Source organism: Channa argus, chromosome 13 (genome assembly GCF_033026475.1).
Source record: "Channa argus isolate prfri chromosome 13, Channa argus male v1.0, whole genome shotgun sequence".
In the NCBI taxonomy this organism is placed as follows: Eukaryota; Metazoa; Chordata; class Actinopteri; order Anabantiformes; family Channidae; genus Channa; species Channa argus.
Window position 1 is genome coordinate 12,220,897 of NC_090209.1, and position 249,526 is coordinate 12,470,422.

A 249,526-nucleotide genomic window follows, 5' to 3' on the forward strand; every position below is an offset into this window, starting at 1 on the left:
TGGTACAATAGCTTCTAGCCATAACCCAAAAGACAAACTAGTTCAGAGGAGCCATTTTTCCATATAATTCTTGATGATAGATTCATGCATGTGAGCCAGAGGCATGTCCCAGGAGGTTTTCTGGATGGATGTAGCAGTAAGGTAGTGAGCTAAAGTCAGGATTAGCAAGCGATGTGTTTATACAGTAAAGTTAACCTTGAAACTAATAGAGAGTGTGGAGTCATCTTGGGGATGGAGCTATTAATATGGTAAACAAGAGCTGAAATATTAGAGTACATACCCAAATTAATGTGTTCACGTATACTTATTTATATATTTATAGACACTAAAGTCCTACAAACACTTCTTGTGAAAATGTGGAGGAGAATTAGTCATGGGTCACATCAGAGGAAAAAACATCAAAGACCCAGTCCTCCTTTCCATCTTCACACGCCTACGACCCCTCTTGGTTCTCCTCTAACCCTCCATTTCCTCTGCACTGAATGCTGTAATAATACCTGATTTTGGAGAACAGAGTGTACCTAAGCTGGTGGTAACCGGGCTTTACCTGCTATTACAGCGTAGAACAAAAAAACATTCTAACATCTCTAATGGTGCACTTCCTTTTTTATTCAACAGTGATGGCTTTCAGTTTCCCCTGCACCCCTCCTCAACAAAATGTGCTGATTTCCATTTCACACAAGTGATTTTATCTCATGCCATTTTTGAAATATACTTTTATTAAAAGACAATACAGAACATGCAGAGCTGTTTGTCTCTCCAGTTTAATACAATATTTCATTTATACCATGCGAAGAACCTCTTTCTTTTACAATACACCTTCTAGAGAAATTATGTGGTATCTTTTACACAGAACATTCTTCTAAAATATTTGAATTTTTGCTGTGCATAGATTAAATATGGAATGAGTGTAGGTTTGTTCTGTTGTTGCACTCAGCGCTCATTCTATGGTTTTGTCGATCCTTAAGTGTTTGCATAAACATGACAATATAATGAGATGTCTTTGATGTTACTGAAACATGATGTCTTCCAAGTCATAACAGGAACCTTTCAAACATCTCAAAAATACCAACTGCTCTGTTTCTCTAGCAGCTCATTAGCGCCAGTGTCAATTCCATGGATGAGGCAACATTGGTATGAATGAAGAAGAAATGTTGATATTTCATTGAGCTTCACTTTCAGCATATGCAGTATGGATTAACTTTTTTTGCCGTGTCCAACGAATATATAGGATTTCTTTTAGATTACTTTCAGCAGGGTTGTGCCATTACTTCCTTTATTCACTAAATTCTACATACATTTAGGCGATGTTTAAGCTTCAGAAGCTTAAAAAGCTTCTGATGCTTCTGTCTCAACTATGGTTATAATAAACTTATATTAACCAGATTTTATTCTTTACGCAATTGATCAGTCAGAGCATTATGTCCAGGCTGCTTCATACTTAAACTAAAAGGTGAGAGGCAGCAGACTGTATCGTTTGTGAGCACTGATGTTGTTATCCATATGGACAACAATGGGCTCAGTCCCATTAGTGCCTGAGAATTTCAAAGCACACCATAAATAACTCTTTGTTATCAGGCTCAGAACTCACCTGAGTTGCTCCAGGAATACCTGCATTAATTCAATTAATAATGAGGCACCAAAGACTTTACTCCATCAGCACTGGCAGAGAAATAGACGACTGTGTTTGATGAGACTGCCTGTGTAACAGGGTATGCACCAGCAAGGTTCAAAATATCCACTGCATGCAAGATTCATGGGTTTGAAAAACAAGGACAAAGAGCACCAATATTGTCATGATGAACAACAGAGGGTGGTGGCAGCCTCAATGTTAGAGAGGTGAGCTTCTACCTGCTGTGTCATCTATAAATCAGGACAGGGAAAATGAATGATCAGTGGGCTTTTGTCCCTTACTGGAAACTATGTCCCTGAATTAAACATTGGAGATTTAATGTTGGCAAAGGCAACGACTTTGCTTTTACAAGTGAGTTCTGTGAGGAGGAAGGTTACACCAGATGGAAGTCAAATGAAGGCTTTTAGGAGAAATCATCTTGCTTGTCAATACACCCTACACCCAGCTGAATAGATAATTAAAAGCTTCTGTTCGGAAAGACTGCGTTGCGTGGACTTAGAAAGAGATTTCTCCAGTGCTGGTGAAAGATAATTTTCCAGTCAGAGTGATGTCTCTTCTTCAAAAAAAATCCACAGATGTTTAGATGCCATTTTAACACATTTAGTAAAAGTGAGAAAGATGTTTCCCCTATGTGATACTATTAAATCAAATTTAAGAAACTACTCATTCCAAATATTGTGTAGCAACGTAACCCAGAATAAACCACAGGTTTAAAAAAACGCCATGTACGTCACAAATTTACGGGAAATGGGAAATTGCTGTTGGCTGGTTACGTATGTTAACAAACTCAATAATAATTTAATACCTAAAAAAAAAAGGAAACACCATATACTAATATACTTTATTATATGAGATGAAAAGTAGTTCCTGAGTGATAAAAGTTCAGTCATTCCTCTTTGGATAAATAGTGCTGGAGACTATCATAATCTCATGTTCCCTTTTTCTCAAGGTTTTCACCTGAGAGCATTTGCATAACTGTCCTAAGGCATAAGCAGAATACAGTAAGCATCTGCTTAGAGACCAAAAGTCTTCCAGATTAAATGATAAATGTGAAGTACTCTATTCAGGTTGTAAATATTTTAGTCATCTACATTAATGATAATATGTTTATAATGCTTTGTGTTTGCATTTTAGTGAACTTTACTGAAGAGCTGTACTTGGGTCAAATTAGAACACGTTTCCATAAAAGTATTAAGAGACAAGAAGCTGAAAACAAGCTGTAGGCTGTTGCCCATAATGCAAAAAATTATCAATAGGAACTGTACCTATGTAGCATCTGACATCTTCTGACAAGCAGTCAATATTGAAAGCAAAAAACAGCTTGTTCAGCAATATAAGAACGGGAATTTGAAAATATTCTGTAAAAGCAGGAGGAAGAGATGAGGGTGAAATGAATGCTTCAGGCTTTCAGAAAGGACACCAAAGATTAATTTGTCATTGGAAAAAAATCCACAGAATGGAATGGATATTAGTGATCATAATTGTGTTTAAAAGCAATTATTCACCAGCTATTTCCTTTGTCGTGTGATAAGAATCAGAACATCGAGCCATTATTGTAGCAGAATGGGCTGATGGAAGACTCAAAGTCCCGTAATAGCCAAGGGAACTGTGGTGCTGCTGACCCACAATTTAGTATTTGATAAAGAACATTATGTATCATGATGCTGAGAAATACTTTTATGCTATTTTGTAAAGAGTCAGGTCAGGAAACTACAAGCTTTCTAAGTGATTAAAAACTCATTTGTTTGTGTCTTCAGGCAGTGAATGACAGAAAGAACATTTGGCTAACAATCATGTTGACATCGACCTTCAGGTAATCAAATGCACTGCAGTTCTCCACCACCAAATTGTCAATAGAATAATCTGAATTACTCAAGTAATTAGGTCATATAGCAAAACAATGGAGGGACTGGGTGAATAACAAGAGATGGCCAGGGATGAAATTTAAGAGAAACCATAAGAGAAATGGTGGAAAGGGGGGGAGAAGGACATAGGGACAGGAAAGATTGTCAGTTGGAGAAAATGTACGAGGAGGACACAGAAAAAGACTGGATGAGACAAGAGAAAACATTCTGCTTTTTAAAAGGCTAAAGCATAAATGAGAGAACGAAGGTGGTGGTAAAGAAAGACAGACCAGTAAATTGAAAACAACTGGAGCATAGTATGAAAGAAGCAGCAAGAGAGGGAACATTTGTCAAGCTATAAACTCTGGTGTTTAAAAATGTGTCCAGATAGAAATCAATGAGTATTGTCCTGATGATAGCGAAGCACGGCTCCCCACACTTTCAGCTGGTGAGCAAATGTATCCACCAGGTTTAACTCCTTGGTTTTCTCATGGAACAAATTATAAAGCATCCAGCCTTTTGAGGGAATTTTAAATGGTTTTCATCATCACGAATTAGAATTAGAAATAAATAAACTATATTTAAGAATTTGATGCACAATCAGTAACTTTTATGACAACTGACAAGAGAAAAGATATTCCAAACACTCAAGTGAGTTGAATACAATGTGTTTATATGCAGGAACCCATCCATGATCATCTATCCAAACAGGCCTTTTTCTGCCCTGTCATGTCTGCATGTCTGGTCTCATATGCAGACATGGAGGCTGTGTGGTCCAAAACATCTCATATCTTACATCTCACATAGTGTCTTCATACTGGGATTGTGCACGATAAGAAAAATTCTTCTCTTAACAACAGTGATACTGAAAGCATCATGAAAACTTGCAAAATTAAAGGCACTGTACCTAAAAATAGGAGACTATAAATAGGAGAAAAGGGGTGACAGGGACTGAGGGATGTCCACAGCATTACAAAACCTATATATACACTGTGTGGCTTGTCTGGCTTTTGTATTAGGGGGTAAACTTGTCAATTTTCTTTTCCATCTTCAAACAAAGTGTGTGAAATGAGTCCAGCAGCTGTCTGATTGCCTGAAAGAAAAAGACTTGATGGGAGAGGTGGCTTCATTATGTGGAGAAATAACAGGCAGCCAGAGAAGACGTTGTGATATTTGCATTATTTTGTGCAGCAGATTAAAAATGGCTCTAAAGTGCTCTACATTCCCAACATGTTCACAATTGATTTGCCCAAAGCGTCCCATTCCATTTTACATTCCCCAGCCACTTCAATTAAAGAAAAAAACACCTAGCTGTTACAAGTCCTCTCCTTGGTCCTATTATTCTCTGTCTCTCTTTATTTTCTTCCTCCCTCCCATCATCAGCTCATTTCAGATATGCAGCCTCCGTTTAATCTTTTTCTTGTGTCTCACTAGCCGTGCCTCAGTGCACCTTATTAAAATGAATATTTTCAAAGAATTCTTCAAAGGCGAAATGTTTGCAGAGAGAATCAGAGCCATGCCCCATGTTACAGGAAATTACAACGACACCGAGCAGAACCAGATAGCCCACCTCTATCTTGCAGCTTCCTCTGTTTTGCAACACTGTGCTACTTGGCTAAAAATCAACTGACTAAACACTGTATGTTTTCAGTCATTACATTACAGTTTATAGATTATGAAAATGCAGCCCAAGCAACCTTTCAAACAGAAAGAAATGTATCCCTACATCACTTAATCTATACCCCAAAATGAAACACACAACCAAGCACATGTTTGAGCTAAATGGCTGAGCTTCTTTGAAAGCAACATATAGTGGAACATCTCCCATCCACCCTTGGACTGTTTATTTGTTTAAGCCCCATAATGCAGACTGTCTTGTTGATAACTAACTTATTTGCAATGATAATATGCCCAAGAGGCTAAAATAAGGCCATTCACTGCGACTGTACTGATAAAGGATGAGGAGCTCAGAGGCTGTGATTGGCTTGAATATGGTGTTGGAATTAATAGTCAACTCACTGAGTCCTAACACATATCCAAGTGCCCCATTGGGCCAAATTAATGATTCACAGTGCAGAATAATCCCAGGCACTGAGATTATTCAGGCACTGAGGGACCGACTAGCATTATCTCCAACTATTTACAATTATAAATGCACTAAACAAGGAAACTGGACAGAAAAAAGGATAAAGAAGACAGAAAATGGAGAGTGTCCTCTTATCTTCTACCAGTCTCATTTTAAACAGAATGCTGCCATCCAGGGGCCCAGCCCGCTGTGTAAAAAGTGTTGGAACATGCACTCGTAATAGGCTCAACTTTACCCACCTGCCATCTGTAGTGTCCTCCTCATCTCTTGTGGACCCAGAATCCAAAAGGCTTTAGACAGTGGGACCTCACCACACTCTGGCTGCAACAAAGCGGTTGTGCAGAGTACCCTGTGGGCCTGTGCTTTCTGGCTGGCAGCTTTACATATAAAACAGGCTCTATCTGTCTCTACACAGGCTGTGGCCACAAACTCTGAATCCCCTGCTTTGAGCACTCTGAGGATCCACACTCTAGAGTTCTGTACGGGAAGAGATTAACAACAAACAGAAAACACAAGTCTTCTCTTCATGTCTCACAGAAAGAGTGAAATTATTTATCACTGAGGGAAGTTTGGTCAAATTAAAGTCTCCTGCTTACTCTCAACTTAATCATCACCCATGTCATTCAAAGCTGATGTAGATTCTTGTTTATTCCCCCTTTAACGTTATTGTACATTGTTTGTTCAATTTAATATCATTTTGTTTTATGGCCTCCTGGCAAGCTGCTGCTGTTTAATTTTATATCCATTTTTAGTCACACTGACAGCTCTTGGTGCTAACAGTCCAGCAAAATAGAACGTTTGAATTTTGTCTTTAATTTGGCTTTTCTAAACGGATATCAAAGGTACAATTCATTTCCTGGCACTCACAGCAGGAACAAAAAGCTTTGACACAATGCAATACTGACATCTAGAGCATGTTATGTGAAGTTACAGACATTAAGGAAATTTCACAGTTTTTCTTGTATTCTGGTATAAAATATTTTTTATATAAAGAAAAATACTACTCGGGGTGTGCTACACTGTGTAAACCTTGCAGCTGGAAATGGTAATACAATAAACATACTTAAACTGCTCTATGATATGCCACAACGCCAAAAATCACACCACATTTGTTTCAAAGAGATGCAGCACTTGTTTTGAATACAGGAAGAGATTCTGCAACTGAATTTAAAAGGAGAGATGTTTAAAAGTTTGTTTAAAAGCAAACTCTGTCTGTAAGAAAATATTTAATGAATTAAGTAATGATGAGGGGTTCTAAACTCTGAGAAACTTAAAAAGTAGTCTCTGGTTTCATCCATTCTTACAAATGCTCTAGTGAGGATTTAATCAGATGTCGCCTTTTTGTTGTTCAATGACTCTAAAATCATTGAACAGTTCAACAGCACTGCTCTACAGTTATTTAGTCCACATCAAACACAGGTGCTTTTATAACTACTTTTATAGCCAAAATAATTTAGTGAGGTGATTAGAAAACTAGAATCCTTTTGGAGCTGATTAACGATCATGCACTGCAGAGGGGATCAGGTTTAGGGCCCCCACTGGGTTGTGGTTAATAAGCAGTCTATTTGAGATACAGGTATTCATTCCAGGGAGAGATTGTGAAAAATCTCTTTAACGATAAAAGTTCATTTATATTAAAGTTTAAATGCTATTTCTTCCTATGGTTTGTGCAAAACTGTACATAGAATAATGGCCGCCTGCATAGTTTCAGGCTGCAATACAAACCAAGCAAAAGTGGGCAATTGTGCCAAATCTTAGTCCCTAAAGAACCCTATGGTGGTTCTGCCACATATGTCAGTCTACATAAATAGATGAGTGAAGCTCGCTCTTCTCCAATGAATTACAATCTACTGTATGGCCATGATATGTATAGTAAAGAGGGTCTGTCTCAACATAGCCTACACTGTCATTTTAAGATCCGTGCTTTTATTAAATAGTGGTCACTTGTTGCAAAGAGCTTTAATAAATGTCAAGTGTGATTTTTATAATGCACAGAAACTGTCTGTTTTATTATTAATACATAACAATCCTGTTCAGCGTATACTAGGAAAAAGATCATCAAAATATTATTAGGTGCTTGAAATTACCAAATATTCATATTTCAAAAGCTACGTAGAAGCTACAACTTAAAAGGCAGCACTATTCATTCATCAACCAACTCATTATTTTGGCTGTGATGTCCATTTCTGGTTAAAGTTAATTTCTTCTGGTTAATGTTAGTGTTGGGAAATAAAACTGCCATCTTTTTGGCAAAAATCCCATTTTGGCAAATTACTCCCCCCCCCAGTCAGACCTGTCCAGTGAACGCAGAGAGAGGAAACTGGAACCTGCACTCAGAAAAAAGTGAGGTGAAGGTGAAGTAAACTTGCATGTGACATACAATGTCACTCCGGATTACATCTCACAAAACCTTAAAAAATAAGAGTTGTATGAACACACATACCATACTGAATGGTAAATTACAAAACAAAATGATAGATACAACTGCATATGAAGCTTCTTTAGTTTAGCAACAGTAACAACATATTGACCACAATAGGTCTCTTCCAAGGAAAGTCACATGTTGTCAGATAGCTTTATATGCACTCAGATACCACACCTGTTATCACAATCACTGACATCAGCAATTTAGGCACAGGTGCATATTTATATGTGACAATACAGCGTCTTTATTATGTATTTCTGTATATGTGGAAGATCGTTTGCTCTTATCTTTTGTCCGTGTACCAAGTATTGTGATGAACCGAGATGAACCTGTACCTGTTCAGGTGGCTGATAATGTCACTGATTCTTTATCAGATGTGGGTACATATAGGCTGTCTGATATTAGTATTTGGGGTCCCCTTGAAAAAGGCCAGTTCTGGTTGAAATGTTGGTCATGTATCAATAAATGTTGGAAGCTTAGTGTGCAGTTATCAGTATGATTTTCCTGTCGAAACACAAGCATTGTCTTTCAAAAGAGGTAAAGTTGTGGAATAAAGTCAAATTAAAGAAGACTTTTGTAGTAAAAGCAACTTCATACAGCCTCAATGATGAACCTTTATCTGTAAGATAAATGCTTTATTTCAATAAGGTGAGTAGTTTTAGCCTAAACTGCCTTAAAAATTGAATTTGAATATTAAAATATGTGTATAAAACATGACTTTGAAGGGGCTGCTTTGGTATCATATGGCTATGACTGCCCATGAAGTACGCATGAAGGTATTTTTTCCAGCAGGTAGACTGTCCCAGTCAGGGGTCCTGACATTTTAGGTCAGAGATAGGTGAGAGGACATAGCAGATGGCACTCAGGAGGGGAGATGGAGCTGGCAGAAGACTTAGGCTGTGGCTTGGAAATCAGGGTAAGTAATAATCGACGTGATCAAAATTGTGGGAACACTTTATGTATTTCTATGTTTGATATTGGCCAGCCCAAAGATATGCAGGTTCCCCATGGGTGCGAATGTAAGTGTGAATGGTTGTCTGTGTACAATATGTCTCTCTGTGTTGGTCATGGGATAGAAAGGCGACCTGTCTAGGGTGTACCCTGCCTCTAGACTAATGGTAATTGGGATAGGCTCCAGCCTCCCTGCAGCCTTAAACAGGATAAACACTTCGGATAATGGATGGATGAATGAATGGATGTTTGATATCTGTTACTATCAGTAATTAGTAATAATTGCCAAACACATCACATCTTTTCCTCTGAATATCATTTATTGTTCAACCTACATCAGTTGGTCCTTGGACAAACCGTCTCCACCTATTTCATAGTTTGTAGGATACATTTATGACCAAAGAACACATTTCACACTGCTACAGATTGACAGAACTGCCATATCAAATGGTAAGATATCTATTTACTGTCATGCTGAGTGTTTTTTATCAGTAGTAATGACTTACTGATGCTGTTACGGCTGCTAGTGTGGCTTCTGGCATAATAATGGCATCTATAAATCCCAGTGGGTGGACGGCATTCCATAGTATCGTCCTTCTATGGTAGGAATTTTCACTGTAATTTACATTTAAATGACACTGGACATTACATTTTCTGGCCCAGCATTAAACAAATAGACGGACAGCGTAATATGTTAATACTTTGTAGAAAACAAAATCATATGCATTGATACTTTAACCAATCCTCATAGAACAATGTCTTACTTGTACCTATGTTTATTAGTTGTGCAATATTTGAAGTTAGTAGACAGCTATGATCGATCGTATGGAGATCTTAATGTATCTACAACTTTGTCTAGCCTTTTGGTTATGAGGATTAGCATAGTCATCCTGTACCTAATAGTATTTCATGATTATGTTGTATATAAAAAAAAAGACCTCCGCAGAGTGACACGTCTGTACATGTATGTGTTTTTGTTTTGTACATAGCTGTAATGGTTAGCTTTTATTTTCACATTGTCTCACTCTGTCTCTCACCATATTTCATGGCAACTCCTTTGTAGCTTTACTTTGGCAGTCAAATCCAGTGGTGTAGATGGAGGACCCTTGGCCTCACTTGTCCAAACGCTTGACTCTCAGAGAGTCAGGTCATCCCAGGACCTGCATTTCTGCCTTGCCCGCAGATGGGCCGTCTTGTGCAGCATAGTTTCTCGTATAGTCTTTTGATAGTTTGTTGTTAGTGCTTTCGCGACTAACCAGTGTTGTGCTAGTTTGTAGAACCCCTTTGTCTGGCTGGTCTGTAAAAGGCCATTTCACAGTTATGTTCCAAGCAGCAGTCCTTCTCAGCAGTGGGGTAAGAGATGCCAGAGGCTCTGAAGGGTCCGTCCGGCTGGTCCATTCACTCCAGCCAGATGCTAGATCAGTGGTTCCCGATATTTCCCTTTGTATACGCTTGTAAGCTTTTCAAGCTCCTTCCACTTTGATCCATATTTAATTATTTTAAGCTGCAACTCATGCAAGATTCTCTGTAATCTTTATTATTAGGAAACACTGGGCTAGCCCTGATAGACCAGCCTTTAATGGCATGCAGCTAATACGGCTATTTCAGCTATAAAACTGGCCGTTTAAAGTATATATTTCTTGCAGCAGTATTAGACAAAGTACGCTGTAATGAAAGCTGGAAAGACAATGTGGGTGTGATGGAAGCTTGTAAGTTGACACTTGTGAGCCATGTAATACATACATTTAATCAGGAGCATCTGATGTTAGCTGTATTAGCTACAGTTGCTAGCCTGTTGTGGTTTTAATGGCTGGCTGGGGTAAAGGCCTGTATATGTAGTCGCCCTTCAGGGCCCCTGGGACCGTCCTTGACCTTTGACATTAGAATCATGAACCATCTCCCAGGGAGAGGCTTGACCATCCAAAGGCCTAATTCAAAATATGCTCGCCAAGATGCAGGCCAGTGAGGAAAGAAGAAGAAGTATCCAACCGTGGTCTGCATTTACCTAAAAGTAGTTACAAGGTTTTCATATGAACAGGCGAAGTTGTCATTTTGTTGGACAATAACTCAGTGGAGGATACGTTTTCACTCTTGTATTCACTTGCACTTCACTTAGCCTTGCTTCTCAGCTTTCTCCCTCCCTCTCTGCCCCTGTTGTCCTTCAGCTCTGCTTTTTCCTTCACAGGCTGTTCTTGTCTGGCAACTCTGCCTCGGGACTTCGAGGAAAGTATACAGTGGCTTTGTGCTCCTCGTAGCGGTCGATGTGTTTGAGGTGTACCACCATGTGCAGGGCATAGGCTAAGACAAGGAGCAGGATCAAAGATGTCACTAAGCCCATCAGAATGGCTGGCGTCAAGAAAGTGGCGCAGTCACTTGCCGAGGCAAACTTATCCGACTGCACATTGAAGGCCTGGATCTAGAAGAGCAGAGAAAAGGCAGAAAGATGAGATTAGGCTGAGGTAAAGAGAGACTACCGGCCCTGACTGGGCTTACCAGATCCTGGGACACTATGCAGATGGACAAGTGGGAACAGCTTAGCAGATGGTTGAACAGACAAATTGACAGTTTGCCAAACAGACGGTAAACTGACAGTCTGACTGAGTAAAAAACAAACAGGCAGGATGAAAAAGGCAGTGGCTGGCCAACATACAGTACAGACACATGACCACATGTAGGAAATAGAGGGGAGAGACTATGCTGTAACAGTGAATGTGCAGAAATTACTAGAGGAGTTACAAAAAGCTGTGCTCCTTTTGTCGTGGTGTACCTGGAAATCAGTGAAAGTGATGTGCCAGTTAGCAGATGTGTCAGTGTGGGAGCTGGGCACTAGCAGGGTATCATATTTGTGCAGGCTGCTGACGTGCTGACAATGGTAGGATGAAGTGGCAGGAGCGTAGACCTCACTGGCGTTGAATGTAGCCTCCTGGGTCCAGTTGTAGTGGATGTGAACACTATCTAGCGTGAACCAATTTTGACCAGCTGCCTCATAAAAAGTGTTGGACATCTGAAGCCTGACAGAAAAGACAAAAATCTGTTAGTTTCACATGCTTTCCACACATTTAAGCTATGTGCTCACAGATCAGCCAGGAGATAAAATATACCAGAGCCATAAATGTGCCTCATACTACCAAAAAAGTTTGGGCTTACAAACCAGTTAGAGTGCCCATGCCTGATCCATTTGGCACAATGTTAAAAACACCTGGTGGATTTCATGTTGTTGCTGATGGTTGCACATACTAGACTAGTTATTTCAGTACAAAAACACTACTCTTTGGTTGAGATTAGAGAATAGATATTTACTTAGCAATAATATTTCAAGCCAAAGTGTGCAATTTACCTGATTACTAGACCTCGCAAGTCCTCCACATCCCCAAACCTTAATGAAAGCCTGTGGTAGATCAAGACCACAAATATTTAATTTCTCAACTGAGCACATTTGATTATTTATTACATGCCTAATAGTAAATACTATGAAATTATGCTCATTATTTGGTTACATATATAGATAAGCTTTTATCTCGCACATCAATTTTGTCTTTTATGTGGTTTAACTTACGTTGCTTTTTCTTTGGTGCAAAGGGAGCCTTTGGTATCCACAGGTGAGTTGGAGTTGAACACCCTCTCGGTCAGATCAATAAAGGTATGATTCCTGTAGCGGATTGCCAGGCGCTTTGCCTTGAACAGAATGCAGGTCTTCCCATTGTAAGACACACTCAGAGGACCGTAAGGCCCCATCAGAGACTGGAGCAGCTTTCTCTTACTGTGAGACATCCCTGGCTGGTGCCAGTTAAAAGGCTGAAATGCGAAGAAAGAAGGTGAGCAAAGGATACATAAAGAAACAGCATTAAACTGGTATACAGTGGGTGGCAGAACTTTTTAAGTGTTTGACTGCCCTCTAGAGGACATACAAGTCCCCCAAAAGGTGCATGATTTAAAGATTTTGCTGATTCTGCTACTTCTATTTAAATAGAAAGAGACTGCATCTATAGATTAAAAAAAAAAACAAATGGTGCATTTGGGTACTTCAATTGTTGAATCAATAATTTCTGGATTTATCGTTAAGATATTGACCTCAAATGGCCAAAATGCAAAACGACCATTCCCAAAGTCATACATGTCAAAAGTGATAAAATGGTAAGGTGGTAGGAGTTTAGACTAGAAATGCTGACTTTATAGGTTTCAACCGCTGAACCAGGACACGAAAATAGAAGCCATACATTCAGGTAATCTTGTTACTGCTTCTCAGTGTATAGGATGCCCCGATTCAGCCAGGTCGACATGTGTCAGTGTGATCTGTGTATATCACCACCACCACAGAAGGCTTCTGATATTGTGCGGTAGCTTTTGGTCTGCATTTCTGCACTGTGCACATAGAAATTCCCCCCTTTAGCTTTTTAATCTCCTAGCTCAGAGGCCCCTTCTCATTGGAGAGCATTTGGGCTAATCCAGCACTATTTTACAAGACATGTAAACTGGAAGTCACATTGGCCATGAAATGATTTATTAGCATGTTTGTTTAAAAAAACATGTTTGAAAAAAAGCAGAGTTGTGGTAACGCAGTTTTGGACAATTTCTAAAATATTTAAAATCTACAAAATTGAATATAGAGGTTGCAGCAAGGAATCGCTTAAACCAAATAAAACATGCAGCCATGCCCGGATACATCACCTGATACCGCGTGTGGTTTCACAGAATTTTTAGAGTGGTCCTATGTTTAATGGGCGACAAGGATACTTTACCTCTGGTGAATGTGAGACCAAAAATATTCCCACATCCAAGGTCAAGCTGCATGACTGACTGAGTATTCTTTGTTGTGTTGCTCTGCTAATGTGTGTAACAGAGAGAGTGTGTACCTGCAGTATTCTCCTGAGAGGGTTTTCATCTTCAGGCGTCAAAATAACCTCTTCACTTTCTAAGCCGTACTCACTGTCTTGACCTGGAAATGAATTATATCAGTATACATACTGAGCTGATTGAAATGCTGCATTGCAGATTGCAACACAGTCATCAAAGTTCAGCTGATTTCACACAGGCTAGAGACACACAGGCACAAAGAGATCCTGCGTACACCTCAGTGCTCAGGCTGCTATCTATTTCCAGTTGCTTTGCGTCATTGCACTGATTCATCAGCAGCTTACTTAACAGTTACGGTAGTAGCTACTGTTTACAAATACAGTTCATCTGGTTCAAGAAACATATGATTAGCATTCATATAATTTAAGTGCCTCCAAGATTTTTTTTCTGCATTTTTCAAACTGTCTAAATATAGCCACACATCTGAATTGCCACTAAGGTGTATAGACCACACACAAGCCACACTTCAAAGTCTGTTTTTGTTGCTGTGAAGCAAGAATGTCTCCAGCATTAAGTATGAAATGCTTTTGTCAGGACTATCTATCCAACACATCAGCATCAAAATTACCATGGCAGGTTTGATTGAATCAGGCCTTGTGTCACACTGGATTTGTTACTTACTTGATGTAACTCTTGTTGCTTGTTTAGGGTTCTCTTTGCTGTGGAAAGGAGCGAAGACAAAATAAGGTGTTGTGATCTCAAGGTGCTGACAAACAATGAAGCTTTTCATTATAATGAAGATTACAGGAAGAAATGTTTTAGTATTTCTTTTGTCCCGCAAAGTTTATTGTGCACTGGTGTAGCTGCAGCAAAAACACAGTCAAAATCAATGTTGCAAACCAAAGTATAGCATATAAAAATCTGATAATATCTAATATATAAAAATATCTAATAATGTGTATTTTAAATTCAATTGTATAAACATTTAAAAGACAGACACAGTCTAGTCAGAAACACTGATACCCACTCTCCGCACAACACATTTTATTGTACTTTTCTCTGAACTTTTGTTAGTACTAGACTGCTGTATACTAAACACTGTATGTTTAGTAGTACATACAGTACACAAAATAATGTGCTTTTCAGTGCCTAAATACCATGTTTTGTGTATGATATGTCACTAAAGCAATTGGAGTCCAATACAACAGTAAAAAAAAGTTAACATTAGAACTTTCAGGAAGGTGTAGGTCTTCATTACAAGTCAATTTCGTTGGACAGCATTTCCAGAAATGCACCACAAAACTGAATTAGATTTATATACATGCACAGTAGTTTGAATTTTTACACCATGTATGAAACTTTTTGAAGTGTTGCTTTTGCTGAATAACCGATCATGGATGTGGGACTGACCTACATAGTACACAAGAGACTGAGGATGAACCATTTCCTTTTCTTCCACGTGTTTGCTTTAGTTGTCCTGCTCGCGGTCTTACTAGACCCTGCACAGTCTTAGACCTCTTTAAGCTAATCGTGATCCTTTTAACTCTCTAATCAAAGACATAAGACGCTAGCAATGGGCTTAGTGAGCGGCATTGACATGGTCAGTTTTGTCTGTTGTCATGGCCCACCCAGTGCTTTGACTGTGTGGTCTGTCCTGGCCTGTTTTTAGTGATCTTCTGAGATGGCTCACTGATCTCGATGCAATAGCCAGTTATAATGGGCTTGAGAAAGGTAAACCCTAAGATCTGTGGGAGTGGGCATGACAACTGACCATCTGTCTTTGTTTTCACAATACTAGAGTCTATTTATTTCTATTTATTTCAAGAGTTGACAAGTTCTGTTGACAAGGACTGATTATCTCATATAGAGACACAGAAAGTGGTGGGAGTGTCCTATATATTTCGAGGTTTTAGCCAAACAAATGATGGATCTGAACAAATGATGGATATTTAACAGCAGCCTGACATTTTTATTATTTATCACAAGGTTAGATTGTTGTCTCATTCGTCCATATGCCATTCACAATATGTTTTTTGCAGTGCAATGCTGGGCAACAGGGGCAAGGAATGAACAGGTTTCATGTCAAATAGCACTTGAAGTCAGAGATTTAACTGTCAGAAATGTCAGTGGCAGCTGCCTGAAGCAGTTATGTACCCGTCTGGTGCAATTTTCACCTAGGCAGTATTGTGTTATTTGGTTCCAGATGGATTAGGATTAGCGGTAAGCACAGGGCAGTTCTACTGGCACCCAAATATGGAGAGACGTAGTCCCTGAACAAGATGAAGAGATTAAGACGTGATGTCAGAGCCCATTGCATGACAGTCCAAGACTAATTACTGGATTTAAACTGACCTCCAAAATTGTGAGTTATTGTATACCCATCCAATTAAATTCAACTTAATGACCATAGCCATTATACAGTCATTGAGCAAGTTCCACCATCCAAATATAATAGTTTAAGGTCATATCCTGTAGGTAAAATTATGCAAGTGATATCTAACCCATAAAAACAATGTGTTCTTTCTTTGTCATTTCTTGCATCTATATTTATTGGGATACACGATATTGTTATTCCTTAGACGTGCTTAATGTTCTTATTTTATTGAGGTAAATAAAAAGATGGTTTATGAGAGAAGCTAATAATATGGATCATGTGGGTTTAGTCTGCGCTTCGATTTTGATTTTGTTTCGGGTGCCCTGTCACACAATTTTAGCAAGTAATTGAGTGAATTTTCCCATAGAACAAAATTGGGCTGAATTAATCTTCGCTTGATTATATAGATATATATATATGATTATATAGCAGTATTTCTAGAATGTGAGTGAGTAAGTAATAAGCAGTGAAGTACAGCCGTGTGAAACTCCATTTCGGTTTGCATGACCCAACTTCAATGCCATTATAAGGATAGTGTAAACTAGATACTCCCATTGGATGTGTGAGTGTGTGTGTGTGTGTTTGTAGGAGACATGGATTTAAAACTATATCATAATATTGTTCAATATTTTTGCAGCAACAACATAAATTACTATGAAAATAAAACCATTTTTTTTGCCAACAATAACTGTACACAGTCCTTAGAGCATTGCAAACATAAGCAAACTACTTTAAACAAGTTAAAAAGGCTATAAAAACAATATGAAGTAAACATTTCCTTCACAGTATGTTTTATCTAGGATTTAGTTTTTTTAATATTGTTATCACGTCTTCTGGTTTGCTTTTCCACCGTGCATGTGAGGGTTACAGCACATAAGCAAACAAATCATTGGACAACTATATCATTATTATGACAAATTCCTAATCAATGGGGTCGATTTATGCTATGTTGTTAAGAAATAGTTTTACTCATGTATATGAACTTGAATGTAATGTCTGGTTGTACTATTCAAACAATATTGGAGTTTATATATGCTAAATCCAAATATTTACATATACCCAAGTGAATGCTGAGTAAGCGTGTTTGTATTTTGTATATGAAACAGTTGCCAAATGCACTACTCCTTTGGCTGTTGTGACTGAAACCTCAGTAGGATGCTAGAAACTTGGACGCTTTTCACTTAGCACCTGCAATGATATGTGAAACCGTGCAAATTCTGCATAATCACAAGTCCAAAAATTATATATTATTTACATGTTTAAAATTTAATGTAAATTCTGCACGGCTGTGGTTGGTGCACCCCCTCCTTTAGCCCACCCAAACACAAGTAAATAAACACATTACCTCTGCATCTACCCAGTCCTCAGCTGGCTGAAGGGGGCCAGAGGAGTTTGAGTGAGTGTGTGAGTGCTAACTAAAGCCCAGCCGTTTGTTCCTGTGCCAGTTTCGCGAGGTCAGCAGCCCAGGACTGCTGCGGCCCCATCATTGGCTCAGACTGTCACACGGGGCCTGGGTGCTGAACAGGCCCTTTATATAATCAAAGCCTTCCTACAGCCACCCCTCGGCTCACCTCACTCCGTCTGCATGTACCCTGAATTATATGGGCCTGCAATTGTACAAACATACACTTTCACAGAACTTACAGTAGATGCAGGTGTCCAAATCACCAGTGCAAGATTACCATGAATCTGCAGCAGAATAGATTAAAATGTCTTGTTTTTAAGCATTAACTGCAATAAGAATCATCTATATCTTGATGGCATCTTGATCAATAACGTGTTACTGATTTCTTTCACTGGACATTCTTATTTAAGCCCACAGATGGCTAGTTGCATAGCCCTCACCCGTGCATCAGCTGTGTGCTGCTGAGCAGAGGAAAGGTGTGGTGACTGCTCCCCAAACTTGTAAACAAGTGCCGTTTGCCTCTGCTTCCGTAGAGTGCTGAGCCACTTCACTCCCAGTCTGTAAACCAGGATCAGCCCATCAAAATAATGCTCATCACTCATTACTACTACAGGAAGAAAGGTGGAGAAGTAATACCTAGTAGTTAGTTTGGTTCTTTTACATGGTTCTTTTAGCTTACTGAAAACTACTTTGCAGCTTTCATTAAACAATTCCAAGAACATAAAGGTAACAGTTGTGAATTGAATGTGGACCTCTAACTATTACATGTTGGTTTCTCAGCTCAGAACCACTGTCATTATGTATATCAATAGTGTATCAGACCATAGTGATGTGCTTGTGTTCTCATATTTCCTTGTATTATAGCTATGTGAAATTTCAAACGGAGCTTTGATAGTATTACACACTGTACAGGATGAGCCTCAACCTTATAAAATATGATTTAAGCGTATCGTTATTCAATTCAAGTTATGGAGTTGGAAAACATCTTAATCCAATACTATTCAGGTGCTGACCTATTAATAGATTTATCGGTGAAGATTAAGGTTTAGGAGTTGACTAAGTTGCCAATCAGAGCTCGGTAGCATTTCAGTAGCTATGATTGCTGCATTAAATTTGATCAAAGGTCAAGTGCTAAATGCCTCCGAAATCAAATGCATTAGTTTTGCTGTGTTTGGCCCGTCAGCATGACTGCATTCATACCGGAAACCTGTCGTCACTTCTTACCTAATCTTTTCTTACTTTGTTTGGTTTCTGAATATTTGGAGCTGTAAAATAAACAGTTTGCTCATTTTTATCAAGTTAAATAGATTATTTCCAGTAATTGGTCTGTAATCCTTTTAATCTTTTTAATCTCTTTTGAATCACTGCTCAATCTTCAACTGGAAATCCAATACTTCGACCTCTTTTCTTTGTGTATGTTTGGGCTTGTTTGTCATTGTTTAACAGAAACATTTGTGCCCGTATTGAATGTACTGTATACTGTGACAGATAACGCTTAAAACAACTAACAAAATACTCCTTTTAAACTGCTGATAAACAAACTGGAACTAAACTGAATGCAGGCGTGTGAGGCTTGCAGTGCATATTTTACTTTCAACAAAAAGTTGTTTTTATTTTCAGAATGTTATATTATTTTGTAGTTTGAAAGATGCATGATTGTTGAGCAATTGAGCAAATGTGTCAGTGGCTATTTTCCTGTGAAGGTTTAATGTAATTTGAGTGCTGTAGCGAGCTTGAGCAACTGGGTCATATGTAATTGGCTTGTGTTGTTTTAAAATTTACTGGGCCAGGCTAACTTAATGCTGCTTTTACTGGTAATTGAATGTTTTCGTTGTGTTTAAGTTTATGTTGTAAGTTGCAGTGTAATAGGTGATTTGTCTATATAAAATCTCATTAGTTAAATGTTTGGTCTCGTTAAATGTTGCACCTCACTCATTTACTGTTAGCAAGAAATGTGTTTTGATCAATGTCATTTGATCCTTCCCCCCAAATGTTTTAGAATAATCCATCAATGTCCCATTATTTTATTTAATTATGGCTCGTAAAATGCACATTGATGCTTTTTTTTCTCTGCTCATGCTCCTCATAACGACACTTGTGGCCAACTTTGTAAAAAACGTATTTATTTGGTCTGCTTTCTTGCAATAAAAAAGCTTACAACAGCAGCAACTACAGCTGCAAAATCTCACCCTGCAGTGCTTTTTCCCCCCATGTCTCATATTTTCCATTGCTGTTGACAAACTCTGTCCAGATAAGTGAAGGTGTCATTTCCATAATTACAACTTTTGATCTCTAATCTGTGCCCATGTTTAGATCATAATGTTTTCATTATTTTTGCTACCATGGGTATCAATACAGTTACATGAAAATATGTCAACATACGGAATTTGTTAAATTATTTGATGTTTTGAACTGCAGTTATTTGTTTTCAAACGGGGAAATCTACCAGAAAGACACAATGATCAATTTTTAACAACATTTCTTTAAAGAAACTGGCTTATTAAACATAACCAAGTCATGCTGGTCTAGTATTTTTAACATGTCATTCTATGAAGTTTGAATCCACCACAGAAACCACAAAAAATTGGCCAGACTGAACATTTTCTCTTCCTTACTGCCGTGCAACCACACGTGTATCAGAGGCAGAAGATTCTAACCGACTCTACCTTTCAATTCCAACCAATGTTATGCACCCCACAAGGCCTTTGAAATAAAAGCGATGAAAGACTGCACTTATATAAGAGCAACTTGTAGTGTGTCAGAGATGAGTAGGCTGCTGTGACTGGGGACCGTAACTGTTACGTTGCAGAGTGAGTACGAAGTTTGATCCAGGGAATAGTCGCAAAACCCTAAAGGAGAAATTAATGTAGTTATTCCCTATAAAAAGTTCAACTAGGGGTCTTTCACGCTTTCACAAACACGAGACTGGGCTGTACAGAGAGCAGTCTCAGTCCCGTGTCTCATGTATACTAAAATATAAATACAAGGTATTTACACAAGCATATTTGAATACATGTGTATAGATAAGATTGTTTGTACAACAATTCAACGATCTAGGATTGTGGTACTAGCAAATCCTTCTTTCTCCAAAGTTTCAGTTACTGTGTTAAAAGTACAATAAGAAGTAACAGTTTGCACAGTGACTAAAGAGTGTCGTGCCTGAAACTGCAGCATATTGTGGCTTTGAAGCATTTCCGCTATAAAAGATTGTGTGAGGCATCATGCGTGGCATAGTTTGAAGAGCCTTACATAGCTTTGGCCCTGTATTACAGGTTTTTGCCTTGATGTCTGTGTAAACAGGCAGGAACCAGCGCTAGCGAAGACCCTGGCAGTCCTATCCCTGAGACACTGTTGTGAGTGTCCCCAGGTTGGAGCCTTGAATATTTTATCCAGATTTGACCTGCAGGACTGCATGTGCATTATGCAGACATGGCTAGAATTCCCTGCTCCACTCTTTCCCCCCCACCTCCCCCACCCCCCCACCCTCCCTCTCTTTCAATGACTGCATCAGTAAACAGACCCCAACAGACCATTTCTGATGCATTCTTTCCTCTCCTCCCTGTCCTATCATTATTTACCTTCCCTATGCTGTGCCTCCCTTCTTCCCTCCTCTCTCCTTTCTCCTCGCTCCGTACCTCAGCTGCAGGCCCACTGCCCCAGCCTTATTTAAGTCCCTCCTGCCAGACCAATACTAGAGACAACAGCCCCATCCGTGATCGATGAGCAGCGTCTGATGCAGTCCCCAAGACTGAGAAACAAAGCTTTGCAGCTGAGCTCTCTTCAGTACACCAGTACTGCCTGCAATCACAGTTTGTGCTACACCCAAGGTGAATTGGGAAAAAGAGAAGGGAGAACTAAGAAAGATAGACCCTAATGAACACATCAGGATCCCATCATCCCTGCATGCATCTCCCTATACCCCTCCCCCCCATCCCCTACACCCCTCCCCTATACACAGCCATAGAGAAGATTTACCTTCTGTCCAGGATTTCAGGCACTTCGTCATAGATGAGTCCCGGCTGCAACTCTTCATCAGTGAAGGAGAGCCCAGACCTGAGAGCAGAGAGCAAGGTAAGGGAGCAGAGGAGGAATGCGTGTGCAGCCATTGAGACAATGAGAGGAGACTGCCGCTGCTTGAGCTCCGCTTCATAATCTGCTCTCCTAGCAGTGCCTGACTCCCAGCTCCTTTGACTGGCAGTCACCATGGCCAATCCGCAGCGAGCAGAGCCGATCAGCGTGCGTCACAGTCCCCTCACTGCACCTTCTCCTCCTCCTCCTCCTCCTCTCCTCTCCCTCCCAACCTACTCCTTTCTCTGTCATCCTCCCTCTGCCTTTTTCACTCTGCTCACCCTCCCACATCCACTCCAGTGCTCTATATCGTCTCTTTCTCTCTTTCATAGCCACAGGCAAGCCCTAAGTATAGACAGCGGCTCATTTGTTTTCATAGCACATCTGATCATACCTATGGTACCTACAAAATAACAGACTCATCCACCACATGTAGACACACATGCTCACACGTATTCATACACATTGGCACATGCTCCTGCATGGACAAACACTCACACACACCTCTGTGGAAAATCACCTGGGAATGTCAAGGTCAAATTGTCTAGGAGCATAGGAGGATGTTGACATGCCTTTAGGTGACCACATAAAGAAACAGAGCCATGACTACATGACCTAGATCTCCAGCATGCTGCCATAATAGCAGAATTAATTCACTTGATCTATGTGTTGTTGTGAGCAATGAGAAGGCCCGCAGCTGAGGAAATTGTCCACTGAGGCTGCAAATATGGATGACAGGAGCAGCTGAGCAGCCATGGGATGAGATGGGAATGAGGGTCCAAGCCTGACGACCCTGACGGCTGATTCCATTTCCTCTTTATTATTAAGCTCCCCATGCGTGAGATGCCACAAGATCTTGATACACCCTCTCATGACTTTTATTTCCATATCCAATGATGTGATGATTTTTAAAGCAGAACATTAAGAGTGGTTATATAACCAAATGTTGTGACCTACTATCGTGGTTGATTTTCACATTGATGCGTTGCAATGATTCACACTTAAAGAATGACTGCTTAGCAAAATTTTAGACTCCCACTTTATCTTCTGTTATAAAACAAACAAAAAATGTCTTCCTCTTAAGCTGTTTCTGCTCTAAAATAGGCCAGCGTCATTATGGTATTTATATACAAATATGGTATCAGAACTACACAGACATGTCAGTATTAAATAAATGACCCTTAAACTGAAATATCTGTGTATATCCAAGGCAAAATTGGCTGGCATGCCACAAGGTACTGCAGAAACTTTTCTGTGTGGTTAAAATGCTGCAGTGCAATGATTTTCAAACATGAAAATAGTAGAAAATAGTAGACAATATAAAGACAATATATCAGCTGTTGAAATTACTGTATGAAATGTGATACATTTTGAGTTTGATATTTGTACTGTAGATGTTAAAATCCACAAATTATTTGCAATTCACTTTGAGAAAAAATATTTTTTTTTTAAGTTGTTGAGCTGTTTGCACATGCAGAGTATCAAAAAGTGATGAATCCCACCCCATCATTACATCTGAAAGACTTGGCCCGCCTGAGATGCTCCTAATCACGATACAGACCTGTTGCCAATTGACCTTAACTGTAAGATGTTCCACCAGGAATTTCTTTTTGCAATTTAGTGATTCATTCATTAGTTTGTTTCTTTGCATTACACTCTTGCCCTGACCCACCTCTTTTTGGGTCAGGGACATGCTGCTGGCATCAAGTTAAAGATGTGCATGTATTTTTCATCAAACGATAAAATTTGTTTATTACTGGAAATTATTGCATTCTGTTTTCATTTACATTTTTGGGCAAGGGTTGCAGGAAATTAATATATTATGTAATGCCAGCTGAATCAAAGAAACTACTGCAACTCGATGAATGTGCATCCCCCTCCAGTACGTAGTTTTTGAGATGATCATTCTGTGTGCGTGCTAACAGTGCTAAGGTGTTGCTGAGAGTATGAGTGGTCGGATGTGTGACCCAGGCCATACAGTAACATGAGGTGACTTAAGGCTGTCTCAGCCCTCTGTCTGCCTGCCATGGTCACTTCAGCAGGCCAGTGTGTCAGTCCACTGCAGAGAAAGTGCAAACTAGACAGTCACTGCTGCCCTCACAGAGTGACAACATCACAGAGCATCACTCAGAAAGATATCCAGGTGTGACGGTTTTAAAAGAACATTAACATTAGCTCCAACATTATTGTACCTTCTAGACAAACATCTTAGTTATTCTATTTAATTTACTGTTATAAAAAAATTAGCTGTGAATGTGAAGTGAATGTTGTTGGTACATTGAATCATGCAGTTGTTGGCAGAATAACAAGACTATTATCAAATATAATAGCCCTGCAGTATCAGCAGTATACTATGTTTGTGATTTCCTGATATCCATGTTTTATGTTTGAGGCTGTGTTAACACTGCATTGGGACTGGTTGTAAGGTGCACTTTTTTGCCCACGCATTTTGTGAGTTTGAGTTACCCTCTCTTGGTGAGTCATACAACATTTTAGATTATGAAACACATTGATCACACAGAGCTGGGGGTTACTGTCTATTTATAGGTATGATCTCATATCCAACTTTTTAATCCTGCTCTTTATGCCCACGTAGAACAGCAAGGCCTGCAAAACACAGGGTGATGTAATGGGTTGAGCAGTTTTAGGTTGCTCTACAGCATGTTGATGAGGATATATGGCTTCTAATCTAGCAGCAAACATGAGCATCTGATCCCTGCAATGACGCTGCTCTAGGAGCATTAATTAAAATACTAAATGCATGTATTCATTACAGAGCCTAGTGTTGCTAGGTTAAGTCTTTCACTTAAATATTTAAGTGTGTTTATGGTGCTGTGTAGTGTGTGTTTGAATATCATCTATGTTATCATATGACAAGTAAATGTTAGAAAACCTGAAAAAGGAGACAAGTTTCTTGATTATGTGTTTTTATTGGTATATGTATTTGCTGTCTGTCATAATGCTGTCCATTGTAGTTGACAGCTTCTGTTGCCTTTTGTGCTCGTCTTGCTCTCTTCACAGCCACGCACTTAAAGACAGACACCCACACACACACACAATCTTTCATCATCAAGACAAGATTAGTAAATAAGGCAACCTAAGCTGACAGTACGATAGTTACATATGAGTAATGTATAATGTATTCATTTCATCTCAATTGCCATGTATACATAAACATCCCATTTTTCTAATCAGGTGGTTCTCATCAATTACATTCAGACTTAACTCATGATTAAACAAAGTCTTTCAATTTTTTAAAAAATGTTACCATTGAAATCCCAGTCTTGTTCTACTTGTACTTGATGCTGAGTTGGCATTCAACAACACAGTAAATGTCTCCCAGAGTTTTTAAACTAGCCTATCAACTAAATATAGAACAATCTCTAGTTAAGTGGACAGTTTGGTTGATTAGTCAATCATTAAAAGTTTTCAGTGTGTCACTGCTTCATTTTTTATAAGCATTGTCCCAGGCAATGTGACGATGCATCTATTTCCTTAAGTATTCCACCTTATATTTATGTGGTACTAAGCTAATAAATTAGGTATTACTGTCTGTGTATTCAGTCAAGTTAATCTGCACTCTGGTAATATTTCCCCATAAATAAACATAATTTCTATCTATAAAACTATAGCCATTCATGAAACCTTCTCTGTGTAGTTTATGAGTCATTTTCAGACAGCTGTTCTACACCTTTAAGATGGCTGGATGAATCTTATACTACGCAAATGATAAACCCTCTACGCAGAGAAATGAAAAGATTTGATTGGCTGAAACATGTGAATGGGCAACATTAATGATTAACATTCATGTCACAACACTGCAGTTTCATTCAGTCCCTGATCTTCTTTAGCTGGCGCAATGGTGCGCTGTGCCACTCGAGGGCGCTCACATACAATACAGTTGTACATCTTCAATCTTTCAGTAACATGGGCTTATTTCAAGAGGCACAATGTTAACTTAAGAAGTACGAAGACATGCTATAAAGGGATAATAGCCTACTCTACAAACTAAATCTGCATTGTTATTTCTCCTCAAACGTCTGTGCAATTAGCTCAATGACACAATAAATAAGCCTATTACATAAATTACATACATTCAAAGTAGTGATACATTATATGATAAAACAATTCCACGCCAAAAAATTTGTGTTACATGTTTTTCAAGTAGCAGCAAGAAATCCCATGACCAGTGATCAGATTCATGTCACCCTCTACAAACTCTAGGACCTCACATTTTAAACTCAGTGTTTGCAACCGGTAAACTATGATGATTACTCAAAATAAAACATTCCAAATGGCTGACATGGAAAAAACAAAATATCAGATTGATGAAGTGATGCTTTGATCATAACTGATGATAACTGATCATAAAATAATTATATTTTCTGTCTAAAGCCCGTATGTTATTCTTCCTTGTCTCCTTTCCTTCAAAAACTGCATTCTTGTGGATAAAGAAAGACAAGGAGAGTCAGACACTAACTTTATAGCTTTTAAGTTTAACTAGGTCTTTCACAATATACTCGGAGACACTTTAGTAATGCCAAGTCTTCTAGTAAAAAGCTGACCTAAATCTATACACAGTGCTTTATCGTAACTATGCCCACTAGGTTATCAAAACACAATATGAAAGTGGCGAATGTAGTCATGTGTCTACAATATTCCCATACCTGACTTACCTAAAAGAAAAATTAAGAAAACACAGATTATATCATAAGCACAGGTCTATCCATATATAAAGACTATAGTCAAACTAGACGACAACTATCATGCCAAGTCTATGTTTATGTGACAGGCGTAAAGATAGTCATGATAATATTTCTGTTATGTTGTTGGATAATTATATTTTCATATGATTTGATTGTCTATAAACTAAATGTAAGAGAGAGGCACCAGACTGTAAGGAAGGAAAGAAACAGTAAACAAATAAATACGTTTCTCTATATAAATATAAACTCTAGAATTGTCTGGTAATTATGGAGTTGGTCAGCGCTTGATCAATGCACATGAATATAAAACGGCAGTCCTGGAAAGCATCATTTGTTTTGAGCTAGGATCAGTTTTTTCCTCCGTTTGCCTCCGTCTCCGTTTAAGCAACTATGCCAGTCTATAAAATGCGCATAAAAGAGAGAAGGCACAGAAACACAAACCCACTGTGGAGTGGGGGTGAACTGACAGCAGCAGTAGTTTGTGAGCAGACTGGGTGAAGCTGCAGGTCTGCTGGCAGCAGATGAGTTGCTAACAACTTGCCATGTCTGGCAAAGAGCAGAGACATAAATTTTTGCTGTGTCTCAGTTAAATTTGTGGATACGACTGGGTTGTTCACTATTTCTCTCCTGGTTATGAGTGCAACCACAGACTTGTGTCATGTTTCTGAATGCACCCTTGTAGACGAAAAAGACGTCTTCATTCGTCATACAACGATCTCTGGAGTGAACTAATTGTTGGAACATCAGATACGAGTAAGATCATCTCTACAATCATAACTATCCCTAACATACTGAGCACAAAAAGCTGCCACACTTAAAATCCCTTGATAGAACAGACTTACACTGCTTTCATCCATTCTATCTTTTAGATTAAGGGGGAAGCCACTTTATGGTACAGATGTATGCAGTACTTTTATTGTACAACTCATCCTATTTCATCACACCTGTCTTCTCCTGTGTCGTTTGATTTGCTGCCTTTGACTGAAGAGGTGCTGGTTTGGACACAGTCATATTTGTGGCCACAGACTCCTTGTTCTGTTGTCTCTTCTCCTGTTTAGCAGAGCCTCTGATGTCGCTGGTGCTATGTTGGTGGACAGTCGTCGTTGTTTTCATAGGGATGGGGGCTTTCCCCTGGGGCAGATGGGGGTCTTCTCCGATGTCGACAGTGAGGTTGGTGTAGAGAGGCTCCAGCTGTTTGGAAAGGAGCTCGTAGGTCAGAGAGTTTAGGCCATCAGAGCGCCAGTTGAGCCTTGTCCTTTTCAGAAGGTCAAATCTACAAAAACAAACAAAACACACAGAAATTAGAAATTGCTAAATTGGTTAATCGATTATTTTGATAGAAATATTTTTTTTCCTGCTAAACTTAAATGGCTCCTGTCTCTCATATTTAAAAGGAAAAGATAAGCAGAGAAAAAAAATAAATAATAATAATAAAATACATACACACATACGTATATATCTTTCTAAAGCATTATGTGCCAAATTATATTTTTACATTTAAAAATAAATAAGCAGTACACATTGCTACCTCTATAAAGCATGCAGAAGAAAATGACGCGCCCAACCAAAGCAGAAAAATATTTTTAAAAGTTAGTTATTTCAGTTTGAAAACATCAGAAAGAAAAGGGTTACATACACCAACAACAGTAAAAACAGATTGATCAAACTGAAAAGGGTGCAGATCAAAGCCTTTTTATTAAGGCCATTATTAATATACTATATATCAATAATGATATATGTACATCAATACATCAGTCTATCAATTTACCTATTTTCCGACAACCAAAGCAACAAGAATCAATCAAGAATCTTCTATTCATATCTTTGTATTTACATTACATGTATTTTCTCTTTTATACAATTTTTTAAACTTAATTATATTACTAAATTATGACTACATTCTTTCATATTTAAATACAGGAATTCTACACATTCACAGCTTGTACTGAACAACTATGTATTTTAACATTGGTTCCTATTTTTTTCAATTCTTTCTTTTATTAATTTATACTTATTCAAACAGCTTTTGGATGTTTTGTGGCAATTGACCAGTTTTTACTTTAAACATACATACGTTACAAGAGCTCCAATTTTTAAAACATTCAAATTAATAAATAAGGAATTTCTAAAAAGTTATTATAAAAAGTAAATCTAGAAGGAGTTAAAGATAGAACAAGCTGAGACATAAGGGGAAAAAAACATAATTCTGTCTCCAGCAAAAGTAATGAAGCCAGGACAAGTATTAATGGAACAATGTTGCCAAGCTGAAATTCAATTTGTTACTTTATAGTTCAAAGACATCAAACTAAAGTTGGGCAGACAACTAAAACAAACAAACACTAAAATAAACAATAAATGTACCCCTACATATTTTTTGTATATACTTGTCCTGTACCTGCGTGGATTTTGTTCATTGCCTCTGTCCCCTTTGTGCTTGATCATCTTGTAATGACCAATGGCCACTGGAGGGCGCACAATCTTCATGCCAGAGAGACGCACTCTGGAAAGGCAGCACGCAACAGGAGTCAACAACAATAGCAGATCCTCAAAAACAATAACTGGAATCTACTGTCAGAGTCAGGATAATATTAGATCAGCAAACCTGTTGCAACCATGGATGCTGTTTTTAATTACTCAAAGTGATTACTCTGATCAAACAAGGGAGGGGATCTAAGCGAGTTTAGAAAACAGCACAGTAAAGAAAACAATAATGGGACTGTGGGTGGCATATGAGAAAAAACATACGTTTATGGCCTATGTGCCGTGTGGATCCCTTTTTTCAATTCTGGTGTTTTTGTACCATGCTCATATAGGTCAAAAAAATATGTCACTAATGTTACTGTACATATCCTGTAAAGTACATGTGTTTTCTTATATTTCTACTGTATATGTATATTTCGTGCAGTTTAAACGCATGCATAAATGGAAAAATATTCTCAGGATATAAATAATGTTGGCTTCATGTTACAATTTGTGCAAGCTTTTGGATTGTACTTTACTTTCTGTTGTTTTCTGTTCTGTTGTTGTGTGCAGTGCCTCTGTTAATAGACTGGCAGATGCTACAGTAGCAAACTGCCAAAGAGTGGAGAGAGAGGACCACAGCATGGAAATGAGAAGATTTTATAAAACACACAGCCCAGCCCATATCTGTGATCTAGTGTATGTAAACATACTCACAGGGCCCACTTCAAGAGACACACAGCAAAGCCACAGCAGTGGGGGGACACATGAAAATGAAAGATGATGTTAGGACACATAAAAAAATATGAAAGAAAAGGAAAATATGTTGCAGTGAACAAGTGAAACAAGGTGAATGAGTAAAGCAAACGACTGGGAAAAAGCAAAAGAAGTGGAGCGGCTTAAGTAGTCGTGCATGCAGTCCTTTTTATGGTGAACATCTGTGCACATCTCAACATGCACAGTTCACTCTGTCAGCCACCTCACCTGGCAGCAATGTCATCGTCCTCTCCACCCCAGCCCCAGTACTGATTTGGGAAGCCATTCATCTTCATGTACTGGTCTGGGGTCACTGCAGACACCCCGCCAAAATACTGTGGATACGGCAGCCTAAGAGGGTCACATCACCAATGCACAATCTTGACATGAATGTCTCAGGATGCTGTATATTTACAAAGGTCGATTGAACCATCATTCATACTGTGCCTCTACCTGTATCTAAACTTGTCCATGGCCACAGACAGATGTGTGGGGAACTGTTTGTGGCAGGTGTAGGTGTTGTGGTCATTCTCGGGCAACAAGTCAACGTCATGCAGGAAGATGCAGCTCCAGTCTTCATCTCTGAGGGCTTCCCGCACCCCAACGTTCAGCAGCTTGGCACGGTTAAATGTTCCATTCCCCCACTGAAGCCAGAAAATGACAGTTGGCAACATAGTCATATGCACAATGAATGAATAGCTTGGGATTTTACAAGTCTTTCTTAATAGAAACTTCAGTGCTATTTATGCATCTGACTGAGAGTCTGGGGTGCTGACAGTTTTCTGCTTTCTACAGTGTTTATGAATGTTTCCATCTGGAAGAAATGTAAGAAATGTTCAGCTCTCACCAGAGTCTGTTGCAGTCTTTTTTTAAGATAAAACCTTTTATTTCTCTCTGATAGTCTCTTCAAACGATGGCATAGAAATAATAAGTCGTGCATTGGTTTGTTGGTGTGGTCCAGTGACCTGCTTCCTTGACCACTTGTCAATGAATTTAACATGGAAGCAAATTTGTACTTTGCACCTATGTTATTTCTGCAGTTTGGGACATGATTAATTAGATGAAACTTACTTATTTGATTTGTGCATGTGCAATGCTCCCTATAATTTCATTTTCGAGTAATCAGGGGAACATATTTTACATGCACATGAAATCTGTGTATACATTTAGCAGAGGGATTACTTAAGTGTTTCTTAAATTTTCTGTTGGATTTTAAGGGGACTTGGTTTCATTTATTCTTTCACTCAGCCACGTGTTCCTGTCTGCAGTCTTTTGTTGCACACATGTGCAGTTGGAGAAATCTAATTAAAAACCTGAGTACACACATACATGGCAAAGAAAACAGCATAAATCTAGGGGAAACCATTTTCCCCCTGATCCCATACCCCCACTTTGGTCATTTGGTTACTTAAGTCTGTGTAAATGCACTCACTGTGGATTTACATAATAAATCTACATTGTTCTGGAAAAAAAAGGGATGGGTTAAAGACTTCTACAGATTTCCCCTTGAGCTCCTGAATGGAGCAAGTTATGGCAAAAGTGATCAAAATTGACATAACAGATAGTTTACCCATGCTGTGGGTAAAAGAATAGCAACAGCTGAGGGGCAGCTGTTCAGGGCTAAATAAGGGGTAACTGGTCACTGTTGTTTTTCCTTCAGCTTTGTGTATGTCAGAGTCATATTAAAATAACCAAGAAAGAGTAGATAGTGGTAATTCATTTGTTTTTTGATTAGTTTCCCTTATTGTGCCTTTTTGTCTCTGTACACTGGTTCACTCATCTGTGATTGGTCGTATGACGTGAAATTCTCCTAAGATTCTGACATAGTAACTATTGGCTTGTGGGGAGTAAAGTTCTAGTGTTGTTCTGCCGCAGCTCAGGGGAACAGAAGCGTAAAGTTTGTCTGAACAAATGAATGAATTCCAAACAAAATGAGGGCTGTAAGCATTTGGCCATCATGTCTTACAGTGTATGTGAAGAAAAAAATTCAGAGACACTGTGAAAAGCTGGGAAGTCAAGGAAGACGTCAGTTACACGCATAATTTTACTTACGTTTCTATTATGAACGAATGGCTTAAGAAACCATAAGCTATTCATTTAATATATTCACTGGAAAAAAAGTACCCAGTTTTGAATATCAAATTTGCATCATCTAATTTTGTTATTGCATACATTTACATTTGAAAATGAGGGTGAACACACAACATGATAATAAATGATAATAATATAGCAGTATTAAAGCTGTACTTTGTAGTAATACATGGCATTAATAGAGACTGTGTTACATCAGTTAGTTACATCATGCTGTGTTAAGTGTTCGGGGGTGATGCCGCCATGTTGTGACGTACTCTCTCAACCTGCTACGGTGGTTATAAGAGGTTTTCTGCATTTTGTTTGTCTAAAAAGTCTAAATCATTCTAATTTAAAAGAGAAGAGGCAACAATTAGGACAGCACTCTTTTGCTGACCTACCAGAGTGACACTTTCCAGAATCATGACAGAAAATTGAAACACAGATTCAACTCACGACCAAAACGTCCGGTCGGATCCTCACAACATGCTGCACAAAAACAACTTCACATTCCTCTGTAACCATTTTTTTTACCAGCCTGCACACGCAAACACTCATGCATAACCCCACCTGCTGCACTATATAGATGCTGTAGTGGATCTGCTGTCTCTGCAGGAAAGGGTGGAGGTGATAGAGGAGGGCACGGAGGTGTGTCTGCCTGTTCCGGTACGGAACCACTATCGCTGTGTGGTGTCTGGGCTCACAATCTGGAGGCCTGTAACGTCCACCAGGCAACACTAATGGGTTCCTATGTCTGATCTCCTCCAGAGACAAGGGAGCAGAAAGATGGACTGACACAGGTCCAACTGGAGGAAAAGAAAGTAAAAGGTGATCCAGAAGGTGCCTAGCTCTTGGCACTTTATCTCTTTGTTTTGTTTATGCCTATGTTACAGCTTTCATCACATATTTAACCCTCTGTCTCACTCACCCAGCAATGGGGATGGAACCTGGCAGTCTCTCAGCGTTGGTCCTGTAGCAGGGGGTCCAGTGCCAGAGTTGCGAGGCGGAGGAGGCGGTACTCCCAGGTGACTGAGGTTGGTGTAGACGTCGTGAGGTCGAGAGTAATCGAACTCCGGCTCTGTGGTGTGCACCAGAACAGACACCAGTCCTCTGAAACCCCCAAGGGAGAAATACAACACAAAGGCAAACTGAAAGCCCACCAGTAAGGCTAATGTGCAGGGAGAGTCCAGAGTGCGGCCACAGCACGCCATAATAACGTGAGGTTGTAGAAATACAGTGAAATTCCACTTCCAAACTGGATGGAGGGATGGGGGAAGAGACTAGGCACAAGCAAGTGGCAGCTGGATACGGAAGGTGAAGGCGGAGGTAGGAAATGAGCAAGGAGAGACAGAAGGAGAGGAGGGGAACGAGGCAGTTCGGAGAGAAGGTTCAGGCGCGTTGATGGTGAGTATCCATCGGGGGGAACGGGTGGTAATAGTGGTGAAGCTCAGTCAGCACTGCCATCACCTCCTGACCATAGACGTCACTGAAAATAAGGAAGAAATTTGTGGTTAGTTAATTACAATTAATAATAAATATTATTAAAAGTGCACTGCAGGAATCTAAATGGATATAACCTGATTTTGCTTTGATCGGATTAAAACCAATCCTGGTCAAGGAAGGGCTCACCCCACCTCTGTCCTCCTCTTCCTGTCATCATCATTATGCTTTCTCAAAGAAAACAAAGATCTGAGTGAGTAACAATGCAGTAGCAGATTTACCTCAGAACTGTGTCTAAAATAAGCTGGAGAATGACAAGCAGCTTCAAACAAATGTCAGATTTGATCCTTTATTATATCCTTTTATTTATTTGGTTTATTTTCAGCAGTGACATTTCAGCAGGGCGTGTATGGGAGAGGAGCTGATGCCCGCCGATCAAATTAATCCAACACCACAGTTCCCCGTTTGACCAAACAATTACATGCCTGTGAGACCACATTAATCCCCAGTCGGTGCTGATGCATTTCCCGAGGCAGCAAACAGGAATTCACAGCTATTAAAAAAAAAACAACAGAGCAGCACAGATAGCTTTCCATCCAGGCTGTTAGCCTATCAACATCTATTGTTAGGCCTATACGGGCAAAGAAGGAGTGTATTTGCATGACTAAAGCAAATGTCTTTCCCTTTTCCCGGATACACGACCACAAACGCCGTTTTTATTCCAGCCTCGAGCTCATGCTGCACCAGCCCACTTACCAGCACATCCCTGCGCCGTTTCCAATCCAGCCCCCGGCTTCATCGGAGAATCAAGAGGCCGCTGCCACCGAACGGGAGCAATGGGCCGACAAATACGGGTTTTTTTGTTCCCCTGACGCTCGTCGCTCCTCTTCTTCCTCCTCCTCCTCCTAACTTCTCATCTGAGACGAAATCGCTCAGTAGCTGCTTGGAGAGCGCTGCAGACGCCTTCACACGAAAGGGCATCGCCGCATGTCCTGTGTCAACACAGGCAAGTGCGCTGTGCCTCCTGCAAACACGGCTGCACCGCGAACAGGGGCTGAGACGCACGAGCTGACGCTCCCGGCGGCGACTTCAAAAACAAGAACGAACCTATGGTTTCGTCATTTAATACTTGATGCGTAAATATGTGAGAATCACAAAGTAACACTGGATGTTATTTTCCTGGGTGCAAATTATAATTGTAGTTTAAGCTAAATTGGTTGAGTCACTAAAAAAAACACAACTCTATAAAGATCCACACCAGTTCATAACGTTGATCAGCTGAATCATACCTTATATCATAATTATGGTCATAAATGCAATCTAACTTATTAAAGTTTACACATTAGAAGTTTACACAGTTTTGTCAATGTAAAAATGTAAAGGATATCATGTCAAATGTCAGACTCTGTCCTTTTAGGTCAGCATATTAATGATTGACTTAATGATTTATTAGGATTCATTTATTACAGTTAACACCGTTAATCCAAATAAAACATAATGAAAGACCAGTTGCCTTTTTGCAAAACAGAGATGATCCTGACTATCCACAGAGTATTTTGTTTTTTAATGATATCCCAAATAAAAGAAATTTCTTTTTGGGATTCAGATTGATGACAAATGAATGATGTCAGTAAGTATTATTGTTATTTAGTATTAGAAGTTATGTTGAATACTGACAGTTTCCTTTCTTGCATTTCAGGATTAAGTCTGATGTTTTCACTCAGTTGTTGCCACATAATGCATGTGACTGTATTTTACATGTTTCTGTTCAAGTGTCAACTTCTGAATTTAGGCCTTTTATTTATTTGTTTTACAAATTGTAGTATCATTCATCAAATGGCTTCCATTTTTGATATTTCTTTATTTCTCACACAGCATCCAGACAATAGTCATCAGTTGTTCTCTGGCTTAATGCAGTAGGCTGAAAATGTCTTTATTCACATGCAGCAGTAGCTTGTCAGATTACAGAACAGAGACAGGAATAAGTACTTAGGACAAAAGTAGTTCCACATACTGTATGTCTAACTTTGTAGACATGCTAACCCCCCAATTACCCTGAAGCAGAAAACGCAAAACAGAAAATACTGTGCAAACAATGCAACAACACTAATAATATTTGCAGCACTATGTGAACACAATGCCTTCATTGTATCAAAGCAAAGCGAATGTGTGTTTTCTCTACTCCCACTACCTCAGTGTCACCTCAAGGAATACTGTATCAAGGTATAATAGAGACAGCTGTCTACTAAAGGCACAGAATAGAGTTGGTACACAGGCACACTGGTGGTTCACTTAACTCAGATGAATAAGACAAGGTGACAAGGCTCTGATGACGGGGATTTTTAAGTGCACCCTTTGACCTTTAAATCAGTCATCTGTCATGATATATACAAAGCCATGTTTGATAAACTTGAGTTGAAGTATTGCGAAATTATGTTTGTGTCTGTATATGATGGACAATTGCCCTAAATCTGTGACTATAGTTGTTTAAAGTACAGTACAGTATAGTTTAATCACAATGTTGAGGGCATTACTGGCTTCAGACCAGTAAAACAGGAATAATGTGATGGATCTCCCCAGTCAGCACACACATACCGTAAAGTCATACAGAGCACCATTTTATATAGTATATAAGAAATCTATTGTTAAATCTATTTCCACTTATCTGAACCAAAATGTTAAGAGAACAAACATGTCCTCTATCATAATAAACACTATTGTGTAAAAAAAATGGAATGAAATACTTGCACACTTTCAGTAATCATTTTTCATGGATTTAAACCGGGCAACACATTCTTCTCAGTTTTTTTTCTGTTCAATTCTTTTCAAATGGCAAAACTTTTAATCATTAAATTTAAAAAAATCTATATTTTAACTTCACTTTCTGTTTCATCAGTTTATTGCCAATATTCTTCATCCCTTTCCCTCTCAACAGAAATCAGTTATTATAATAATAAAAAAATTATATTCTTTTGAAATATTAACTCCCTTTCCCTATATCGCTCAAGTTTCTTCATTTTTTTAAATTATCTGCTCCACTTCCTCCATAATCATCTTTCGCTCGCTCCCTCTTTTAGCATCCCCCTGACTTTACTTTTTGTAATTGCCAAACTGAATGGCCAGCCGATCGCTGACACAGCGGAATGTTGCAGGCTGAACTTCCCAGTAGTTGACAGGGTTAGCAAACAGGCTGATGCCATTATAGAATGTCCTCTTCATCCCAAATCCGCGAGGGCAGAAGTCATTCACACCCACCTGACTGATGTTGTTTGAATGCAGGTACACCACCTGGGAAACAGCAGTTGCAAAGCAGAGGTTGAGTAGATCATTATGCATCATGTGAAATATCTTGTCTTAGGTGATTGTGCATGTTGGACTCACCTGTAGGTATTTCATATCTGGGAGGCCTGTGGGGACACGAGTGAGGCGGTTGTTGTCCAGATGCAGCTCTCTCAGCATGGGCAAGTAGGACAAACTCCCATTCTCTATGTTGCGAATGTGGTTATAGCCAAGGCCCAATCTGTGAGACAGGTGAGAGGGAAACAGTGAAACAGAAAACACTGCACCTTGTGGTACATTTAGCTTTGCTTTATTGATTATTGCCAGGTGGGAATTAGAGCCACATCAGCCACAACAATACTCCTGTGACCTTAAATAAGCACATTAGAGATTAGAAGTGTGCCAAAATAAGTTGAACAAAAGTGATAGAAACAAAGCCAAGGTTAAAGAATATGACAAATCCTGCTACTTTTAAGTGGCATAATACTGTAACCAGTCTGGGGTGAACCCTAACTATTATATGGGTAACAAATGCATGATGTGTTCAAGGGTGGAAGATACCTGATCAGGTTTTTGTAGCGGCTGAGGTCCTCCAGTTCAATAGCCTGGATTTGGTTTTGGTCCAGATGAAGTTCATTGAGACTCTCAGGGAGATCTAACAGAGAGTTCAGAGTGAGATTTGACTTTGTCTACTGTCTCTCTATGACTTTTAATGTCCTTTAATGCTTAACCCTATTTTTTTGTGTTTGAGCAGATTAGAATATTTATGATATATAGAAACTTTTATTTTAATACTAAACCAATTTACAATCACCTATACTCCACTCAGAACACTATTGTGTGTTTTAAATAATTTACTAATCATGACATTATGTTTGGATTTACATTTGACACATTGTTGGAAACAACATTTAATGTTTACACAGCATGTTAGCCACACAGAGGAGTTACCTTTTGGCACACCAGTCAGTCTGGACTCTGATATACGCAGATAATTCAGTTTTAGTCCCTTGAAGGCTCCAGGCTCAAAACCACTGTTCTGAATGGGGTTTGCTCCCATCTCTGCAAAATAAAGCAGAAGTAGAAAAGACAATGGTAAACACCCAAAAATAGAACTTATATTTAAACTTTATAATACAAATTCTAAGAATGTCTGACCTATGCAGTTCATGTTATGCAGTCCTGCAAAGGTTCCAGCTGCCACCTTCCTAATGCGGTTCTCGTGGATCCTCATCTCGACCAGAGAGGCAGGCAAGTTCTTGGGAATACTTACCAGCAGGTTCTTGGAGAAGTAGAGCTTTTGCATGTTCTTCAGAGGAACAAATGTTTTAGGGTGGACTCTGGAAATAAGGTTATTCCTCAGAGACAGACCCTGAAACAGTAAGCAAGGAAATTTCCACATCAACACCCAGACGTTCAGAAAAAGCTAAAATTATACACAGAATGCACAAGGGCTTTTTTGCATCTTGTGTGTATGGAATTTGAGCACCTTTACCACAGTAGCTGAGGTAAACAGACTTTCATAGAGATGTTATTGTATAGTGTCATGATTTTCCTAAGCTTCCAGACTTAATATTAGTCTTGGTCAGTGCTTTTGAATGAAGTTCAGGAGTGAGCTAAGTCTTTCTTCTAAGACATCCTAAACATGCCCATTTAACTTCAGGATCAAACCTAAGTGAAATTAAAGCTTAAAGTGAAGTGCAGTGGAGGAGAAAGAGGAAGAAACTGAACCTCTAAATCCTTGAGGAAATGGAGCATCATAATGATATACACCAGTGAAGCCAATACAAGCTGAACTGAGTCGGCTGCACATCATAAAGAGGTGCTGAGCAGATGCTGAAATGGGACATTATGAATGTGACGAGCTGCATGTGTGTCTTACATATAAGTTAGTGAGGCCTTTGAAGTCATTCTCCTTAAGCTCCGTGATTTGATTGTTCTGCAGGTCCAGGAACTTGGTGTCTGGAGGAAGATTCTTTGGCACCTCAGTCAGACCTGAAGACAAGACCAATAAAAACATAGAAGCAAATCATAGTCCATTTAAAGCTTTCTTGGATGACTATGAACCAACTCCCTGAAAACCAGTTTGTTTTCAATGGGCAAACCTTTAGGACATCTTAGTCAGACATAGACTTTAGGAAAATAAATAGTCACTGTGTGTTTTAAAACTTCCATCAGGTCCAAAAATTAAACCGATCACACTCCCACACAAACGCAAATGAGCACCCTGGTTCTCTGGTTCTCCTCGTCTATTATTTTAATGAGGGGCGGACATATACACAACCATGGAGGTCACACCAAGATGAATTCAAAGCAGCACGTAATTACCATTACTGGTTTGTCACAGACAAAGCCATGGGCAGTAACATACATTCCCCTCACACCAGATGGGGACACCAGATGTTTTCCATGTGGTTTCCATTTGACAGAAGTCACAAAGGATGTTACTTGAATACCATCAGCTGAATCACACATTAAATCAAAGGGAGATTAACACAAACAGACATAGGAGCTGTGTGTGTGTGTGTGTGTGTGTGTGTGTGTGTGTGTGTGTGTGGGTGTGTGTGTGTGTGTGTGTGTGTGTGTGTGTGTGTGTGTGTGTGTGTTGATGTGGGAGTGGTAAAGCTACCCATTGCTTTGGGAAACATACATGTCTTCATTGTGGCATGAGAAACACCTGCTCAGAAGCTGTGAAATTTGCAGTGCTGAGCAAAAACAAAAACATTATTCTAGTTATTTTTGCTTATCAATATTATTCACCAAGCAGTAAATCCACACATGATAAGAATTGATTGCAGCAAGTGGACAGCATCAAGAAATACACCTGCATTATTCAGTTCACGGATTCCTGGAAAAATAACTTGGCACCATACAAACACAGCAACCAGTGATCATTAACAAAGCCACATCACAGAGCCACGTGGCACAGACAGCCCAGGGTAAGTGAAACCTCCACCAGGGCCAGCCTCATCTGGACCATGACCATGATGCCACCAGGCCTTCTGGTGAGAAGCATCAGCTGAGATCCCGTCTACCACTAACCACATCTGTCCCACAGGACTCTACCCGGAGCTGTCCATCTAGAGTTAAGTTTAGATATATGGCTTTGACTGTACTGTGCCACACCCTGCATGTCACCACACAGGATCAAACCCACTGTTTAAATCAAATCTACACAAATCTACACAGACTTGAAGCTTTAAAATGCACTTTATCTAAGAAGGAGAGTCATAAAGTTTCAGTGTTGTGAGCAAATAAACATTTTTTTAAGATTAGAAGCAACTTAGCGAATTATCAAGCTTCAATTGTAAGTATAGTGTTTAAGCCAGAATATCTCAGTACTGTTGACTTTTCTCAGAGAAAAAGTTATTACAACTGCAGTAAGAGCAATTTACAGTAACTCCAAAGGTACAGGATGTGACCAGGTGGAATAGTGTGGCAGGAAATATTTCCCATTCAGCTGCCACAACACCTACAGCTTTCAACAAGCATCATGCCATCTTTTAATATGACTGCATAAAGGCAAACAGTTATATTAAAAAGAATTCATTAAAACCAACATGCTTATTAAGTGAAACCCTTAATCCTCTAGAACCTAAACCACAACCTCCTGACCTATATCTGCCACAAATCTCAAAGCCTGTACCACAAACTGACAAAAGCCGCAGCAGCCCCTTAGACCCAAGAACCCTTCCACACAAAAACCTGACATAATAGAATAATAGAGATGCACGCTGACAGGAGACAGACGCCACTGCCAAATACATACAGTAGAGGCTAAATAAGCACTTTGCTTGGAAATTATATGCTTCCACATTTACCCATTGCCGAAAGACCAGAGACAGTAAATATATAGAGCTATCAAAAGATGACTTGACAGAACCATTATGTGTAAACACAGAAAGCTTAATAGAGTTGTGCTGCCAACATGGTGTGAGGAAGTGAAGTTTCATTAGCCTGTATGAATAGAGCAACATGCACTTGTTATATCTAGAGGCAGTATGATCATATGGAAACGTGACTAAATGTAACACACAGACAGACTGTAAAACCATCATGAAAGCCATATTTTGAGCAAGTTTTAATTTGTCAGGAAATAATACATTTGTATAGTGAGAGTGAATATGATTCATTTCATTATATTCACATGATCTTGATAAAAAAAATATTTGTATATGTTTTTTGTCTTATATACTATTGGGTCTTATATTTATGGCTTTCATGCCAAACTTTAGCACACCACTCCTTCTAATTTTCTTCTGAGCTCTCCTTAGACTAAATCAGTTTTCCCCCCCCACACACACACTGTTTTGGGTTTCCATTAAGACATCCTGTCACTAAAACAACATGAAACAGGCCCTTAAGGACAGTGAGAAAATTATACACTTTCCATCTCCTCCCATCAAAGCGTCCTTTTTTTTCTACCATTAATACTGTGTCTTTCTCTCCAACTCCCTCTCTCTACCTCCCTTGATCCCTCTCCATCTGTTATTTTTCCTTCCTCCTTCATTTCCTCCATGCCATATTTTGCTCTTCCTCTCAAACCATTGGTTTCTCCCTCTTTCACCCAGTATCTACACACGTATCTTCCAAGTCGGGAACACAAAATCCCTCAAAGACATGCTTTGCCTTGTGAAAATACACCAGCATTATCCCAATGAAGAAATTCCTCCATTAGATAATACATGAAAGAAGGAGAGCCAGGGGTTATTTTCTTGAGTTTTAAAAGTCATGCAAGATTTGGGCTATGCCCACTAACTCTGTCTTTTTTCTTTCTGTACCTCCTGCCACACTCTCTCACTGACAAAGCATCATAAACATGCATCTCTCTGTTGTTTCTTTCTCACACACTCTCACTGACCAAGGTCAGAGCACTGGACAACCCTGAGCCGACAGTGGCAGCCGAAGGGGCACATGGGTATGTCAGTGCTGGGGATCTCGTCTGGACCTGAACCTTCCACCTCATCCCTCATCATCGCCATCAGCCCGCCGCTGTCCATACTGTCCATGGCAAAATCCCAGAAGCCTTTTTGCTCGAAGGGCAGAGCAGAGGAGGGAGAGGGCAGTTGAGCCACGCTTAGAAACAGCAGGAGGTAGCAATGTGACAGCATCTTGTACTTGCACACCTGAGAAAACACAAGAAGGACAGGGAGCAGGGTCAGTTTTACTGAATATAAATGTGTTCACTAAGTTTCTATCTTACTTATCTTACTAAACCGAACTAAAAATAATTCAGCCCAAAGTACTATCCTTGCCAAATGTCCTACATTGTAACATAAGTTACAATGCTTTGTTTTTATTGAACTGGTTTTAGAGGAGTGCTGTCTGGTCAGTGTGGAGACTGGAATGTGTTCTGTTTTTGTTATTGTGAAATCTTGTTGTTGTCTTCTCCATTGCTGTCAGTGAATGTTGGCCAGTATGTGGCCATGGAATGTTGTAAAATGAGAAACAAAAGAGAGAAGAAGGACAGATATATACATGAACATGACTGGATTAACAAAATGCCAAGTCCTTAGAGCCCCAGACCCTCAGGACCCTCTCAGAAGCACCGAGTTTACTATGTCAAGTGATTTTCAGTTTTTATATTAACAGAAAATGCGTTAGGAGATTTGCTCTACTGAAGTTACCTAAGGTGTTTCCTGCAATATTACTTAATGTCGATACTCGGTCTTGTAAAGGGGATCTGTAAGATGTAGAGCACATAGATAATTTCAGCACATATTATGCTTGCACACTGCATATGTAATATACAAGCAATGATGTTGCAGTGTGTCATCTGCTTTGTACATTGGATTTAACATAAACATGGGGACAGAAGTGTTGACACAGTGTGGACAGTGTCAACAGGGGCAACAGCAAACCCCTTTTAATCCAGCCCTTAAATGCAGCTTTGACTACATGTAGACCTTGGACTATTATGAAAAAGTCTGCCTATCCTTAATTACAAGGCCCTACTGTTCATACCACACCAGGCAGACCAGGACCTGGAGGCTGGTGAGGAGAAATGCAATCATTTCCCCTGGTAAACTCACCAGAAACTGACTGTGACAATGAAAGTCACTTCAAGCACACTGACAAAATGTCATCTTCTGCCTGCACGCGGAGTTAGTGCACATGAGAGTACGTCTCTTCTCATTGGCTCAAAAAATAGTTTACAGCAGTGGAAAACTTTATTCCTGCAACCAAACAAAGTCACCATTCATAGAGAGGGGAAACTAGGTGTGCATGCATGTGTGTATGAGTGTGTGTGTTTGTTTCACAAAACACAGACTGTATGATGTCAAAGCTGGGTGCATGCACACAGTGTTAAATGAGGTCGCCAGACATGTGTGAGTGTGTGTGTGTTGCTGTCTGACCTAACCCTCCTAGGCAATCTAAAACCTATCCTAGCAAATCCTAGAAAAAGAAATTAACAGGCCAATTAATCCCCGTGAACCTTAACCTGGGGCTAATCCTATGGAATAATGCCCACTCATACACTGGACTCCAGGGTGACCTAAAACCCTATAATCTCTAACCTTGAAGTGTTAATTCCTTCTCTGATCCCCCATTCTGCAATCCTGCAAGTGGGCGGGAAGTCATGATGCCAGTGTTAAGCATAATTTCCAGAGAAGCTTAAGAGCCCTGTTGCAACATGATCAGGTTTTCACTGAAAGCATATTTTGGCTATTAGCACTATCAGAGCAATGGGACTGATACGAGAAAAAACAAATGAGATGAGAACTGAGGGCTGAACAAAAATAAGTGATTTCAGAAAGCGATGGAAACACATAGTCAAACAAGACATGCAACAACATGAATGCAGTTTCAAAATGAAATTCCTATCTTTTTGTGTGTTCTTAATCCTTTTACTAAACGTGACATCATTCAAACGCTTGATCTTTACTCTCAGTATTTCACCTAAAGTCCTAACATATTTCTGGTAGCACGGAGTATTTGAATGGCCTAAAAAGGAAACTGCAACAAAACAGTTTATGAGAGGATTTCAAACACTTTAAAATGTTGGGAAAATCCAGCTGGTTCCTTGCTCATTAACACTGCTCTGTAAATGGATACTGATGTGCAACAGTAAAGCCTTAACAAAAACCATTACAAGAATGTGGTCAGAATAATGCATTGCACTGTGTAACAAATTTATCACATTTATCAACTTAACTTAAATGTAAAGTTTTTTTTGCCTTCGTAACTTCACACAAAACCAATTTAGCTTTGATCACTGAAACTGAGAAAATGCATGAGTGCATAAAAAGTGCATTTGAACAGGATCCATTTTCAGTCTCTAGTTGCACTTTGACATTATGCCATTGTCTGTAAATGCATAACACTTTTGGTATATTCAAATAAATAAATAATAATAATAAAGTATTTGTTAGGAAAATTAAATTTAGCAAAACAAAGATCCTGTGCATGATGTGGACTTGACCTGGAAGACTGAATAAATGGCCCCTGCAGTCTACTCCCTACAATAAAAATAGCTGCCAAATTATACCATTTTGCAGAAAAGAAAAAAACAAAACACTACTTGCGTTGGCTTGGCCAGAAGAATGCAGCCAAAAGGACACAGCTAGGGCATATAAGGTCCACTTCACACAACGACACGCAACACACAAAGACACACAAAAGAGCCGGAATATCTACAGAAGACACCACTGGACTTATTTAAACACCTACAATTTCTGCATCTTTTGCTGTGTAACATAATAGGAGGTATAACATTGTAAATCTCAAAATGAGACACACATGGTTTATTGTGTGAAGCCATTTTACTCTGGTCAAACCAATGATTTGGCCGCAATTTATGAGCTGTGGTAGTGGATGGAGCTTTGCAGACAGTGGCACTGGGGATGATGGATGAGGAAAAAAGCCAAGACAGGAACAAGAATAGTCCATCATCATCCAGGAATGATGTGCAAGGCTACTATAAACACAACATGACGATAAGACTAAACTACATCCCACGATCAAGCAGTCTCTCTGGCTGTAATAACCACTTTTATCTAACCCCGGTGAGCATGAATTCCGCTCCTTGGCTTTCTATTAAATCGTGGGCCGTCAAACTAGTCTGAGACGTAAACAAACTGAGGGGTTCAATCCTAATTGTTGCTGCTTCCCCTGTCCTCTCATCTAGACCTAGAGCAGTGTAATGGGTGGATGGATGGGGATGGCTAGTGTGTGTGTGCAGGGGGGAGCGAAGAGGCAGACAGCAGACATAAAGAAAGCATACGAGGTGCGTTTGTGGTCGCAAGAAGTGAGTAAACATACAGGATGTCCTGTCCTGTTTAACATACAGGACCTGTTTTCATAGTCATATATGTTAAACATACAGGACCATGTCTATTCAACTACTAAGTCATAGGTACTTAGCCGCACTATGTGGCCAAAGGTATGTGAATACCCCTGTAAACTTATTTTTATATTGGTTGAAACAAGGCCTCTTAGTAATAATAAAAATATATAGAACATCTCTGATTCAGGATCATTTGCTCAGAATCAGTGTCCAACCTTACCACTCATCACGAATAACTCAATAACCCTGTGAAAAAATATCCCAGTAAAGCAGATGTTCTTAAGGCAGCACATTAATGTCATGGCTATCGCATGTCCACATACTTTTGGCCATGTGGTATTGCCAGAAAAGTCAGAAAAATATAAACTTGTTGAGTATTCTACTCAACAAGTTAACTGTGAACTTACTGGATACGAACAATGAAAATATGAAATTCAGGGGTTGGTGTGGATTGATGTGGACAGACAATGAAACACAGCAGTGTCAGTGAAAACACCATCCGGTCTCCAATCCAGTCTACAAGTGAATCTCTTGTTTGAGGTTCCCACACCAGTTGTCTGACATTAGCTTTACATTTCCTATATGGACTGTCTATCAAGTGCTGGGAACTTGTCAGCCCTCACGACCACTGCAATTACTTTGATGCAACTACGTTTCCCACAAGACAACCTTTGCCCTTGTCAAGTTAAACAAACCTATATTTATGCAATATGCTCCATGTGTTGCCAAGAAAAATCATCTCCACATGACCCAATTCAGAGTGTTTATTCTCCCACGACCACAACTGAGAAAAAGAAGTTCACAGTTAACTCCCACCTAAACACACACACTACTTCCACTAAATCGTTAGCGTCGTTTCTCTCAGGGTCAGCGGAGAAAGTTTTGTTATGACTGGTAAATCATCAAATTTTATTTGCACAAGACCCTTTTTTTAATTGCTGCACATATTTTTCACATCCACTGTCTTTGGTAAATGTTGAACCCTGTGTCACTGCCATAAATGCTCACAGCTGGAGGTGATAAAATCTATTAAGCCTTAAAACATCAATTATGATGTCAAATAGCATGTATTTATATTTAGGAGCGCATTAGCTTCTTAGATTGTGTTGGCTGAGCAGAGCTAAAGTGGGGCAGAGAGCTTGCCAAAAGTGCCACACACACCAACGCTGAATTGGCAGATGCCACGTCAACACTCAGTGGCAATTAACATCACATTGCATCTCAAAATGATGGCAGTGCTGACTGAGCACAAAATATCTGGCATGGTTAACTGTTGTCACTGCACAGGATATGTTGGTTTTCAGTAAGAGCATTGTATTCTTAACCAAGTCCTCATGTTCTTCTGACAGAGATCCAAGCTACAATAAACTCTTGACACCTAAAAAAAACCCCACACAGACAAACACTGTTTGCCAGTAGGTAAGCAAACAGGCCCAATCACATACACACATGTATAAACACACACCTTTCTAAATCAGCTGTGTCGAACTCTAGCTCCAAAAGGATCCGGTCATTTTGCTGACCTCTCTCATTTCCTTCTGCCCTGTCTCCTTCCCTCCACACACTTGAACACACAGACAGACAGACAGACAGAAGCACACACACATACACACACACACACACACACACACATGCACACACACAGAACCCAAATTCATGTACACACAGGCTGTTAGTGCTAGGCGGGTCCGGTAGGAGCATTCGGGTGGGGTTAACTGCCCCAATGGCTGTAATTTGGTGACTGCTATCCCTAAAAAAAGAAACAGTTTGGTTGTTTCTCTCTTGCCGCCAAGCTTGGATGTGGTGGCGAGCGGCTCAACGCTGCAGAGATGAGGTCTAACCGAGGAGAGCACACTGTAGAGCAACACAGACCAAAAAAGGCCAAATCATTTAACAGCAGGCAGTGGGGGCAGCTGACCTGAGAAAGTATTTCAAAGTTAGTGCCATTTATATGTGGGCTTATGAACAATTGTCAAAATTTATTGTGAAAATGTGAAAAAAAAAATTACTCTTAATTGAATTCAAAATTGTAAGAATCAAGGAAACTTCAAACACTGATTTGGCTTCAAACAGAACTTGTGCACAGCCTTGTTCACAGGGAACTGTGAGTTTAGATAAGCAGAAAATGAAACATTGAGATAGGTGTTGAGACACACAGGTGGACGGCCAAACAGGTGGTGAGAATGAGAGAACAGAAAGATCCTCCTGAGCAGGTGTAGGCTGATCAACCCACAAGTTGGCCAGTCGGCGGTGAGAGCAGAAGATCAGGAGACAGACACCTATAAACCATAATTTTGACTTTGTACAGTACAGTAAAGGAAATGGTGAATACACTGTGGTGCAACAGAAGTCCTGCCAAATAGAGTTTCTCCAGCTGCAGCTCTCTCAACACATTTCAGTCTGAACTCTGTGTGCTGAATTTGAGGCCCGTGTACCAGAAAGGGTTGGCTTGATTGGCAGCCTATGTTTCACTGTAATTATTCTGCCTAAATGATGATGCAGGGATGGGCATAAAAGACCCACTATAAATGCTCCACGTTACACTTAGACCCTAAAGTAAGAATAAGGGCAAGTTGATCTCAGGATAAAGTCAATGCCAAAAAAAACAAAAAACTTCCCAATTATAATCTAATGCCATAAAGATTTTACATTAAAGGGTTGAGACATGTTGCGCCACCTAGTGTTAGTTAAACATAACCGAAAAATAACACCACAGGCTGCGTCAGGCATCAAAGGATGCGGCAGGTTACATCACATAGCTAGTTATTAAAATTTTATAATAACAACTGGGAGAAGTTCCCTGGAAACAATAACAGAAATAATAAGTTATTTGGTGCAATGTGTAAAAAATGTGAACAGCAAGTTGTAGCACATGTGGATTTGCACAAAAAATGCATTTCAAACAAATGAAGTAAGTAGAGCCTGCTCTAGTGTTTGTATATAAAAACATGTTTCTGTAAAGTAAAATAAGCCTGGATGAGTAATTAAGTTCTCCCCTAGTCACGGCAGACAAAATAAAATAAGCCAACTCGCCTACCTTTAAGGTATAAGATAAAATCCGAATTCCAACGGTAGTTAGAAGGGTGTTTTTTTCCTTCTGAGAGTCAGATTATCCTGGAGATTTTAAATTTGGTCCTATATTTTCATCACATGTAGGGATTAATGCCGCATTCCCCTTTGATCCCCTGACATCCAGCCGCGGCTCCTCCGCTACCGTGTGCCACTGCGAACCGTGTCAGGGCACTGTATGCGTACGAACCAGTCCAGACTGAGGAAATGACTGAGGGGGGGGGGGGAGTCCATAATGTTAACCAGCCTTCCTCCTTTCTTCACTTGTTGGATGGAGAGGAGGGAGAGAAGAAGGAGGAGGAGGGAAAGGGAAGGGTGGGGGCTGTCATTTATTCTTTCATGACTATTTATGACAATGCAAAAACAGAAAACGTTGGAACTTTGTGGTGTTGACAAGAAAACACTGCATGAAGATACTGAAAGCCTTAGGTTGCAACAACAAATAATACAGGAAAAAGCCTTAAAATATTAACAAAATGCTGTTTTATTTTTGTGTAAACAATAACATATAAACTAAGTAAAGAAACTAAGTAAAATTAGATCTTAGCTATAGGAATATCCCTGTTTCATCTCTAAAGGAGCTTTGTGTCTGAAGTCTGTAATTGCCATGTTTAATTTTTCTTGAAGACAATTTACATAAAAAGCATCATAATTATATCACTGCCAATTACTCCCCTGCCAAACCAGGCCATGCAGGGGGCTGTCACATGACATTTGATGACAGAAAGCTTAATGCTGGTTCATTTTTCTGTAAATCCTATTTGTTGACTGTATAAAGAAATCCCAGGTCATACTGTCAGGAGTTTTTGTACTGTAGCTAATGGAGGTGTCAGAATTATTTAAAAAAAAATGCTCTTACATATTATTTTTGATGTTTTGGATAATTGCTGAGTCATAATAAACTTCTTTTAAACCAATGACTATTTAATTGCATAACACAGTAACACATTTGTCTCTAATTAGTACCTAGAGGGGAACTTGGTGATACAACCAAGCTCCACTAAACTCATGGAGCAGAAGTATTTTGAGAACTGTGATTATAGAACATATGATTTTGTGTCTTCTCACAGATTTCTATTAAGTTTTGTTTTGGCAGGATAAAGTGTTCTTTTTCACTGACTCTCTGATTTCCTCTCCATATTGCCAGCACACAGTGCGAGGCAGTGAGTTTGGCAAACCAGGCCATGTGGGAACTTTTCCGACCCTGTACAAAGTCAGCCACACAAACCTTTGTAGTCATCTACTGTATGCATTATCCATGAACTGTTCTGCTCCAGGACATTTATGAGCAAATCATTTCCCTCATCATTCATATGATGGCTATGAGGCTGAGTGTCCTGTCTGTATTTCTATTCAGTAAAATGCCTTTCTGGTCCTCAAAGAATGCAGTATCCACAGCAGTGGGAAAGGCATGCAGACCAGATCTCTGCCCTGCAGGAGTGTTAGCACTGCACAGAATTTTGATAAAAGCCTTTAAAGATAACATTCTTCCTTTCTCCCCTTCCTGTACTTTTTCTCACTGTGGAGCCTCAGTCCTTCTCTCTTGGTTCTAGCTCCTCGTTTCGCTGTCTGCCTGTTTCTCTATTTCTCTCTTGCTGTGGTACATTTGATTATGGCGTTGGGCTTTTAGCTAAAGGGCTTGGCAGCCAAATTACATTTTTTTCTCCTACGAGTGTTCAGCTAAATTGTCTCCAAAGATTATCACACCCACTTGTTAGCCCTTGAGTAGGTGCTGCCATATAGTGTGTGTGTACATGAATATAAATGTGGGAAAAATAAGAGGAAAAATAAAAATAGTATAGACTATTGTTTGTTTTGTTTTTTTCATTAGGCTTGAAATTCAGCCCAATAAAAGTTGATTTTATAATTGTGTTGGATGTCAAGCAGTAAGCACAGCTTACCCTTAGCAGTCGAACCCACTCTCACGTTCTAGCAAAGGAACTGTCGTCAGTCTCGTACCCTCCAGCCAGTCTCTTTCTCTTTGTCTCATTGTTTTTGTGTGTGGACTAATGCTTATATTTTATCAGCCAGTACTCCCTCCACCCTCCAATAACAAACACAGGAAGTGGCTGTCATTGGGTGGAACAGACAGTACAAAGAAGAAGCAAAGCACTACAGAGATCATCCTCGTGCAAACAGGCTCTGGCCTCAAATCGACAGGATGCAAAACATCTGTTGAGTGTGATGGGATGTCAGTTTAGCAGTTTAACAGCCTTGCCACATGTACTATGATAGATGGTAAAGAAGCCTGTCAAATTTGAAACTAACCTAGTGACAAGCTGCAGAGAGGAGGTTTAGGGATTTATGATCGAGCTGAAGCATCTATCTGTGCAAAACTACAAATGGTAAAGTGCAAAAAGCAAACTGATGGACTTAGGTCATTCTTATGCAAAGATTCAACCCATCGTCAATGTGTAGAAGCTGCAGTATAAATGCCAACATGTAGTTTCTTAGACAGTAATGTGCCGTTTGAAAAATGACTGTACAATTATGGAGGATGGAGACCGAATGCACAAGACTGAGAACAGAAATCTAACGTGTGATTACAAGCCCAGGCTGAGATAGTGAAAAGTCTAAAAATGTGTGAGTTTATATTGCCGCATACTCAGACCACGCACTGTAGTTTGCTCCTTTTAACTTGTTAACTCTGTCATCTGTTTTGCCTTTCAATAACCTGGATTCATTCTGTCTCTTTTATTAACTTTATGCCTCTGTCTCTCACTGCCTCGGCCTTCTTCCCTCCCACACACTTTGTGAATGTGTTTGTAACCCTAGCATCTGTGGGGGGACCTTCTGTTCTTCATTTAGAGATGTAAAAACACTGCTGTCTGCTGAAACCTTATACATGGAGCCAGCAAGTGCACAGCCTGTGAATTACCTCCTACACTGCACACAACTCCACATTTTGTCATTTTAGTTATATAATTTAGTCTAAGTGATGTACAGTGAAGTGTGCTGTGTCTTTCCATGTGTGGATTAACAAATTAAAGACTTCGTTCCAGCACAGCATTGTCAAATTGCTTGCATTTGCATCAACTCACATCAAATCTTTAGCTACAGTGAGACTGCAAAGTAAAACTTTGTTGCAGTTGGTAATAATATGAAACAATAAGTGGGGTTACATTGTCATGTCTTTGTGTCCTCATTTTAAGTTTGCTAAGGTTAACTAACACACAACTGTTACAGCCAAGGCTCATCATACTCACATCTCATAGCTCAGCATATCTCTAAAGGCACAGACACTGTGTTTATGTTTTGCTGTGCAGGTGGAGGGGACAGAAAAAGGCATGAGAAGAGGGACAGCACTGGTCACTGAGACACATGGAAAGGTGCAGACACAGAGAGAACATTGGGTTTGGGGGAGGTTGCTTTTCCAAACAGGAAAAGAGCTCTGAATGTGCTCCAGCACTATGCATTTTTCTCTTTATCTTGTCTGTTTTAAATCTCCTTTCCACTCTGTCTTAGTCACATCTTTTTGGACTCAACTAGACCCGAACGTCTACATGCCCTAACTCCCAATCAGAAAAACTGCTGCTGCATTGTCTCTTAAAATGTGCTTGTTGTCGTAACCATACCATGTTTACGTCACCCAATTATTGGCCTGCCACGCTCCTCACTTGAACATATTTGGACCGCAATTGCTGTGCACAATCCTATAGTGACTGACATAATTTCTACATGTTTGGAGGCCCTGACTGGGGCCCCAGTTACAGTCCAATTGACCCTGAGTATTTATACGGAACGGCTGGTGGCAGTTGTTTATGTTGGAGCTCAGAACCAAGAACATGAACACCGTGTTTATATTTTCCTCCGTTATGGGCCTCTTTGGTTCACACAGCGTCGCCAGACGTTTTCAGCATCTCTCAAGGACCTCCATGCTGTGATCCCAAGTTTTGACAGCTTCCTGGAGGCATGTCACATCCAGTTATCCCTTTATTTCTATTTTACAAGAGCAAAAATAGTCCTATGTGTCCTGTAACTACCCCAGACTAAGACTAGACACATGGGTTAATCCTTTTCAGTCAACATATTCTCAAAGTATCACCGGCTTGAATGAAAAGAGAGTAAACTGGGGTTTTAAGCATATTTGGATCTCACTGTAATGTATTATCCTTTTACATTTCCAAGACCATTTTACATAATAATCAGATCCATGGCTGTGTAGCTTAAATTAAACATTTGCTTTAATACACACACAAAATTACAGTTATTTGCTAATGATAGTTGAGGTGTGAAAGAAAAGGATGGCTTTGGGGAAGGTAAAATAAAAGCTGTGACTGACTGAGCAAACAAAATGAAAAAGCTATTTCCTCAAAGCCGGCTTGATTTTAGGATAATTACAATGGTGCACAAATGAGCGGAGCAGTGAGGGCAAAAGAATCACACAGGGGGAAAAATGAAAGAATTATGTAGTTGCAAGTCACCATGAGCATTTTCGTGTTTGCATCTGTTCACGCCCAAAGTATATCTGTGTGGTCTACTGCTGGTTTGACTTCCTCTGCTGTGGATGAAGGACCAGTCCCTGGGGGTCAATAAGGCAGGAAAAAGCATTTGCAGGAATCTTCTCTATTTCCAGCTGGTTATTTTCCAAGTGTACCGTAGCCAAAGTAGAGCCAGAATTCTGAGGGTGGCACACTCCCCACTGCCTCACCAGTCTGAAACCGCAAACACAAAACAAAATCAAGTGATAGGTTCTAAAATTAGTGTCCTAATATTAAACTTAATAAAATGTATGTATTTTTGACATTATTAGTTTTGGCTGCTGACCAGGATAGCCAACATGAATTACTAGGTTAAATCAAAGGGTGAAAGTTTGTCTGATACAGCTGACAGACAGAAATAAGCAGTTATTGTGATAAAAAGTCTTTGACTCAATTTTCTTTCTTTGCCAAATTCTTTTGAGCAATTTCAAGAAAGCAGCTGCACAAGCAGAGCTAATGATATTATTACAGGATTGGATAACAAGCAAGCATTTTGCAAAATGCGTTTGACTCCTAACATGGAACTGCAGTTCTACCTGATCTGGTTGTGGTCGAGTCTCAGCACCTGCAGGCTCTTAAACTGTCGAACGCATCGAGGAACCTCCCCCAGGTGATTGTTGTCTAAAAGGAGCTCAGCCATAGAGCGATATGTTCCAACAAAAGAAACTTGGTCTATACCCTCATTGCTCAAGGAATTGTGGGATAGATTGAGGGACCGGAGGCCAGGCCGCAGGTGACGGAAAGTGAAGGTTGGAATGGAACTGATTTGGTTGTGTTGGAGGGTCAGTTTACGTAGCGGGCGAGGCAGATTCACTGGGACAGAGGTGAACTGGTTGTAGGACAGATCCAAGTCTTGCAGGGACCTGAGAAGAAGAAGAATTGTGAAACTCAGTCAGGTAGTGTCACAACAAGAAAATCATCTGATGAACATATTTCCTTAGACATGATAGTAACGTCTACGCTGGTTCCAAAGGTTTTCACTGCACACTCCATGGTTTATAGCTAATTGACTCCTGCATAGCATTGCTGGCGTGGCAGGCAGTCAGGAGTGCAGTGCGGGAGGTCAGGCTGCTGGGGCATGACAAGGAGCAGCAGGGGAGAAAATAATGGGGCCTGAGGTTTTGCATTGTGCCGTAATGGGAGTTTGAAGGGGACTTTGTGGATGAGAGACTGATAAGGGGTATGAAATGGTTTGGTTGGCGGGAAAGAGAATGAACGGCTGTAGTAGAAGAACCAGATATCAGATGTCAGAGGCGAAGATACGCCATGGGGGTGGGGGGGGTATTTTTATTGGAAGATCCCACACAGCTGTTGTAAATTTACATGACAAGTCAGAGAAGATGACAGATCATATTTCCTGTTGTGCAAATTCTAGACCACACTGAACAAGCAATCGACTGAGAAGACCCTCAGATGGTCAAATGGAGAATAAGGAGAAACTGACTTGAGGGTTATGAATGTGGAAGACTTTGGTTTTAGCTTCCATCCCTTGAAATGTTAAACTTTGAGGTTACATTAATTATTGGTGACATAGATGACATGACAGTGACGAAGGGTAAAAGAAAGACAAAGGCAAATTATCAGAATAACGAAGCCAAAACTCACTGAATGCACAGCTCTCTTATCCATATTGTTCAATTTATCCTCTGTTCCATTTCAAAACAATTGTGTGCTGCTGATTTGTATTCTAAATATTTGCCAAGAAGCTCAGCAGCAGTCAGGCACTGCTCAGAGCTCCACATGGTATTAATGAGCAGAGGGACACACAGTTCTGTCCTCTAAGAGTCCTCCACCCTCCACACTCCCACACAATGGCAAATGCACACACGCACACCCATGTACATGCAACATGATGCGAAGAAGAAGTGAGACGAAGAAACATGCTGATGGACAGCAAATGTACATTATATAAGAAAACATGGTCTTAAAAACCCTAAATTACAAATAGCTCATGTGCAAATACAGTATGTACACGTGCTTCTCCAACCATAAGATTAATTTGTTGTGTGATTTCTAAAAACATTTATAAAGAGGCATCCAACAATTACACAGCACCAAATGGTTTTATGGCGTGAATGTGTGTGCCCATGTTTTTGTGCAAAGCATGGCCAGGAGTAATCAAGCCAATGATCCACTTATCCCCAGGGAGATGTGTTCTAATGGGAAACAGCATACTGAGGAGTTTGTCCCACTCCCCCTAAACACATGTAGATCTACAAGCAGCTCCCATCTTTACTGCCAACACTTCTACTAGTAATGTAGTTTATGCACTTTGGCAATTTAACCAGGTTAATCTACCATAGCCAGGCAAGGTTTCTCTGCCAAGCAGCCTAGACAGATAGAGACGGAAAAGAAAAAGCGTTGTGAGGAATGGCCAATACCAGAGCATGACATCAGCTACTGTATATCACTTCACTGTAGTGTTGGCTTCTGTGTGCATGGAATTTATTAACCAAGGCTCATATCTGGAAGTATTTGAGTCCATTTGTCACATCTGTTGAGTGAAGAGTGAAGCACATTTGGTTCAAATTAAAGAAACTGAATATGGTAATAATCATTTACAGCAGTAAGACTTTGTTTATAATGCTTATCTGTTGTGAGTCCTCAGTATCTAGGCTGTTTAATTTGTATTGCACAGACTGTAATGTCAAATTTCACTTGACATTAGGGTGAAGCCTTAGGAGAGTAATTGTGTTTACGTGTGGTGGTGGTGGTGTGTGCCTGTGAATCAGTTTACAGTCAGGCTCTGACATGTCATACCACAACACACCTTTCATGTGATCATCACTGAACCTGCACCTCCATGCAGTCTGCCTGAGCCAGCAGCCATGATAAATCTAAACAGAGATCACAATTTAAATGACAGCCTCTGTATCTAAACGATACGACTAATGATAACCAAATGGACATAAATATGTATATCATTAAATCCACCAAAACCACTTTCAAAACAAGATAATAAAATACTATAAAATATGATACTGTTCCTGTGTCACCTATTATTTAATAGCACCAGTGCAATTTACCTGGTTATTACTCAAGTTGATGACACATTTACAAGGCTGTGATGCAAAGCTGCAGACTACAACAATCTACATTACAAATGTTTTAAGGGCATTATTTAAACTAGAATGGAAAACATATTACCTATTGTTTGTCTATTCGTGACAAGTGATGTTTATATAGCTTCAATCAGTGGAAGTAATTTAAAACAAGTTCTGGTTCTGTCATTGAAACTGTGGTTTGAAGCTAGATCTGTAGGCTCATGGGAGTGGTGTGATTGCAGCTAGATTTTGATTGACTGGGGGAAAAGCATATAAGGGGTCATTAAAGATGGTTATTTGAACAAAAAGATTCATAAAGAGCCAGGAGAAAATGTGTGTGTGAGTGCGTGTGTATGAGTGCGTGCATGCGTGTGTGTGTGTGTGTGTGTGTGTGTGTGTGTGTGTGTATGTGTGCATGCTGGCATTATGTCTACAAAAATGCAGTAATTGTAAATTCACCCATAAGAACACAGAGTACAAAAGAGTATGGAATGTCGGAAATAAGAAATCTAAATATGAACATATTGTATGATATGACTGAACAGAGCTGACATAGACAGTATTAACAAGGAACATAGTGAGCCGAGACACGCTGGCAGTCTAAGCTCACTATGTCCTGAGACAGAGCCCATCTCTTCCCCCCAGCTCACCGTAACCTTTAATATCCTCCACTCACTCAAATCCTTGAAGTCCAGCATAAGGCAGCAATAACATTGATGCTGTAATATGGGAGAGAGGCAGTCCGCTAACCAGAAGCAGCTCCCTGCAGTTTGTTTACTAATTAAGTGATTTACTTTTCATTCTGTTTCTCTTCCTTTACGGTGTATTTCGCAATACACCTCTCCTGCAAGATGACAAGATAATAATTTTAATTACAAGTGGTACAACATTAAGATTAGTTATTATATGTAGAATACATTAAACTGTAAGTACAAGGAAAAGTCGTATTTTATGTCAATTTGGTGACACTAGTGAAATTTTATATATTTAATCTCCTGCTGTGTTAGTTGTGTTGAGGACACGTTGATTTTGAGGAAGCTACTCCTCTCCTGAGTAGTGACATCAAGTGTCAGTTGTCAACAATCTTTGAGTCAAAAATGAAGCGAAATCTTTAACCACTCTCTCTCTCTTTGAATAAGGTTTTGATTTTCTACGAGTGATTACAAAATTGCATGATGTCTTCAGTCAAATTTCCTTTGAACACATTTTATCAATTTTGTATTTCCTCTGTTGTAGACATTCAGTCATATCACAACAATCCGAAGTCTCTCCAGTTGAACCTTTCCTGTCTTTCTTTTCTCTTTTGCATTTTCTTTTGTTAAGTCTGTTGCTCCCATTGTGGTTCACAAGGATCCCAAGGAGCAACGAAAAACCCTCTGGAATTCACTATATTTAAAAAAAGACACACACAGCATATAGACACATCAAGAAATACCCAAACACACACAGCCACACTATTGTCCTCAAGTTCTTCTTCACATGCCTGCTCATCTATGTACACAAAGACATTTGCCTTAACTTCTCTGATATATGTGCACAAATGCATGTGTGTTTATTTAAGTGGGTATGCAGGATTGAGAGAAAATGAGAGAAAAAGGAAAAAAGAAAAGAAGAATGTCTGCATTTGCAGGTATTAGTCACACTGCCCACCAAAGAGTCTGACACAAATGCCAGACATTCTAAAATCCTGCTCTGGATTGTGAGTGAGTTTATATGCATGTTTGTTTGTAAACTTAGCATCAGCAATGTTATTGGTGATAGAAGCATTATTTGTCAGTTCATTCGATGAAAACCTGGATGGCAAAAGTTTTCAACTTCTCAAATAACTCCACTCTACCCTCTTATGGCTGCGAAAGGAACTGCAGAACATTTAATTGTAGAAAAAAAAATAAAACCACTGTCTCAGGATGAATGCAATTACTTGAGATGAGTCCAGGCATAGGTGGTGATGCTGTGCTCGTGCAGCAGGTTGTGACTCAGATCCAGAACTCTCATGTGGACAAAGCCCCTCAGTGCCTCTTCTGGCACCCCTTCAATAACATTTTTACTCATTTTAAGCTCCTGTAGGAAATAAAAAAATAAACATCACTGTGGGGCATCACGGTCTTCATGTCCAGAAGACTGATCCTAACATTTAAGGAGGAGCATTTTCAGTAAAAGTGTTGCTAATGCACCTGTAGGGTGGGAGGAAGACCCAGAGGGAGGGAACGGAAGTTGTTGTTGTCCAGCTGGAGGTGTTGAAGCATCTCTAGTGGTCTGAAGGCCAGTGGTGACACAGTGCCATCATGAAGAGCATTGTCCTGCAGCTCCAGCTTCAATAGGTTAATCAAACCTAGAAGAAAATGTTGCATATTTTTTCATTCTAAAAGACTTTGTTTTTGTGTAAAGACACAACTCTACCTTGAAAGCAATGACCGGTGAGAGCACTAAGCTTGTTATTGCTAATCTTGAGTTCCTCCAGAGATGCTGGAAGCCAAGGGATCCTGGTAAGCTGGTTGCCATCTAGGCTCAGTTTCTTCAGAAATGTCAAGTTCTATATGACACACAGAAAAAAACAGAGGCAAGCAGGCTAGAAAGATAAATAACAAATTGTCTCAAAATCCATAATTCTACATCCCAATTTGCCAAGCAAGACACAATCATAGAGTTCACAGAAATACACCATGGGAGAATGACAAATCTGGACATCTCTCCCACGTCTATCTATCATGTATTTTTAGTCAATCGAGTTTATGTGGCTCTTATGTTGAAGTTCCTGTGGTGGATGAGTTGATTTGTGTCCAGTAAAAGCAGTGGACTGCATCTTTTGCGGTATTCCTCTATACTAGCCATTAGTTCTCTGTCATTACTGGCATGTGAGCAAATAAAAAAAATAAGCAAAATCCTCTAAAAATAATGCCTTTTTACTCTCCACGTCATTGGCTGCAGCTGATTTCGAACAGGTTTGTCCAGCCAGTACTGTGATAGTATGTCAATGGTGGTGTGTAATGATTGGTCAGATTGTGGTAGGCTGCCTCTGTATGGTGTGGTTAGGATCTGTGTTTGGCCTGTGGTCAGTTAGAGGTTAGACCCACAGGTTATTCTTAGTAAGGATTAGTTAATGCAGTTCTCTGTGCTCTTATATTACTGTAATGATACAGGGTGCAGCCTGCCTTTTATTTTAATTAGATGCAAAGTTGCTTATAAATCTGACTTGTAACTCACAGGCGCAATCATTCATACTCAGCAGGCTGCAGAGTCTCCACAAGAGGGAGCTTTGTGGGTCAGACCACTTCTACACACCCTAACATATAAAGACATCAGTGTATCTTCTGATAGCAAAGAGAAATTATAAAATTCTAAATTTTGGCACTTTATACTTATTTGACACTCCACCTTCCATTGGATATTCAATATTCCACCAAATTCACAAAATGGACACACATACCTAAAGTCTGACAAAAAATAGTTGTGACACTCATTGCTTGCAGTGACATCAAGTTGAACTGGAACAACAGGTTTGAAACTGCTAATGATATGGATTTCAGTGCATCACATCAATGGCACTGTATGTATACCATGCAACTTTACACTGTTTTAAAGAAAGAACAGATACACCTCTAATATGGTGAACACATGGCTGAACATACAGTAACAACTTCATAGCTGAGATGTATTTGCAGATAAGCACTGAACTGACAGTGAGGATACAGCCGTGTCAGACAGTGAGGGGATAAAGCAGACGTATGCACACACTGCAGTGTTACTCACAGACAGAGGGTTTTGGCTGAATGACTCATCGTCCAATTTGTTTTTGCTCAGGTCCAGTGTCAAGAGGTTCAGCAAGCCAGAGAAATCTTGTGGAGCAATGCTTCTTAAGTTATTCTCTAAATGAAAAAGAAATCACATGGTATGATATTTGTATGTATGTAAAGCTGAATGTTGAATGGATAATATAGCTTGTGAAGCGTTTTGATTGTGTTGTAAGAAACCTTCCCTTAAACATCACTTGATCCTGAGGTCATGTCGTGTTGACATTTTTTATCAATAATCTGACATTCATGTAAGGAATACTGTCGGTAGGTGAACTTTGGTTGAAGCAAACAACAATTCAGATAATGATATACTATCTTAACTTAGTGTGTTTCGTGCCAAATGCTACAAATCACAACCTCTGTAAGGCTATCTGTATAAATATATCTATGACAGGGGCTAGGGGCATCGCTGAGTGCCATCCCAATAAGAATAAACATGCCTATTTTTGTATGGTGAACCTAAAACCACAGCCCAGACACACACCTGCCAAATCCAGCTTTGTGGCCTCCAGGTCGTGGATGACTGGCAGGTGAGTCATGCCGACACCCCTGCAGCTGATTTCTCCAACAGCAAGCTGACACTCACCAAGTGGAGAATCTGTAAAGTTACTATTTGTATCTGTTTGATTGCTGGGAGGCTCAGTTGCCTCTTCCTCTTCTTCTTCCTCCTCCTCTTTTTCTTTTTCTTCTTTCTGAGGGACAATAAAAAAAATTACAGTTAAATAACATTTTATGAATTAAACTGCATGGTTCCAATTAAAGAAAACAATGGCCTAATAAAAAAGGGTGGACCTCCTCCTCGTCCTCCTCCTCCTTCTCCTCCTCCTCCTCCTCCTCCTCGTCATCTTCATCGTCGTCATCATCGTCATCGTCCTCGTCCTCATCATCATCATCATCATCCTCCTGTGGTTTTCTTAGACCCATCAGCCTCTTCTTTTCAGTATGAAGTTCCCTCAGTACAGCCATGAGGCCACTGCTCTCTTCTCCTCTTCCACGCTTACCCCAGCCCATCAGGGGTCGCCCCAATCCTGCCTACAATAATAAATGTACACAAACACTCCAGAGCATGACATGGGTTAAAAAAGAAATGATGGTGTTCAGTTTTCAAACAGTAATTTGCAGTGGTTCTCTGGTCATACTATTCTATAGGCAGTGGCCTCCACCAGGGCTGCATGTTTCCTTCTCCCCCAGGCTCCCCTTCTTCTTCTCACTGGCTCCAGCTTTCTGAAGTCAGCTCTTTGCTGATCTTTCTCCTCCTCTGCCTCCATTTGGACATGCTCATCCTCGCTCTCTGTCACTTTGTTAAAGACACCAAACAAAGCAAGAAAAAGAAAAAGTAATTACAGGCATTTAAATAAATCCAAAAAGTTAATCCTTCATTCTAGCTAAACGACATAAAAAACTATTTTATAAATCTTTTATTAGTCAAGAGCATGCAGACAGAAGCAATCAGCCTTTAATAGTTAACAATAGTTTACCAGGAGGGAGGGTTGCACTTAAAACATGTGGATCTAACAAGGTTGCTCCTGTTTCAATTCCTGTTGGACGAATAGTTGCTGGTCTAAATTCAGGTGTCTCAGAAGAAGTTTCAAAGTATACATCCTTGTCATGCCAAGAGTTTACACTTTGTCCTGAAAAAACTGAGCCACTCAGATAAATGAACATGATCCACATCTTTGGAATTTGCATTATTGAATGTTCATTCAATTCAAGCTATTTCAGCAGAGAAAGACGCCCAAAAATGAGTGTAGATCTTCGGGGCTGAATGCTGGTTGAAAAAAGAAAACATACAAAAGTGTAGATCATAAAAATGTTTGTTGATAAATGTCCAGAAATCCTCCAAATGTGAAATTAGCAGCACTGAGAAAAAACTGTATTCACTGTTGTGACTGGTGAATGCTGGAATGAAGAAAGAGCAAGAAGATGGGAAGGAATATCTAGGAGGTGGAGAGGTTAAAAAAAGAAACTTTCACATTGTTATTAAAGGCCCTTACCATACCATAGAATACACAGACCCGCCCCGCTCCTCTCCCTCTCATAACTAGCTGCTAACACTAGGTGGAAACGCAGAGGTTTGTAGAGGAGGTGAGAGATGGACTGAGAGAAAAAAGATAAGAACTGGAAGACTCCAACTTTCATACACCTATGATAGATTCAGTTATGTTTTGTGAGCCACTTTCAGTTTCCATGTAGTGGATTGGGATCTTGAATCATTTCCAACAGGACACAGAGTTGATAGAGTTCACATCAGGGTCAGTCTTGTTTGGCCATGCTCCACTTGCATCTATGTATGAAAAGACACACAACCTGTAAGAAATGAACAATAAGCCTGTATTTATATTCTGCACATCCATACATGCACTCTGGAGTGTGTGCATACTTACACTCAACCCCAAGCCAGGCAGGTGTCATCAGCCGATTGTCGAGCCAAACTGGGATTTTCACTGTGGGTTAAAACCTTTGGACAGTGCCTCTTATTTGCTCAGTAACCACATGCACACAATCTGTCAAAATATGTCATGTACTAGACAACCACTTATGTGAGTGACATTATTTTCTGCTATTAGGTCTTTTACAATCAAAGTATGCACCACGTCTTGGCCGCTTGAGATTTGGTTTTTCTGCAACTGCATTTTTGCTGATGAGAGACATGAGAGCAGAACACACACATATTCCAAATGGCACAGTGGACAAGTTGACACTCAACACTGAAACACTCAGTTCTAAATCTGCTCCTCCAAGGTAAACAGTGATGAATCCAAAGACTACTCCTATAAATCTCAACAGAAACATGCAGTAATCCACTGACCACACTCAACCCCTTTCTTCATTTGAGTCTGACAACACCCTGAAATTAACAAATCTCCACTGCATAGACTGGCACTGATGCCCAGGACACTCATTACTTCCCTGGGTACAGTTACTAGTTCATGAAAGAATGCACTAAATCATTCTGCCTGTAAATTAACACACTGTCACAACCTTGTTCTTAGAGTATGGGGCCAAGACTGACCACTGTCAGCTCTAGAATCTATTACAGCCATTTAAACAAAGTAAATCACACTGTAGTTATCAGTTTAGACACTTTGGGGATTGGGTTAACCGCAAACATAAGTATCATAATGTGCTGATAAAATACATTAAAAATTATTGTAGTCATTAGTACAGATAAGGAAATCTTGTTAAGCAAATTGTTGTCTAGGATTATGCCTATTAAAAGTCAATCCTGTAGTGCGATATTGCATTTCATGGCTTATGTTAGAACTTTGATCTCCTGTTGGCACTAAAGAGACTTGATCAGACTTAGGAATTAAGGGGACTCCTTTTAGTCACATCTAGCATTGAACTAAAACAACACAATGACACAGATAGTTCTGGGAAATTTTATTCTGTTTATCACAGCAACATAACAGGTGACCTGGAAAAGCCACTGACAGTGCCCTTGTGATCAGGAATCATGAGAAATGCTCAAACTTAAACTAGTTAAGACAGCACACTCTGGGTCTTTGAAAAACTGTTTTACTGCAGCATTGATGCATATGAGTGACAAAAGTAATGTTATACAACTTTAAAAAAAAAACAAAAAAAACAAAATTGCCAACAGTGCTTTTAAGACAAACTATGGTCATCAGGAATGTGGAAAAGAAATGTTTGAATGTGACAAGTGGTGTGACAGTTCAGAATGGATCACAATTAGGAGAAGCAGATTGCATGACAGGTTTCAAAGCCGTTAACATTTACAGTATTTAGTGACGCTTCTGTCTGACACACTTTAAAGACAGGAATGTTACTGCAACAACAGCAGAACACATATCGAAAAAAGTTACTAGAATGCAACACCACACTGGCTTTGTAAATGCTGCAGACAAGACCATGTGAGGAGTAAATGTGACTTCACATTATCATACCAGGAAATGGCAAACTGGGCAGGAAGCTGGAGGCGATTGAAGAAAGCATTAACGTGGGAGATCAGGAGCAGTCTTTAGTTTGCAAAGGTCTGACGCACAGCACTGGCAATATGCTTGGCGCTGATGCCGAAGAGGTCGAGCAGCTCTCGGGGCTTTCCGCTGCGAGGAACACCAGACACTGCCAGACGGGTGACAACAATGCCAGGCTCGCTGCCCACTGCTGACAGCACTGCTTCTCCGAGACCCCCTGAACAGACAAAAGTTAGAGATGCCAGAATTTTTATATTTACAAAGATAAAAAATAAAAATGATTAAACAATTGAGAGAATGTGGCGATTGCCTCTCGTTAAGTAACAATTTACTACTAAAATAGTGGGCAAGTCAACTATTATCACCCAAAATTTACCAGGAGGAAAAAACCCACCTTCCTTGTAATGGTCCTCTACTGTTATAATCTGTCCACCTGTGGCTCTGGCACTAGCCAGAATGGTAGCAGCATCCAGGGGTTTGATGGTGAATGGGTCAATCACACGGATGTTTTTCCCTGTGGATATTAATTATGAAATTATTACCTCAGAAATGACTCCAACTCCTGTGTTATTTGGTGTGTGGTTGTGACACATGGGCTCAAGACCAAATCCTACATCTATCCACTAGATGGCAGTGTGGCTTTACCTTCACTAGCCAGCATATCTGCAGCATCAAGAGCCTCATGAAGAGTTACACCAGCTCCAATCACAGTCACCTGATCACTGTCAGACTGGCGCACCACCTATTCAAATATAGGCGATTCCAAATAAATGTCAGCTCCCATGTTTTGAAGTCCCTTGAGGCATTTTCTGCAGGAGGACTGGTGTGTTACTATGATACTAAAAATTACCTTTGCTACACCAACTTCAAACTTCTCTTCTGGAGAGTAGATTACTGCCGTCTCTGGTCGACTGGTACGGATGAAGCAAATACCCTGAAATATCACATTAGAGCACAAGAATGTTACACTCATTGTGAGGACAACTTAAATGACATGCACTAAAATAGGGCGGCCTTCTGACCTTTGTGTTAGCTGCTAGCTCTACAGCCCTCTCTGTTGACACTCCATCACTGGGGTAGAACACTGTACATGTTGGGATGGCACGGAACATGGCCAAGTCTTCAAGGGCCATTTGGGAAGGACCATCCTCACCTGAAGGAGGAGGAGGAAGATTTGTCAAGAACAGGATGCACTCAGCATTTTCCACACCAAGTAGTAATGTCTAGAGAAAGCATACCGATGGAGACTCCACAGTGGGACCCTACAAGGTTGACATTTGACTGTGAGATTGCTCCCATACGGATCTGATCATAGGCTCTTGAGAGGAAGGCAGCAAAAGTGCTTGCAAATGTGACTGTGCGGTCACGGGTGGCACAGCCAATGGCCACACCTACCTGCAACAAAGAATTTTGTATTGGGGTTTAGGGACAGATGTTGCAATCATTTCAAGCCTTCTCAAATCAGCCAACCAATTGAAAACTCTTGAAAAAACACACACCCCTTGGAGGTTCAAAATTATTAAAAAGCTTTTAGTTAAAAAGGTTAGCTGCATCCAGAAAGAAAAAAGGAGAAGCCCAGAAAAGAGTGTGAATCTCAAGGACTAGTGCATACCATGTTCTGTTCAGCGATGAAACACTCAATGTAACGTTCAGGGAAAGCCTTCTTGAACATATCTGAGAAGGTGGAGTTTTTGGTGTCTCCATCAAGGGCCACCACTCTTTGACTTGCCTGACCCAACTTAGCCAGGGCCACACCATATGCTCGTCTTGTTGCAATCTGATGGAGCAAATAAAGAAATAAGGTAAAGTTCTCATGTGGTTTTTTTAAAAAAAAAAAAGTCTGCTCAAAGTGGTTTTTGCATCAGGGAACGCCAGGGAGAAGAAAGAAGCGAAAACAAAAAGCACCTTGTCTCCCTTTTTGTATGCTGGGGGTGAAGGCAGGGAGATTGGGCTAAGGTCAGCAGCTGGTGTGTCATCATTGGGCAGTTGAGGGCACAGGGTCTTGTTGGGGACCTGGATCAGAGCCTGTAGGTCATTCAGGAGGTCATCCACCCTGTCTTTAGGGATGGGTTTTCCATGCCAGTTATCAAGATCCTCGATATCTACAGCCAACAGATTAACAAGTCAAATTCAGGTAGCATGCAAAGACCAAAAAAAAAAAAAAAAAAAAAACACACACACACACACACACACAAGCAACCAAACTCACTCTTAAGCCCTTTGCCCTTGAATGTTTTAGCAACAATGCAAGTTGGTTTGCCCTTGATATGCTGAGCCTGCCAGAAAGCTTTGCACAGCTCTTCCACATCATGTCCATCCACAACGTATGTGTTCCACCTACACAAAAACATGGCATAGGATACGGTAAAATAAAAATTAATGGATGTATTATTTGAAATGCCCAAATTAAATTTAAGCCAGGATGGTGTGAAATGACAAATATAAAAGCCATTATTTCTTTAAAGTGTGTAAAGTCTGAGTAAACACTGACCCAAAGGCTTCACAGCGTTTACGGTAGGTCTCCATATCATGTTGCAGGGGTGCAGCCTCACTCTGACCAAGCCGATTGACATCTAGTATGGCCACCAGGTTGTCCAGCTGGTAGTAGGAGGCAAATGCCATTGCCTCCCACACTGAGCCCTCCGAGCACTCTCCATCACCCAGCAAGCAGTATACACGGTAACTACACAAACAGATATTAGAATTGGTCCTTAAACAAGACAGCACAACAACATTCATTTATATTGGGGTCAAAACTGACAATTAGCAACAGATAGCATTTCATAGCAGCTCAGACAGGCTAGTAAGTTACTGTTGCACTAGTAGCCTTTATACACACTCCTGCTAGGGAGCGGTTTAACACAATTACAACTACAGATTTCACCAGTGAACAGATTATGTTTTTTTTTTTTTTTAAAAGAAACCGGTCTTTCACCTACTACAACCTTATTTAAACAATGCTCTTGTTTAAACAATGAAGAGTCAACAGCATGTTAAAAAAAAAAAAAAAAAAAAAAAAAAAAACACACACAAAACAAAAACAACCATTAAAGACAGGCTTAAAACATGTCTGCACATGCAAACGGATCATTGGCTGTTCATGGTGACCAGAGATTCACTTAGTGGGATCAAATGTGTTCCAAAGTTCAGCTGAATCCAATATGAGACTTTAGCATTTGAGTCAGACAATTCAAGTGGATTTCTTCTAAAGTTCAGACTCAAATTTCTCCTCCCATCACTTTAAACAGAAGAGGGGTGGACACTGGTCCCAAAGAACAGGAAGCAGTAGAGCCACCAAATATTTCTACACAAGAACATCAGAATTGCTTTCATTTTGGCATCAAACAATGTGAACCCATCCTTTGAGCAATCTACTCAAACTCAATGCACTAAAATTACACTTCTGATTAAAGATGAACAAAGTCGAAGAGCAATTTAAAAAAGCACATGTATGATTAACTGAATATTCAAATTAGATGGAAAAGGTCAAGGTAGTCAAAGACTGGAAAACAGCTAACTTAAGTTAGCTTGAATATTCAAAACGCATAGGAGATTAAATGAGCATTGATTTTTTTACTTCATGAATGCAGTTTTGCATACACACCTAGATTTGTCAAAGTTTTTGCCTGTATAGGCCATTCCACAAGCAGCCCCAAGACCCTGTCCCAGAGATCCTGTTGCCACATCAACAAACTCCAGTTTCTGGTAAACAGGAGAGAGGATAAGAATTATAGTTGATAAAGTCAAAGTTACATCATATGATATTAATAAAGAACATCAATAAAGAAAAATTCAGGATTCGTAACTTACTGGTGTGGGGTGCCCCTCCAGGTCACAGTCAAGCTTGCGCAGGTTGAGCAGATCAGATTCCTTCACAAAACCTGCCTCTGCCCATGCAGCATACAGGATAGGGGCAGCATGACCCTATAGATGAAGGAAAAATTAAAGTCTTAAATTTGATAATCCTTCAAGTTGCACTGATGAAATAAAGGATGTCAAATCTGTCCCCTAAAAACACAAACACAAACCTTTGACAGCACAAAGCGATCATTACACTGGTTGTGAGGATCCTCTGCTTTATAGCGCATGACATGGAAGAAGAGCACAGACATAAGCTCTGCTGCGCTGCAGCATGATGTAGGGTGACTGAGGAAAGAAAGACAGACCGTTAGTGGAAGTTTAGAAAAAGTACACATGAGGGGACGTAACAAAAAATAAATAAATTGCACTCCATGCACGTTTTGATATTCAGCCCATAAATAAATCACCTTTACAAAAATATTAAACACTTAAGAGTTGAATAGGACACTTAAAGATAGCAATTGCACAATGTTTGACAAACACTTCAACACTACATATCACAAGCCATGATGAATTTGAAGACAGCCTTCTTAAAATTAGTAATGTCACTCGTGTCAATAGCTTATTAATATGTAACAAGATTCCAAACTCCCAAGCTCTAACACACAAAAAAAAAAGCACACTTGTGAAACCGTTAGTTGCTGCACAGTGGTCCAAATATTGTAACAGACATCTTTAGAAATTCCACTTTACCCAACAGCATGTCAGCTTCCCTATGTGGGTTAAGCTAAAAATGGCATAATGTCATCCATGCTGAAAACACACTAAGTAATCATATTCAACACATAAGTGACTGTCAGTTACATTGAATAATTAAAATAATAAAAAGCCAGTGGTCCATTTACCCATTGCCCCTTTCTTGACAGAGAACCTGCAGGGGAGTAAAACTCAAGTAAATTCATAAAAGCCATTATATAAGCAAACAGGCCCTCGAGTGTAATGTTCAGTCAGTGTGTTGAGCTTAGGGTGTCAAAACTCAGACATCCTTTGTTAACAAAGACAGCAGTATCAAACATTTGGACGCCCCATACTCAGGACAATAGGGAGAGAATATGCCACAAGAACAGGTTTATCTACAAACATTTCCTTTCAACTGTTGCAGTTATGTCCAAAGGCAAAAAAAACACAAAGATACAACATCAGATTTCTTAAAGGCTTGACCTAAATAGCAGAAAGAAAAAGTTTAAACAAATTTAAACAGTCAACTATGGTGATACATTTGACTGTCAGACACTTATTAAATCAAATTTAAGAAATGTCTAAGGCCACACATACACCTTAAAAAGATACAAAGAGCCCCATAATGATCTCTGGAGCCCAGACGTCTTTAAAAAGGTATTATACCCCGGTCAACGAGGGAAACCCGGAAACAAACGCTAAAGTGACGTTTCCCGCAGGGAAATGAAAGGCGGCTTCTGAAACTCGGACTTTAAGGATGAGGCCATTCCACAGGTGCCCTTCAGACCGGCCATTTTTGTGGCGACACATCTCCTGAAAGTTAACGATGTGCCTTTATCTCTGACTGATAGGAGCTTCGACTTCTTTAAATAAATAAACACACACACACATTTTTTTTATATATATATATATATATATATATATATATATATATATATATATATATATATATATATTTTTTTTTTTTTTTTAAACAAAAACAACTTTACTTTCCCATAATGCCTAGTAATTTAGGACGCACAGCGTCACACTCACCATGACATCGATCATCTAACCGTTATCATGTGATTTCTTGTTTCATGCTAATTAAAGTAGCTCCGTGCTAATTCATGTTACTTCCAAGTCCTTCACTGAAATTCTCCGCGTGATCACACGGACTTTACACAACATAGTCTACAAACAGACTGCCGTAAGCTTTTATTTCGGTCTTTCATTCCATAGCATCATCTACAAACTGGTAGCTTATGCTAGTCTCAGCCGAGACCTTACACTTTGAGAATTACTGCGAACTGCCGACCAACTTGGGTCGTTTATGAAAGTGTCTACATAATTAACGCATGTCTGCGGAGGCTGCGCCGTCCCGCGTGAAGATTATCTACAGCACGTGCAACCAGGCCCCGCACCTAAAGTGTGAGTTAGACACAATAATGTGACGAAAATACACATTTCTTCACATGTACCACTATGATTTATAGTAAAGGCACCTAGTGTGAATACCTCTGATTTTCTTACCCAGAGTTTGAGGCGCATGTAGCATTGATGGAGTGGATCCTGAGCTTGTTAGCAATATCTTTGAGTCCCTGCAGAGTTTTCTCATCGGGCTTGTGGTAGCTGGTCATGTTTGCTGGATTATTTCTTGCGTCGTGCAGCTTGAAACGTGATCGTATTTCGGTCTCGTCGGTTCAGTGCTGAGCCACGGCGGTTTTAACTGCTCGTCGCATGTACAACCGAGGAGGAAAAGCAAACAGAACTGGGGACTTAAGTGTCGTCAAACAGCCACGCCCACCTGATCCACTCATTGGACGAAGAGCGGTGGCGCAAGTTCGTTTCAGTTACAACAGTTGAACAGAGATTTGCTTTGTTTTATCTTTTCCTTTTTTTTCATGAGCAAATCATTTAAAAATCAATCAATAAGTGTGGATTTCTTATATGACCGTGAAACGCGAGGAATACTAAATACTATGGTGTAAAGGTAGTTTGGCTTTGGTGTGAATTTATGAAGGGATACAATGTCAGAAATGTCTCCCACCACGTTGAAATCATAACGTGCATACTCGTCTGGCTGACAGAATACTTGTCTCCATACATTGGTGACTGTCCCTTTAAAGCCGCAGTTGGATGGCTGCCAACAGGGAAGTGATGGCAGATTTTGCTCTCTCATCCTTACTCAGGGAAACACGGGAAAACCTGTTCAAATACTCACGCATTTTTTTTAGTCCTTAGCCACTACACACTGCTTTGTAACTGCAGCGGTTTCTTTGCATTCGTATCTCAACAAGGTCATCAAATATATATATTTTTTAAAACATTTGATGTGGAAAAAATAGACCACCATAGTGTGAGAATACGATACAAGCAGCCTTGAGTTTTACAGATGATGCATTACAAGACACAGTATTTAATGCACTATACATTTTATAACACAATCACCCACCCACATCTCTTTCCAAGAAAGTTGAGGAAGTCAGACATTTCCTGATTTTGGTCTTCATTACCAATCTTATGGCTCAGGTGTTTCGTCTTGTTTAAGTTCCTAAAATGATACAAATGCCATTAGAACAACCTGAAACTGCATTTTTGTTTGATCATGCCACAAGATAAATACTATGTTCCTCAGCTTCACCCTGATTCTCTCCCAGGCGTCAGTCCTCTCCTCAGGGGTGACAGGATCTTTGTCAATTCTCTCCAGCTGAGGCGCGACAATCAGTACACTTAGCCGGTAATCTGTTGTTTCCACCAGGGGGTTCTCAGAAAGGACCAGAACTCGCAGAGTTTTTGAGACGAGTTCAAGCCACTGTAGGGCATTCTCATCCATGATTGCATTCCCTCTAATGGAGACATAGAAAGATAAAACGTGGAATATGATGTGCGATATTTCATTTTATTAGATGTTTCACTGAACTGATGACAGGAGCACTATGTTGCTCTGATATGTCTTATTGTTATACAACTGTGTACCTGACATTAAGGTACTGAAGGCACTTCATGTTGGGGTTGAGGCCATCTAAACTATTTAGCTGGTTATCTCGAAGATGCAGAGTGGTGAGGCGTTCCAACTTTTGCAAACCCTCCAAACGTTTAATGTTGTTTTGGGCCTGTGGTGGACAGCAAGACTATTTACACTGTTCTGAAGTAGAAATGAATCAACCTCATTAAACTGCGGTATCCATAATAATATAATAGTGTATCATTACCAGATATAATAACCGCAGTTTTGGAAGGTTGATGCCTTCAGTGCTTTCCAAGTGGTTTCCTCTCAGCTCTAAAATGACCAGATTGGCAAAACAGCTGTCCTGAAGACCAATTACCTTCTTTATACTGTTGCCTATCAAAGAGATTCCCAGATGCCATGTCAAGACAAATGTTATGTCAAGAATATATGGTTTTGATTAAATATTTACTTAATGAGATAAGAATGAGCTTAGACCTGAGACTGGATGATAACATCTAGGAAGGTAAAGCCCCCGCTTCTGATCATAGATATCACTTTAGTAATTTAGTTACACTAATAAATGATCACACCTCTCTCTAGAATCAGTCACATAGCAGAAAACATCACTTCTCCTGACACTAAATCCAAAAGGCCAACCTGTAAGATTGAGGTTCTCTAGAGCAGGCCCAGCCAGGCCATCCAGGTCAGTCAGCCGGTTCACTGCCATGCTCAGCCACTGAAGGTAGATCAACTTGGCAAAAGGTTGTTCTTTAAAGCAATCCACAGTATTATGGTCAACCTACAGAATAAGAGTTGTATTCAAGATGTACCCTCACTTACTGGGTATAACACTGAAAATATGCCTTCATTTCTAAATCAAAAATGGAAAAGAGCTTCTTGCCTTGAGCCAAAGCAGCTGGGTCAGAGATGCCAGAGGAGAAAGATCACTAAGTTGGTTATTGGAGATGTCCAGAAAACGCAGGTGAACATAATTGCTGATTGCAGCTATGTTACTCAGTCGTCTGAAGAGCACAGTGGTGACAAATATAAAAATGTGGATAAAATCGTAACTGAAATACAGTATAAAATTACATGAGGATTACCTGAACATAATGTTATGTTGCAAAGTCAGACGATTTTGTATTTCATTATCCTTGCTTACTTACTTGCCTTTTAGGTCCAGTCTGATAAATGCATGTCCTAGTCCATTTCCTGTTCGGCACAGTAATGAAAGCCCCTGACTTATGGTTTCTTGGGTCAAATGGCAAACCTACACTTAGAGAGCACAGACAAATTGAAGACACTAAACAATTCTACTTATTCAAACTCTTTGTGGAACGATGTTTATCCAGCATTGAGAGCATATTATCCTAAATATTATTATTATCATTATTGTTATTATTTCCGTGTTCCCAACGTTTTTTGGCACTTAACTACTTCTGCCTACTTTGAGAAACACTATTCAAACTTCAAATCATTCCATTTATTAAGGACATCTTTACTCAGCTCAGTATTCTGCTTTTTAATATATTTTATACTTTTTAAAATGTTCAGCTTTTTCAGCAATTTTTAATCATTCAAACAAATGGAGAGACTCTTCAGCTACTCTTCCTTCTCAGCGTTAACTAGTCAGGCATACTTCAGCCTAGAGATCATTCAAACTTTGAGCACATCACAAGACTTTCAGCTATTAGCCTTGTATTCACCTTATTTAAAATATCTTTTACATTTTTTGAAAAATCGCAGCTTTATTTTTATGCAGTTTTTTGAAAGCATAAAAGCAGAGTGGTGATGACTTCACACACTCAGACTTCTGCTGTTTTGTTCTTCTTTTTTCTCTTCTGCTCTCTGTTTTAAGCTTTCACAGACGATTTTTGATTTTGAACGATTTGGCCAAAAGCATACACAGTGCCACCCAACTCGCCTATTAAAAGCCACTGTCAGAGGGTTCCAGAGTTTTCTGAGGAGACCCAGATAAAAGCTGAATGTAACTCGCGACTGTCACTTCATTTTTGGGAAATTTCTTCACATAAAGTATATCATTGTGTTAGTTAATGCCTTATGCTGCCCACGGTGAAGAAATCTTTCAGATATGAGGTTTTCTGAGGCAAATGTTTATAGACTTTTCTGTCATTTGTCTGTATATAAACACGTGTCTCTCGCCCATCTCCCCCCTCTCGCTCTTTTTCATCACTATGGAAACATTAAACGAGCACAACCTCAAAATGGCACGCTGATCTGAATGATCTGCTTAATGCTGTGCTTATGGCATGATTCTTTGCAAGAACTTTTCATTTTAGTAAAATTTTATAAATCCAGTGTCTCACTAGCTCTCTACATTTCATTTATATTCGATGCACCCTCTGGACCCCTTTTTTATAATACGTTTTAACTATTTCAGCAAAATCAATTCAGCTTGTTTCACCATTGCATGGAATAATCCAATCACAGTACATTTTCTTTTTGGAAATGCTTTTTCTAGTTTCATTTGCACCCAAACGATGATTTAATGCATGCCCATTATACCTAACTTTGAGCCCTGTGGGCTCTTGAGAGAAAGGTGGCAACCAGCAATGAGTATGTAAGTTGAGGCCTGTTATTTGTACAGGAATAGCAAACTGCGCTTCCTCCACCCGTCAAAACCGGCATCATTGGGCGCAGTGATAAACTGTACAAAACGGAGGCAAATATAGCTAACGGTAATTATTGCCTTTTAAGTGTTTTTATCCAACGGTAACGTGGTAAATCTACCTCGTTACCACCGACTGACGTCTCCTCCTGTCCCAGGTCATCATCCGAGAAAACCACATCTTCATCCAAGTCAGACATCCTGGTCAGTTTGACAAATGTCTTCAGAAAAGTAACGACTCACTGCTACACACCAGGTACACCTGATACGCAGTTAGTCCGAACCCACTGCGTTCACGTTAGCTAACTTTACGCCAATAAATAACAAAACAAACTGGGTTAGCTAATTAGTTAGCCTTGACGTTAAGGTAGAGTTGGTAGTTAACCTACCTACTTTATATGGACGCTGTAGAATTGCTATAAACTGAGTTTGTTTTTACTTTAAATTAGAAAGACTAACAAACACGGAAATGATACAACGAATAAACAATCTAAGTAACTACAAGTTCGTGTTAATCCTTTCCAGAATACTGGCTAGTTGCAGTGTGTATAGGCCTTTTAGAATAGCGTCTGTTGTTGTTGCCATGGAAACACACCATGAGCAGCAGAGGGGAGTTTTCAGCTCATGTAAAGCATTCAGGGCCAACAAAACGTGGTTTGCAACATCTATACAATTGCTGCACGTTAAGACATTGCATTAGAGCACTGACAACCGGGGTTACAAAATATTCCTCTTTTTAAACCACAGATTTGCAACTACTGCATTTGAAAACAGAGTTAAAATGTCGACATATTAGTTACTGTGTTCTGGTTCGCCTGTACAACACATCAATAAAGACACGTTTAAATTATGTTATTCTTAATTTACACGGCCTTAATGAAAGAAAGTCAACATTGAACAACTACAGAAATAAAATTTTCTACCGAGGTAACTAAATGACAGAAGAGGATTAGGGACACTATATAAAATTGAGTTCTTTCGTTTCCTGAGAAAAGGAGAATTCCAAATTTCTATAGTGGGCCCAATTCTATACTGTGACATATTACATTAGGAGTTCACACTTAATAACGCTTCTCATTGACATACTGTATGAAGCTATACAGTTCATGAGGACACAGTCTCTTCGCTCAAATTGTGGTATAAAAGTTCTCATTCTAAAATGTATATACAGTACATGCCCACACAAGTCATTCACTGAATGACGAGGAATATAGCATTAAATTAAAAAAAAAAACTATGGTGCATAGACAGTCATAGAAAACCCCATTTGCAGCCATAAAGACCATTGTGGATCTTCTTCCCCCCCATAGCAAATATTTCCCTTCCACATAAAACTTGTTTATCACACACAAGCTCTGAAGCATGTGAGAACTCAAAACTGCATCATTTAGGAAGAAAGCAAAAAAGGTGCATTCTGTGCAATATCCCAACATCCATTGCTACAGGATCACTTCATATGAGTGTATTACCACAGAAGTTGAGGTAACTAATGTCAAACCAAAATTAACAGGTTTATCTTTATGTCAATCGTGAAGTATTGCATTGTTGAGCTTCGTTCCTATCCTGTCTGGGTCAAGGTTTCAGGGTGAGGGCTCACTCTACTTGCAAGTTGCGTAACAGAAGCCCCTTTTTCACACCTCCTTGTAGCATCCTGGCACCAAGACTAGTGCCTGTGATCCCATCACTAAAAGAGAAAAAACAAACAATATTCAACACAAACCTTTAAGTGTTTCAAATACAAAATTTCTAGGAAAGGTTCTTGTTGGCATAGTGTTTCAAGTCAGCAAATGGCTTAGAATTTTTTTTTATCCTTCGGCTTATTCTGCGAGTTCAGGGTCACCACAGTGGATCTGTGTGTAAATGTTGATTAAGCACTTTTTTTTTTTTTTTAAACGCCAGATGCCCTTCCTGACACAACCCCCCGCCACCCCCCCCGAAACAATTACACTTTAAGACAGCAAAATGTAGTATCTGTTACTTCACTGCTGCTTACACAGGGTTAAACTTCCTCCTCTTTGGATCAGGAGCTTCATGTGCATCTGCAAATCTCTGCAACCAAACAAAAGAAGACAATGAAATCTATTCTAACTACATTTTCTACTAATACTACATATATGTAATACTACATAATTACTCTATGCATCTCCCATTGCTGGAACCTGAAGCCTGACTAACCTCTTTTCCTGCTGCTTCCAGCTGGTTTCTTCTCTGCTCCAAATTTTGCTGCATGCAGACAGACAAACACGTGACAGGTTAGATGAGATTACCAGAAGAGTGTCCATGGGTGTAACTTGTCATTTTGGGACACCCTTCAGGTGACAGATGCTAAAGAATGTTTCACACATGATTTAACAACACAAACAAAGAAAAACACACTGGCATTTCCATCCTTCTCATTTATGCAGTGTTTCAAATGGTGTGACAACCCAATGACACTGTTTGTATAACCACCTTATGTAGCTCAGAGAGCTGCTGGTGTCGGATGAGAGCCTCTTTGCTGGGAAACTGTCTCCTGCACAGCAGACAGGCCAGTTTAGCCCAGTCTGTCATTCTCCCCTCTTTCTCATCTTTCTCTCCTCCTTCTTCATCACTATCAGTTTCTCCACTGTACGCTGGGACCAGACCCTGCTGCTGGGGAGGGGAATGCTACAGATGAAAAAACACAAGGTCAGGGACTGATAAAGAAACAGAGGTAATGATTACATGTTTGGGGCAATGGATAAACTGACTAAACATATAAATAACATGTACATCACTGTGGCCATGTCCTTACTTCTGTACTTTGCCGGATCTGGTCCAAAAATATCTGAGGTCGTTCAGACAGTGCCCCCTGCAGATCAGAAAGGCCAGTGGGATTAACTATGGAATTATTTCCCAATCTTAAACATTTTTTTTTCCTAATTTGAGAGTATTCTTCAATGATTTTTATGGTTAGATTTTTTTGCCCTCCCACTCAAAATACCCCTGGTCAGGCTGCTTGAAAATGATTTATGTTTGTACTCCTTCATAGCAGGTTGTACAACCCCGGGAATGTAAAACAGCAGCCTTAAGCTTCTCCTCTATGTTCACCCATTGTAGATACACAGGATAATGCTAATGCTATTATTGTATTACTTTGACTGGAGCATGATGAATGGTTCTAGGAGCCTGAGTCCTCTAGTTGATGGACATTCTCTGTACTCACTATGATAATGCTATATTCCTGAAGGTACATAGGTATTTACATTTTACCATATGCGTCTGTGTAAGCATCATGCACCTTCTTTTCCAGAACAGCATAGCCTGCGTCAGCACTAGCAGATTCTCTGCGATCGTCCAGGTGACTGTGACCAGGTGCTCTTGCATAACCAGGAAGCACTGCGGTGGAGCCGACAGCAGGGGCAGAGGAGACAGAACGCATGTTTTCCTTCTGTCTATTGAGACTCTTCGCCCAGCGCTCCATATCCTTGGCAATCTGTTATCATAATGCCCAAGAAATACATGTTAGCTTTTTTTTTTAATTCAGGGGGTGATGTGATATCAACATCACCAATACAACATAAAACAGTCAGTCATTCAACTCCATAATGGTCTTAAATTTGCACTATGTTGAGAATTTGTCAGAAGTATTAAGTAACAATAATATTGGCTATTGTTGTTCACTTTAATATAAATTGAAAAACAGAGCCATGCATTTAGAAATTTTAATGCTATTTGTTACTGCCTGCCCTTGTACAGTTGTAGAAATGTCCATCTAAAAACAGCAAACTAAACAAAAAAGCAAAATGAAAATTTTGTTTTGTAATTCATAGGTCAATTTAATTTCTGCGCACATCTTTTAGAACTTGGATAAGTACGCAGCATAAGGGTTACCTGTTGAGCAGTTTTATTTTTGGGTTTGTCTTTTTTCTCCTTGCTGCCAGGGGTAACACACAGTGAGTCTGAAGGGCCTGCACTATCACTGGTAGAAGCACCTTCAGCGTTTGAGTGGCCAGCAGCAGCAGGAATGTATTTATGTTTTTCTCCATCCCAGTACATGTAATGCTGAGTGTAAGGGTTATAGTAGTACTGTAAAGAGGAAAGGCAACACTGAGCTACAGGACACATACATAAAAAGGTAACAATTAATTTGCAGTATATTTTCCACTCTTTACTTGGGAGTTGGGGTCATAGTAGAGTCCAGTGAGTGGGTCGTAATAGTATCCAGAGCTTTCATCATACTGGTATGTGGACACATCTGGCACAGCTAAAATTACAAACACAGGACATTAGCCTCAAGGTCAGGAACCAAATTTGAAAAGCTTACATTAATAAAAGGTACATTTGACTATCATTTTACTCAGCAACTCAGTTTCTCATACTCCCTCGGACAAACACCGAAGTACAGTACCACCAGGGCTTTCTGCAGCACGTATGTGTTTCTTTGTTCATTATTGCTTCATATTTTAAGTGTTGGTGCGATGGCATGGCCTGAATTAAATGCCTGTACATTTATTTGCAGTTTTTAGTCAACGATATAATTCAGTGTTTCTTGCAGGAAAATTTTGATTCTTGGGGCTGTATGTATACCTCTTTTGGGTTTGTCTGATACAAAAAAATGTTTTTAAATAAAAACATTAAAAAAAAGCGTGAGAAAACCAGCCTTACGATATTGTTGGAGCTCATGTTCAGTGCCTGGGGTAGCAGGTTGACTGGGAGCAGCCGGTTGTGGTTTTCCCACTATCTCAACCTGTGGAGGGACAAACCTCTTAAAAATAAAAAATTTAATGTCATGAAACAATACAAGGATGTGAGAGGCAAAAGTAATAAGCAAAGACTAAAACTTTACCTGGGTGACTGGTGTGGTAGTAACTGTCGTGATGAGGGCAGTCTGTGTATGAGTGAGAGGCTGCTGCAAAACCGCTGTTCCAGAAGTCACCACCTCTGATGACAGAGCAGCTGCATACACAAGCAGGTGCCTTAAGAAACACTAACAACCACAATTATACAGCTATATAAAGTAATATGCTTTTTATGTGACACCAACCTGGGGGAGTTCCTGCTGAATAAGCACTCATTAGGGCTACTCCTGCACTGGGCACAGCAGCAACCCTGGAATCCACCTGGGGCTTGAAAGTTGTGCCACCTGGCCCAGAGTATTCATTTCCGTCCTGGTTGTATGTCACTGCTGCCCCCTGCTGATACACTGCTGTATCGAGACTCTGGCCTCCACCTGATCCATTCTGAGTGGTCTGACAGTAAAAATGTTTTTAAAAATGAGGCAAAAAACCCTGGAGTCATAAAAATGTTATTTACTTTGCCTCACTGATAAGGCCTCTAAAAAGTTACCTGTGTGACAGCCCACTGTGCAGCAGCTATTGCAGTGCTGGCCACTGTAGCTGCACTCACCCTGCTACCATCTGTCAGGAACACATCTCTAACACAGAAAAGAGGCACATACAGGGGTTTAGCGATTTCAGATCTTTTGTTATTGACCTACATTTCAACTGCTTTTCTTGTGCAGCAAAACAGCATAGTACCAGATAACTTCACCTCAGCTATTTATAATCCACTGGATTCATATAACCAATTGTGTTTTAATGTAACCTGCACTCAACAATACCACTATTTGTGGAATAGCAATAATATGCGTTTTTCTTTGCAGCCAGGATTGGGTGCGTAAATGCTTACCGTTTGGAGCCTTTGGCAAACTCCACCACAATAGATTTCCCATCAATACACAGCGGTGGCTGTAGAGCTTGCAGGATCTGGAGCAACTGAGATGCCTCCTATGATAAAACAGTATGTTCAATTTTGTTTAATATCTATTTGTGAACAAATGTTTATAATAAAAGCATAGTCACCATAGGTTCTTATAAAATTACAAAATTTTTTATTCCTGGATTAATTTTTTTATGTGACTGACGATGAAATACATGCTTCTTACCACTATGGTAGAGAGCTGTAGGAAAGCAAAGCCCCTGTTGAGATGTGTGTGCTTGTCCTTGATTAGGCGAACATTGGAAGGAGAGAGAGTGGCAAACGGAGACAAAGCAGATAAGATGGCTTCCACCGAAGTATGTGGCCCAAGGTTTCTAAGTATCAGAGCTGTGGAAGAAGAGGGTGATAGCACATTACATTCTATTTGATTTGATCATTATATACAAATTTGTGATACAGGTAAGGCCCTTTCTGCTTCAAAGCATGGTAAAAGTGCAGTAGAAGAAATCTCAAGAGGTGGATTTACTGTCATTTGCAAGATCTGCCTGCTGCGTGGCTTGTCCTGGGGTGACAGTAGGACCAGAAGAGTGATAGGATGCTGGCAAGGGTAGCAGGCCTTGGGCTTCGTCCTTCTGACCAGGCACATCTCTCTGCAACTGGGGCAACTTCAGCTCAGCCTCTAGGAAATCACAACAAGCCATTTGTTTATTACTATATGATGAGAGATGGTTTACATGATTTAAAAAGATTATAAATTTGATATTTACATTATTACATATTGATATACAAGTCCACCATTACCTGATTTAGGCACACTGCATTTAAAGCACTTCTCTCTCCTTTTAAAGTTTTGCACACCACACTGTGGAAAAGTTACATAAGCTATTGTGAATAGAAAGAACTACTACAATGATGGTGCAGAAAAGTAATCTAAGCATTCAAATTTAGAGATTATGTCACACAGTGCAAACACACACCTTGTTGCAGAGCCAGTCCTCATTAGCACGAGGTTTTGGGTCACTGTAATGCATAGACACTCTCTGTCCCAGAATTGACAGCACCCCCTGAAAAAAAAAAGGAAAAAGAGAGGGAGGAAGCAAAAAATGATTATCAGTGATAACCAGGCCACACATGCCAGAGAAAGGGCTCATCTCACAAGAGATGAGAATGAATGACAGGGACAACAGGAAGAGAGGGAGAGAAAGACAGTATAACTGAGGCTGAAAGAGAGAGAACACCAGAGAATTGCAACCTTCAGCCTTAGGAAACTGGGACGGACTGAGATGGTGTATGTGTAGTGTGTCAGTGTCCATTATTAAGGACACAATGTTTTGTTCAATTGTGTAATCCCTCCCCCCTTAAGGGGAAACCATTTCAGTATTCCACACATCCCACTGTCACCTGTCCCACTGTCATCTTCAACCCCAAATAAACAAAATAGCTTCATCTTAAAGATGTAATAATTGTAGATGACCCAGATATAAAAGTTCCAGAAAGATAAACATAAAAAACTATATTGGGTGATTCCACATACAATAGACCATATGAGAATTTATATTCACAGTGATGCTATCCAAGAGGTGGTACTGTAAACTTAAGCAAGAGAGTAAAACATGTCACAGAAAAAAAAGGGAGTCCCCTATTAAAAGAGGAGCTTTTAGTGAACAAATGATGAGGAAATATCACTGTTCGGGCCCAGTTATGAAAATTATGTAGTCAGACATCAGCACAGTGTAATGAGTTTTTCTTGACTTTGGAAATCTGTGTACGTATCAAAAAGGTCTTTTTTTTTTCTCAGAGTATAAAACTACCTAGCTCAGGGACAAAAATTATTTCTTCGCCATACTGTAAGACAGCATGTGTGCATGACAGGGAAAATATAACTGACTGTATATTTGTCCAGAGATGAATTATGTATGTGTATGTGTGTCTGTGTATGGGAGAGTGACCTGGTTGGTCTCCATCCAGCGGGTGGCCTCCTGTATGAGATTAAACTCGACGAAGGCGAATCCTCGGCTCTGACCTGGACACCGCCCAGCGCCATGGTAACCGAACAACAACAACAACAACATAACAACAACGCAGTGAGGGGTTAGTGCTTCATGTACAGAGAAGAGAGAGACCCTGTATCAGCACTGATAATATAAATCATTGCTTCCTCTCTCCCTTAAAAAATTACATACTTGACAGCAAGCTGGAGAGCCACTGTCAAATTCTCTAAAAGGGTGGGAGGATGCAATGTCAAGTCTCAATCTCAGCAGGGTCAAGGAAAGAGGAAAAGAGAGAAAGAGAGGGAGAGAGAGAGAGAGAGGGAGAGAGAGAGAGAGAGAGAGAGAAATTCCTACCCACTCATCAGTTTGAGTCTGAGCTGTTTGACTTTAAATGATGAAGCACCCAGGCACCAACAGATTAGACACACATACACACACAGACACACATATCTTTGTTACTCTGAGCATCAGAGGACAGTATGAACTACATAGACCTGTGATGGAATGTCTCATTTCAAAGCTCCATATTCTGTCCAAACATTACTTTACCTGAATGACAACTTATTTAACATATTTCGAGAAAATTTCAAGACAAAAATTTTATTAAATCACATCAGACCTTCAACATTGAAACAGTTAAAATTGAGTGTCACTTGTTCTAAAATAGCAATACTGTGAGAGAGAGAGAACAGTGTTAGGGATTATAAATTTGCAGTGAGGCACACCTTACAAACAACCAGTAAGTTAGCAAAGAGGGAGGTCAGTGAGACAATGATCTTAAATGAACACCTTTAGAAAAGGACAAGCTTTCCTGAGTGGTATAGGTTATGTTTAATTAGCTAAAGGGTAACTGCAGCTCTTATACCCAAATATTCATACACTCAAAAATGGCTACAATGAAACACAAACATTCTGCTTCCATTGCTCATTTCTCACTTGACACTGTTAGTCCGTGAGCAATGTTTATCTGCTCAGACACACCTTACTTTATGAAGGATGAGGTAGAATAATGAAAGGGGAAAGACAGCTAAAAAGCCAAAGCAAGGACAATTAAAGCCATGGAGTGAAGACCCATAACCTGTAGCTGTATCCATGCATTCTTTTCTTAAAGTCAAATAGAGCTCTCTTTTAAAGCACAATGGAGGCTTTGTTGCTTTGTAGGCACTAGCGAGATTACAGACACCAGCAGACCAAAGAATCAAAGCAGGAATCTAAGCACAAGCTTGTATGGGAGTTGATACAGCACCTATAAGAAGTATTTGCTTGTACTCGGAAGTTTTCAACTTTTATTTGTTTTACAATATTGAATCATAGCTGATGTAATTTGGCTTTGTTGACACTAATCAACTGATAATAACTATTTTATGTCTAAGTAAAAACAGAAGTTAATAACAAATGTTAAAACAAAAAAAATTAAACATATAAAAGAAAATGTGGGGTATTTGATATATTGTTTTACCTACCCCCCGACTTGTGCTCTTTAATAACCTTTTCGTGGAGTTGCTTGTAATGGTTTTACTGTTTTCATGTTACAGTATTTGGCCAGGATACTGATTCACCAGTAATGGGAATTTTCAGATACACTTCAGGCACTTTCACTTATATGTTCACCGCACACAGGCGATCTCTATTAAATAATTGATATCTAAAACGAGATGAATGCATGATTTAGGTGAATCACTTTTAAAAAAAGTGACCACTAGTGCAATTACTTGCTTTAAAATTTCAATTAATTCAAAGTAGTTTGTAGGGATCCGTCTTTTTGAAATCTTTGTCAAAAAGCAAAAATAAATCAACCATGATTTAATGATATGAAAAAGGAAAGGTGCAAACTTCGTAGGCAGGTGAATACTTTTTATGGGCACTGCAAATGTCTTATTTGCACCAGCTATCTACCTTGCTGTCACAGTATGAAAAATGACAGTTACAGTAAGAGAGAAGGAAAAAGATAGGGAGGATGTTTGTTAAAAGGAGTGAAAAGAATGAGTTGAATAGGGAATGTCACCTGAGAGAGCAATGAAAACAAAAGAGATTGACACCAAGGGAGAAAAGTAAAAATCAGAAAATGATCTGGGGCAATGGACAAGTTCTCACCTGAAGATTTGTTTCTCATGAGGCGAACCTCTCTTGGCTGGATCCCCTGCTCCTGAAGTTGTGCCCGGATCTATAGACAAAGAGCCATTAAAGCTTACTAACAAAAGCCAGGCATGGCACTACAACTGTTAAGACATTCACTTACCTCGTTGGCTGTGGCATTAGGTGGCAGCATGCGAAGCATTATGATGTTGCTGGGCCTCTGATTGTGGTCTAGATCTGCACGATAGTCCTGGTCCCTCAGATCCATCTCCTCAGGGGATGGGTCTGTAACCGCACTTCCACAGCCATGCTCCTCTGAACCTCCCGGAAAAGCCTGTATAGAACAGTCACAAGTTACCAACCAATTTTAACAACTACATTAAACTTTATCAACAACAGATTAACAGAGCTCACCCTCCTCTTTCTCCTGTCTTCCTCTCTCTGTCGTGAGGTAATAAATTCACTTGGTTCAGAATGGGCACCACCATGACCCCAGTTGGCCTCCCTACTCCCTGCATGAGGGGCACTCTTCTCGGGGAAACCTCTTCCACCTTTTCCTCGACCCCTTTCATGTGGGCCGGGATGTAACTGCTCAAACCCCTGCCTGGATTCCTCATCCTCTCTCTGGAGAATGGCGAGGATTAGATCAGGCTTTGACTGAGAGCAAGGGGCCCATGGGTGTGCTGTCCCTTCAAGCCCAATGTTGGCTCGCCCATCTCTGTGGTACAAACCTGGGCGACCTTCTACACGACCTGGGGAGAAGTCATGGACACTGAGTGATTGCTCATCATGGCCATATGGCCTGTCCCCCTCTGCTCTGACTTCATATCCTGGTCCTGCCTCCTCATCATCTTGGCCATAGCCTCGGTAGTCCATGTCACGAAAATTGTGATCGTTGTGGGTGTTGCCATAGCGACCAATGCGGTCCCCTCGTCCACCTCTGCTGACCAAAAAAAGACAATGTGAAGGACCTGTCTGGCATAAGTACTCTTTAGGAGTAAATGGTAAAAACAAACAGTTAACTCACCTGCGCTCATAGTCCATTCCAAACTAAGGATTTTCCTCCAAGTCTCTGTGCTTCTTTTGTTTGTTCACAGCATTAGATGTCCTGGAAGTACGTCAATGATTTAATCATTTCAGTGAAAAGAAGCAGGATCACAGTAAACTGTGTACACCGAATATACACATTTGTTGTCTTTTAAAAAACAGAGTCAAGACCTATAGCCAAGCAACTACCTGCTAAAAAAGCCAAGCATAAACCTCCTGGGATGCAAGGTGTAAGTTCAGCAGAGAGGTACCGTTACCTCTTCTGTCATCTGCTCAGCTCTTTTTCTGTGGTCGTCCGCGTACTTCTTTAACTTTAACATGGCACCGTCAATCGCACCTTTACGCACTACTTACCAAAACTAAAATTTAACAAGCACCGCATAACTGACAGACAAATCCCTAGGCGTGTGTTTGTTTGACACAATGTGCAACCATACTATCCGAAAAATAAGTAACCTACAATGACGTGTGGCGCTCATCTGATAGCGGACAAGCTAACAGGGTTAGCCTTATATTGGCTAGCCAGCCCAGGCAAAGACACTATGTCAGCCGCTGCAAGCACAAAGCAGCTGTATGGTGAAAATGCTTAAACTTACCAGCGCCAAATGCAACCATAAAGTTCTTGAGATATCACGTTGAACCACGGGTGAGAAGGGTGTCTTGTTTTTCCAGGGATCCAAGTGTAAAATGGCCACAGAAAGACAGTTCAGGTAGGAGGTTCCAATACTTGATACTGACGTGTGATTGGTGCTTGAAGAGCGAACACACTTATGTGGACGATGATTGGACAACACAGGCAGGCCAACCAAGTACCAACGTAAATATCGTCATGTCGTGACATTGAAATCATAGAATACAATTTGTTTTGTTCGGTTATGAGGGTTTTTATTTGGGGAATGGTAAATTAATGCCAGGAATATAGATAAATTGTTGCAATGACTCAAAAATACATACCTTACAACAGAAAACCCTAATACCGACTTTATTTGGAAACAAATATCCAGAAATCCCAATGTCACAGTACAAAAGAAGAAAAAGAAAAAAGAAAAACAATCTAGCAACCCACCCCCAAAATCCAGCTTCAAACCCCAAGCTTTACCTTCAAATAATTAAACAAAACAATACTACAATTACAATGTATCATTTAACTGACATAAACCAATCATAACCCCAGGATTAATTAATGATTAAAATATACTAAGAAAATTAGAGACATCAACAATAAAAAGTTATAATACAATGACAATATCATTAAAGGAGTGTGGGGAGAGCTGAGTAAAAGGCAAACTTGAAATACACATCATTAACATGTCCTTACAAGGCCTTGAAAGCCATACAGTACATAATGGACATTACAGTAATAAGATAAGCCTATCATCTATATGAAAGAAACTTTTCAACTACAACACTCGTGATTTGACCCACTGAATAACACAATCAAATGAATCTGGTATCCACAAAAAGGTCCTAAAAACTTATGTTTAACCTGATTGTGCCTCTAGCTATTGTACAATGTCCTCAAATAAGGTGAAGGTTCCTATGTCACTCTGAGTAGCTGCTAATTTCATTACCCATCTGAGCCATAAAATGTGGACATCAGGGGTAACTTTGGCATGGAAACAAAGGGTTAGGTCAGTGATGCAGAAGGCTTTCCCATGCATACAATACAAAGACACAGACATTTTAGCCACAACATTCAAACAAGCTGGTGGTTTTGATGTTGAGGTGGACAGGAAATGACATGGAATTCCGAACGGTCTGCGGTAATGGAGCCCAGCAAGCTGAGATAAACTGTCCATTTTGACATCTGTCGATTTCGGCATTCAATTCAATTTTTCTCATGCGGACCCCCCTGTCCCCCATAATATTAAAACCAGCAGGTGCATTAAATGCTGTGACTTACTTATACAATGTGGACATTAATCCCTACCCACACAAGGATACACACATTCACTGCATGGAGAAAAAAAGCCCACCATAGGGTTGCACGCACACATGCACACATTCTAAAGTTCATTCGAGTAATTCAGTATGGGAAAATATCTCATACAATCTTGTTTAGGCAAACCTCTGCTTAGTGCCTGAGTCAGAGTATGGGCCTGAAGGAGTCAAGTCAATGACGGGGTGGAAAGCATTCACAAATGTGAAGTCTGGATACTATAAATGACAAAATAACAATCAAAATAATACAACTAAGCCATTAATCCCTACCCTCAACTTTCTCTTCTTGATCCCTGCTCTCAAGGCACTACATGTAGGGGATACTGTATGAAATCCACTTAATTCAAACCTATTATATATTGAAGTCCTTCTCTGTTTTTCTCTTTCATGTCCCCATTGTCTTTGGCCTGGTAAGGGCCTTTTGTCTCTTCATTCCTATCATGGCACATTTCGTCCTGTTTACACCTACTGAACTTCCAATCACCCCCAACATCTGCCATACAGATTTTAGGATCTGAAAGTTTTGATAGCCAAGAGCAAAATGGCACATAATCTATAATGTAAAGACAAGAGTAGAAGCCTATCAAATAATTCAGACCAGCTTTAATTTTCTGAGGACAACTGGGTGATCAGAAATTGAGCATCTGTAAAATATTTCTGGGCCTTCCCATTTATTCTCCCCAATGTCAAATGTTAATGGAAGCCACCCTCTGCATCCATGCTTGAGGGCAGCTCCCTCTTATTCTCCCAGAGCCTATAAAAGAAGGCAGGTAGACTTCTTGCCACGTTTCTTGGCCTGTAGTGCTGCCCTTGTTGCCATCTCGAAGACTTCCCGTACACCATCTTTGGTTTTGGCAGAACACTCTTGGTAACCGTAGGCACTGATGCGGTTTGCCATCTCTTTGCCATCTTCATATTTAACTGGTTCCTGGAGACACATGCCAAACAGAAGATTTAAATCTTGATTTTTTTTTTCAGAGAAACTAGCATTTACCAGCATGTTTTTAAAAATAAATAGTAACCTGTTTCATTTTAGCAAGCTCTCGCCTAGTGTGCTCATCATTGCGCAGATCTTTTTTATTGCCCACCAGGATGATTGGAACATTTGGACAGAAGTGTTTCACTTCAGGTGTCCATTTTTCTGGAATATTCTCTACAATGAGTTTAAGGAAAGAATGTGGTTATTACCAAAATGAATAAATTTTAAAATCATGCGGTGTTCAATACTGAATGCCAAAAGTTGTCAAAGACAGTACCTAAACTGTCAGGGCTGTCTACAGAGAAGCACATGAGGATTACATCAGTGTCAGGGTAGGAAAGAGGCCTCAGTCTGTCATAGTCTTCCTGCCCTGCAGTATCCCAAAGTGCTAGTTCTACCTGTGAAAACAAACATAGCGTTATATGAATGAACATGGAGGGTTTCACAATATAAACATACATCATAATCTGTTTAAAGATTGAAATTATGACTATGTTTGTAAAAAAGAAAAAAAAAAGGCATATATTTTGGGGCAAAACATCTGGACAGATTAGAAAAACAGTAGCTAAAGAACATAATTCAGCAGCTGCTTGGGTAACTGATTAATATCCTAATTTGCTTTGGGAATTTGCTGCTTGTTAGTGTCAAGTGTAAAGTCAAATGTTTTTTTTTTTGTTTTAGATTGTTAGACATAAAGAGAACAAGATATCCTCATCAAATGTCATCTTGATGTTCGAGAATTCAGAGTGGGAATTTTTAACAGTATCTTTTTGTTTGAAGTATCAAACCAATAATTAGGAAATTAATATCCAGATTAATGAATAAAGAAAATAACTTAGTTGCAGTGTAAATTCAAGGGTCACCTTGGACATTTTATTAACTAAAGTATTAATAAAGCAATTAGTTCAAATCCAAACTACTTTGCATTTTAAAATCAGACAACCAAAGTAAAAGAGCATTGACTAACTAAATGGCAAAATTAATACCACAACAACATTGACAGCATGATAAATGATTAGAATCATGTAAATATGTTTAATACTCATTTTCAATCCCCTTCTCTTCAAGGGCCCTTAGGACTCCCACCACCTAGGTTGTAGACTGTGTTCTACAGCATGTCTCACCTGTTTCCCATCCACTTCAATATCTGCCACATAGTTCTCAAACACAGTGGGGACATAGACCTCTGGGAACTGGTCCTTACTGAAGACGATGAGCAGACAGGTCTTCCCACATGCACCATCCCCAACTATCACCAACTTCTTCCTGATAGCAGCCATCTATGAAAAATACCGCCCAAAAAAGGATCCACGTAAGATATCACAAATCAATATTCACCACAATTCACCCCTCGAAATAAATTCCCAATAACGTTTTAATGCACATACATAGTGAATCCTTCAGACTTTCTATGGTGTATTACGTGCAAATACTATAACGTTACTTGCTGTTATCCATCAACAGTCGCTGGCTGGCATGTTTAACAGGTCAGACAAAAGGTAGAGATGGGTCTCCTTAGTAATCTGGTTAAAACTAAACAAATACTAATGCACGACAAACCTACAAAACAAAATGTTTGGGCTGGTAAGCAGAATGCTGTCTCGAGGGATAGACATGTAAATATATAGCATTCCCGTGCTGTGCTCTCATTCCTGCCGAAAGGCTGTGCAATAGTCCGGGCCTGTCAAACCAGCTAACTGTAGCTAGGAGGAAAGCTAACGGCGTTTCCCTTGATTTGAATTACTGTCATTCAAGGTAATCCCACGGAAATTGCAACAATAGCACTCAACACACCACTGTGATACTTCTGTGACTGAAATAAGAAAGTTCAAGGTAAAAGTATAGAAGCCATGGCTGAATAAAATTACCGTTTATGTGTCCGCCTTTCTCCTCTTCCTGACCGACTGGAAAACTCCACCCACCGTTCGTACGCATGTGCGCAATTACGTCATTTATCGGTAACCTTTATTTACATGTAAATGAAGTTAAATATAGCACTTATGCAGTGGTTTTGGATATTACAAATTGATTATTATATAAAAAAGTATATCAACCACAGGTGAAACACTAGACGTATATGAAGCATTCCACTGAAATAAGTATTTGAGGTATTTGACCACAAAAATCTGAAACTATATGGACTATATGAAACTATATCCCCCTTTACATGTTTCACAAGCAGGCTACATGAGCTAATAATGCATATATTAACCAATCCTTTACTTACCTAGTTCAATGATTAAAACTACTGACATGTAGAAAACACTGACAACCGCAAACTCTGTGGCACTTACCTGCAATTGAAGTGCTTGCTTTTAGTGACTAAAATGTTATTGATTCAGTATATTCAGTAGATGCAAGTGTAAAAAAAAGGGAATAAACAAAATGGATGGATCAGGGGCAATACATTTATTTTAAAAAGCAAAGGGTTTACATACTTTTCTTACCCCTATATATAAAATTCATCTATCCTTCTAGTAGCTATACCTACTTTTTCTTAAGGGTTGTGTGGGGCTTGAACCTATTTACCCACATAACCAGCAAGAGCAGAGTGCATGGAGATAACAGGAAACTATAACACAGTTAAGGAGAAATTTTAATAACTCTAACTTTCAGGGTAAGTTCTCCATGTTCAAAGAGATTAAAATAAGCACATGATATGGATCTTTACTAAATTAAACAACATTTCTACAAAACTTTCACTTAAAATGTTGAGAAAGTTCTTTATCAGCAACAGGAAATTTGAATTTCCATTTCACCAAAGATTTTTTACTGCTCATTTGGTTTTATGTGAGCCAGCATGAGTCATAAATTTCTTACATTAACAGCTCTGCATTATGTGCAAATACACCACTCACTCCTGTCTGAGAAGAACCAGGCCACAGACACTCTGCCTCTGACATCTCAGCTCTCTCATCGAGTTTCGATGATTTAGGAGGGGAGATGACCTCTTCAGCGCCCCCAAATTGAGCATGGCATCTTGCTCCTCTTCTTCCTCAGAGTTTATTTGAGGATTTGATCTGAGGATTTGCTCACTGAGAATTTGTTCATAAATGTGAGTTCACAGATACCCGAGTTACAGCATTGCTGCTTCGAATTGTTTCTATGGACACTGGAGGTAAAGCTGCTCTGATTGGCTGCCTGGCACCACCCATCTAAGGTCTATTTCCTGATGGTGGTGCTGCTGTTGCTGCGCTGGTAGAATAGCACATAGGCCTGATTGGTGTGAAGTTGGTTTTCTGAGACTGGAGTCACACTGTAAGTGAAAAGATGGAGAGGAGTAATAGGAAAGAGCTGCAGATTTATATTGAAATCTTAATATAGATGCCCCTATAAGAAACATAAGTCTTTTTAAATAGATAATAAATCAATTATAACATGCAGTTGGGAAGACAATGTATTTTAAACATGGATCTTAGTGCAGGTTGGATCTTACCTTGGGTCATTGTAGGACCACCATCCATTTTCATCTAAACAGCAGGCTGTGTAGTGGCCCATGTTCACTGTTCCAGCATGGTTACATATTGCATATAAATCATACAGAACTGGGCCTTTGGGGACATAGATGGATATAATGACTTGCTCATTTTGTTTTCAGTACAGTACAAAGTCAAGGTTAGAAAACATTCCACTCGTTATAAGAATGTGTCTTCATCTGTTCCAGTCAAATAATTACTCCAAATATCCACTACAAAATAATAGCACACAAAATATTTATCCCAGCTGTCACTGAGGGAGAGGCGGGGTACAACCTGAACAGGTTGCTAGTCTATTTCAGGGACCCACACAGAGAAACATACACACACAGACAACCATTCATGCTGACATTCACACCGATGCACAATTTCGAGTCCAATTAATCAATTTGGTTAGCAGGTTGGATTTTTACCAGGGACCTCCTAGCTGTGAAGTGGCAGCACTAACTACTCCACCATGCAAATAAAATTATTGATTAGATGAAGGAATCAATAAGACATATACAAGGATAAACATGTTACTCACTAAAATGTGTAGAATTTAATATTTCCTATTGTGAAGCCAAACATGAATTTAAGGTATCTGAGTCTGTTGGCAATAATTGATGTTTTTGAAAGTGGGTGGGCAGAATGACAAATAAATATTTTGTCGATGTCTGTATGTGTGTATATGCATGTGGTAGAGATGGAGGGTAAGTGAAATTAATTTCCATCTATGTAATGCATGATTGTCTATACATTGTTTATTGTGTATTGTATGTAAATGCTGGGACAACACAAATAAAAGATTATTTACTAAATTTGTTAAAAATGCATTCACTTTCTTTTCACTTTTTGAGATCAAGGTAAATAAAAAGGTAAAATTAACAATATTAAAAGTCTGTTAGTTTTACCACTGTCAACAGGTCCGTAGGGTCCAAGGTCCAGGTTATTGAGTGGGAAGGACACATACACTGTGCTTTTACTGATAGACCACCGGGAAATTGTGAAACGGTTCAGATCTGAATGAGACAGTTAAGCATCATCATAACTTCCTGCACACAAACCTCACTTGGTAATATAATATGTAAGAGTTGTTGCCAAGGATACGAATCACAATAATCTTAGGAAACCTCTGGATGGACAGGCGTTTGGTGCATTCTGTATGCTTGTTACACCTTTCACACATCTGAGACACACGAAAACAAATGTGCACACACAATTGAAGATTTTTAAGTTATTTGCAAATACACGCTGTATTTAACAGTAAATGGAAACATCTGAAGTACTAATTCCAATAATAAACATTTGTTAATTAATTAACTACTACAAATTGGAAACTGTTTCCAATTAAAATGTAAACTTAATGAGCAAATGAATAAATAATAACTTTTAGTTTGGATGGTGGTCATGAAATTTGGTGATTATTTGGTCATGAAACTTTAATAGAAATGAAGGAAAGCTTTCCTTTTTATGTTTTGTTTTAGGTATGACATTGGTCTGTATAATCCCTTTGAACATCCTCTCCTGCACACATCTACTTTACTCTTTTGTTGTCTTTTACCGTGATGTGTTATTTAGCCTTAAAATTAAAGACAGATGCAAAGAAAAATTTAGAAAACAATATCCTTAACAAACCTTCACCTTACCTGCAACTTATATTTATTCCATTTCAAATGCTGCATTGCTAGTGTCCATGTCAACTTACTGGGGAATTGTCCTTATCCAGCTTCTCCTCCTGAGAGAAGAGATCCAGGCACTCTCTTAATGTGACCTCTCCTGCTGAGCTTCTCTTAGGGATAGGAAGTGACAGATCACAGAATACATCGAATGTGTTGGAGTAGTGGGAACACACTGAGCAATGAAGCGAGCTCCGCAGCTGGCCTGAGAACAGGTCTGTCACGAAGGTCACAGGGTGGACATGTAAGGACTTTCTCTGATCTCGTACACTGAAGTAATATTGCCAATGCGGTTGATGGATGACTATGACTGTATTGATTTCCTCACCTGCTATTCTGCTGTCATCTCTGTCCAAGTGCGTTTTCCACATGACAGCTGCTTCTTCTGAAAGTCTAAGGGAGATAAAAAAAAAGAGAGAGAGATGTAGGAAAGATAGAGAATTAAGTGCTAACATGAAAGAGACAGAACCTTTTCCACATAACCATACACACCTAAATCTGGCATATTTTTGTTCTGGCTCTTTTACTGTTCGTCGGATGTTGGGTTTGCGGTTTACTTCTGTGTGAAGCTTGTCCAGCAGGAACCTGAGAAACTCCTGAGCATCCTGTTGACTGTTGAGTTAAACACAGAGAGTTAGACTTTGAGTGATTTAGCTCTTACATGGGAACTATATTTCTATACAACTTTTAACTACAAAGGCAAAGAGGGGCATCTTTAGTTGTGCCAAAAATTATTTGAAACAGTTTCCAGTTCTTTTGTTCTTGAAACACTTGTCTTAATAGGACTATTGACAGATTGATTGCATATTGCACTCCATGTTTACACTCACTGACCACTTTATTTAGTACACTGGTACAATACAATACAGTAGCTTTGCCATTAAATGAATGGTGGGGCCAAAGCATTAGAATCACCTGTTAATATAATGCACTTTACTAAAACGGTTTTAACTTCAAATTCTCAGAAATTCAAACCTTTTAAAGGTAGAAACGATGGCAAAGACGCTTTAGTTAATGTTGCATTAGAATGTACAGGTGTACCTAATGGAGTGAGTGTAAATTGCATATTGTTTACATTATTTATGGGTCTTCCTTTATAAACATGAAATGTAGTTACTGTTTGCATGAGACAAAGACAAACATTACTGATATTCTTACCTGTAACCACTGAAGCAAGGCACTGCTTGTTTAAAGATATTGTAGAACTGTCGTGGATTTACGACTGTGTCTACTTCATTTACATCCCAAAGGCCTGCGAGCACCTGAGAGAAAGCTGGTACAGAAAGAGAAGGCAGAAAGTTTAAATAGCAAAAAACATTTACTTCCTAGAAGCGATATGACACGGAGAAAGCTACAAGGGAAAGTGGCATTCTGTACCTTCCGTTAGCTTAGCCTCCTCTTTGGAGTACCTCTCATGCCTGTAGGACCGGAGGATGCAGTAGTCTCGTAGGGCATGTGTGTGAGACAAACACTGGACTATTGCATTCAGGAAACACTGAGTTGGCAAAAAAGTAAAGTGGAATGTCAGAATGTTCGTGCACCCAATTATTCTGGTAATTCTGGAAGTAATTCTTTCACAGGCTTACTGTGTTTCCTATGTTTTTAAGTCCAACCCTTCCACTTCCTAGGGTAAGCTGCCCTTTCTGTAAATTCAAAAGGACACTGTAAGCTATTGAACAGAACTACAGAGCTGTTACTTCCGCAAATACGGTACAGACCTGTATGTTAATCTGATTTCAAACAAACACATTGCAATTGTGTCCTAATATTTGACCCCTGGCTGTGTCTGTACAGCGTGCTTCTGTCTGTTACCATGGCAGTGTGTGTGCATTACATTGGTGGGACAGATTTAGCCTTTTTTATCTCATTAGAATAAAAGAGGGGCTAAAAGGAGGTCAGCCTCAAGCATTCATCCTATTAGAGGCCAAGGAGTGCTGACAGGTGCTTAACCACGTGTGTGTTGATATGCGTCCCGTTTAATTCCTTTACACAATTTCTTTTTCTGTGTTTGTCTCCACATTAAGACCAGTCTTACAACAGTAACATACTAGAAAGTTCCAGCATATGTTTAAGATGTCTTAACACACCTCGTTGTCAGTGACCAGAAGCAGACCCATCAGTGAGGTGTAGAGGACAGACTGGGAAATGTCAGCCGTCTCTCTCTGGAGGCCATTCTGTGATACCAAGGTTCGACACAGGGCCTCACAAGACCCCTCTACATTAACGCTACTGGCTCTAGGCATCCTATGTTTGAGGTAAACCACACGTGTTTACCAAGAGGAGTCAGATAGAAGGCTTTCCAAAGAAATGGCGTGGTGGTGGTAGTACAGAAGCTGACGGAGAGAAACAGAAAGAGTCACTTTTTAAATTAGTAGGGTGGTTCTTCTTCTCCAGGTAATGGACAAGTGATATTATTTACAGGAAAAGAACCGGAATTATTTGGGAACGAGGATCCCATTCAGATAAGATAAATCCTTACCTTGAATAGATCAGAGTGATCCACTCTGGCTCACAATTCTCTCTCGTAGTTTCAGCGTGCAGAGCGATTTGGAAAGTCAAGCTCTGACTCCAGGCAGGAAATCAACTTCAGAGGAGATTGAAACAGTGTCCATTGAACTGAATACCCCGCTTGAACTTATGTATCTAAAATGATGTATCTTATAAAATGTTACCTGCCATTCTCACAACCACTCCATGTCTAGGGCCGTTTAGAGCGGGTAAAGAGGAAAATCTTGTCTGACAAATTTTATAGCACTAGCAAATGAACAGAGAGTTCGGACTCACCTGATCACTTGGCTACTCTTCGGACAGCCTGTCCCCAACAAACTGTTCCCATCGCCTGCTGAGCTGTTAAAAATGCATAAGGGGATGTCTACTATTTCACCGTGTCTGTAGGCTAGAACTGAAAGTCTACCTCTCTCCCCTGCCCTGTCACTGGTGTCAGACAGAGAGAGGAAAAAAAAGAGGGGGAGGGTGGATAATCATCTGTAATCTTTTTCTTGTGAATCTTGTTGGCTATCCTTAGACCTGTCTTTGTGTACTTTTCCATGAATAGGTCAATACACTTTGTGTCAGTTTATTTAAAAAAAAAAAACAGCATAACAACAACAGCAATGGCTGTGATCATTTCACATAGTAAAGTCTTGTCCAGTAATTATGTTCACTTACTGTACAATATATATCACCAGAATCACACAATCCTTTTGAAAGCACAAGAGAAGGAATTTTTTTCAACTAGTAAACACAATCATTTCCCATACAGTCCCATTTATTTTCTTTCAAGTCAATTTACACACATCTAGAGAGATTCCTCATGCCTCCAGATGATCAACCCTACCAGTCAGCGACTGGTGTGGTCTGCCATTTCTGTGTCCGAGCTGAGGCTGAGCTCAGCTATGTGATATAATGCAGGGTCGGGGTGAGGGGAGAGCTGCGACTGGCTGGTCTGAGCAGTCCTGTCTCGCGACTGGACGATGGCTTGGCGCAGACAGGTGATCCACTGCTGCTTGCTGAAGGAGTCATTGGCCTGCAGGCTGTAAGGGTGAGCTTTGGAGCGCCCTCTACTGCTCACGCGAAAACAGTTCTTCACTGGCAGACAGAGAGATGGAAAAACGAACAAAGGGCATTTAGTGATATTGATGGATTTACTTCAACTAACAGGATCAAAAGGCATAGCTACGTCTCATATTGTGGGTGTACTTGTTTGCCCTTCATGCTTCACTTCATCGACAAACATGAAACTAAAAGTATAAATAGACCTAAAATAAAGCATGCAGACCATGTGTACCATAAAGTTTTAATGTGGCACAGGGATACTCAATTCAGGTCATCAAGAGCTGTTGTCCTGCTTGCTTCCAACTATTTATGCCCTATGCACACCGCTGATTACCTGGATAAGGTGTGTTCAGTTTATCTGAAGGTGGAAGATGCCTTACCCAGGCAATCAGCAGTGTGCAGGGCAGGGGTAGTTGGAAAACAATGGCTCCTCTCTTTTATAACCACTCTCTTAATTTCATTTCACCACTGATAAAGCATATATATACCTTTATCATTTCCTCCGGTGAAAGCTCCTCTAAAAGTGCCCCCTCCACCAGCCTCCCCATCTGGGATCTCCTCCAGATATATGGAGGCATTGGGCAGAGGCTGTCTGTATACTTGGAACACTTGACCTCCGTCTCTGTCTTCATTTGGTCGGGTCAACACCAAAGCCAGCTCAAAGAGGAACACATGCAGCCGCTGGCAGGGCACACAGATATATACAAAGCGAGAGATGTGGCTTTACAAGAATTGTCACTGATGTATTCAAATTAATATTAAGAAAATCAAGGAAAATCAACTATTATTAAGATACTAGAGTAACAACTTCACCAATATTACAATATGATGTAAAATTTGAATGGCACAATATCAGTAAACTGATTCAGAGTGCACTTTAGAATAACAAAGTATTGCAGTCCTCCTATTAGAGCCAAAGATCAAAACATAGACTGGTGCAGAGAAGAGCAAAATAATAAAGTAAGCACATGGCAGCACTGCAGGTGTCTCAAGAACTGGACCATTCTTAGTTGAGACAAAAGCTAACAAGCTCACGAAAAACACTCAAAGGTCCACAAATGCAACATAAGAAGAGTAAATATAACATAGGAAAAACCTGTACCTGGCCCTTGTTGTTCTTGAGTTCTCCGTGGCAATAGAGGAAGCGGGACTGCTGGATCTCAGGTAGTCTCTGGCTGTCTTCGAGGTAAGTGAGACCCCGCCTGTAAAACTGACACTCAGCCTCTCCTGTTTTCTTGTTCACCTCTGCCACGATGCTCTGGATCAGCTCGAGCTAAGCAAAACATAGTTTTTACGTATTTTGTGTATTCTATTAGGTTACATTGGTAATCAAGAAAGCATCCAATACTCCAGGTGAGATCCTTTAAAGTTAAAATAAAATCTGGGCTGGAACCTAAACAGAATAAAACTCCCACTGTACATTAACGCCAAATGTAATTGAACTGTCCATAGACTGTTGTGGTAACCTCATGTTTTAAATGCAATTGACACAGAAAAACTGCAGTCATCTCTGTAACACTTTCCCCTGAATAGCTACAGAATAACTGGGTCATTTTATTTAAAGTAATTAAGGATCAGCCAAAGTGGTGAACATGACTATGGTACTTTCAAGTTACTGATGACACACCACTGGAAATCTGCCGAGTGAAGTTCATATTTCATAACAACAATTTGGTGCCATTCGGAGGTTCCATTGTGCATAGCATTGTAGATTGTGCTTGCTACTTGTAGAAAGATAGATTTCATATTTTGGACAACTGGTATACTGCTCCTTAGTTTTAGTCACTAACTACATAGAATTATTTTATTTGATGTTGATTGACAATTGTTATTGCACACAGTAGGACGGTTTGAGATTTGTGTATAATAATAGACTTTGTCTGACAGAAAAATTGTAAACTCTGGAAATAAATAACCTACCGATGTAATGTATGTCATAGTCATGGAAAGGATCAATTCTATACTCCTTATCTTGTGCATTTTTGCATTTTGCCTCTGGCATCCCCCTACCCTGGGAACATGTGTGTGTAAGAAAGTAAGAAACCAACTCACAGCATCAGGCAATGAGTCCTCATCGGGGTGGTCTGGAGGTGTGCACTTCTGTATCTCTTTTAACAACAGGGGGTATTTGACCAAACGGCTGCGAGGTAGATCCAGGAAGTTCCAGAGGTCTAATTTCCTGCTGAATGAAGACTCCTGACACAGGCGCAGGAAATGCTCCACTCTTTTTTCATGCTTCTTCTGGTCCAGAAGGGCTTTGGCCCCCACCTGATTACAACAGTATGTAACATAGGCCTCCAGGCAGGGGAACTGCACAGAGAATAAGGGGTGGAGCAAAGAAGAAAGGAGATTTAAAGTCAAATAAAAGCAAAGAGCTTTGAACTTTGTGAATCAGGTTTAAGGAGTAACACAATGGAGTAAACATTGGAATGGGAGAGGGTGTAGATAGGTTGAAACCTTTTGTTGTTTTCTCTCAGTAGGTTTAATGGAGAAACTCACCCAGTTTATAAGAGTGGGTCCCACCTCTCCGACTGTCTTCTCTGATCCCCTCAGTCTCTCAAGACGACTCAGAAGATCTGATATGAAATAAACAGAATTTGTTAACTTTTGTTAACTCTTGTAATTGAAATTGAAATCTGCAAGAACACAAAAAAAGTCACCTGGAGTCAACTGACAGACCTGGCTGAGTTTTGTCTCATTGTGTTACGTTTGGGTTAGTGTAGTTATTTTTTTTTCATGACCATTAACGCATGGTGATATGCAATACTGAAATACACTAAATTGCCAAAAGTATTCGCTCACCCATCCAAATAAATGAATTCAGGTGCACATAGCAAGGTCCATAAAGACATGGATGAGTAAGTTTAGTGTGGAAGAACTTGACTGGCCTTCACAGAGTCCTGACCTCAACCCGATAGAACACCTTTGGGATGAATTAGAGCGAAGACTGCGAGCACTGTGTATTATGTATTTCATAAACACACTCCTAAACCTCGTGGAAAGCCTTCCCAGAAGAGTTGAAGCTGTTATAGCTGCAAAGGGTGGGCCAACGTCATATTAAACCCTTTGGATTAAGAATGGGATGTCACTAAAGTTCATATGGGTATAAAGGCAGGTGAGCGAATACTTTTGGCAATATAGTGTAGGAGAAGTTTCTAAAAGTTGAAAGTGCAATGTTACATTGCCATGTTAATGTCTGTCACAATCTAGACACCCTTACAAGAAATTTAATTTTATAACTAATTATAATCCTGCAAAATTTACTAATCAAGCAGAAATATTGGAAATTGGTTTGAAGGATGAGCCTATAATAACGACTCTGCATAGCTGCCAGTGCTGTTCTGTGAGTCTGACTGCAAGGGAGGCTTTGACAGCACCTCTACACAGTAAGATACATTTCAGATCATAGGTCTACTAAAATATGTCGTAACTATAACTATGACATTATTTTTCAATATGAATACTATAGGACAATAGAACAGGAGTATGTAAACTTACAAAACAAATACTTGAATTGACTCTTGGTGCTTCACTACTAACCCAATTTTAACTTTGACACTGACTATTAAGCATTTATAAGGTCTATATTGCCATTTGATAAATGTTTGTAGCACATTATAATATTTATTAACATATTGGTTGGCAAGTTTAAAGCTGTGTTCACTTGAAAGAAATGATTTCAAAAACATTTGTGAGAAGATAAGGATTAAATCCATAACGACTCCAATAGAAAGAAGTCCAATAAAGATATACCCTGATGGAGAGGAATGAGAGAGTCCAGAGTCCCAAAGATCTGTCCAAGCTCACTCTCTGTCATGATGTCCAATTTCAGCATGGGCTCATAGTATACCTTGCAGTACACACAGTGCAGGAGGGTAAAGTAGATAGAAAGTAATTGTTACAAATACATATTGGACACATTCAAATCCATTGAAAAAGTCTATTCTATCCTACAGGGAGATGCTTGGTGGGCAAATACCTTCTTAACCAAACTGAGGTCGTCAATTAGTTGTCTCTCTCCCTGAGTTAGCTCATAGATGACCTAGAGGAAAAGGCAAAGTATTTCAACCAGAGAACTGGAAACATAAACACCAACATGTGGATACACACTTGCATAAGATTTGAACTACATTGAGGGACAGCAGGAGCTCAAACAGCTGATTGTTTAATAAAGGAAGTTGAGCTTGTAGTGCCAGCTCACATCCTCTTTCATAATCCCTATGTAGAGCTGCTGCACAGAAATTAAGAGCACTATTAACCCCACCCACACTGCTACCACAGAACCCACAGCTTTACCTAAATGCCCTCCCAAAAATAAAATAATTAAATAAAATATTGAAGACTGCATTATATAAAAGATAACAGCAGAACGTTTAGTTTTTGCAGATGAACTGCCCCTCGCACCTCTTGACGTTTGATTTCTTTTGCAGTGAGGTCATGACTTTCCACAGTGTCGCTCCAACATTGACTGTTGCGCCGACGAGGAAACGACGAGGCCTTTGTGCGTGACCGTAAGGGAGCTGGGGGCAAAGGTCGAGCTTCTGTGCGAAAACTAATAGACCGCTGTGAAAGGAGCAGAGAAGTTAAATATCTGCATGCATGTGTACATTTTGTGCTACAACAGGAATGTGAGTGAGTTTGGGCTTTTTTTCTCACCGATATGGATTGGCCGATGCGCTTCAGAGCAGGAGTCTTCACTGGGGTTATGACACCTGTTAGGCTATTTGACTTTGCCACAGGTTTGACCCGTTTATTACTGGGCTCCTAAAATGACATGAGTGTTAAAACTCCAGAATAGAGTTTTGAAGCATGTACAAATGCTCCACAATCTCAATCTCAAACTACTGATGGCTGCACATCACAAGTCTTTAAAACAACTGAACACACGTCTTGCACCTGCATAAGCAGCTCACCTCTGAATCCTTCATATGGTCGGACATCATTTCACCTTCCTCTTCTTCCTCTTCATCCTTATAAAACACCAAGAAACATAGCAGTAGAAATTAGAAATTAACTCTAGAAAGTCATGAGGGAGTTCAGAAGAGTGGAAAGCCAGCGGCGTGGAGAGGGTTGAGATGTTGCATGGTGCTCATCTTTTATTTCCTGTGTGACACTTTCAAAGAGGAAGAAGGTTGAAACTGTGCCTCTGTAGTAAAATGCAAGATGTCTGCCTGTTACTGCCACACTAACCACATCAGCTGTATCAGTGTACTCACAGAGTGAGATGTATTTAAAAAATTAAAAAAAAAATCTGAAATTTTTCTTTTGCATTATATGTATAAAATATAAAAAACAAAATAGGAAATCGACAAAATAGGAAAAAGGAAAAGTTCCTGAAATGATAAGTAAAATTTAAAGGTTTGTGCTTTCAGACTTTCTTTGGCTGCAAAAGATAATGTTCACATCTAGTCAGCTCAACATTCAACATTGTGGTTACAAAGGTAAGGTTGACTAACTTCCGCTAGTTACTGAAAAAGACACCGCGAGAAACATGAAGAAAAAAGATGCTGGAACAGTCTAAAATCAGATGTCGCTCACCTCTATGATTCTGATCACAGGTTCAGGGGCCGGGTCTTGTTTTCTCTTCTTCTAAAAGCATATTTGTATTTTAAAATGAGTTTCTTGGTTTTTAGGAAAATGTGTAGTTTTAGATAGGACAAATGACACGAGAGACCGAAGAAACTGTAGCTGTGACTTACCCCAGCATGGTCAAAGTGTGTCTCTCCTGGTGCCACAGACCTAAGACAGAAAAAAAGTCTTACTGTGCACAAACATATAGAAGACAAAAATTTAAGTACTTAAGATACATCTAAAAACACCATAGGTAACTGAATGAGATCCCAACTGTGTGTCTATATGCTAGGTTTTTGCAGCTCAGTTTTCTACAAGTACAATTTTCATTGAAAGTTTTATTTTACATTTTATTGCATTTCTGACAGCATCGAAAAATATCAGAAGTCTGTATTGTGTCACCATAACACCACATATGAGCCAATTTCAAATACAACTTATGCCTCCACCTAGGGAAACATAAAACTTATGCCTCTACCTAGGGAAATATACTTTATATATGTAGATGCCAGTCAGTTCTTAGTACTAACAAAATATGTGGTCCCCAAGGCAGTTAAATGTAACGATAAATGCAAAAGGTACTATACCAGGAAGTTCTTGTTTCACCAGTCTCCTCCACTTCCATCATTTCTTTGTCTTCAACGCATCATTACAGAATCGTGACACCTTCTCAAAATGAGAAACATTAAAATAATCCTATTTTACACTAGGCTTTTAAGTTTCAGTTATATACACAACGCTGTTTGCACGAAGCTCGTCAGAGTTCAGTACACTTCTTCCTCCTCACTTTCTTCCTCATCTCACACCCGACCACATCCTTTAGGGTTGCACATATTCACGTATCCGTTCTGCTTAGGGAGGAGGGTTCAAAATGCTACTTTAAGCTTTATCACTCAAACCTACAAACAGGATGATCAAACTTCAGTACTGAAGAGCAAACCAGAAGACCTGGCTTAGCGCATTAAAGTAATGTAGGATACACGAGGGAGAGAAAACCAGTATAAAGAAAGCAAACTATTCAGTCTGTCAAATAAATGCATAGACTCTGAGAACATTTCAAAATAAAAACAAGGAGAGAACTGTTTAAATTTTCATGTTCTAGCATTCTTTGCATTCATGTTTTATTTAAAAAATAATTAAATAAATGGTTGAGCACATAGGTAGGCGTTTAGCTGATTCAGACTGTGCTTCCCGGATATGCTCTATAATGAAACTTCTGATGAAGCCCTGAAACAGGTCAGACAGGAAAACAAGTGAGCATTTGACACTTTTAACTTCTTGTTTGATTTAAGCACTAAACTAAAAGGCATTTCATCAGATATATGCACCAATATTTACCCAAAACATCCATACATTTTAATAAAAAAAAAAAAAAAAAAAAAAAAAACACACACAAATACAGGTTTGTTTTTGCATGTTTATTTACTATCACACTAAGTGCTCCCATTTCAAGATACATCTCAATGCCAGGCTCTTATACTGTAATGTCATTTGGAGTTTAAGTAGAAAGAAGACAGTTCATGATCTACAAGGTGTGCACCAAAACTTTGTCCACCCCTCCCCCAAATAATAAAATAACAAAAACACATGAAACAATGAGAAGAGAGAAAACATGTCAGATGAAAGTGCCCATTCAATGCTAGAGTGTTGGATGAGGTGGGTATACGAGAGCTTTCTCAAACTGACAAGAGTATTGCTGTGCCAATTTGAGATACTCAGATTGGTTTCCAGGCAGGAGAGGCTTTTGACTTCCAGGTGCTTCTACAGTTTTAAATTTGGGGTCAATTTGGGTAGTGATATGAACTTGGGGGAAAATCAACTATATTTAAGGGTTTTTCTGAACTGTGTGTGTATTACTTAAAAACATGTGATTGGGTCCACAGGAGGGGCTGGAGGAGGTAAGAGAGCAAGTAGAGGGGAGGGGTGTGTGTTGAATGGATTAAAGGTTCTCTCATTTAGTGCTGACAGCTAGTAAGGGTCTGAAGTGTTTTACAGGGACACTAGTTGGGCTATTTACCAAGAGAACACCAAGGCATAGAAGTAAACAGAGTGGAGAGGTTCTGCTACTGAGAGATACCCAGGTGGTCCAGTATAAATGCTCACTTACTCCAGTGACACCCCTGTTCCCACAGCCAAGAACAAACTGGAAACCCAACACATGTTTAAAGGTTTTCCTTAAAATCAGCTTCCTGGAACTACGGACATTCCGGTACAGGGTTAAACAAGCCACAGGCCTTAAAATAAAAAAATACCAAATTGACCAAATAAAGCCAACCTGTATCAAGCAACCCACCTCAACTCCGTGAATACAATAACCACCTCCTGTAACACCCCCCCCCCCCCCCCCTTCCTCACAGCCCTCCCCCCTCTGTGACTAGTAAGGAGCTCAGCGAATGGTGTATCTGACATAGGGCACTTCCACGTCTTCGTCTGACAGGTCGTTACAGCACAGCTCAAACACCAAGGCCTTCACATGCTTTCCCAACTTCTTTTTGGACACTTTAGTCACAATCTCTGTCATCCTACAGGACACAGAAAAAGTTTATTAAACCACTGGATGAAACACTTTAAAGGTTGTGTGCCTCAAGAAATAAAAAGTTTATGCGTGTGAAAAAAAGTTACTCACGGCAGGTCCAGCCTCTCTTTGAGTTTGGCAGCAGGCATGAAAAATGAATAGAGCATGGACACTCCCTGAGAAAGCATGGTTATCTCCAACTTATGCTCATTCTAAAAAAGGATGGAGGGAAAAAAAGAGTTGTTAATTGTGGGGGAAAAAAACAAACAAAAAAAAACAGTGGCAAAATGAGGAGAACCTACTTTAAAGTAGTCCAAGAACTGCCGGAGTGTCATCTCCTCCCCATTTGGCTGTACACCGGTGACCTCAAAGCGATCCCACAATGTCCAATCACTCTCATAGTACTAAAAAAAAAAAAAAAAAAAATCAAGGATGAGGATGTCATTAAAAAAAAAAATTTTTTTTCTTCAACAAACAGAAACAGATAAAAAGGTCCTTGTCGCTAGAAAAGAACACTATTCTAACATTGTTCTCCTCAGCACACACTGTTCCAGTGTGAGAAGGTGAGTTACACTCACATACACCCAAGGATGCAAACTGCACCTGCCTGGTGTATCAGTATTAGCATGGCTGAATCATCATTGGAGCGCAAAACATTTCATCAATATATGAATAATCTTTTCACACTAAACATATTGAGAATTGGTAGAGAATTTTTATCCTGCAGTGGGAACATGTTTTGCATTCCATTGTAATATGGATATCTAAACAGCTCAAAACAAGCAGATGCCTACCTTGTGTTTGGGAGCAGCAATGGGCTCAGAGAAGCCAAAAAAAGGAAGGGCCAAGTTCATGAACCCGTTTTTGTATGACTCCAACTTCTTGTGTCCTTGGATAATCTTAAAAAGCTCCAAGCACACCAGGCCCACTACTGCAGCTGTGGTAGTGGCGATGGCAGGAATGATCTTGCCAGCTATCAATTTGCTCTGGAATGAAGTAGAAATTTATTATGATTTAGGAAAATTATACCTGTCGCTAAACAGCAGATCAAAAAATTGATCGTTTGAAAATTTCACATTATTTAGCTTTTAATTTTTTTCTAGACAATTCTTTTCCAGGAATTAGGGCTCATGAGTTTGCCAAATAATTATTTCACCTAAAGTCAATGCTATATTTAATATGTTATATTAAACCAGCATGTCCTACCTTGTGTCTGTCTGCTGGGGGAATGTCATAGTTCTCTGCTCTCAAGTTAGATGATGCCACAATAAAGTCCATATGGAAGTTGGTGTCATCATCCTGTTAACCCAAAATTGAGTTATATTTAAAAAACAAACAAACAAAAAAAGAAATTTTGCCTCAAGTATATTCATAGGAGGGAAAAAAAACAACAACATGTACCTTCTCAAAGTCAATGGGATTGAGTTTGAACTGGAAAGACTCTGGGGAAGGCAGCTGTACCTTTAGCTCCTCTAGTCTGGAGTCATCTGAATACCAACAAATGAAATGAGTGGTTAGATTATTCTCATATCAATCATAAAGACTCCACAATATGATGTATGTAAGCTTTTACCAAAACTTAACAGTCTTAAGCTTTTTAGACATCTGAGACTGATATTTCACAGCCAGACACTTTAGATATGGAAAATAGACTCAGTTTATTTCCCCCCAAAAACAATACACCGCCTTTGATGGTGACTTGAAAATTAAAGTTTATGATTTATTTATTTATTTTTTAAAATAGGCTTTCCCTTTCATTTCTGCACCACAGATGTTACCGGTCAGAAAAAGATTGACTGTCTGGTCTGACCTGCTTTTCCTTTAGTTTTCAATTATTTTATTTCCAATATCAAAAATAATAGGTATAACAGTAGCTTTTTTTGGTTCAAGTATAGGATAATAACCCTGTGCCTATCCCTTCATGCTGTTCAGCCTTGTGCTATGTTGACTTGAAAATGTTACTGTGTCTGAAATTAAAAGGGTGTCCACTGAGACTGGAAGATGACACATTCAGTTGCTGTAAGACTATTGGAAAGGAATGTGTCTGAAAGGGGTTATACAACAAGTCTTAAACTAAACACCACAACATACTCAAGAAATCAATGACTTGTTCTTGTACGTCTTATTCTGCATGCAGTTAATACGATGTCTTACCAACAGAAGAATTGCTATTCTGCAGCTCCTGATCAGAGACATGGATTTTAACTCCTGAACGAGGGGTGAACTGTGGCACCTTGACCTCCTGCAAGATCTTAACCATGCCTACACGATCACTGCTGCCTTGAAGACTGTATGTCTGAGCAAAAAGGTTGGCTGCCGCCATTATGTAGTCCATGTGCAGTTCCTACAAGAGAATGCAGTTCTGTCATTATCTTCAGACTGGTTAAAACTAAATTTAAAAGAGGTAATGTTCTAAGTAGCAGTAACATACAAGGACTGCATACTTACATTGCTAGTGCTGAATTCTAGGGGGTGGGGACACCTCTTAGGGCCAGACCAGAATGGAGCACCAGAGCTGGTCAGCTGAAAGGAGGAGGGGGAAAATAAATAAATAAAAAAATAAACCCAAACAAACACATGATCAGTCTAAATGAGGAAGCCTAATAAAAGCCAAGTTGGACATGTGAATTCAGATGTGAACCAGAGCACTGGGGTTCATAGTGAATAATTTAACCTCCAGATCACCAGGATGCCACTACTTACACAACATAAAAAATTACCCTTTGTCTAATGAACAAAGGCACTTTTTGTACCATAAACCCATCACCTATAACATACAAGCTATCATGTTATGTTTGCAGGAGTTGTCAAACAGTTTCACTGAACCCAAGTCAAACATCCATCCTCCTCTGTCCAACATCTACCTATAGTCTGTATATCTAAGCACTCCTCAAATAAACGTGACAATGTCTCAAAGTCACTACCACACAGCTTTGAAATGATTGATAATTTACCACAAGCTTATGTGTGAATAAAAATGTAAGCAGACAGTCAGAGGGGGGTTGTTTACTTCAATATGAGGTTAGGATGAGCAAGCTTCCAAGCTGACTGATATTAATGCCGTAATTGGAAGTATGTACCTGTTCTGGGGGGAAGTTGTGCAGTAGCTGGCGGATGTTGTTGCTGTATTGGCACTGCCAGTGGTTGCGTGCCCATGCTACACAGTCAGCCCAGCTGTGGGGGCAGTCTGTGACAAGACTTTTGTGAACAGCCTCCAGCACCTCAACAGGCTGAGCTCCAGGAAGTTTAAGAGTACGCTCCATGAATTTCGGATCACTGAAAGTGAAAAGAGCAAATAATGCAAACACAATAAATCTTCGATTCCCCATTCATCCCCCACCCCACCTTTTAAACAAGAAATTTAGTTATTTCTAGGTCTAGATGTAAATTCAACCACCAGAAAAACACAGCAGACTGTTAATATCAACCTTTTTTTAAAAAAAAAAAAATAATACTAGGACCATGCTCATCCCTCATGATGCAAGCTTTTACATTCACAGAAATCAGAAGAGCCCACTGTAACACATCACAGGTCCCAACTACTAATGTCAGAAGATCAAAGTGCGTCAGATTAGGTCAATGTGAACAAATCACTAGAAAACAGCGTATCAAGCATATTGATAACTACAGTAATACCATATGGTCACTTTGGGAAGAAAAGAAAAGCAACTTACGTTAAGTACTGCATGGCATTCTCTGGTGCTTGTTTGAATAATCCCTCAAACTCATCACGGGCCCACTGAAAATAGGAAAATGGACAGATCCATAATACATTATGTTTACTAAATAAGAAGTATAGTGTGTAAAACCTAAACCTTTTTGCATTCCAAGTGAAGTAGTACCATTACTACAGTCTAGGCTAGGGAAGTTCAGATACCACTTTTTCCCCAGACTAAGCACAGGTACATATTCTTAAGAACTTGACAATACAAGTACTAAACAGCTGTGCTTCTAGTATGACTTGCTTGGACAGTAACATCCACTTTACAGATAAGCCGATGAGAGACACTGGGTAGACACCACTGCTCCAAATAGTACTGGGTATACACCTAAACACAAACTAAGACTTTCAAAGACTTCACAACTTAAACACTGTTTCCAATAACTGTCAGATTTCTAGTCTAGTCTGGAAAACGTGTATCAGATCCATTTTATCGTTGAAATCTGCATTTACCTTTGCAGATGCTGATGAATTGTAGAACACTGGCATTAAATTGTTTCTTCATTATTAGCAAACAGGCTTGCAAATGCAATACTGCCATCTTGTGGACACATATGTCCACCGTACAAGTAGAAAAGAAACACTTGCGAATGTATTGTAGGTCAGTGTCAACGTTTACATGTATTCACAGAGAGACAGAATTCTGCCTTTAGTGTAATTATTGTCCCCACCTCTCTAAACAGAAACAAGATGACATTGAATAAATATATTAAACTTCCACGATACTAATATAGGGACATTTTATGATTCATACTGCTGAGTAACGTTACAACAGTAGCTAATAGCGGAGCGTTTTGAATAGTTATGCATGTTTTATGTATGTTTTGCATTGGAACAGGAGCTGGACTAATTTTGCAGTAACTGGCAAATATTGGGCCCGTTTTGCTGCTCAAATTAGTTTTTAATATTAAATAAAACCTGTACCAGAAAAAACAAAATTAAGTTGTGATTCATAGGTGTAAATAAACTGTAGTATTATATTATATAAAAAGTATTATAAATATATCGTATTGTAAACCCATACTGTCTATCTAAACATAATTTTAGAGAAAAGAATCTTGTCCAATCACTACTTTGTGTACTAGTAAAACAAAGTATTTGACTAACAGTGTGGTTTTGAATTTAAGATAACCCAGTGTCCCCCCTAACAAAATTTAGATAATAGAGGTTTTAACATATTTGGTTATTTTGCCCCTACAGCCATTTTGGTTGGTACATTTTCTGTAAAAGGTCAAGTAAAACAAAATGAGAATAAATAAGATGTATTTGTTGCGTGCGTGCATGCATAAATATGTGTGTAATAAAAACAAGCAACACATTTCTATTTAAAACTTTGTTTTACATTTGTGAGGCCAACTAATTGGAACTCACCATGAGTTGTCTAATTATGAGTTTCAAACTCAAACATCCCATCAATAAAATTTATTTTTGCTTATGTATAGACTTGATTTAACAGCACATCATTATATTTTCAAACCTAATGCATTGTAAAAAGTTACAAGCATCCAGTTTCATGTGAGGTCATTTGACTAAAATTATGCAATGTGGATGGGGGATCTACTAACCTGCAGTGTGTGTTCAATGGCATTTGGGAAGTTCTTGAGGGTACAGATAGGGATAGACTTCTCAGGTGGGTCCTGGCTGGAGCTGTATGACTCTGTAAGGAAGGGGATCACAACCTGGACGTTGCCTTTGGTACCGAGAGTACCAGACTCCAGCAGTGGTTTACGGTAGTATACACACCGCCGATCCATATACATACCTGTATAATTAACAAAAATACAACGCAGTGGATATGAATCACATAGAGGTGGTAAGGAATGATCTTTGTACAAACATTAAAAACTACTAAAATTTCTTACGAGCGTCGACATTGTCCAGTGCATTGGCAACTCCATCCAGGCTTTCAAAGAAGTCATCATCATAGATTCTCTCTGTGTCAGGACCCACTCTGTTTTGGTGACCTGTAATTTTGATGGAGGGGTTCATCTGCTTCACTGCTGCTGCTGCCGTGTCACTTTTCATTTTCTGTTATCACACATGAACACAAATTATATTAATAGTGGCCTTTTTTCTTTCTGGACAAATACTAAAACCAGCCCTGCAACTGGCCAAATACTTGATTATGTAAATGTATCTGCATGTGAGGAAGAGGGTTCTATCAGTAAGGACCCTTGAACAAGTAGTATCAACAGAAAGCCTGTCAGTTGTAGGTTCCTCCACCTTCAATTTCTTTTGTAACATAATTTAACCACTGAATAAACTAAGGTAAACAACCTTTGGCCTTCATTTTGGAATTTCTACACCACATTACAAAAATAGTGTTTAAATAGCAAACTACACTTTGAAAGGTCACTGCATTTTATTTATCAAAAAATTAAATTAAAACACAGAATGAACCATTACGACCCAAGTCATCAAATTTCCTAACTCTATATATATATATATATATATATATATATATATATATATATATATATATATATATATATATATATATATATATATATATATATATATATATATATATATATATATATATATATATATATATATATATATAATGATATTAACATTCAGCTGCTTAAATGTATCGTGAGCAGTTACGAAGAACAGGAAATCCATATGCAGCACCGATTGGAAACATTTAATTAATGAAATGGCAAACTCGTCCAAACTGACCGTAACATCAGAGGGTCTGAAGAGGAACTGTCTGTTGAGGTTCGACTTTTCTATGGTGTCCATATCCGTCACAATGACTTCTCCCTCTCCACTTGCTAGTCCAATCATGGCAAAGTTTTTCAGCAGCTCACAGCCAATGGCACCGGCTCCAACCTGGAATAATTAAAGATCTTTAAAAAAAACAAATAAACAACAACAACAAAAAAAAAACTATCCAAGCTACTGTAGGGAAAGTAAGTAAGTAACTCAGTATCAACTGTTAAAAGCCTCGTAATAAACTGTATTTTGTTATTGTCATTTGATCCCATAAAATTAAATTCAAACACTATTTAGGTACCGTTTTCACAAAATTATATAAATTAAATAATTCTGAGAATTGTAAACCAGACTTTTACATTGTCACTGACAAATCTGTGACAAAGTAAAAGACAAAGAAGGTAAGTGAATTAATTTGTTGGGGACAATTTTAGCTCTGGATGTGGGATGTTGACTTCCATTTTGGACACTAGGTAACAACAGAGCCAAATTACTGAAAACACAACAGGAAGCCAGAGCAATATCATGAATCTCTGTTTCAGTAGTCTTTCAAATTACATTGACAAACTGAAAAACCAAAATATATAGTACTAACAGACTTAAAATTCTCTCATCAACAACATTTCAGATGAGATGCGGGAAGGTTTCCAATGGCTCACCAGGAAGTAGCGCTGTTTGGCGAGCAAATCCTGCAGCTTTGAGCCAAACACTGCAATCTGTCCATCGTATCGACAGTTCCTCTATGGGAGACAAAGATAGAAAAAAATGTTTTAGTACTAGTTCTTCTCATGCTTTACATTGTGTGGAATTTAATCTCAACACCTACAGGGGCACATTCTTCCTCTGTGAGCATGAATTCGTCTTCTTCAGTCAGGCACTCCAGGGCATCAAAGTACAGCCACTGCATTATTGGCATAAATTTTCCTGTACATGCCTAAAGAACAAAGATTGTCAAAATTTAAAACACATTTGGGAAACAAACACATGTAGTACATGTCCAAACATATAATTTATGAAAACCTTTTCCTTTTTATAATATTTTACATTAGCTAGCTGCACAGCTATTATCAGCTACCAGTAACTTTTAAGGTGGAATGTTTTCTTACTTTCTACTCTATGCATTAGTTCCCATTGTGAATCAATCAATGCACATAAATCTGGGTGGTATTTTAATTTATTAAAAAAAATAAATTAAAAAAAAATCCTGATACTGAAAATGAACTGAACTACATCGGGACATTAACCTCTGGTTGTATTGCACATCCCTAACATCTAATCACAGATCACAATTAAACCACAAAACGAATGATAACCCATTTCAAACACTGCTGTCTACCAAAAGATCATAAACAGCATAAAAAAGAAACCAAACATCAGAAACTATGGATGATGGCTAGCAGTTTCAATTTGCACATAGAAGGCCACTGACCTTCATCACTTCCTGTGCAGCCAGGCCACCAATGAAAGCATTAATAGGGGCCAGATCCCCAGCAGCAACAAATGACATCTTCTTGATAAGAGCTTCATCCAACTGCTCCACTTTGGCAGAGCCTGTTTGGGCAGAGTTTATGTCCTTGGCCAAAGTCAGCATCTCATCACCATCAGCCTAGAATAAGCACAGTTCAGGATGTTGGACTCATGGTCTTGTACTAAATAAAATACTAAATTTGGCCATATTGCACAGCACATTTATTCTTGGGTAATACTAGAGTGGTTTAATTTTGTCTGCAACATTAGAATAAAAAAAAAAAGAGCCTCAATGACACATGACAAACTTACTATTGTTAAACATGAAGCAAGTGGACTGTATTTGTAAAGTTACTTCAAAATCATCATCTTCAATATTCTACTGCTAATATCATGACCAATTTTTACCTGGTTCCAAGGTACAGGAAGGCGGTTATGTTTTTTTTGGAAGGCATGGATAGCCTGGAAGCCCACATGCTGCTGACCGGGACGCTCAAACTTGGCATAGTCTGTCATTATAAATTCTGGTTCAACCATGGAGGAAGAGATGGAGTTCTGTACAATAAAAACAGTCAGGAAGGCGTCAACATAAAATTTTCCACTGGTGGCAGTAACAGCACATAAGGGGTCAGCACCTTTATTGTCATGCTGCACGTTGGTGCCAATGGGGAGATATAAAATCCAAAAAAAGTAATACTCCAAAAATAAATAAGGAAATTTTAAATGTTAGTGCTATTACTATTACCACTATTGTTATGAGAGAACATAGCTTATAAGTTGGAAGATCCTTACAAAACTGATTTTCTTGGGCATCTTGACCTGGGAGACTATTCCTCCTCTTACATAATCTGTAAACCCGCTTGTGTCACAGATGCTGAATGTGTACGGACCTGTAAAGAGAAAGCAAAGGATGACATTTTTTGGTATTCATAGGCAGAATAACCAAAGCACATTTTTAATTAAATCAAAGTGGGATCTTACCCAGAACTTTGATTTCCACTGGCTGGCAGCCATTGAGCTCTGTCATACCCTGAACCTCCGTGAAGGTGACATAATCTCCATTCTCAAAGCCATGACGAGCCTCATCTAGACATGTCACAACCCCTGGATTGTCCTAGAGAAAGCAAGAATGAAGACCATTTCAGTCAATAAAAGCCAAAGAAGACTGAAAAAAAGACTTCAAAAGAAAAAATAATAATTCTGAAGTAAGAACTAACCTTAGTAATCATAGAAATCATGGCACTCAGTGGCTGCTCTCCATTGCTGTCATAGACGATCATCTCCTCACCAAAGTCACAGAAAAGCTGGCTAGAAGACAACACGTAATGCACAAATATTAGAAAAAGACATGTACGTATAGATTTCATGTAAACAGTTAAATGAGTAAGAATGGTCACAATCTTACCCAAACACACCACGAGTGTCTGCGACAATCAACTTGATTCCTTTGCTGTGGCAGAAGTCCCCCAAATGTTGCTGCTCATCTAAAGTTGAAATAGTCAGGACTACCACCTAGGTCACATAATAAGACTGGTTTAAACAACTTCTCTTCCCTTTTTAAAAAGGCCAAACTAAAAAAAAAGAAAACTGGCTTTGTACAAAGTTATACCTGGAACTTAGTCAGATAGTCTTCAGTCAGTGCTCCAGTATAGGCAGTAACAGGAACATAGTTGTTGAGTTCAGCCAAACGGGACTGGCTGACTTCTGCTCTGTTCTTTCCTAGGTCTTCTTCCCGAAGGTAAAACTGACCACAAAAATAAATTATATATAACTGTCAATGCCAAGAAGATTAGGAAAAAATATGGTAGAAGGACAACCATAGCAATTTAAAAACTACTACATACATATACAATGGTCTACACATTAAGACAAAAAAAATCTGTATCCAACTACTTGTACTAACATTTAAAATTAGCAATTAGACCTGTAAGTGTCAGTTACTTTATCATAATATATAGGGCACTTCCTATAAAACAGATGGAGAAAAATGAATAAAAGAATCACTCAGATATACAGTCACTTCAGAAGTTCTGCTCAGTTCACTTGACTTTTTGAACAATGTCACACATTTCATTTTAGGTTAAAAAAAATTTGCTCTTTGATCTACACTTAAAAGATATAACTCAAACTTTCTGCAAATGTATTAAAAATAAAATAATTGGCCAATTGTTTACAAAAGCATTGAGACTCTTTACATAATTATAAAAGACAGCAAAAAAACAAAACAAAATGCCTCCTTAGTCTTCTTAGGAAAAACTCCACAAGCTTTTCCACACCTGGATTTCATCAATTTTATTTCATTCTTCCTGGCAGAACATCTCAACCTCCTGTGAACTGCCAACACCAGGTCATTTCACAGATGTTCTTTATGATGCAAGTCTAGGTTTCAGCTGAGCCACTTAAAATCCATCACAGAGTGTCCCGAAAACACTTTAGTTTGGGTCATTGGTGTGCTGAAAGCTGAAGAAAAGACCCAGTCTCAGGTCACCTGACCATGGTTCTTGTTGCTTATTCATTTTGGCCAAACAACTGGTTCTAAGAGGGATTCTGCTGATTAAAAATGCATCCCAACTAGTACAACACAAATTTCAAGCACAATGAAACAAAACAGTATGCATGCTTAGACTGCCACAAGAAAGGGTCTGAACTTTTGTACATGAGATTTATATTTTTGTTTTAAATAAAATCAGCCACGTCAAAATATTCTCTCATTTCATCATTATACCTTTAATTTATCAATTTAAAATTACAACCCCCAATTCCAAAAAAAGTTGGGAAAATGTGTAAAACTTAAAAAATGAATGCTTTAATTTGCACATCTCATCAACCCATATTTTATTCACAACCGAACATAAAAATATCAGACGTTGAAACTAAGATATTTTACTATTTCATGTAAAATATTCGCTCATTTTGAATATGATGGCAGGAACACATTTTAATAAAGTTGGCCAGGGGCAACAAGAGGCTTGAAAAGTAATTGCTTAGGTTAATTGGCAACAGGTCAGTAACATGAAGCATTTCAGAGAGGCAGAGCCTCTCGAATATAAAGATGGGCAGAGGTTCATTAATCAGAATTGTGAAACATTTTCAGAAAAATGTTCCTCAATGTAGAATTGCGAAGACTTTAAAGATCCCACCATCTACAGTATATTACGTCATCAAAAGATTCTAAAAATCATGAGGAATCTAATCTGTGCATAAGGGGCAGATGGCACTGCATTAAAATAAGTGCACGATTCTCTACTAGACATTCGTGCATGTGATTAGGAAGACTTCCAGAAATCACTGTGAACATGGTTCACCATTCAATCCACAAATGGAAGCTGTATAATGCAAAGTAGAAGCCATGTGAACACAATCCAGAAATGCTGCAGTGTTCTCTGGGCCAAAGCTTATTTAAAATGGTCTGAAGCAAAATGGAAAACTGTTCTGTGGTCAGACGAATCAAAATTTAAAATTATTTTTGGAAACCATGTATGCCATGTCCTATGGACTAAAGTGCAAACAGATCATCCGGCTTGTTATCAGCCTACATCTAATGGTATGGGGTGCATTAGTGGCTATGGCGTGGCCAGCTTAGACAAGGCACCATTAATACCATACATATTTCAGCAAGGCGATGCTAAACCACATACTGCATCCATCACAACAGCATGACTTTGCAGGAGAAGAGTCTGGGTGCTGAACTGACCTGCCTGCAGTTCAAACATTTGGATCATAATGAAACAAATATCCAGCCAGAGGCCCAGAACTGTTGAGCAGCTAGAATCCTGCATCAGAGAGGAATGGGACAACATTCCTCTCATATACTCATATATAGCAACTGGTCTCTTCATATCCTAGACATGGGATAGATATGAGTTTTTTTTTAAGATGTATTGCTGCCATCAAATTAAAAATGAGCCAATATTTTCAATAAAATGTTAACATTTCTCAGTTTCAACATCTGATATGTTGTTTAGGTTCTATTGTGAATGAATATGGTTTGATGAAATCTGCCAATTATTGCATTCTGTTCTTATTTACATTGTACACATCTCCCAAACTTTTTTGGAATTGGGGTTGTACAAGTATGTGCAAAAAGTGAAGAGTACAGAAAACTTTGTGAAACAACTGTACATATGTTATTTAGTGTAGCTTAAATGAAAAGGAAGTAGGTCAAATTCCAGAGGACAAGAAGCACAATGACGAGCTCAGACTAAATCACAGATACAGCAGATGTGCAACTCTAGTAACAATGACATAATTCTGTATGGTCACAAAAATAAATAAAAATCTTTCCTAAGCCTCACAAAAGAGCATGTAAACAGTCTAGGCACACCCTTCCGACAGAGCGTCATCACTCAAGGTCTCAAGATAAACCAAAAACAATCTCATTCATCATAATGATGCCCTAAAACAAGATCTAGCTCTACTATGATTTTGACATCAGGAGAAGCCATTAGCAGATAAATCTGGGTCATTCCCAGAGTTAACAAACGTGGGGGTAGCCGCAGCACTCCATTTGGATGACAACACAATGCAATTAGTAACTCATAACACCCTGCCCTTTAGAACCAAGTTCAAAGACACCAGGTTAATTTTCATCATACTACAATGACACAAATCAACTATATGTCTGCAGGAATGACTTTAATATACAGAAAATGGGATTCACAAAACGTGAATTTCTGAGTAATCTTCCACACACCTGAGAAGAGAGGTCTCCCCATTCTGCCACTCCCTGGTCATGCACAGTGACACTTTTAACTCCTCCTAGGATGACATTCTTGGCAATCTCCACACCAAGACCTCTCATACCAGATATGAGGACATTGGAGTTTTGCATGCGCTTCATAGCATCATGGCCCAACACATAACTATAGAAAGAGAAAACAATGTCAATTTAAAATATAAATAATTCGAAAGCCAGCTCAGCTAAAACTTATTTTTCTTGGTTAAGGCAATTTTTATTAAAACTGGAGACTTACAGTTGTCTGGAGTACAGGCCTTCATCAATCTCAGCATCATTGCCATTCTTAGCCATGCCCTAGAGTGAGACAGCAGGAGGGGCAATCAGTCTAAAACAGCCTCAACCCAAAGTTTACATTATGAGTATTTGCACTTACGTTGGCAGGTGTGTGGGACAGATCAGTTCTGACAGAGTTAGAGGAGGAGCAGTGGGATCCCGTCTTCGTCTCTGTTCCTGACAAGCGACGCTTCTTGGACAGCGGCGAGCTGGACATCTGTAAATCAACCACAAAAAAACAACTGATCTTTACTGCTAATACATTTTCCCTATTACCAGTTTATTTTTTATGAATTTACAGTTAACATGAAAATATTAAGTTTCCACAGCATCAACAATATATCAAGCAAGACCGTTTTTAAAAAGACAACTGTCAAACTCAGATATGAATAAAGCAAAGAATATATTGCTTTACACCCAATCCCCTTCATGTAGAAGAGAGGATTCCTAGGCTAGGGAGCAGCTGGGCTGGCTGCAGGCCAAACACAAATCTGCTCAAAAACGAACTGAGCCTGGATGAGACATGAATAGCAGCATTATCAGTCCTTTTCAAGCTTAGAGACAGTGCTAGCTTGTTTATGGACTTCTATTGTATATTTTAGCGGTGTTAAGGACACCAAACATCTTTTTAACAAAAAAAGAGCTGAATCATTAAAACTTCACTGCGGTAAAGTGAGCAACACCTCATACTGGTGGACACAACCACTATATTCTGTAGGTAGAAGTAGTCATAGTATCCGGATATAGAAAGACTGGTTTGCAACATATTGAAATTTTAAAAATGGACGTTTGAGAATATTGTGATTAACGCAATGCTACTTAAGCCAAGGGAGTCACTTCGGGAAGTGAAACAGGCCGCATTCTCTCGAACATATTCCCACCGTGTGGCGTACACCATCAGCCGCAATTTCCGCATCCAATGCAGCTAACTTACCTGCGTTCGCACAGTTAAACTTACAAACCTCTCCGCAACTTTAAATAATAAGAGACTGGGCCAAATCTTAAATACCACCGAAAGCAGCTAAACTACTATTTTAGTGTAAACGGAAAGATCGCTGTTTTGGCAAAAATGAAAATGAAGGAATCCGGCATGATACAGCAAAGCCCCCTGGTTAGTAACGTTTGTGTTATGGAGATAGTTCCTAAGTAGGTTGCGTGCCACTAATTTAAGTGATCTGGCAAGTTGACCGAGTGGTTACAACATTAATAACTTAGAAGCAAGGAAACGTCAGTCTAACGTTCCAAGTTAATTCGTTAGCAGCTCGCCCTAGGCCCTTAACGTTGGACGGAACACAACTTTACAAGCTAGCAACTGTAACGTTAGCTATGGTGCAACCTGCTCGCAAAACACACCAACGATTTTGACAGCTAGTTGCCACAGTTCCTATACTAAAACAAGATAATATTTTAGTACCAAACAAAAAACACCATCTAACTTTATTAATCAATACAAGCATTTTCGCAAATGAAAGATTAACCATTACACGCGTGCTTCATTGATTTCTCTTACCAATAATCCTTCTCGTTCCCTTTCCAATGCGAACCCGCTCCTCTACCACGGTGTCTCGATAACAGTAATAACTATGATTGTATTTTCGACGATTTGTACAAATAAAAAAATCTATGTGGGTTTAAGATAGCTTGCACTATATTGTCGAGTCACTGTGTCGTGCTGATAGTCTCTCTATGTAATTGCGTTGCTGGCTTTGCGACTGAAGACGGGAACAAAACCAAAATGGCAGATGGGGAGAACGGGGCGGACGAGCAGTGACGCATGGGCTGAAATATTCAACAGGAAAGGGTGGCCGCGAGCACGCTGCTCAGCCAGGCGCTCAGCTCATTGGCTAGGAAGCCGAAGCTAACACACACTCCCGCCCCTGCTACCACAAGATGCATACCGTGTATATTGCTGTACAATGAACTGCAAGACCTCCGGCCACCTATGTAAGAAACACATTGGAATTAATGTAAAAATCACGCACAGAGGATGTCTGACATAACTGCAAATGGAGATCGCTCGAAATACTGACTATTCAATGATTTCCCCCCCCCCCAAACTCCGTGCCCTTCTACCAGAGCTGAATGAAACCCACCAACAACAGCATCTTTGTTTCAGTGACAGGTTAACTGTTTACTGTGGATGGAGACTACGTATATCGTTACAAAACGTAAATCACTTGAGCTAAAATACACCATCAAAGAAAATCAGAAGCATCTTAGAGCACAACCGAGCTGGGTAATATTCTACTTCAACTTGGTATATTGTGGTGTGATTCTGTTATTTTCCTCAGTTTAGCAAATCAAATAACAGATCTGCTGCCCCTGGAGTGATAGGTAAGACATGCACAACACTGTTTTGGGATACTTTGTAGTTACAAAGATGCTCAGTGTTCGGGACACACTGAGGTTAGGGGTTAGCATTCCTTGAAGAGGAGGAGTATTGGGGGAGGGGGTGCCTGCCAAACGACAAAGGCCCAGAAAAAGAGTGGGCCGCAAACTATCGGGTACACATGTCGAGGGGATCCCCAGTCTCACTTTTATTCAATGAAATGATAAAAACAAGTCCCCGTCATTGTATCTGAACTGAAAGCTGTGAAGACAATTGATGTCACGTTAACAGGCTTCCTAATGTTGCGTTAACTAGGCAAGCTTTGGAACGACATTAACCAATATAACGTTACCTTGGCAACACTGATTGTCACCCCGTCGTTACGTTAATCTAACAAAATAGTTTGCCAGAGAGTGAAAATACTGACAGTAGGTACTTGAATGTTTAAAAAGTTAGCTTGTCTGTATGCAAATACCGCGTCCTTTTAATGTTTGTAGCCAACTAGCTTTACAGCTACCATTATCCTTATTTACCACAGAATATTTATACAGCACTGCCGTGCACATAAAATGTGCAAATGCTAATTTAACGTGTGTCGGAGGCTTGATAGCTACCGTTTGCTGCGACGAAGAGCTCAGATAGTTCAGATAACCGACAACAAGTACCGTTAACGACTACCAATAACCCAGATCAAACGACTGCGTAGTTGTTAGCTTATGTTCGGCTAGCTTTCAAGCTATCTAGCCACCCAACGACTTTTTCCTCATTGTGCCGCTAACTAGCTAACGTTAGCCAACTTAGTGCTAGCTGGGGCTAACATTTCCAAGGCGAGAGCTACACAAGTGTGCAGAACTTACCACATCCGATATTACTCGGCCTGATCTGTAGTATTAAAAATCAGCTTGTATTTAAGCAAGAAATGTAACAAACAACGTGACTATTGAACAGTGCCGTTGATTGCAAACACAAAAGTGTGTCAGGGTGGCGGGCTCTGTGTGAGTTTTTCCGCTGGACGGCTGCCTGCCCGGCTGTTCCCGAACCGTTTCCCCTCACTCTGTTTCAGTTCAAAGCAAAGCAAAGCAGCAACATGTGCACGTTACAGGCACAACCATCATCCCGCACCAGAGGGCTCACTAAAAATTGTATATGATTGAGGTTTTTTTATAGCAAACTATACTAATGTCATTTCACAATAACAAAAAAACAGTAAGTAAAATGAATCGAATATTTCGCTACTACGCAGATTAACCACGTTAACGGTTTACAACCACGAATGTATTTTCACCCCCACGCTTTCACTAATATAGACTAATCCGAAGTTCACGCAAAGCTAGATGGAACTTGTAGGCATGGCATCATTATACCGTTGGACAGCGGTTCTTTCAGCATTTGGCACCAAAGAGCATAGTTATTGGTCCATTTAAATGCAAGAGGAAACAGTTTTCAGAGTGTTATCACCTTTAGACTTCAAAGAAACAACATTATATATTTTCTTTTTTTTAGTTTTATTTAAAGACAGATCACAGTTGACAATAGTTGATTTCTAGACTTCAGGAGAAAAGCACAGAACCTGGTAATACATAGATCGAAAAATCTATGAACAAAATTCAGGATGACTTTTTACATGATGAAAATGGGTAAATATAAATATTGCCGTCCAATTAACATACCAAATGGAATGCAGGCCTATATTTGTATTTATATTTGTGTGTGCTATTGCAAAGCCTTTTTACAACATCTTGCATCTACAGATTTTCCCAAGCTATCCAGCAGATGTGGGACAACTCACAAAACTGGGAGTGACAGTTCAAGTTTAAATACACTACACAATAAAACAAATCTCAACCTCGAACAACTAATAAGGTGGCTCGTCAGGTCAGTTTCACATACTTATGTACAACTGAGTGACTGCAACCTTAGGATTTTGCACCCTCACAACAGTATGATAAGGTACAGCTACACAAAGACAAAGAAAAAAAAGCGCTAATGAAATGGGATGATGAATGTAAGTTTGGATATGAAGAAATTCACAACATGGGATTATCAGAAACCATATCTTTACTATGTATTTACAGATTGCAGGCAGCAGTGCAAATCATAACAGCTATTAACTCTCCCTGTTAGTTGAGAAATAGTCCACATTGTTCTTACTTATGTAAACTCATAGTTTGTAAACTGCTTGGAATCAAGTGTGAAGTGGTTGTGTGGTGAGCATTCATGCACACAGTCTGGAATTTAAGATGCAAAAAAATATCCATGGACTGTCATACAGTGAGATGCAGTACTCTACTCCTCCAAAACTTGAGTCATGAGAATTTTTGAAAGCCATAGGAAGAATTATCTTAACCAGTCATGTCAACATGAACACACAGCTAAACACTATATTGTTACCTTTCTTCTGGGGAGTACGTATACTTCTGAGTGCAATACAGTTATTACTGTAAATCCTCAAGTTTAAACCATAAAACCAGTGGCCTGAGTATTGTATATTTCATGTGCTTCATAGGCCCCTGTCCATCCCAGCTCTGGGTGACTGGCTGGGACGACCAGTACTCCACTGTCTATCCCCTTCTTCCTGCTCTCCCGCTGCCTGTGGTGAGACTTGTGTGGGCGGGGAGGGTGGCGGATAGGAAGGAGGAGGGATAGTAAGGCGAGGGAGCGATGGCAACGTAGGCCTGGGAGAAGTGGGAAGAGGTGGAGGACTGGCCGAGGCTGTAGTTGAGGAGTGTTGTGAGGAGCGTGCGCGGGTGGTGGCAGGTGAGGCATGGGTGCTTCGGGAACGTGGTGTTTCAGACGGGCAGTCACTGATTTGTTCTAGAAGCGAGGGCATATCTCCCTCAATCTTTTCCAGCACAGCAGCCATTTGTTTTTCTATCTGCTCAATCACACTGTCCATTTGCCAGTCACTTGTAGTGGTGCTCCCATGTGCTGCATGCTGTAGCCCAGTCCCATACATCCCTACAGCTCCTGCACTAGTATATAGGGAGCTGTATGGACTCCCATAGCCACCTGCAATCCCCATTGCTACCGTCCCAACGTCTGGGTTGTATGGTGTGGCATGACGCCCCAAACTAGCAGAGCTTCCGACTGCATAACAACCCTGTCCTGTTGCAGGACCTTCCCTGGCTAAGCTAAACTCAGCACTGTATCTGTCTGTTTTCTTGGAATCCCTGTCCCTTCTGCCCACTGGGCTCACATTGCCCCTTAATCTGACTGCAAGTCCTACATCCACCCCAGATCCAGGCCCCGTGGCTGAAGTGACTGATGCTCCCACTGACCTCTCTGCTACTGCCTCAGGCACTTGTGTCTGACACCAACTTCCACCAGCCTCATCCTTCTGCTCCCTCTGTGTGGTTGGCCTCTTCCCTTGTGAGGCTGTTGTAGCAGCAGAGGTTGGGGTTGGAGGGCCATGGAGCGTTGCAGCCATTTTGCATTTGTTGCTGGCATCAAGGGATGTAGATGCATGTTTAATGTTAAGATTAGTGCCTGAAGAACCATGTGACAGCTTGGAGGAGCCAGGTGTGACCACAGGGGTTGCTTTGGATTCTGGTACAACTTTATTTTGAAAATTGGCAGTCATTTTCCTTGTTCCATCACCTGCAGCTTTCTTTGTAACAACCTTACCAGGCTCCTCTTGTGTATGTTTGGTAGCTGCATTGGATGGGCAGAGAGGCTCCTGAATATCTGATGGGGAAAGTCCTACTGATGGGCCGATCTTTACCTCCTTATGCTTTTCTCCTTCCGTGCTCCTTCCCTCATTGTGGTTCCCACCCATTGGTGTATTTTCAACAGTAACCTCTAAAGACACACTACTTGACGTCACTCCTCCATCACTTGTCACCTTGTCTCCCTCATCACTTGTTCCTTGAGACAAGCCACCTTCAACATCTCCTGGCTCTTCACCACTTTGAATGTCAGCTGAACTGTCAATTAATGCCTCTGAATTCTTTAGTCGTTGCATGAAGGTGGTGACACGAATTGCTTTCTGCAGAACAGATAAAGCCAAAGAAAAAGGAGAGAAAGATAGCAGGAGAAAAGAGAATAATTTTTCCACATGTACGTTTATGTACTTTGCTTTTGCAGAATGACTTGTTTCCCTAAAAAGCATTGGTACTATAGTTGGTTATGGAGGACATAAATAACAAGCTTTAAAGATGAACATTTGACAAAAAGCCTGTCAAGGCACCATGATTTTGCACCATCCAGCACTGAGATGTGATTCATGTGAAGTGAACAGTGCAGCAGGATTAGTGCCATTCTTTACTTCCATGTGGCTATGACATATTATACCCTGGTTTAAGTGACTCTTAAAGACTCAATTTCCCCAAGCAACTCCTTACTGACTGAAAAAGGTAATTGTACAGGTAAGTAAAAATTCCCATTTTCATTCTTACCCTCAACTGACTCCTTTTGATGTACAAACACTGAAGCAGTTTGGGAAAATGTGTGAGCTTAAAAGCTGGTTTATAAACCAGGGGAGTGATTCTCTGGAAGCGAAAAGCCATTTGGACACATAAATGTACAAAATGGCTTGACTGTGGAGCTTCTGCATAGCCTCAAATATGACTTGAATTTAACACTGAGGTACAGAATGGGGCAATGAGCCAGGATTTATTGAAGAGGAATGACAGAGGGCCTTAAAGTTCAAATTACTGCAGTTCAACAGTCCACAGTGGCCTATATCCCCTATATCCTTTCCATTTATCCCACTCCTTATCTACACTAATGTAAGAAACTACAAAAGTAATATGCAAACCCCTGCTGATCACCATCTAGTTTGTACCAATCTGGTTACATAGACTAGTGCAGATGAGGAGTAAGAAAGGAGCAGAGAGGGCCACTTTGAACATCTGAGTCTTATCCATGACGAAAAGTTGGGCAGACTGGATGGATCTCTTCTGGGACAGGCTGAGTGACAGTGAGCAGGAACAGAGCTTATGAGAAGAGCTTCACCAGCCTACATATGATCATTGCATCTCTGGGCTAATTGAGGTTTAGCTTTAAATGTTTTTGTTTGGTAGGGTATAACTGACTATTGTATTGCTAACTACATAATCCTCCTTTTATTTTAAGAGGATGCTCAGCCAGTTGAAAGATGTTTTGTAATTGAATCATGCCAGAATAAATGTGAGTTTCTGCCCACGCTCTGTCCTTCCACTCTCCCTCACAATGAACTACAATACCTTCAACTCCTGGGTACCACATGGGGAAAGAGAGAAGAGGGTTATAGCTGTTACTAAAGCATTATGATCTTTATTTCCTTCTTTGTTGTCCATTTACGTGCTCATGACATTCTTATGGCCATTACCATATGTCATGCAGAGCTGTATACTGAAATAAAGTACATTATGTGCAATCAAAATGAGAATTAAACTAATTTAAATTCATCTCATTCATGTCATTTTAAATGTCTCCTTTAATTCTTGACTTTTTCTTAATTCAAATTGTTCTCTTTTGCCTCTTTTGTGCTCTCATTGTTATTAATCCGAACTTCATATACAAAGTGAATTCCTACCCGCCACTTGGCCTTTGCAAAGTTCTTCTCAAACTGGGCACAGACACCATCCTTTAGGTTTTTCTCTGATGCACCATTCCCCGCAATCCTGACACAGAAGAAAGCATGCATTTAAGTACATGTTCTGTATCAAAATTGAGTATTGTGGATACACTGGCTGTACACATTTACCATTCATGCCAAAGTGCATCTTGTGCTGTGATTCTAAGCATTTGGTCCACCTCCATGAGTCGGCAGACAAGATCCTTAGCTGAAAGAGAATGATGGTAAATGGAGTCTGGTAAGTATTTATAACACATAGTAATGTAGTATTTTTTAAGTACATTTTGACAGTGTGAAATCCTTTAAGTTCAATAAACATTTGAAGATAAAGACATTTCCATCTATACAACAAAATTGTCATTATATATTTGTTCTTTTTAACAGCTACTGAGGGGTAAAGGATGCAGTAGCACTTTAGTAGAAAATCTAACTTTGTGTTTGTTGCCATCATGTGGTGGAGCCGTGTACCTGGGGGTGAAATGTCATCCCAGTAAGGAGAATCAAACTCAAAATCCCCAGCAACAATGCGACAGAAGATAATTCGATTATGCAGATCTGTGTTTTCCTCCTCTGTCTCATCATAAAAGGGTGGGTTACCTGATAATCTGCACATAGGAAAAACATACAAGGAGACAGAAAGAGGGACAATATTTTGAAACCATACAAGTATGTCCTTTTTAGATTGACCAAAGTAATTATTAAGCTTGAGACACTTGCATGCAGATCGGTTCATATTGTACTTTGAGATTAATTATAGATTTGGTGATTGCTGATGGTGACTCACAGTATGTACATAATAACACCCACGGCCCAGCAGTCCACAGGACGACCATATCTGTGACGAGCCACCACTTCTGGAGCTGAGAGACAGTAAAGAGCCGAGGAGACGTTGAGAAAGTGTGAAAGACTTTTCCTTTTTAATGTATCACACCACATTCATAATTCTACTCTGCATAGACAAGAGCTCGCTTTTTCACTCTTGTTTTTCTCTTTCCTTTCCTGCATGGCTCTCTGTTCCCTTTCCTTATTTATTTGTCTAATTATTCAGCTCAGCATTGTGAATAACTGTCCTGACTTTAATCAGAGAGAATATGGACAAAGCACAGTTCTGCACTCCAAGCTGCCCTCACATACACCTCAGAGAGAGGAAGGAGAAAGTACACAAGAGGTAAATGAAGAGGACATGAAAAGAGAGCTTGAACTTGAGGACAAGGGCAAGAGTTGGATACTTTCAATTCTGCATGTATTTTAGTGAGTTTCATCTTGTACAATGCAAGAGTTTATCATTTTTCAAATTATCTTTTTTAAGAGAGGAAGAAAGCAAAATCCTCAAAAGGGTAAAATATCCAAGTCGGTATTTTCCACAGAAGGTTAATGTAATAGAGAGCTTTATAAGAAGATAGAGAGACGTTATACATAAAAAAACAGAATCACAAAAAGTGTGTCCTACCCAAGTACTCTGGTGTTCCACAAGGCTCTGTGATAGACCCATTCTCAAACCTCGACAGGTAGAAATCTCGCAGAACTACTTTTTTGTGGTTATTTTCTGTGTAGTACATCAGGTTTTCCAGCTACACAATATGACAAAGAATAGCAATTTTAACAATGTCACCTTGTGTGTGGCTATGACTTCTGTCAATCATGGTTTACGTGGGGATGCAAATAAACATGTAATTTCTGTATAATGAATAGCATCGAAGGTTAAGGCAAGACATTTTTTTTCATTCATTCTGATGGATGACTTTACAGTATGATTTAAGATCACAAGAAATACTGTTAGAAAATCCCTAATTCTGCCAGTAGGGGGAACCTGAAGCTTAAAAGATGCTTTAATCCCATCCTAATCGGTTGATAATGAGAGCTAAAGATATTAATCTGTCTGCGTGTGTGTATTAGTAGAGATTGCATTAAGCCATGAAGTCAGTGTTTACTCCTTACTAAAAATGTTATAAAAAATTTACAAATGTTAAGGTATTAACTGAGAGCTCATGTGTCTCCATAGAGATTCCTTTGACTAAATGCTGAAAATTGTTCTCTGGGGTGTAATGATGAAGAAGACCAGTGCCTATAAAGCTTTTTGTTATATTTCTTTCGGCACTACTATAGATAAAGTCATCAGTCGTGTAATGACAGCGTAATGTTTTTGTAATGCTCCTCAAACTGCTTTAAAGGTGCAGGAACAAAGATGTCACCAAATGTAGAAATATCTGCAATAGTTTCAAGCTAAAGATTGTCCATGGGGCCAGACATGCACAGCCATACATGTCATGTATTAGAGGAAAAAAAGAAGTAAAGTAAATGTCTACCTTGAGATTCCTGTGAACAATGTTGAGGGAGTGTAAGTATGCTACAGCCTCGAGGACTTGTCTAATGACATTGGAGGCGTCTCTCTCTGTGTAGTTCCCTTGGTCAAGGATCCAGTCAAAAACATCTCCTCCTGTGGCGCTGTTTACAACCACACACACACACAAACACACACACAAAAACATCAGACAACACGTCACAAGTTTGTGCGTCGTTAACCACATGTTGCAGCAAAATAATTCACTTTGAGCTCTCTGTAACACAGTTATAAAAAGCATAATGCGCTTGATAATGTCCCCGTACAAGCCTAAAGCTTGCACTGCTGAGCAATTAAAGATTTGTCATAACTCCAAAATGCATGGTTAACTTTGGAGTGTATAAAAAATGGGTGTGATTATTGCTTATTGCCGTCAGCAGGAGGACTATTTCCTGGGCGAACGTGTGAGCTGTGAATGGACACCAACACATAAACAGACCGATGCACATGCAGATGACTGCAATCAATTTGAGTGCTGCACATCTCTCTGATTTTCAGAAACAGAAGGGAAATACTTTGTCCACTCAGCTTCAATCAGTGTTATTGCTTTCAAATAAAGTTGCAAATGTTGAAAAATGCAATAGTTACAAGTAATGCTCTGGCCTATCGATCCTAAGCTCTCTGTGGAGACTCTCTTATAGCACAGTAGTGCTTCAGGAGCACTGAGTAATGTTGAGTGTTACTAAGAGCAAATATCTCATCAAATCTAACACCTTCCTCAATTGCTGAGGGGAGCAACAGAGCACACAGTAATAAGAGGATAGACTCAACACCTACCCTCATGCTGATGGATACATGTGTGCTAAAGTACTATGAGACACATATACAATTAAGACACAACGTCCATGTCAGGGATGCTTACACAAGAAAGTTAAATAGTTAAACAGTAAAAGAAATACTCACAGTTCTTGAATGATGAAATATTCTTTGCGAGTCTCGAATGTGTCTATCAACTGAAGGATATTTGGGTGGTTGACCCTGGAAGAGCAAAATAGGAGTCAGACATTGGAACCTTACTACACTGAAGTGCCTAACATGCAATTGAAGTGTCCGAACAACACTTTGGCTTTTGAATGGTCTTACATACACAAGAATGTCTGGGTGGACAGCTTTTTAGCTTGGTAAATACTTACATACACCTGAGCTTACATTATTAACCAAGGATTATGTGGGAACAGACATTTACAATAAAAAAACATTCTCTCATCTGCCCTGTCTCTGTATCACTGCATTTCTTCATCACTCATTCATACATCCATCTGTCCAAACACTGACTGCGTACAATTTCAGGATCATGATTTCATTCTTGGCAGCCTTGCGGACTTTTCTGCCATCTTTCTTGAGGAATTTCTTGCAGACAAACACCTTGTCTGTCTGTCTGTCCTTAGCCAGGCACAGCTCGCAGAACTCCTTCCTAGGCAACCAAAAAAAGACAAAGACTGAAAAGTGCAACAAAGGTAACCATAATTTTAGATGTAAAGTAAAGATTTGAATTTGTGTTGAGAATTAGAAAAACATAAAAATGACGTTATCTGTTTTTGATCTAATTTGAGAATATGGAGAGAGAAACAACATAATATTGAAATAAGGGAGAAAGCATACAGTATTCAGCGAATTACAGTGGAAATACTTAATTGGACAGAGAGTTGTGTGGCAAAATAACAAATTGGAAATGGGTTTATTGCTATTAGCTGCACACTGTGTAGTTTTGAGCCTTAGGGGCATATACAAAACTTTACACAAATGAAATTTGAGAAGCTGTGTGCTGCAAATCTGAAACAACATTTCACAATCAAATTGTTCAGAAATCTAATTCTAATATAGTCACAAATCTAATTTGTATTTTAACCTTAAATTACTCTAAGAAATAAGTATTAATGGCAATAAATTGGTTTGATCCATATTATGGTACACTTAAAAGAGAAAGATAACAAAAGTACCAAACACTGACTTCATCAGGAGTACCAATTTCCCTGTAATGAGCTTGTGTATTCACCATATGTGTTCACTAAATTCAGGGTTTGTGTGCATGTTATATAAAAGATGAGCAGAAATCTCCGAGGCCAGATGCTGATGTTACATTATGGCCTCTTGCACTGATTGGTGTGTGTGTGTTTGTGTGTGTGTGTGTGTGTGTGTGTGTGTGTGTGTGTGTGTTTGTGTGGGCTTAGGTGAGTGTGTCAGGAAAAGAAAACGGTCAGTATTCAGCCAATCAAGCGGTACAGGGATTTCCAAAGCTCTTTGAAAATGTATCCAAAAAGTTTTTTTGGCAGGACACAAAATATTTAAAATGAATAAATTCTAAATTTTTCCACAGTCTGCTTAATGAATGATCAACAAAATGCAGAACACTGGTTGGCTAGCAACAAAAAAATGTGTCTGTTAAGTCTTTTATGAATTAGCCCCATGCTATTGCCTTCTGTCATTGCTTCAGTGAAACCATGCAATATGCCAAAACAAATCTAAAATTGTTCCAATTCAATTTGAAATAATTCACGAAGAGAATAAATCCAGTTTGGGAATACTGCAGTGTCCCCATAAATTCTTCATGGGTAAAAGAAGACAAAAGGCAACAGAAATCAAGAAGGCTTTATTGTACTTACGCTCTGAGAACTTGTCCAATCTCATATTTATCTGTGACGTCAGATATGCTATTGTAATTCCGCCCATCTCGCAGGGCAAGGCACCCAAATGGCATGACGGCATTCACCTAACACGTAAAGAGAAATACATTTCAATCACTGCACTACAAAGGGGGGAAAGTAAAGCATCAATGATTTTGATGACACCTTTAAGTAACTGACAGATAAAGCAATTGCAGAGAAGCATTGGCAGGCATGTTAAAGAGGAAAAGTGGTACTGATGAAACATTATGAAAGTCTCCAGGGCTGAACTCAAACACACCAAGGGGTGGGGCCATTAGTGTTAGCCTTAAAACTATACAGTTCTCATTAGCGAACCACAGATATAGCTCAGTCAATTTCTGATGAATCTGGATACTACCGCTTCTGGCAGCCTGATGGTGTGCCAGCCTTGTCAACAGATACTAAGCTACCCACTAAGCTTATCTCTACTCCGATAAAGTCTGCAGATTCTGTGTAACGTCTGTCAAGTTCAAGTTAAACTTTATTTATAAAGGGCAGTGTCTCTGTGTCCCTAAAGCAGCTGGCTTCTTCAAAAAAAAAAAAAAAAAAAAACAGTGGAGACCAGAACAACACTGAAAGCAGTGTTTTAATGACATGAACATATAGTACATTTTTTGGGTGTCTGTGCATGTTTGTGTGTGCTGGTTTATATGTGTCTTCTGATCAAGACTAGTAGCTCATGACCTTTAAAATGTGCTGTAAATATCACTCAGAATGACTTTTAATTTCTCACCACATAGTAAATCTTACTGCTAGCCCTGCATCTTAAAGTGCATTTCACAGTGAAACAAAAATACATACACTATATGTGCTGTATATTTCTGTGTACATATTTAAGCGTCACATTCTTTTTATCATGTATATCCTAAAAAAGCTTGTAACCCCATAGGAGGTCCCAAACACCCAGGTAGAAAATCAAGTATCTAGATAGTGAATCAGCAATCAATATAGCATCTCACCACAGTCCTCAGGCAATCCCCACCCACACCCTCTAAACACTCCATCTACTGTAGGAGACAGATTCCCTGGAAGCTTCGGCCATAATTCCTCAAGATCCGTCTTCTCTCCTGTTTCTCTCGAGGTTCCCTAGGTGGAGATTTCTACCAACATTTTTATCTTATCGTGTTGTCTAAGTCAGGTAATAAGTGAGGAGGGAGTGGCACATTTCATATGGACTAATTGATGCGGCAGGTAGTAACGCCATGAGTATCACTTCAGGCTTGTGTGTCTGAATATGCAAAGGCTAAGGACAGAAAGACAATAGAAATCCTCAGAGTTAATGACAATTTTCCGGTGCTAATTTAGGATCAAAGAATGAACATCAGTGCTGGAAAATGCTTTCTCCTTCACTCTTTCTGTCACCACTGAAGATAATACAACCAGAGGTGCTTCTCATCTACAGTGGAGGCAGGGATGGAGAGTACTGTGTAATCTCAGTACTGGCTCTAATCTCTAATCTGTACCACTAATCCAAAGAACCAGAATACACTGTGTGTGTATGGGTGTGCATAAGCGAGTGTGTGTATCTGACCCAGGTGCAAAGGTTGATCCAGATGCATCCTATGTGCAGAAAGGTGTGCGTGTGGCTGCTTGTGTGTGTGTTTATGTCTCCTTATGTGCATACTTGTGTGAGACTAATGCCCCAGTGTGGCCAAGGGGAATTTGGTGGTGGATTGAAAAGTCCTAGTTCTGCCAGAAGATTATGTAAGCACAGTATCATTCCCATGACATGGTCTAGACAGTGAAGGTGATGCTGGCTTGGTGTGAGTAAAGCACATCCATCCCTGTGGGAACAAACTGCCCCTGCTGAAATACTATTACAACTGCCCTGCACCAAATGTCATTTGTCAACCAGGGTCAACGGACTCGCTCACCACTAATTTTTTGAGATACTAACTTTCGAGGACAGTGTCTCTTCACGGTTTCTGGTCTTTGTCTGCCCTAAAACTGTCCCCCTTCTGGCCTCCATGTGCTCTCTGATTTAGATACACACTCTGATTAGTTACATCAAATTTCTACTTTTAATGTTCCAGAGATTCCGAAGAACACTCCCCCAACAGATTTATGGAACATCTGTGACCTGAGTATAATATTGAGAATTTCCAAGAGCTAATATTCACTATTGCAAATGCAAATAATGTGACAATGACATCGTTTAAACTGGCACTTTACATTGATTTTTCCTAGTAGCATAACTTTTGTTTTTTGTGCTTTAGGTGTGAAGACAGGTACTTTCTTCGTGCAAAACAGTTCATGGTCTGTACTTTCTTTTAAAAATATGTTTTTTTTCCCTTTTTTTCTTTGTGCCACTGGTGATTGTTCTCAAGCTAAAAACTCAAATGCTGAAAAACACCATACCTGCAGAATACTGAGTCAGTATGAACCTTGAAGTTGACTGAGAGTAGGAGGAGACATGGGAGCATACGAGAAGAAAGGAGATGGGAAGGGAGGAGTGGTAAAGATGGGAGATGAGGAAAGAGGCGAGAAACAATGGGAACAGAAAGGCAAGGAGAAAGGTACACTGTGACTAAGTGAAAAGGTGGATAGAGAAAATAGTGTACATGAGAAAAGAACAAAGTGTAAAACATAGAACTGCAGAGTACCTCTCAACCTCACAGCTCCACAACATTGTGTGTGTGTGTGTCTGTGTGTGTGTGTGCATGTGTGTGTGTGTGGTGGTGATGGCACAGGTGAATGTCTCTGTGTGTGCATGTGTGTGTGGGTGTGCACGTGTTAACAGACTCTGTGTGATAATGTGTTTGGCCACTCGTGTTTATGAGGTTATTAAGGACTGTTCCCAAAGTCAAAAAGCACTGGAAAACACACAGGACAGGACAGCCTCTCTGCAAACCAAACCCTGATAATTTACTAAATGTGTGCAAATGGCATTAGGGTTTGAATGAAAGCAGTGAAAAACAACGCACCATGTTCTGGGTGCCTTGACATTTCAGTGGCAGTAAAAATTCTGTGTATGCATTTTTGTACTGCTTTGTATGTGTACATTTTACCACTACAATTCAAAACTTTTCATGTCCACTCAACACAAAGATGACTGAGCATCACGCATTATATTTGTTTATCATTTGTAGTGGAGTGTGCAAAACTGACCCGATATTTTCACGCAATGTAAATGTGCAATGTTTTGTGTTTTCCCAAATGTATAATTTGCTAATGAACCTCATCAGATGTATTGTCTAATTTTTAAACGAGTCTATTGAAACTTTTAGTATATTTTTTAATAATAATAATACATTTTATTCGTAGGCACCTTTCTCAACACTCAAGGTCAATTTACAGACAAAAGATAAGCAACAAACAGTTTAGTGATAGTAGCATATAATAAAACCAACATAACATAAACAATTTGAAAAAAGAAGAATGTTTTGATTATTGACTTTAGGTGGAATTAGGAAAGACGGAAAAGGTAGGTTTTAAGATGGGATCTATAGATCGGAGGCCTAATGGAAGGGAAATCAAGAGAGAGGGGGGAGAGCGACTGAATGCTCTAGCCCCCGTAGAAGACAGACGAGTGGACAGTAGGTGCGCTGAGGTTGAACATAGGGAGCGTGAGGGTGTATAGCACTGAAGGAAGTCTGACAGGTATGGGGGTGAGACACTACGGCACTATAGCCTGGACCGAGGATTGAACCACTGAACCTGAGTCCTGTGGACAACTGCCTTATCAACAGCTACAGCTGAGTGTATAATGTTGGTGATAAAAGTGGACAAAGAATGGAGACAAGCTTTAACCAGGGTTGTTGGTAGGGGATCAAGTGATCATGAGGAGGATTTTAATTTATGGATGATGATGGAGATACCATTACAGGTTGGAAGTTGAAAGCTAGAGATAAAAAATCAGGGAGGAATAGGTAACAGTGAACAGAGGTTACAGTTAGGAGTATTACATTGAGATAATAGCTGTTGATGAATCTTTTCAATTTTGGAAGTGAAAAGGGACATAAAAGTATTACAAAGAACAGAGGAATATATGTCTAATAGGAAAGAGTCCAGGGGTTTGAGTCTGCTATTTATAGTGGAAAAAAGGGCTCAAGAGTTTCTTTCTTCAGAGTTTATAAGGGATGAATAGTAGATAGTTTTATGGCTTCTTGATAATGTGTGAGAAACATGTCCTAGTGAATATTGAGACCAGATTTTTGTTTAAATGTTCAAGGCAGCGCGCTTTGGTTTTGAGCTGATGAAGAGCGGCGGTGTACCATGGAGCAGAGCGGGAGAAAGAAACGGTTCAAGTATTTTCGAGGAGCGAGTCCAGCACATTATGAAGTCCATTATTGTAGTGAGTGTAGAGGAGATATTGGCCAAGTTCGGGTTGGTAATTCCATCAGTGAGAGCAGATAAGTCAATATTTTTAATGTTCTGGAATAATATTTGACGAGAGACATTGGTCTTGATTAGTGGTAAGTTGACTGTAGAAGAGATCAAAAGTAAACTTTAGGTAAGAATATTTAAGATAACAATCAGTAATATCAGTGGAGGGAGCAGCGGCAGCTAACTGCACCAGTGTCAACCCACCCTTTTGCTGTTTTTTGCACAGGGGTGGATGGCAACGAAATATAAAAAAAAATAAAAATATTGACACATTAAGTTAGGTCTAGATGCTCAAAACTCTCATTCAGCTAATGATGCTATGGGTTTTGTAACATCCCAGATAAACTGGACTTTTTGTCATAATTAAACATTTACTTATTTATCTTTACAGTTACAAATAACTATACATTCCTTTGAATATGGATGTACGGCAGTTATTATGTAATATAAAATGAACTATTGACCACTGTATGGTTTGTGCTATGCTTTGCTAATGCCTCTAAATGCACACCCATTAATCCATACTGCTTGACTGAACTATCTGAGACATCAGACTTCAGCATGTTAAATGTGTCTCTGTCTGCTTATGTGTGCTTTTTCACAAGTGCTGTGTTTAAACTGCAAAGAATGAATCGAATAGAATAAAATATCTTTTTATCAGCTCAGAGGCAAATGTTTTAGAGGTTCTCAATGTCAAGGTTATTCTTCAAAATCTGCTATTTAATGGTACTCCTCTCTTTAGCCATTCTATCCCAATAAGACTCTGCTCAGTCCAACTTAGGTAAAAAGAAAACCTCCCTTCTTTATCTGCTAAAGCTATTGGTGCATTTCTGCAGCTTATCACGGAATGCATTCACTTTTATTTACTGCAGAAAAACAGTCTATTAGTGTAGTTCTGCATGACAAGCTGTAGTGACTAGTTTAACTTTTGTTGTGATCCAAATATAGATCAAAATAATTGTAGATGTATGTTATGTACATATTTTACCAGCTGCTGCTTTGCCCAATGATACTTGCAAATCATCAACACATGTCATTTTCAGCTACACCAACATTCAAATCCTGATATCTGCACAATGTGATTAAGCGATGGCGCATCGTCCTTGTTGAGAGGTGACACTAGATCTGCACAGTATGATAAGATAAACAGCTGCAAGTGAGAGGTGTGAAAGTGTGTTTATAAAATATATAACAAAGCGCGTCAATATTTGCCTCAGGAGAAGAGTAAGAGCAGCACACACCTGAGGTTACTTTTGCCTGTGTGAACAAGAAATGACAAGCATGAATCCATGCACTCCAAGCACATATTATGCATGTGTATACACAGAATGGGTCACATGATACATTATCTATAAGATTAACATGTTTAACCCTTCACTTAAAAGCCTCTTTTCTCATTCCCTGCCTCTGCAGGACATTTATCACCATTTTGTCCTTACTCATCCCTGATTTAGTATAATTCTAGTCTAGAAAGAACATAACTCTAGGCAGATAGTGCAGTAATACATAAAGGGTTCAATTCTCACTGTTGATTATGTTCCATTGTTCCAATAATTGCTGAAGAGAGATGATGAGTGTGGACAGATTTGCCGTTCTTGCATTTAACAGCCAGCCTATCAATCTATCATGATGCCTGCACAAGTAAATTAAATATATACATTTTGGAGACTCTAACACAAGTATTAAAGTATACAGTGTATAAAAGGAAATGTTTCTGTGTCCTAGAAGCCCACAAAGAAATATTTAAACCCACCTTTACCATCATATATTTGCTGCTATCCTTAATGATTTGTGCAGTTATGTGCATGTTTGTCTTGTAATTTATCAAAAAAATGGAGGTTCCAACTTGTTCCTAAGGAGGCCCATGATTTACTTGACTTGGCTAAAATTGACTTTTTATCCAGCCCTTGCAGTGCTTGCGGTTTAAAATTCTTCAAAGGGAATTTCATTAGAACCACAACCTTATATGAGAATTGCATTGGGTGTAATTAGGAAATTATACCCCAATGAACATTCTAGACATAGCTGAAAGCACTTTCACATTGTCATTAATATCATTTTAGTTTTATAAAACAGATTTGCAATAAGGATATAATGCCACTAAATAGAATTTAGTCCAATTATTCTTGCTGTGCTCATTGCTTGAGTGGATGAGTGTGTGTTTGATATTGAGCAGAGCATGCAGCAGCCTGAGGTTGGTCCCAAGCCTTATCAGGATGCTGCTTTGCGAAAGTGGGACGAGAGTTGTGAGGACATGACAGGGTACACAAGAGAGAGGGACTGAGGGAAATGAAGAGATGAAGGGCCAATTATCATCATTACTGCACTGTTAAAATCAAATACTACACGATACACGAAGAGTGAGTAAGATGGTTAATGGATTATCATCATAAATACACGCAAACACAGTATGAAGAATTACATGTGTTGATACCGTACAATGGCCAATACATGTGTGTAAGTGTGCCATGGATACCCATTACATTTGCTTCTCGACTTCCCAGTATTAAGGTTGTCTTTGAGATTTTTATAAACACTAATTCCCTTTTTGCCAAAAAACGTGGCTTTCATCTACAGCCCATGCTTGTAAGTGTTACGTTTGTGTGCATAAGGGATTGAGACAGTAAGTGTGTTGTGTGTGTGACTGCAAGGCATACACAAGGCCAGAAACAGGCTTAATAAGGAAACGCTCTAATGAAAATTAATCACATCTGCCCAGAGAAACCCATTTTCAAATGCAGACACATATAAAGTTCCACTAAAGTCATGCACACAAACACTCAAACAAACACACATTTGTTTCTATAGTTGTGAGAACACATGTTGTAACTGTATACTGTAATGCTTTCCTTATAGCCCCTTAACCACCCCAAGTGAACTCGTAACCCCAACCTGTGCCCTAAACCCATCTCTAATCAAAGCCCTAAAACCAAGTCTAACAATCCAATGGTACTGAACTAAAATGTCCACACAACGACAGAAAGACATGTAAAGACAAGCACACTTTCACACATGCAACTTAGAACATGACTATACAGTGCTGCCTTATTCTGAATGATACAATTCCACTGTTTCTACACCTCAAGCCACTCAGAAATACCCACTGCCACATTTTTCATTCCCTCCCCCTCAGCTCACCCCTCTACATCTGTTCTTTGTTTCCCTCATTTGGAGAGCGAATCTGTGCAGGTCTTGCACAGTAAGTGAGTCCCCAGGGAGATGGCCATAGAGTACCATTTCTGACAGAAATGTGTGTGCGTGTGTGCATACAGTCTGTGTCTGTAGCTTACTTAGAATGATGCAATATCTGGCTGAAAGGCTGCTCACACAGACAGAGACAGGACCAAGCACTTCCTTTCTTAGACAGAAAATCTAAACAGAAAATCAGAGCATGATAGCAAGCCGGCGACAGGTAAAGTGAAGGGAGGTGAGTGGAGGATTGAAAACGATTCAAATATACTGTATAAATCAATTGCATTTACATGTTTAGAGAATTTCTATCTCATTCTAGACTAACTGTAAAACAAAACACAATATTTTAGCCAGTTTTAATCTTGTCTATTCCACACTTCATGTCCTGGGTAGTAAAAGCAATGTTTCTTTATGTTGCCCCTTGACGAGATAAAAAGAGGATCACCAAAGTGAATTAATTCTCTAGAGAACATCAATTTCTCAACCAAGAGAGTTTTATTTAAAAAAAATCTATCCAATATCAGTTTACTTCCTGCTGGTGGCACTAGAGGAACCATTAAATCAGTATGGTTCATCATTTAGGGTGATGAATATATATAACAGTTAATAGCCACGCAAAGTGAGTGAGGTAATTCAGTCTGCACTGAAGTGGTTACAAATCTGTATAAAGAAGGTTTTCATTACATTTGAACATGCTTATAGTCACTGCTATGGTCAGGTATGGCCACTGGTGGTAGGGCACACATAGCATGTACTAACAACTAATGTTATTATATACTTTACAATTGCAACAGTGTGGAATACATAGGAAAGCTGGGCAATACAAGCTACCCACTAACATAATGGGACATTTGTGAGGCTTGTGTTTACTGCAGAAGCCAGTTCTTTGTTTTTCTGTAGTTTGTCTTTTGACTGTCACTGGTGTGGATTAAACTGAAAACTCATAAATTCCACTAAGCTGGCATTTTCTATTCCTGGAAACGTAGATTTTCTAAAATGTTCTCCAAAGTATGGTGTTGGTTTGAAACTCCCAGCCCTGTGTTAGAAAGAGGAGGGAGAAAAAGAGCTGTTTTAAAGCATGAACAGTCATTGTTATCTTGTTAACCCAGAGTACATCGCCTTTCTAGCAATACTGCCTTGCTGTTGCCTCTGGTTTCTCTCTCATTACTTTGTGGAGTCAATCAGTTTATCAGTGTCCTTCTGGTGTAAGACAGCTATACAAATAAGAACCGTGATTGACCAAACGTGTCATTAAGAATGTTTAAATTGTTTGTTCAGCTTGACAAGGGAAATAAGTCAGAATTAGAGGCAACAGAAAGTTGCTTTATTCTTGGTATACTAAATGGAACATTGGAGTAAAGTCATTTTTTTGCTTGTCACTGTTAATGAATATAAAATACAGCATTTAGGTGTATGATAATCCCAGATTAGCAGCTACAAATACTCTGTTACTCTGCTTTGCTTGTATTTATTACTACAAACACTACCATATAATGCATTCACTGCCATATTTCTGCAGCAGAAAACAATGCAAATCCAAATTTTATGCTTGACTTTTATGCTTGCAGGTTGGAAACATTAGACTTTATAGGACAAGTACGTGAGGCAGAAAAAAATTGCCATACCAGGCAGACATGACTCATGAACACACGAGTCAAACATAAAAGCACTGAATTAAATGGCTCGAGTCAGCTCCAATACAAGCACACCTCACAGAATGCACCAAACACTTACAGCAGAAATTTGAGTTTTGACAAAGGACAGAGGAAATGTTGCTATATTTTACTACAAAACAATTGTAGTAGTCTTGAAAACTGCTGGCTTAGAGCAATATCATGGATTTGTTTAAAAGCAATAAACCCCCGTCGTTTCACACAAATTTTCACACACATTCTCCTCTATTACACCAGCCCCTCAATCTTCCTCTGACCCTAACCAGCTCCTGTACCTGTCTAATCACAACCATAAAACGCTTTAACAACGCTTTAGTCAAACAGCACTGTATTGCAGGATCGCTTGTTACAACAGAAAACAAAACCTTATGTTTTGCTGCAAGATCAAAGTTACGTTGTCTGGTAACATTTCCTTGGTGTGTTCACTATTAACTTATTTGCAACTCAACATTTACATTATACATGACAACATATTGTCATTACATTCACAGGAAACCTAATATGGTTGGAAATATGTTTTCCAGGAAAATGTAATCGTCTTTGCAGTTTATCTGCATAGGAACGTCATTTTTAGGAGACATGGTTGGTCAGTGTTAGCATGTTGTTTTGAAAGCTGCAATTTGTGGTGCTGCTGAATTGTTCTGCATAGTACAAAGAGGTGTGTTTGTTATTAGCCTGATTTAAATGAGGAGGATACAGTGAATGGCCCTGAATGTTTTACTACATTTGTTTTAGCCAGGTGTTCATAATGAATTAAAAACTGAGTTTGTGTTTGTGAGTGGTGGTGGTAGCTGAGTGGAGTGGGTCAGTGGAGAGGAACAACATTCTCTGTCAAGTGGCTTCCTCCCGAGAAACCTGCAGTACAGAGTTAGAAGAGTTGAGCGTGTGCGCACAAACAGACTCACACATGCTGTGAAATATCAGACTTAAAATGCAACTCCCTTCATGAGCATGGGACGATGATACTTTTACCAACGAGATTAATGTGTGCGCATGTGTGTCAGGGAAGCACTTTTGGTTTAGGTTACACTTATCCAATTTGAATGATCACCTCTGTTCACTCTCTCTGTCAAACACATAGAGACCCACTAATGCATCTACCCACGATACACCTACAAATACACACACACACACACACACACACACACACACACACACACACACACACACAAACACAAATGCACACTCATTGTGAAGAATAGAGTAGCCTTTTTAGAGGAATAAATTAAACTGTAAAAAACATATTGCCCACCATCCGTTTCTCTGTGTGCGCCCCCATGTGAATTTGTGCATCTCCATTGATGACGACTGCATTAATTCATTCCTTGAGGCTGGACATGGCCTTTAGACACACAGTTTGCATGTGCATACATGCACACTTATGCATGTGTAAACAAGTGAGAGATTGAAGGAGAGTTGCAAACAAATCACACACAATCTAACACACAGACACAAGCTTTCACACACCCTGATGCTGTCATGCCAGCCTCTATCAAGCTCTCCCCCTAGTCAGAACATTGGCTATGGTAAGTTTTACCTTTGTTAGCTCAGATGCGTCAGAAAAACGTTATCTAATTGAAACATGGTTCTAAAAAAAAGGTAACTGTCCTGGCAGTATACAGTAGTTTCAGTTTATTTTTGTCTAGTCCTGCTTTTCCTTTAACACACTTTTCCATCACTTACACTTGTGCAGAGACTCTTTAGGAGAGAATTTGGAAGACACGATGTTGAGAACCTGAACTGCTCTATCTACCATCAAACAAGAAACAAAACAAAAAAGAACAGCCAGTTACATTGCCGTAACATTCAAGTTTGTCACAGCAAATGCACATTTTATTGAATGGTATTTGCAGAGCTTTGAAAATCCTTTTGTTTTAATTGACTTGCATAAACAATGGTAAAACAGAATTATTTAGCATAATGTTTTCTAATTAAATGCTTGAAAATAGCACAAATTCACCTTTGGAAACCTGTATACAAGAAATTAATTTTCTCCAGATTGAGCATGAACCCAAAGCTACCGAATAATTGAATTTACAAACGTGTGTATTTAACGTGAAACATGTATCGTGATTTGGTTGCTCATTATAATGTTCCCATTAGATTCTTTTGACTTTCAGGGGTCAAAAAGAAAGCAGAGCTATGTGAAGTGTTACATTGTTTTTAAAGGCTGGCTGTTTCTCTTACCATATCTCATCTGCAGTAACCCAAACCATGAAGTTGTCTGCAACACACACACACACACACACACACACACACACACACACACACACACACACACACACACACACACACACACGCACACACACACACACACACACTCCTGTTCAAAAAACAGCTGTGCCACCAAACATGCATATATAATATATAGAGAGATACTGATAACAAACCAATATCAAATTAAATGGCTGCTTATATTGCGCTTTTATTTATTTATTTACAATGTTGCTACTCATTCACACATTCAAACACCTATGGCTGTAACTGCCATGCAAGGTGCTCACCTGACCCACCTGGAACAACTTGGGGTTCAGTGTCTTGACACTTCGACACGTAGCTGGGACTGTGGATCAAACCACTGACCCCGTAGTCTGTGGACGACTGCCTCACCAACTGAGCTACAGCTGCCCCATTATCATGAATACTGGAATGTTTGCTGTTGCACAGAAAATGGGACATCAAGAGTCTGAGTAAAGGACTTACTTTTGTTACATCAGTTGCATTTAGAAAAGAAATTAGTAATATGCAATGTACCGTCACAAATCGCACTACTTCTGCACTAGCACCTCTGCATGTGAGCATGTTTGTGTGTGATGAAAACAAATCTGCTCAAGCACAAGTCTTAGGATAAAAATAGGTCATTTGATCTCAAGGGAGAGTTGCAGTGGAGCAAAGAGAGCTAGAAGGTTAAGATGGTGGACTAAAAGATGATGAAAAACAATAAAGGAATAGTTGTAAAATAGAGGAGGATGGAGCAACGTTGATTATTCGGCATGATCCAGTTTAGGTATATGAGCAACATACACGTGTATTACTGCAGATGGCACCTCATCATATGTACAAAAAGACCTGCAGGCCATAGCATTGTTCAGCACTAGTGGTTCATTCATGGCTGCTCCCTGTCAGTAATTCCAGTTTCTAAACTCAGACCCATGGCCAAATTTCATCTTTATCAGAAAATAATGCAAGATGCGTGACAAGTGGAAGTCAGTCTGAGCTAGGAAGACCATCAAAAGATGATATTACAGCTCAGAAGGCTCAGTAAAATTATAATAAAATAGCTTTAACCTAGTGCTGAACTAACATCAGAAAGTTTCACTTCTAATTTGATAAAATGATACACCTAACTGTTTAGACAACCAATAGAACTTAACCTGATTGTTACTTTTGTTCTTCAGAAAGAAGCCAAAACAAATTACAAGGCATACAGGGTTTTGCATCTGAATATGTGTATATTTGTTATTTCAAAGTCCAGTTACACATTGTTCACATTATTATGTCAAACTCCATCTTTATATTGACAATGGTAATAAATGTCATCCCAGGAAAGTACTGCAGACATACTAAACTAGAAATTGACTACAAATGTTTTAAGATTCTCATTGTGGGGTATCTGCCACCTGTAGTTTGAATGTCTGATCATTGTGAAACAGCCTAAAAATCATGGCTGATGTTGGAATTTCACCATCTTTGTTCAGTCTAACATGTTCAGGATGTGCAGAGTAAGTATGAATACTGCAGGTGCCTCTACACAATGTGCTGTTGTTTAGCATCTAGTTGTGCATGAAATATTAATCACATTCTCTAATGGGACTTAATTTCAAATGTCTCCATTTAAAATGATTTAGAAATATCAACTGTCTGACTGACATGTACAGTATGCTTGTCATCATAATTAGACGGCAATGATGAATGTGAGGTAAAAGAAGGAAAATGGTAGTGCAGTCTGTGTGGTCACATTGACATCTGTCAACGTATGACATGGCTCTAAATGCTTTTGAAATCTGTGTTCTGCAGCTGAATTAGATAATGATAGGCATTGCAAACACACAGAGAATGGAAGTATTGACTAACAATAATAAAATCAAATTTATGAGATTAAAAGCACATTATTAAAGCAGCTACCTAACACACACACACACACACACAAACACACAAACAACACTATAAAACATGTTTTATCTTATACCACATCAATAATTCATAGAGTAGTAAAGGGTTAAGTCAGTATAGGCTGCTGTATAAATAAATAAATTGGAACAAAAGCATAGAAGGCAAACAAGTTCATTGATTAAGGAACTAAATCCTTTTAAGACATCTATATTTTAAATGCATTCCTGGAATCGTCATAAAACCAGGAGTGTGGAAGAAGAAGGAGCAAAGGGGTTTGGTTTAGGGTGAGAGCAGGTGAGAAGGGTAGAGAAAAGAGAAGATGAATGAAGAGAGGGCACTGGTACCAGACAAAAGGGAACATTCAGGGGAGAAAAAAGACTGAGATGAAGATGAGAGAAAAAAAGGGAAAAAAAGATGGGGACAACTCATGGAAGATGACAGATGTGAAAAGCGCGAGGGAATGAAAGTGAGAACATTTCCGTGAGAAAGTCAGTGTGCGTATGTGTGCTAGGAGGAAAAAGTGCTTTTGTGAAATATTCAGTGAGATAGAAGACTTATGGAAGCAAAATCCCCTCCCTGGAGAGAGAGGAGAGAGGATGAGAAGGGAGGAGGAGCAGAAAAGAGGAGGAGTAAGGATCATTGATTGAAGTTTAGGATAAGAGTCATAAGTCTGGAGACCATTTGAACAGAGAGGTCTCAGCTGTGAAGCTTTGTGTAGGACTGTCAGGGCCCTCTCTATTTTTAAACAGTGTGTGGGTATACTGCTCGCACCTTATAGCATCCAGTATACCTGTAGAGCTTGCTGGAGGTGTGCTTATGCAGAATTATTTACTTGGTCACCTTTTTCTAGAGGAGAAAACAGTCTCTTTATCAGATAGTATCAAATAGAAGTTTTGGTCCAGAGTTGGAAGTTGCCTTTTCACGGGCCTCACTTGTCCTCTGGGACTCAAAAGTACATCAATAGAGCTGGTGTCATCACTGCCTCAAAGTCTACATTTGGTTTTGCTGCTTGCAACTCCTAGATAATCTGAATTTGGAAAATGATCAAATCAACACGCTACAGAATATGCTTACTAATTTTCTTTGGTGGATAACTGTGGTCTGGATTACGTTTATTTTTCCAACTCAGTCAGTCTGGCATCCTGCGCAACAATGAATATGCATTGGTAAATAGAGAGAAGCACTTTATCAAAGAGTAAAGAGTTAAAATGATGCTACAAAATACTGTTCTACTCCAAACATTATGTTTTTAATGTTAGGTTGAATTAGAACAGTATTTTGTAATATTCATAATTCTTCTACATCCTTCTGACATTGATCCCATAGCTTTCTAGTAACTTGTTGAAATATCTATAATTTTTTTTCATTGCAGTGAAATTCTCCCTTGTTATGTTACTAAAAATTTAATCCCAGACACAGGACAATACCTCCAAAGCAAGTATTTTTGTATGTGTACATTGTGTGCATTGTGCAAGGTAGAGCCCATGCACGTCAGAGTCTGGACAAGTGTTTTGCTGGATAATGTTTAATTGCATTGATGCAAAAGTTGAGCAAATGTAGCAGAGATCACAACATTAAAATAAGGTCTATTCAGTTTTATGGAAATGAAACAATGTCACGATGACCTAAGTGTCCGCTCTGCCGCACTTGCAGTTTTATCCCATTGGAGCTGTACTTTTTCAGATGCTAAAAAATTTGATTTTACAAATTTTTCTGATAATTTGTGTTAATATGTGAAATGTAGGAAGTATTCTTGAGGAACACATGTTGTTTTTTCACAAAGAATGATGCATTTTATTGTTAATTATAACAATAATGTAATTATAGACAATGAGTTGGGAATTTTCTTTGTAAATTCAGTTAAAATGTTATATTATGATGCACATTCATCCTTAAGGGCTTATAGATAGTTGAAAACAGGAGAATAAATAGACTCCCTATTTTCTTTAAACTGTGCTATCAGACCCATTGCTCCCACATGACATGGACCATGTACATTTGCTCTACAATCATGAATCCCCCCCACCCCACCCCACCCCCTACCCACCCAAACATGCATTCATATACACACTGGCTTACACACAAAATCATACACCAAAAGACTATAAATACAGTGTGGAGGTAATGTTCATCTTGTAAAGTAGGCGGATTAACTGGAACCAGGTCAGAGCAAAGGCAGAGCATGCTGTAGCTTTTCTGCTGCCTTTCTTGCCATTTGTTCTGATATTGCTTTTCCAGCTCTTTTTTTTTTTGATGAGGTTGACTGGAGTGATGATCTTCTCCAACAATCTTTCTCCCCAACTATAACTAGTTTTCTTTTCTCAGTGCCATACAAAGGCAGTACTTCTTACTCAATTGTAAGCACATACCAGTCTGTAGTCATGAGTATATCTTAATTACAAATGGTCATTCTACTGTAATAAGTTTAGTGGTGCAAATTTGTCATTAAAACAGACCATGTTTTCTGTCCTGTAAGAATTTTTGGATCATGCCTCAGGTGCCTTTACAATATGGCTAAAAGTGGGTAAATAAATCAAGGAATGAGTAAAAATAGACTTTTAGACTAAACATGTCCACTAAAACAAACTTGTAATGCATGGATAGATGCATTCAAACAGTCAATTAAATGCTTCTGTTATTGGGCAGAGAGGAAGAGCAGAAGAAAGAAAGATGAAGAAAGAAAGGGAAGGCAAAGAAAAAAGGGAGGACATGTAGGTAGATCAGAGGAGAATGAGGAGAGGCTTGATTTCTATTCCTCAAGTCAGAGTAAAGAATGCACTTCAGTGAGGAAATCTGGCTTTGTTCCTAACTACCTCAGTATTAAACTCATCCATCCTGAGAGAGAGAAGTACACAGAGAGGAAGAAGGGAGAGAGAGACTGAGAGAATCTGCATCTGCAGAGCAGTCATCTTTCACCTGTAGCTAGCAAAGACCCTGGCTTGCATAATGTGATGTGACGATAAAGATTCTTTTATGACCAGCTGAGCTAATAAATCCGGATCAGTTCTGACCTTTTTTTTCCTCCCATCTTCTCTGTGGTTGTCTTTGCTGCAGCAAGGTTCAGCTTCTGAATTCTGTAAAGCCGATAACATTTTCCTAATTCGTATTTTTGCTGTTGCTTTTTAAAGCAGCAACACAAAAGTAAAGACTATATATTCATCTCTTGAGTCCATCCATGCATTCAGCTTAAGTGGAGGAAGTGGAAACACTTGACACTAAGTGCCTTCCCGCTGGTACAGTGTAAAAAAGATTTCAAATGTACCTTATTTTCCCAGTATATTTAATTGCCTGTATCCATCTCCCCCTGCACTAACCATTCCCTATTGTGAAAAGTTACTACTGTAATTGTTTTCAATCAAAAAGTGCTGTGCTGCAGCTGCCATTAGTTCACCTATAGCTATATGGCTATTCAGGGGAATGGCTATCAGAAGATGAAGAAGATGAAGTTTCGGCAGATGTAGTTTTGGCAGCCATTGTTGTGATTGAATTGGGAGCCACAGTTAAAGGACTGATAAAACAGGGACTTGTTGCATGCATCTTTACAACAGCTTGGAGTGTTATGTAAGGGGTGGTGTCATTAGGCCTGGTGGAGGAAGGACAAGAGATAAATCCCAATGACAAATATAACGACTACGCAATTAGTGACTGTTACCCATAATGGTACCATTGATATTTAAGTTATAATTTCCTGTGTCCCTCGATTATGTGTGTTGTATTTCATGGGTTTCACTTGTACCTTTTGTGTCAGTTTCTGCTCTGTGTCCTAGCTATGTCGGCCCAGATTCTAACCCAGTTTTAGCACGTTTTTTCTTTTTTTTGCTGAACTCAAAAAAATGTTGAGCCAGGATAAAAAAGTGGTCTGGGTTTAGCTCTGTTCAGTCTGGACCTGCATGAGGAAATACCTCTATTAACAGGTGAGTGAACTCAGCTAATATAAAATTAGGCCAGGTTTGTGCTCCTGGGCCTCAGGAGGGGTGTTTGGCAGAAGGAAACTGCACCAGTCTTCTTCCTATCCCTAAAACCTCTCCTATGGAAGGCCACTGCAGTCATTTACACAACAGTCTAATGACAGAGATAAATAACAGTAGACAGAGAAAGAAATGGCAAACCCGAGGCACAGAGAAGTGAGAGATGTGCAGAGAGCAAACAGCAAGGTGGCAGAGAGGGAAAAAAGCTATGAGATGACAAGTAAAAAAAAATTAACAGAAAATGGGAGAAGTAGGAAAGGAAGAACAAATGTATAAAATAAATGACAGATGAGAAATACACAGACTCTGGTAATGAATGCTATTTTCATAAACTACTCTTTTTGTCTCTTTATCTCCATTGCTGTTCTTCCCTCTACTCTCTTCTTTTAAGCCCCTCTCCGTTTCTCTGTCGTTTCCAATATTTCGTTGCACTAACACTAGAGAGCCATGGGGATAGGATCACTCATTAATATTTCAACATATCTTTCCTAATACTGGTTAGTTCAGTATCCTATAACAAATCCTTTAGCTTCCCCTCACTCCAAGCTATATGGAAGAATCTCTTGCCAACCATTTATAGTCTTCTACTCAGTAGGTGTAGAGCGTAACTCAGACACTACTGAGTAAAGGTCAGCAATCAATAGCTATTTTTTTCTTATCTGACCGTCAAGGTAATTTCAAGAGAACTTTTGAAATGCTGAATAGAAATGCAGGTAAGATGAATGGTATATGTGTTTCTTAATTGAAATTAATAGACTTCAAGAATGTAAAATGAAGCTGTGCTATAGTTCTGAAGGCATAACCACAAGAAAGAATTGTTCTACCTTTCAAGCAGAATGAAAACAAGACTGTGGGATGTCACTGACATTTGCTTTCTCCAGTCAGCTGGTCTAAAACAAAACCTTAGTTGCATAAAAATGATGGAAACCATAGTTATTAAGAGTGTGTTAAGCTGTAAATGTAGCTGTAAACTTGCTATGCATTAATATAAACTGCAATTGCATTTAGGTAAGTGTGTACCCTCGGGAATCTAACTCTCTCTGGAAAACCCTCTCACCCTTATACTGAGCTGCAATATTGATGATTTCATGAGTTTAAATCTTCCCTAGCTGTGTTGTGTTGGTACATGTTGCCTGTAGGTACACGGCTCATTGGAGGAGTTTGATTCATTGCTTTAATCAGACTTTGCTGAATCTCTACAGTTTGGCTCTTGTTTTTATTGTCCCATAGAAACCCTACAAAAGCTGTATGTTACTGTAGTAACACATGCTGAATTTCTTGTATTACAGTTATAGCTACACTGTGTGACTTTTTCTGCTATTTTCTTTATAGAAAATCTGGAGAGGTGCTGTTAAAGGCTTCGTGCAGTGCAGAGATATTACCTCCTAAAGGTTACTAAGCCTTTTACCCAATCAAAGGAAATGTTCTGCTTGATTAGTAAGCTCAGTTGCTTCTTATTTATTGTAATTTCATAAGACTGAGTGCAGAGAGCATGGCATAGCATAGCAGAGTGTAGCAGAGCAGAAGATGACTGCCAATTGCCAATAAACAATTCACACAGACCAAAAAAGACCCAAACAGTAATTAATAAATAAATACAGTAAAGTTATAAATAAATGAGGAAAAGAATTCACAAAGACCCCAATTAATGAAAGAAATGAAATGCTTTTGTTGTCTGAACCTAACCACGTACATGTTCCAGGAGTTGAACTTGTCTGTGGCATTTGTACAGCTGTTACTGCACCACCTCCAACCACTACCACTCCTACAAAAACATAATAATTGAACTTAATAAAAAATTTTTTATAGATATATTACACTCCAGGTAATTATAGTGACATTTCTGGCCTTGTTGGTCTTGTTATTGATTTGACATTAGTCTTAAATGAATGCAGACTAATTGCTGAAAGGACGACTATACTTTGAAAACATTGCAATCCCAAACAAAAATATACTTAATACAAACTATTTACATACATTTGCCCACTTTTGCCGAGTTTTTTATGGCTACCACTGGCACAGATACACTTAATTTGAAACCCTTCACTGTGAAGACTGTGTGTACTGCACACTACACAGAAATACAAATAGCATAGAGATATTAGAGACATAAAACCAGGGTTCAGCAGGGGATAGAGGGCTCGGCTGGAGGACACAGGCAGCAGATGAGATGGGAGTGTGTGAGCGCAGGAAGGCAGAAGATGAGCAAGGAGGCCAGGACATGAGAAACCTCCGGCACCACAAACATATGCTGTGTGTGCAATTTATCCTGAAGCTCTTCCTTATGTAACATAGGTGGCATATGTGCAGAAATAAGCAAGGAGTGATTACAAGTTACATTTTTTTACTCTTAATGCTGGTAGATGTGTTGCCTAACCTCGACCTCTGTTCCTGGTTATCCCCTAAGCCTAATTTTTTTTGCAATTACACTGGTGTTTGCCACAAACACCTGGCCTGCAGACCCTTGCTGGCCATTAAATATGGTAGTAGCAAGCGAAAGCTGTGTCACATTCAAGAAGTCATGTTGATGCACCTCCTAATCTCCTACAACCACCATCTGTAACCTATCCTGGCTGCTGTGGTGGGAAATCTCTGTAGCATTGGACATGCTGGTTGCACACTAGAGCAAATCCTGGACTGTGTTTTCTATGCTTTAGCAACAGGATTTACATTAAAGAATCAGAGGATGCTTACTTCATCCACTGTTAACAGCTATTATGGCATACCATTACAATATAATAGGATATTGATTTCCTCACTGCACCAGCAACTACACAAACCAGTTATTAGGTTTCCTATCATAAATCTGTAAAAAATGACTTTTATCTGATATGCTGTGCTGTCTCTTTTAAGCATTAGCCAATCTTGTTATTGACCATTATTAAGTTTTCTGTACTTTTCTTATATTTTCTATATTAAACAGCACATTTTCTCAGATCTCTGCATTCAGACTGCAGTGAGTCAAATATATGGGTTGATCAATACTATGACAGCTGCCATAAACATTAGCATCACTTGTCCCTCCCATCCTCATCCTTTCATTCTGCTTTTTATCATAAAATCATGACCTGAAACCTATTTGTCCTGGATCAGTTTCGTAATAACACACTCATCAAACCTGAACTCTAAATAATAATCACAAGATGTGTTCTCGTGAGGCTGGTGAAAGTAATCAAAACTCAGTTTTTAATTTGAGTTTAAATGACTGAAATGTGAACAGAAATGTGGCAAATCTACAATTTCATTATAGAACCATAAACCATTGTCAACATTGCACTATTTATACATTTATCTTGATAGAACCCACAAAACTGATTCAGGTCAGCTGAATAAACTAGGGTTGACTGACTTGAATTAAAGTACCGTTGTCCTTTGCATTAGAGTGACATTTTTTTCAAAGAAGCAGAGAACTAAAATCATAAAATACTTGTAAGAGCATCTGTTACATATTACATAAAACTACACAACCGATCATGGAGCTCTCACACAATTGTTACAGCATACGCAAGTTATTATTTTATGGTAAGATTTGTCCCTCAGTCCATTTTTATCCTACTGATATACATCATCCTCCCAATGTTTATGATGAGCAAAGCCACGTCATACAGTAGGTCAGTAAGCTGAAAATCTCCAAAATGAATCCCAGAGGCAGCAGGCTTAATTCTGTAGATGCAAGTTCAAATCTGAGCGGCATTTTCCATTTTCATAAAAAAGAAACATGTCTGTATATAAATATAAAGTAGACAAACGCATACACACATGCACACAGACACACACACACACTGCACATCTTTCCTTAATTATGTGTGTGGTATTTTGGCTTTTCTGTTTTTGGCTTGTCCTGTGAAATCCAGGGATACCAGATTTTCTCCAGTGGACAGTACAGTATGCAGTAAAAAAGCACAGAAATGATTTGAAAGCCTTTTGTCCTTTAGGCTGCAGCTCTTCTACAAACTCTAAATGAGGTCTCAAGAGATGAGTTGAAACATAAAATACAGGTTGGCTTAAAGGAAAGTGGCTATGAAGAAGCAGGAGAGAAATACTTCTGGATGGATAGATAGATAGATAGATAGATAGATAGATAGATAGATAGATAGATAGATAGATAGATAGATAGATAGATAGATAGATAGATAGATAGATAGATAGATAGATAGATAGATAGATAGATAGATGGAAGTGTGGTGATGCAGTTGAAACCCTCATGTGACAGTACATATGGCGAAGATTACAGCACAGCAGACAGGTGTGAACTGCGAGACATGTAGCACCTGAAATGTCTGATAAAAGGTTCTTCGCATCCTGTTACATAAAATCAGAGCAAGCCTTTCCCCACCATCTAAGGGCTAAAAACAACCATGGTGGGAAATATAGTGTAGCTCTCACAAGTCTAATGAGATAAATATGTGAGCCACCATATTTTTTTCACTTTTTTTCTCGCCTGCCCTCTTTTTGTCATCCCCAGCCTGTTTTCCTCTGCCACTGCGCAGGCTTTCTTAGTTCAGCCACCTCTTTCAGTCTCTATCTGGGGTGTAGTAGTATAGTAGGCTCACATTTTCTCTGACATTTCCTCATCTCTCCTCTGCTTGCTCCAGCCCTTCAAAACAAGTTAATGAAGCCAGAAAGAGTTGGAGTTTTCGTTTTCATAGCAGAAACAATTGATGTTATATACCATTCGTTGTGGCCTTTATTAGTATTGATATGTTTGTCTAAAGTCAATCAAACTTTAGATGTAACCCTGTTGCTCTAAAGCCCTCCTCTAAACTTTAGTGGCTCATACTAAAGAGCAAACACTTCAGTTATTTCAAAGCTTTCAACATAGGCCTGCAGTCAATATGCTGACCTGGTATGGAATAAGTGGAGAGGATCGTGCTCCCGGAGTGTTTAATGAATAATTGACAAGTGAATAGCCTGACTGGGAAAGCTAAAGCTGGATGCAGCTTCTCAGAATTACGGGCAGTGATGGGAGAAGATATGAGCTGGAAAATGTAATGCCCCTCGCCTTCTCCATCAGCCAGTTACTCTGTTAGAACTTCTCAATGGCGCAAAATGACTACAAATTAGTCTGAACTGCAGCTTTAACAGTGGCCATCAAGCACGATACAACTGTTCTTTTATTGCATTGCCTTACGTAACATGTGGGATTTAGCTATGCAATGACGACAATGACAGAAAACAGCCAAGTTCAAAAAGTTCGTTAAAATGCTTAAGCTACAGAGCCCAGTATGTGCTCTTTGACCCCCACTCTCCCATTCAACAAGTCAGCTCCTACGTAGCCTGCAACTGATTACGTTGACTTTAACTTTGCTGGAATGAGATGTATCACTTCTTTGATCTCACTGTGCCAGCTGAAGATTTTTACCGTAGACGTTTTACGCACGGTGGCCGGCGAGCGCGCACCATCAGCAGCAGCACAACAGAAAACACGTCTTTTTACCCGTCATCTCTACCTGGGATTGCATCGAGATGCTAAAGCAAAAACGAATCCACCGCGATTCGAGTTCACAACGTGCCTTACCTTGAGTTATCGATGCTCTGAAGAAGTGAGGGTGCCTTTACATGCAGCTCCCTATCCAAAATGTAAACTCGGATCCCGCTTGGTCCCTTGACTCGTAAAAGGGCAAGTAAAATATCTCTAATCACGTTTACTTTGTTAATGTAAAAAGAGCGTCAGAGAGGTGAACTAACCGCAGCTCCTGCACTGGCACGACTGTCTGCTCTTCGGTGAGAATTAGTTTGCTTCTTTCTGACTGCCGCCCTCCCTCCCACTCACCCTCACTCACTCACTGTCTCCCACCCATGCGAAATAGATAATCTCTCTCTCTCTCTCTCTCCCCCTCTCCTCTCTCTGAGTGTATGTGTGTGTGCCTGGCAGGTGGGCATTTTTGAATAATGTCAGATCTCTAATGAAGACTGTTGGATGTATTCACCTCCCTCAAAACCCCGCATGGTTTTAGGGTTACACAAAACTGCCTGCCTGTGTGCCTGTCATTAGAGTTGCGGGCAGATTGGGAGTGGTCGGGATTAAACCATGGGATTATACCTCAACATTCATCGTTTCATCTCACACACACGCCGAAAGCACATTGGCGGACAATGACATCAGTCTTTGGCAGAAGCAGACAAACAGACAGATTCATGTGGGATGAAGAAAAAGAAAAAGAAGAGAAGAAGAACTGAGAAAACTAGGGAGATGATAGCTTTCACTTCTTAGAGTGATCCAAGTAAATCAAATTCTTTATGATAAATCAATGAGGGCTACTGACAGTGGCAGGAAGGGTCAGTGGTTGTGCAGACGGTGGGCAATGTGGCGGCATGCAACCCAGGGAGGGTGTGTGTGTGTTTCTGTGTAGTGACCACATAGACATGGCCAAATTGGTGCATGTGTGTCTGCATACTGACAGATGGCTACTGTAATGACGCAGGAACTAACTACTGGGTTTCTGTGTGTCTGTGAGGTTGTATGCCTGTGCACATGCTTTTTAGTGCGTTGTGATGGTGTGTTAAAGAGAGAGGGAGGAGGCTGAAGGGGGATGCTTTTGTATGTGTGCAGGAGAGCAAGGACAGTTTGATGCAGAGGTGACATATATCTCAGTTCTGTAGATCTTCTGCCAAAGCTGTAAAGCTCTGGCTCTCTCTCTGTCACACACAAAGTGTTGCGTTATCATTTTTTACTTTCTGTTAAAGTCTGTGGAAACAAGCTCTCACTTCCAGCAGCTGAAAAGAAATTCAAATAATGCTGTGTGTGTAGGTGTAGGTGTGCGTGTGTGTGATCACAAAGGTTTGCTTATTAAACTGTAACTTAGAATGTATTGCATATACTATGCATGGGAAGTGGACTACAACTTCAAAAACTGCTTAAGACTCACACTGTATATGTGGAGAAGGGCCACTGTAGCTTGGTAGATGTCCTTGAACCAGTGGTTCAGTGACTCGGGGGCACTCTGAGGACCTACTGGATACATGTAAAAAGGGTCCTTGTACAAGACACTGAACCCAGCTCCCGATGGGTCAGCAGAGCACCTTGCATGGCAGCTGCAGTCATCGGTATGTGAATGGGTGAATAAGAAGCAACACTGTACCTTGGATAAAAGCGCTATATTAGCAGACCCTTTACCATTTATGTGAGAAGGGCCCACCCAAAACTGTTTTCTTTTTTTGTAAGAGCTGATAAAGTTTGAAACCACCGGTTCAGTCTTTAAAAAAAAGATACAAAAATAAGCTTTCATCACAAAATCTTAATTTAAAGTATTGTAAAGTAAGCAATGCATGAAACTCTATAATAAGTGAGGTAAGTCAGGTAAAAAGTTCAAATATTTCCTCTGTGTTAATTGTACTGAAATAGAAGTATAGCGAATCAGAAAACTGAAATATTCAACTGTCCCTAAACCTGTGGAGAACTTGTTGACAGGGTTGATGACAACCAAAGTAGTCTGAAGGATCCGATATATCCAAGATAACATCAGTGCACGTTTCCTAAATGGAGACAACCATTATGTTTCATTATGATTCATCATCATTAGTCACTGTATTTGAAATGATAAGCACTGACCTTCACCTCCATGAGTGCATCAAAACTGAGCTAGAAAACACATTTGCTGTAAAGACCCTCCACTGCTGGACAAAGCCTGTTTTCTCCCACGATGGACAGAAGAGGTCAACTAAAAAAAAAAAGAAAAAAAAAAGAGAAGAGCACAGCTGTTGGTAGAATATGTAAAATACAGTGTAGCTTTGAGGACTCAGAGCAAATATTTCTGTGCCTTTTGGAGCCGGCAGGCTTCAAGGCCGGCAGCCATCTAGAAGGAGTGCTCAGAGCTCTGGCTCTCCTTCACTCACTTTACATTCTGCTTCCCCTTTCTGTCTCTCTCTCGCCTCACACTGTTTTATCTCTGTTCTTTGCTTTTTCTGCTGTCCCTTTCTGCCACGCTTGGCCTTAGCTCAGTGAATGCATGTGTGCTTGCACATGTGTGTGTGTTTAGATCTATAACAGCTATTATAAACTTCAGAAGCTTGAATAGAGGTCCAAAAATAATTGATGTATTTTAATAATTACCATCCTGACTCTTGTGTGCATGCATCATTATGAGCTTTTCTGGCACCCACTCAGTTGTCTTAACTCTCTGATTTAAATGCTTGTAATTGTTGTGCATACATGCAATAAGGGTTTGGTACATGAATTTACATGCAGATTTTCTCCCCACAGCCTTAATTTAGAATTAAATCCCTTAACAGCCTGCAATCTAGCTTTCCAGCATATATTTCTAATTTGGCATCAAGTAATATAATGCTATTAGGGCTGTGACCATGTACTGCCTGCACTCTCTTGTTGCTTAAACATGTACAAGAATGCATGCACAAACACACGCACACAGATGCCCTCACTCCCCATGTGTTTTACTGGGTTGTCTCCCACTTCCTTTTGTCGGAAGCGTACCCTCCCTTTCTCCCTCTGCCATCCTCCTCGGCCCCCGTTCTTTCATCTCGCCTGCCTTCTTCTCCCTCGTTCTATCACTCATCAGCATCCCTCACTGGGTCACTCTCTCCTCTACTTCTTATTCCCCTCTGTTATTGTTTCTTCATCCTTTTCTGACCATTGTTTCTCAGTCCATCTCTTAATACAGCTCTCTTGTACTTTTTATACACGTTTCATAGCCCTCCACTGGCCCTCCTTGTCAGGCTGCAGGCCAGTGTGGGTCAGAGACAGGTTGTAATTACTTCACTCCTCCTCTGACAGCTATAGTGAAGGAAGGAAGAAAAAGAACTAAAGAAAACAAGGCTGAAAACTAACAATGTATAAAGAGATTGATTATTATTCTTATAATAAGGGCTAAACTAATGCCTTGGTTCATTTCTAGTTTAAGAAATAAAAGACAAATGTTAATATGAATCGGTTGCTGATTTATTAGCTCTGTTATCATGTTCAAATTCATGGATCCAATTAAGTGTGCTGGATGTCACCAACCATCTGATCTCCTCCACTGACAAGGTAAATATCTGCACAGTCCAACATTAAAAGACACTAAACAGTAAAATCAAATGATTTCTACCACAAAGCTTAACGTAGTATAGGAGATTTGGCCTTAATTGGTGCAGCTATATTTGAGTTATAATGTAGGGCGGGCAATGCCTTCTTGCCCGCACTGGATTGGGATAAATTTGCGTACCTTTAAAAATCAATAGCAATCGGAAGAAACAAAATCGCTACGCATATTGGAATTAGCATGTAAAGAAAAACAAACACAAAGGAAAGAACCATGACTTTAGTGAACTGTGTTTCATTAGGTGCTTTCTTTAGATCAGGGTCACGTTGGTGTTTTGCAATTTTTTTCCCCTGATAGTCGCAGCTTAAATGGCAGGACAACTCATTAGTTAAAGGTTGTAACAGATAGGAGAAGGGATTGTTTGAAGATCTTCAGCAAGATGCATCAGTGAACCCGTTTGTTAATTGCAAAAACTAGTGAGGAAGAGACGGCTTTAGTGTTGACCATAGGCCAGCCTCCTTATGCAGTTCTTATCGTGAGTGATCGATGATGTTTCCTCAGCTGCCGGTGGGGTCACAACTTGATGAGATGGGAGTCACCAATTATACAGCTTCCAATAACTGTTTTTCAGTAATAGCCAACTTTCCTCAAATGCTGCAGGTGAGTCATCTAGCACTCACACACACTCATGATATATGTGTAAATGCTCACATTGTTGGTGTCCAGTATATGTTTTGTCTTATGTAAAAATCACCTTAAAACAAACTAACTAACTAAAACAAAGCCATTGTAGTTATTTTAAACTAAAGCACAATATAATTATATATATATATATATATATATATATATATATATATATATATATATATATATATATATATATATATATATATATATATATATATATATATATATATATATATATATATATATATAATTTTATAATTTAAATTACCAGTTGGGGACTAATAAAGTATCTATCTATCTATCATCTATAAGAATTCCTGGTTAAGCAAATACTAAAGTCAGCGTGTAGAGCATATATGAGATAAATGATAATTACATTTATTAGGATATTAAGTGTGAATGAGAAAAACTTCCTCCTGACATGGTTGATGATCCTCACACTCCTCAAGATGAGAAGGAAGTGAGGAAGGGAACCACTCTACTGTACATGTTACTGGTAAGCCCTCCTCCTCAACTAGGTTGATTTTTTTTTTAGCACTGTAAAATTGATTTTGAGGCCCTGTAGGGGCCTCATGGATCTGTGTGAGTGAAAGTAAGGGTGAAAAAAGACCAAAAAATTTAGGCAGAATGGAAGTTAGAATGGGGAAGATCACAATGAAGATTGTAGGAGGCGTGAAGGAGGAGTGGAAGTGGTCTCCAGATTCCTGAGGTTATTAATAAGAGTCTGGAGAATTAATAAGAGGACACTGATGATGATTTGGGTCAAACTATTTCCTCTTCCTCCTGAGGTATGCCATGGCCTCCCTCTCTCTCTCTCTCCCTTTCACTCTCTCTCTCACACACACACACACACACACACAGATGACCCCAGAAATGTACCTCTCTCTCTTAACTTGAATAGGATTTGTTTTCATTGAGCCATCCTGGTTTGATATATCCCCATAACACCTGCAGGTTTATAATCAGATCAGTGATTCAGGATATGTCACCTTACTTTGCCTCACTAGCAGGCGAAGTAAATGCATTACCAATTAATGTGGGAAGAAGCCAATAAAAGACAAAAAACAAATCAGAAATGGACTGTTATATTGGATCCTTGGAGATGCTTGATTTTTTAATTCCATTTGTTGGAAAGCTTGATGGTATCTCTGTCCACAATTTTTCCATGGCAACTTTTCCTTATTTGTTTCTTTGTCAAACTAGATGTGTGCCCACTTTTTCTTTGTGCTTGTCTCTTTATGTGAAGAGGACCTTGCCTTGGCCACTTATTATATGACCAAGGAGGCAGGATGTTCACTGCCGCCTACAGAGCTGTCTGTGTGTTTGTGTCCACAAAGCCATGCAGTTTAATGGCAATTAGGCTTGAATTCCTTCACATGAGAGGAAGACAAAGACCTCACCTGCAGGCAGAAGACTGCAGCTGTGATATGTTCACTTTACACCAATCCTGTGTTAATGGCACCTTCTTGGGTTCTGGAAGAGTTTTGCTGGTGGATTATACGATGCCGTTTAGAGCTACCTAAAAAAATTACCCTGATGAAATGAAGACATGACTTGACCCAGCAACCCCTCTTTGGAATTTAGAGGAAAATGGGAGATTGCGTTTGTCTGCCATCTAGCGGACAAATTAAGTCACATCAGGAGCAAAGGGGGAAAATAATTCTCGAACCACGTTTTTTTTATAATAACAGTAGCAAATATATGATTAAAGTTTCTGTTAGTGTGGAAGCTGGTCTTGTAAAAGCAGCTATTCTTTGTTTCTTTAAAAAAATGCCATTCTAAGTTTTAATTCTATTATTATTAATACTACTACTACTACTACTAATAATAATAATAGTAGTAGTAGTAGTAGTAGCAATATTAGTAGTGGCGGTGGTAGTGTTGGTAGTTTTATTTAAAACCTTTTTCCCTCATTTGCCAAATACTACTGGTCGTACATGTGTGAAAACGGCTGAAATTCCCAGCATGCCACGGATGCTCCTCTCACTGCTTGGAAAGGACTAATTGGAGTAAAAAGAGAGGAAAAAAACGATACATTGAAAAATGCCCACACTCTGGTTTTGTGTGACAGGTTTCACATCCTCAGTGTGAAAACGGTATTACAACATTATTTGCACCACTGCAAAAGTTGTAAATAAGTTTACGGCGTTATTAATATGCCGTGTCTTCACAGTAGTTATACGTGGGCGGAAGCTCATTGTAGAGGTCACGTGCTGAGTGCTCATCACTCCACCAATCACCTCGGGGAAGGTCTGAGACAGGAGCCAATAGTCACCCTCGCAGGGTGTCACCTGATTCAGGTGAGCGAGCGAACAGAAAATGTGGGTCCTGTGAGCAGCTACAGCAGGAGAGTTCTGGTGGCGCAGTCTCTGCTCCACCGACAGATGCGGCGCTCACTGGGTTGGAATCACTCGCGGCTGGCGAATGAGTGCGATGGATGAGGTGGAGCACAGCTCCAGAACCCAACTCAGACTACTCTCCTCCCACCTTTACCTCAGCACACTGACTTTTTACAAAACTTTCTATATTTAAATTTTACACTCATTAGCAATTACAATTATATAGATAGATGGATAGAGGAAACAACACTTCAAACAAGTGTTTTGAATCTTTTTATCTTTGACTTATGTTTTCACTGTACATGAACATGATGTACACATGGCTACACATGATTACAGAAATGCCTCTCACCTACTGTAGTGTACATTTGTTCTTTCATATAAATACCTCAACAGTTTTAAAACTTCTTTGCTGACCTGAGTGAATACACCAGGTGCATGTTGTACAGGGGTGATCATTGCTGGTAGTATAAATGGCTAAATGAGAAAAATTACGCAGAACCATTTATTGGTTATTCATTACAATCTATTAATTTTCTTCAATAATGTTTTTACATATAACCTAGTTAGGATGCAATTGCATCTACTTCACTGTGCTGTGTAGTGAAAATTAAGTCAAATGAAATCAAACTTCTAGTGATTTCACGAATGACTGTCTAAAAAAATGTCTTGTTGATGGTGTGCTGTGACCTTTTGACCCGGGGCCATGGACCCTATAAAAGAAAAGGGATTCATGTGTCTGTCTGACCCAGTTCCAGGGCCTTATCATATAGCGTTTAAAGTTACCCGTACAGCACCTCAAACATGACCTGCAGACATCGTGTTGATGAGAAGAAGAAGTGGGTTGAACAGAAGGGCAATCAAGTGACCTGTCCTCATGCAATGAACTCTGTGTCTATCAGTGTACGTAGCTGGGGACTGGAGTGGACCACAATATATTAAACCCAATAATATTCACTCCTGCATGAATTTCAGGAACCCATCGTTGAAAAGGAAAAGCTAAGCACATTTTCAAACTGCAGTCTCTACTAAATAAACTTTCCAAGTAAACACAAATGCTTTAAGTTCAAGGATTTTATAGGTATTATTTTGTAATTTTGCATTTCTTATTTGTTTTAACTTGTATACTCTTATAATTAGCTCCACACATTGTTATATTGTATTGATCTGATCTGTACTTTGGGTTGTGTACTTTAAATGGCATGCGCCACAGCCAGTTGGCTTGTCAGGACTATTCTTTGTTTTCTAGTCCCAGGACACAGTTATCACCTTGTAATCCAAACAAATGCAAAATAATTATTTTTTATATAAAAATAAACCAATAAATAAAAGTTTTTTTCTATGATTTGCCACCTGTTCACCAGCTCTGCTAAGTGTTATTTGGCAGTATTGAACTGGCACACTACAGATGCTTTGGGAGATACAGTAGTCCATATTTTCAAAATTGCTATCTTGCCTCATTAACCTCACACAAACAATAATAATCCACCTGTTTAAAAAAAGGCTGGATCTGTGTCAGATAGTTGGTGAACTGTCCACGACCCAGTTTGTTGTACTTATCTGATGGATATGTTACATAACTGTGACCCACCATGGTAAATGTAGAGCAAAAACAGAAAGACAGAAACAGGGGGTAGGTCAGAGACAAAAATAATAGCAACAATTCAAATTAATCAGGTCAGATGATGTGTATTAGTAGACTAATTAAACTGTCACTGTACTTAATGTCCACATATTTTAATATAGATTAACAAACCTTACTTAAAGAGCTCAATTTTATTGAAATCGAAAATTGCTGCAATCATAACAACAAATTATAGAAAAAAGTTGCCTCTTATTGGATTTCTCAGGTGATTTGAATAATCTCAATGTTTACAAACACCACGGATGTAAACAAAATTGCATCTGCAATTAGCAACTGGTTTAGTTTTAATTTATATATTAAGAAAATGTATATACCTAAGAAAATTGTTCAAAGTCATCAAAGATAATCTGTATTACTACCTCTACAAAATATCTACAACTACTATTCAGTTAGAACTAACACATTAAAAAGGCTTCATCGTTGTTCAAAAGGGATTCCACAAAGTATTATTGGTGATATACCATTAATTGTAGTAATAGAGGTGACAGCATGAAAACTACAATTAAAGTTATAAATATAATAAAAGTTCGAAAGTTACATTAATGTACAGTTGCCAAGTCTCTGGTCCCCATATCACTGCAAATAACTATAGATCCTTTTGCACTTGGTAAACATCCTTATTGACATATTGTGTGTAAATCTGAGGGCACTCTCTTTAGGAGCAGATGGGAAGAATAGGTGCATTAATGGCTTACATAAGGAGGGCACAACCTTTTCACTCAGATAGAACAGAAACATGTGAGTGCTGACCCAGCATCAGGCGGATAAGATCACTATGAATAATCACAATTACAAAAAAAAAAGACATTTAATTAGTAACAATTTTCCAGTAATGTAATGAATAAATGAATGATGGTATGTTAATATTTCTATCTATTTAATGATACATTTGGCACAAATGTCTTACAGTGAACATTTACACTAGTGGCTTCAAGATGACACATTTAAAGGGGGACTTACTTTCAAGGAAGTTTGTCATAAATGTGCAGAATCAACCACATGGAGCCGCTTTGACTGCAAACATGTTTATAGGTCGGGGCCAGAGCTGTTTGTTTGTTTATACAAATATTTTTTTAGCAGTATTCTCGACCTGTGCCGACATTATGTACCAGTTGTTTGATGGGCTCCTCTTCCAAAATTGCATGTCAAATGACTGAGTACATATTCTTCAGTATTACCAGGGAAAACTGTACATTCATCTACACACACACGCACACACACACACACACGCACACACACACACACACACACACACACACACACACACACACACACACACACACACACACACACACACACACACACACACACACACACACTAACCAGATGCACATAACGTCACAATCAGTGTGTTTTGAGACCATGTTTAAACATTCTAGACACCTGACATGTGATTTCTGGAATGAACTGGAAGCGGGTCTTGGCCTGGAATGAAGTCTGGCTGGGGCAGCCGGGGAGGATTAGGGTTTCCATAAAAGGGATGAACATGGTTGATTTTTCAGAAGTTCACCGGGAAGAGGAACAGAGGAGAGGTGGGGAACTGAGAAGACACAGCGAGAGGAATATGAAAATAGAAAAATTATCTTATTTAAACACAGCAGACACATTTATTGGATAATTCAAATATTGTCGTCTACATTCTAAGTATTCGCATTTAAATACATATTGTCATCATTAGAAATCTCTGTAAATTCATCTACAGAAAGGTTGTTTGTGTTTTATTGTTGCAATGACATGATGTCCTGGGTGCATCAAAATCAATTTCTTATTTGTTTGTACCTATACTTTCAGCATGACTTTGTTTGTGTTGAAATGCATGCTGCTGTGTGCAACGATGGGTGGAACAGTGTGTGCCTGTATGCTGAAGAATTATACCTTATGGATTGAGAGGCAAGACTGCGCCCAGTGCGTGGCTATCAACACTACCATCTGCAGCGGCTACTGTTACACACAGGTGACATCTGCTACAAACTCTCACACTTTTCATGGGAATGCTTCGTCTTTTCATGTGATGCAAAAACAGAGCATGCTTAAGTGCTGCGTTGATGCATATTGTAGGAAGTCATGAGACAACGAGGACAAGGTTTATCAAGGCAAAGATTTATTTTGACTTAGAATCTTAAGTCTTCTAAAGCACTTGTTTTGCTCAGTTGTAGGCTCAATATGTGGATCACAATGAAAATCAAACCTGAGAGCTTTTGTTGGATCTAGAAAGAAGGTGAATAAGCATTACTTTATCATTATGCTGTACAGTTAAGTGGAGTCGGTGTACTCCGGAGTAATAACTACTCAACTGTAAGCCGTCTTTGGATAAAAATGAAACTCATGTAAAAATTGACAAAAAGTCATATTGTCTTGTTCAACCAATGCAAAGCCTCTAACAACCCTATTGTCCCCGTGTTCCAGGACACTAATTTGATGGGACGGTTTGGGAGGACATTTCTGATCCAGCGTAGCTGTGTGCCCCTCTCCCTGGTGTACCAAACCACTTGTGTTCCTGGCTGCCCTGAAGATGTTAACCCCCAGCTGTTTTACCCTGCGGCCCGCCGATGCAGCTGTAGGCGCTGTGACGCACGCACACACCACTGCGTTCGCACCCGCATAATCTCCTATGACCGGTGCTCTGTGATACTTGGAAATGTGAAGAACTAGAAGCAGCTTCTGCCTGTCAGCAGTCAATATGCTAATGCACACACATGGCAATGATACAGCTGTTAACCTGGTGGCCCATCGGTGTTTCTGCTTGTTGGTGTTACTGTAATGTGATCAACACATGGAATTAAACAAGTCCAAAATACATGCATTTCTATTGTGAGTATAGTCTAATTTCTGCCCCAACTGATATTCTCAGCTTGGAAGGAGAATAATCTTGTTCATGGATTTATCAAGATTTATTTAGAATTTTACACATATTGTACTGTCTCAGCTAATACACGTGTAAGTATAATGGTTGTGTTCAATGAATGTTCAAAGTTGTGGTGACTTAGTTAATGAGTTATTGGGTTTGGAACTTCAATATTCATAGAATTAAAAAGTTGAATTGGACGTGCCAAAATACCAAAAACAAGTAGAGAAAAAGAGAGAGAGAGAAGGACTCACAGATAAAAGGTCTGACACCACAGTCACACCAGGTAAAAAAATAGCACAACATAAATATAAACTGTTAAACACAAACTATACATTCCTGTCATATTAAAACCAATTTATATTTTATAAAATATGTGGATGAAACTGGTTGCCTCTTTAGAGCCAATCACAAACCTCTTTCCAAAATGTGCATACATTTAAAAAAGACTTATATTGGACAACATAAAAAACAAACAAACAAAAACGTTGCATCATGCTCACCTGGGTTGACCCATTTCTTGAGTTCGTCCATCCCACCTTACAAAGAAACTCCTTTCATTGGAAATGAAGTCTGAAAGCTTACTAAGTGCTTCAGGGGAAGGCATCTTTTCCCCTTGTCAGTTAAGTCTATACAGTGTGTAATTCCTCAAACTTTCCGTCAACAGCGCTGAAGCTTTGACATTGTTTCAACGTGTGTAGTGCATGTAGTGTTACTGTTAGCTGGAAAACTACACTCACATCAAGCTTGTTGCTTATTTGGGTCAGTGCAGCCGAATGTTTCAACGATGCAGCCAGTTGAAGAGCTGTGCCATTCTGCAAGATTTGTCTTATCATGAGATGACACCTAACTCTGCGGGACCCTATGCTGTTACCTAAAAAACACCCCATCCACATTATTTTAAATAATGCCATCGATTTCCAATATGGGCAGCAGAATGGCCTCCAGTACAAAGATGAGATTTTTTCCCCCTATGACTGATCCACCCCATGTTACAGAAATCACCAGATGTCTGTTTACCACGGACCACAGGTTCAGTGGTTCGATCCCTTGTCCTGGCTATATGTCGAAGTGTCAAAAAGAAGAAAACAGAAGCTAAAGATTAAACCTGAAGAGGGAAAGTATATGGTTGTTACTTCTGACGGGAGCATTGAGGTTTTTTCTTGACTGTCATCAATGTTTGCAGTACGGTAAATAATAGTATTTGTTTTTGACAGTTCTTGTGAGTTTGATAGCACTGAATATGCAAAAATAAATAAATATGTTTATAAATGAGGGAACAAAAACAGACACGATGCTGCAGCACGAGATAAATGGTGAGTTATGGATTTTTATGTTTTTCATCCACTCTATGACTGTGTAGGTTTACTCATATTGACTCTTGAGCTCCTATAGTTTCCCCTGGAACAAATTCCCTCCTGCAGTAGGCCAGACAGATACATTGTGGTTTGATTTTAGTAAGATGAATACTGAACCTGGCACCAGTTTCTTGGCTGGTAGTTCAGTGGGTGGAGAGTAATGGTGAACTTTATCCTAGCAACTGCTGGACTTGCCTCTATATATATAACCCGTTCTACTCTTGCCTTGCTCAGTGAGTCTCAGGGACTCTCAGCCTCCTGTCCTTCTGCGGCCTCCTCCATTGTGTTGACCAACATTTGCAACCAACAACAACTAAGAAACATGGCCCACCAGCAGCAGATTAGGTAAGAATCTGAAAAATCCTTCACTATGACCTATAGCATTATGCATGATTGTTTAACTTTATTAATTTTATGTAGTGCCACATTACAGGTTGCCATAATGTTTCTCTAGACCTAAAATTATTTTTAAGCAACCAGATTCCCATAGGAACCCACTTAATGCCCACTTCTTTTGTAAAGCTACTTCTCACATACACTATACAAAGTACCTTAGCTTGCAGATAATTGACAATGCTTTAGTTTAGTTTCAGCGAATTCTTTCACCTCACCTGTCAGTGACCCACCTTAATCCACCTATAAAAATGCGGTGAGAATAGGAAAAATTTTTATTCACATTTCTTGTTTTACTCGTCCCTTCACAGCCTTCCAGCCAAACTGATCAATGGAGGGATTGCAGGCATGGTAGGAGTCACCTGTGTGTTTCCAATCGACCTGGCCAAGACCCGCTTGCAGAACCAGCGCAGTGGACAGCAACTCTACAAGAACATGTAAAACGCTCACAAAAGAAACACTGCTGATGTCCTGCCAACTTAACTGTCACAAACTGCTCCTCCTTTAGTTTTGATATGCATATTTCTCTGAACATAACAACTAGAGAAAGAGAGAGAGAGAGAGAGAGAGGGAGAGAGAGAGAGAAAAGGACTCAGACTTTGAGAAACTGAGCTCAGCAAATGATATTAGGGACATTACTAACATTTTCAACGTCTATATTCTCAGTATTTCATTTTTTCTGAATACATTTTGTTTTGTGACACCATAAAAAAATGACAAACCAGAATATACAGTAATGTTACAACCTCCACTCAATAACTAAATTTATTCTTGTTTCTTCAGGATAGATTGCCTAATAAAGACTGTTAAATCTGAAGGCTACTTTGGCATGTACAGAGGTGAGACTAGTTCTGTCTATTGCTATTTTCCATATGTCACTTTGAATAAGATATATATATGATATATATGATGGGTTCTTGGCTTACTCACTAGTGATGTCTAGTGTTTGGTGAGTGGAGTTAATTTAATTTGCAGACATTTTAGAATCTGTAATAAAAAGTTTATTTCATTTCTCTCTGTTATGCACAGTTTGCTACCTATGTATTTTGTTTGATTAGAATTACATGTGTCATTAGTAAAGCTTGGTCTTGCAGGTGCTGCTGTAAATCTCACTCTGGTAACACCCGAGAAGGCCATCAAACTAGCGGCTAATGACTTTTTCCGTCACCAGTTGAGCAAAGATGGGTGAGTAGTAGCTCTGAAAAAATGGACTTGTGTGCTGGTGTGTAATTCCTGGACTTTAATCCTAGTTTCTAACTTTGTATCTGCACCTTTAGTGGCCGTTTGACAGTGTTCAAGGAGATGTTGGCAGGATGCTGTGCAGGAATGTGCCAAGTCATTGTTACTACACCCATGGAGATGCTCAAGATCCAACTGCAGGATGCTGGCAGGCTAGGTAACTGGACACCAGCCGACTAAATTACCAGCCCCAGATTATGCATTGGGCAGTTATGTATATGGTTTAGTAAAAAAAAACGGTATGCACTCTGTAATCGCCAGCGGCCCAGCAGAGGGTGATGCCTAGTGTGGTCACAAGTCTGAAGATGGGAGGGACGAGTGCGGTGCTGAGCCGTTCTTACAACACCAGCCCTGGGCCTCAAGTCGTGCGAGTGTCTGCCACGCAGATTACCAGAGAGCTGCTGAGGACCAAAGGAGTCACGGGACTTTACAGAGGACTCGGAGCCACGTTGCTGAGGTGAAATGGAATTTAATAATTGCTTAGCTGGTATTGACATCGTTGGTCAGCGGCATCTTACATGTATGTGCTTGTTTTTTGTTTGTTTGGTGTTGTTTTTGCCTTTTTAGGGACATCCCATTCTCTGTTGTGTACTTCCCTCTTTTTGCACATCTACACCAGCTTGGCCAACGTTCACCTGAAGACCCATCGGTGCCCTTCTATTGGTCCTTCATGTCTGGCTGCTTGGCTGGATCCATTGCTGCAGTGGCTGTCAGCCCTTGTGACGGTGATTAACTGTCTTTACAGATAACCAATGGATATTTAGGGAATTTGACATTTTAAGTTGTTTTAGAGATTTAATCCACCAATACCTAAAATAAGTTTAATATTTCTTGTGCAGTGGTCAAGACGCGGCTACAGTCACTCAAAAAAGGAGCTAACGAGGAAACGTACAATGGAGTGGTTGACTGTGCCAGGTATTTTAATCTTAAATACAGGAGTGTAAATGACTAGGACCAGCAAACACTGCACCTCTACCTCGCCTGGGCATGATTGACGTGACGTACTCTAAATCCTAACTCCACACTCTCTTTTTCATTACAGACAAATCCTGAGAAAAGAGGGTCCAGGAGCTTTCCTCAAGGGGGCCAGTTGCCGGGCCCTGGTTATTGCTCCACTCTTTGGCATTGCTCAGGTTGTGTACTTTGTAGGAGTCGGCGAGTTCCTCCTGGGTTACACTCCCCATAACATCTACTCTGCATAAATAAGCTCTTTCATAGTCTTTCTGCCACCTCATTAAATTACAGACTGGTATAGCCATGGACCTAGTTTTCTGTTGCTGTGTACCTTCTTTTTTGTTGGAGGTTATCAGAGTAAAACACCAAAAAGACGAGATGTACTATTATATTTCAAAATGGTTTCAGGCAATGCTTTTAGCATTGTTTAAGAGGCTGTGCTTGAAATGTACCTTTCTATATCGGCTTCAGTGGAGCTTGTTGTCAAAAAGGAGTTGCTTCCCTCACTTGAGGAACTTGGTAGTCCAACATTGATGTCCCATTTTCCCCTATGTTTTCTTCGATTTAACCACTACCCCTACATGGGCCCAGGTAACTTCACAGTAACCATTATCTGCATATCCCTCTAACTTTCTCCTCTTGGCAAGACTAGATAAAAGCTATAACATGGTGTACCTTATAAGAAATGTTTCTGTAACAAAGACCATGCCCACATTTACCCATTCCCTTTATACACACCACCACCCTAAGCAGGGCACAAGGTGAAAGTTTACAACAAATGTTTTATGGTGATTTTTGTGTTCTCCAAATGATAGTGGTTACAGTGTTTGAGGTGTTTACTGGGCACTGTGAAAGTTTCCATGACCACAACTGTGGTCACAACGTTCTTGATTCAACTCTGCAGCTAACAGATGAACCTTCTGCAGTCAACTGTGTAGACCAACTTTTAATGCTAAAGGAAATGTGGTTAGATGGTGGTTAACTAGAAAATACTTCATAGATGGGATTTACTGTGATTTTGGGACCAAGTAAAAAAAATTGCAACACGATCTACATGCAGCCACTTTATCTTAGTTGACTGTGGTTATGTGTGATGGGTCAGGTGTTTTGTCAGAGATATGGGAGCCCACATAAATTTATAATGCTAGGCACTTAGAAGCCAAATAGAGTGTTTGGTTGATAATTTAATGTGCTAAAGTACTTAGCATGTTTTGTATGCTGTACTTTTCTTTTTTCTGAAAAAGTGCAAGTTAAATTCAAATTAAGAGCCTTTCAACATGTTGAAAATCATCAACCAGTAGAAAAGAAAATAACATATGTAAATATAGAAGTCTAAATGATGATTAAATATTTATAAATACAGTGTTCATTTGTGTTATTTGTGGATAACATGTAGCCTGAAATATTGCATATCGTGATTTTCGAATTTTTGTCTTCAAGGCTAACCAAGGTCCAAGTCCAAATCCCAAGGCACGCCTGGTTTCATACCTGTGCAAAAATAACATGTGTTACCACCTTTATCATACACACATGTTCCCTTCTCTCATTCTGTCTCTTCCTCTCTCTTCTCCTCATCTAATGTTTGTTCAGTGAAACTTATTGACATCCGTGCAGATTTGTACCAGCCTTTCACAAATTGTCGATAAGACGTCCTGAAGCAGTCACCAGTTTAACCCCCCCGCCAACCCCCCCCTTTTTTTAGTGTTACACATTAACCATTGACAGTTAATATTAAAAACCGATGGACAGTAACATCAAGAGTGTGAGATTTACTCCTAGGTTTGTCTTACTATCATATTTAAAATAGATTTTCCTCCCAGTTAATGTGAGAAGTAATTACATGAGAAGAGAATAGGGTTGTACAAAAACATCTTCACTTAGATAAGAAAAACTGTGGAAGATTTATATTTGATATGAGGGAACTGTCTCAAAATTCAACTCCATTCATATTTAGACTTTTCACCACTGGGTCCTTTAGGTTTTTATGTAGTAACATTAATCCATCCATCTGAATGCATTCAGAGTATTAATATTATAAATTAAAAATGCATTCATAACTTTTTGTAAAGTTTTATTGATTGTCACATTTTGCCATGGCACAGGTGGACTTTCCACACTGTTGGAGAACCACTGGGCTGCAATCCTAAATGTAGAAGTCAGCCATGTATTCCCAAACCAGGTTATTTGAAATGACCAGCAGGTTGACTACAGATACTAGAACAGTATTTCTGATGCAAGCTTGCAAAGTGTTACCCTACTCTAAAAATGCTCATGCTGCAGTGTTGGAGTAACTCTACACGGGCTAGTCCTGGACATCTGCTGGCATTTCATGCATAACTATCCCCTGAAATAAATATTCAGCTGTCCTTAAGGTTCAACTGCTGAAAGGTGAAACTCTGATGTGAGGTTTATATAACTAAAGCTGGAAACCTACACAATCCCAAAGGAAATGAAATACAATCAGGAGTCAAGAAAGAAATCAGAAATCACTTCATGGTGCTAGAAGTTGATTAGCACCTTTTTTTAATACTTGGTATTTATGTGCTACCTGCATAATACTGTCTTTGCTGGGAACCTACAGATTCATTCTATATCCAGCTAATATTAATAAATCTACTAAATATGCAAAGTGGGCCAATATCTCTCTTCTTTTATTCTATGTTCTTGATAACTTAATATTGTCCTACTCTCATTATGTGTAAGTGTCTACCTGTGCTATGCATTACATTTGGCAAGATGTGGAGGTTTTTTTTAGAATAGTGGAAAAGACCGGAAGTGTGTGGACCTACTGCTATACTCTCAGGTCCTGAAACCAATGCAGAAAGGAAGCATGTGATGAAGTATACTTTGATGCAAATGGATATCACAATCAAGAGATTTTTGAAAAGTTCACCACTTACTAAAGGTAAAAGAAAACTTACTACTTGTCAGAATAAGAAATGTACATGCAAAAGTACTTTAATTCTTTAAAGCCAAACATACCAAAAGATTTTGATAAAAACAACATTTTTTCAGATTTATTTAAGCGCCCCAACTTTAAACCTCCTTCATAAAGGTGTACTGGGAAAATGTCCAATCTGGACATAAATTAAAAAAAGTCTTGCTCTGTGTTTACACAGATAATTCAGTAAACTTGCTCCTTGGTACAGGACCCCAAAAATTTTACACACATTTGCATCACCAGTGGACCAAGCATACTTCTTGTGTTGAAGTCAATACATCAGAAATTAACTATTTAGAAGAAATATTAGAAGCTTTGTAAAACGCTTTCTGTCCTGAGTTTTCAAAAATTGTTTTAAAATAAATTACTACACAATCAGCTATGAAAAGCTGTGTACACAGATGTGGGATCGAGTAATTGCTAGTTCATTCTATTTAAATCCCACACGGCCTCTGCAGTGATAGTCCTCAGAGGGAACACTGCCTATTGGCATCTCAATGAAAGACAACATTTGCTGTCTCCCCACCTATGACATGCAAAAAAAAAAAAAACAAAAACAAAAAAAAAGCAATATCCATGTGTTTGTGTAAGTTGGTTTAAACATTTCGACTTCGTCAGCATTAAAGTTATTTTTTTAAGCTCTCAAAATTAAATGTCTTAGTACCAAGAGGCTTTTGAAATAATTGTCAGAGAGACTGTTGCGTTCACCACTTAGGCCTTCTGGGCTGAGAAGATGTAGTTGAGTGAGACACTTTAAAACGCACTGAAACAACAACAGGAAGTTGGGCCATTTGTGCTACTCGTTAAATATGTGTGACAATTAAATGCAGTCCAACTCTACAAACATATGTACACTTTTACTAAGCTCACTGCTACGTTCAGACATCCTGTTTAAAAATAGCTTGTTATCAAAGAAAGGCACAGAGGAAGCGATTTCAGCTGTGTGGGTTTGTTATGGCTACTGCTATGACTATTGTACAACTACTCCAAGCCCTTGTCTACACAAAGCATGTTAAATAATAACTATTACACTGGCCAAAGGTAACGTACAACCACAAAAGCTACACATAGTTACATCCTGGAATCCTAACACTTGGAATAAACCTTTCAAAATTAACCTGTCCTGATTTAACTAACCCAATTAAATTTGTTTGGTCATTTAACAGAATAAATTTAATTACGCATTCTTGCCATAAGCTAGAAGGCTGTTTACTTTCATGTTTGTTGGGTAAATAGCCTTCAACTGGTTAGCGTTAAATAAAGTTTGAAATAAGGGTAAATGACTGGACTCCCTCTGCAGAAAGTTTCCTTTCTGTGGTTTTATACAGTATTTACTATAGAGACATGAAAGCACAAATAACCTCCTAATTAAACTGTTTGCAAAAAAGTAAATGAGAGTATTTACTATTCCTTTAAGATAAATCTGGGTTCTATATTGATTTGTGGGTGTAAGCAAGAATACTAGGGCTGCAAATTTAAGTTGAAGTTATTTCTAAATAACTATATCGTACAAGCACACGTAGAAGGTAAATGTTGTTTCTCATGGACCCATTTGGTGGCTTGAGGGAAGAAACCTGCATTCACTCCGGCAGTTGAGGTAATGATGCTCTGGTGCCTTTGGCCATGTGGTAAGAGAGGGTGAAGAGGCTGTGGGCAGGATAAGGGTTCTTCAGGATGCCATGCAGGTGTTCTTTGCACCCATGTTGTATGAAGTGAGGTGAAGTTCTGATGATCTTTTCAGTTTATTGTGAGGTTTTTTATGATGGAGGCATTGAATGGCCATTGCCTTTCCTGATGTTCCCCTTTCAAACCAGCAATCAGGATCGACATGTGAGACAAGGTTGTGGTCTCACATAGCACAGTATTGCCTGTGTGTCTCTGTATGTTCATGTGTGTGTCCAGGTCAGCAAACACAGCTGATTTCACCGCAGATTTCGCTCTTCAGCTGAAGTTTCCCACAGGCATGGGGTAGGTGGCAAGGTGGTGTGAAAAAGCATTGACACTACTGCATCACTATGTGGGTTACAATTTTAGTGGTAGCCAAATGGTCATGAGGAAAAACAAACTGACAACTTGTCAAATCAACATAAGACATGAGTATGTGAATGGCCTAAGTCTACTATCTTGTTATGGCAAATAAATAAAGAAAAGCACCCAAATGAAAAGGGATTTCTTTGAACATAAACAATTTCCTGCGCCCGTGAGAGAGGCTGGCGTTTCATCTGATGGCTGTGAAGGACAGGTGAGGAAAACAGGGCAATGATCCAGCTTAAATGAGCTCCCTGCTGTTGCGAATGGCACAGCAGAGCACCATACTGAAGATCATCCCAATGATCTGTTGAGAGAAAAACTAAATTAATAAAATCCTTCCCTAAATCCTAAAATGTGTATATTTATGTGTTTTTAACTCTTTTAAGTTCTGGACTCACCATAACTCCAGCGATGCCGATGCCCATGTACCCAATGATGTGGAGTTTACTGTTGAAGAAGTCTTTGATGCCAATCTCACAGTTCTGCAAAACCGAGATAAAGGGAATCAAGCTGTGTTAAATTCAAGTGAAACAGGATGTTTTGTAAGGCTCCATTACTCATACATTAAACACACACAATTTATTTTCATGCAAAGTCTGGGGTTGATGACAGATCTTACCTTGGTATCTAGTTGGGCATCAGGGCAGGGGCTTGCTGTGGTTCCACAACAGTTCAGCTAAAATATGAGAAACATTAGAAGAAAGGTGGCAGAAGTACAAACATTTAATAAAAAATTTAACAAAATGTAAAAATGTACTTGCCTATAAAAAGGCCACTACATAATACTTGTTCTATAATATAATAATTATAAAATAAGAACTGTTTTACTTACTTGCTCATAAATAAGTAAAACTTTTTATTTTAAAGTTAGGAATTTGATAATGTCATTGTAAAAGCCTAGTTCATATTTGTTCCACCTGTGTTGATAACATTTCAATGGAAAATGTTCAAGCGTTGTTAAGTGTAATTCATGAACAGATTCTAGAAGAGGACTTCAAAATCCTTATTTCCTTAATTACCATTTGTAAGATCATCAGCATTCACATACACTTAGTAGCAATAAAAAAGCAAATGTTGGTGGCTACACACTAGTCAAACTAAACGTTTTAAAAGGACGGACTATTTATTGTTAATCCATTCCATGCCTATACTGCAAAGTGCTCACAAACATTCAAAATGAGAAACATGTAGCTAGTAGCTACTCCAGGAAAGCAGAAGTTCTTCACAATTGTACTTAAGAACAGTATTTGAGTGATTGTTCATAGTTATTTTTAACTTGTGCAAAGTATATCACAAGTAAATACAAAAAAATTGCCAAAGGTTACCGTAAACCTATGAGATTTTCTACTTACTATTTTCTGATATGAGACGATCAAAGTGCTATTACTGTTTTGATTGTAGGTTGTGGTGTAAAAGTTCTGAACATCTTCAATTATCTGTGAGAGAGAATTAAAATGAATCATATGGTGTCACTGATTCCTTACTGTGGTATGAAAAACATCATGTCAACTACTCAAGCTAAAAAATAATGAATGTACCTTGTCTTTGTTTATGAATCCAAACACTCCTGCTGCCACTTCAGCTCCAAAGATAATCACAAGACAGGCAAAAAACTGAAAAGAAAAAAAAAACACAATAACTGATCACTGCTTGCAGATAACTTGTAGATCTGCTGAAAAATTTTGGTATAACCACTTGAAAATCATTTTAGAATTTAATTTAAAAAATAAATACATTGAATAGCAAAATCTTACAAACATTTGTACTCACTGAACCCAGGAGGCATTGAGATTCCCGAACAGCTCCACAGCATCCAAAGAAACCAACCAACATCACCAGACCGCCAGCACCAATCAGGATGTACACACCTGGGGCAGCAGGAAAAAGAACGATGTCACTTACATGTTATTGCAAGTAATAATATATTTTAGGCATGAAGCAAACAAACATCAGAATAACATTTATTTTGAAGGATTCTATACATGAACATAATCAGCCTACAAAGTTACATTGACATTGTTTCGATATTTCCACCACATTTTTGTTATCAGGCTCAGCTTTTCTCTGCTAATCTGACAATGTAAATGTACACAGTGACCAGCAGGGGGCAGGTTATTTGAAGGGATGTAAATTTGAAGTCCCTGTCTGGGTTGCCAAGCAGAGCTCAGACAGTAGCATTAAGAATTCAGGCTGTACTATTTTTGTGGTCAGCTGAAACAATGGCAGAAGAGTGACTGATGCTTTGTCACAGCCATTTTTAGAACAGACCCAGTTGTTGAGGGTTTATAATAGGGTCCTCACATGAGTTGTCTTGTAAAAGCCCCTCTGAGCTTTATTTAGGTATAATCCATCTTGTTCCACAGATGCCCTGATTTTCCTCTAATCCCCTCATTAGTAAAACTATATCATTGGTAGGTCAAAAGCAAGGAACTGAAATACAAACTGGTTCCACGAGTGTGGAGAGGGTGCCTCAGCCCTCAGGTGGGAGCAAGAGAAGACGGTTCATAAGAAGTCAATGAAAAATCTTGATATAATACAATTATGAAGCTGGGAGAGTTCTTCCTTTTTGTAGTTGTGTGGGAAGTTTTAGTTACTAGCTTCATTTGTCAAATGGTTAACCAGCATGTTGATCTGTTTCTACCTTGTCCTTGGTGACGTAATACCACAGTTGCAACTGAAGTTTTATATCTTATTTTCTTATCATACATGAAATACACAGATGTTTCTGTCAGTTTGGTGCCACGGAGACATGACATGGAGATGTTATCAGCTGTCAAAGCCGTGTGCAGCCCTATACTGTCAGAGGACCTTACAGGAGAAACTCTGTAAAACCACATTGACATCTGACTGTTAGTTCACAGCAGCATACACAGGAGGAAGTTATGAAATACATCTATGTTAGGTAATAAAACAAAAGAAAAGAACACACATATAGATGAACACACATTATCCAATGTTTTTAGAGAGGAAAATAAAGTACTGTTCAGGAACAGACTTGTTTAGTCTGGGGACCGCTTAAATAACTGGCATTATCGTAACTCTCACACAAACTGAGTTGTGTACTGGGGGAGTGAATAGAGAAGAGTACAACCAAACGGCTCTCTTCTCCTCTTTTACTTCATTTGATCTTGCCATGAAAGATCTGCTTCTGGGACTGTCCTTTTAAATATGCATTTTAACTGTTCCACACCATCAGGGCAGGATGAATGACTGAAAGGTGATTAGAAAACTTGTGGTTTTCCTGCGTGCATTTATGTTACGTAAACAACAATTATTTCCTGTTATTCACACTTATGTCCAGCACTGAACACCGCATAAACCTAATCATCCAAAAAGTGTGAGCGCATGTTCAGAGGTATAGAAGTATAGTGCTAGGTGGCAAAACATTTGACTCTTTTCAAATAGCCAGACTCATACATTCACACATGGCACAGTTTGGATTTAAGATCTGTGGACATTGTGGACACAGATCAAAAAGCAGCACTACACCCACTTCTTTGGGCGTGTGTTTACTTAGCTTTTATTGTTTTATGCTTTTTTATGTTTCAGAGTATCATTCATGTCTTTGCTCATCATGCTTGATTGATTTAGGTGTAAAGCACATGCGACATGTCCTATTGTAATAAGCCATATGAATAATTACCAGTTATTTAAGTCCATGACCAGACTGCAAATGAGCAGATGAAGCAATAGGAGCAACATGACTTTAACTGGGTTTTCAGTAAATTATACAGAAATACAGAGCTTTAAAAAGAAATAATCAAATGTCAACTGTTGATAAATGCCACCTTCAATAATGAAAAGAATGTGGCCTAAATTTTCCTTTGGAATAAAACAGCTGAACTGTCCATGAACCATTCAGAGCGGTTTCCTAGCAGCATATATTTAACACACAAACCTAAGCTGTGTCTTACAAGAAAAACAACCCAGACAAAAACAAGACACATCATGTCAACTTGACAACAGAAACTTCCACAGATTTTGAGCAAATCCTTTGAATTGAACTGAATTATTTAACACAGTCTTATAGCACTCACCAATAAAGAAGGTGTCTGGAGCTTTATCACCATTAAGCAGAGACACTGTTTCTGGGTCAAAACGCAGCCACAGTCCCACTGCCAGAATGAAGGATCCCATCAACTGAATGGAAACAGAAAGACATATAATGCTATATATAAATATTACATGGTAACGCATCGAAAAAACCTCAGTAAACAGATGGTCTACAGTCATGCTTTGCCACGTCTATGCAGGCTTTAATTGAACCCAAATCCTAATAAATGCCAACTGTACGCCCAAAGCATGTTTCCTCTTTCCTCCTATTCTGGTCATAGACGCAATCATCTTTATTAAATTGGCAGATATATGCAGAAGTGGATAATCTGGTAGTCATTTCATAGTGACGCACGTTTCTCATATTTTATCCTCAGATCTTACATTATTCCTCTAAACTAGCTTCAGCATTCATTACAAATGCAACGTTCTGTTCACCTAAGGCACACTGGTGGAACTTGTTCTTTTGCTCCCCTAAACACAATTTTCCACATTAATGAAGCAAATGGTGCTGTGGAGTTTCCACTCCAGCCCTCCACCCTTTGCAGTTAGGCAAAACAACTATGCGAAATAAGAGTATAAGAGGTACTTAAGTTTAATTTTAATATTATGTGTAAAACAACAGGTCTGAATATTTGTCTGCACATAGGTTGATCATTAATGTTCCAGAGCAACAGAGCCTAGAGAGATGCAGCTTATGTAACAGCAATCCGTGGCCTACAAGTGGGGAGAAAATGATCCACTTGGCTGTGGGCAGCACTGTGGCACCTTGAGCTTAACCAGACTCTCCTGTTTGTTTGGAAATGTGGTTACATGTTGCTCATACTTTCCTTCATCTAAAACACCATCGGTACACACTGAACAAAATCACACTCCTCTCTCTTGCTTTGGAGCAAATAGATTGCAGAAATAATATTTTATTCTAGTGGTCAGCGGAAAGAAGTAAATTCTTCTTTTCTGAGAGCTGAGATGCTTTCATGTGCAGAGCTGTTGGTGGGTGCTCCACTGACAGATCAATGCTGAGAGGTTTTAATGATCACTCAGCCCATGCCCCCCGAGGATAATCCAATCTAAAAACCTTCCGATCTCAGCTGTGTGTATGTGTGTGTGTGTGTGTGTGTGTGTGTGTGTGCCGAAACATAAAAGGATTTGTGTAAATCGGAGAACATTCCGGAGTGCTTGTCCCGTGGTCTTTCTGTGTCCGAGATCTCAGATTTAGTTAGACCAGTCTTTTTGTGACTGTTTGTTTTAGTGTCCTCCAGTTCCAAGTTAATTTATTTAAAAAAACAAAACCCCTTTGCCAAGTTTAAGCAAAAACAAACGGTTCCACGTCTGTATCATAGTTTTTCCTCTTGCTTACCACAATTACACTACACTTTCTGGTTTTGCAATTTCTCTTGTTTTGTTCTTTATCGTCTGTGTCTTATCCTCGTCCTCGCTGTCTCCATGTCTCGCATCGTGAGCTCCAGGTCCACAGGTTATATTTTATGGTCTGGTTTGAAGTAAAGCCAGTATCTCAGTCGTAAAACATCAAAATGGGACAGGTGTTGGGAAGCTTCCTCCCAAACTGGCGGTTTAGTGTCATGCGTATTGATGTATGGGATAGCTGAGCTCCTAGGGTTTTAGGATTAGTAGGTCCAAAGTGATAAAGCACAGTGAGGTGAAGGCTCTGGATGTGCAGACTTACTGAACCAGGCTGGATTAGTCCAGATATGGGCTCTGGATCTATTTAATGCTGGTATTTTTCAGTACACCATATAGTGAGGTGGTGCTGTGGAGCTGTGATGCCAACTGCCCACTGATGGAAGTGTTATGCACGCAGTGCTAAAAGAGCTGGGTCGCCACAAATTATAATTAAGTGTGTTATTGCTGCACAGAGGAGCAGGTGGTTATTTTACAGCCAAACTGCCATTTTAATACAGTTTCATTTTAAAGTGTTTCGAGCACCAGATAGATGATTACCACTGTCTCATTTTAGATCAGGGGGGCTACACCCAACACTGCTGTCACATGCCAAGTCCACTCTCAGCAGTGACACTCCCAAGCCTATCCCAAAGGTCCTTTCTAGCCCCCCACTGCTTAATTAGTCCCCCCTGCTTTACCCACTACTACTTTATTTGCCATCATTATCACAGCTTACAGCAGACACACCCCTTTCTCATTCCTGCTTCTGTACCTCCCAAATCTGCCCCTCCTCATCCCCCGACCTTCCTCTACCCCACCTCGTCTTGCTCCCTCCCTCTCAACCTCACCCTGAGGACAAAGAGCCGCTGGCTCTCTGGGACTATACGCTTTGGCACACAATAGGAGGGAAACAGAAAAAATGGAAGCAAAGGCAGAATAAGATATAAAACGACCAGAAACAGACAACAGAAGCATCATATTCAGAGTGTCCGAATGTAGTACTACTGTATAACTTTTACGTCACTAAAGACAGATGAAAAGGAGACTAGCAGGTTTTCCTTGTCCCAAAATCTCTGAAGGTAGCTTGTACATATAGATATTCACAGATTGGGATCAAAATCTATGTGTCTAAGACTAATTGAGGTTCTTTTATGGTGTAAGGCCTACTTTTTAACAGTGCAGTTAAACAGTGATTTTGTGAGGGGAATTTCCATGAGAACAGGCGCTGAGCTGACACAGGGTTGTGGTCTTGGTCAGAGACAGTCTGTGACATTATCCATTACTATATTTCCAGGGGAAAAGAAAACTATGAATTTCAGCAAAAGCAAAACGAGAAAGAAAACCAAAGTTTGTGAGTGAGTTCATCTGGCATAAGCTGGGAAAACAGAGACAAGCACACAATAAAAATGAATGTGTAAATAAGAGAGAAATAATCATAGATACATTTATTCTCATTGTACTTTCCCACAGTAGGGGGTTGGGGACTGGAACAATATGGGCGTCATGGGCTGGATTGTCAAATTGTCACATTAAAATACAAGCTGGTGGCCCCTGAGTGAGTTACAGTTATTTTGTGCATTGACTTGTGTACATTTCACTTTGAGTAACTGGAGGAATTAATTCACTTTTAATTATATTTCACGTACTTTACCTACAAGGCTTTTTTTCAGTTAACTACCCAGTTATTAGAACTGCTTACTCAGTTATTAAAGTGAAATTAATTGTGCATCCGTTCTTAAACTAGTTATTTTTATGCACATTTTTTTTGTCATAATATAAGATTTACTGAGTGTGTTTTACCCCATACATATTAATATTATTCTGTTTAAAATCAACTATTTTATTAAACATAGTGGAGGTTCCCTTTGATGAAACCTATTGCGCTAACTGACATGCAGTACTTAGGCCTTAGGCTTCTTAGGTTTGAGGACTTATTGAATCAATTTCTTTTCAGAGTTGAAAAGAATAAAAAACTGTTCCATGTTGTATTTAGTCTATTTAGTCTTTGCTTGCAAGCAAATAAAAATGATTAATTTGACCAGGAGACACAATGGAACACGTAAAGTCTTTTCAGGACAAAAGAGAACTTATTTTCTGTTGGACAAGGAACTGTTATACACACATATTTTTTTTTATTAACCAAAGTAGCAATTAAACCAGTACCCCTCGAAGGGCAGTCCTGGAGCTGGAACTTACAAAGACAGACCGGACAAGTCAGCTAAGCTCTTCCATTTGTCGCTATCAGTGTAATATATACAAACGTTTGGCCTGTGCTATGTAAGTGACAGTTTAGTTATGGGATCCCTGCAGGAATTTACACTACATTATGCTGGTGAGACACAACTTTTAAACAGTAGGTACTGATGGATGACCATGACGTTTGCTTATTAAAGGTACTGTTCCTTATCCAGGTAAAAACAAAAATTTGTTTAAAATGTGTCAGTATACTTCATAGATATCCATATGTTCAGCCACCTTTCCAACAGAAGAGCTACTGGCCTCGCTTTGCTGTCCATTCAGGACTCATATCTGCCCCCCTCCCCTCATCCACTTCCATCACATGCACTCTTCTCATTATCTTTCGCTCCAACATCAACAGCCCTGTGGGGGATTGGGATGCTGTTTGCATTAGCAGAGAGTTATCACTGTTCAGTTGTAAATGAACAGGAAATATGCAGAACCCCTATACAGAGAGCACCAAAACATAGATTATTCTACCCTGCAGAACAGGAACACACCATCAGCACATTATGTCCCTCCATTTTTACGCATTTTCTAACCTTATTTGGGTCAACTGTCCCTCTTTTGCTGCGAGCGCACACGCACACGAATATCCCTCTCAATCTCCCAGTGACCCTTTTTTTGCTATTCACAGTCCTCGCTCTCTGTTTTTCCTTCTGTCAATAAGCATGTACTCTCTCCACCTCTTCACATTCTGTGCCTGTCTGTGTCTGCAGGAGTATTAAAAGATTCCAGTAGCAGTCATACACATCTTGGATGCAGTGTGGACTGTAGATTGAACAACTCAATAATGGGACACGGGCTGTGATTAGGTCTCAAACAGGAGATTAGGTCTTCAGCCAGGCAGGAGCCGCAACAAATTGAAGTTATGCTATTGTCCTGTTGTCACAATGGATCCATTCACGTTGCATTCAACGCCTGATCCACTCCACAGATGCTTGTTGGAAAATCTCTCTTTCTTTCTCTCTCTCACTCACAAAGGAACTTCCCCTAGGAGCAGTGTGAATGGCAGCACACATAAGCCAAAGGGAGTTCTTACACACACACACACACACACACACACACACACACACACACACACACACACACACACTTAGACACACACGTGCAAAGGTTATCACAATAGTTATGGGGAGGCCAGCCTCCAACAGAAAGTGTAGTCATTTCTAGCATACATTCTGAATGGACATGTTGATGTGTGATGTATGATGAACATCATCCCTGTGCACCTTTTTCACATCCACCTGATAGCGTAGAAAGAGGAAAGAGTTGGGCCACTTGGTCGCCAGGGAGGGTTGTGACTACAGTTTATCAATCAGCGCTCTGCCCTGTTTGTTAATGAAGCAAAGCGGCGCAGGCAGCAGACTGCGGAGTTTGTTTTCCACGCCACCTCTCAATCTCTCACTCTGTCTTTTCATTCAGTCTTCCTTTCAAAAACACGCTACCCCGGGAAAAAAAGGGGGGCGTGTTTTTCCTCTGCGGAAAATCTGATTTGAGCTCGGAGAGCCAAAACTAAAAAGCCTGGGCTGTCACCCTTTCAGCGCCACGCGGAGCAAAACCAGCAACTAAATCAATCACGCTTAGTCCGACAAAAGAGCAGGCAAGAAAGAGAATGTAAAAGCTGTAAACACGCTCAGCATCATTTCTAAAATACTACATGGGTGTGAGAGTCAGCTGTGGACGCTGAGTTTGCACTGCTGCACTTGCTCAGTGTTCATTTACGCACAACTCGCATCACATCACCGCACAGCGCGCACTTACCCAGAAAATGAAGTTGAACACGAACAAAAGGTATTTCACACATTTCATTCCTCCTTCCACCTTCCCCATTTCAGCTGGATGTTGCAGGGTTTGGCCTTTATCCCAGAGAAAAGCTCTCTTTATTGGCTCCGAACAATGTGTCAATAACGGTCCACCCCAGTCACAACACTTGTGCGCTGTTACGGTAGCCCCCCCCCCCCACCCCCTCCCTCTCTTTCTCTCTCTCTCTCTCTCTCTCTCTTCTTTCTCTTCCTCTCTCTATGTCACACACGCGCGCACGTACACACACACAAAAAACGCAGGATCCGCTTAGAGTCTTTCCAGACCGCCCCTTTCAATAATGCAGAGGGGGGCTGAAGGGGGGACTGAGACTGCACGATGCGAACTTGGCAAGCGTTTTGGCTGAATGTCGTTTTATCTATAACGAAAAGTCTGAATAAAACTTGCTGAATAGCATTAGCTGCCTTACACTGTGTTCTTTTATATGTATTGGAGTCATATTTGGAGCAATTTATTGAATAAATCCACTATCTGTATCTATTCAATAAATATTTATTGAATAAATACAAGCATTTGGCGGTGGAATCGTTTAAATCTTTGATTTTCTCCAACCAGCTACAAACACGGTCATACCCACCAATGAGTTCCCCGAGGTCCGGACTTTGGCCTTTGTGAGGCGCATATAGGCCCAATAAAACGATTCTGAATGTAAGTCTGCTTTAGTCTCACATGAGGATGTCACCTTTGTTGCTTTGTTCTAGTGAATGATTTCATCCACATTGCAAAATCTTTGCTTCTGTAACAGTGTCAACAAACACACCCAAGAGTTATTACAGTGTGATAGACTCAGTTTAACAATACAAACCAAGCATTATCATAGTGTCCTAGCATATTGTAATAAGCTTTTATATAATATTACTGTACACACAGCTTGCTTACATTTATGTATTGTTTGAGAAAAAAGTACTGCTGAAGAAAGAGAGACAAGTTGAGAGAGGAAGCTGGTTAAGTTTGTATTATTAATTGCAACATTTTATCTGATTCTACTGAATTTAAATTATGCTACTGCTCACTGGCATAGTTTAAAACTATTGTTACAAAGTCTGTCCTCAAGCATGCAGACTTTTTTGTAATCTCAATTTTTGGACTGTTGTATTTCTAAATCTCTTTGTAGGGCCATTTCCCCACAGCTTTTATTGCTAGAGATATTCCATGAGAGATCGTTATTAATACTCAGTCTAAATAGAAAAATTATAGAGACTGTTGTTAAAAAAAGCTATATATAAAATAACATAAATATAAGAAATATGTTGCTTTTCCTGAAACAATTAACAATCAAATAATAATGTATAAGTCAAATATTTGTTTTTTAATTAGCTTTTTTAAATAACCACTTAGTTTTAGCAGCCTATAGTTCAGCAGGTCATTACTGCTTTAAATAAAGATGCTCATCAAGCGGCTTTTCTTTTGAAAGCCAAAATGAGGTTAACAATAAACTGGTAAATCCAAAGGTATCTAAGGATGGAGATCATTCGAATCCACCCCTTCTATGCTTCCTGCACCTCTAACCCACATTTTTTTTATCATTTATCAAGCATCCGTTTACATCCTAATTCGAAAAAATGCTTAATACTATAGTACATTAAAAGTACACTGTCCATACTCACACTCTTTGGGGTTCGTCCAGACCCCCATCTTTCTTTTGCTAGTTTGGTGGTTCTGCTAAGACCATTGTACAATGTACTATTCTGTTTTCTCTCGATCATGAGGGATGTTATCATGATATAGATGCATGCCACTTCTCCCATTGACTGCATTGCATCTTATAACAGGAGACAAATGTTTCACATTCTTTATTGCATAGTACATCAACTGATAGAAATTTGTATGTTATTTATCCATAAGGTCGCATACCAACGGAGTAGTTATGATACCAGGTCAAAGGATGTTGTAATGTTAAACATAAACGTATAAATTATGTGCGTATGTTGAGTTGTGTAATGTTCTGTTTATATTAATCTCTCTATTAATTGCTCTCTTGAAGAGAGATCACAAGACATCACAGACTTATTTTCAACATATTTTCAAAAAGATTTAAGTAGGATTTAAAAAAATCATTGGAAACTTCAGGTACTGTTACTGTTAAACATGTTCTTATTCTTCTTAAAATCAAGTCCTGGGCAAAGCACCAGGTACTTGGTCTATCATTAATGAAATGGAAAGAGTAGCCCCAATGCTGGATTTCTTTCCTCAGTGTCATCAGTGGCTGGGAGCATGTAACTCAGCAGCAACAGCATGTTCAATGTAAATATTTCCCCACAGCCATGGAGAGCAGAGGGAACATCCAGCAAGCAGTTAATTTTATCACTGGGGTATTGGGCACTGGTTAGAAAATGTCCTTATAGAGGAACAGAGTAGTATCCAAGCTGGATGCTTGAGGGAAGGAGGAGTCAGATAGGAATGGTATGATGAGGAGAGACGATGGAAAAGACCAACAACAAATACTCTGGGAGTGTATGCGAATAATCACTACACTAGCACTTTTCAGTCATGCATGCATGTGTATGTATGAGCTGAGCCTAACACTCTCAGAGCAATGCCAAAATAGGAAAAGTGGAAAAGTCTGTGTCCCTGCTTGTTGGTTGTTGTGGCTCAGTTGTTATGTAGCTCGATACGAAAAAGTTATGTGAACAAGAAAAATGCATGGAAGTTGTAACCCCCATGAGAATAGATGACAAACAGCCGAATATACTAGATCCAGGTCAACACGTTACTTTATGGGACATTCAAGGAAATGTGTGAAATTTAAAACTGTTTGCCACATCTAAACTCAGCATGATAAAAGTTTGTGCTCATGCTGCCCTAGCAGCTGTATTTTTTTCAATTTAAGTTTAATTCTTGCTCGTTCTTCTCTCTTAATTGGGTGGGGTCAGTAATAGCAGTTGTTTTTGCCTGTTACACCCATTTTTGGGTCGGGGTCTGGACCTGTTTCCTCAGCTCTGAGTTCATTATTGATGAGGAGCTGTGTGGTCTTTTTCATGGTGAGGGTCAGTGATAATCATATTGTGTCAGGTGAAGTAATATGTAACCTAACCGAAGCTTAAAACAACAATCCTTCTATTGTAGCATCTGACAGTGATGTTAATAAAATCAGGATCAAGACACTTAGAAAAATCAGGATCAAGACCCAACTGAGTGTGTAGCGGTTAAAGAGGCTTCTGTCTGTGGAAGCATAGCACCATCTACTGGCCAAACAGTAGATGGTTTTTAGGAAGACTCACAAAAGCAGTTGTGCCTTTATGTACTAGAGAATAAACAGAACAAATGCAGCTTTTTAGATGGTTACAGGTTTTGATGGATGTTAGGGCTATATATTCACTGTAGTCATCCATGTTTGCATGCTTGACCTGAAAAATGTAAGGATTAATGCACAACTCATCCATTTTCTCTGCCTCAGAAGACTGTGAAGTTTCAGCATTGCTGCAGAGAGGTTACCTGGCAACACACACACGCACACACACAGACACACACAAAGACACACACACGCACACACACAGACACACACAAAGACACACACACACACACAAACACACACAAACAAACAGTGGAAAAACATTTGGTGTTATCTCTGAGGCAGCATCATTAGTGAAGGTGAGAGTACAGCCAGGCACCTGCAAGTGTGATGGAGTGAAAATAGAGGTTCAACTTAGTGAGGAGACAGAGAGTGAGGAGCTCTTTGAAAGTGTCCTGCTATTCATTTGGCACTGACATCTACAGTATATTAACACCTGTATGTTTTTCTGTTTGACCACAACAACAAGTGAATAGATTCTAGCAAAAACAGATATTATGGGGTGAAACAAGATAAAGATGAAAACAAATTCCCTATTAATATCAGTATCGATATTAGTAGAAATAATTTGGGTGTACAAGTTTTTCATGCATTGTTACCTGCCTTGTCTATCTATCTAATAGTAATACTAATTATGGATACTAAAGATAGTAAAGAGAATTTGTGAATCTAACCACCAACTAACTTTGGTGCTTGTTGACGACTGTTCTTTACAATTGGTTGCTTCCTCCTGGCCATATATAAAGCAACCTAGGACAAGACAAAGAAGCCCATGTGGTAGCATCATCATCTATGTGTTGCTGTCAAGGAAAATTTTCCAGCAAGGATCAATAAAATATTTATTATTATTATTATTAGACTATTTTTAGGTTTGAGTTTAATTTGTTAGGGACAATCCCATTTTTTTCTTCACACATGCTCATAGGCATTTCCTACAGGTATGTTTACAACACCCAATTCCAAAGTGACAGGAATTCTGACACACTCCAGGGAATACTACAGCCAATCCATCTTCCTACATGTGTAAAATGCAAAGTTGGAATCTCAGACATGCACGGAGTGAACATCATTCCTTCACCCTGTTGAAGAAGCTGAACTGATTATAAATGTACCAGCGTACCAGAGATGTTTTTGTCTGTCTGTGCTAAATCCCTAGAGGTCAACCCTACTCTGCCACTCCTGAGTAGAATATGTTGCAATGCTAACAAAGACCAACAGTCACCTGTAATTTGAATTAGTAAGGTGACATAGCACCACGAGTAAATGGTGATGTTGATTCAGTGCCTTTTTTGGCAGCTATACAGTGTTGGGTGTTTTTCTTGATGTTTTGAGTAAATTGCTGTGTCTGCGTGTTATTGCATTCTCTGCTGATCTCTATCTAAGAAGATGGTTCCCTTTATCAACTGTTTCATTTAAACACTTTTCAGGGGTTTGAAGAGGTAAAGCTAAACAACATTTAACAAGGCAAAAGCAAAGTGGAGAGAAGAGTTAAACTGAAAACATCACTATAATTTTTTTTAGCAGAATTTAGACTATCCATCTTGTTTGCCTCATCTACCCATTTATTCACTGATCAGAAGCAAAGCAGCCTTACATTAACTTAATATGTATTTCAGGCCAGTGTGCCAGTCCCGTGGAAACAGGAAATATGTGGTTTGGCACATAATCTAAATGGCTGAAATACTTTCAACAAATAGTCTATCAATTTTTCTGTCCGCTGTCTAGCGTTGGATAAGATGTACATGAGATGTGCAGCAGTGTTATCAGACCATCTCACTAGAATCGACTAATGAGAGGCGAGAGAGACTGAACCTAAATAGTATAAAGTTCTGTGGTGCAAAACTAAAACAACAGGCTAAAGATGCTAAATGGCAACCTACCGTAGAGTTGAGGTGAACAACAGAGTTAAGCAATAAAGCTGCAGGTGTATCTACTTTGCTGACAGACACTTCAGTGACTATTAATATAAATGTATTATGTTTAGCGGCTTTAAGACTAAAAAGTAAACATTAACATTAAACTGAGACAACAAAACCAGGCAAGTACTGAGGTGTTTAATAAATAACAGCTTCAACAACACAACAACAACAATAAAAGCTTGAATTCGTTTGTATATATATACATACTGTATATATTTTCATATTTGACTGTATAAACCATAAATATGACATGCAGTCCTCATAACTTAAAATAACCAGGACTTCTTGGACTGAGGTAGGGTCAGGGACCAAAGGGCTGGATAGACTGTGTGAGTGTGTGTGTGTGTGTGTGTGTGTGTGTGTGTGTGTGTGTGTGAGAGAGAGAGAGAGAGTGAGAGTGGATTGAAGACTACAATGTTTGGGTTGGTGTGTGTATGTTCTGAGGTGGAGACGAGGATTACAGTATTGGCAATAAAGCTGCAGTGGCTGTTTAGGAGAAATGTGTGTGCTTGGTTCATAGTTCAGTGGTCAGGGGTTGTTCTCCTCAGTCAGTGCCCCAGTCGTCCCGCCCATGACTTCCTGCTGAGGACACACACACATGCAGCGTTGATGCGGATGAAACGCCAGGCTGTCCGTTCTTTGAAGATGGTCAGGGCACTTACGAATATGTGTGTGTTGGTGCAGTAGGAGTTCCAGTGGCGACTATCAATGCCGAGACACCCAGAGTTGCCTGATTTGGAGCCCTGTTTACCACCACGTCCCCCCGGCCTTCCTCCATTTAAAATCCCAGAGCCTCTGTGCGTGGGGGATCGGCAAGTGGTCTCATAGAAGAACTGCTTCTTCACCACGTTGTTGATTGTAACATTAGGCAGCACTGTAACCTCATTCCCAGCTATATCTGTGGCTCGTGTCAGGTTGCCCACCCAGGTATTTATGCTGTCACATACTGAGTACTCTCCTCTGTGCATGGTGTGCGATCCTGCTCTTCGCCTTACCCTCAACCCCCTAACCCCCTCATTGTCATAGCCCCCGCTTTCCAGGGCATCATGTGATGGTGGCACCTCACTGAACACAACACGGGGTGAGGGGCGATAACGTCTCTTGGAGAAGAGCTTGGGGTCCACCACTGGTATGGAAGGGTCAGGGGATGAATCAGATGTGGAGTGCCCAACAACAGGGCTCCTGGTTTGTGTGTGTGAAGCTGCTCGATGAGGCCTCTTGGTCCTGTGGTGGCTGGTCCTACGATTCTCCTGTGAAGAATGGTGTTCACAAAGGTGGTCCCCGGGTCCTGTGTGCTGCTGTCCTGCTCTGTGATTGGCTGCTGCCTGCTGTCCTACTTTGTGGTTGGCTGTCCCGGCACTCCGCGCAAATCCACCTCCCATGTTTAGCACAGCCTGGACGCCGATCAGGAGGAGCAGGACCAGTGGTGACGACCTCATGGGCACACGACCTGAACACAGAGAAAAAACAGTTTGAGATACTGTCAACCTGGTATCTAAGATACAGTCTTAAAGCAAATATATAAATGTATCATGTAAGAAACAAACATTTGGTAGATACACAATCCTGATCTATGTTTTTCTTATTTATTAGCTATTTTTTTACTGTTGGTCAGATGAAATAAGTTTGAAGGAATTGAAGGTGCAATCAGACCAAAAGTTCTTTAGATTATCTCTGCAAAAAGTTGTTGAGACACATTTGCTTCTGATCACATATTGACCTGTAGAACTGCCCCTTTACTTTAATGATTGTTGCCATGTAACTTTGCAATGCTATCAACCACCCCAAACTCCTTTGTTGTTGTATTTTCTGTTGCTGATTTAATCATAATTACTATTCATATATGTGTTTAATAGTGGGGATTCACTATCTTCTTTGCTATACATCAAGTCATTAAAACCTCCCTTAGATAACAGAGCCTTTCCCATCCAACCTAGCTGTATATTTGATATACATCCTCAGCGCCTTGATTGCCTTGTTAACGTCTCCTACTACCCAGGTGTGCTGATCATCATAAATCATAATCAAATTACTTACAGCTATAGCTGCACATCATGAAAGAGGATGCATTGTTGCACAAATCAGTAAAGAAGGGTTTTTCTGCCCATTCGTGCTGTTTTTCAAATATGTTTAAAAGAAAAACTCTTCAAAATGTATCTTATTGTGCAGAGATGCTGGCTATGCTTCCTGGGAAGTCAGATGCACATAACAGCACTGGCAGTATTGCAAATGTTGGAGCATTCTTATTTATTGTAATTTCACAATGACTAATATCCAAAGGCCTGTGGAGTGTGTGGTTGAGTATAGCAGACAGCTGAAAAGCAAAGTAAACCTGGGGGAAAGAGCTGGATGGAGCAGAGTGGATTGATCAAAGTGTAATGCCAGATTAAATTGCATGTTGTTGGTCTTAGTGTTGTGTTTGGTTTATTTTCACCAGCAGAGAAAATCTTTGGTCTAATTGATCTTGGTATCTGGACTTTGTTTTATTAGTGAGAACTTATGAATACCTGTGGAATGTGTCCAGTTGAAGTTGGAGCCCCTGTGGACTCTAGAGCCAGACTCCAGTGCAGACCGGGCCCCTCATGCCTGCCATCTGGACCCCCTGAACCTCAGCTCTGTAAGACACACATACATCTACAAATATTTACCTTTAGGACAGACTCTCAAATCCAACATCAAATAGCAACAAAACATTCTGGATTTCTGGATTCTTTAAACTAAATCCACATGCCTTATTTCACACTGATATATAATATCAACATCACTGTAACTAGTAAATACTGTTTGTCTACAGAGAAGTTAATCATAAAGCATGGTAAGCCTGTATAGCAGTGAAGATGAGATGATTTTAAGAGCACTGCAAAACCGAAACTGCTCTCATCTTTCTTCCCTTGACTACCACTGCTCTCACAGATATAAACAGTTTATCCTTATCTGACCTTGTTTCAGACAAACAACACACACAGTCTGCCTCAGAAGACTGTGAAGTTTCAGTATTACTGGAGAGAGGTTACCTGGCAACACACACGCACACACACACACGCACACACACACACACACACTGCCTCAGAAGACTGTGAAGTTTCAGCATTACTGCAGGGAGGTTACCTGGCAACACATGCACATAGACGCGTGCACACACACACACACACACACACACACACACACACACACACACACACACACACACACACACACACGCACTCACCATGTTTAAGTTTTAGCTCTTTGTACACTCGAGTGAACGCCATTTCACACCTCATTAAATGTTTAAATGTTACATAAACGTAATGTAAAGCAACCAAACATGCTTCTTTAATTTGGGCCATGAACAGGTGTGCACACACACATTCCTTCACATGTGCAAACAACCTTTGTAGACACACATGCCGTACATGTGCATGTGGGTCTCCAGAAAAGGCAGCTTTGAATGAATAGTTTTCAAGCTTAGATGTTGTGATGTACAAACACACACATCCTCCTATACCAACATTCAGAAAGTCACTAAGGTGAGTTGTGTCTGTATTTTTCAATTACTTGCAATGTTCTGTAAAATAGATCTTACTGGTACAGTGAAGCCCAAAGGTTATTAGTGTTTTGTAAGTGTGTCTCAACATGTTTAATTTTACCACATTGTTGTGAGTTGTAGAGACTTCTGGCTAGATGAAAACAGCTTGATTCATATTAATCATCGCAAAAATGAATTATCTAGTTTTTAGTGAATAATTTCTGGTGTTACAGAACAGAAAACATCATCCTTTTTTTAGTTCATAAAACCAGAAGAGGTCAGTGTTGTCTGCTCAAACAAGAATTCAACTTCGAGGAGCTGTAAGCGTTGCATGTATCAACACTTCACTGGTTGTGTTAAATCACTTTTAGTTATTTTCCCATGAACAATCTCACTATGCTGTCTACCAGACAGGGTACCTGGAACACATTGCACTCACATGTATTTGATAAAATTTCAGAAGAAAAAATAACTTTCACTTTTCCACTTTTAAACAATAACTGTGGTTCAACCACTGGCCCAGTGTTAGTCTCTGTTGTAGCTGCAAAACCATCAAGTGATTTTGGTTTGAAAGGAAAGAGCTGTCTGAAACAAATATATATATATATATATATATATATATATATATATATATATATATATATATATATATATATATATATATATATATATATATATAAACTGACCTACTTGTGATATCTTTTAGCTTCAGTGAACACAATCATACACCCCCCACATTCACACATATATGGAAGTGGTCCAAATAGGGCAGCGAGTTCATTGATCCAGGCTGACGGGCAGCTCACTATTTACATGGCCCAGGGTGAGCTGGGAGGATTCTAATGTTAAAAATATGTGGCTTGTGTTTAATGCCAGTGAAGCCAGCGTAAACACTGCAGCACAGGGGCACAGGGGTCAGAGTGGTTTAGACAACACCTCTGACTTACAGGATTACTACAACACTGGATCACAATCTGTCTATCTGTTATCTTTTTGACCCTCTTACACAAACACTCTATGCAAAATACCAAACAGAAATGTTGAACACAGTTTGCATGCAGTAGCCCATTTTATTTTATGGTTTAACTGCAAATAAACCACACTGCTACAAAACCATTGTATACTTGCTGAACTGGAAACTTCACATTTTCAGCGACATTTGCAGATAACAGATGGGGCCCAGAGTAAAATGCCTGCAGAAGTGGTCTAATGGATTTTACATGCTAACATAGAGGGTATATCAAACTGTGGGGAAAAGGGGATCCATATGGTAGTGATGAAACAGGATGTCTCAAAGTGGTATGTGAGGCTCCTTGCACCTTGACGTGAACACGACAGGGAGCTGCTTTCCTCTTTAGTATCCACGCAGAAGAACTGGTGGATAGGAGACACCCTGATACGAGAAATGAGAGGCAATCCTGTTCACATGTGCTGCCCAAATAATGACAAAGGTCTTCCAGAGTCGTTTAAGCAAATGTAAAAGAACAACAGCCAGCCGTCCACATTTCCAGACACATATTTCCAACATACTGTATTGATACACAGGCATATAAACAAAGAAGTTGTTTGATATCCTTTTGTGATTCATGCCTCGAACAGTTTGCACTGAGGAGGATGTTTATGAGAACAAACATAAAACAACAGCCTTATGTGGAATACTGGAATGTCTCCTGCTATTATGGAGGTTTCCTTTATCACAGCACGCTGACTCTCTAATTTTGCCAATCCGGACAATTTCTGTTGAATCATCCTTCTCTTTCAAATGCCACAGTGGCCCTAAGCATTCAAGGCAGCACTTGGCACAACCTGGACAGAAAACATTCTTGGTAGAAGACATAAATTGCATAGCTGCTTGCAACTTGGAAAATCAAGAACTGGGCAGGATGAGAAGAAAACACTACAGACATAGAGTAATTGCTTTGCTTAAGGCAGTGGAGCCCAACCACTACTGGTACTGGCAATGTAGTGATAAACACATTTTTATTTATTCTGCCAGTGCACAAAATGTGTCATTAATCTAACTCTGTTACCTACATGCTGCATGTGGTTATGCGACAGTAGTGTGTTGACTGTGGTACAGTAGCAACAAGGCAGGTGGGCTGAATCATGAGCAGCTATGGTCTGCCATCGGTCCGTTAGTTTACAGATAACAAGGGTTTGTTCCTATCTCCGCGATACATTCGTCATAGTTAAAAGTCCTTGTTAAAAGATGTGCAGGAGCAGCATGTCAACGCTTCTCTCAAACAAACACACTCCCTCTCAGAGTGATGACAGCATCATCAGATTATGAGGGGGTGAGAAAAAGAAATTGACAGCTGCGGAGATAGAGAGAGGAAGAGAGAAGAGAAGAGAGCGGGTGATGCAGAGTAAAACAGGGAAAGGTAAACAGTTTCTCTGTGTCTCTCATCAACTCAATGTAGTGCAGATCCTCCTGCTGTCATCCACTGGAAATAATTATCAAGAGGGATGACCACCAGGTCATCTTGTTCTCTTTTGCTTTTACACACATCAAAATGTTTGAAGACTTTTCTTTTAAAGAAATGTTATCTATTGATCATTAATCAGTGGTTGGGTAATGCCATATAAGGATTAGTCTTTTAGTGCTAATTAACAGTGTTTCAACACAATTCACATGTGCGTCAGATGTACGATCTCACGATTCCTTTGCACTTTACAGAGCCATCATTCCAATGCTTTTTTTTTCTTGTTTACTCACTGTTAACATTCGCAATTTGAATTGATACTTTTAATCTATGGAAAGACAATATGCCTGTCACAGTTTAGACAAGTCACCATGTGAAACCAATATAGCAGCCAAGACACAGCTATGAATAAAGTTTTTGTCAGGCAAAATGACGTCATGTCTTAAAAGCACAATTAAGTTACACTCTCCAAATGCCCTCGAGATGCAGTCATTGAACTGAACTATTTTTTGACACACTAAGTTAGATACGTGGGATACACAGGTTCATGGTCCATTAGTCCAGACATCGTTAATGTTTCAATGAAGTATATCATAATAAAAAAACTGTTTGGAATTTACTATTTATGGCTGAACACACTAGTTTTTAGTCTTTCTGTGACTAATAAACAGTTCAATCTACTATATTTCAGTCCAATCAATGGCAAGCAATGGCAATCCAATTAATGGCTAGTACACATTTCAATCCATCCATTAGCTACTTATTCTGTAGAAGGTGATGGGGGCCTGGGGGTTGGACTGACATTGGTTGAGACACAGGTTATGCACTGGACAGATTGCCAATGTATTACAGGGCTAATTACTGAGAACCATTTGTGCTAATATTCACAATATTGTTCCATATCAGAAAATATGGCAGATGATAAAGTTGTAGCATGTTACAGAGCTCATTACTGTTCTGTTCTACACCGTTTTTTTTTTTTGAGCTGCACATAACTTACACATAAATCCAGAGTGGTGGAACAAACTATAGGTGAACTCCATCAGATGTCAGACATATGGCATCCATAATGTGAGTGTCAGAGATGAAAGAGATCAACATCTGTCCTGTCCTTTCTCTTGTCTCCATTTTTAAATGACATTTGCTGTGAGAACAAAGGCACCTGTTGTGCATCAGGAATACTTCAAATAGTAAACTCTGCTGCACTGGCCTCAGGACATAGGAAGAAAGTGACAGGCAGGCACTAGCAGTCACACCCACCCCTTTAAAGTGCTTGACTCCACAATGCTGTGTAGAATGATGCAATAGATGCAGATCTAAAGAACATTTATACTCCAAAATGTTATAAGATGAGCTGACCAATGGCTGCAACGTGGAGAACATGCGCAGTTCTTGACGTCAGCTTGTATGAGCATGAAGGGTTTACCGAGTGCAGAAATAAACTATGCCTGGCATATACCACATACAGGTAAATGTATTTCACATTTTCAAACATACTTATGTAGCGTTCAAAAGACTGACCTTCTATTCAACTCAGTTTACTGAGGCCGCTGGCTGCATACAGTAGAGGCTGGTAATTCAATGCACACACATCCACTGAATGTATCCCAGCTCAGTAGCATGCTGCCAACAATATCTCTGAACTGCATCGGAGCCTTAGGGTTTATGAACAACTATTTCAAATATATAGAACTATAATTGAACACTAAATGAACATGGTGCCATGCAGTGAGGAGGTAAAATCAAGAAGTCTGCATATGTACTCTAGGTCTTGTTTTGATTAGCAAGTGAATAATATATATTTATAGTTGTTGCCTGTGAGATTTAACATATCAACATTTTACACATATGTTCCTTTTCATCAGATGTGGTAAAAAATAAAAATGCTTGAGTATTTTGTCCAGGGTATCTTGAGAATATCAAACACACAGGGAGCCAAGGTGTGGAAACTAAAAGAAACAGACTTTCACAATGAGCCAGTACCTTCACTCTGCTCATTCATTCTTCTCTCTCTGTGTCTCTGTTTGTGTCTCTCTGGTGTGTCTGTCAATCTGTCTCTCATTTACACAGGTTCTCCCTTTCTGCTGCTGGAATCTGACTTAATGTTCACTGGTCTTTTGTCTCACATTTAGAATGTAACTTGCTGGATGCGTGGCTGTTTCTGTGTCTAACAGCGATAACAGATTTCAACACTGTGCAAGAACGTACAGTATATGCAGGTGCAGAGCAAAACTCTTGTGGGTCTTGTGGATCATCTCTATCATTTCCTTGTGCTTTGGAAACATTCCACAACCATTTATTGATCAAATCCATAGAAACTCTCACTGGAAACCTGGGATCACTGGAGACATCCTCTCCCTATGCTCATTTCCAGCTTGGCTTTCTCAAAGATTTGCGCATGTGTTTATTTTTTAGTGTTTTGGACCACAAATAATTGGCTACTGCTCAGGAGCTGTAAAACGATTCTTCTAAAGATATGTCAAACTCACAGACAATTGGATTTCAATTAGCTTTCCCAATGGAAGGAATTTGTCTTCAAAGTGGGATAATTACAGCCCTTGGATTCATGTCTTCATATGGTGCCACTTCTACATTTTCACAAATACAAACATACTCAGAAAGGTAGATGTCAGACTAAACATGTGCCAATGCACTTCAGATGAATGTAAATACCTACAAATTAAATAAAGTCCATGTACCTGTTAGAGAATAGTTGGAATAACATGCAAATATGTATTTTAAGTCACTGTACAATGTCTTCCTTTCTTTGTAATGTAGGAAGGCCCAAAGGCATGTCAACATTGACAGCGTCTCTGTTTTCATCCAAAAGACTAAAACACACTTCCAGGAACCACAGGCGTATCCTGTATCAGTCTGGCCTGAAGAAGATCTTTTTATCTTCATTTCAGCTGAGATTTCACACATCTTCAGCCATGCATGATTTTCTATATATGGTAAGAATTTTAAGCTGAGTCTTGGCACATTTGTTCCAGAGTCATTTATTCTTTGCAAGGGCAAACCTGAGACAAAGCAGAAACGTAACTACAATGTAACCTCAGTCTTTTCCTTACTGTCACACATTGTCCCACAGTAAGTCAAAAAAGGATTCATCTTAATAGAAAAATTGAATCCTTGTGGTGTTTGTGAAAGGAATCCAAAATAAACAACATTTTAGCTCACATCCAGTTCAAAAGTAATTACATTTAGAGGGAAGGGAAGAGTAGCAAGTTTAAACTGAAACAATGCAGCTCTTTGTACACCAAAGAATATAACTGTTTTTTTGGCTTTTCATTAATGTGGTTTAGCACTTTCCCAGAATACAATGTTTGTTAAAATATGTTATGAAATGGTCATGAACAGGTGGGTTACACATTAGGCTTTCATATAAAATATTAATGCTATTTATTTATAAAAAATGCAACGATAGCAACATTTCGGTAACTTGGAGTGCTTCCGATTTATATCACAAACTGGAAATTGCATCAGCTAAAAGTGTTTTCACAGTGGAAAAACACTATGGTAACATTGTGTTGCTAGTAATAGACCTAGCAATAGTTGGTTTTTGTAACATACGGCATCAGCACACTGACCTTGTCTGAACCAAATTTTTTTTTGTCTCATTTGAATATTGAGACTGTTTTATACTGAAACACCATTGATACATTTTTCATTCATATTTCAGTTCAAGCAGTGGGCAATAATTTGTTCACCTACAAAGGTGGGTCTAGCTGAAAAAAAAAAAAAGTTAAAGTTTTGGAATTACTAAAACTTTAACTACTACTTTTATTACATCAAATGTCCTCGCAGACAATGATTTTCAGTGTTCTGTTGTTGTTTGTCCTTATGATGAACTTTGTGCTGTTGTATTGAACCCCAGCAGCAACTCAGGCATGAGGTTCTTTTGTCAATTAGGAAAAACAGCCATAGCACCTTGTCTGTGTTAGTGAAAGGCCTTCTCTTCCTCCCGCTCCCTCCTTACAACCGAGCCCATCCTCAGTTAACCCACCCTCTCCCTGCAGAGGATCAGCAGACGTGGGAGGCCAGTCCTCCAGGCCTTGAAGGCAGGATGAAACAATGATTAACATGTTTTCCAGACCCCTAGTTTTTATGACCTTGACATCTAACAATCTTCTCATGACAAGTGGTTAATCTTTTGGCTTGGTCGTGGTAATAACTCCCCCTTCCTGGTGAGAATCTAAAATCCCAGAGCGGAGCAGTGAGAGTAGGCAGGCAAGAATGCCTGTCTGGACACAGGAAAAGATGAAGACAGAGGGATGGAGAGGAAGGAACTAGAAATATCAAGGGATCGGGAGAGGCAAAAAGTAATGGAGGGTGGGGTACAAAGGGGCAATGCAATGTGTTGGGAATTTAACAAATAAAGAAGTATGGGATAGAAAGAATAAGAGTAAAGAAGGATAAGGTTGTAGGGCATCTGAAATAGTCACGAAGAAGAGATCAAGGACAGGGGAGAAGTGAGGATTAAAGGTTACATGGAGTTGCAAAGCACTGGAGGGTAAAAGACACATGGAGTTTCTTTGCTGTGTCTCTTCTGTTAATAGCTTTAACAGAATAGCAACATTTCTCCCACATTTGCTCCAGACACAAACCAACTTTCCCACTGTACCACAGTCATTGTAGCTCATGTTGCTTATTTACTCCCAGGGCATCCACCGGAGCCAAAACTGAAAAGCCTCCACAGTATGTTGTCCAAGCAGAGGCTCACTCACATTATTACTAATATTCTGGGAGAGTACAGCAAAATCAGCATGTATGTAATTGAAACAGTGACACTTACAGTCGATGAAATAAATCTCAGTTATGTTTCCGATAAACATCACTGACTAATGTATGAATCATTCATATCACCAGACTTTGATTTGACTCATCTTGCAATATGACACCTTTGAATGTATCTTTCACAGCTTTTACCCTTAAAAAATAAAATTGCGCATATAGATTTGCGTGCGACACTTCGCATGTTGTCGTAAACAAACCAGAAGGGGAGTGACTGTGAATGAGTCACAGCGGTAAAATTGCTACAGAACAAGTGAAACGTTGGCTTAAATAGGCCAAAGTGCTCAGTCAGTCACAGCATTTTCCAGTAGGTCCCACTGGAGCTGTACTCTTGTCTGATGCAGTGAGCTTGGGTGTGGGCCCATAGATGCAGATTGGGTATATGCTGACACGAATGTACGGTATACTAAGTTCCCGTTCTGATTGTATAATCGAATACAGCACACGGTAAAGTAAAGACAGTATTTTAGAAACTGCCACAGTAAGTAAGCAAAGTGCTCTGGGTGCAAGCATGAGTTATGCTTTGTACTTTAAATTGGTGTAACATTGATTTCATTTGATAAACCTAATTCAATTATGTTTTAGTCCAGTGGTAGGTGACAAAGGGTCAACTAATCCTGACAGCACCCATGAAGATTGTAGGGTTTAAGTATCTCACTCCAGAATACTGAAATGAAATAAGTAGTAACCTCACGTACATGATGACATCTTGCTTCCATGTGGCCTTAAAGAGCTGTCATAACTGACAGCCTCTTTACAAAAAGGTCAAATCCCAACTCAATAACATGTAGCTCTATAGATGATGAACACATCCAGGCAGGCTGGGTTGCTACAGTAGACATTCGTGAAGGATGAATCCTAAATAGTTTAGAGACTTTTTATCACCATCATTAGGTCAAGATTTTAATTTATCCAGCATTTTACTTTAGAGCAGCACGCAAAAATTATCTGTGTAGCACTGAAATCATAAAAAGGGGAGGGGGGGTCATGGTTGACATGTTTACATCAATGTTAATTTTTCTTTATTGTGCGCATGTTAAAACAATTGACATCAGCATTTAGTTCAAAGCACTGCTGTGCATGAATACAGCCTTAGAGTGTATCCAGCTTTGTTCTTAGTTATTGTACATTCAAAGCAGTAGAATCTACTCTGTGGTCCTGTCAGGACTGTGATTAATCGTCTGGAGAGTGTGAAAAATCTGATGTTGTCAATTCCAGCATTAATTCCATTTCAGTCTCACCCCTCTCACTCTAGACTTGACCTGGTTATTTTCTGTTCTGTGTGGTCTCCACATCGCTCTGTCACTCTGCGTTTGTGTTTCCCTGCCTTTCCTATCTCCTTGGGTCCATATCACCCTCCCCCTCCTTCCCTCCCTCCCTTTCTCCCTCTATAAGCTGAAGTCAACCACCTGTCTGCATGGGACCTCCCAGGCCCATCCTCTGTCTGTTAGCAGCATGCCATGTTCAGTGTGTGAGCCATGGTGAAAAAAATAAAGCGGGAACTTTTCAGTATGTCTACATGTGTGAGCTACAGCAGGGGATGAATTAATATCTAATGTTGAACTTGATGCAGAAACCAAGCATCCAGCTGTTGCTTCCTACAACATCATCATCCTCAAAACTCTTCGTTACAAAATATTAATCCCCGAATTTGAACAAAACTCAGACAAAACAGAGCAGAGAAAATGGTTTGCAATGTCCTTCACACCATTTTTGGCATCAAATCCAAGAAGGATGATGCCTCGTGAAATTCTGCCGTCGTGTAGGAGACCAATCTGTTTTGACTAGCCAGTGGCTCATCCTTCTGCATACTGTGCATTCCCAAATCAACATAATCCGAATAAGTACATAATAATTGGCTTCACTTGTATCCTTGGGGCTAAGGCGTATTTGTGTTTGATGCGTATCCAACACAAACATTCATATACATACACATGTACACACATGTGTATTTCTCATTCACATATACAAAACACATTCTTGAAGTGCTAGTGTGGTTTATATATATATATATATATATATATATATATATATATATGTGTGTGTGTGTGTGTGTGTGTGTATTTCGTGTGCTTTCTTTGTTTAAGTAATTTTGATCTTGATTGAATTTGATGATTAAAAACACATATTTAAGTATTTTAGATAGCAAATGCTAATTACATAATTCTCATAGATTGGAGTATATTTGAATATTCGAAAAGAATTCTCAGCCTGCTGATGGCAACATGGGAGACTTTCATGTCCAGACAAGCTTTGGGCAACCTACCAATTGGGATAAAGGGAAAGGAAAGCGAGAGTGAGACAATGTCATCACATCACTCAAATGTACACACACACATAAAAAGAAGTTGTGGTGAAACAATTCAAAACACCAGACGTGCAGTAAGTCAACAGATTAAGATCACAACGCTGTTATTCTAGCAGCAAGAACAGTGTCAGTAATTCAGAGATTTATCAGCTACTGTGAGGTTGTGCTGCGTGCACATGCATGAGGGGAGAATGAACCATAGCTGAAAGTCACAGAGGCATTTAATGAGGAATGAGCAGGCATGTCTGCACATTAAGATGCCACTTTTTAAAACATATATAGTGGATACACAGACATGTGGGCAGACAGAAGCAGAATCACACAAACACAGGATAAATAAACTTTTGATTGAACACCTGTCGAAATCAGATTTTCAACAGTTTCAACAGTTTCAACAGTCCTGGATTTGGCTTTGGATGTATGGAGAAGTCCAAACATAAGAGTGTATTATTCTTGATATTGTACAGTGCAAAAGGAGTTGAAAACTGGGGACATGTAGAAAAAGGACTGGGATTAAAAAAAAAAAAAACATGTCTCACAAAAATCTTGTTCAAATCCAGTAACATACAAATGTCAAACAATGTTATCTCCCAAACATTTTCAGAAATTGTTTTTAAAGGAAACGCCAACAAGAATTACTGCAGAAAGCAACTCAGGAGCTGATGTCACATTGCCATAATTTCCACTCTGCTTTGCGTTTTTTGCTCGTGTTCCATAATGTTCAGGATTCTGACCTGTTGCCACCTCTAGATCACCCTGTTACTCCACAAACAAAGATGTAACCCTGAGTGTGAACTCTGACCTCTTACCTCTCCCACTGATTCCAGACAGTTCACTTTACACCAGATGTTCTTACCCCATTCTGTGTGTTGACTTGTCCCGGACGTCACCTCTAGAGACCCAAACCATAGCCAAAGAAGGGCTTGGGTTCACAGGTTTTGACCCATGAATTATCACCTCCTCATCTTTCCCTAACAGAGAAGCGTTGTTCTAGATACTAAAACCTGTTACTCTTAGAAACAGAGACATGTCTGTCTTTATTCTTTAGCTTTATAAAGCAAGCTCATCTTCATACACCTCATATTTGGATAAATATGCGATTTCTTGACAGTATACTATGAGATATTTAACCTAGCAATTCTCCAATACATCACGATCCAGTGCATGTTCCACAAGTCAGTTTTCTTGAATGTAGGGTCAAAACACACGAAATATTGTTGCTGCTAATTTAAAGGGAAACTTAATGCTGTAGAATTCAATATTTTTGGTAAGTGAAAAGCAGATCAGAGGATGATTAGATCTACATGAGTCACATTATAAATTGAGAACAGGTGTTGGAATACATCCTCCACTAATCGAGCTACCAACTACTGTATCTAACTGGCAGAAGATAGTGATTAGTGTGCCTCAAGCGTTTGTGGTCTCATAAGAAATCTTGTAAGATGGAGAGATCAAACATTATTGCTCTGTGTGAACAAACCCTTAATTATAGATGACTGCCAGCTGGCACCATCCCAGATTTTCTAGTAGTGATAATATTTGTGTCAAGTTTTCTAATATTAAGGGGGCTGAGTTATATTGTGGGGCACTTACTACAGGACAAGACTAGCAATGTAATTTGACATGTGTTGGTGGGGCTAATGTGTAGGGATGGTGTGGGGGTCTGAGCCCCAGCCCTTTTTCCAACTTTATCCAAAGTTCCCCTCATTTATTGTTTATTTATATTGTGGTCAATAACATTCAAACATTTGAATTAAAATGAACATGTACAAAACAGTAGCATACACATTAAACAAAAGTCAAAGAATTTCTGTTTATTTGCCTTGGCCCTGCCACCAGACATTGTGAAACCTTGTTGTCCTGAAGCCAGCGTGTTGCTATGTGTTGAGTCTTGCTTTGAACTGGAGAGGCAAATAGACAAGTTGACACCAAAGCATTCCTGCAAAGGCTACAGTATCAGTATAATTTTTGCAGTGTTGCGTGATGCATGTGCATCATTGCCATATATGATACCAAATATGTTGGTAAATAACATATGCAACAATTTTAACAGCAAAGGTAAAAATGTTACCACTAATAAAATAGGTTTTAAAACTACATGATGATTTTCACTCTTTCCTTAATTTTTCTGGTTGTTGGAAAATTATTGTTTATAATAAAAAATTGTGAACTCAAGAATGCAACGATGAAAATCCTCATATATCCCATACAGATATTTTTTGTGCAGTATCTCACATCACAAGCTAGTACGGTACAGTAGGGTTTCCAGGAACAAAACTCTGTCTTATCTTAAACATGGTAATCACAGGGATGTTAAAATGAAAAATGGTTATTAGTTTTTAGAAATAACAAATATTTTTATTTTATGATTAATATGATTTTAAAGATTGTTGTGATTGTTTTAGGCCCTCAGCTTTAAGAGCCACAGTTGAATTGAAAGACCAGGTGTACTGCCATAGCCTCTCCCCTGCCCAGGTGTCCTATACAACCATCAGCAGCCTAGAAAGCTCTCATCATTCCATCTATTATGTGTTTAAGGGGGGGATCTTCTGTCATAATCTGAGTGAGTACTGTTTCACAGATTGGCACGCCTGTTGAGATAGTGGAATTAAGTCACGTCTGCACATAAAAAAGCAGCAAACAAAACAGCAGCTGAATACAAACAGTCTCAACATCCCATCATCAGATATTTGTATTTTAATGATTAATCATAAGTCATCAGTAGGAATACAGTTTATTAATACATGAATGCATTGACATGCATAATCCTAAATGGATGTCATAACCTCAACCTATAAAGAAATCTTCTTATAAAAAATTATAAAAATCTCTCAATCACTTTCTATTTTTGCATTTAACTGACAATCATTTAGAAAGGATGTTTTAACTAAGTAACTAAGTAACTAACTAACAACAGAAAGAACAACAACAATAATAATAACAATAATAATAAATGACTATAAATGAGCTTTACATGTGATATCTTTTTTATTTTTTACCAGAGTAAAATATATAAAAATTATACTCTAAATAATGTTGTACTACAAAGGCCTATTTGTCAGTAAACTATTATTACATTAAGCTTTAAATTGTTACTTTTAATAAAAAAATTAAAAAGGTGTTTTAATAAAACAAAATTGCATAAATTGTAAAAGTTATTCAGAATATTTTTTGAGTAAAAATATATTGCCCCTTTATTGTTTTCAACCCATGAACCTTAACAAAAATATGGGTTTTTTTCACAACCCATATTTTTGTTAAATTAATGTTCCATAGTAGCTATGCAAGAATTTGCACACCTTATTGTTATCTCATTATCCTCTCTCTCTCTCTCTCCCTCTCTCTCTCTCACAGACACACACACACACACACACACACACACACACACACACACACACACACACACACACACACACACACACACACACACACACACACACATATATACACTGGTACTAACATAGGGAAAGCTGTAATTCAGCTTCAAAGGGAAACCTGAGAGGGTCATGAATAATCACAGACATCTTTGTCTGCAGGGGAAAACAGCACTGTCCATCTGCCCTCCTTAAACACACACACACACACACAGGCAATAGTTTATATAGCCTAACCATGTTTTAGCAAAACCATTGGGTGCATGTCTGGGTTTGAATGTGCCAAAAAATTACTTTCAAATTTAACTTCTGTTGAAGTAAACTCAAAGGGAGGTCTTGCATCTGAAGCCATCAGCCGTTTGAAAGCTTCTATATAATTCTGCATAAACGACAGACAGGTGAACCAGAGAAGGCATTGTGCAGGTTAAACATACAGACTCCGAGGGAAATACTAGCTAAGGAATTACATATTGCAGACTTATTCCAAAAAAAAGGACCATACTGCTTTGAGTTGAGGATAACTTATTTGGAAATGCAGAAATGTAAGGATTTATTAAAGCTGAGAAACGGACATTTAAAATGATGTTAGCATGTTAGCAAGTGCACTTTCTCTTGTGTGATGTTACCCACTTGTTCAAAAAGCAAAATTGTAAGAAAGGGTAAATTTTTTATATCTAAAGTTACAATAAAGCTACATATACTACACATTTGTGTTTACGGTATTTTGATCTCATTGTTATAGTCTGCTGGCTGACTGTCAAATGGTGCCACTACTGTACCACAACAATAAACAGTTGAAACAGTGAAGTGTTTTGACAAGCTATGTGCTGGAACCATCTCCATCTATGCAATAGGATTAATCGTATGTGCAAAACCAGGGGTACCTTCACCAGACACGCACAAACACTTTTGGGATAATTTTTCCATAAAGAGGAATAAGTCAAACACATTGTGTAGCTGATCCAATCTAATTTTAGTTGAACTTTAAGAGAATGTGCTCTGAATTATCCTGTGTTAACCACAATGACTAGGTACAGTATCTGGTATAAGATATACAACCAGCCTGTGACAACTTTCTGTTTCCATTTCCTCTGTGGACCAGAAGGTGAGGAAAATACAGTCCGCTCCCCTCCGGAACACACTGACAGGAAAGTTGAAGCTCATAAACTATTTTACATTTTCTTACAGACCGGGGCACATTTCTCTCAGAGAGCTTTACTTGCTGGCCTACACTCAGAGTTTTGATAAGTTTTCTTATTAAACACAGATGTGCACACATGCAGCACAATGCTGTAGAAGCAGACGATATACAGATATGCGCTTTATCATTTGGGAATGTTAGACACTGTAACCCATCAACACCTGGATGTTTTATTAATTTTTCATGTTCGGATTTAAATAAGCTGAAAGTAAGACAGCGGCTCCAACATGGCTGATCACCTAAAAGACAGTCTTTGGTGTTTGTTTGTGTGCGTAAAAGTTGATCCGTGGTGACATTCCTCCCCTGTCAAAGCCCCGAAAGGAATTCCCTAGTAGGAGTGGCAGGCATGAGGTCTGTGTTTAGCACACACGCTTGCATACACACACACAATTACAAACAAATATGCATATAAGAATATAAAGAACTGATCATCTGCACACCCACACAAGCACCGAGCCCCACCCAGACGTAAGGATAACCTCAGCAACATGCTTCATGTTGGACATTGGAGCTCATCAGAATCTGCAAGTCCTTTGAGGCTTGTGTAACATGATCGGAGAAAAAGACAGACAGAATAGAAGAGAGATAGATAGAGACAGAGAGGGAGACAGATAGAAAAAAGGAAGACAGAGAGAATGAAGGTAACCTGATGTCCCAGGAGTTTCCTGGGACATCAACTGGTTCCCACTGAAGACTGGAGAACCCCTCTTTCAGTAATTCTCACATCTATTCTATCTATATCCTCGTTTCATCTGCATACACCCATAACATTGTCTGACTGAACATGTTGAAAGGACAGAGCCACACAAACTTTTAATTTGTCAATTAACTAAACTTTTCTTAGTATCTCCCATATGTTATAGTCAGCTAGAAATTTCTCCACCCGACAGAGGATTAACTTGCTCTTTACCTCAGTTTCAATTCAGAGGCTCCACTTTCACTTGATGACAGGTATGAAGAAAAGGTAAATTTTCTAACACAAACTCTTGTTTTCTCTCTTCCTTTTCTCACGACTGCACATATTCACACCACGTTTATTTAAGATTTTCAATAAAACAAGGTAGGACTCACCACCCTGTTAATGCTCCTTCTCTTCTGTTCCCAGTGAATGAAAACTTCCAGACAAACTCCACTATATTCCACCTCACTCTTTCCAGGCCAGAGGTAGAAATATCCCAAACTCCAAATCCCGCGTCTGCTTTTAAAGATCCAGGTCTTTGGCCATCCACTTCTGTCTGCCTCCCTCCCACACTCTTTGGGAAATGGATTGTTCTAAAAGTTTAGTAAGTGGTGTCCCAAAGCTGCACCCTCCCTCCAGTGTGGCTGCAGGTCCTAGTGCCTACCCTATCCACATGCCTCTGGAAAGGAAAAGCACAGCTGCTCATAATTTGCACCTATCTGCTGTTATTCATTCTCTCCTTCATTTCCCTGTTTCATTCATGTCGGTTCTATTAACACAAACCAGGGGAAAAAACTTTCACCCCAGGGTGATTCAGCGTTATTTCATGTGAGACTTGACGTCACAGAAAGCTCAGGCTTTGCCCTGTGCAGTGAAAGCTTCCTGAGATTGTCATTGTTGTTCCACACCTGAGTCATTGCTGGCTTTGCATGGATAGCCTTTGATGTGGACTTATTAGTGCAACGTGCCTTGAGCATGTGTGTGGTTAAACCACTGCAATTCTTTGTGTAAAAGATGGATGGAACCAAGCTCAATGAAACAACCAATTCTTTATTTTTTTAGAACTATATTACTCTGGCATGTACTTGTCTACAAGCTCCTCTGAGTGCGAAGAAAATGTGTACAGTTCAATGAAATTCATGGCCTTAGAAGAATATATCTTTGATGGTCTATTGCCAACAGAAACTCCCTACTGCTACCTGTCAGTGGCAAATATGGGGAAAATGGGAAATAGAGCAACAAGAAGAGTCAAACCATACAACGCTGATACCCCCTCACTGGGATCAACCACACCCTGTATTCAGTAAGGCATCAAGGCTCCAGTATCACAACAGTTCCTTTCTGATGTTTTACTCCCTCTCTTGTTTATGCATCTTTATTTTCCCATCTCTCTGTCCAGCCTTCTCACCCTCTATTTGGTTTTATGCATTTTTCTCTTTCACAGCTTCTCTCTGACCTGAACCGTATCATTGTCAGAGCCCCTGGCGCTGAGCAGACATCCCACCCCTGTGCTTCGACAGACAGAAAGAGGGAAAAAAAAGAGAGAGAAAAATGAGAGAAAGGAAGGATTGTGTATCAGTGTCATCCCTTTCTCTTCCCTTTGGTAAGATGAAAACTCCTTCATTTTCAGTTAAATTGTTAGTTGTTGTCTTAGTGCTAATGAGTAAAAAATACAGGTTAAAAATGGAGAGGGGTCTTTTCCTACACAACAATTTTGACCCCCTCAGATGAGTTCAAACCCAAGTGGACATTTCCCTAACACTGGCATAGCTCTTTTGGAGGTTCTCCGGTGACATTTTCTGGGTGTGTGCGTGTGTGCACACAATCTTGTGTCATTGTCGAAACTGCCTTGGACCTTGTTATCAAGACTTGGTCTCAAAGGGAAAACCCCAAATGGTGAACTTTGACCCTACACCCCACTCTGAGGTTGGCTAAGGGTCAGAAATGCTGAGAAGGGGTGAGAACATTGGGCTGGAAAGGTGGAGAAGAGGATACGATTGCACCAGGCATTGCGACACTGGGAAGGATCTGAGACCTTGTTTTAGGTTTAAATACAGGTGATTTATAAACTACAGTGTTGATCAGGTTTCCTAACCTTAGGCATATTTGTAAGTTCAGCTTTAAATTGAAAGGCTGATTATTGCAGAATCATAGTCCAGTTCCTCCCCTCTAAGAACTGGACTATAGTTCTAGTTTGTCTCACCTACAGTATATCTGCGTTTTACAAACGTTATCAGTGAGATGCAACTGTCCAGTAATATGCATGGTGTAATAAAAAAGGCATCACTTTCTTAAAGTTGATATGAAAACAAGGTTTGCAGCAGTAAAATTTGCTGTTAATTATTATTACAGTGCACACAAACATCTGTTTGTACGTGTGTGTGTTATTTAAATATGAGTCACAATCCAGTCTTGATGTGTGGTCTGTAAATTCCACTAAATTGTGCATGATTATCACAATGCATAGTGTTACATCATCTGCATTATTTGTGTGGTTCAGTACAGTAAACAATATAATGAGCTATATTGTCCCTTATGATACAGAGCTGTGGTGTACTACTTGTTAGCCATGCTCGATATATGTCAATGAGATCCGATTGAGGCGGTTGGACAGGTTTCTCCCTGGTACAAATATGCTGTTGGAGCACACATGTTCATTCATCTCTATGATTCCAAGAATGATGTCATACTTCTCTGAACTTGAGCATCATGTTTTTGTATTTATTCAGGTCCTCTATCAACCAGGTGATTGGCACCTTTAAAAGAATTGGCTCACCAAGAAAAAATATTTTCTCACATACAAATTTTTGAGATGATAATATATGAGAGGGATATTTTTGTTTTATGTGTTACAAATGCAATGCAAATTTCCAGTCTTTCCAGATTGATATTTGCAAATTAGTTGGGTAATGGTTCACACAATTAAAATTAAAATGTAATAATAAATGTAATACCAGGTAATAGCTTGGTATTAATATGCTATATCTAACATAAGAAAACAATTATAGCTTGACAGTTAATTTACTCGGAAACAGCTTTCATCATTTTACTCCAGAAAAAGTATTTTCCACATTAACTGATTGTTTGACTCTAGCGGAGGTGGACATTAGGCTGCTCTGCTAACTTAGTTATCTATAAGTTAAATCATGGTAAATGTCAAAGTAAACAAAGGAAACAATGTGATAACAGTGGAACTGTCTCTTTACCACAATTACAGTTACACTAGTAGTATTTAGTTAGCGTTATTTAGTATTATATTTAATAATTAATATCTCCACTGCTGCGCTTACCACTATCTTGCTTTTTGCTCCTGTTCTTCTTTTTTCTCTTAGAGAATAATAACTTCTCTTCATCTTCATCAGATGGTTTTTGTTGTTTCATTAGACTTGTTTCTTTACACTGAATCGTGCATGAGAGTCGGGGTCCTCTTAGGGAGGTCTGAGACTGGTACTGTCATTGCAAACTTTGCACACAGTCAGTGCCGTACATAGTTTAACTTTTCTCAGCCCTCGAGGGCCCCCTACTGGCATGGGGCCCCAAGCAGTTGCCTGGGTTGCCTGCTGGTAAAAAACGCTGATTAAATCATAAATAGAAACTGATAGTTTGTATTTAAACAGCATCACCAACGTCATCCTACTTTTACTTTTTTTGTATAATTACTACAGCCACTGGAAGTTGTTTAACTGTAACACAGTAAGTGTAGTTTGTCTTAAGGGAGCGCTAACAACTGATAATGACCAGTGAATTGTGTGAAAGCCGCTGTCACATAAATCATCCATGAAAGTTTCTAGTAATGCTAATGATCACAAAGATGAAACTCATTCGGATTTCCAGCTCAACCACATAAAGTGTCATTTCTTAAATATAAAGTAACGTTTATCTGACCTAACTTTTATCACATTTCTAAATACAGAATGTGCATTGTTATATCATATATTATGAACTCTTTATTATTTAATCTACTTTGTTTATGTTACGTAGGCACTGGTCAGACTCTTTTCAGTAATGGAGCAGATATATCTCACCACATTTTCTTTAATGGCCAATGAAAGCTTCAGAATCCTTAATTGATTGAGATGTTGGGGCCCAGTTATCCATATGTCACAAGGACAGTGGATGAATGGCTCAGTTTCACCTACATCTTTGTTGACTGTGTGTACCTATGGTTGTATGCATGTTGTGTGCGTGTTGTACTGCGAGGCAACTGAATGGCTGTTCCTCAACGCATTGTTGAGTTAGAGGGCTCGTCCTCCTACACCCTCATCATGGCCTTGGGCTGACGCATCCCAGAAGCCTCTTCACTCATTGACTCTTCTGTCCCCTTCCTCCCACAAACTCGCTAGGCAGAATCCCGCTATTGTCCCACCAAGGACGAACTGCACAGCCTAGCAAACAGCCAAGCACTGTGCACAATGCACAGTGTGCACACATGGATTTAGAGCCACAGCGGAGCGCACATGTACCTGACTCTTGAGAAAAACACACCGTACCTTTATTTGAAGCATGACATCAAGAAGTTTTATAAGCTGAATGATTTTCCAGTTCCAGTAAACCCAAGCTGCCCTGTGTGTGTTTAAAAGCGTCCTTTACTGTGGCTCTGTGTACTGGGTAAGTAAGTGTATTAACCTTTAGCCTCTCTCATCGTTGTTTCTATGACATGCCCTACTGCTACTGAAACCCGTTCCCAGAGATTCTGGCAAAATCTACCAACATCTTGTGTTAATTTCAAATCTGGGTATATGCCAAAGTCAAGAGATGAGAGCATCATATGCTTTTGTGGATCCAACTATTGCAATGAGCTCTTCATTACTGCCAGATGACCCTAACAGTATGGCAACTAATGTTTAAGCGGAACATTCATTTTTATATGTGAATTACAAATCCCACATATTGTCATTATTTTAAGCCTATACATTATCACTTGAAATTGTCATTTTTGAAGTCCTTAAATAATCATAGAAAAAGATTTAATATCAGATTTTATATCCTTTGTGAACACTGATGGTATATTTGAAAATTAACACCTGAGCCATTTTTTCTCAGCATTATCACTATTTTGTGCCTGTAATTTTATGGTCACCAGTCTCTGAATAACCCAGCGCCATGGCAAAGTTCTTTAGGGGCTGTTTGTTTCTCACACACAGAGGGCATTGTGTCCTGTAATGGAGCTCTGGCCTCAGGGTCTTTTACTTCACAGCTCACAACTCACAGACATGTAGACTTAGATCTCTGCCTCAAAACACATTGTTGCAGTTGGATGTGCTTCCAAAGTGCATTAAGTATAATTCCCACATGATCTAATACAAACTACCATAGACAGGAGTCAGCAATAGTTTTAATAAAGTAACAAAAATGTGGGAGCAGGCTCGGGATGCATGCAGCCCCATAAATGACAGGTCCCATGTGGAATAAATACAAAAAATGAAAGTAGTTATGAGCAGGAAATCACTTGGCTCACGTTCTCACCAACATATCAGACTCTACTTTGTGGTCAACTTAACAGCAACAGTCACACAGCCATGCCCAAGATAAAGCAAGAACAAACATTTTTGACAATATCCAAGTTCCATTAGGTTTTCCCACAAACTCCCCTGATTTCTTTATTTTCTTCCAGAAATAATTTTGCTATGAGCCAAAAGGTCTCAAAACCCACCAATTTTCTTTCAAACGTGACACTTCTATGACTCACATTTTACCCCAACGCGTCAGCACACGACCTCTGATGTCTATGCCTAAACCAATAATTATTCCTCCTCAATTTGTTTTTGGAACGTTTGTGCTGTTGCCAACAAACAGTTGGTATTATATGAAATATAATATAATGACTTATAGCCAGGACCGGGGATCGAACCACTGACCCTGTGGTCCAGTGCATGTACTTTTTGGTGACAATGAACAAAATCCCTGGACTTATACACTACCAAAAGTTGCAGATATAGCTGCTAGCAAATGTTCATATCTGGTCTCTTGGCAGTTAAGACAACAGAGCTTGAGGGATAGAAAATGTATTCACCAGATCATCACTAAAACAACTGCAAGTGAATGCTAACGTTGCTACAACATGTTAGCATTGCGGTCAGTGCTGTGTTTTTTTAAAAAAAAAAATCAGTGCTGAATGTGAATGAAGGGACTTCAGTAAATCTCCCCTCTCTTCCCTCCAACATTGGAAGAATTAAAGTAGTTGTAACTAAAGGTCTTGTCATCTTATGCGTGTGAGCATCAGAAATAATACGTCTGAAGACAGATTTAGATGTATTCTCCTATTAGTCATTAATTAAAGATTTATCCGCTAAGGAAGCTTCAAAATGGATCACTGATGCAGTCATTTTATTAAAATATTCAACTCAACGTTGTTGTCCAGCAGTGATATTACCTCCCTCTGTGGAGATAAATGTTGGGAAAGCCCATGGCCCATGTGTGCATAAGTTAAACTTATTTAAAATTTCTTGTCTGAATGACAAAATTCCATCCTATAAAACGTTTTGTATTTGATCATAATTCGGACAGATAAAAGCCATTGTCTCTGCATTTCTGCTGCTAGATGATTGTAGAAATGTAAAACTTTGGTCTAATTAAGGTTTATCAAGTCTTACTGACAACCAATGTGGAAACAAATTTATGAGGACAGATAGTCACATCATGAAAGTGACAGCTTATTTCATGAATATGAAATAAGCTGTTTAAGAGATGTCATTAAGTCATTAACATGACATGTCCGGCTTTCAGAGTAACAATGGTATAAATTACACTGTTAGAAATGCCCTGAATAATACAGAATCTAAGTGTGGTAAACTGTTATAACCGTACTGTTATGAGTGTAATAATGAGTTCAATGTTTAATAGAATGACTGTTACTTTTTTTATTATGAAAGTGGTAATAGATTAATTTGAAACAATAATTTATGTTAAAATGAACCAAATGTGCATATATGTAAAAGTCTGTTTCTGCTAATAATTTGTATATCAATAATTCTGAAAACTTTTCTGTGTTGTTATAATTGTTCAAATCACCATTTTATCCACAATTGTAACATGGTCACACCTGCAGTATTCTTTTGCCAGACACACAAAAACCATCAAGGAAACAGATCAAAGAGCGAGTGTTGCGAGATGTAAAACTGGCAGCTTAGTTGTGAGACAAAGATATACATGCAAATTTTGTAATTTATATACAAATGCAAATTAGATGTTTTTAAGAAAGACAAAGTTGATGAGAGAGCTGAGGAGTCGGGGCAGGTTGCCGAACCTAAAAGATAGATAAAAGAAGGGTGAGGAGGGGAGGAGAGGGGAGAAAGGAGGGGAGGCAGTGAGTTGTGACTTAAAAGAAACACCTGGCAGAAGAGCGAAGCAACAGCTGGCTTGTGTTTACTCCTTGGAAACCCCACAGAGAGTATGTTAAAGGGTTAAACCAGGCCAGAATGTATACTCTCGCATATGCACTCACATACAACAGACATTCATAGACACATCCACAGGTCCAAACAGGAGTAGTCATGTTTCTTTTTGTTAGAATAAAATAGGTTTAATGTTTCTGTCTCCAGCGTGTTGACACTGAGATACTCCATTAGCACTGTGAAGTGTCTTAGACTGACACACATTATTGAGCTTGTCTTTGCAGTCTGTCTTTTTCAAAAAGGTCTGTGGTAGCCAACATGACAACCAGGGACTCTATATTAGTAACATTGCCATAATAATTGGCCGTCATAATTGTACTACATCATGTCAATCCATACCAGTGACGAAAGGTTATACAAGGCCAGTGCCTAACAGACAGGAAACAGTCAGAACTGAGAAACTGTTTACTGTATACCCAATAGATATAACATAGTTTATAACAATTTTATGACACCAGGGTGTTCCCAGCTCTGACTAATCTCAATAGATTTCCAGCAGGTGAATAGTGAAAATCATGTGAGAACCCTGAGGGTGATTAGTGTACAAAGTTGGAATGCACTGAATAAAACGATATAATGAGAGTGGTATGTTTGTTGGAGTTCACACTCCTGAGTAAAAACTCCACTACCACCCCCACAAAACTTTACAGAAACCTCTAACCAACTGTCAAAACACTCCCAGTCTGTGGAGACACATGGTATGACACACCCTCTCCAGTCTCAATGGAATCGCATCAAGTAATCGATGACTCTTACCCATGTTTACTGTATAGACAGCAGTATAACTGATCTCTTAAATAGCTTCAAGGGGTCTACTAAAGGATTCTAGTACACAAGCCTGAGATTCAATATGTCCAAAAGGATCTGAGTGTATATGGTATAGACTCTGATCACATCATACATCCCAATCATCACAGGACTGTGGTGCTTTGTTCTGATGAAGGTCCTGAAGCTGAGCTTATTTTAGTTCAATCAGTAGATCGTGAGAATAAGGCTATTAGATGCCAATTTTATGGATTCATACATAATAGATCAATTGTCTTTTGTCTCCCGATGGCCCAGTTGGCTACAGAAAGTTTTATTGTTGGTGCATGAAGTGTATACAGGATTTGAAAATATAAACATTCATCCTTACAACATAATTGTTATAACATTGCTGCTCTTTTTTGCCACAGCTGCTTGTTATAGGATCAAATGATCTGCTGCCAGGATTTGTGTTTCTCTCTTTCTATTTGTTTGGTTGCCTCTTTGGTTTGACTACAATTTGGAATGGGCGTAATTACCCTCTGTTCTCTTTGGCTGAGTAGCTTTTCTTGGTTACTGAGATACTGTATATGGTTGGGTATGTTTTCTACTGGTCTGTTTTGGACCAGGCCCACAATTTTGGATGTGTAAAGACAATCCATCTATCTAGTCATCCATAATCTTTAACCACTTATCCTGTTCATGGTCACAGGGGGCTGGAGCCTATCCCAGCTGTCATAGGGCGAGAGGCAGGGTACACCCTGGAGAGATCACCTATCTCAGGGCCAACGCAGAGAGACATACAAAGACAGACAAGGATTCAGAGCAAGGAAACCCACACCAGGGAGAACATGCCAATTCCACACAGAAAGGCCACACCAAGCCAGGGTTCAAACCTTCCAGGGACCTCCAATACTATAGAAAATAATATTTTGTACTGCTACTTTATATTTCATGTTTTTGGATTAAGAACAAAATGTAAGAAAACTATTCATGTCAGTCTGGATTGAACACATTGTATGTTTAACTGAGGTAAAATGTGTACATTTACTTTGCCATAACTAAACTCCAAGGCAAATGTTTAAAAAGTACCATAAATCCAGCACTGGTTTCATCCGTGTCTGCAGCCTTCATCTTTTCCATCTTCGCTGGTGCATTTGTGCAACTGCCATGTGTAGATCAGGAAAACAATCTATTGTGTGAGGCCACGCTAACTGTCCCAATCCAAAATCCAAATACATGAGACTGTAAAGGGAAAAACTAATTATTACAGGTAAAAAAAATCCCACTGTGCATGTTTGAGTTGTGTTAGTTTTGTGAGTTCATGCAGGACATATTGTACTGCAAACAGTTTGATTTCAACCTATCACCCAATGCTGTGTCCTAGAGACTAAATAAAATAAGTCAGTTTTTAAATATGTTTTGTAGAAGATGTAATTATGAACATCTTTGGCAAGTAGCAATTGTATTGATTCTGAATGTATCAGCATGTTTTATGCCAACTTCTCTATTGTTGCTGTGCAACATCCACTAATAATGGCACTTATGGTTTATGGTCTGATTTATGTAGAAAATATAAACAGTGACTTTAGATACAATGTGTTTATATACAGTGAATGTGTTTACATTGACTTAAGTAACCAGGTTACAGTTGGCTTTCTCGGGAAAGCTGATTTCTTAACTGTCTTGTACACGGGAAAACTGGTTTCCCCGGGTAGATTTCTGTTGGAATGCGCCGATTTCTTTGCCATGAATGTGTAACCAGGTTTCTTATTAGCTTTCTACAACTGCACATCTGCATAACAAGTCAGCTCAGTTTGAAAAAAAAAAACTCTGCCTAAAGTGAAAAAGAAAATGTAACTAACCCAAAGCTTTATAGTAGAAGTTTAAATACTTTGCACAAAGCGTGTTTTTGTTCACTATATAGTTAGAATCTCTGCGCCAGACTTCTAAAATGAGATAGAGATGGAGGAGAAATCAGGTTACTCTTCTGCTGCATGTACAGATTTACAGTACTGGCTTCTTAAGTCGACGTGAACGCCATTGCCCGATTACTAGAGAAAGCTTATTTCTCTGAGTGCCCCGGTTACTTAACTGCATTTAAACACAGTCTATTACATACTCTGATCTTTCCTTTTAGCGAGATAATGCCACCATAAAATAAAGAGGAAAGTGGTTGACTAGAATATGTATGTAACTTCTCAGAGAAAGTGTGAAATTATGTGTTTGTGACCTAAAACTTGAATCTTTGGGAGGAACAAAACAGTGTGGGACTGAATGTCACAGATATGGAAAGGTTGATGGAAAGTATTGACATGTACTAATGTCTAGTTGGGTACTTAAGTATATACTTAAGTAATTTTAAGAAATTTCTGGACAAAATCCAAAGTATAGATTATCACAATCCTGGTCTTTGATTGTACTAATGCTGTGATTGAAATCTGCAACACATCCTTATTGCTGTAATAAAAACATTGACGCAAAAATCGAGAAAACCACCCAAAACTGTTTGATAAATCAAACTGTGATCCTGGGAAAGAATGACATTGCACAAGAGTTAGACACGAGGATCCAGAGAGGCTTTTGTCAGTCACACAAACATATTAAGTGTGTTTGAGCTGTAGGTTTTATGAGCTTTTAGTCCTGTTCCTTTGGCCTGAGCTGTCCTTTGTATGCTTAGAGAAAAAAGAGATCCATGTCAGGCTCAGTCTGTGAGGGGGATTAGATAGGAAATACCAGCATAGCACACAACATGAAATGGAAATGAGCTCACCAGCTTGCTCCAGAGCCACCAAAGGGCTGAGATGAATTGTGAGCCGGTACAAATAATTCACCTACACACCAGCACACAGGGGACATACACCAGGTCTACCATGTACAAGCTTGTAAATCTCCGACTCCATTTTTGTCATTTGTTTACATCTAACCAAAGCACAGAGTTCAGAGGAAAGGCCTGAGACATAGTGAATTACTGACATAAACAGTGGCATCAGTAATATTTGGAATTCCTCCGAACTTGGATGTAGCGGCTGCTGCTGTTTTCGAAACATGTACTTCAGAAAACTCTTGAATTTTTCTAAACAAACACAAAAATAAGCTTCACAAACCCAGGTCTTCTTCTGAACTCAGGGGGTAAAAAAGGTTGTCTTCCTTCAACAGCTGAATTCTCTCCTAATTCTGGGAAAAGGTTATAATTTAGGAAGTGTGTGTTTTGTCAGTATACATTAATACACCACACAACACATTTTACCTGTATTACATTGTGCTGAGTTGATTTAATTTTCAAAATCATGGTTTTCAGTGATACACTCACCTTATTATTTAATGCTGTGCTTTACATCTACAATCAAAACTAATTCTCTTATAATTTCTCTCTGTTTTAATCTTGAACCTACTTTCCTTGGTAGATTATTTCCATATACTATAGTTCCATTAGCAAAACAGATGTTATGACAGAACTGTATTACATTTTTGGCCAAAACTTTCCAGCTTCGGGTAAAGGACACCATTATCACTGTGTGTTAGTAACAGAGTGCTAACTAGTCTGCATGTCTTCCAGCCTAGATCATGCATTAAAAGCACATGCCCCTGCAGTAAATCTTCTTTACAGAATTCATCTTTGATTTTAATTTGTATTATCTCAGCAAGCAATGCTTTGTGGCAACTGAATGGTAAAATTGGGAGACCTGCACTACAGCATGCGAATCTTCCACAGGTTAGGATGTAATTTAATAGGATAGAACATTTCAAAATCAATACATTTCTAAACAACAGTGTGGTGTTATATTTTTATGAATTAGCTGGTTTAGAACCATTTGATTTTGATTTTGTCATTGGAAATTAACTTAAATCAGAGCTGCACCAGCCCGAACAGGGGAATGAATGTCAGTTGTAAGATTAACTGGGCTGGTTGTGTAAAATCTCTAGAATGGTCCTTTAAGCTCCTTGATTCCTGTGTGTGTGGCAGCATGCAGTTGATATCTGATGGACAGCAGGGCTGGTACAGGACTATAGGGCTTAGTTACACTTATAAACAAAACCCCATGAACACAGGACACATCTGCTGCCACACAGCAGCGACTAACTGCTACTTCAATGAGTCATCTGCTAGAACCATTAGAACTTTATGATGAAGGATGGAAAGAAAAATTAGAGGTGAAAAATGAATATAAAAATGTAGAGACTGGAGGGAGAAAGCCAGAGGATGAGGGACTTTGGTGACATGGTTTTCCACAAAGACGGGAAGGAATATCAAATGTAGCCTGTCCTCCTCCCAGGTCTTTATGGTGGAGAGGAGGTTGTATGGCTCATGTGGCTCATGTGGCTCATGTTGCTCTGTTCTGTCTATCCTGGCAGGGATTCCTACTCTGTTGCTCATCCTGAGGTTTCCTTCATTTTTGTTTTATTTCCATATCCAATTCAGGGATCTAATAACAGTGTGTAATTCTTGCACAAACTGTGAAACCCATGAAGCAATTTTATGACAGGCTATAAATACAAATTGAGTGGATTTGATAAATTGGAAATTATTTATGGGGGGCACAATGGGGATGTCTCACCTCACAAGTACAGGTAATGTGTCAAGGAATTAGAGTGGTGGCCATCTTTTTGGTGCTGGACAGCATCATGGAAAATTACTTTTAATGACCGAAACTATGTTTTTTGTCAGCATCACTTTACTGTGTCACGCTAACACACTATAGTACATTGAGATGCTGAACATATTTAGCCCTACCCTGAAAATTTCAGCATGTTAGCATTGTCACTGTGAACATTTGGCCCCAAATCTAACACAGTGCCAAGGAGCCACTAGTGTGGCAGCACTTTTTCCTCCCCATTATATTTCTTCCACATTACTGACCAAACTATTTACTAAAGGTCATAATTGAACATAGACGTTACCTCAGTGATGATCCATTAGCCTACCATTCACTTAGTCATATCCTCATTAGCTCCACTTTTAGATGTTTTAGAGCAGGTCAGTTCCAGCTCCTTATATTTTTTATTATCTAAATTAAAATAAGCAGAGCATTCTGTTTATTACTTTGGAATTTTTATAATAACTCTAATATTAGCATTGATCTTAGGAAGTGAATTGCTTTGATCTAGAAATGCAGCCAAAATCAAAAAGGCAGACAAGGCAAAAATCATGGCAACCATGTGTTCTAAAATGTTTTTATGCACACCAAACAAAAATGGTAAGTGCAATAATATTTCTGTGGGGAATGTAAAAAGTAGAAAGTATGTTCTGATGCTACATGTTATTTGATTGAATGATACTCGAAAGTCGATTTGCAACTAGATGGTTAGAGTGGATTGTGGAAATGTTTAATCCATGTTCTGTTTTGATGTATTGGTCTTTTACATTCTATGTCAACATATCCTCGTTATGTTGGCTCAGTTTAAATGTTAGTGTGGTGACAAAATGTTGAAAAAAACCTTTTGGTCCTGTAATACCTTGATGTCACCATGATACCTGATCCTATCAATTTTTTCGGAGGACAACTGTGGCTCATTCTTCCACTAATCCCGGGGTTTTTGGTTCGATTCCTGGCTCCTGCTGTTACACGTCCAAGTGTCCATCAGTAATACACAGAACCCCAAGTCAGTTGCTCCCAGTGAGTGTACACACCCCATTGATGAGTTTGAATGAATGAATGAGAAGCAGGATTTGAGAGAAATGATAACTAAATCAAAGAAAAAGGGTGCTAAGCTGTAATAGTACAAAATGGTCCTTTCAAATCCAGCTAAGTATTAGTAAAAAAAGTGAGGTGACATTTCCTGTCAAAGTTAAATATGTAAATGCTATCCTTTCAATAAAATTTTTAAATGTTGTCCCTTAAACCATCATTCACCTTAAGTGTAAATTGTGCTTCAACGTAGTGCTGAATACTTCATTTCTTTTTTTTCCAAAAATCTCTCACCTTATGGCCTTCAGATGGCTGGGGATTGTGTTCCCACATGCAGCAAAAAAAAGTTTGTCCAGTACCAAAAACTGCTCTTGCTGCAGTTATCAAGAGCCAAAGTGAGAAAATGAGAGAAAATGGTGTCTAACTGCCTAATGAGAGAACTCTGTATGTACAAAAAGCAAAGTGATGATTTAAAAAGATGTTTTTTTTTATTTAGATCCTCTGAGAAAAAAACTCCTTTGAATTTCTTTTTACTTGGCACATCATTTGACACGGGGATAGCTCTGGACAGATGTTCTCTTCAGTCACACATCTGTCTGCTGTTCTTCCGAAGTACTTCCCTCAGTTTAGGAGAGGCACGGTCAAACACTCATGAGGTTTCTATATGCGGAAGACTATGAGGGGTGGGGTGGCAGAAAATGCTGCGATGGTGAAATTAAGAATGAAAAGAGTAATGGAAAAGATGCAGGATGATGAGGGCAATTATCCTGGCTTTGTGGTTTGGGATAAGCTGATTGGAATATATTTTAGATACAATTGTCATCTCAGTAGAGGCTCAGTTGGAATGGTTTCTGGAATATGTCACACAGCTGTTAAAAACTAAAGTCTTTATTGTGCTACAGAAAATACTGATCAGCTCTCACATCTTCATTATTACAAAATCGAATCCCATGTAGAGTGAAGGAAACATCAGCAGAATGGAATGAAGCACCTAATTGATCCTGAATGACTGGAAATGATGTGGACTCCAGACTTTTCCTAAACTGTAGTTGCCTTTTTAGGTTCCCGAAATTAGGCTAGTGCCTTACAGGAAGTCAGCTTTTTCTTTTCTACTAAAACAATACATTTTCATCCATTCATTGGGTTTGGATGTCTCTCTGTCTCTGTCTCTCTCTCTGTGTGTGTGTGTGTGAGTGTGTGTGTTATTGTTTTTGGGTGGTTGGAGCTTGGCAGACACACCCTGCCTCCATGCCAGACACTTCTCCAATCAACGTAGGTCACTGGAGTTAGATGGCTGCTCACTAAGCCTCTTTAACTGGGACAAGATGTCGCAGCTTCACCCTCCGTTCGGCACAGATCTCCATCACTTCACTCAAAAATGGAGACTGTTTCATAATCATTTCATTATGGACCCCAAAGAGATTTCAATATCCTGTTTCTACTCAATGCAGGCGGAGCTGCTTACCGTGTTACACCAAACGTTGCTGTAAGCATTTCCAGCCTCCATTTATGGCCAAGCATTACTTTCACAGTAATTGCTGCTGAATTTTTCCACTGGCTCGTTGCAATACAAACCATTCTTTCTGAATGAAGTCCAAGTAAAGGTGTTACATTTACTGTATCACTTAACTCTTCAGAGTTTACAGATAGGGATTGGAACCCTTTCAGCAATAGGTGTACTTTTAAAATGTGTTCTTCTCAAAGTGTGGGGAGCTTCGGATGGAATCTCCTTGTCCCTGAGGAGGAAACATGCACAAGTGTGCACACATATACTCATCTCGTGTTTAGTGTTGTCTAGTGGCGAAAGAGGGCCTCAGCGTCATAAAGACGTTTTTCTCCACTCCATTCATAAACTTCTGACTAACTGACTCCTAGCCCATAAGGACCACACAAGACCACTTCCCAATCACATTGTGACCGCTCCTTTAAAAACATTGCTACTCAACAATTTTGCACACAAAACCGCAAAACTGTATTTCACTATACTGTAGCAACTGTAACTGCAAAGAAAAACTGACACCTAAATATGTAGAAACAGCTCTGGACTTCATGTAACTGTAAATGAGTAATTCTGCAATGCTTACAGTAGTTTTACGTAGTAGACCACTTTTTTATTCATCTAACCACTCAGCTAGAGTTTCATAGCTGTGGCAGCTGCCACTGGAGACTGTGAGGAGATTGTCAGTCATGTAATTCTAAAGTTGCCTGTGGAAACTTTAGTCTGTTCTTTCATCTCCACATTCTTTACAAGCACTCAACACTGAATGTTTGTAAAATGACATTGCCACAACCCATACAACCCGTAAGTCATTCCTCTCGGTGTGTGCGTGCATGTCTGCAAATGACAGAGAAGGCTGTAAATAGAAAGTGACAAAAATTAATTAAAAAATACTATCAATTAACAACTAACAACAATTTTTCCACAGTCCACAGTTTGGAGGAGTGCATCTATGCAAAAAAATCCTATCAAATGACTCAGCATCATTGGGCTGAAGATTACTAGTTTGAAAATTAACAAAAATATAAATCTGTGGAGGAAGTGAGACCATCTAGCAGACTCCTCATCAACATATTACATTAGCTGCTTCCAGAAGTTGGGTTGCTTTATAGGTAATGTTGGTTTTGACAAAAACATTACTCCATCTTGCTTAAGCATAGCTGTAGTTGCTAGAAATTGGGGTCAAGTCCAGAGAAAATATTTCACTAATATATATGTTTTATGATCCAAAGAAAGGGGGAACATTGCCTAAATTCAACTGTATAGTTTGGACATCAGGCCTTGCTGCAGAAAGTCCCAATCTGAAAAGTGCTCCCTGTGTTGATAGAGATGGAAACAGACCAAGGCACCTCTTAACAAAATTAGAATTAGTTTTGAATTTGTTTTCAAAAATGGTATAAAATATTTGTCTTATTAAAGATCCATTTCACATCCTAATCTCTTCCTGAACCACAACCGGAAGGCAGAGTAGGAATGGTGTATGTGGCATTAGTTGTAATTGGCACTGAAGGCGGTACCTGTTTATAAATGAAATGAGACCTAAATTGGGACAATATTTTCAATGCATTACTCAGACTGGTGGAGCCTTTCTCTTTTGACAGGTAGTGCGCATAGAGTATAGATGTTAAAGAAACCGGATTACACAAGGTTTACTACATCTGGTCCATTACTATGTTGAAATTGTGATACCCAGCAAACCGCCTTGAGAATATTGGAAGCCCATAATAGTGTAAAATGTTTAGCTGTTCTAATCCTCCATCTGCTGTCTGTGTCTCCAGATGGGATTTCCTAATTGTTGGCATAGTTTTGTTCCAGATAAAAGAAGACATGTCCAGTTCTATGAATAAAAAATGATTTTGTGATAAGAACCAGGACAATATATCACTAAATAAAAACAGCTGAAAACTAATAAAAATAAGGACATAATATGAGCTAAGAAATAAAAAGTGTAGGAAATGTTTAGCAGTCAGCTCCTATTCACATATAGCCTCTTAGTCTTTCATATCCATGTAAGCCCAGCATGTACGGATATAAACATCTTATTTCAATTCAAAATAAGGGTTATGTTTTAAAAAAGTAAATAATTGGCCACAAAAGAAATCTAGTTGTAATTAAAGTTTAGGCCACATCAAGGAATAGTATTTAAAATCAAAATTTTTGACTTGCTGATAACATCACGTGTTCCTGCTGCCACGTCGAGGGTCTGCTGAGTGTCGGCCACATGTTGAGGGGGAAAGTGGGGGGGGGTAACAACGAACAGACTTGGCTTCAACCCATTTATTTCTTTGTTTTTAAGAGATGTTTATTGTAGCAACAACCTCATCTTATGTGTTGCCGTTGGGGTCAGATCTGGTTTAAATCTTGAGTAAAGAAAAGAGCTAGAAGTAAAAGGAAGAAATAAAGACAGAGAAAGGGAGAGTGAGGGACAGAAGACAGACAAAAAGAGAGAAACACTTTAGGAAAGAATGACTTGGCACAGGGACAATGCGACCATTAAAACCAGCTGACGATTCCACTGATTGATTTAACCACAGGAGAGATGGCACTGAGTCTCCGTCTGGCATGTAAGTGCAGGATAAAACACAGGGACTGCGTGGGCCCTATTTTTAAGCCAACGACTTCCAGCTACTTGGCTAAAACTAAACTGTACCAAGTGCTAGAGGGAAGTGGGCAAACCAAAACACTGATGGGTCAAACTGTTTAAAAAAACACAATCACAGGAGGTATCTACAGATATCCACATTCTCTCAGACAAGCAGGGACTCAACTAATCAGCACGGATTCAGTATATACACAGAAATGAATGGTGAGAAGCAGGTTCTGTGAAAAACATTCCATGCTCCGCAAAAAACCATACGGACTCAGTGGCACTTCACTCCTACCTTTAAAAGCACTTTCAGTATCACGTGGATGCAAAAAAAAACATGTTGTTCAAGAATGTTTTTGTTTATGACATGCCATTATACTCTGTTGAGCCCAGGTAATCATCCACAAACACACACTCAGAAAAGAAAAACACGTAAACTTTCCTTTTTCTCTGTGTGTGTTTGTGGATGATTACCTGGGCTCAACAGAGCATAATGGCATGTCAAAACAGAGGCTGTTACATTACATTACTTCCTGTGGTAAATGTGTGATGTGTTTTGTCAGAGGTTTTGAAAGTATAAGACAGCTTGATATTATTTTTAGTCATAAAATTCCTTTCTGATCAAAATTACTGTCTTTATGACACATTATAGCGATGAAAGTGAAGTTACTGTATGACGCGAATCTCCACCAAAATGCTTTGTATTTAAGCAAGCTTGACACAGTAACCACATCCGTCATGGCTGGGAGCCCGGCAAGTTTCAGGGGTAGATCCAACAGACAGATGAATGCATTATGAATGTGTTCAGGCTCTGTACGCATGGTTACATCACACTTTGTCAAGTCCAACTCAATCCTCCTTCCTGCCTTTCCAATCCCTCCATGAGCATTTTCCACCACACTAAAGACACAATGATTTTAACCCCTGGCCCTGACTGATTGTGACCAGGTGGTCTCCATCGCCAGTCTGCAGGAGGGACTTTGTGTGTGTGTGTGTGTGTGTGTGTGTGTGTGTGTGTGTGAGCTTGCACACACATGGAGATGACTCACAAAGAAAAATCGGCAAAGAACAATCACATGAAAAACCAACTTTCGCCGCATACACCCACTCTGACAAACACAGATGTGATTTGGGCAGCATGGAGGATAGGTGTTTGTGTGTGGTAGAAAGAGAGAGAGAGAGAGAGAGAGTGTGAAAATGAGGCCCTACAGTGAAGTATTCACAGGTGTTCATGGTCATTAGCATGTGTTTATAGCTCTGTCTCAAATTCACATGAGTATGGAAGTTTATTCCTGAGGTCATCAATTAAACAAACAAGTGCTGTCAAACATCGTGAGTGGGTAGCAATACTTTAACTACAGTACTAAATAGTATGTCAACGGCATCATAGATTTGGCAAAGGTGTTCCCACATTGACCATAGTAAAAGAAGCAAAAGTCTTCATCCATGGACTTGAAGTGGATGAACACGAAAAGTAATTCACCATGAACCCACAAAACACAGTGGAATTCATACACCAAGTGCACTTGAGCCACGGTCACTGGACAGTCTAGAAATGTTGCTTGCGGACATTTTTCATTGGAACCGTGTTTTGAGAAATGCTGCTTGGGTCCAGTTTACTTCCAGTCACGTAGTACAAACCCCTGTTTGGAAAATAAACTTAGAACCATTTAAACTGTTTACATGTAAAAGGTAGGAGAAGTGTACACAGAACTCTGAAATAACTTGCATTAATGGATTTCTAGTGTCAATTGCATAATCTGGCAGTGAATCTTCCCAGTAGATGGACAGTGAATACATACAGGTTATAGCAACTAAATAAAAGGAAGCACAACTGGAATGAGGCCTGAGAGTAAGAGCAACGCAAATATTGAGTGCACAGGTGAAAGGCATTATTTTGCCCTTCACTTGAAAAAAATGGAACAGAAAATCACAGACACCCAAAATACTCAGAGGAATCATTTTTGAAGTGGACACTGAGATAAACAAAGACCAGTGCTAATGTAACCCAGAGATTCATCTCTGAGTAGCGTTTTGGCCTGAGAGCACAGCTTTCAGACCAAATGGCTTCCTTCCTCCTCTCGAGTCGGCTCACTGGAGGATTCCTGTTCTGATTGTGCTGGTCAACATGTTGAGCAAAAATGTGCTTGTAAAACACATTTATGGCCAGGTTACGTCTTGAATTAATGTTATTTATGTCTTTTCATGGAGGGAGAATAAAATGTATAAACATTCAGTAAATCTGCCAAATCTCCATATTGACTCATTTGTCTTGTCAAGATGCACTGTAATTCAGACATTTAGCTTACAAGAACTCTTTTTTGAATAAAATCAACTGTGCTTCTCATCATTTTAATAAAATCAGTCTGTCCAGGAGATCTATGTAGCAGCCATGGGTGAATATTCATTGCAGACTGTGTGCGGCCAGGCAAGAAAGGACTCTAATAGGTGGTAATTGTCATGTCCCCCCTTTTATTTTTAATGATGTCAAGGCTATTACAAGAGAGCCAACCAAGCCAGGGGTTTTAGGTTGCATTTGTGTGTCTTCTTGTTCAGATGAGTGTGACCAGGGGCAGTGACATCTGCTGAATAAAATATCATCCACATATGGATAGATACATATGTGCTCGCACACTACACACACACACAAACACACACACCTACACACACACACACACACACACAAATAATGTGGCCTATGCAACGTTTGTCTGCAGTAGTCTGCCAAAGTTCATCAGTCACGATTGTTATAGGCTGTTGATTAGTGTTTCCTCGATGTTCCTTTAAATACGGGGTACAGGGCCTCATGACAGACACACGTGCACACACATACACACAGAACCCCTTTGACACATGCTAAATAAAACATCGGACCCTAGTAAACCTATCCTGCCCACATATGCTGAGCACAGCATGAGCTGCAGGGTGCATTGTAATGCTGTATGACATTCTGTAGGCTTGAGTTTCAATTTGGAAACCATAATGCAGGCCGGGGCTGAGAGGGGGAGTTGCTCTTTTCTCAGCTAATCTAAAACACAAGAATTTTCTGCAAGCTATATTATTGTTTATCCAGGAAGTCCATTTGATTCAAGAGCACAAAAACATGAATAAAATCTTGTCTTTTCATGTAGTGGGCAACGTACTGAAGTTGCACAAGAACTTGGAGTGAGATTGCAACACACCCTGTCCCATCTGGAGGACTGTGGCTGGAGATACGGCAAGACGATGAGGGCGCAAGGCAAAGCTGAATGTAAACATGGTCTATAATGACAAATTATGAGAACGGTTTTGGAAAGAAACCCCACCTTGCTCATTGTTCTGTGGGGCTTGTTAATTTTAATTGGATAAATAAATTGTTTACAAGGTGCGATTATGCAGCACCATAAAACTCCCGTGAGAGACAGATCTGTTTGTCCGTATTGCTGATCATACTTTTATTAAACTTTGCTTCATCCAAATGTTTTTACCACTGCTGTAATGAAAATGCAGACTGTCATGTCATTAGCACAAGGCTTTTAGCCATGACTTGTAGTGATACAGTACAATGCCAATAACACAGAATCTCGTAAAGCTAAAGCGTTTGACTACTTAACCTCAGTAATGTAATTTATAAGGAATCTTTTAAGCAATGACTAATATTAATAAGAAACTGTATTTAGACAAACAAGCATAATTTCAAAAATAAAATCTGAAGTGAAGACTTGCTACTGAAACCAGAATCTTGGCACAGGTTAAGGGACTAGGATGCCAATCTCATTACTTGAGATGCTGAAACTGAAACATGCTACAAATGTGCATGTGGACATGGATGTCTGCATATGTACCTTCAAAGACGGCGCTAGCTGCTGCTGCTGACTAAACTCACGCAGTAAATGTCTCCCATTATAAGTTGCTGTGTGTTCCATTAATTCACCTCATAAAGAATAGGAAACAGACCACCCTGGAATCCAACCCACTTTTTGAGTGAGGTACTTTCTTAATTATTAAGGTGACATGTGGCATTTCAGCTGCTCATCAAATTAAATTCGCTAAAACGTTTTCTGCTCTGTACATACATATTAACAGGAATTCTAAATCCAAATTAGCAGATCTGACACTTTCCTTACTTTGCAGCTGTGAGCAAACTACACGCACAACTTTAGACACAGGTGCATGTTTGGCGTCTCTAACTCTGTGACATTGTGGTGCAACCTGCCCCAGAGACACTTTGGGTCTGACACGGCATGATTTGCCTTTTACACACATCAAAAATTACACATGTGCACATGGGATCTCGTATCAGATGTTTTAGCTGATTTCTGTCCAGAACTTTTATGGGTGATTTAAGAGTCTTGAGGAACCATACAACCACAGCTCATCAGGATCACTTTGCAGACCAAAACCCAAACTTAAAACTTCAGCAGCGGTTAAAAAAAAAAAAATAGACGTGTCCTCTGATTTCTCATGTGAAATCATAGTGTGCTGCAGATTAGTGGTAAAATCACAAAGTAAGTTATTTTGAGGATTTCCTTAGGGGGATTTGTGATCTTTGTAAGATGGACATAAAAGACCATTGTAGTTATAAGTACAGTGAGCCATTAGCCAATGGAGTGGACTTGCTTTACAATACAGGGAAAGACAAGTTTATTTCTTTGCAATGATTTGGGTGGAGATCATGAGATAAACAATGTGTCCAACAGACACTTTTTTTTTTGCTGCCACAGTGTGCTACAATTCATAAATCAAACTTAAATGTCAGAATCAAAGCAATGTAGCTTTATCCTCTAATGTCAACAATAAAGGATGAAACTGCAAATGAGCTACAATTACTCACACATTTGAGCTTGTGGCTGAAATTAAGTGTTTATTATCTGTTTACATGCCTGACAGATGAAGGCGAAACTTTAGATTCACACTATCCTGTGTCAGCAGTCAGAGCCAAGGTAGGCCCTTCACATTCATGATGCCTGAGTGCAAAACAGTCACATCCACTGGCAGAAATTCCACCTGCTTGGAAAGCAATTGAGCCTGTGTTTAAACTGTAAAAATTCCTACCATTGCTCCAAAATACAGGCCCCTCAGGTTCACCTTTATAACACGTCCAGCCTAACCTTACTGTGATACAAGTGTTTTATTAAAAACTACTTACACACGCAATGAGAAAGAGAAATGTATAAAACACAAAGGAAGGCAGAAACAGAGTCAGAGATCATGGAAAAGAAAGAAAGCAAATGTAATAAAGTGTGAGGGAAGAAAAGGCTGCCTTTGAAATGTTTACTGCTCAAAGGAACAATTTCTCACACACAAGAAAGTTGGTATTTACCATGAATACAGTATGTACACCTAAATACAAGGACCAAATAACAAAATGAATATTGGGCATTTCCTTGTTGAAATGTGACCTTGCAAAAAAGAAAGTTTTACCAGTAAGTGACTTACTAAAGGGTTGATCATCCCAGCTGCACTGAGAAGACGATCACATTTTAACCATAACTATAGTTTAAACCACAATTGATAACAGTTGAGGTGGTGTGTCTGTGTTTTGGGAACCAGTTCACCCATGGTTATGTGATTGAGGACATAGTTTTGCATTTGGAGAGTAGGGACATCTCCCTACCAATATTCTAGGAGGACAGAAATGTCCTACCATATTAGAGCAAGTTATGGGTCAGCCGCTCCCCCCAAATCAAACCACTGTATCAACACACGCCCGCATCCTGATTGAGTAGCAGAAATGTCTTTGGGTCATTGGCTGCACTTGTTTTTTGCTACTTGCAGCCACAGTCTATTACCACAAACTTGAATCCATTAAAGTTTACACTGTGTTCAAAACACAGTATAATTATTTCCATCAACAGAAATGGGAAATTAATAAACCAACAGAACCATCTAAATAAGAAGCAATATAGAGGAAATGTCATGGAAAGACCAAACTTTGAGGGAGTCAGGTGAACACTAGACAGATAACTAGACAGTGTTAACCTGACTCCCTCAAAGTTTAGTCTTTCCATTACATTTCCTCACACAGTGTTAATTCCACAGTGTCTAGTTATGTAGACTCTGTCGAGTCTAGATAACTGTTTCCACAGTGTAGTTACTGTGGATTTGTGGTTAGTTCCCACAGTCTGTGGCCCAGGCAAGCAGAGCTGGCTTTGGTGGAAAATAACACTAAAAAGTTAGAAATGTCTGTGACCTGAAGGAAGAACAAGGAATGCATTACAGGAGATGAGGGCTGGAGGAAAACACTGTCTTCTTCAAGTGACTATTTACCCAAGTAAGTACTAAGGATGCTACTGGATGTGTGTATGTGTGGAAACATTTACAACATTGTGCTGTGCAGTGGGGCTGCTGGTGTGTGCTTTTGAATGTCAGGGGTATTTTTGAGAGCTAGAGTACTAGGCTGATATGGAGGAACGGCAAGGAAGCTGCTGTTTTCTCCTTAGCTTACATGGTGAAAAATCCCAACCTGCAGACAAACATCTGAAGTGCATTGGTCAATGATGAATTTCAGTGTTTAGATTAATTCTAGGAATGCATTCAAATAGCAAAATTCAGCAAGGGAATATGCAACTTGGGAAGAGTTACATTGTCTTAATTAAAAAAAATTTGGGATTATTTGTCTTCATATCAGCCTGTAGCCTTGATCACAAACAAAGTCTCATAGCTCAAGCTGTATCAGTTAGGTTTTAATTGGAGTCATGTTAATGAAAACCACTGAATAAATACGAGTGGTATGGACAGTGGCCAAAAGCTAAATAGCTATATGGTGAAATGCACATTGTTTCTGTTCTTGTTTCTCTGCTGCCCCCAGTAATTGTTTTCAGATTGGTGTTCTGGGCATCTTGAAATATTTCTGCTGAACTAATGGTCCTGCCTGTCTAAGTTGCAATTTAGTTATTGGTTTGTGGTCAATTACAGTGGCATGTTAGATCCTAAATTACAGTTGTGGAAAGATGAGGAGATATAGACCGGTCATATTTTGTTTTTGTGTTTTGTGTGGAGGAATATTGTTGGAGTCATTGTTAGTGGGGAAAAAATCTGTGTCAACACACTTTCATGCTGTGGTGAGCTGCTTAAAATTCCCATGTATGCCTGTAATAGTTTGGTAATACAATATGCAGTGTTAGGTATTGTTACGTTCAGCTCCTTGATACATGTTCAAACTCAGCTTGTGGTGACAAGTTTGAGATGAGAGCTACAGGGAGCCAACATGTTAATGTATTTGTTCTACTGTTAGCAACCTGCTCACAATGACGATATTAACATGCTGAGTTTTAGTAAAGCAGGTACAGTAATGTGTACCGTGTTTGCCATCTAATTTTAGTTTAATTAGAATTTAACAAGCAGCACAAAAAGACTCATGGGAAAATAACACATTTTGCAGATCCTCGTCATAAACCTATGTTTTAGACAAATTGAAAACTTTAGCTGATGATGGCATCGAATGTGTCAGAGGATCAAAGTAACACAGTTCATCCTTGCACCAAATGAACTTTGATATAAACTCACTGGCCACTTCATAAAGAACACGTGTACAGTCTACAATACAATACAAGCTCTGCAATATGTTAACAAGGGTATACTTTCTCAGTTTATATGTTGGAACTGACAGAAGGGTGATAATTCTACTATGTGTTTATTATTGAGGTCATATTGGAGTGGATTATATTGAGGGGTGCTTCTAATGTTTTGGCCATTCCTATTTTTAAATGAATGAGGATGATGTACAGGTGTACCTCATGAAGTGGCCAGTAAGTGCATTTCACCATGTTTTTAACTAACTTTTACTGTAATAATTATTGACAACAGCTTGATTAGGACCAGCACAGTATATCAATCAACCAACAACCACATAAATCCCAAACCCCCAAAGTAGCCTTCACATAGACAGAGGCTCATACAGAAACCTAGATCAAGTCTTAACCCTAAAATAAATAGTTGTTCTTATGGTGACTGCATTCTTATCCCCATATGGAAGGCGAGTCTCCACATGATGTGAACAGATTTTGTACCCACGTTATGATGCACTGCACACACTCAGTCTCCTTAGAAATGAGCGATAGAAAGTGACATGGCAAGATGCCAGAAGACCTTGAAGTGTTACCTTATTTTAAACCTCCTCCTTTTTAGCACAGGTCACACTTTCCACAGTGTTCCCTTGTTTTTTTATGTTGAACATATGAATTGAAGTCTCGTAGACGAGGTCGCGAGTTTACTACCAAATGCCATGTTTAGATTTTTACACAAGATGATCAAGATGGTCACCAAGAGCAAGTTAATTCTTTGTAAAAACAAGTCAGCTAAACTTTGAAGTTCCAAACTGCCCATACAAGAAAATTCAAAAAGTCTTTTGGACTGCACACAGAGTGCAAGTCAAAGACAAGTTCTCACATTTCCCTAATGCTTACATTCCACTTACTACCTCATCCTGCCCCAGTCTCATTGTCAGTCTGCTAAGTTTACACAGTCAGGCAACCAAGCTGAGGGATGACAAGGTGACATCCAGGGCTTTAAAGCTCTGATGGATATACACACAGAGATGAATCAGATGGTATTTGCGTCTCTGGACGAACACTTGCAAAGCTGGGACTGTAAAACTCTCTAAGGCTGTGGGGGAACGAAGAGGAGGGAGACTTTAAAACCATCAAATAGTTACTACAGATTTCACATGGCTTGAATGATTATACTAACGATCACCTTAACATCTATAAGCGACCTGTGCTGTAATTGCATCTCTTGTTTCCCAGCTAAAGGAACTGACTGCCTACAGTACATACATTTTGTAAAGATGACACCTGTCTAATTCATTGTGTATACATACACAGAGTACACATGTACTACACTGTAAATCGCTCTTCACCTAACTATTAATGTGTTATTTTCTTCCGCAGTGGCCTTTCAGCCTGTCAGATTAGGCAAAATATACTGTTTGCATTATGCGAGGTTGTTTAGCTACTAAAGTGGAAAAGGAAGTTATGGCTCTGTCTGTCTTACATGAAAAAACACACACAATAAAGTGTGAGCACACACATTCATGTCTGTTTTTTATATATTCATCAATCACAACCTTTCATTTGTTCCATTTAACCCTAACATATTTGAATTTGTGTCTCCTGTGTCATCCTCTGCACCACGATAAAGAAGGTGGCTGATTTCGACCTGGGCTAGCATGTGTGTTTGTGTTGTGCTATGCGGCTTCTTTCTATAGAAGATAAAATCTAGAAAATAGGATTTAGAACATTTCAAAAGTGAGGGTATACTGGACAGTTCTCACTTCATTGTAGCTCTTTGTCTGTGTGCGAGAGACACAGAGAGAGAGAGAATAGTGAGATAAAATCCAATTATACTTAACAATGAGATACACAAATTCTTGCTTAGCTACAGTACTATAAAACAAATGCTGCAGATATTTAAATGCAGTGTGATATGGGATTTTCTTCTCCTTGTCCTCATGGCCTGAAAAGCAGGCAATAAAGGGGCAATTTATTTTGGTAATTTGCACAAACAATATATTGATTAACTTTTATAATTTATGCATTTTTTCTTATTAAAACACCTTAATGTAACAATTTAAAACTTTATGTAATTGTATGTTACTGACAAAAAGTTCTTTGTGGTTTTGATTGCCGCATACACTTTATTTTGTTGTAATAACTTTTAAATACAATTTAGAGATGCACTAAACATATTTTTAAAGTCTATTCATAAATATATGCAATGATATAATGTATATTAAATTAATATATGTATATTAAGTTAAAACACCTTCTAGATCATTGTCAGTCGAACGCTGTAATAGAGAGTGATTGATAGATTTGTTCTCTGCTCATGTGTTGTATGTATGCATGTGTTTATTCTTATTTTTAACGTTGCTTGTTAGTGATCAAATAAGTCTTGATTACCTGATAATGAGGGTGTAGCAGATAAAGGTTAACCAGGTTTTTTTCTCTGATCTTTTGAGCATTTTTAGCATCAATGTCATTTGCTGCCCCCAAGTGGTTAATAATATTACTACAGAAACGAGTTAAATTAAAATAATAAAAAAAACACGCCAATAAAGGAGGTTTATCCAAAATGATAACATGATCTGCCGGAGGCTTTCAGAAACTGGCAGCTATTAACCACTGTCTAGAGAAAGCGTGACTATCTACATTGATATCCACTGACCCCCCCTCTCTCTGTCCCTTGGCTGTCTCAGGCCGAGCCTTATTGCACTTGTAATGAGCAGCACTAGAAACCCAAACCCTCATTACGTCCCTCATTACTCCCTGCTGCACAATGGGAACCTGTTTCCTGGCTTACACCCCCTCCCCAGATAAAACACACTCTGTCACACAGACACACATATACTCAAATGCACCTCATGCCCTCGTCCGTCTCTCTTTTTTCCTACAGGCTCTCTCTATCACTGGTCCAAGGCCCTGGAGATCAGGTGTCCACAGTTCTTTGTCTGCTCTTTTGTATTGAAGTACAAAGACGGGCTGTCTCTCTACATCTCTTTTCTTTCGCTGTTTTTTTTTTTTTTTATAAATATGTTCCCTTCACTCTTCTTGCTTCTCCTCTTTCCCTTTTCAATGTATGTTTTTTAGCCTGTTACTTCCTCACTCTGTCTTGGTTTGCTTAAGTTTGGTAGTGTGGACATCAATTTCCATTTGTAAAGTTTCCTTTTGATGAACTATACCCTATTCCGTTCCCTTTTCAGACCACTGGGGTGCAGCAGTGCTTATCTGGTCGTTGTTCTATGTGGAAAATGGAGGCTGGAAGTAAATTTGGACAACAATTCATCCGTGCCTTAGTCTGTGACCTTGTGGTTTTTGAAGCCCTAGATCATGATTCATAAACCACAAGGATCATAATTAATCTCAATGGGCCGATCCTGTCTGTTTTAGTGTCACATTTAACATTACTAATATACTTTAAATGATCTGTCAGGGGTGTGTTCTTTAAGGCTGCAGTTGCTGAGCCTCTTTAATGGGGGAACACACAATGCTGACCTCTCTGGAGTCACTTTAAGATGAGACTAATAGTGCTAATAGTGTCCTGAGAGTTACAGTCTCAGCTCCACAGTAAATCTACACACTGACACATTCACGTGGTTTCTCAGATTGTTCCTGTAGATGTGCGTGTTGCTTTGTGTATTTGTCTCTGTGTGTCTCCATAGGACACGTCGACCCCCAATGTGAAACTGGAGCTTGTCTGCATTGATGGACATATCACTCAGGGCTAGTGATATATATGTTAGGTTGTTTTGCCCTGTTGTTATAACACAGGCTTCACTAATGGACCGTCTTATCCCTTTATTTGCAACAACATTCTACCAGAAGAGGGTACAAGAAACAACAAGAAAATGACTATAAAGTCTGTCATGCATCATGGTTCAGGTGATGATTGATCATCCTGGTTTCCAGAATGCAGTTATTGGACCGGGTGCATGTTTATCAATATCAGATGTACATGGGAACAAAAGTAGAATTTTTGTTTTTTACGAGAGACTGAGTTATCTCACTGCTAAACATCCAAGGACTGAGAGAGGAAGATGTTTGCATCATCTGCCAAATATGTGTCTTGGAAGACATTAACATTTGAACACATGTTGCGCCAAAAAGGCTTTTTAAGGGTAAAAATAAGGAGGTTGTGCCTTTTTTTCTACATTGGTAGCTCAAATGTAAGGAATGCACTTGGAATGACAATGAGTGAACAAGGGCACTGTAAAAAAATGGACTATAAGAATTTGACCACCTCTCGTGATGCACTTCATCGAACACAGATTCAATCACAAATGTTGCTCTCTGAAAACACACAGAAGCTGAGCTTTGTGTTTTTGTAGCTCCAGTAAGAGCAGATGAGAGTGGGAGCATGTCAAGCTTCTCTAGTGTTGGACACTTCTCTCTATTAATGTGACTGAGCTAAGTGCACATCAGCGTTGAGCAGTTTGTTATGTTCTCTCTTCCTATTCATCCAGATATTGTAATGACTGCATTATTTTGACATCATGTTTAATAACATTAACCAAATGCGTCAAGAAAGGGCTAATTGTTTTGAGTCGTGTGACTCATTTCCCTTGTTATATTTCCATTCTTGCACAGTGGATTGGAAAGATGAATTAATTGTGTAGCTCTCAAACAGAGAGACTCCATCTGGTTGCCTGAGGCGTTATTCCACCATGTGTAATCATGACAAAAACAAAGCTCAGCAACGTCTTACCACCCTCAACACACACTCACACACACACACGTATGTGCACACACACTCTTTCTCTCACTCACACTCACACACATGCACACAAGCATTCGCACAAACATTCACTTCAAGTGGAAAGAAGGTATCATCCAACTGTACTCCATCACAGAGGGTCGTCCTCAATCCTGGAAAAGCACTAAACTGGGTCATGAAGGAAAGACTGGTTAGGTAGTTCACCACTGTAGCACATTTGTGCTTGTGTGTGTTCACACATATGCTGTGATAGAGCTACAGTGCAAAGCCAGCCTGCAATGTAAACAGTAATGAACCTAAACATAGTTTATGGTTTAGCTTATTCATAACTTGCCCATATTTGGATTGATTGCATTTGGGTTTGCAAAAAAAAACATCACATAAGTAAAATGTAAAAGAAAACAATTTTAAGTAGATTAACATCAAAACCTACAAAAACATAAAAACATTTAATGTATAAATGCAGAGACATTGTTATGAATATTTACAAAAATATAAACTCTAAACTAATGAAATATTGTTTCCTGATAGTAGTATCAATAGTAATGACAAACTAATAATTAAGCAAAGATACAGACCTTGAACACAAATTTTACTTCCCCTTATAAAAAAACTGTATTGTATGTGTGTGCATGTGTGTGGATACCTGCACGGCTTTCTTGTGTGCATACACGTGTAAATGATTATGTGGTACATTTCCTTTTGTGCCACAGGCTTCTAATTACCAGCTTCTTTCCATGCCTGCATTGCCTTATGAAGAGATCATATAAAGGCTAAATTTATACATGAGCTCAATGTACTTAATTGCATCCTAGTGACTAAAAATTTTCCAAGGAACATTGTGTTTCAAGTGTTTCAAGCATTGCTGAAAAGGCAGGAAGATGTGTTATGTGCGAACACGAGAGGCAGAGTTATAGACAAAAGAAGAGGTGGGTCCCTGAATGAATCAAATGAAAAGGGATTACTCATCCTTTTGCACATTTGCATCATTTTATGAATGAATATGTTTAAGAAAATCTCACTAATGCGTGATGTCAAACACACATACACATGCTACTGGCCATGCCTTTAAAATGAATGTCTGTGCTTTACATTATCCTTTACAGTGTTTGCAGCTGCTCATCAGAGGTCTGCATTCCTGTCTTGGACTAAAAAAATTACATGCTTACATATGTTTCTTTTGTGTTTGTGTGTGTGTGTGTGTGTTTTCTCCTCTGGATTTTTAGCTTTTGTTTGCAGCTATAAAAGGAGGTAAGTCAACAAGCTAGTATTACATTTTAATTTACAGAGAAACAGTATTTTGCACACAGAGACATAAACACGAAAGATTGTGTTCCAGAGCATTTCTGTGCCATGAGGTTGACATCCTCTCTTTTAACAAAACTGATGTTTTGTTTTGGGCTGTTTGAGCCACCGCCCTCTTCTTTCTCCTTTCAACTCCTGAGTTGCATCTCAAATGAATACATTTGTTTCACCCATCTTTTCTGTCTGTTGTTCTTCACCACCTTTCACTCTCCCTTGTCACACTCTCCTCACATTTGTCACTTTCTTTATCTCACTCTGTCTCCCTGTTCTAATGAGTGCCTTTGGTGAATAATTCACCTAGTGCAGTGAGGACTGACGCTCTTTGATTGGCAGCTTTATTCACCTTTCAGTTCTTCTTCTTTTCCTTTCGGCTGCTCCCTTTCAGGGGTCGCCACAGCGAATCATGTGCCTCCATCTAACTCTATCCTCTGCATCCTCTTCACTCACACCAACTAACTTCATGTCCTCCCTCACTACATCCATAAATCTCCTCTTTGGTCTTCCTCTAGACCTCCTGCCTGGCAGCTCCAACCTCAGCATCCTTCTACCGATATATTCACAGTTTCTCCTCTGAACATGTCCAAACCACCTCAATCTGGCCTCTCTGACTTTATCTCCAAAACATCTAACATGAGCTGTCCCTCTGATGTACTCATTCCTGATCCTGTCCATCCTCGTCACTCCCAAAGAGAACCTCAACATCTTAAGCTCTGCTACCTCCAGCTCTGCCTCCTGTCTTTTCTTCAGTGCCACTGTCTCTAAGCCGAACAACATTGCTGGTCTCACCACCGTCTTGAACACCTTTCCTTTCATTCTCGCTGATACTCTTTTATCACACAACACACCTGACACTTTTCTCCACCCGTTCCAACCTGCCTGCACTCGCCTCTTCACCTCTTTTCCACACTCACCGTTGCTCTGAACCGTTGACCCTAAGTACTTAAAGTCCTGCACCTTCTTCACCTCTGCTCCCTGTAACCTCACCATTCCACCTGGGTCCCTCTCATTGACACACATGTATTCTGTCTTGCTGCGGCTAAGCTTCATTCCTCTGTTTTCCAGAGCAGACCTCCACCTCTCTAGATTTTCCTCCACCTGCTCCCTGCTCTCACTACAAATAACAATGTCATCTGCAAACATCATAGTCCAGGGAGATTCTTGTCTAACCTCATCTGTCAGTCTGTCCATCACCAGAGCAAACAAGAAGGGGCTCAAAGCCGATCCTTGATGCAGACCCACCTCCACCTTAAACTCCTCTGTCACACCTATAGCACACCTCACCACTGTCTTACAGCTCTCATACATGTCCTGCACCACTCTAACATACTTCTCTGCCACTCCAGACGTCCTCATACAATACCACAGCTCCTCTCTCGGCACCCTGTCATACGCTTTTTCTAAATCTACGAAGACACAATGCAACTCCCTATGACCCTCTCTGTACTTCTCCATCAGCGTCCTCAAAGCAAATACTGCATCTGTTGTACTCTTTCTAGGCATGAAACCATATTGCTGCTCACAAATGCTCACCTCTGCCCTTAGCCGAGCTTCCACTACTCTTTCCCACAACTTCATTGTGTGACTCATCAGCTTTATTCCTCTGTAGTTGCCACAGCTCTGCACATCTCCCTTGTTCTTAAAAATTGGTACCAGTACACTTTTCCTCCAGTCCTCTGGCATCCTCTCACTCTCCAAGATCTTGTTAAACAAACTAGTCAAAAACTCTACTGCCACCTCTCCTAGACACTTCCATACATCCACAGGTATGTCATCAGGACCAACTGCCTTTCCACTCTTCATCCTCTTCAATGTCCTCCTCACTTCACTCTTACTAATCTTTGCTACTTCCTGCTCCACAACAGTCACCTCTTCTACTCTTCGTTCCCTTTCATTTTTCTCGTTCATCAACTCTTCAAAGTACTCCTTCGATCTTCCCATCACACTCCTGGCACCTGTCAATACATTTCCATCCTTATCTTTAATCACCCTAACCTGCTCCACATCCTTTCCATCTCTATCTCTTTGTCTGGCCAACCTGTACAAATCCACCTCTCCCTCTTTAGTGTCCAACCTAGCATACAAGTCCTCATATGCTCTTTGTTTGGCCTTTGCCACCTCTATCTTCACCTTACGCTGTATCTCCCTGTACTCCTGTCTACTCTCTTCAGTCCTCTCAGTGTCCCACTTCTTCTTAGCTAACCTCTTTCTCTGTATACACTCCTGAACTTCCTCGTTCCACCACCAAGTCTCCTTGTCCGCTTTCCTCTTTCCAGATGACACACCGAGTACCCTCCTACCTGTCTCCCTGATCAAATTAGCTGTAGTAGTCCAGTCATCTGGAAGCACCTCCAAACCACCCAGAGTCTGTCTCAGCAAATCCCTGAAAACTAAACGACATTCTTCCTTTTTCAACTTCCACCACTTCGTCCTCTGCTCTGCCTTAGTCCTCCTTATCTTCCTCACCACCAGCATCATTTTACACACCACCATCCTGTGTTGTCTGGCTACACTCTCCCCTACCAATGCTTTACAGTCACTGATCTCTTTCAGATTACAACGTCTACACAAGATGTAGTCTACCTGAGTGCTTCTCCCTCCGCTCTTGTACGTCACCCTATGTTCCTGCCTCTTCTGAAAGAAAGTGTTTACTACAGCCATTTCCATCCTCTTTGCAAAGTCAACCACCATCTGACCTTCTGCGTTCCTGTCCTGAACACCAAACCTGCCCATAACAGTCTCATCACCTCTGTTCCCTTCACCTACATGCCCATTGAAATCTGCACCAATGACAACTCTCTCACCTCTGGGGATGCTCTGCATCACTTCATCTAACTCACTCCAGAATTTCTCCTTCTCTTCTAACTCACATCCTACCTGTGGGGCATAACCACTCACAACATTGAACATCACCCCTTCAACTTCCAGCTTCAGACTCATCAACCTGTCTGATACTCTTTTCACCTCTAGAACATTCCTCACAAAATCCTCTTTCAATATAACTCCTACTCCATTTCTCTTCCTATCTGACCCATGGTAAAACAACTTAAACCCTGCTCCTAAGCTTCTAGCCTTGCTGCCTTTCCACCTGGTCTCCTGGACACACAGTATGTCCACCTTCCTTCTCTGCATCATGTCGATCAACTCCCTAGCCTTCCCTGTCATAGTACCAACATTCAAAGTCCCTACTGTCAGTCCTACATTCTTAGCTTTCCTCTTCTCTCTCTGCCTACGAACACACCTTCCTCCTCTTCTTCTTCGTCTTCGACCAACAGTAGTCCAATTTCCACCGGTACCCTGTAGGTCAACAGCACCGGTGGCGGTCGTTGTTAACCCGGGCCCCGACCGATCCGGTATGGAAGTCTTTGTCACGATTCGCATGTTTGATTTGGCATGTGTTTTACGTCGGATGCCCTTCCTGCCACAACCCTCTGCATTTATCCAGACTTGGGACTGGCACAAGAAGACACTGGCTTGTGCCCCCTTGCGGTTGCATTCTTTATTCACCTTTCAGTTACATTATTAATATACCTATTGGACACTGTTGCTGTGCTAAAGGCCGTTGTAGGCGGGAGGAGAGTCAGTGTGTTAATGGAATCACCACCCCTCAAACACTTATATTTATTTTATTTTCTCCTACTATCCATCCATCTCTGACTCCTGCAGAAAGTGACAGAAAGAAACAAGCGAGTGTCAGGTTAAGAGTGTCTGTGTGATGAAATTCTGGGCCGAGGTTTACTAAACTGTGACAAACTGCATCTCAAAATTGTGGAAAAACATCAGAATACGTTCCTCAATTCAAATTTACGAAGACTTTGAAGATCATATATGATATCAGATATATAATATCATAAAAAGATTCAGAGGAAGAATCTCTGTGCACAAGGGACAAGGCTGAAGGTCAAAACTGGATGACCTTCCAACTTCTCTGGAATTGGGGTTGTACAAAAGTAGAGGACAGTTTGCTATAGACTTAAAAGTCATTGTGACTAGGGAGAATTACAACTCTGAGGCCTGTGTTCTGCCACATGGACTTGAAATTACTTCCCCAACAAACAAGGTTCTTGTAGCTTCAGTTCCTCTGGGCTTGCATTCTTAATTATTTCAAACACTGGTCTTCATTTAAGATAAAGACCCAAATGCACATGCACAAGCACACATGATACATCTATTGTATTATAGATCATAGGTCATATCATATCATATCTGGTGAGTGGTGAGAAAAATTGATGGAAAGGAAAGGTAAGAAATGCAAGAAGAATGGCGAAACACAATCTAGGACAAAATGATTCTAGTTTGATAGAGATTGAAGGCACCATGGGTGCAAGGAAATTGAGATTTAACTGTGCCAGTGTCATTGTGTGCATGAGTGGTTGAGCGTGCACTTCTGTGCAATTGTGTGTGTGTGTGTATTTATTTTTTATTTGAAATTCAATTCACACTGTTTTACCTCCCCTAGATGCCTGGGGAAGTCATCTGTCAAAGTAGGTGGCTGGGCTGTATGTGTCTCTGCAGCATGTATGTCTGTGTGTGTGTCTGTGGGTCTTTGCACGGCAGTTTTTATTTGTTCTGATTCCTCCAGTCGCTCAGGTCTTTCATAGTCTTGGCGTGCTCATCCCTTTCCCCTGTACTGAAGAGGAAGACAGAACAAAATTATACATAACCGTTTATACTTGCAATGTCTTCTCTTCCCTTTGTTGTCTTCTATTCTCATTTTCTCTCATGTCCTTCTCCTCCTTCTATAAGTAGAAACAGGACTAGGTCCCAGGACAGCGGCCTGAAGTCTACAAGAGGTGAGTGAAAAGCGCAGATGTGCTGACTTTCCTTCTCTGAATGTCACTCACTGAAATAATGTGTTAGACTCCTTATCATACAAAAACTTCTGAAATGGTTTATGATATTTTTCCATTTTTTTACAAGTTATACACATTTCTGAATTGCTAAAAACTGTTTATACAACACATGTGCATCAGGAAATATTTTGTATATCTTATATACGTTCCTACAGAGGGATAAGGATAAGTTGAACAGGAAGAACTGGCAGTAATCGTGTGTCCATACATTCATGTAGGTTGGCATGTGTTCCTCTTAATGTGTGTGTTTATGTGTGTGTGTGTGTGTGTGTTTGTGTGTGTGTGTGTGTGTGTGTGTGTGTGTGTGCGCGCGCGCTTGAGATAATCATATGAGCATCCTTTTATGGGAAGCTGTGAGAAATTGGGTTAGTTCTTTCATCACATTGTCGTCTCTCAGAACAAGGAAGAGAAAGTGTGTGTGTCTAATTAACAAGCACAGACTCACAGGCACACATTGTCCCAAATGACGAGAGAGAGAGATTAAAAAGAGCAGTGACACGGTACTTTAGAAATTTCGCTTTCCCTTTTTTAAAAACAGGTTGGTAATCTGTTGGAATATTTGTGTGAAGGCTACACACAGCCCTTAGTTCAGATGTTTCAGTAAGATCCATTTTTTTATTTTGAGGGTTAATTTTCATGTTTATGTGACATGTATCCATCTTTAGTTTGAATGTCATTGTTTTCCTAAACTGCCCGGCCTGCATACAGTAAATTTCACTGAGAACTGAGCCACACTCTTACAATATCTGTGCATCAACATTTGTTGCATCATTTGTGCAACAATCAAATTGCCCAGTGTTTTTAAACATGGCTTAGTTACAGTTAGTCATGGAAATTAGCGATGACTTTATCTTCTTGTAAAACTCAAGTTGCATGATAATTATGTTAGGTGACAATTAACTGGAAAATCCCTCGTTTAAACAAATTGATTGGAGACACATTTTCCTTTAAAAGGTTCCTTTAAAAGCGTGCAGCTTAGTTGCCTGTCAGATGTCCCTTACTTGTTGCTGTGTTTCAGTCTGAGACCCCAAAATATTTTTGTTTTGTTTTGTTTCACAAAATAAGACATTTATTTTATTTTTTTTTCTTTTTGTTTTTTATCAGTTGGGTGATTTTACAATCATGGCCCATCAATTAAAATTTTATCTCTGCTCCCAGGACCACTGACTAGGCTGCTGGGCAATGTGTTGAATAATTTAACATGTTTAAACATGCTTTCATCTAAAGGTCTATTACAGTCCTTGATTTTTGCACTATAATGTTGTCTCCTGAGCCTGTGCTGTAAAAATGCTTCTAGCTATGATAAAATAAATATGCTTCTAAAAGTATTACAATTTAAAATTATTCAATATTAACAATATTCCATCTATTTTACTATAGTAGAGGCGTAAATACTGCATGTATACAAATCCTATAGAATCTCTTAGGTTTGACTGCTCAGAAAATGTGATATGACACAAATATTCCATGGACAAATGTTCTTATACTAATAATACACACATGACTAGATTCTATTGCATATCTAAATAAATAAAAATAGATACACACAGTGAAAAACAATGCAACATCCTGGACTCTCTAACTGGCTGAAATCATTGGCAGGAAAAACCTCAAACACTCAACCTCAAGCACTTTCTGTAACTGTGGAACAGTAATGTTCAGGTCCCACTTTGATCCATTCTTCATTTCAGATCTGTTCCAGCTTGGCCTCAATTCTCAACTTTAATGTCTGTTATCTAGCCACCAATATGATGACTATGGGGAGTTCTTCTTCTCTTGGAAACTATATTTAAGGAGCAGCCACAATATGTTGCCACCTCGCATATTTGCGTGACATAAAAGTATTTCACTTTGAAAATAAATGTAGTGCACAGAATGTACCTAAAGTTTGTAATCACTGGTGTTCTACAACTGTATTTTCGGAGATGTTATGTGCATTTTCTTTAAAAAAAGACAGCACCACCACAAAGGTCATGTTTGACTGCTAATTCTATTTGGTAAATGAACATAGCATGACATATCGGATGGGGCTATAACACAAGATTGTGTCATATGATTTATGCAAGAGAAACATTTAAATGTGTGTTTTCTCCTCATACCGGCAGAATTTTAAATACCAAAACTGTATAATTTATCAAGGTAACACCTTTCAGTGAGACAGAATAAGATGAGTCTGAAGAATGAGTGAAAGATGGAGAACAACATAGCAGAAACCAAGCACACTCACAAATAGTTACATGACTGCTTATGTATCTGTGTTTTACTCTATATTTCATTCTAGCTACGAACCACAATTCCTGTACAAGAAAATCAGTAACAACTAATTACTCTAAAGCACTATGCATGGATTTCTCATTAGGTTACTTTAAAAATAATATGTAAAACATAAATACCTTACAAAAAAACAATAAATATAACCTGTTAAAGGAGTATAATTTGCACTTAAAGGTTATAAAGGCACAAATATTTGGTGTAAATACAGTATGTGTACTTGAAAATTAGAGGGCAGATAAGTCATGCCTCACCTGAGTTTCTATATTTGGCACAATTTGGTGTCCAAACTGCTGCATAAAGCACATTTTCAGTGAGGTCTTCCCTTAGAAAAGCAGCAGACTTTGATCATCGCCTCTGATCATATGACAATATGGTAAGCCACTATAACAGCTGGAAAATCGCCATCCTGTGAACTTTCCTCCCAGCAGGTGGGAATCAATACTACTATAAAACACTTTACCCAACAAACAACAGTACAATTTTATATTCCAAGACACAGGAGGCAGCATTAAGAAATATGCTAAACTAGCAGGCCTTGGTGTAAAGTTCAGGCTGAATGTTGTAATTGAATATTAATAGATATCTTTATAGATTGAGACTCTTCTATTCATATTTGTAATCACTGTTTGTATACAGCAAATGTCTTTTTCTTTAGTTAATTTGCTTAGAGTTTTACAGAGACCCTTTACAGACTGTTGTGGTAAAAATAGATGACACAAGATTCATTTACAGTGATGATAGCAGTGAAGAGTGTAAGCTGCAATAGAAGAAGTAAAAGATGATAATAAAAAAGCTAAAGGAGAAAAGTTTATGTTTGTTTCCTTGCTGTTGGCAAAGACAGGCTGACCCACTTACCAAGGATGTAAGACCGGAGAGAGAGTGCACATGGAGGCCAGGGAGGCCACCAAGGAGCTCAAGCCCTGAAGGGCATGTGTTCGCATAGTTCTTTTAATGACTTACTATCTCTGCAGAGTTCAGACAGGCTTTCAAAAATGTAATGGAAGTCCCATCACCCAAGCACACACCACATGTGTACATGCACACAAACATCCTAGGGCACAAACACCTTGGGCTTTTTTTCTGTTCAAGTAAAAAACTGAATATGAATATGAGGATGGGCTAGAGAGCAAGTTATTCTTCCCTGAAGTCTTACTCACACATTTTGCTACTTTTGCCAATATTACTTAAATGCTAGCGGGTGAAATGACATGATCCACAAATAGAAACAAAAAAATGTGTTGCATTATAAATGGCAAAATATAAGTTTTTGTAGGCAAGCTAGGCATTGTCAGTCTGCCAGTTCATCAGTTTGGTTCTGACTGAAATATAGGGTGGCTGTGGCTTAGTTGGTAGAGAAGCCATCGACAAACATCTCTGTCACACGTCAATGTGTCTTTGTGTCAGACAATGAACCCCAGGTTCCTCCTGGTGTGTTCTAATTACTTGTAATTCCCTCTATGTGTGTTTGTTGAAGTAGAGAAACAAAATCCCACCGATGCGTGCAGTACATTAGGGAACTGAAGACACATTTCACACTGTTTTTCAGTGTTTATTTTTGCCTACTAAACACGTATTGCAGTGCTTAACAAAGATATGTCCAAAGCTGGACTATACAGCTTGACAGTTTGGTGACTACATGTTGCAGTGAAAGAAAGCAGAGATCATTATCTGATGAGCTTGTGGACCTGGAGCTTTCTCCATGTGGAGTGCAGGCTAGGTGAAGTTCAGCAAATGGTTTTGTGTTTCATGATATTACAGGTCCACACTTTATTGATTTGGGGACAAAAGGGTAAATTATATTCATTACTGGGGATGGATGCTCTCTGTTTAAACCATCAGTTTGGTCTAAATAAGGTGGTTGTGTTGCTGTGTAAAATGTTTCTGTTTTTAAAAAAATATTTGAGGAAAATGAAAAACATGAATTCTTGCAACATGTTATTGCAACATATCATAGCTACCTGTTATCTGAGACAAAACACACAATTCAAAGTTAAAACAATTTTAATCTAGGGGAAATTCACTCTGCATTGAGGAGAACCGTAGGCCTGTGTGGTTACACAAGAGCATGTTTAGCTGCATGTTCCAACAACCATCTGGACCAACTGGGGCACAGTGGCTTTCCTGAGCAGAGCTTTGGTGAAAGACACTGTAAACACAGATGGGCACCAATATGTTCCATGGATAAAAATATTCCATCAACAAATGTATTATCGCAGATAAACAAGCACTTCAGTAAATGCATGCAGTCTAACTGGAAGAAAAGTACTTGAGTTGATTTGACAATATCAAAATACAGAACATAATGAAACACAGCATAGCGGAAAAACTGTGTATTTTGTCAAAAAACAAAAGCCTTTTTCTTTCTGGGAAACGTTTGGATTAGAAGGTGTGGAAAGAGTTGAGCAGAGGTGACAGACACGGAGGGGGAGAGGAGAAAAATATGTCAGTGTGATGGGAGGTAATGGGGCTCTCACATGCCTTTTCTGTTTTTGGCCTGATTCCCACAAACATGAAATTCTCAGCTTTTTCCTACCAGATCTGCCACCACTGGAAAGGACACAACACTATGGTTTATATTTTATAGACTGACAAATGATGGTAAGTGTCGTTTAACGCAGTTATTCAGCAGCTGTTCTCATGGCTGCACCTCTTACTAATTGTGTCACTCCAGTCTGAGAAAGATTTGGCTTCTAAGTAAGGTCTAACTAGGGCAGAACACAGAGACAAACACTCTAATTAATAGATAATTACAAGGCTTTATAATTCATCCAAGTCCTGCATAGTCTCAAGAGCTTATGGATAACAAATTAAAGTCCTCAATTCAATCAACTTCAGCCTTGCAGTATTTCCTCCTTCAAATGTGAAGCTTTTTTTTCTATTTCTGTCCTCATTCTGTTACTAAATGAAACGGATGGTTGGTGTGGTAAGCAGGGAAGTCCCTCTCTCTAGCTGCTGCAGCTGACATGCTCTGGTGGGACTGTATCCATTATGCATACATATCGCCTGCTGCTACATCTTTATATTTATGACGTTCAAGTCATGCTGGAACTCTCCAGAAACCAATGTAGTGGATCCAATTCAAACTGAAAAGCAGATGTCAGGTTTAAGATGATGGAAAAGTATGGCGAAGCAAAGAAAGGTCTTGTCTCAACATTTGTCTGTTTCTTCTCTGTGCAGCCCCATGTGGGTTCCACATGCACGCTTTACCTCGACTCCCAAAATATGTTTATCTCTTTCTCTCCACTCAGCATGCAGTGATGATCATCATTCTTAAACAATACCCGAGTGCCACAGACAGCCGAACTACAGCCATGTTCCTCCTCCCTCTGCCCTTACTCACACATCCCTCGCTCTGTTGCTGGGGTTACAACAGGACCTGATGTGGCTCCTGGCCAGTCAGCCTTTTTTCTACAGATGGCCCTGTCCTCTCTCTCGCTCTGCATTTTTCCTGTCAGCCTCCTCTGTGTCTCTGTCATGTGCAGCTCTACTTCATTTATAGTTTTGCGTGTATTTAATTAGTCCACACACACACACACACACACACACACACACACACACACACACACACACACACACACACACACACACACACACACACACCCAGAGACACACATACACAGGTGTTTTGTCCATATGGCCCTCCTCTTCCTTTGTTAATATTTAGATTACAGCATCCCTGTATGTTTTCACTATTTATGTGTGTTGATAGAAAGTCAATGTGGGATGAGTGAGCAACTGGTTCATCCTGATTGTAAAAGTGGAGTAAACTGAAAATGGATCTTACCGTAGTTGGAATTTATCGTAGAATTTCATGTGCATTTAATGCACTAGTGAGAGGTGGTAAAAGACTGAGGACTGTGTCTGTCCTTATATCTCAGAATAGCATGTCACTGCCTTATAATGTTATGCACACTGTGCAGAAAATGTGTAAAATAATACTTTACAAATTTATATGGAAATCTTACATGGCATGACTCATACACCCTATAAATTAAAATCCTGCTGCTTTTCCTTTCTGAATAAAATATTTCTGACTTTCTATCTAACATTAGTCCTTCTGTCATTCCCTTAGGCTTCTCCAGAGGAATATAACCAGAGAAGCACTTAAACCTTCTCTACAGCTCAAGGGAGATGTGATCAAAAAGTGACATTTATTTCCACACCCCCAGGACAGGATACCTCCCATCATCATAATACAACATAAGTTCTCCCGTCATACAATAAAGCCCCTGCATATGTTTTATGGGCTGCTTGCAATAGACATAACATTTCATTCTGAATCTTTACCTTCCTTTGAAGAGCTTTATCTTTGGCATTTTTTCCCCATTTGCAGTTATGCTCATTTAATGGTGTATTCAATGGGACTGACAAGGTTTGTGCCACAAAAATATCCAGAAATACATGAAAAAGATAAGACTTAAAGGCAAATCAATCACAATAATCACGTTCATATTAGTAATGTTGTTATTGAGTTTCTAATAATAATATTTTGCCAATGTTCTTTCACAGTATTTTTTTAATTATATAACTAAATGTATTGTATTATCAACAAGCCGCTATTTTTCCTGTTAAGAAATACCAATGCTGCAACCTGTAATTCCCAGTCCTCTTGTCTTTTCCTGAAGAGGTGGCCCTGACATTAAACAGCACATTTTTATAGAAAAAACTTTAATAAAATCCACTTCCTATGACAGATCTTAGAAGCATACATCCATCAGTGAGAGGTTGCCAGATATGTGACCCCCAAATTTTCTCTTAAAGATATTAACTTTACTCTTTTTCCAGGAACTGTGTAAATGGAGGCTGCTGTGTGTTTCTTGCAGAAGATCCAAACCAACTTATTTTCTGAAGTGCAACCAGATGTCCATGACCTCAGCCAGCTGAGCTGTTCTTCCTACAAAATGACCCCCTTCCGCCTCTCTCCTCGGGCCTGTCTCAATGCCTTTCAGCCACATTCCAATTTGAAGTATTCTCCTGCAATGTGTAAGGTAGCCTAATTTCGTAGGTTAATAAGGGAGTTGGGGTGGTACTATATTTAACATGGAGAGTGGAAACCACATTAAAGGGCCCTTTGGCTGTCCCTGAGCTCTTTCCCCGTGGACCAACTGGCCCTTTTAAAACAAGGCAGCTTCAATGTGGCCTCAATAGCAAAACAGGCACTATGCTGAATGTAACATCAGTCATTACCTCATTCTCATCTCTACAAATAAAATATGGAGTTGTCAGTTTAATGTTTAGGTCTGAATGTATCATGTTCATTGCAGTCAGAATTGAAAGGCATTCTTGTAACTGGATACATCTCAGGTTTCTCATGTAACTTTATGACTTTGGTACAGGTTACTTTTGGTCTTATCAGCCATTAAACATCTGTTGATCATCTCTGTAATGTTATGACATTTCTTACAACTGATGAAGGGTTTACATCTTGTTGTATATGGCCTCTGTAATTCTGCTCATGAAGTTTCACAGTTCTCACAGTGCTTCTGTTTTCAGCTGTTGATCTTTTCTATTGCCAACCTGTCCTTTGTATGTAACTCAGTACACCAGTACGTCCTTTCGGCTAATCCCGTGAGTTCAGGGTCGCCACTGCGGATCATTGTCCACATATTGATTTGGCACAGTTTTTACGCCGGATGCCCTTCTTGACGCAACCCTTCCCAATTTCTATCGGGCTTGGACCGGCACTGCACAGCTGTGGATGGGAATGGGGAGTTGGGGGTTCAGTGTCTTGCCCAGAGACACTTCGACATATAGCCGGGAGTGGGGATCGCCCCACCTTACCAACTGAGCTACCCCTTTCTAAGCCCAAGAGTAATCATTTAGGACTATTTATTGTGTTAATAAAAGTGTCAAAGTACAACCCCAGGTAACCAAAAACACTTGTCAGTCACATGTTCCAATAGAGACACACACATCATTGCCACACACTTTACTGTTAAATATCTGTACCAATGCAGCATATTTTATAAACTGTGTCTGGCTTAAAAATAAATTTGGTGAAGTAAAAACAATAACATTTTTGTATTTCCACTCAAAAACCCCAGTAAATTGAGGACATGTATCAAATCA

The 249,526-nt window shown here is 39.4% G+C and overlaps 16 protein-coding genes and 1 non-coding gene across 30 annotated transcripts; 2 read left to right on the top strand and 15 right to left on the bottom strand.

Annotated features, from left to right (window-relative positions):
• Window positions 1–9,218: 9,218 nt before the first annotated feature.
• atp6ap1lb (ATPase H+ transporting accessory protein 1 like b) lies at window positions 9,219–21,755 on the bottom strand. The gene is made up of 7 exons (XM_067528297.1): window positions 21,488–21,755; window positions 14,415–14,452; window positions 13,793–13,875; window positions 12,496–12,734; window positions 12,277–12,327; window positions 11,707–11,950; window positions 9,219–11,355 (listed from the first exon to the last, which is right to left on the bottom strand). The coding sequence occupies exons 1-7, from the start codon at window positions 21,715–21,717 to the stop codon at window positions 11,119–11,121; spliced, it is 1,122 nt and encodes a 373-aa protein (XP_067384398.1). The 5' UTR covers window positions 21,718–21,755; the 3' UTR covers window positions 9,219–11,118.
• A 3,599-nt stretch (window positions 21,756–25,354) lies between these two features.
• On the bottom strand, window positions 25,355–34,099 carry b4galt3 (UDP-Gal:betaGlcNAc beta 1,4- galactosyltransferase, polypeptide 3). Of its 4 annotated transcripts, none has more exons than XM_067527012.1 (8): window positions 33,769–34,096; window positions 33,150–33,239; window positions 32,501–33,058; window positions 32,143–32,378; window positions 29,956–30,146; window positions 29,731–29,853; window positions 28,682–28,786; window positions 25,355–27,559 (listed from the first exon to the last, which is right to left on the bottom strand). In XM_067527012.1, the coding sequence occupies exons 3-8, from the start codon at window positions 32,781–32,783 to the stop codon at window positions 27,217–27,219; spliced, it is 1,281 nt and encodes a 426-aa protein (XP_067383113.1). In that variant the 5' UTR covers window positions 32,784–33,058; window positions 33,150–33,239; window positions 33,769–34,096; the 3' UTR covers window positions 25,355–27,216. The 4 variants fall into 4 exon arrangements, with proteins under 4 accessions (XP_067383113.1, XP_067383114.1, XP_067383116.1 ...); XM_067527013.1 differs by having other exon boundaries at window positions 33,150–33,243; XM_067527015.1 differs by lacking the exon at window positions 28,682–28,786 and having other exon boundaries at window positions 33,769–34,099.
• A 754-nt stretch (window positions 34,100–34,853) lies between these two features.
• bgnb (biglycan b) lies at window positions 34,854–49,657 on the bottom strand. 2 transcript variants are annotated; one of them, XM_067527017.1, is made up of 8 exons: window positions 49,549–49,657; window positions 41,153–41,417; window positions 38,174–38,286; window positions 37,450–37,663; window positions 37,243–37,353; window positions 36,853–36,946; window positions 36,394–36,532; window positions 34,854–36,300 (listed from the first exon to the last, which is right to left on the bottom strand). In XM_067527017.1, the coding sequence occupies exons 2-8, from the start codon at window positions 41,400–41,402 to the stop codon at window positions 36,103–36,105; spliced, it is 1,119 nt and encodes a 372-aa protein (XP_067383118.1). In that variant the 5' UTR covers window positions 41,403–41,417; window positions 49,549–49,657; the 3' UTR covers window positions 34,854–36,102. The 2 variants fall into 2 exon arrangements, with proteins under 2 accessions (XP_067383118.1, XP_067383117.1); XM_067527016.1 differs by lacking the exon at window positions 49,549–49,657 and adding an exon at window positions 47,616–47,853.
• A 2,055-nt stretch (window positions 49,658–51,712) lies between these two features.
• si:dkey-32e6.6 (extracellular matrix protein 2) lies at window positions 51,713–61,180 on the bottom strand. The gene is made up of 10 exons (XM_067526181.1): window positions 60,445–61,180; window positions 60,106–60,263; window positions 59,759–59,998; window positions 59,451–59,658; window positions 58,923–59,038; window positions 57,573–57,705; window positions 57,347–57,504; window positions 57,094–57,233; window positions 52,665–52,991; window positions 51,713–52,302 (listed from the first exon to the last, which is right to left on the bottom strand). Exons 1-10 carry the CDS (start codon window positions 60,653–60,655, stop codon window positions 52,125–52,127), a joined length of 1,869 nt encoding a protein of 622 aa, XP_067382282.1. The 5' UTR covers window positions 60,656–61,180; the 3' UTR covers window positions 51,713–52,124.
• A 1,153-nt stretch (window positions 61,181–62,333) lies between these two features.
• On the bottom strand, window positions 62,334–69,206 carry tktb (transketolase b). Its single transcript, XM_067526184.1, has 14 exons — window positions 68,956–69,206; window positions 66,933–67,050; window positions 66,715–66,828; window positions 66,509–66,606; window positions 65,396–65,587; window positions 65,114–65,241; window positions 64,810–65,006; window positions 64,517–64,681; window positions 64,143–64,299; window positions 63,927–64,057; window positions 63,755–63,838; window positions 63,550–63,646; window positions 63,299–63,418; window positions 62,334–63,121 (listed from the first exon to the last, which is right to left on the bottom strand). Exons 1-14 carry the CDS (start codon window positions 69,060–69,062, stop codon window positions 62,949–62,951), a joined length of 1,881 nt encoding a protein of 626 aa, XP_067382285.1. The 5' UTR covers window positions 69,063–69,206; the 3' UTR covers window positions 62,334–62,948.
• A 112-nt stretch (window positions 69,207–69,318) lies between these two features.
• On the bottom strand, window positions 69,319–73,505 carry lrrc23 (leucine rich repeat containing 23). Its single transcript, XM_067526186.1, has 8 exons — window positions 73,127–73,505; window positions 71,542–71,645; window positions 71,277–71,397; window positions 71,033–71,174; window positions 70,638–70,768; window positions 70,402–70,538; window positions 70,067–70,271; window positions 69,319–69,976 (listed from the first exon to the last, which is right to left on the bottom strand). Exons 1-8 carry the CDS (start codon window positions 73,202–73,204, stop codon window positions 69,944–69,946), a joined length of 951 nt encoding a protein of 316 aa, XP_067382287.1. The 5' UTR covers window positions 73,205–73,505; the 3' UTR covers window positions 69,319–69,943.
• A 346-nt stretch (window positions 73,506–73,851) lies between these two features.
• On the bottom strand, window positions 73,852–84,529 carry rbm10 (RNA binding motif protein 10). Of its 3 annotated transcripts, none has more exons than XM_067526183.1 (23): window positions 84,394–84,529; window positions 83,778–83,858; window positions 83,165–83,690; window positions 82,914–83,084; window positions 82,769–82,838; window positions 80,633–80,706; window positions 79,661–79,747; window positions 79,485–79,545; window positions 79,210–79,362; window positions 78,910–79,070; window positions 78,654–78,751; window positions 78,312–78,399; window positions 78,010–78,214; window positions 77,812–77,921; window positions 77,631–77,712; window positions 77,138–77,229; window positions 76,857–77,051; window positions 76,264–76,458; window positions 75,778–75,834; window positions 75,456–75,650; window positions 75,180–75,227; window positions 74,998–75,053; window positions 73,852–74,688 (listed from the first exon to the last, which is right to left on the bottom strand). In XM_067526183.1, exons 2-23 carry the CDS (start codon window positions 83,792–83,794, stop codon window positions 74,598–74,600), a joined length of 2,832 nt encoding a protein of 943 aa, XP_067382284.1. In that variant the 5' UTR covers window positions 83,795–83,858; window positions 84,394–84,529; the 3' UTR covers window positions 73,852–74,597. The 3 variants fall into 3 exon arrangements, 2 of the variants coding, with proteins under 2 accessions (XP_067382284.1, XP_067382283.1); XM_067526182.1 differs by having other exon boundaries at window positions 77,631–77,730; XR_010916284.1 differs by lacking the exons at window positions 73,852–74,688; window positions 74,998–75,053 and having other exon boundaries at window positions 76,229–76,458; window positions 77,631–77,730.
• A 234-nt stretch (window positions 84,530–84,763) lies between these two features.
• LOC137139002 (rho-related GTP-binding protein RhoA-C-like) lies at window positions 84,764–88,655 on the bottom strand. 2 transcript variants are annotated; one of them, XM_067525621.1, is made up of 5 exons: window positions 88,586–88,655; window positions 87,842–87,997; window positions 86,995–87,115; window positions 86,761–86,891; window positions 84,764–86,666 (listed from the first exon to the last, which is right to left on the bottom strand). In XM_067525621.1, exons 2-5 carry the CDS (start codon window positions 87,995–87,997, stop codon window positions 86,493–86,495), a joined length of 582 nt encoding a protein of 193 aa, XP_067381722.1. In that variant the 5' UTR covers window positions 88,586–88,655; the 3' UTR covers window positions 84,764–86,492. The 2 variants fall into 2 exon arrangements, with proteins under 2 accessions (XP_067381722.1, XP_067381723.1); XM_067525622.1 differs by lacking the exon at window positions 87,842–87,997 and having other exon boundaries at window positions 88,586–88,608.
• A 463-nt stretch (window positions 88,656–89,118) lies between these two features.
• Window positions 89,119–94,801, bottom strand: usp21 (ubiquitin specific peptidase 21). 2 transcript variants are annotated; one of them, XM_067525620.1, is made up of 12 exons: window positions 94,331–94,801; window positions 93,939–94,184; window positions 93,438–93,494; window positions 93,229–93,346; window positions 93,010–93,124; window positions 92,344–92,463; window positions 92,180–92,244; window positions 91,881–92,068; window positions 91,283–91,361; window positions 91,087–91,194; window positions 90,154–90,268; window positions 89,119–89,973 (listed from the first exon to the last, which is right to left on the bottom strand). In XM_067525620.1, exons 2-12 carry the CDS (start codon window positions 94,092–94,094, stop codon window positions 89,880–89,882), a joined length of 1,215 nt encoding a protein of 404 aa, XP_067381721.1. In that variant the 5' UTR covers window positions 94,095–94,184; window positions 94,331–94,801; the 3' UTR covers window positions 89,119–89,879. The 2 variants fall into 2 exon arrangements, with proteins under 2 accessions (XP_067381721.1, XP_067381720.1); XM_067525619.1 differs by having other exon boundaries at window positions 92,180–92,463.
• A 110-nt stretch (window positions 94,802–94,911) lies between these two features.
• Window positions 94,912–101,785, bottom strand: arhgef3l (Rho guanine nucleotide exchange factor (GEF) 3, like). Of its 2 annotated transcripts, none has more exons than XM_067525618.1 (13): window positions 101,565–101,785; window positions 101,106–101,145; window positions 100,945–100,992; window positions 100,320–100,376; window positions 100,063–100,170; window positions 99,811–99,969; window positions 99,386–99,448; window positions 99,160–99,256; window positions 97,906–97,982; window positions 97,459–97,716; window positions 96,509–96,679; window positions 95,895–96,087; window positions 94,912–95,439 (listed from the first exon to the last, which is right to left on the bottom strand). In XM_067525618.1, the coding sequence occupies exons 1-13, from the start codon at window positions 101,603–101,605 to the stop codon at window positions 95,192–95,194; spliced, it is 1,560 nt and encodes a 519-aa protein (XP_067381719.1). In that variant the 5' UTR covers window positions 101,606–101,785; the 3' UTR covers window positions 94,912–95,191. The 2 variants fall into 2 exon arrangements, with proteins under 2 accessions (XP_067381719.1, XP_067381717.1); XM_067525616.1 differs by having other exon boundaries at window positions 100,945–100,995.
• A 595-nt stretch (window positions 101,786–102,380) lies between these two features.
• Window positions 102,381–119,806, bottom strand: uba1 (ubiquitin-like modifier activating enzyme 1). Of its 3 annotated transcripts, XM_067525615.1 has the most exons (27): window positions 119,596–119,806; window positions 118,308–118,349; window positions 116,510–116,626; window positions 116,372–116,430; window positions 116,092–116,260; window positions 113,008–113,142; window positions 112,804–112,910; window positions 112,616–112,706; window positions 112,380–112,512; window positions 112,191–112,288; window positions 111,807–111,953; window positions 111,361–111,537; window positions 110,758–110,865; window positions 110,591–110,671; window positions 109,896–110,048; window positions 109,076–109,241; window positions 108,779–108,975; window positions 107,167–107,231; window positions 106,573–106,768; window positions 105,941–106,015; window positions 105,647–105,836; window positions 104,894–104,979; window positions 104,699–104,791; window positions 104,287–104,478; window positions 103,795–103,896; window positions 103,604–103,704; window positions 102,381–103,499 (listed from the first exon to the last, which is right to left on the bottom strand). In XM_067525615.1, the coding sequence occupies exons 3-27, from the start codon at window positions 116,624–116,626 to the stop codon at window positions 103,364–103,366; spliced, it is 3,174 nt and encodes a 1,057-aa protein (XP_067381716.1). In that variant the 5' UTR covers window positions 118,308–118,349; window positions 119,596–119,806; the 3' UTR covers window positions 102,381–103,363. The 3 variants fall into 3 exon arrangements, with proteins under 3 accessions (XP_067381716.1, XP_067381715.1, XP_067381714.1); XM_067525614.1 differs by lacking the exon at window positions 118,308–118,349; XM_067525613.1 differs by lacking the exons at window positions 118,308–118,349; window positions 119,596–119,806 and adding an exon at window positions 117,920–118,187.
• Window positions 104,023–104,139, bottom strand: LOC137140345 (small nucleolar RNA U6-53/MBII-28). The gene has a single exon (XR_010916444.1). It is a non-coding gene; the product is annotated as a small nucleolar RNA U6-53/MBII-28 (small nucleolar RNA).
• Window positions 119,807–120,231: 425 nt separating the features above from the next.
• camkvl (CaM kinase-like vesicle-associated, like) lies at window positions 120,232–152,322 on the bottom strand. Its single transcript, XM_067528327.1, has 11 exons — window positions 152,072–152,322; window positions 129,240–129,346; window positions 127,919–128,050; window positions 127,540–127,614; window positions 126,602–126,740; window positions 125,746–125,866; window positions 125,080–125,155; window positions 124,764–124,900; window positions 124,425–124,503; window positions 124,254–124,341; window positions 120,232–122,723 (listed from the first exon to the last, which is right to left on the bottom strand). Exons 2-11 carry the CDS (start codon window positions 129,332–129,334, stop codon window positions 121,239–121,241), a joined length of 2,427 nt encoding a protein of 808 aa, XP_067384428.1. The 5' UTR covers window positions 129,335–129,346; window positions 152,072–152,322; the 3' UTR covers window positions 120,232–121,238.
• A 9,717-nt stretch (window positions 152,323–162,039) lies between these two features.
• Window positions 162,040–162,857, top strand: LOC137139270 (follitropin subunit beta-like). The gene is made up of 2 exons (XM_067526283.1): window positions 162,040–162,159; window positions 162,612–162,857. The coding sequence occupies exons 1-2, from the start codon at window positions 162,040–162,042 to the stop codon at window positions 162,855–162,857; spliced, it is 366 nt and encodes a 121-aa protein (XP_067382384.1).
• A 1,770-nt stretch (window positions 162,858–164,627) lies between these two features.
• On the top strand, window positions 164,628–167,307 carry LOC137140259 (mitochondrial glutamate carrier 1-like). The gene is made up of 9 exons (XM_067528498.1): window positions 164,628–164,753; window positions 165,113–165,238; window positions 165,585–165,640; window positions 165,896–165,986; window positions 166,079–166,197; window positions 166,302–166,497; window positions 166,608–166,765; window positions 166,880–166,955; window positions 167,083–167,307. The coding sequence occupies exons 1-9, from the start codon at window positions 164,731–164,733 to the stop codon at window positions 167,240–167,242; spliced, it is 1,005 nt and encodes a 334-aa protein (XP_067384599.1). The 5' UTR covers window positions 164,628–164,730; the 3' UTR covers window positions 167,243–167,307.
• Window positions 167,308–169,936: 2,629 nt separating this feature from the next.
• Window positions 169,937–181,612, bottom strand: tspan2b (tetraspanin 2b). 2 transcript variants are annotated; one of them, XM_067528214.1, is made up of 8 exons: window positions 181,426–181,612; window positions 176,004–176,106; window positions 173,725–173,834; window positions 173,505–173,579; window positions 173,319–173,402; window positions 172,586–172,642; window positions 172,365–172,448; window positions 169,937–172,270 (listed from the first exon to the last, which is right to left on the bottom strand). In XM_067528214.1, exons 1-8 carry the CDS (start codon window positions 181,492–181,494, stop codon window positions 172,205–172,207), a joined length of 648 nt encoding a protein of 215 aa, XP_067384315.1. In that variant the 5' UTR covers window positions 181,495–181,612; the 3' UTR covers window positions 169,937–172,204. The 2 variants fall into 2 exon arrangements, with proteins under 2 accessions (XP_067384315.1, XP_067384317.1); XM_067528216.1 differs by having other exon boundaries at window positions 173,737–173,834; window positions 181,426–181,610.
• Window positions 181,613–186,821: 5,209 nt separating this feature from the next.
• Window positions 186,822–205,578, bottom strand: ngfa (nerve growth factor a (beta polypeptide)). 2 transcript variants are annotated; one of them, XM_067528509.1, is made up of 3 exons: window positions 205,376–205,578; window positions 189,204–189,311; window positions 186,822–188,146 (listed from the first exon to the last, which is right to left on the bottom strand). In XM_067528509.1, the coding sequence occupies exon 3, from the start codon at window positions 188,133–188,135 to the stop codon at window positions 187,245–187,247; it is 891 nt and encodes a 296-aa protein (XP_067384610.1). In that variant the 5' UTR covers window positions 188,136–188,146; window positions 189,204–189,311; window positions 205,376–205,578; the 3' UTR covers window positions 186,822–187,244. The 2 variants fall into 2 exon arrangements, with proteins under 2 accessions (XP_067384610.1, XP_067384611.1); XM_067528510.1 differs by having other exon boundaries at window positions 189,204–189,330.
• Between the last annotated feature and the right edge of the window lie 43,948 nt (window positions 205,579–249,526).

Bases quoted from the DNA above. Each gene is read 5' to 3' on its own strand.
- bgnb (XM_067527017.1), bottom strand. From the start codon at position 41,402: ATGCTGTCACATTGCTACCTCCTGCTGTTTCTAAGCGTGGCTCAACTG. The intron at 37,354-37,449 runs GTCAGACATTCT...TTTATTTTGCAG, and splicing joins GCATAACATGAACTGCATAG to AGATGGGAGCAAACCCCATT. The intron at 36,301-36,393 runs GTGAGTCCAACA...GCTGTTTCCCAG, and splicing joins CAGATATGAAATACCTACAG to GTGGTGTACCTGCATTCAAA.
- lrrc23 (XM_067526186.1), bottom strand. From the start codon at position 73,204: ATGTCTGACTTGGATGAAGATGTGGTTTTCTCGGATGATGACCTGGGA. The intron at 71,175-71,276 runs GCAAGAAGCTCT...CTTATTCTGTAG, and splicing joins CCCAGCTGCTTTGGCTCAAG to GTTGACCATAATACTGTGGA. The intron at 70,272-70,401 runs GTACACAGTTGT...TGTCTCCATTAG, and splicing joins CTTCAGTACCTTAATGTCAG to AGGGAATGCAATCATGGATG.
- uba1 (XM_067525614.1), bottom strand. From the start codon at position 116,626: ATGTCCAGCTCGCCGCTGTCCAAGAAGCGTCGCTTGTCAGGAACAGAG. The intron at 106,769-107,166 runs GTAAGTTGCTTT...TTTCACTTTCAG, and splicing joins AATGCCATGCAGTACTTAAC to TGATCCGAAATTCATGGAGC. The intron at 103,897-104,286 runs GTAGGCATCTGC...TTTTTTTTTTAG, and splicing joins TTGCTGCTCCCAAACACAAG to TACTATGAGAGTGATTGGAC.
- si:dkey-32e6.6 (XM_067526181.1), bottom strand. From the start codon at position 60,655: ATGCAAATTCCAAAGATGTGGATCATGTTCATTTATCTGAGTGGCTCA. The intron at 59,039-59,450 runs GTGTGTGTCTGG...TTTTTCATTTAG, and splicing joins CACAAAGCTGGATTTGGCAG to AGAATAACTTAAGAAGCATT. The intron at 52,992-57,093 runs GTAATTGCATTC...TCTTCTTCTCAG, and splicing joins TATGCCTGGACTCATCTCAA to GTCCCTGCAAGACTTGGATC.
- atp6ap1lb (XM_067528297.1), bottom strand. From the start codon at position 21,717: ATGGTGACTGCCAGTCAAAGGAGCTGGGAGTCAGGCACTGCTAGGAGA. The intron at 13,876-14,414 runs GTAAGTAACAAA...ATTCATTTCCAG, and splicing joins AGCAACAAGAGTTACATCAA to GTCAAGACAGTGAGTACGGC. The intron at 11,356-11,706 runs GTACACCACGAC...CTGCTCTTCTAG, and splicing joins TCACTTTCACTGATTTCCAG to ATCCAGGCCTTCAATGTGCA.
- LOC137140259 (XM_067528498.1), top strand. From the start codon at position 164,731: ATGGCCCACCAGCAGCAGATTAG. The intron at 165,239-165,584 runs GTAAAACGCTCA...TTGTTTCTTCAG, and splicing joins CAGCAACTCTACAAGAACAT to GATAGATTGCCTAATAAAGA. The intron at 165,987-166,078 runs GTGAGTAGTAGC...CTGCACCTTTAG, and splicing joins CACCAGTTGAGCAAAGATGG to TGGCCGTTTGACAGTGTTCA.
- arhgef3l (XM_067525616.1), bottom strand. From the start codon at position 101,605: ATGATGGAAGTGGAGGAGACTGGTGAAACAAGAACTTCCTG. The intron at 97,983-99,159 runs GTATATCTTTAT...ATTTCATATCAG, and splicing joins TCTCATTCCTCTCCATCAGG to ATCTTCTGAGTCGTCTTGAG. The intron at 96,088-96,508 runs GTACAGGTTTTT...GTGCCCTGCCAG, and splicing joins TCAAGAACAACAAGGGCCAG to CGGCTGCATGTGTTCCTCTT.
- camkvl (XM_067528327.1), bottom strand. From the start codon at position 129,334: ATGCCATTTGGGTGCCTTGCCCTGCGAGATGGGCGGAATTACAATAGC. The intron at 128,051-129,239 runs GTAAGTACAATA...TTGGTTGCCTAG, and splicing joins ATTGGACAAGTTCTCAGAGC to GAAGGAGTTCTGCGAGCTGT. The intron at 127,615-127,918 runs GTACGCAGTCAG...TTGCTCTTCCAG, and splicing joins GAAATCATGATCCTGAAATT to GGTCAACCACCCAAATATCC.
- usp21 (XM_067525619.1), bottom strand. From the start codon at position 94,094: ATGCCTAGAGCCAGTAGCGTTAATGTAGAGGGGTCTTGTGAGGCCCTG. The intron at 93,125-93,228 runs GTACAGAATGCC...TTTCTGTACCAG, and splicing joins GGAGGCTAAGCTAACGGAAG to CTTTCTCTCAGGTGCTCGCA. The intron at 92,069-92,179 runs GTGAGGAAATCA...CCTTCGTGACAG, and splicing joins AGATGACAGCAGAATAGCAG to ACCTGTTCTCAGGCCAGCTG.
- ngfa (XM_067528509.1), bottom strand. From the start codon at position 188,135: ATGAGGTCGTCACCACTGGTCCTGCTCCTCCTGATCGGCGTCCAGGCT.
- b4galt3 (XM_067527014.1), bottom strand. From the start codon at position 32,783: ATGGCGTGCTGTGGCCGCACTCTGGACTCTCCCTGCACATTAGCCTTA. The intron at 30,147-32,142 runs GTGGGGTTATGC...TTCTGGCTTCAG, and splicing joins GCATCTATATAGTGCAGCAG to TGGGGGAATGGAACATTTAA. The intron at 28,787-29,730 runs GTGAGGTGGCTG...CTGCCTTTCCAG, and splicing joins GACGATGACATTGCTGCCAG to AGTGCGTCTCTCTGGCATGA.
- LOC137139270 (XM_067526283.1), top strand. From the start codon at position 162,040: ATGGGTGGAACAGTGTGTGCCTGTATGCTGAAGAATTATACCTTATGG. The intron at 162,160-162,611 runs GTGACATCTGCT...CCCGTGTTCCAG, and splicing joins GCGGCTACTGTTACACACAG to GACACTAATTTGATGGGACG.
- rbm10 (XM_067526182.1), bottom strand. The intron at 79,546-79,660 runs GTGTGTGTTTGC...ACTTTTCCACAG, and splicing joins AGGACTGGCTCTGCAACAAG to TGTGGTGTGCAAAACTTTAA. The intron at 75,228-75,455 runs GTGGTTATACAA...GTCTGCATGCAG, and splicing joins AGCTCTCTGAGCTACATAAG to CAAAATTTGGAGCAGAGAAG.
- LOC137139002 (XM_067525621.1), bottom strand. From the start codon at position 87,997: ATGGCTGCTATCAGGAAGAAGTTGGTGATAGTTGGGGATGGTGCATGT. The intron at 87,116-87,841 runs GTGAGACATGCT...TTGTTTTCACAG, and splicing joins TTGAAGTGGATGGGAAACAG to GTAGAACTAGCACTTTGGGA. The intron at 86,892-86,994 runs GTACTGTCTTTG...AACTCATTGTAG, and splicing joins AGACAGCCCTGACAGTTTAG to AGAATATTCCAGAAAAATGG.
- tspan2b (XM_067528214.1), bottom strand. From the start codon at position 181,494: ATGGGGAAGGTGGAAGGAGGAATGAAATGTGTGAAATACCTTTTGTTC. The intron at 173,580-173,724 runs GTTTGTAAGATT...TTTTCTTTTCAG, and splicing joins TGGGTTCAGTGAGTACAAAT to TTTTTTGCCTGTCTTGTGAT. The intron at 172,271-172,364 runs GTGAGTCCAGAA...TTCTCTCAACAG, and splicing joins TCGGCATCGCTGGAGTTATG to ATCATTGGGATGATCTTCAG.
- tktb (XM_067526184.1), bottom strand. From the start codon at position 69,062: ATGACCAGCTACCACAAGCCCGATGAGAAAACTCTGCAGGGACTCAAA. The intron at 65,242-65,395 runs GTCAGTGTTTAC...GTTTTTGTGTAG, and splicing joins AAACGCTGTGAAGCCTTTGG to GTGGAACACATACGTTGTGG. The intron at 65,007-65,113 runs GTGAGTTTGGTT...TGTTGGCTGTAG, and splicing joins CAAGGGCAAAGGGCTTAAGA to ATATCGAGGATCTTGATAAC.